The sequence below is a fragment of the Pyrus communis genome, chromosome 1 (assembly GCF_963583255.1).
Source record: "Pyrus communis chromosome 1, drPyrComm1.1, whole genome shotgun sequence".
In the NCBI taxonomy this organism is placed as follows: domain Eukaryota; kingdom Viridiplantae; phylum Streptophyta; class Magnoliopsida; order Rosales; family Rosaceae; genus Pyrus; species Pyrus communis.
In genome coordinates, this window is record NC_084803.1 from 40,017,816 (window position 1) to 40,304,693 (window position 286,878).

Here is a 286,878-nt window from a genome sequence, read left to right on the forward strand (position 1 = left end):
ATCGATGTGGTAGAATTGGACACTTCAACAACAAGTGCTCATTTGAACCCATGAAAGGGGTATGGCAGGGTACGGGGAGTGGACAAGAGCAGCACCAATTCGAGATTTTGTAGAATCCCCAGGACCTCTGGCTATTACCTTGGGGGAACGAAGGTGTGCTGGAGCAGCAAGAACAAGCTCTAGGCTTCCCAGTCAGCGACGTATGGAGGACATTCACGGGAATGAAAGTATGGAACATGTCAATGACACTAGGGGCCACAACCCAATGGTACTGACTCATGATAGAGGAAAATGAACAAAAAAGTGGCATAGATTCCAGAAAAGAAGTGAGGGATTAAATTTCAACCCAAACCGGTGGATTATGGAAAGAAGTAGGCCTCAGCTAAACTAGCGCTTTATTATGGGCTATGGGCTCGTGGAGCTGCAATGGGAGCAAGTAAAAAATCTTATGGTCACGATTGAGGAAATTCAGGATGAGACTTATAATTAAACTGAGGGTGTGGTTGCTGAGCCTCATACTCAAAATCAAATTCAGCAGATAAAGCGGAGCACAGAGATAAGTATGGAGGGGATTTACAAGGAGAGTTTTAGGGTTTCTCAGAAGGAGGCAAATGGAAACAATTCTAAAAGGGGGCTGGAAACCAAGCAGCAGGAGATGGTACACTCCCTACATAAAAAAGCAAAACATGAGGAAGATAGAAGGAGCACAAATGAGAGAAAGGAGAAAGCTACATAAAAAACTGAGGAATGAACATAAGGGAGATATGCCTGATGATGGAAATAGGGATCTATGCAGAGGAGGAATTGCAGGAAGTCCCAATGGAGCATCAAGACATATGGGACTATATGAGAAGATCTCTGCGGGGGAGAAACAAACCTTGTTGGCAAGGAAAACAAGAAACTCATCTCGAGGTAGTAGAAGCTGGCATTTCAACAAGCGCACGGTCACTATGATACACCTTTTTTGGAATTGTCGTGGTTTTGGGTCGGACATGGTAGTTCAAGCCCTACATGGGCTAATCAGGAAACATAGGCCCTTTATGATATTTATGTCGGAAACCAGAATGAGAAATCATAGAATTGAAGCTGTTAGGCGATGTATGGGTTATTCTAATGGGTTTAAGGCTGCTCCGGTAGGGAAAGAGGGTGGTTTGAGTTTCTGGTGGGATGACTCGCTGAAAGTGGAAGTTATGGAATCCTCGAAACATTTTATTGATGCTAGGTGCGGCTATGTTGATTCCCAATGCGTGTTTCGATTCACAGAAGTATACATAACTTCTTACTAGGCTGAAAAGGCTGATTTTTGGAGGGGATGATTCTGAATTTTAGCCCGGATAACATCCCATGGATATGTGAAGGTGACTTTCATGAATTTTTATGGGATTGCGAGAAATTGAGAGGTGTGGAAGTTAGATATAATCGACCCCTTTAGGATTTCATGAGTAAGCTAGAGGTTATGGATTTGGATTTTAACGGTCCAAAATTCACTTGGAGAGGGATGAGAAATGGCTAATTGGTGGAGGCTCGGCTTGATCATGTTTTAATTAATAGGCATTGGCAGATGCTCTGGCCCAATACAACAGTCATTCACGGTATTATTTTGGGGTCCGACCACTGCCTTGTTTTAGTTCAATGTGGGCCAAATGCTGGGAGAGGGAAAAAAACTATTTCGCTTTGAGGCTTTCTGGTATAAAGAAGTAGAATGTCGTGAGATTGTGAAATGTTGTTGGGTAAATCGGCGTGATGAAATTAGTTTCGAGCGCTAGAATATAAAGGTAAATGATTACCGCTCTAAGTTAATAAGGTGGAGTATAGGCAAATTTAAGCAACGGGGTCGGCAAATTGAGGAGATGATGAAACAACTAGGGACTCTTCAAGAAGATTGGGAGGCAATTCTTAGAAAATTGATGCACTATAAAAAATAAAAAAAAAGTGGACTGTCTATGGAGTTAAAAGGAAAGTTTTTGGCAACATATATCTACAGTAAAATGGCTCAAGGATGGGGACGCTAACACTACATTCTTCCATCAATCTACTCTACACAGGCAAAGGAGAAATAAAGTGGTCTCGTTAAAGGATGGTAGTGGGGAGTGGGTGGACAATCCAAGTTAGGTCCGAGGCATTATTGACAACTATTTCATCGATATCTTCACTTCGATGGGGCAGTGGGACTGTGGATCTATCCTTGATCGCATCATCCCAAAAGTTACTGATGAGATGAAAGAATCCCTTACCACCCTGGTTTCAGTTGAAGAGAGAAAATATGCGGCATTCCAGATGGGGGTTTAAAGGCCCCAGGACCCGATGGTTTCTAGGGAATTTTCTACCACTCTTATTGGGATATCATTGTGAAGGATGTGAATGATTTAATTGGAGACCTAATGAATGGTATTCAAAACCCTAACCAGGTCCATGCTACACAAGTAGTGTTGATTCCCAAAGTGCAAAATCCTAAAACTGTTTCGCAATTCCGCCCCATTAGCTTATGCAATTATTCATACAAGGTCATCTTGAAGGTTATGGTAAACCGTCTCAAACCACTATTGACGGCCTTGATCTCCTCTACTCAAAATGCATTTGTGGCCGGAAGACAAAATAAAGATAATATCGGTATCGTGCATGAGATTTTTCATTTCCTCAAAATGAGAAAGACAAAATGCAAGTTAGAGCTTGGAATTAAGTTGGATATGTATAAGGCATATGATAGAGTGGAGTGGGATTTTTTATTGGCGGTGATGGAAAAGTTGGGTTTTGACAATAGATGGAGAAATCTCATTATGGGATGTATTTCATCGGTGAACTTTGCCATTCTCCTCAATGGACAGCCTAGCTGCAAATTTCCTGCATCGCGGGGTCTTTGCCAGGGGGATCCACTATCCCCATACTTATTCCTATTGGTTAGTGAAGTCTTATCACTTCTTATCCAACATGCCAGTGACTGGAAGTGGGTTGACATGCTTATCTTCTTGAAAGCTGAGAAGGAAAATTGCAAACACTTAGTCCAGTTAATTGATGCATATTGCTCGGCTTCGGACAACAAGTTAACTTGTAGAAATCAAGTGTTTTCTTCGGGGGAAACGTTTCAGTGGTATTGTTGGAAGAGTTAACTGGCATTCTTGGCATGGACACGGTTGAGGACCCTAGTTTGTATATGGGAGTTCCTGTTATTTGGGGCCAATCAAAGAAAAGTGGACTGGGGAGATTCTTGGGAAAAATTCAAGGGTGGAAGCAATCTACCTTATCACAAGCCGGGTGAGAGGTGTTGATAAATGCAGTGGTGCAAGTAATTCCTACATACCTGATGAATCTATTTAAATTCCCCATGAGTCTATGCAATGAGTTAGATGCTATGATCTCAAACTTTTGGTGGGGGTAAAAAGGAGGGGAAAAACGCATTCACTGGGTTTCGAAGGAAAAATTAGGTCGATCAAAAGCTAATGGAGGACTTCGTTTCAGAAGCTTTGTGGATTTCAACGATGCCTTATTGGCTAAGCAATGTTGGAGGTTGATCAATGAATCGAATTCCATGTGGGCTTTGGTGCTAAAAGCTCGCTACTTCCCTAACTGCTCATTCCTTGATGCTAAGCAGGGTGGGAGAGCTTATTGGGCTTGGTCTACCCTACTTGCCAGAAGAGATATCCTTCTTGGGGGAACATATTGACAGATCATGAATGGTATCAAGGTTCGGGTGTGGGTTGATAGATGGATCCCCTCCTTTCCCTCGAGTCGGCTTTCTCCGATGGGCACGATGTAGGTCACCCGTAATACAAGGGTTGACTCTTTGATCTGCCCTGCAAACAAGGAGGGAGATGTTGATTTTTTGAAACCATTTATCTAGGTTGAGGAATTTGATGCGATTTTGGAGACTCATATTGGGGATCCATTGCTCCGGGTCAGGCTGGTGTGGCTTTTTGATAAAAAAAAGAATCTTTTTCAGTCAAATCTGGATACCACTAGGCCCACCCAAGGAACCCACCTCAAGGGAACATATGGTCTTCATCATCTGCTTTCATCACCAATTCTCATTGGAAAATGGTGTGGAAATTAGAGACTACCCCTAAAATTCGATGCTTTATGTGGAAAGCTCTTCATTCGGCTATTGCTACAATGGCGAATTTGTTTAAATGAAGATCCTCTCCATCACCTTCATGTCCTCCATGCAATTTGCATGAGGAATTGGTTGAACACCTTTTCCTTCTATGTCCTTGGGTGGAGTTGGTTTGGTTTGGTGGAGTTTTAAACTCCAAGATAAACTGTGAGGACATAACTACATGGGCTAATTGGTTTCTTGCCATCTCTGGTTCCGTTAATGGATCAAAACATGATTTGAGAAAAAAGATGTCCTATGTTGCCTTTACGTGTTGGCAAATTTGGAAAGCCATATGCGACGCTTTCTTCAACAATTAACCGATCAACCTAAGACAGGTAATAGCAGCAATATCCACCATGGTTAAAGCCTTCATCGAGGCTTCATGCCCATTGGTCATAAGTTTTCTACCTTGCAATCTTGCTACTGATGCTACGATCCATTGGACCCCACCTTGCCCGGAGGTCATAAAAATCAACGTGGATGCTAGTTGGGTGGCGATTATGAAATCAGATTTTGCAAGTGTGGTGGCGCAGGACTCGAAGGGTAAATTCTTGGCTGTATGCAGATATAACGTTAAGGCCACAAGTGCTGCTATGGCAGAGGAGTTGGCAATCCTCTATGGATGCGAGTTAGGTAACTCTCGGGGTTGGAGTTCAGTTATCATTGAGTCTAACTCGTCGGAATTAATTTCTTGCCCTAGGAATACTCTAACTATGGGCAGTTGGGAAGCTTTTCCCGTTATGGTGAAGAGTAATAGATGAGGGGAATCTTTCCAAGACTGTCATTGGTCTTGGATCCCAAGATCAGCCAATATGGTAGCTAACTACTTAGTGTTGCGGCGTTGTAGGGAAATGTGCGATTTCATCTGGGTTAATCGATCTCTATCTTCCCTAGTTCATGTCCTCTGTAATGATGGGCTTCCTTGCCCTCCCTAGGTCCTTATTTGGTAGTGTAAAGGGTGACGTTTTTAGCATTAGATGCGGCGTTGAGGAATCATGTACCCCCTTACACTACTCGGTGTTTTATGCTTTAAATTGGCTGTTTGCCTCCTTGTAGGCTTTCTCTGTATCTTTTTGGCATCTTTGCCCTGGTAATGAAGTATCCAGTTCACCAAAAAAAAAAAAAAAAAAAAGACTTTTTTATACAAATAATATCATGAGAAAGAACAAAACATAACTAACAAAGCTACAAATTTTTAGGTTTTTATTATAATTTTTTTAATAAAACGAAATCATCACTTACAAGAATTGAATTCAAAATTTCTCATTTCAAGTGCAGAAAGACTATGATACTAAGAGAAATGCTAAAGTAGACTTTTTCAAAGTGAGACTCTTATGGACTCTTCGACACTTTATATTTTTTGCACAACGTTTTATAATGTTATTCCGAAAATTATGCCAAAAACATGATGTGGCAAAGAATCATAGAAAATCTCACTTTTAAAAATTTCCATATCATTTCCTATGATACTAAATGACGAGTGAATATTTAAAGTCAATACACGAATGAAAAATAAATAGTGAATGTTCTTGGGAAGGGTGCCATCAACACATTAAAAATTGCCAAAAAAAAAAAAAAAAAAAAAAACCACCTTAAAAATTGATTTCATGTAACTCCAACAAAGTACTAACATCAAACTCCACCTATAGCTATAATTATGGTACGATGAAAACAGTCTGGTCAATCTTCTTAGCTTGTAAAGGTTTGTCCGTGCGCAATTGCCCCTTCCGTTACGTTTTATCTAAAAGACCGACGTTGGCCGTGGACTAATGACATCATGGCTTAGGTAATATGCATTGACATCCCAAGGTCTTTTCTAGTTTTCTGACCTGTCTTAATCTCTGCCTCTAAACTCCATTGTTTGTTCTTGTTCCCGACGTGTTTCCCATCTTAAATCCCAACCTGGGCTTTAATGCTTTCACCTTAATCAACCTCGTGTTTTTACTGTAGAAAATAACACCTATTTCTTCTATTTTTAACATGCACATGTTGCACGTCATTTAATTTGTATTGTTCAAGTGTTAAATTTGGAAATTTATGATACTGGTGTAAGTGTGTTGAAAATATAAATTCACCATTATGGAAATAAGGATTTTAATGCTGATCATATTATTAATTGTTTTATGTAGAAAAATTATTTTTTTTCATGATATCAGAGTATGTTATCTTCTGTGCTTCTTGTTATTTTTGGTTGATTTATTCAGGTTTTATAAGTAAATGAAAAAAGAAAAAGAATTGACTAACTTTCCGTACATGAAATCCTTGCCTTGTTTCCTAAGGGATCATAGGAATTAACGAACACGGACCGTTGATAAAAAATCATGCGACCATAATTTTTTATTTATTTATATTTTTCACCCATGATGCTTTACTTTCAAAATATAAAAAATATTTAATTGGAACCATACGATTTTTTATCAATGGTTCGGGTTCATTGACCGTAGGATTCAAATCCCGTCCATGTCGCTGGTAGTTTATATAATTGGATTTGGGTGGTGAAATCCCCTCTTGCTTTGACCTACGAAAATTTTGACCTTGGCTTCCTCCCACTAGGGTCTACCCAATAAATTATTGCACCTCTGAGTCTGACCTTCCCACTTGTTCGACCTATTTAAACGCTTCTTCCTATTTGCCTTTTTCATTCACAGAATCTGAGTGGCAACGTTTCCCATTTCTTCCTTTACTAGCTAATTACTATTACATACATAAGTGTGTGTGTATATCATCATCCTCATCATCATCATGAGTTACAGTTCGGAAGAAAGCGGGAGTCCATGCAGCACAGCAAACAGAAAACTCAAGGGGGTGCGCCAACGGAAATGGGGCAAGTGGGTGTCCGAAATCCGTGTTCCGGGGACCCAAGACCGGCTTTGGTTAGGCTCCTTCTCCACGGCAGAGGCGGCAGCGGTGGCTCGAGACGTTGCGTATTATTGCTTGCGTCGACCTTCCACGTTAGAAGGCCTTAACTTCCCGTTGGAGTTACCGCCTTGTGCGAGGGATGATATGTCGCCCAGGTCGGTGCAGAAGGCAGCCTCGGATGCTGGCATGGCAGTTGATGCTCAGCTGATTGCCAACAGGTCGCAGCCGCCGCAGCCAGCTGGAACGGGAAGCAATGAGGTTGAGACGACTGAGTTTTGGGAAGATGGTTATGTGGGAGAGAGTCCTACTTCTACTTCTACTTCTAGGGGCAGTTGGGGAGGAGGACATGGATTTGTCAACGGCGGTGATCATCAAGGGGGTTTGAGCATTTCCATTGACGATTATGATCTCCAAATCTAATTAGTGTCAATCTCTGTCAAATTTATATGGTTTTTATTACAGCATTAATTTACATTAAGAAAATTAAGGGAGATAATTTGAATTTGAGACGCAATGCAATTGAGGAGGAAGGACCTAACTAGCAGGCCCATTCACCTTTTGTAGTCAACTTATATGGTTTTGGTCTAGGTATGTTTTAGCAATGTCAGCATATATTTGTAACTAAAATTATGCACGTGTCTGTATATAGGGGTAGATTTTGTTGAATATATATGCAGCAGTCTATCACACTCATCTAAGAATCTTATTTGGAGTCAACCCAACAGGATCATCTTCGGATTCTTTTGGTGAGAATCCTACATATCCGTGAATTATGTCCGTTCATCGTATATCGTGTGATCAGTTTTTGTTGGTACTATTTGTGTTTAGTTTTCAATAAAAGTATTTAAAATAATTTCTAACTGCACGATGTACGATAAACGATCATGATTCATGGATCCCTGAGATCCTTACAAAGAGAATCCCGACTCAGAGTCAACTGGTTATGATAAAGGTGAACTAATGTGTTGTAAATACAATTCATTTGGAGTTTGCATACGTGTAAAATCTACATCCTATAAATACTCAAAACTGCTCCAACACGATCAGGATTTGGTGCAACAGGTGAACAACCAACCCTCCAAGATAGATGGAAGTTGGCTACTATTAGGGGTGGGCACGGTTCAGTTCAGTACAGTTTTGAGTGAAACCGCAATTGAAACCATAACTTTTTGCGGTGCGGTTTAGTGCGGGTTTGAAGCCAAAATCAAAATGAAACCAAACCATTTGGTTCAGTTTGGTGCGATTTCAAACATTTTCGGTTCGATTTTTGAGAAAAAATATACAACGCATAAGACGGTCTCATTTTCCACAATACATTAATTAATAAACTTGTAGATTGTGTTCGAGCAATTGTCATTATCAAACAATTCCAAAAACAGCAAGGGTGAAGGGTCTAATCTTACCGAAAACTAGGGGCTTATTTCATCCAATCACAATGCAATTTTCAATGTCTACATACTTTAATTCTTTAAATGTTTAGTATAACTTGCAAATATTTCTTGTTCCATGTCATATAAAAGGCTGAGTACATCTTTCAATAACATAGTATTTCTTTTTCCATCTTTCAAAATCTGGAGATCAAAATAATAGTGACTATGACATGGATTTTTTATTTTTTTTTAGCCTAGTGTTGAACAACGATGGTTTATTCAAAACGAAAGAAGCACCAAAGGTAAAAAATTAGGAAATGGATGACATTCTAATGTGGTTGAGTCCATACTAAATGTATGGAGTCTAACAAACAACCAATTAAAACATGACATCAAATTGAGGTGCGGTTTCGGTTTTGGTATAGTTTTCAAAAGCCAAAACCGAAACCAAAGTGCTTCCTACATTGCAGTTCGGTTTTAAAACCGCAAAACCAAACCATTCAGTGCGGTCCAATTTGGTTTGTGTTTTGGTTTCAATTTTTGATTTCAAGTGCCCATCCCTAGCTACCGTTGCATCCAAATAAATGAATTTCCTGCTCACAAAGAAAGTGCTCTACGTTCTGGGTCTATCACCATTGGAATATAAAGGTCTCTGTGTGAGTAGAAGAGTTCTTTTGACAACCACGATGGCTTCGAGAGGTAAGTCGACATCGCATTATGATTTTTTTTTTTTTTTTTGGTCAAACAATAGATTTTGTCAAATTGGATGTTAGATTAGTCACTAGCGGGATTTGAACCCAAGCCGTCATGCAAGGGCTCAACACATTTCCACCACTGTGGTAAATGACCACTTGCATCACATTGTGATGTAGGGTAAAATGTTAATTCTTAGGTTAGTTCCAACAACTCACTGTAAGACTCTAAGAATGCGTCTGTTGCACCGAATTATCTCGGATTAGACTAGTTTCAAGGATTAAGCTGAACTGGCTTAGATTATACTAAGTTGGACTAACTTAGTGAAACGTTTGGTACAGTGTTAGACTAAGAAACTCGATGATAACAAATTCTTCGCCTCCCATATTCCTTCAAGCACACTGGGTGGCTCACCCACCACTAGGTTCACAAGATCTCGTCAATCATGCGAAGCCGACAAGTCCGAGGTCGAGTTTGAAGAGCAATGAAGCAAATGGCTAGAGCTGGACGGACGACGGTAAGAGCGGGATCTCCCTCAGTTCGAAATTCTAGGTCGGGGTGAGGAGAGAGGGAGATAGTGGTGGTGGGCTGGTGGTGTGATTTCCCTGGAGTTGGCAAGTTATGGTGTGATGGTGGTTGTTGATGTTCAAGATAACAAAGAGCAGAGAAAGGATGAGATGGAGCAGACGAGGTCTTGCCAATCCCATGGGTGTCTCGCTAAGAACTCCTAGCGAAGTAGTTTGTCCATGCGAGTTCCCTTTAGTCTCATTAAACATAGTCCCACTACGGAACAAGCACGCCAGTGTAGTCTAGTGACACTTAGTGGGGGCAAACAACGCCCCCTAAGGGTGCGTTTGTTATGTGTCACTTCAGAAATCGTATCCCAACATATTTGAAGAGAAGTATTGAAGAGATTAGAGGCAGTGGATATAAAGCATCTTGAAGACATTGGGGGCGTTTACAATTGAATTGATCACTTCCGAAAGGTGTTTAGTTGTGGCTCTATCAACAACTTTTTCCAGCCTTCTCCATACCCTTATTTGAACCATGTCTCGATGTTGACCGTAGCTATCTTGCACAACAGCTACAAACAAATTAATCACACATCTTGAAGAGATTGGAGTGTTTGCAATTGAATCGCGACAGATGGTTGGATTCCATTCAAGAGATTGGAGCGGTGGTTGGTGTTTTTTAGAAGCAGACAAAGTAACAATTTTCGAAATATGGAGCAGAGAATAACTTTTGTGTTAATGGAATGAAATAAAATGATATATCAAAAGGAGTAATTCCATTAACACAAAAGCTATTCTCTATGCATTTTATGTCAACTATTTTTGTGTTAAGTCCTTGCACAACGACGTCGGTGGCTAGTCTAACAAAATCTATCGTTTGACAAAAAAAAAAAAAAAATTGTAAAAGTGAATAAAAAAATAGAAAAGTATTTTAATTTGCAGCTTTAATCAAGCATTGCACCAAACACTTTACTATTCTTATCATGCTTAGTCCAAGTCAAGTCAGTCCAATGTCATCACTAGAGTTAGTTCAGCTCGAAATAATCTAGTACAACAAACGTACACTAATTCTATGCCCAAGAAATGGAAACAGACTGGTAACAATACCACTTTGACCTCCCAAAAAAGGAGTCACGTTGCATTATTATACTTTATGATATTGAAAAAAACATAAATTGGATTTGAGACCTCACGTACAAGGTGTGAATACAAAATCTAATTGAGCTACAATCTAAGAAAGGAAAATATGGTAAACCGCGATTTTTTATTTTTTGATACAAAAGATAAAAAGGAAACGAAAAACAAATTCAAAATCTCGTGTGCAGTGCGTGAATTCACCTAACCAATTGAATTTACAAATAATGAACAAATGACGGTTCACATACTTTGAATTCAACGATCCTCCATGGGAAAAAGGCAAGTCTCCTATGATGATTTCGAGCCCAATTAACACTTCATCAACATATTTTATTATGAATTTCTAAACCATGTTTTGGTGCTGCAAATTGAACGTAGATATTAGATCCAACAGCAACCCCAGAACAATGGAGCAATTTTCTATGTAACCGGTGACACTATATGACAACTATTTAACGAACGGACGATGTACTATTTAAATTCATTACAATCACAGGCTAGAGTGGAGAAGCACATGTTTGGAACGATGTTTGGCCGGAACATAGCTTCAAGATTGTTTCTCGATCTGCTGATTTACTTCAACATCCAGCTCCCGAGTTCGGAGGATCAGTTGCTGGAAATCTCTTCAGCTTTTATGGAAATCTCGTCAAGTCTAGGCAGAGGGTGCATGACCACAGCGTGCTTCTGCATCACCTCTAACACACGACTATCCACAATGTACTTGCCTCGAGCTTCTTCATAGAGGTCAATTCTCTCTCCAAATCGTTCACGCTGAATGCGAGTTTGATACACAACATCACACTTAGAAGCAACTTCCATTAAGTCCGCACTTTCTTCCCACTGAATGTTCCTTGACGTCAAATAATCTTTTATATCATTCTGGAACAGGAAATATAAAAAAGATGAGACTCCAATATCTTAGATTCCTCGCAGTCCCCACACTTCCTGAATTACTAAGGTTTATATAAATCAAAAAAAGGAAAATGCGCAAAATAATGCAACTACGATTTTGGACCTTACCTTCATCTTTACTGTTGTGCAAATGAAGCAGCAGCTTCTTCTTCCTTTTGGGCTCTCTGCAACTCTCCTTGATCTCTGCAGAAAAATGAGCTCTTTTTCTCTCTTTCTACCACACAACCGAATGGAGGGAAGAAAGCAACCAAACCCTCCATTATGAAGGAGCCAAAACTCATGGGTGGTGAAGAGGACAAAAAATCTTTTCCCATTTTTCCTCCCCAAAACAAGGAAAGGTGTTTCCCACCTTTGGTTTGTTTAATCTAAAGTATGGCCACTTGGCCACTTATTCAACAATCTCCACCTTGGCCAAGTTCCGAAAAACGCCATGATAAGCCAAACAACACAATTAACACACAACATCACTCCCAATCACTAGCAAGAGAACAACTCATGCCGAGCCAAATGCTCCAAAACTCCTACTGCTCAACGCCTTCTTTATATAGGCAAAATGTGAGCCAAGTTCAAGCAATGAACAAACTTGGCTACACCAACAACCTTAGTCAACATATCAGCGGGGTTGTCTTTAGTTGGAATCTTCTGGAAAATGATTTCTCCTTCACCAACAACTTCACGAACAAAGTGATAACGCACATCTATGTGCTTGGTCCTCGCATGATGAACCTGATACTTAGCCAAATAAATGGCACTCTGACTATCACAATGTACCTCCACCTGCTTCTGATCAACCCCCAAATCTCTAATTAGTCCATGTATCCAAATGACCTCCTTTATAGCTTCAGCAACTGCCATATATTCAGCCTCTGTAGTAGACAAAGCAACAGACGACTGCAAAATGGACCTCCAACAAACTGGCCCTTTAGCCATAGTAAACACATAGCCTGTAGTAGACTTCCTTCCATCCAGATCACCTGCATAATCTGAATCAACATAACCAACAACAAAATGACCAATACCAGAGTCATCCCTCTCAAAGCATAAACCAACATCTCGAGTACCATGGAGATACCTCAATATCCACTTAGCTGCATTCCAATGCTCTTTACCAGGATTATGCATATATCGACTCACCATGCCAACTGCATGAGCAATATCCGGTCTAGAGCATACCATTGCATACATCAAACTACCAACCAAATTTGCATATGGTATATTTTTCATTTGTAGCTTCTCCTTATCAGCTTTAGGACATTGTAGAGAACTCAATTAAAATAAAATGAGGAGCCAAAGGGGTACTAACCGGTTTAGTTGAATCATGAACTCCAAACTTCCGAATCAACTTCTCAAGGTATTGTCTTTGATTCAAACAAACCAAACCCTTCTCTCTGTCTCTAGTGATCTCCATGCCAAGGATCTTCTTTGCTTCACCAAGATCCTTCATCTCGAACTCATTTTTCATTTGCTTCTTCAATTTCTCAATCTCTTCAACATTCTTTGAGGCAATCAACATATCATCAACATATATCAACAAATAAATGAAAGTCCCATCTTGCCACTTCTTGAAGTACACACAATGATCATATTGACTTCTAGAATAATTTTGGCCTCTCATAAATTTATCAAATCACAAATACCATTGCCTTGGAGATTGCTTCAAACCATAAAGTGATTTCTTCAACTTGTAAAACAAATTTTCTTTCCCTTTCACTTTATACCCATCCGGTTGACACATATAGATCTCTTCATTCAAATCACCATGTAGGAAAGCCGTCTTCACATCGAGTTGCACAAGCTCAAGATCATATTGTGCAACAAGAGCTAACATAATGCGAATTGAGGAGTGCTTCACAACTGGAGAAAATATTTCGTTGTAGTCAATGCCCTCCTTTTGTGCATACCCTTTAGCAACTAATCTTGCTTTGAATCTCACATTGCTTTTCTCATCAGCATCTTCCTTCTTGGCATACACCCATTTGCAACCAATAGCTTTCTTACCCTTAGGCAATTTAGCTAACTCCCAAGTCTTGTTCTTCAAGAGAGAATTCATCTCGTCACCTATGGCATTGCACCACTTCTCCTTTTCCTCACTCTCAATGGCTTCCTCAAAATTGGATGGAATCTCATCAGTGATAATAGGAAGAGCAAAAGCAACATAGTCACTATACCGAGCTGGCTTGGTAATTTGTCTTTTTCCTCTGTTCTTGGCAATAGACTCTTGAGGTGAAACTTGCTCTTCAACTTGAATAGAATCTTCAAGTTCAACTTCTTCAACATCCTCATGGTCTCCCACTTCTTCACTTGTAGTGGCTTCGACATCAACGGAAATAGGATTTGAAGTACTAGAGGCAACTTTCTCAAGCTCCACCTGTTGGACATCTTTCACATTCTTCTCACAGTCTCTAAACATATTTTCTTCATCAAATGTCACATCTCTGCTGATTACAAGTTTTTTCATCTCTGGGCACCACAACCTGTAACCTTTGACACCACTACTAAAACCAAGAAAGATAGCCTTTTTGGCTCTAGGATCAAGTTTATTTTCAGTTACATGAAAATAAGCAGGTGAACCAAAAATACGAATATAGTCATAATCAGAAGAGGGTTTTCCAAACCATACCTCCATTGGCGTCTTACCCTGAACAGCAGCTGAGGGTAATCGGTTGATGATGTGACATGCATAAGTAACTGCCTCTGCCCAAAACGACTTGCTCAAACCCGACTGAGACAACATGCATCTAACCTTCTCAAGCAAGGTTCGATTCAATCTTTCTGCAACTCCATTTTGTTGTGGAGTTCCCCGGACACTAAAATGTCTCACAATCCCTTCCTCTTTGCAAACTTTAAAGAAAGGGTCGGATGTGTATTCACCACCATTATCCGATCTCAAAATCTTAATCTTTCTCCCAATCTGGTTCTCAACCATTTTCTTCCAACCCAAGAAAATGCTCAACACCTTACTCTTGTGCTTCATAGTGTAGACCCAAGACCTTCTTGAATAATCATCAACAAAGGTCACGAACCAATGTCTACCACTCAAAGAGGGAGTCTTTGTAGGACCCCAAACATCCGAATGCACATAATCAAGAATGCCCTTCGTCTGATGTACAGCAGTACCAAACTTCACTCTAGTTTGCTTCCCCAAGACACAATGCTCACAGAAATCAAGCTTACAAGTCGTGGCACCTTTTAGAAGACCTTGTTTCACAAGCCCTTGTAGAGCTTTCTCACCGGCATGGCCTAATCTCATATGCCACAATCTAGTAGTATCAGAATCGGATGTGCCCATATTTTCTGAGACTACAGATGCTTCACCTGTCACAGTGCTTCCTTGCAATAAATACAAATGGCCACATCGAGGAGCTTTCATCACAACAAGTGCACCATAAGTCACCTTCAATGTCTGCCCATCTGAATGAAACCTGAAGCCCTTGGCTTCCAAAGTTCCCAAAGAAATAAGATTTTTCTTCAAATTCGGTACATACCGAACACCTGTCGACTCTTTAACCATGCCATCATGCAACTTCAAACGAACTGTACCAATCCCTTTTGTTGTGCAAGGATTGTCATCTCCCATGAACACAACACCGCCATCAAACTCTTTCAAGCTTGAAAACCAATTCTTGTGAGGAGTCATATGATGAGTACAACTCGTATCCAACACCCACTTAGTAGCAAAATCAAATGATGAGGAAGTGGTTAAAGCAAAATCAGGAAAATCTGTTTCAACTTCAGCAACATTAGCTTCAGAACTTTCTTTTCCTTTGGCTTTCAACTTAGGACAATCTTTCTTCCAATGGCCCTTATTACGACAAAAGGCACATTCATCCCTTTCCAAAGGTTTTCTACCTTTAGAGTTTCCTCTAGGTCGAGACTGTGATTTTTTTCTGCTAGAAGATGATCTTCTCTCCGATGATCTACCTCTAACAAATAAAGCTTCAGAGGTACTATCATGATTTTTATCTCTATGCCTCATTTCATAATTCATCAAGGCATTTGACACATCTTCAAATTTCACAGTTTCTTTACCATGCATAATAGTGGTAACAAAATGCTCATAAGAGTCCGGCAAGGAATTCAACAATATTAAGGCCTTATCTTCATCCTTAATATCCTCATCTAAATTTAACAAGTGGGCAATCAACTTATTAAAAGCGTCAAGGTGTCTAATCATTTTTGTACCTTCTTTGTATTGGAAGCGGTAGAGCTTTTTCTTCAAGTGTAGCCGGTTCTCTGCACTCTTCGTCATATACTTGTCTTCCAATTTTTGCCACAACACACTTGCCAATGTCTCCCGCATCACAAAATACTTCTGAGTTTTTGCAAGGCACAACCGAATTGAAGAGCAAGCCCACAAATTTAATTTCTCCCATTCCGGCTTCGACATAGCTTCCGGCTTCTTTCCCAAAGCAGTAAGTAGATCTTGTTGAGCCAACACATCTTTGACCTCACATTGCCACATCCCAAAGTTGTTTGTGCCATCAAAATTTTCAACTTCGAACTTTGCATTTTGCACCGTAGTTCTTGCAAATCCGGAGCTGCTTCCAAAAGGATTCTCATCTTGCCCGTCTGACATTTTTGGCAATTAGACAGTACCCAAGAGCAACCAGTGCTCTGATACCAATTGTTGTGCTAGGGTAGGACCAAAACCAAACGGAACCAAATCAAGCTAACCCACAGAAATTTATCAAATGAAATGCAAGAACAATATAGAAAATAACACCAAGATTTTAACGAGGTTCCTCCACAGTCAGTGTAACTGGAGTACGTCCTCGGAGCAGTAGGAGCTCACCCAATAATCCACTATCAACCAAATGGGAGTTTACAAAGTGTTGGTAATCTCACAGCCCAAATAACCCAATACACCCAATAGCTCTCACACACCAAAGAAACAAATAGAGGAAGAAATATAAAGAATAATTTATTCTCTATACATATAGCTCAAAGCTATTACAACAACAACTACTTTGGTGGATGATTACTAACCAAATGAAGCAGCAGCTTCTTCTTCCTTTTGGGCTCTCTGCAACTCTCCTTGATCTCTGCAGAAAAATGAGCTCTTTTTCTCTCTTTCTACCACACAATCGAATGGAGGGAAGAAAGCAACCAAACCCTCCATTATGAAGGAGCCAAAACTCACGGGTGGTGAAGAGGACAAAAAATCTTTTCCCATTTTTCCTCCCCAAAACAAGGAAAGGTGTTTCCCACCTTTGGTTTGTTTAATCTGAAGTATGGCCACTTGGCCACTTATTCAACATTTACCACATCAGGAGAGACAAAGTAGATCTTCACATCGTTATACCTGGCGAGCAAGTATGCAAGTGAAATCATTGTAGGGAAATGTGCGATTTCATCTGGGTTAATCGATCTCTATCTTCCCTAGTTCATGTCCTCTGTAATGATAGGCTTCCCTGCCCTCCTGAGTTTCTTATTTGGTAATGTAAGGGGTGACGTTTTAAGCATTAGATACGGCGTCGAGGAATCATGTACCCTCTTACATTACCTGATGTTTTATGCTTTAAATTGATTGTTTACCTCCTTGTAGGCTTTCTCTGTATCTTTTTGGCATCTTTGCCCTGTTAATGAAGTATCCAGTTCACCAAAAAAAGAAAGACTCTTTTTTTATACAAATAATATCATGAGAAAGAACAAAACAAACTAACAGAGCTACAAATTTTTAGGTTTTTATTATAATTTTTTTAATAAAACGAAAACATCACTTACAAGAATTGAACTCAAGATTTTTCATTTTCAACTGCAGAAAATTCCCACCAGACTATAATACTAAGAGAAATGATAAAGTAGACTCTTGCAAAGTGAGACTCTTATGGACTCTCTGACACATCATGATTTTTGCACAACGTTATATAATGTTATTTCGAAAATTATGCCAAAAACATGATGTGACGAAGAGTCATAGAAAATCTCACTTTTAAAAATCTCCATATCATTTCCTATGATACGAAATGAAGAGTGAATATTTAAAATCAATACACGAATGAAAAATAAGTAGTGAATGTTCTTAGGAAGGCTGCCATCAACACATTAAAAATTGCAGGAAAAAAAAAAAAAACCACCTTAAAAATTGATTAATGTAACTCCAACAAAGTACTAAAAGCAAACAACACTTATAGCTATAACTATAGGACGATGAAAACAGTCTGGTCAATCTTCTTAGCTTGTTTTGGACCGGCAAAGGTATTTCCGTGGACAATCGCTCCCTTCGTTGCGTTTTATCTAAAAGACAGATGTTGGCCGTATCTAAAAGACAGATGTTGGCCGTGGACTCATGACATCATGGCTTAGGTAATACGCATTGACATCCCAAGGTATTTTCTAGTCTTTTGACGTGGCTTAATCTCTGCCTCTAAAACTCCATTGTTTGTTCGTGTTCGTGACGTGTGTTTCCCATCTTAAATCCCAACATGGGCTTTCATGCTCTCACCTTCATCAACCTCGTGTTTTTTCTGTAGAAAAGGACTCCTATTTCTTCTATTTTTAAAAACCACATGTCGCACGTCATTTAATTTGTATTTTTTAAGTTTTAAATTTAGAAATTTATTACACAGGCGTAAGTGTGTTGAAAATATAAATTCACAATTATGAAAATAAGGATTTTAATGCTGGTCATATTATTAATTGTTTTATGTAGAAAAATTAATTTTTTTTCGTGATATTAAAGTATGTTATCTCATGTATTTCTTGTTATTTTTGGTTGATTTATTTAGTTTTTATAAGTAAATCAAAAAAGAAAAAGAATTGACTAACTTTCCGTGCATAAAATCCTTGCCTTGTTTTAGTACCTTACCATCCATGCGGATTTGGATCCTCACTAGATCCCTTGAGATTTTAAAGATCAACGAACACGGACCGTTGATCAAAAATCGTGCGGTCATAATTTTTATTCATTTATATTTTTTACGCAAAACGATGGTGCTTGACTTTTAAAAATATAAAAAATATTTAATTGAGATCGCACGATTTTTTATCAATAATCCAGATTCGTTAATCCCTAAAATCCCTAGGACGGGATCGGGCGAGAATCCAAATCCCGTCCATGCCGCTTGTACGTTATGTAATTGGATTTGGGTGGTGAAATCCCCTCTTCCTTTGACCTATGAAACTTTTGACCTTGGCCTTCCTCCCACTAGGGTCTACCCAATAAATTATTGCACCTCGGAGTCTGACCTTCCCACTTGTTCGACCTATTTAAACACTTCTTCCTATTTGCCTTTTTCATTCACAGAATCTGAGTCGCAACGTTTCCCATTTCTTCCTTTACTAGCTAATTACTATTACATACATAAGTGTGTGCGTATATCATCATCCTCATCATCATCATGAGTTACAGTTCGGAAGAAAGCGGGAGTCCATGCAGCACAGCAAACAGAAAACTCAAGGGGGTGCGCCAACGGAAATGGGGCAAGTGGGTGTCCGAAATCCGTGTTCCGAGGACCCTAGACCGGCTTTGGTTAGGCTCCTTCTCCACGGTAGAGGCGGCAGCGGTGGCTCGAGACGTTGCGTATTATTGCTTGCGTCGACCTTCCACGTTGGAAGGCCTTAACTTCCCGTTGGAGTTACCGTCTTGTGCGAGGGATGATATGTCGCCCAGGTCGGTGAAGAAGGCAGCCTCGGATGCTGGCATGGCAGTTGATGCTCAGCTGATTGCCAACAAGTCGCAGCCGCCGCAGCCAGCTGGAACGGGAAGCAATGAGGTTGAGACGACTGAGTTTTGGGAAGATGGTTATGTGGGAGAGAGTTCTACTTCTACTTCTACTTCTAGGGGCAGTTGGGGAGGAGGACATGGATTTGGCAACGGCGGTGATCATCAAGGGGGTTTGAGCATTTCCATTGACGATTATGATTTGAGCATTTCCATTGACGATTATGATCTCCAAATCTAATTAGTGTCAATCTCTGTCAAATTTATATGGTTTTTATCACAGCACTAATTTACATGAAGAAAATTAAGGAAGATAATTTGAATTTGAGACGCAATGCAATTGAGGAGGAAGGACCTAACTAGCAGGCCCATTCACCTTTTGTAGTCAACTTATATGGTTTAGGTCTAGGTATGTTTTAGCAATGTCAGCATATACTTGTAACTAAAATTATGCACGTGTCTGTATATAGGGGTAGATTTTGTTGAATATATATATGCAGCAGTCTATGACACTCATCTAAGAATCTTATTTGGAGTCAACCCAACAGGATCATCTGCGGATCCTTTTGGTGAGGATCCTACTGATCCGTAAATCGTGTCTGTTTATCGTACATCATGCGGTCAATTTTTGTGAGATACTATTTATGTTTAATTGTAAACAAAAATATTTAAAATGATTTCTGACCACACGATGTACGATAAACGGACACAATTCACCAATCTCGGAGATCCTCACAAAGAGGATCCGGATTCGGAGTCAACTGGTTATGATAAAGGTGAACTAATGTGTTGTAAATACAATTCATTTGGAGTTTGCATAAGTGTAAAACCTACATCCTATAAATACTCAAAACTGGTGTGGTCCTATAAATAATTTTTTTTATTTATATTTTTTACGCAAAACGATGGTTCTTTACTTTTAAAAATATAAAAAATATTTAATTGAGATCGCATGTTTTTTTATCAACAGTCTAGATTCGTTAATCCCTAAAATCCCGAGGGGCGAGAATCCAAATCCCGTCCATGCCGCTTGTACGTTATGTAATTGGATTTGGGTATTTAAATCCCCTCTTGCTTTGACCTATGAAACTTTTGACTTGGCCTTCCTCCCACTAGGGTCTACCCAATAAATTATTGCACCTCCGAGTCTGACCTTCCCACTTGTTCGACCTATTTAAACACTCTTCCTATTTGCCTTTTTCATTCACAGAATCTGAGTCGCAACGTTTCCCATTTCTTCCTTTACTAGCTAATTACTATTACATACATAAGTGTGTGTGTGGATATCATCATCCTCATCATCATCATGAGTTACAGTTCGGAAGAAAGCGGGAGTCCATGCAGCACAGCAAACAGAAAACTCAAGGGGGTGCGCCAACGGAAATGGGGCAAGTGGGTGTCCGAAATACGTGTTCCGAGGACCCAAGACCGGCTTTGGTTAGGCTCCTTCTCCACGGCAGAGGCGGCAGCGGTGGCTCGAGACGTTGCGTATTATTGCTTGCGTCGACCTTCCACGTTGGAAGGCCTTAACTTCCCGTTGGAGTTACCGTCTTGTGCGAGGGATGATATGTCGCCCAGGTCGGTGCAGAAGGCAGCCTCGGATGCTGGCATGGCAGTTGATGCTCAGCTGATTGCCAACAAGTCGCAGCCGCCGCAGCCAGCTGGAACGGGAAGCAAGGAGGTTGAGACGACTGAGTTTTGGGAAGATGGTTATGTGGGAGAGAGTTCTACTTCTACTTCTACTTCTAGGGGCAGTTGGGGAGGAGGACATGGATTTGGCAACGGCGGTGATCATCAAGGGGGTTTGAGCATTTCCATTGACGATTATGATCTCCAAATCTAATTAGTGTCAATCTCTGTCAAATTTATATGGTTTTTATCACAGCACTAATTTACATTAAGAAAATTAAGGGAGATAATTTGAATTTGAGACGCAATGCAATTGAGGAGGAAGGACCTAACTAGCAGGCCCATTCACCTTTTGTAGTCAACTTATATGGTTTTGGTCTAGGTATGTTTTAGCAATGTCAGCATATACTTGTAACTAAAATTATGCACGTGTCTGTATATAGGGGTAGATTTTGTTGAATATATATGCAGCAGTCTATGACACTCATCTAAGAATCTTATTTGGAGTCAACCCAACAGGATCATCTGCGGATCCTTTTGGTGTGGATCCTACGGATCCGTAAATCGTGTCCGTTTATCGTACATTATGCGATCAATTTTTGTGAGATACTGTTTATGTTTAATTTTAAACAAAAATATTTAAAATAATTTCTGACCACACGATGTACGATAAACGGACACAATTCACCAATCTCGGAGATCCTCACAAAGAGGAGCCGGATTCGGAGTCAACTGGTTATGATAAAGGTGAACTAATGTGTTGTAAATACAATTCATTTGGAGTTTGCATAAGTGTAAAACCTACATCCTATAAATACTCAAAACTGCTCCAACACGATCAGGATTTGGTGCAACAGGTGAACAACCAACCCTTCAAGATAGATGGAAGTTGGCTACTATTAGGGGTGGGCACGGCTCGGTTTTGAGTGAAACCGCAATCGAAACCAAAACCTTTTGCGGTTCGGTTTTGTGCGGTTTTGAAGCCAAAATCCAAATGAAACAAAATTATTTGGTTCGGTTCGGTGCAGTTTCAAACGTTTTCGGTTTGATTTTTGAGAAAAAATATACAATTGAAAATTTACACATACGTACGCATAAGATGGTATCATTTTTCACACAATACATTAATTAATAAACTTGTAGATTGTGTTCGAGCAATTGTCATTATCAAACAATTCCAAAAACAGCAAGGGTGAAGGATCTAATCTTACCGAAAACTAGGTGCTTATTTCATCCGAACACAATGTAATTTTCAATGTCTACATACTTTAATTCTTTAAATGTTTAGTATAACTTGCAAATATTTCTTGTTCCATGTCATATAAAAGGCTGAGTACATCTTTCATTTACATAGTATTTCTTTTTCCATCTTTCAAAATCTGGAGATCAAAATAATAGTGACTGTGACATGGATTTTTTATTTTTTTTAGCCTAGTGTTGAAGAACGACGGTTCATTCAAAACAAAAGAAGCACCAAAGGTAAAAAATTAGGAAACGGATGACATTCTAATGTGGTTGAGTCCATACTAAATGTATGGACTCTAACAAACAACCAATTAAAACATGACATCAAATTGAGGTGCGATTTCGGTTTTGGTACAGTTTTCAAAAGCCAAAACCGAAACCAAACCGCTTCCTAAATTGCAGTTCGGTTTTAAAACCGCAAAACCAAACCATTTGGTGCGGTCCAATTTGGTTTGTGTTTTGGTTTCAATTTTCGATTTCAAGTGCCCACCCCTAGCTACCATTGCATCCATATAAATGAATTTCCTGCTCACAAAGAAAGTGCTCTACATTCTGGGTCTATCACCATTGGAATATAAAGGTCTCTATGTGAGTAGAAGAGTTCTTTTGACAACCACGATGGCTTCGAGAGGTAAGTCTATATCGCATTATGAATTTTTTTTTTTTTGGTCAAACGATAGATTTTGTCAGATTGGATGTTAGATTAGTCACTAGCGGGATTTGAACCCAAACCGTCATGCAATTGAATCGCGGCAGATGGTTGGATTCCATTCAAGAGATTGGAGCGGTGGTTGGTGTTTTTTAGAAGCAGACAAAGTAACAATTTTCGAAATATGGAGCAGAGAATAACTTTTGTGTTAATGGAATGAAATAAAATGATATATCAAAAGGAGTAATTCCATTAACACAAAAGCTATTCTCTATGCATTTTATGTCAACTATTTTTGTGTTAAGTCCTTGCATAACGACGTCGGTGGCTAGTTTAACAAAATCTATCGTTTGACAAAAAAAAAAAAAATTGTAAAAGTGAATAAAAAAATAGAAAAGTATTTTAATTTGCAGCTTTAATCAAGCATTGCACCAAACACTTTACTATTCTTATCATGCTTAGTCCAAGTCAAGCCAGTCCAGTGTCATCACTAAAGTTAGTTCAGTTCGAAATAATCTAGTACAACAAACGTACACTAATTCTATGCCCAAGAAATGGAAACAGACCGGTAACAATACCACTTTGACCTCCCAAAAAAAGGAGTTACGTTGCAATATTATACTTTATGATATTGAAAAAAACATAAATTGGATTTGAGACCTCACGTACAAGGTGTGAATACAAAATCTAATTGAGCTACAATCTAAGAAAGGAAAATATGGTAAACCGCGATTTTTTATTTTTTGATACAAAAGATAAAAAGGAAACGAAAAACAAATTCAAAATCTCGTGTGCAGTGCGTGAATTCACCTAACCAATTGAATTTACAAATAATGAACAAATGACGGTCCACATACTTCGAATTCAACGATCCTCCATGGGAAAAAGGCAAGTCTCCTATGATGATTTCGAGCCCAATTAACACTTCATCAACATATTTTATTATGAATTTCTAAACCATGTTTTGGTGCTGCAAATTGAACATAGATATTAGATCCAACAGCAACCCCAGAACAATGGAGCAATTTTCTATGCAACCGGTGACACTATGTGACAACTATTTAATGAACAAACGATGTACTATTTAAATTCATTACAATCACGGGCTAGAGTGGAGAAGCACATGTTTGGAACGATGTTTGGCCGGAACATAGCTTCAGGATTGTTTCTCGATCTGCTGATTTCCTTCAACATCCATCTCCCGAGTTCGGAGGATCAGTTGCTGGAAATCTCTTCAGCTTTTAAGGAAAAGGCAGAGCATAGATGTACTTGTTTGCACTGACTTCCGTTTTATGTTGATCGTATATGGTTTGATTACAATCATCTATGCATTTTATGTGTTAGTGTTGCATTTTCACGTATGTACACAAAAGGGGTAATTCAGCCGAAGACGTTTTACACTCATGGAATCTGTTCTTCCATGCTTACTATGATGACCCAAGGGAAAACAAAAATGAAATTTCAAAGAACTAGTCAAGAGAAACCAGCTTACCCGCTTGTTTATCGAGTTTGAACTCCGCCAGTTTTCGTAACAAAATCTTGTTCGAAATAATCAAGGAAGAAAAGCAAGTGCCAAAACTTGAATTTTTCTTCTGAGCTGAATCAAAACTTAAAAATTGAAAACAAAACGGCATCCCTCACCACCCTACAAGTAGGAGTTTCAAGAGAGCCATCCTTATATATAGGCCGTTCTTTGCTTGTCTGAAATAGGCAGCTCGTGTATCCCCATCAACATCCACGGTAATCTGCACGACATTCAGAGAAAATGGAAATTAAGAATACTGAAATTGATAAAAGGAGGTCTGCTAAAGGGTTTGAAACCATTTCATTATCACGTGAGTACCTCGTCAAGTCTAGGCAGAGGGTGCATGACCACAGCGTGCTTCTGCATCACCTCTAACACACGACTATCCACAATGTACTTGCCTCGAGCTTCTTCATAGAGGTCAATTCTCTCTCCAAATCGTTCACGCTGAATGCGAGTTTGATACACAACATCACACTTAGAAGCAACTTCCATTAAGTCCGCACTTTTTTCCCACTGAATGTTCCTTGATGTCAAATAATCTTTTATATCATTCTGGAACAGGAAATATAAAAAAGATGAGACTCCAATATCTTAGATTCCTCGTAGTCCCCACACTTCCTGAATTACTAAGGTTTATATAAATCAAAAAAAGGAAAATGCGCAAAATAATGCAAGTACGATTTTGGACTTTACCTTCATCTTTACCACATCAGGAGAGACAAAGTAGATCTTCACATCGTTATACCTGGCGAGCAAGTATGCAAGTGAAATCATTGTAGGGAAATGTGCGATTTCATCTGGGTTAATCAATCTCTATCTTCCCTAGTTCATGTCCTCTGTAATGATAGGCTTCCCTGCCCTCCCGAGTTTCTTATTTGGTAATGTAAGGGGTGACGTTTTAAGCATTAGATACGGCGTCGAGGAATCATGTACCCTCTTACACTACCTGATGTTTTATGCTTTAAATTGGTTGTTTACCTCCTTGTGGGCTTTCTCTGTATCTTTTTGGCATCTTTGCCCTATTAATGAAGTATCCAGTTCACAAAAAAAAGAAAGACTCTTTTTTATACAAATAATATCACGAGAAAGAACAAAACAAACTAACAGAGCTACAAATTTTTAGGTTTTTATTATAATTTTTTTAATAAAACGAAAACATCACTAACAAGAATTGAACTCAAGATTTTTCATTTTCAACTGCAGAAAATTCCCACCAGACTATAATACTAAGAGAAATGATAAAGTAGACTCTTGCAAAGTGAGACTCTTATGGACTCTCTGACACATCATGTTTTTTGCACAACGTTATATAATGTTATTTCGAAAATTATGCAAAAAACATGATGTGACGAAGAGTCATAGAAAATCTCACTTTTAAAAATCTCCATATCATTTCCTATAATACTAAATGACAAGTGAATATTTAAAGTCAATACACGAATGAAAAATAAGTAGTGAATGTTCTTAGATCATCTCCAATGGTTGGGCTAAAACCTAAATTTTTTAACCCAGAAAATTTAGCTTTTAGCCCAGAAACAGCTTTTATGCTCCAACAGTTTTAGCCTAAAATTTTAGTTCAGGATTATTAAAGAATAAACTTAGACTATTTTTTTGTTAAATAAATTTTTTTTTAAATAAATATGTAGACTATCGTAAATTAATTTCATGAACATTTTAATCTAAAAAATTTAAATTCCGATAAATATTGGGTGGAGTCCAACCCGATTTCTGGGCTAAATTTTGAGAGGAATTTGGCATTGGTTTAGCATTTAGCTCAAAATTTCCCCTTGGGTTGGAATGGGTTTGGGGGGAAATTTTGAGAGGTAATTTGGCTTTTAACCCACCATTGGAGTTGATCTTAGGAAGGGTGCCATCAACACATTAAAAATTGCAAAAAAAAAAAAAAAAAAAAAAAAAAAAAAAAAAAAAAAAACTACCTTAAAAATTGAATTCATGTAACTCCAACAAAGTACTAAAAGCAAACAACACCTATAGCTATAACTATAGGACGATGAAAACAGTCTGGTCAATCTTCTTAGCTTGTTTTGGACCGGCAAAGATTTTTCCGTGGACAATCGCTCCCTTCGTTGCGTTTTATCTAAAAGACAGATGTTGGCCGTGGACTCATGACATCAGAGCAACTCCACCCCTATCCACTTTGTACCAGCACCCAGCCCATTTATCCACTTAATTGAACAGTAACAGACTCAATGAACAGTAATAGGCCAAAGCATCTCCACCCCAAAAAAAAATGTGCTGGCACCTAGTCTAAAAATGCGCTGGCACAAACGATCTCCACCCCTACAAAATGCGCTGGCACCCAGTCCATTTAAAATATTAAATAATTTTTTTATAAAATAATAAAAAAAAAATAGTTTTAATTTCGAATAGGATTTTTAACCAATCTCGTCACGCCACGTGTCATTATCCGAACGTACTATTTTTTGAATAGATTTCCGCTAAGATTTTCAACCAATCCCGACAAAATATTCAAATGTAGAAAGTGTAGAAAGTGTAGAAATTATTGAAATGTGGTGTAAGGTGGAAGATGAGGGTTAGGTATTTATAGAAAAAAAAATTTAATTTTTTAAAATTTTTCTGTATTTTTTAAAAAAATTTTGACATTTTTTAATTAATTTTTAATAAATTTTAATGTTGTAATTAATCTGGACCGTTGGATTTGAAAAATAATCAAATCCAACAGCCAACACGCTGCCACGTGGCCAACGGTCAAATTTCTGACCGTTGGGCCTTTTTTTTTTTTTTTTTTTTTAATTTTTGGTGAAATAAACGTGGACCGTTGATCTGTGATCGGACGGTCCAATTTAAAATTTAAATTTAAATTTTTTTTACCGTTGGAAATCCAACGGCCTACAAAAACTAGCCGTTGGAAATCCAACGGCTCTAAGGTGGCCACGTAGCACATTCCCGGACTCATGCAAGTTGGCCTGCACGCGGGCCCCGCCGCCTGCAAGGCCTGTCGGCTACTCGCCCCGCAACCCGCGTGTGTTGCACGCGCCAAGACACAGGCCGGGGAATGGGTCTGTCCATTTTGGGCTGGGCTGTTGACTGGCACGGGCTGGGTGCCAGTCAATTGCACGGGCTGGAGCAGAAAAATGTGGTGCCAGTCCATTTTCTTCACTTGGTGCCAGTCCATTGAGCATGGGCTGGAGTTGCTCTCATGGCTTAGGTAATATGCATTGACATCCCAAGGTCTTTTCTAGTCTTCTGACGTGGCTTAATCTCTGCCTCTAAAACTCCATTGTTTGTTCGTGTTCCTGACGTGTGTTTCCCATCTTAAATCCCAACATGGGCTTTCATGCTCTCACCTTCATCAACCTCGTGTTTTTTCTGTAGAAAAGGACTCCTATTTCTTCTATTTTTAAAAACCACATGTTGCACGTCATTTAATTTGTATTTTTTAAGTTTTAAATTTAGAAATTTATTACACAGGCGTAAGTGTGTTGAAAATATAAATTCACAATTATGAAAATAAGGATTTTAATGCTGGTCATATTATTAATTGTTTTATGTAGAAAAATTAATTTTTTTCGTGATATTAAAGTATGTTATCTCATGTATTTCTTGTTATTTTTGGTTGATTTATTTAGTTTTTATAAGTAAATCAAAAAAGAAAAAGAATTGACTAACTTTCCGTGCATAAAATCCTTGCCTTGTTTTAGTACCTTACCATCCATGCGGATTTGGATCCTCACTAGATCCCTTGAGATTTTAGAGATCAACGAACACGGACCGTTGATCAAAAATCGTGCGGTCATAATTTTTATTCATTTATATTTTTTACGCAAAACGATGGTGCTTGACTTTTAAAAATATAAAAAATATTTAATTGAGATCGCACGATTTTTTATCAATAATCCAGATTCGTTAATCCCTAAAATCCCTAGGACGGGATCGGGCGAGAATCCAAATCCCGTCCATGCCGCTTGTACGTTATGTAATTGGATTTGGGTGGTGAAATCCCCTCTTCCTTTGACCTATGAAACTTTTGACCTTGGCCTTCCTCCCACTAGGGTCTACCCAATAAATTATTGCACCTCGGAGTCTGACCTTCCCACTTGTTCGACCTATTTAAACACTTCTTCCTATTTGCCTTTTTCATTCACAGAATCTGAGTCGCAACGTTTCCCATTTCTTCCTTTACTAGCTAATTACTATTACATACATAAGTGTGTGCGTATATCATCATCCTCATCATCATCATGAGTTACAGTTCGGAAGAAAGCGGGAGTCCATGCAGCACAGCAAACAGAAAACTCAAGGGGGTGCGCCAACGGAAATGGGGCAAGTGGGTGTCCGAAATCCGTGTTCCGAGGACCCTAGACCGGCTTTGGTTAGGCTCCTTCTCCACGGCAGAGGCGGCAGCGGTGGCTCGAGACGTTGCGTATTATTGCTTGCGTCGACCTTCCACGTTGGAAGGCCTTAACTTCCCGTTGGAGTTACCGTCTTGTGCGAGGGATGATATGTCGCCCAGGTCGGTGCAGAAGGCAGCCTCGGATGCTGGCATGGCAGTTGATGCTCAGCTGATTGCCAACAAGTCGCAGCCGCCGCAGCCAGCTGGAACGGGAAGCAATGAGGTTGAGACGACTGAGTTTTGGGAAGATGGTTATGTGGGAGAGAGTTCTACTTCTACTTCTACTTCTAGGGGCAGTTGGGGAGGAGGACATGGATTTGGCAACGGCGGTGATCATCAAGGGGGTTTGAGCATTTCTATTGACGATTATGATCTCCAAATCTAATTAGTGTCAATCTCTGTCAAATTTATATGGTTTTTATCACAGCACTAATTTACATTAAGAAAATTAAGGGAGATAATTTGAATTTGAGACGCAATGCAATTGAGGAGGAAGGACCTAACTAGCAGGCCCATTCACCTTTTGTAGTCAACTTATATGGTTTTGGTCTAGGTATGTTTTAGCAATGTCAGCATATACTTGTAACTAAAATTATGCACGTGTCTGTATATAGGGGTAGATTTTGTTGAATATATATGCAGCAGTCTATGACACTCATCTAAGAATCTTATTTGGAGTCAACCCAACAGGATCATCTGCGGATCCTTTTGGTGAGGATCCTACGGATCCGTAAATCGTGTCCGTTTATCGTACATCATGCGGTCAATTTTTGTGAGATACTGTTTATGTTTAATTTTAAACAAAAATATTTAAAATAATTTCTGACCACACGATGTACGATAAACGGACACAATTCATCAATCTCCGAGATCCTCACAAAGAGGATCCGGATTCGGAGTCAACTGGTTATGATAAAGGTGAACTAATGTGTTGTAAATACAATTCATTTGGAGTTTGCATAAGTGTAAAACCTACATCCTATAAATACTCAAAACTGCTCCAACACGATCAGGATTTGGTGCAACAGGTGAACAACCAACCCTTCAAGATAGATGGAAGTTGGCTACTATTAAGGGTGGGCACGGCTCGGTTTTGAGTGAAACCGCAATCGAAACCAAAACTTTTTGCGGTTCGGTTTTGTGCGGTTTTGAAGCCAAAATCCAAATGAAACAAAATTATTTGGTTAGGTTCGGTGCAGTTTCAAACGTTTTCGGTTTGATTTTTGAGAAAAAATATACAATTGAAAATTTACACATACGTACGCATAAGACGGTCTCATTTTTCACACAATACATTAATTAATAAACTTGTAGATTGTGTTCGGGCAATTGTCATTATCAAACAATTCCAAAAACAGCAAGGGTGAAGGATCTAATCTTACCGAAAACTAGGTGCTTATTTCATCCGAACACAATGTAATTTTCAATGTACATACTTTAATTCTTTAAATGTTTAGTATAACTTGCAAATATTTCTTGTTCCATGTCATATAAAAGGCTGAGTACATCTTTCATTTACATAGTATTTCTTTTTCCATCTTTCAAAATCTGGAGATCAAAATAATAGTGACTGTGACATGGATTTTTTATTTTTTTTAGCCTAGTGTTGAAGAACGACGGTTTATTCAAAACGAAAGAAGAACCAAAGGTAAAAAATTAGGAAACGGATGACATTCTAATGTGGTTGAGTCCATACTAAATGTATGGACTCTAACAAACAGCCAATTAAAACATGACATCAAATTGAGGTGCGATTTTGGTTTTGGTACAGTTTTCAAAAGCCAAAACCGAAACCAAACCGCTTCCTAAATTGCAGTTCGGTTTTAAAACCGCAAAACCAAACCATTCGGTGCGGTCCAATTTGGTTTGTGTTTTGGTTTCAATTTTCGATTTCAAGTGCCCACCCCTAGCTACCATTGCATCCATATAAATGAATTTCCTGCTCACAAAGAAAGTGCTCTACATTCTGGGTCTATCACCATTGGAATATAAAGGTCTCTATGTGAGTAGAAGAGTTCTTTTGACAACCACGATGGCTTCGAGAGGTAAGTCTATATCGCATTATGAATTTTTTTTTTTTTTGGTCAAACGATAGATTTTGTCAGATTGGATGTTAGATTAGTCACTAGCGGGATTTGAACCCAAACCGTCATGCAAGGGCTCAACACATTTCCACCATTGTGGTAAATGACCACTTGCATCACATTGTGATGTAGGGTAAAATGTTAATTCTTAGGTTAGTTCCAACAACTCGCTGTAAGACTCTAAGAATGCGTCTGTTGCATCGAACTATCTCGGATTAGACTAGTTTCAAAGATTAAGCTGAACTGGTTTAGATTATACTAAGTTGGACTAACTTAGTGAAACGTTTGGTGCTGTGTCGGACTAAAAAACTCGATGATAACAAATTCTAATATTATATTATTTAATCTAATATATATTAATATTTTGTTATCTAGTCTCTTTTTTTTTTTCCTTAAATTCTCTTCGTCTTTCCCGAAAATTCATTCTACACATGCAGATCATAAAAACAATTGTAGGGCAAATCAAATGCCAATTCCAGGTCACATCAAACCCAATTGGAAATGAAAACCAATTTAAATCAAAACCAAATGAAAACAAGAATCCAAAGTCGCTGCCCTTTACGGAGAACACGCCCATGTTGCCTAATCCAGCCAATGTCTTCTTCGCCATCATAGGCTTCGGCATTTTTGGCCTCCTATATTCCTTTAAGCGCACTGGGTGGCTCACCCACCACTGGGTTCACAAGATCTCGTCAATCATGCGAAGCCGACAAGTTCGAGGTCGAGTTCGAAGATCAATGAAGCAGACGACTAGAGCTGGACGGACGACGGTAAAAGTGGGATCTCCCTCAGTTCGAAATTCTAGATCTGGGTGAGGAGAGAAGGAGATAGTGGTGGTGGGCTGATGGTGTGATCCCCCTGGAGTTGGCAAGTTATGGTGTGATGGTGGTTGTTGGTGCTCAAGAGAACAAAGAGTAGAGAAAGGATGAGACGGAGCAGACGAGGTCTTGCCAATCCCATGGGTGTCTCGCTAAGAACTCCTAGCGAAGGAGTTTGTCCATGCGAGTCCCCTTTAGTCTCATTAACATAGTCCCACTAGAGAACAAGCATGTCAGTGTAGTCTAGTGACACTTAGTGGGGGCAAACAATGCCCCCTAAGGGTGCGTTTGTTACGTGTCACTTCAGAAATCGTATCCTAACATATTTGAAGAGAAGTATTGAAGAGATTAGAGACAGTGGATATAAAGCATCTTGAAGACATTGGGGCGTTTACAATTGAATTGATCACTTCCGAAAGGTGTTTAGTTGTGGCTCTATCAACAACTTTTTCCAGCCTTCTCCATACCCTTATTTGAACCATGTCTCGACATTGACCGTAGCTATCTTGCACAACAGCTACAAACAAATTAATCACACATCTTGAAGAGATTGGAGTGTTTGCAATTGAATCGCGGCAGATGGTTGGATTCCATTCAAGAGATTGGAGCGGTGGTTGGTGTTTTTTAGAAGCAGACAAAGTAACAATTTTCGAAATATGGAGCAGAGAATAACTTTTGTGTTAATGGAATGAAATAAAATGATATATCAAAAGGAGTAATTCCATTAACACAAAAGCTATTCTCTATGCATTTTATGTCAACTATTTTTGTGTTAAGTCCTTGCATAACGACGTCGGTGGCTAGTCTAACAAAATCTATCGTTTGACAAAAAAAAAAAAAATTGTAAAAGTGAATAAAAAAATAGAAAAGTATTTTAATTTGCAGCTTTAATCAAGCATTGCACCAAACACTTTACTATTCTTATCATGCTTAGTCCAAGTCAAGCCAGTCCAGTGTCATCACTAAAGTTAGTTCAGCTCGAAATAATCTAGTACAACAAACGTACACTAATTCTATGCCCAAGAAATGGAAACAGACCGGTAACAATACCACTTTGACCTCCCAAAAAAGGAGTTACGTTGCATTATTATACTTTATGATATTGAAAAAAACATAATTTGGATTTGAGACCTCACGTACAAGGTGTGAATACAAAATCTAATTGAGCTACAATCTAAGAAAGGAAAATATGGTAAACCGCGATTTTTTATTTTTTGATACAAAAGATAAAAAGGAAACGAAAACCAAATTCAAAATCTCGTGTGCAGTGCATGAATTCACCTAACCAATTGAATTTACAAATCATGAACAAATGACGGTTCACATACTTTGAATTCAACGATCCTCCATGGGAAAAAGGCAAGCGTCCTATGATGATTTCGAGCCCAATTAACACTTCATAAACATATTTTATTATGAATTTCAAAACCACGTTTTGGTGCTGCAAATTGAACGTATATATTAGATCCAGCAGCAACCCCAGAAAAATGGAGCAATTTTCTATGCAACCGGTGACACTCTGTGACAACTATTTAACGGACGGACGATGTACTATTTAAATTCATTACAATCACGGGCTAGAGTGGAGAAGCACATGTTTGGAACGATGTTTGGCCGGAACATAGCTTCAAGATTGTTTCTCGATCTGCTGATTTCCTTCAACATCCAGCTCCCGAGTTCGGAGGATCAGTTGCTGGAAATGTCTTCAGCTTTTAAGGAAAAGGCAGAGCATAGATGTACTTGTTTGCACTGACTTCCATTTTATGTTGGTCGTATACGGTTTGATTACAATCATCTATGCATTTTATGTGTTAGTGTTGCATTTTCACGTATGTACACAAAAGGGGTAATTCAGCCGAAGACGTTTTACACTCATGGAATCTGTTCTTCCATGCTTACTATGATGAACCAAGGGAAAACAAAAATGAAACTTCAAAGAACTAGTCAAGAGAAACCAGCTTACCCGCTTGTTTATCGAGTTTGAACTCCGCCAGTTTTCGTAACAAAATCTTGTTCGAAATAATCAAGGAAGAAAAGCAAGTGCCAAAACTTGAATTTTTCTTCTGAGCTGAATCAAAACTTAAAAATTGAAAACAAAACGGCATCCCTCACCACCCTACAAGTAGGAGTTTCAAGAGAGCCATCCTTATATATAGGCCGTTCTTTGCTTGTCTGAAATAGGCAGCTCGTGTATCCCCATCAACATCCACGGTAATCTGCACGACATTCAGAGAAAATGGAAATTAAGAATACTGAAATTGATAAAAGGAGGTCTGCTAAAGGGTTTGAAACCATTTCATTATCACGTGAGTACCTCGTCAAGTCTAGGCAGAGGGTGCATGACCACAGCGTGCTTCTGCATCACCTCTAACACACGACTATCCACAATGTACTTGCCTCGAGCTTCTTCATAGAGGTCAATTCTCTCTCCAAATCGTTCACGCTGAATGCGAGTTTGATACACAACATCACACTTAGAAGCAACTTCCATTAAGTCCGCACTTTCTTCCCACTGAATGTTCCTTGATGTCAAATAATCTTTTATATCATTCTGGAACAGGAAATATAAAAAAGATGAGACTCCAATATCTTAGATTCCTCGTAGTCCCCACACTTCCTGAATTACTAAGGTTTATATAAATCAAAAAAAGGAAAATGCGCAAAATAATGCAAGTACGATTTTGGACTTTACCTTCATCTTTACCACATCAGGAGAGACAAAGTAGATCTTCACATCGTTATACCTGGCGAGCAAGTATGCAAGTGAGCGCACTGTCCTTCCGTTAGCAAGATCTCCAACAAGTGCAACTTTAATACCATCCAGTTTTCCTATCTCTCTTTCAATAGTATAGACATCTAAAAGAGCCTGTGGAAGAAAAAACAGAACTTTTAACACAACAGATTGTAGAACTTCTAGCAGCCAAACATAAATCGGAAAATAATAAGACCAATGCAAGCGCCATAAACATGAGATATGATCATTATGCTACCAGCCACATCTGTAATTGACATTACAAAACCTCAGCATTTACGTTATAAAACTGTAGTTCTGTACTTTTATTTTTTAAATTCACAGTTTTCAGTTGGGAAGACTAAAACAACGGCACAAAGTTCTCTAGTACGGGATAATGTACAAATGGAACAGACATCTGAGCAAGTCAATTATAAACGAATATCCCTCCTGAGGCTGGCCCACAAGAATCCATCTGAGGATTAGAACTTTGGTGTTTTAAGTTTTAACAATCCCTTATCTATCTTTTCGATGGTACAATTCCCTCTTCTGTATTAAAAACTTGTGCGATACCTGAGTTGGGTGTTGTCCAGGACCATCTCCTGCATTGATGACAGGAATGCCAGCAGTTGCAGCAGCTCTTTTGGCTGCACCGCTCTCAAAGTGCCGCATCACAATTATATCCGAGTAACCCTCAACAGTTCTTATAGTATCTGTAAGTCAATCAATCAATCAATCCCCCATTACATCACGATTCACGACCAAATCGTAGCAAGTAAAAACCATCTCCAGTACGTGAATGGAAATGGAAGGAGATAGGCAAACCTTCGAGGGTTTCTCCTTTAGCTGCCGAAGAGAACTCTCTTGCATTTTCAGTTGTCAAGACCTCGCCCCCTAACCGCCTCATTGCAGACTCAAAGGAAAGCCTAGTCCTCGTGGACGGCTCGTAGAAGAGAGTAGCCATAAGATAACCTTTCAGAATTTGACTTCCTGGTGACTTCTTCTCAATCTTCTCCATCTCTCGTGCAACATCAAATATCGCTCCGAGAAGATCTCTGTCGAATTGCTGAGCCTCAATCACATCAGTAACTTGAAATTCCTTCCCCACCGAATAGGAGGAAGATGATTTGTCAACTTCCAATGCCCGGCAGGAAACCGTCCCGTTATTTTGTGACGATCTCTTCAGGTGCATTGGTTGTTTGTAGACAAAGTTTGAAGAACTAGCGCATAACTTTGTGCTCTGAAACGACATGACCCCTTGGAACGAAGACGATGAAAATAGCGACGATGAAGCAGCCATCTCAATATCTACAAAATTTCAAGCCTCTGTACAAATATATAAACAAGAAGAAACTGGAAAATTAACTTCCAATCATAAAGTATTCATTTTTTTCAGTGTTACGTAGTACTCAATGATACGAAAAATAAATATAATTTTGAAGATCAAATCTAACCCCTAACTCTGAATACTGCGTACCATTAAAGCTGGACCCTAAATTAATAGAAAAAACAAAAACCCAAGAAACCCAAAATTTAATGCGCGAAGAAATTTAAATAGGAAAAAGCACAATCTAAATACTCAAGAAAATGTTCATCATATGGTTATTACAATGAACAACGGATGAGAGTTTGGTACCTTATCCGAGGAGGCCGGTTAAACGGAAGATGAAATGAGAGGGGGCAGTGGGTGGATTCTGGGGAGGAGGTTGGTGGAGCTGGCGTCGACCTCTGGTCTGAGCTGGTGGTGGCGGCGGCGCTGCTGCAGAGGCTAAATAAGGAGAGAGGGGGAGAGGGAGTTGGAGGTAGAGTGGTGCGTTTTGGGCTTTCTTACTTTAATTGAATCGCTGGGCTTCGATTTCGGTCTCCTCGTCTTGCGCTTGTGGTATGTTTTTGTGCGCCCTTTTCTTGTGAAGAAATAAAAAAACTACTAAAATAAAGACGCAAAATCTTGTCATCTATGAAACCACCCCTCAAATTTATCATCTTTTCACAAAATGCTCTCATATTTTAAAATTTTGGTTAACATTTCTCATGTTTTACTTGCATGACTTATAAGTAAGTTAGGTCACTCATTATATTATTAATTAGTTTTATGGTAGAACATCAACTTATCCTAAAAATTCGCTGCCGTCTTATTTTCCCAAACCCTCTATATTGTAAACATTATACACAAGTAATTCAAATAATTATAATTTTATATGATATCAGAGTAGGTTGTCCCTATATGAAGCCTAACAACCATACGTGATTTAAACTGTTTATGCATGTTGCAAATTGTACCATCGAATTGGATTCCAACCTCCTCATTAATTGTCTTACTTCATGTAATCCTTCTTGAAGAATTCAAATAAATGAAAGTCGCTAGGAGAGAATTTTTTAGTGTGCCAAGTACAATAATATATTAGTTAAAAACTTGAAAAAAAACTTACAACTAATTGTAATATGACACCTTGAATACAAAATTATGTTTCTAGCAGACTAAGAATATCTCGGTCGTTAACACTTCAGCTTTTAAGTTTGATTGCATTTCCTATATTTATATTTTAGAGAAGCTAATTTTGTTGCAAATCAACTGACAGACAGACTTTCTTCGAATTGCGTTTGGCTTATTTCTCTTCCTCTGGTGTAAGGAATGCCTTGCACTTTGATAACCTTTTTAATGGTTGCCCTAGGGCAGTCTATTTTATTTATTTTAATCTTTAAGAAGGAAAGATAACCAAGTGAAGAGAACAGGTGTCCTGACCATGGTGCTGTTAGACCTAGTCATGTTAAGGAATCTGCTGCTCCACCAACTGCCGAATCTGCTCCATCAACTGCTGCTCCACCAACTGCACAATTAGGAGACAACCTGGACAGCAGACCTCATGTGCTCTGATGTGTTGCATCATGGGCACGTGGCTGCAATATTCCTGACAGCAGCATGGGCAGCAAGCATGTGTCTTTAGTTATATTCCCGACAGCAGCATGGGCAGCAAGCATGTATCTTTAGTTTATTGCATGTGTGTGTGTGTAAGATGTATATAAAACATCTGAGTGTTATTACAAGATTGATAGTGAAAATATATCATTTCTACATGGTACACAGAGCTCTCTAAGTCCAACGACATCGATCCAATTTTTTTTTTTTTTTTTTTTTCCGCCCACTACCTTTCATTATGTCGTCTGACACTAGCAGCAACAACACCACCACCACTACCATCAATCCAACCATCCCGTTTTCCTCCGCCATGACCACCATCGTCAACATCAAACTCGATCGAACTAACTACCCATTGTGGTTAGCCCAGATTCTTCCTATCTTGAGGAGTCGTGATCTAATGGGGTACGTAGATGGCTCCTGTGTTTGTCCTCCTATGAATCTTCCTGGAAATACTGCAGTCAATCCGTCGTACACTACCTGGACGCAACATGATCAAATGATCCTCAGTTGGATCAATGGCTCGCTCACAGCTTCTGTGTTGTCAACTGTGGCAAGCAAGCGCACGTCTCGAGCAACTTGGGAAGCTTTGGAGCAGCGCTATGCATCATCCTCTCAGAATCGAATTCTGTTTCTGCGCAACGAACTGTTGCAAACCAAAAAAGGTGACCTTTCAATTGCTGATTTTCTTGACAAGATGAATTCTATTTCTGACAACCTAGCCCTAGCTGGCAAACCAGTTGAAGAGGATGAGCTTGTTCAGATTATTCTCAATAATCTTGGACCTGCTTTTGAAATGACCGTGAATGCCGCACAAGCACGTGATTCTCCTATCACGTATCCCACTCTGGAGTCTCTCCTTCTCACCACTGAGAGAAGGATGGCGGAGCAAACTGTTCAGGTGACAGACACTGCTCCCGTTAATGTGTATGTGGCTGCAAGAGGACGTGGTGGACGTCTTCGAGGTACTGGACGAGGCGCTGGACCGTCCAACCGTGGTTCCTCTGTAAATCAGAGAGGGTTTGTTTCTCGCAACAACAATGCCCACAGACAACAATCCGCTGCAAGGTCTGTTTCCTATGGTGGTCGTATAACCTGTCAAATCTGTGGAAGAGAAGGGCATCCCGCCCTTGATTGCTATCATCGCATGAATGCAGCCTACGAAGGTCGTATTCCAACCAACCGTCTAACAGCTATGGCTTCATCTCCAACCACACTGAATCGTCAGCAAAATGGCTCCTGGTTACTTGATACTGGGGCAAACGCCCATATTACTCCTGAGCTACAGAACCTTGTCAATCCCAAGGAGTATAATGGTAATGAAAACATTGGTGGAGTAGGTAATGATACTGGTCTTTCTATTGCACATTCTGGTTCAAATCAAATCATGACTGACTCTTGCTCATTTAAACTTAACAACATATTACATTGTCCTTCGGCCTCCACCAGTATAATTTCTGCCCATCGTTTTACACTTGACAATAGCTGTTATATACTAATCTTTCCACATTTCTTTCTTGTTAAAGACCTCAAGACCCGGAGGACGCTTTTCCGAGGGAAGTGTGAGAATGGGTTATACCCATTTCCTAATGGCGGTGGATCATCCAATCATCCCGTTCTAGCGTGTTTAGGAGTCCGAGTGTCTGCACAGAAATGGCATGATCGTTTGGGCCATTCTGCGTCTAAAATAATCAAAATTTTAATTTCCAATAATCAAGTGCCAATTAGTGGCACCTCTGCTGTACGTTTCTGTCATTCGTGTCCATTAGGTAAGAGTACCAAATTGCCGTTTCAAGTTTCAGAATCTGTTTCGCAATTCCCTTTAGATCTTTTACATTCGGATGTTTGGTGTTCACCCGTTATTTCAAATGAAGGATATCGTTATTACTTATTGTTTGTTGATGATTTTTCCAAATATTCTTGGATTTTTCCTATGAAAAATAAGTCTGAGGTGTTCCAAATATTTCTTAAATTCAAAACCAAGGTTGAAAACATGTTTCAGCGTTCTATCAAGCTTCTCCAATGTGATGAAGGAGGAGAGTATAAGAGTAATGTTTTTCGAGATTTTTTAGATAAACATGGCATCTCACAAAGGTTTTCTTGTCCCAAACACCCAGAACAAAATGGTCTTGCAGAAAGGAAACATCGTCATATTGTCGAAACTGCCATAGTCATGTTGTCTCATGCTGGTGTTCCCTCAAACTTTTGGCCTGATGCGTGTCAAACAGCCACCTATATCATCAATAGGTTGCCTACTCGTGTTCTGTCGAATAAGTCACCTTATGAAAAATTGTTTACAAGAACACCAAAATATGATTTTTTTAAAGTCTTTGGGTGTAGGTGTTTCCCGTGGCTGAGACCCTACACACAACACAAACTTGAGGCTAAGTCCAAATCCTGTGTTTTCTTAGGTTATTCGCTAGACCATCAGGGGTACAAATGTTTGGATGTATCTACAGGACGAGTTTACTTGTCTCGCCATGTCCTCTTTGATGAGGACTCTTTTCCATTCAAGGATATCACACTTCGAAAGGAAAGCGTCCATGCCACAGGTATTTCTCCTTCATCTGATCTCTTATTTGTTTTCCCTTCCTTATCTCCATCACACTCCCCAGTCATCGCCTCTCCTAGCACTGCCCAACTTCTTTCCCATGACCCTCCCCCAACAAATATAACTTCTTCTGTGGATTCCATAGCAAACCCTAGTGTGCCTGCAATCCCTAACACTCCTCCTGTTCTCAACCCTGATATTGTACCTTTAGAAATGCCAAATGAGCAAGAAATTATCAGTGAACCTGAACAGCAATCGGACCTTGGTTGTGCACCTAATCCCGTACATCACATGCAAACACGCTCCAAAGCTGGCATCCAGAAACCTAATCCCAAATATGCTTTGCATGTCGTCACCACTGATACACCTGTTGAACCTACGTCCTTTAGTCAAGCCGTGAAACAACAGGAATGGCGAAATGCTATGGTCACAGAATTTAATGCCTTACAGCGTTCTGGGACGTGGAATCTTGTTCCCTACAAACCTCATATGAATTTGCTCCCAAACAAGTGGGTTTATAAGATTAAACGACATGCAAACGGCTCCATCGACCGATATAAGGCACGGCTAGTTGCCAATGGGTTTCATCAGCAGCACGGCGTGGATTATGGCGAAACGTTCAGTCCAGTGGTCAAGCACAGTACCATTCGATTAGTACTTAGTCTTGCAGTCTCAAATCGATGGCCAGTTCGTCAACTTGACGTTCAGAATGCCTTTTTACACGGGTATCTAGCGGAGGAGGTGTATATGAGGCAGCCTGTTGGGTTTGTTGATTCCCAATACCCACATCATGTATGCAAGTTACAACGGAGCTTGTACGGTTTGAAACAAGCACCGAGAGCTTGGTTTCAACGTTTCTCGGACTTCCTGCTTCAGTTGGGTTTTCAGGAATCTAAGTGTGATTATTCGTTGTTTGTCTTCAAGCAACAAGGTGTTTATTTACTTCTGTTGATTTATGTCGATGATATATTACTTACAGGCAATCATCCACGGCAAATGCATCGTTTAATCCAGCAGCTACGCACATTATTTTCAATGAAAGACTTGGGGCCTCTCCACTATTTTCTGGGTGTGGAAGTCTCCTATTCGCATAATCTGATGCATTTTAGTCAAGCAAAGTATGCATTGGATCTTTTGAAGCGGACCAATTTTCTTGATGCCAAGCCTATCTCAACGCCCGTCTGTGCAGGTCAGAAACTCAGTCTACATGAGGGTGATCCATATCCTGATCCTTACACTTACAGAAGTGTCGTGGGGGCCTTACAGTACCTTACGATCACACGTCCTGATCTTTCATATGCCGTTAATCAAGTGTGTCAGTTCATGCATGCTCCTACTACAACCCACTGGACGGCTGTGAAACGCATTTTACGGTACGTTAAATCTACGTACGCACAAGGTTTGTTGTACAAACCTGGCAGTATGCAGCTCAGTGCGTTCTCAGATGCAGACTACGCAGGAGATCCTGATACGCGCCATTCTACGGGAGGTTATGGTATATATTTGGGTTCGAACCTCATCTCCTGGAGTTCCAAGAAACAAAAGACGGTCTCCCGATCCAGCACCGAGGCTGAGTATAGGCAACTGGCCTATACAACAGCAGAGATTTCTTGGCTACGCTCTTTGTTTCGTGATTTACAGTTGCCTTTTCTTCGTCCACAACTATGGTGTGATAACATTTCATCGATAGCTTTGGCATCCAATCCTGTTTTCCATTCCCGCACGAAACACCTCGAGGTTGACTATCATTTCGTACGTGAAAAAGTGGTGCGTGGTGAGCTTATTGTCAACTTTATTTGTTCACAAGATCAAGTGGCTGATTTATTCACCAAAGGTTTGTCGTCATCAAGGTTCAAGACTCTGGTTTCCAAGCTTCCAGTTGTGTCCCGTCCTCTCAGCTTGCGGGGGGATGTTAGACCTAGTCATGTTAAGGAATCTGCTGCTCCACCAACTGCCGAATCTGCTCCATCAACTGCTGCTCCACCAACTGCACAATTAGGAGACAACCTGGACAGCAGACCTCATGTGCTCTGATGTGTTGCATCATGGGCACGTGGCTGCAATATTCCTGACAGCAGCATGGGCAGCAAGCATGTGTCTTTAGTTATATTCCCGACAGCAGCATGGGCAGCAAGCATGTATCTTTAGTTTATTGCATGTGTGTGTGTGTAAGATGTATATAAAACATCTGAGTGTTATTACAAGATTGATAGTGAAAATATATCATTTCTACAGGTGCTACATCTGAGCAAATGGCAAGTTGGAGCAGCACGCTAACTCATGCAGGAAATTCCAAAAACCCTTCCATTCGTCACCACAAGAGCTTGCCATCAACACGTGACGTGCCCTCCTTGCATGTAATGATATTGTGAGTTGAAGTTGATCATCTCTGCCACTACCACTGCCCACTGTATTATTTCAAACTCATCAACTCCTCTCTCTCGATCTTATCTATTCCCATCTGAATTTGATCGATCACATTTCGGACCATCATCAGTTCCCCAAAAACAAAAAAAAGCAAAGCTGTTGTGTGTTTAATTAGGGTTAGTTAACGCTTTTTGCGAACCGAACCGATGGATTTGTTTAACTCGGTGTTGAATTGGGTGGTGCCACCGGCAAGTTTAGTGATGGTGGCGTTTGCTTGGCCAGCGTTGACCTTCGTCACCGGTTGTGAGTGGCTTTACAATTTGTTCAACAGTGAAATAGTCGAAGATAAGGTTGTTATAATTACAGGAGCTTCTTCTGGCATAGGAGAGGTAATTATAAGTCCCCTATTTCCAAATATAATTTTATCCATTAATTTTGAAGTTCATCTTGTTTCAAGCAAGGTTTTAAATATCGGTTTTTATGGAAATATCGACAGTGATATTTAATATTGATATCGCTAACCGTTAGATGAAAATGATGGAAAATTGCCCAAAACATAAATTTGTTTACTCTGAAACTTTAGCAAATGTTTAATTACTTAACAATGCATGTATATTACATATTAATTTTCTAAAACACAATTCAGATTGTGTAAGTATATGATAGGTAAGAGGATACAATACAGGAACATAATCACCGATACGTTGATAGTTTGATAAAAGTGGTTATATATGTATGTGTGTGTGTGTGTGTGATGTAGCATGAGGGTTGTGATTGCAGCAAATTGCATATGAATATGCGAAGAGAAGAGCAAATCTTGTACTAGTGGCACGAAGACAGAACAGACTGCGAGTGATCAGTGAGAATGCAAGGCGTATGGGTGCAAAGCATGTCATGATTGTAGCCGCTGACGTTGTCAAGGAAGAGGAATGTAGGCGTTTCATCAGTGAAACGATAAGCTTCTATGGCCGAGGTATGCGCCAGGGACAAATTTGATTATTTAGAAAGCCGTAGTTTTAAAAACAAAAGTTGTACACTTGAAAGGTCATAATTAAGCATGACAGAGATGGACTAGGGGACTGCAGATTTATTCAATTAAGTAGAGTATTTATGTACATTTGAACATTTTTCACAGTAACCTACAACTACGAAAGCTACAGACACATGCCGAGATAGGATATACCAGTACTCCAACCCAATTTGGTTGTGGACTTTTAATTTCTTAGATATATTTGTTTGTCTAGAGAGTGCAACTGTTTGACATCTGACGTCTATTGATAAACCTCATGGGTTAATTAAGCACATATATATATATATATATATATATATATATATGAAGGAGTTGTATTTATTAGTAGCAGTTGCTGGAATATGGCTAAAATAAATGATTTATTGTAAGCTGATGATAGATAGTGGTGCTTGTTTTAAGTTGATTTCCTACTAAACCGGAAAAAGAAAAATGCTCTATAGTTGCACTCCGCATGATTTTGCTAGCAGGAATGCAAGTGAATGAATCCCATCCCCTAGCGAGTGAAGTGCTTACGCCCCTTTTTCTAAAGGGGTGCGCTTGCGCATTAATAATATAACGGAAAGGTTAGGGAGAAGAGCTTGCTGTCACGAGCCTTCACTGTCCCGTTCTGTAACTTCCCTTCTTTTGTTTAATACTAAACTAGTAACTATTTCTTACATAATCTCTCCATGAGAAGAATTTTGTGCCTTCACTGCTGCCATGATGTTAATTCTGAAACTAAAGTAGTTATTTTGATTTGTCTCTAATTTTGCAGTGGATCACCTTGTAAATACAGTAAGTCTAGGACATACATTCTACTTCGAGGAAGTTACAGACACGTCTGTCTTTCCCCAATTGCTGGTAAGGATTGCAAAGTTGCATGAGCAGAAGTCCAAAAGTTTGCACTACATTTTTAATACAAACTTATATTTCTTATGAGGCAAATTCTCTATCAATGAGGTTTTGCGGTTCTGAATATCATTGGTCTCAGGATATAAATTTCTGGGGGAATGTTTATCCAACATATGTTGCTCTTCCTTACCTACGTCAAACTAATGGAAAGATCATTGTCAATGCATCAGTTGAGAGCTGGTTACCTCTGCCGAGAATGAGTTTATATGCTGTGAGTATATATTACTTAATCTTTTCATATTATTATGGGAATATTGATCAAGTATATTCAACATTTTAGAAGGAGAAATATACATGGAACTAGAATCGTATACGTCATCATCAAATTAGAATTACCCAGTGGTTAGGATGCATTCCATGACCTGTCAAACTTTCTTGTAAAACTTATTTAGGACCAGTTTTTGTAGTCGAAGTTAACTATATCAAAGAGCTAGCAAGCATCAATTTATTACTATCCTTTTGTTGTGTTTGAATTACCAGGCGGCAAAGGCAGCTCTGGTTAACTTTTATGAGACCTTGAGATTAGAAGTAAACCATGAGGTAGGGATAACAATTGCAACTCACGGGTGGATTGGAAGTGAAATGACAAGAGGCAAGTTCATGCTAGAGGAGGGGGCTGAAATGCAGTGGAAAGAAGAGAGGGAGGTAAGAGCTACTGATTGATCGATGGTATTGCTTTTCATTAAGTTGGCCCAACGAGGCATTGCACTAATGCTGGTTGGAATGATTTTTCGTACCCGGAGCAGACAAATTAATCGCTTAATTTTTTATTAAGAAAATGTACCTCAAATGTGCTATATATATATCTATTCATTCCAATCAGTGGGACATTTATATTGTCGTAGGTACATGTGACCGGTGGGCCTGTGGAGGATTTTGCAAGGTTGATTGTAGCTGGGGCTTGTCGAGGAGATTCATACGTTAAGTATCCAAGTTGGTATGACATATTCCTGCTGTACAGGGTGTTTGCGCCTAAGGTCCTGAATTGGACATTCCGCCTCATTCTTCCAACGCACGGTGGAAGGAGAACTTCCCTTGTGGGCACCGGAAGGCCTATTTCAGAAGGCTATGGGAGACCTTTGTTGGAAGGCACTCCTCCAAGGAGACTTATTGGTCCCAACACAGTTTCCCAACAGAGTCCCCCGCGTCAGATAAAAATGGAATGAAATTTATAGCATTTCTAGGGAAGTAGCTATTTTAGTAACATGTACTAAGAAGTTATGGTTGTTGAACTTGTGTTTTTTTGTAGCCGTCACAGAGAGTTTGAACTGTTAAACAAAGTTATTGCATTCGATAAGTGTTGTTCATGTAATAAGCTCCCATATTAATAAATTCCGTAGCTGGCCCCCTGTGAACATGTGGCCTAAAGATATTCTTGACAATTTTCGTTACTTATTCACGTTGTGAAATTGATAGGTCATGTAGTGTTTGAAAAGAGTCATTGGTTGATCACTCGACAGTAATCGAAATGTACAGTCCCATTACCATACTGAGTGACCCACGACATTTTGATTTTGTGTGGTAAAAGTAGTCGCATTAATTACCTTACTAAGGTAGGGCGGCGGAAATTGAGTTTGATTCTAATGTTAATTGGACTAAGAACATTTTAACGACAAGACGCAATAGATTCTTCTTTTTTCTCGTGTTTCTAAAGAGGAACACTTCATGATTCATTGAAAATTACGTCTTCAAATGTCACCAAAGAAAAAAAAATTCCTATCTTTGTATTCTCTCATTAGCAAAGATCAATGATTGCTAATTCTTAGGACTTCTACAAATATGAGTGACACGTAGGGCAGTATGTCATAGCTATCCAAACTAAGCAGAAGAAGTGGATAGCCTATTCAGTTTGAGAATAAAAGCAATACAGTATTCTCGATATCAATACTCTTGATTACATTATTTGGTTGATTGTTTATTCATGTTTACCACTTAATATGATTCTCTTGTCTATATGATTACTTTGAATGTGATATGGAACTTACTTCCTAAATCACATTCATGTGCTATGGCTAGAGACTCTAAACACATCATAAACTATTCTCCCTAAACAGTTTGAAGGTTAGAGATCCATTGTTGTACACTTACATGTCTTTACGAATAAATCAACGACCCTAACAATACTAGGAACATGCCCAAGATGAGGCATGCTCTGTGTTACATCGTCAAATGATCAAAGACATACTCATAAGGCAACTGTGGTGTCTTAGGTCAAATGACTACTTTGTATATCCCAACTAGTGAGTTTACATATAACATAAGTATGCGAACTCTTGGTTGATCGCGTTCAGTGAACTCACCCTCTATTGAGCACTTACATACTTGCGTTGGTCTCTTTCACACCAATAGCTCGAGACTAGTCACTTGCCAGGGAGAAGACATAGTATGTGCAGATCTATCCGGATTGTCAATGACCAATTGACAATTCTAAGGTCCCAGGAATTTAACATCTTTAGATCACATTCTCTTTATTACATAAGGAGCATGAGTCATATATTCTGTAGAATGTCGTTCTTGCCAAGGTTGTATTATTATTATTATTTTAGCCTATTTTACTCCTTAAGGCCTCATTTGGTACCTCGGACTGTACTGACTATTTCAATCAGATATGATAAATAGCCATCGGATAGTACTGACTAAATTAGTATGGCGTTTGGTGCAATATTGGATTAATGATTTTATTTATTTGTAATAAAAATGTCTTAGGTTCGAATCTGAATTAAGAGTTTGTAACCAATTTATTATATTCACTCCTTGGTGTATATATAACAAGGAATTCAAAAAGTATGAAAGAAAAAGGTGTAAATATAACAAATTTATTCTCTCCACCCTTTGTGTAAACTTGTAACACTAAGGCCTCATTTGATATAGATTTTTTCACAAAAAGCTGTTTCAATTTAAAGTTAAACAAGAAAAAAGTGTTTGGTTAAAAAAAAAATATTCTACCTTTTTCTAGCACAATGGCCTCTAGACGACAACTTTAATTAAAAAATCTAGTGGTATTCCTCTTTACTTTTAAGTAAAGATTTAACATTTTGAATTAGCTTCGTTCATGACTCAATGGATGAGGGGAGTTGTTCCTCAAGGTACTTAGTTTTTTATTCAGGAAATTTTGTATTAATGATTGAAACCGTTCAAATACTCTGTAAAGATCATATCCAAAAAGGTTAATTAAATATGAAATTATTTAGTCATTCAACTATATAAAAACAAATGAATAAAAGTATTATAAACTATCTATTTATTTGCTACAGCTAATTGATTAAACGATCTTACAGATTTTGTCCAACTTTACGCATGCACTACAAGTAAATCACACACATGTCAAAGGGCTAAGGCAAAAAACATTTAAAACGGATACTAAGTATTAGATTTTATCCAACTTTATGCATGCACTACAAGTGTGACATCCCACATCGCCCAGGGGAGTGATCCTTATATGTATATTCCTATCCCTACCTAGCACGAGGCCTTTTGGGAGCTCACTGGCTTCGGGTTCCGTAGGAACTCCGAAGTTAAGCGAGAAGGGGGCTAGAGCACTCCCAGGATGGGTGACCCATCGGGAAGTTCTCGTGTGAGTTCCCAAAAACAAAACTGTGAGGGTGTGGTCGGGGCCCAAAGCGGACAATATCGTGCTACGATGGTGGAGCGGGCCCGGGAAGTGGTCCCCCCCCGGGCCAGGATGTGACAATTTGGTATCAGAGCCTAACCCTGGTCGTGGTGTGCCGACGAGGACGTCGGGCCCCTAAGGGGGGTGGATTGTGACATCCCACATCGCCCAGATGAGTGATCCTTATATGTATATTCTCATCCCTACCTAGCACGAGGCCTTTTGGGAGCTCACTGGCTTTGGGTTCCGTAGGAACTTCGAAGTTAAGCGAGAAGGGGGCTAGAGCACTCCCAGGATGGGTGACCCATCGGGAAGTTCTCGTGTGAGTTCCCAGAAACAAAACCGTGAGGGCGTGGTCGGGGCCCAAAGCGGACAATATCGTGCTACGGTGGTGGAGCGGGCCTGGGAAGTGATCCGCCCCGGGCCGGGATGTGACAATTGGTCAACAAATATTGTATGTTCAGGACTAATAATTCCAAGTACCAGACTTTAAATTACTAAAGTCAATCCATTCCCACTTGAATTATGGAAACTTTAATTTCTATAGGGTTTTTATCGCCAATGGTCCCTAAGATTGACCAAACTCATCATTTTGCTCCCTCACTTTCAAAATCAATCAATGTCGTCCCTAACATTCACCACCGCACATCAATTTGGTCCTTACGTTTAGATTTCGTCAACTATTTCTTTTAGTTTGCATGTGGGACCCATAAATCCAATAAAATGGTGACACGTGGATTACACAAAAGAAGGGTCTTTATTACAAATGGTCCCTGACATTAATCAAACTTCTCATTTTGGTCTCTAAGTTTCAAAAATCAATAAATTTGGTCCCTGACTTTCACTACTGCACATCAATTTAGTCATTCCGTTAAAATTTTGTCAATATTTTTTGTTAGTGTGATAATAAGGTCATATTGGTCCAATCATATGGCACCACATGGATTAACTATAATTTTTTTTTTTTTTTTTAAGATTTAAAACTAAAAGTACTATAAGAAATTAAAAACAAAAGCTAAAAGAAAAAAAAATTAGTTTCTTATAGTTAATCCACTTGGCGTTATATGATTGGACTAGTGGGACTACATCAGCACACTAACAAACAATATTGACGAAATTTTAAAGGAATGACTCTATTGATGTGCGATAGTGAAAGTCAGGGACCAAATTTATTGATTTTTGAAACTCAGGGACCAAAATGAGGAGTTTGGGGGACCATTTGCGATAAAAACCATTCTTTTGTATAATCCACGTGTCACCGTTTTATTGGATTTGTGGATCCCACATACAAACTAACAGAATAATTGATGTGTGGTAGTGAATGTCAGGGACGACATTGATTGACTTTGAAAGTGAGGGTCCAAAATGATGAGTTTGGTCAATCTCAGGGACCATTTGTGATAAAAACCCATTCCTATATAATTAAAGATAGGGTTTTTATCACAAATGGTCCCTAAGATTAATCAAACTCATCATTTTGGTCTCTTACTTTCAAAATCAATAAATGTCGTTCCTGACATTCACTACCCCACATCAATTTAGTTCTTCCGTTAAGATTCCGTCAACTATTTTGTTAGTTTGCAAGTGGGACCCACAAATCCAATAAAATGGTGACATGTGGATTACACAAAATAAGAGTTTTATCGCAATGGTCCATGACATTGGTCCAACCCCTCATTTTGGTCCCTGAGTTTCAAAAATCGATGAATTTGGTCCATGACTTTCACAATCGCATATCAATTTAGTCATTTCGTTAAAATTTCATCAATATGGCTCCACGTGGATTAATTGTAAGAAACTATTTTTTTTAAGAGTGAACCAACGGACGAGTATTCCGCGCTAACATTTTTGCATCCCACAACCCCAATTGGAAGAAAAATTAAATCTAAATTCGATAAAATCAAATCCAAATTCAATTCAAAGTTGATAGGATTATAACCAACTAGAGAGAATGAGGAGTGAGTTCATGAGGCCAAGTACTTTAGTGGTGTCATGGTGCCTTCCTTTTATTTTTTAGCATACCCTGATGAAGACGATGATGATTTTTTTTTTTTTTTCCCTTTTAGTTTTGGTTTTCAGTCTCTTATTTTACTTTTAGTTTTAAATCTTTTAAAAAAAAAAAAAATGTCTTGTAGTTAATTCACTTGGCGCCATATGATTGAATTAGTGGGACAAAAAGTATTGACGAAACTTGAACGGAAGGATTAAACTGACGTGTGATACTGAAAGTCAGGGACCAAATTTATCGATTTTGAAGCTCAAGGACCAAAATGAGGAGTTGGATCAATGTTAGGGACCATTTGCGATAAAAATCTTTATTTTGTGTAATCCACGTGTCACCATTTTATTGGATTTGTGGGTCCCGCATATGAACTAATAGAATAGTTGATAGAATCTTAACGGAATGACCAAATTGATGTTCGGTAGTGAATGTCAGGGACAACATTGATTGATTTTGAAAGTGAGGGACCAAAATGATGAGTTTGATCAATCTCAAAAACCATTTGTGATAAAAAAAAAAAAAAAAACCCTTAAAGATATGGCTATGTTTTGGTCACCTGTTGAATTGCCTTAGATAGTTACTTGTAGGCCCAACTTTGATTGTAGCTTGTTTGAGATGAAATTGGAGAAGGAGAACTACTGGTTATTTTTTTGTACAAAGATTTCCACAAGTATTGAATAGTCTATTTTCAATCTTGTCCATTTATTTCGTATCATTCATTACTACGTACTATTGAAGAATTTTCTCATTTCGGGTATTCTCCTTTTAAAATTTGGTTTTCAGTCGCATGGCTTAAAAATCTCCCACCCAAATATACCGTGTCATAGTTTGTCGGTGACATTTATCAGTTTTACCAAAGAAAAAATAGCACAGTGGCCTTCAAATTGTAGCTTTTAAAAGTTTAGTGGTATTCTTTTTTACTTGTAAGTGAATATTTAATATTATGAATTAACTTCGTTCATGACTCAATGAATGAGGGGAGTTCTTCTTCAAGATATTTAGTTTTTAATTCAAGAAATTTCGTATTAATGATCGAAACCGTTCAAATACTTTGTAAAGATCATATCTAACAAATTTAATAAAATATGAAATCATTTAGTCATTCAACTATATAAAAACAAATGAGTAAAAACATTACAAACTATCTATTTATTTGTCATAGTTGATTGACTATATTGACATGTGGCGCTCATTCATTGTCCATGTGGGTGCCACGTCACTGGTCAACGACTGATTTAACATTAACCTTAACAGATGTATGAAAGTTTCCCTAAATTATGACTTTAGGTACCATTCTGTGATGAAAAAAATTTGATGTACCAAATGTTGAAAACCAAGAATCTTAAGGGTGGTAAACTGAGATTAGGTATTATGAACTGTCTATTTATTTGCTACAACTGATTGATTAAAAGACCATATACATTTTATCCAACTTTATGCATGCACTACAAGCGAACAAATATTGTATTTTATGAACTAATAATTCCAAGGACCAAGACTTTAAATTACTAAGTCATGAAGTCAATAGGAAACTTTGATTTGTATAATTAAAGATGTGGCTACGTTTTGGTCACCTGTTGAATTGCCTTTGATAGTTACTTGTAGGCCCACCTTTTATTTGTAGCGTGTTTGAGATGAAATGGCAAAATACATTGGAAAAGGAGGAGAACTATTGGTTATTTTATTGTACAAAGATTCCACAAGTATTCAACAGTCTATTTTCAATTTTGTCTATTCATTCTGTATCATTCATTGTTCAACTCTATGTATTCCTCTATTCGTAGAGTACATTGAATGTACATAAATGACTATAACAGAGTTTCTTCTAGAAGCTAAAAAGGGTATCTTGAGCAATTGGGGGCACCCATTTTCCTGAAGTTATGGGACTATTTTGCCGAGTACGAGAGGACCGGGAAGGACGCACCTCTAGTGTACCAGTTATCATGCCCACGATAAATGTTGGGTGGCCAAGTGCGAAGTGGATAACTGCTGAAAGCATCTAAGTAGCAACCCCACCCCAGGATGACTGCTCTCCTATTTCGACTTCCCCAAAGCCTTTACTACGTACTAAGGCTGGGATTTAAAAAAAAAAAAAAAAAAAAAAAAAAAAAAAAAACTAACAGAACTACCCGAACCGCATCGATGGGTTGGTTTGGTTTGTTTTTTTTTTTTTTTTTTTTTTTAAATTTTTGGTGGTTAAATCAAACTGCACCGATCTTAATTGGTTTGGCAAACAGTTTTCAAAATTCTTCAGGTGCGGTTAACTGAACCGACCCGCATATACTTATTTTATTTTTCTAACCATAATTAATACATGTAGTAATATAAATAATTAATTATTTACGAGTTACCGTGGGTACACCACATGAAAATAAAACCTAAATAGTTTAAGAGTCCTTTTTCCTTTCATTCAAAAAGAAAATAGCAAAAAGAAAAGGCAACCTTTATGTGCCCAAAAAGCAGAGATGAGTGAAATTATGGAAGGAAAATAGGGTCACCATTTGGAGAAGGTAGTAGCTGTTCTTTGGTGCTCTCCTTGAGCTGCATCATTTGTGTTTTTCTTTGAGCAATCACTCATATTGGTGCTACGTTCTATAGCTTTTGGGAAATGAATTTGTTATGTATTTTCATCTTCACACAAATCGAAAATTGACCCAAATCAACCCGTCATTGTCGGTTAACCGACCTTATCGGTTTTAGACCTAGTTTGGTCGGTTTCGATTTTGGCCCAAAACTAACCCAAACCAACCTATGTCCACCCCTACATACTATTGAATTTTTTTCTCATTTTGTGGTATTCTCTTTTTATAATTTGGTTTTCAATCCCATGGCTTGAAAATCCCCCTCCCAAATATACCGTGTCATAGTTTGTCAGTGACATTTATCGATTTTACCAAAGAAAGAATAGAGCAGTGGCCTTCAAATTGCAACTTTTAAAAGTCTAGTTGTATTCATTTTCACTTGTTAGTGAATATTTAATATTATGAATTAATTTTGTTCATGACTCAGTGGATGAGGGAATTCTTCATCATGATACTTAGTTTTTAATTCACGAAATTTCGTATTAATGATCAAACCATTTAAATACTTTGTAAAGATCATATCTAACAAAATTAATGAAATATGAAATCATTTAGTCATTCAACTATGAAACAAATGAGTAAAAGCATTATGAACTGTCTATTTATTTGCCACATTTGATTGATTATATTGACATGTGGTGCCCAGTCATTGTCCATGTGGGCGCCATGTCACTAGTTAACGGCTGATTTAACATTAATCTTAACAGATGTATGAAAGTGTCCCTGAATTATGACTTCAGGTACCATTCTGGGATGAAAAAAATTTGATGTACCAAATGTTGAAAATCAAGAAACTTGAGGGTAGTAAATTGAGATTAGGTATTATGAATTGTCTATTTATTTGTTATAGTTGATTGAAAGACCATATAGATTTTATCCAACTTTATGCATGCACTACAAGTCAACAAATATTGTATTTTATGAACTCATAATTTCAAAGGACCAAGACTTTAAATTACCAAGTCATGAAGTCAATGGGAAGCTTTAATTCCTCGGTTTGGTCACATGTTGAATTGCCTCTCATAGTTACTTGTAGGCCCACCTTTGTTTGTAGTGTGTTTGAGATGAAATAGAAAATGCATTGGAAAATAAGAACGATTGGTTATTTTATTGTACAAAGATTTCCACAAATATTGAATAGTCTATTTTCAGTCTTGTCTATTCATTTTTTTATCATTCATGACTACGTACTATTGAAGAATTTTCTTATTTTGTGGTATTTTCTTTTTATAATTTGGTTTTCAATCATGGCTTGAAAATCCCCCACCCAAATGTACCGTGTCATAGATTGTTGGTGACATTTATCGGTTTACCAAAGAAAAAATATAAAGGAACATGAGAAATGAGCAAAGGAAAGATATTTTGTTTTGTGTGGAAAATAAATGGAAAAAGTTCAAATTTATGTGGCTGCAAGATCTGTTTCTAATGGTTGATATTGTCCGCACAGGTGTTATGAAAGTTTGCATGAGCATACACATGTAAAGTTAAGATCGAAAATCGAAAAAAAAAAATACAAAACCAAATGAAACCAAACTCACTCCGACCCACTTGCACGGTTGGACAAAAAAAAAAACTTGGCATATTGACTTTTCAAAACTAGATGTAACAGGGGCAAAGGCAATGCACTCTTGATTAATTGTGTTTATGCCTCTTGATCTTGATTGTAGTTGTTTTTAAGATGAGGGAATTATTGTGCTTTTGGCATTTTACTATTAATCATCATCCTACATGTGAATTTTTTTTACACCGGGATGCTAACATGACGATGAGGTGCACAAAGGACGAAATTGCAAGCCAACTGGAGGAGTAGAACCCTGATTCGGCTGAAATAATTAAGTCAGTCTATTTCTCTTTTGTACCATGTTTGAAATGAAATGACACCCAAATTTGGTTAAGATGACTAAGAACTCAAAGAAATTTGCCATCATATAAAATCGATATGACTGTGACACTAATGGTGCAAATACAAGTCCACCATACCTTGTAGCAGATATTTTTCCTCCTCATTTTTTTTCTCTTTAAATTTGCAAAGGCATTTTTTAGTCTATAAATCTAATGCAAGTTTGTATTTTGAGATGTAAACTACTTCCACGTGCATGCTTTTGTTATGCTCCAGCTTAGGCATTGAGTAATCTATGAACCAAGTGTCACAAAACTTGAATGACCAAAGTTCGAAAATGTTCTTTTGGTTACTTGGTAATCAAGAAATATATGGTCATTCACTATTGAATTTGATACTAATTACGGAGAAAAATGGATCTCATTTTAGGTTAACACAAACCACAAATCACCTCACAATAACAAACGAATAATGTTAGGGAAACCAAAATTTTAAACCAAATTTACCAAACAAATGACATGATTGTTAATCATTAGTTAAGTGTTGATTAAAATGCTTATTTCTGATCGGTGACATGTCATTTGGTTTGCAAATTTGGTTAAAATTTAAATAATGTTACACTTACCACCTAGTTGTACCATCTCTCTAATAGAAGTAAGGCCTGCTAACGCATATGGGTTCTATCTCTATTAGAAAGATGGTACAAAAGATGATACAACTAAGTGGTAAAAGTAGCATTTTTGTTAAAATTTGGTCTTCCTAACATTATCCATAACAAAAACAAATGAGAAATTTTAAGACTTGCTTTCATAAAAAGCAGAGCTAAGTGTTTAATGAATATTTTTAATTCTTATAATAGACTCATTAAGGAAAACTGACATTATTTATCATTCTACGTATATTTTCACCCTCGGAGAACAAAGACCGCCACTACCTACCACTACAACGACTAACCTTATATCACCACCACCATTACCACCACCACAATCGTCACTAATACTGCTGCCACCGCTGCTACCTCTACATCCTAACCACCACACCCTATTATTGTCACAACCACCAAACCCCCACATTTGCCACTACCATCACCGCCACTACCACCACCACTATTGTCGTTGCCACGACCCCCACAACCATGCCTATGTTTGTCATTATATACAATAGCATCATTTTTTCATTAAATTAACTTCCTCAAGATACTTAGTTTTCAATTCAAGAAATTTCAAGTTTATGATCAAAACTGTTCATATTATAAAATACTTTGTAAAGATCTTATTTAAAAAAATTAATAAAATATAAAATCATTAAGTCATTCAACTATATAAAAAACAAATGAGTAAAAACATTATGAATTGTCTATTTATTTGCCACAACTGATTAACTAAACGATTTTATAGATTTTGTCCAACTTTATGCATGCACTACAAGTAAATCACACACATGCCAAAGGGCTAAGGCAAACAACATTTAAAACGAATAATAAATCTTGAGTATATAGATTTTATCTAACTTTATGCATGCACTACAGGTCAACAAATATTTGTATTTTCTTAACTAATAATTCCAAGGACCAAGACTTACTAAGTCATGAAGTCAATACATTCCCACTTGAATTGTGGGAACTTTAATTCCTGTATAAAGATGTGGTTTTATTTTGATCACCTGTTGAATTGCCTATGATGATTACTTATCGGCCTACCTTTCTTTGTAGCATGTCCGAAATGAAATGGCATATGCATTGAAGAAAATGGTGGCAGATCGAATCCGGAAGCCTTTGAAAGTGGCACCCCAGTAGGCCCAGATTGAACGTGGTCCTCGGGGAATGACTCGGATCCGACCGACCAATTCATTTTGGCCCTTGCATTTACATCCTATGGTAATTAATTTGCTTTTCAATGGGTTTCTCTTTCTCTCCCCAATGTCTTGGGATCCAGGGAAAATATAGTAGTTAAGAAAAATAAACCTTTCTGACCAAAAAAATCCATTTCAAAACAAAATTAATTATTGAGCGTAGGGCGCATATTGATTTTTTCAAGTTTTATTTTTTAATTTTTTTTAATTTTTAAATATTCATGTGGGCCAATATTGACACGTTATACCCAATTATTGTCTATGTGGGCGCTATGTCATTGGTCAACAGTTGATTTAACATTAACCTTAACAGATGTATGAAAGTGTCCCTGAATTATGACTTCCAGTACCATTCTGGAATGAAAAAAAAAAAATCGATGTACCAAATGTCGAAAACCAAAAAACTTGAGGGTTGTAAACTGAGATAAAGTATTATGAACTATTTATTTATTTGCTACAGCTGATTGATTAAATGACCACATAAATTTTATCCAACTTTATGCATGCACTACAAGTCAACAAGTATTGTAGAGAAATGCTAAGGAGACTTGCCTTGATCCACAATAGGCTCACTATATCACACTGATTGATTAAATGACCACATAAATTTTATCCAACTTTATGCATGCACTACAAGTAAACAATTGTTGTAAAGAAATGCTAAGGAGACTTGCCTTCATCCACAATAGGCTCACTATATCACATGGAAACATTGAAATTAAGAAGCAACAGATTTGTAGGAGAGTTGCCTTCATCCTTCAAGAATTGCATCTCTCACTATCCACTAATTTGTTATTCAAGAATTCCACCAATTAAGAAGCAATGGTAATTTTATTTTTTCCTTCTAAAAATTAACAATAGGCATGCATCTCTTTGTAAAGTCTTCCTTATTAATTTGGTTGTCTTCTTCAAAACTTAATTATGCGTGCTTGTTTACTTTTATCTTCAACGTCTTCTGAGACAGCGACGACTTCACTAGAAGAGCTTCCATAGGCCATTATCTGTACAAGTTTTCAAGTATTGGGTTGCCATATAAAGAACTTTACTACTAAATATCCTTGGCAGATGATTTGTTAGTTTTAATTGTTTGTAAGAACTATACTGCCACATTAACTTTATCAAGACCTTTATGTAGAATATGTTATGAACCATGATATTTATTGAAGAAATTCAGTTAATTCTGAACTGCATATGATTGTTTTGTTGGTCGCAAATTTTAGTTCAAAGGATTGGTTGCACTCCGGTGCAAAATCCTGTCAAATTTACTATGGGTTAACTTTTTTTTTATTTTTATCCAAGTAGTAATTTATATCTATGTCTAACACGATGCCACAACGTTTAACAAACTAATTATTATTTATTTCATCAGAAATAATACATTGACAATCCTACATGCTTTTTGTACACAAATTACAGAAAATTTCATAAAAAATAATTTAAGATATATAGAGGCTGTGAAGGGTGAAAAAAAAGGGGGGGGGGGTGAGGAGAGAATTTAATTCAAAAACTAGTATATGCCCACACACAAAGTGTATGGGAAGTTTTTAATTTTTGTTTTTAAAATTAAAGCAGAGATGAATGGGGAGAGTTAAAGAGGTTCAATTTTTTTTAATTAGAGGTGTTAAAATCACATGTAGGTGAGACTTAAGCAAAAAACAACAAAATTTTGTTTTGTGAAATTACGTCTGTGAATACACCTATAAATATTAATAAACTGATACCAAAGGAACCACTGGTACCAACAAACTCATTAGCAATTTAGCATTACTATGGCTTCCCTGTATACCAAGTCTTGCTCTAAAGTTGTCATTACCCTCCTACTGATTCTCCCATTTTTGGTTTCAAGATCGTGCGCCGGGCTCATTGTGGTTTACTGGGGCCAAAATGGAGGGGAGGGCACACTAACAGCAACATGTAACACAGGAAGGTACCGGATTGTAAACATAGCATTCCTCTCACAGTTTGGCAATGGCCAAACCCCTCAAATCAACTTAGCCGGCCACTGTGTTCCGGCGTCTAACGGCTGTCAAAAAATGAGCATCGACATCAGAAACTGCCAGAACCAAGGCATTAAGGTCCTGCTTTCGATTGGTGGCAGCAGGGGGAGTTACACGCTATCATCTGCAGATGATGCTAGAGGTGTAGCGGACTACATATGGAATAACTTCTTAGGGGGGCAATCAAACTCGAGGCCTCTAGGAGACGCCGTATTGGATGGCGTGGATTTCGATATCGAGAGAGGTGATATTCACTACGATGCACTTGCTAGGAGGCTGTCTGAGTATAGCCAGAGAGGCAGAAAAGTGTACTTAAGTGCAGCACCCCAATGTCCGTTTCCTGACCAGAAACTCAATGGTGCACTAACCACTGGCCTATTTGACTATGTTTGGGTTCAATTCTACAACAATCCGCAGTGTGAATTCACCTCTAGCAATCCAGATGCCTTCAAGAACTCGTGGAACAAATGGACCTCCTCAATACGAGCTGATCGGTTCTTTGTGGGACTCCCTGCTGCGCAGGCGGCTGCTGGCACTGGCTATGTGCCTTCAAATGATCTGATAAACCAAGTTTTGCCTTTTGTTAAGAAATCTGCGAAGTATGGAGGTGTCATGTTGTATGATAAGTTCAATGATGACCAGAGTGGCTATAGTTCAAAGATTCAAGGAAGCGTGTAATTTAAGCCCCAACTAAAAAATGGCTTAAAAAGTAAGTAAAATAAATGAGTCGTGCTTTTTCATCAGTTTATCGTTTCCCTTGATAATAAAGTGAATGCTTTATATATATTTATATATACGCTGTTCAAACCTTTAAGTTTATGATGTCTAATAAATTCTTATGTATGTTGAAATCCCAAGTTTGTAATTCAAATTTTATGAATAAGAAATTCAAGAGTTAGCAAGAAAAACTGTATATGGAAAAATTGCCGGGATCACCTTTGACACATGCATTCAAGATAACTCAAACTTATGGGAGGGGAATCAATCATCCAATGTATTGTATAAATGTAGAGGCTCGGAATCTGCTTTTTTTATTTTTTATTTTTTATTTTTATCAATAGTTAGGTGGGGTTCTGACAAAGTAGGGCGAAAGAGGGTGGAGGAGCTTCGAATCTGAGTGAGAAGGGTCACATGAGTGCTTAATTTTCACTATAACACTAGCCCTCATTGTCTTGCTGTTCTTTTTGAAATGCCATATTATGAACCCAAATAGGAATCTGTAACGTAAATCCAACAACTTTATATACAAAACTTGACAAAACAAGATTAGAAATCTATTATTGCCTAAATTCAAAGATTTTTTTGGCTTAAATGTTCTAAAAAAAACTAAGAAAATGTTGACAAAATAAGCACAAAATTTTCTAATGAAAATAAAGTTTTGTCACTTAGTACTATAATCTAGTCTTATTTCTCTTTACTTGTAAGAGAAACCTCTTACTCAAAATAGAGTTTTTCCATTTAATATTACGGTCTTGTTGTATATGACAATTGAAGACCAAGGTGCTAACTATCCCCAATCATGTACAACTGTGATCGAGATTAGCGTGAGACCATTAGCACCATACCGGTAGTAGTTGGCAGTTAGGTGCCACGCGTAAGTGGTATGTCCTGATGCTGGTGGTGAGAGTAACTAATCCCCTCTAATTTTTTTACGATTGAATAATTCCAAGGACCAAGACTTTAAGAGCAATTCCACCCCTAAAGACTTTGCATTAGCACCCAGTGCATTTATCCACTCAAGTGAACAGTAATAGACCTCAATGAACAGTAATAGGCCAAAGCATCTCCACCCCTAAAAAAATGCGCTGGCATAAATGATCTCCACCCTTACAAAATGCACTGGCACCCGGCCCATTTAAAATTTTTTTAAATTTTTTATAAAAGAATAAATAAATAAAATAGTTTTAATTTTAGATAAGATTTTTAACCAATCTCGTAACGCCACGTGTCATTATCCGAACGTACTATTTTGTGAATAGATTTCCTCTAAGATTTGCAACCAATCCCAATGCACCACATGTCACTATCTATTTATAATAATTTAGCCAAGATTACGATAAGATTTTCAACCAATCTTATTACGCCACGTGTCATTATCCGAACGTACTATTTTGTGGACAAATTTCCGATAAGATTTTTAACTAATGCGCCACATGTCACTTCCTATTTGCAATAATTTAGCCAAGATTTCAATAAGATTTTCAACCAATCACGTAGTGCCACGTGGCATTGTCTAGACCCTCATCCTTTCTTTTTTTGTCCATATAAACCCTACATCTCTACATCCATCCTCACACCAAATACAATCCTTCTTTTTAGCTCAGAATCCTTCTTCGTCGTTTTCAAATCTTGAGTTTTTTTTTTCAATGTCTCTTGAAGGAGAGGGCATAAACAATTTGTGGAGCAACAGAAAAGATTGTTGGCACAACAGGAATAATTGATCAACCTCGAGGAAGGTGGAGGTGGAGATGAGGCTTTTGCAATGGAGGAGGACTCAGATGATGACCATAGAAGGCAAATGGCCTTACATTCCCACCGTTTCATGGAAACTATGGGTCAAATAGCCAAACCCAGACATGCTGCAAACTTCAATAGAAAAAGGGAAAGATAAGGTAAAGATCTCTTGGAAGATAATTTTATTCACAATAGTGTATTCCCTGATCATGTTTTTAGACGTCGTTTTAGAATGCAACAAAGTTTGCTCAACAAAATCATGAGTGCTATTTGCAACCATGATCCATATTTTGTGCAAAAAGAGGATGCTTTTCGTGTTCTAGGTCTTCTTACAAAGTAAAAAATTATAGCTGCCTTGCGAATGCTTGCATATGGAGCATCTGTATATAAAGTGGATGAGATCGCGAGGATGGGAAAAACAACTGTTCTGAAGTCCCTGATGCGGTTTTACTCTACAATTGAAGCCCTATACACCAATGAGTACCTTCGAACACCTACGCCAAGGGACATGCGAAGGCTTCCCTAGCATGATTGGAAACATCGACTGCATACACTGGACTTGGAAAAACTGTCCAAGTGTGTGGCAAAGAGCTTATGGCGACAGAAAATGAGCCAAAAATATCATTTTGGAAGCGGTGGCTTCATTTGATACATGGATTTGGCATGCCTTTTTTGGTGTTCCAGGAGCTTAGAATGACCTAAATGTCCTTGCTCAATCTCCAGTGTTCAACGATCTGCTGCAAGGAAAATCGCCGAGATGCACATATTGGGTTAAAAGCACTAAATACGATGAACCATACTACCTTGCAGACGACATTTACCCAAGGTGGTCTACATTTGTCAAAATGTTGCCACATCCACAGACTGAAAAAGAAAAAAACTTCGCAAAATGTCAAGAGGGGTGTAAGAAGGATTTGGAGCGTTGTTTTGGTATCCTGCAAGCTCGTTGGGTGATTGTCAGGTCTGTTGCTAGACTGTTTGATGTCGAAACTCTTCGATCCATTATGATGACGTGTATTATTCTCCACAACATGATTGTGGAAGATGAGTGTGAATAAGATGCCGTCGATGAATATGAGCCGGATCCGATGAACAACTCAAGAACACGTATCTACTATGCTCATGACCAAATCGAAGATCCCGTGCAACACGAGCTGTTGGAACAGGATGGACATTACAATGAATTGATCGTTCAGCAGTACATTGATGTGAAAGAGCCATACTGGCACGTAACCTGCCATAATGACTTGATTAAGCACCAGTGGGGATTGCAATAAGGCGAAGATAATTAAAATGAGCTTGTGGTTAAAGAATAAAGTGTTTTTTTTTTTTTTTTTTTTTTTTTTTAAGTTTATGTGGTGAGGTTATGTAATCTTATTTGATGTGTTTAAATAAAGTACAAATTTTTTTTTTTTGAAATTGCATAAAGTTCTAAAAATAAATAAGAAATTACATAAAGTACTAATAATAAATAAGAAATTACACAAAGTACTAATAATAAATAAGAAATTACATCTATAAATAAAAATAAATAAGAAATTACATAAAGTACTAATAATAAATAAGAAATTACACAAGAAATTAAATTAAGTACTACAAATAAATACGAAATTATACAAAGTCTCTGGAGCTAGGATATGTGGTGCTAGGATCTTCATTGCTAGGATTTGTGTAGCTATAACCTCCTCAACTTGTTTCCGCATCTCACGCCTCCTTCGCACGACATCTCTTTTTTCAGATGTCCAAAAATATTTTGAATTTGAAGACAGTCTTACTAAAGACTTGGTCATAATATCACGATCTGCTTGAACTATCCTTTCTTCTCTAAGCATCTCATTTTCTCGATTAATGCTTCTTTAATCATCTTGTTCTCTCGATTAACTATTTCTCTTTGTCTCTCAGCCGCCGCATCACGTCTCTTAGTAGTTGCTAATATTGCTATCATAGCAGTAGCTTTTTCCTCATCTCTAGCCTCTTCTCGCGCCATGTTTAGTTCACCTTGGCGAGCAAGTTCCTCCATATATTTAGTGTAGTCATTTTTGGAAGAACTACCTTTTTTCTTTGATGCCTTTTTATCTTGAGGCCTGAGGGACTGACGAGTCGGTTGGGTCTCCAGCACTTCTTCAGGCGTCCCTTCCGTGTCTTCAAATGTGTCGCCTTCTTGTTCGGCCATGTCTGGTTTTGGTGAACTGTGTAGACCCATGTTGTGCATGACAACTTCTGGACTGGTTGACACAATTTTGTATCTAGGACAATCTTTGACAATTTGCCAACATTCTCATTTGTTGAATGATTTGTTGTGGTTCTCACATTGTAGAAAGCATGTGCTTGTAGTGTCTATAAATGTGGGATATGATAGTATTATAAAAAATGTGGGTGTAACACAAATAAATAAATTAAAATATTGATGCGGGTGGAATACATATAAATAAATAAAAATATTGTCACCTGATCCGCTAAACTTATCTCACTACGTAGATCACCAGAAGCATGAGAGATGGCGTCTTTCCAACAAGTAAAGTATGCGTTGAGTTTCTTCCAGCGACCTTGAAGACCTTGACTACTTCTGGCGTCTTTTCCATGTACATCACAAAACGCTTTCATAATTTTACTCCATATTTCTCGCTTATCCATCTCATTACCCGTAATCGGGTCATGAGTTGTGTGAGCCCAACATTCACACAATGTAACATCTTCAATTAGCTGACACGTAGACATTTTTTTCTCTCAAAGTGTATAAAATATTGAAATGTGGAAAGTGTAGAAAGTGTAGAAAATATTGAAATGTGGTGTAAGGTGAAAGATGAGGGTTATATATTTATAGAAAAAAAAATTAATTTAATGTAGTTAATTAATCTAGACTGTTGGATTTGAAAAATATTCAAATCCAAGAGCCAAGGAGCTGCCACATGGCCAACAGTCATAATTCTGACCGTTGGGCCTTTTTATTTTTATTTTTATTTTTGGGGAAAAAACGTGGACCATTGATCTGTGATCGGACGATCCATTTTAAAAGTAAAATTTAAATTTTTTTTACTGTTGGAAATCCAACAATCTAGAAAAACTAGCCGTTGGAAATCCAACGACACTGAGAGGGCCACGTCGCCTACTTCCGGGTGAAGAACAAGTGGGTTGACAGTGGGCTCCGCTACCTGCACCCATGTCCCCTACTTGCGCCCACTTGCGAGTGAACTGCACACGCCACCCAAATAGGCCAGTCTTTAGGTTTGTCAAAAATGGGCTAGTCTGTTGCTTGGCTTGGGCTAGGTGCCAAGCAAGTTTGTGGGCTGGAGTGAATGGACTGACCCCTAGCTTGGTTTTTTGACTGGGTGCTGGCACATTTGCACCTCGATGGAAGTGCTTTAAATTACTAATTCAAGTCAATACATTCCCACCTGAATATTGGCAACTTTATCCTAGATAAAGATATGGCTATGTTTTGGTCCAAGAAAGTTGATGCTCCACCATAAAACCAATTGGCAATATGGGGAGTAGCCAACCTCTTATAAGTTCTTGCAAGGTTTCTCCTTTCACCAATTGGTAGATGAATTCTTGAAAGATAACCCAAATTTAGGGACTCTCTCAGTTTTAATAATAAAAAAATTCTTATTTTCTTTAAACTTTACATAAAATGTTGAGTTGGAAATTTGAGAAATGTTATAGATAAAGGTGGAAGCACATTAATCAAAATTTGATGTGTTAAAAAAATATAAAATTTGAGCGCTTAAATTTATTTTTCTCGTGAATATATATCATTGTAAGAAAAATAAAAAAACATAAAAACAATTTCTTGCTGAAAAGATAAGTCAATCTCGTGGAAAAGAAAGTAATAATATTAACACTTATGCACTCCACTCTCAAGCATTGATTCTTCCAGTTCCAAATTTCCACAAGTAACCTCCCAAATTCAACAAAATTCCTATTTGCACTTAAAAAAGATTCCACAAGTAATCTCTACAATTCAACGAAATTCTTCTTTCCACTGAAAGAAACAAAAAAAGTAAAAATTTTGAAATAATAAAAACCCAAATGAAATCTTACCCAGTTTTGGGTTTAATCACCACACATCAACAAAATCAAGGAACAGTTAAGCTAAACACTTAGATAATGTCTCCCGGCGTGATTTGAGTTCTATCTACCACCTCTGGTTTTCCGTTTGAAATCTACTTGATACTGATCACAGGTGGGGATGGAGAAAGAGGGAGTGAAAGAATATTGTTTGAAATATGCTTGATACTGATCGGAGATGGGGATGGAGAAAGAGGGAGGGAAATAATACCTTGATAAGTTAGTGATGTGCAGAGCAGATGGCTTGGAGAAAAGTCATGTGTTTTTGTTTCCGTGAACCTGAAACAAAAGGGTGTAAGGGAGACAAAATATGTGGGGTCGCATTAATAATCCGGTGCTTATTTAGCATGAAAGCTCACCAAACACCTGTTTCGTATTATATAATATTATCCAGTGTCTTATACGGTGTGCCAAACAAGGCCTAAGGGTCTAACCAGGGAACGACGTATATAACACTTAATGAGACGACAGCGTGGGAAAAAACGGCATGGGCCAACAAATCTAAGTGAGATTAAAAGAATCTTTTGGTTCGTCCACTGGTTGGTGACCAACACCTCTGATGCAACAATATGATCGTCAAAGGTGATCGAGATTGTAGCCAGGTTTTCATAACACAGAGATGGCGGCTGCCGAGTTATGGAAAACGACCACGTCGAAAAACGACATGTCGTTTTTGGTCTAGGCTTGGGCTGAGAAGACATGCATATGGCGTTTAAGGGTTGGTTTGATATTGTTGTGCTTTGAAAAAAATCTGCTTCTGCTGTGCTGTAAGAATAAGCAGCTGTGAAATAAAGCAGCAGAGTATTTGGTAAACCTTTTTGTAAAAGTGCTTTTGAAAAAAAAAAAAATAGCAGTATTATAATGTTTGATAAACTTTTATGTAAAACAGATGTGAACAAAAGTTGGTTTTTCAAGGCTGGGTTTTGCAGCTTTGTGTTTTTGGCTTTTTTTCACCCAAAACTGTGAAAAAAAAAACTAAAGCTGAATGTTTACCAAACATAAAAAAGCTCCCAACTTTTTTTGATAGCCATTTTTTTTCAGAATCACCTCAGTGCCAAACTAGGGCTAAGTTTGCTGTTTGCGGCTCGGCGCGACGTGGCAAGATATATAATTCAAAATTGAAGATAGGATTCATGCTTCATGGGATAGTTATCATGCATAAAGGCTTATAGAACTTTGACAAAGATAATTTTAGATGTCGTTAGTTGGATAGTAATTGCTTGAACACCATTCTTGACTTGATCTTCTTATAGAGAGACAATTCGTGATGATAATGTGGTGAAGGAAATTTAGAGAGTGAGGGCAGAAAAGAACAACAAGAGTGTGAAGTCTAGAATTATTGTTTGGCTTTCCTTGTAAAATCTTGTTTGTACCCCACATGCTCTAGATAGGTTTAGGGTTAAAATGCTTCTTTTGGGATCATGCTGCTGGAAATATTCATCTCAAGAGCTTAACTTCTCACATCAAATGTTTGTTCTTACATGTGCATTTCATGCTAATATTTCCAGTTCCTTTGTCTAGTGGTTATGTCTCGTCAAATTTTTTTGTTGCTTTCCAATTTGCTGGGCACACACTTTCAGACAGCCCACATGGGTCAGCTGACACCTTTTTTTCCCAAGAGTGATTTTTAACCCTAGATCTTTCTTGATTGTTTGTGGACTTGACACGTGTCTCTTGCTTCCTTTATCTAAAATATCCATGTCTTTCTTTAAAAGGGCTACTAGGGTTCATTTGGTTTTTGGGGCTGAGATTGGAAAAGTTTTTTAGAGCTTTATTTTTCAACTCCATCTCAGATCTCCTAGGAGCATCAAACATATATTATGGGTAATGTTCTTCATCGAATATTTCTAAATCTATCTTTGAAATTGCTGGCTTAAATTTGTTTATATGCTGATTTGTTTTGGCTAGGAGTTTCACATTTTCAGAAAATAATTTTTTAGCTTTAAGCTATCTCTTTGAGTTCCTCATCAGAAACCTTAGCCACAAAATCACGCTCATACTCTAAACACCCAAATCATTACATATTAGGATTGCATTGTCATTGTGATTTTGTTTTAAATTTGTGGTCAAGTTTTTCAAGTTTAAAATCTTCATACTAACCTCTTTTTGGATTCTTGTCAGTTTGTTCCTTCAACAGTTTGACTGGAGAAACTGACTGGATATTTGAATCAAGATCTGCATATCATTGTGATATCATCATACGCATAGTTTATGTGTTGGTCTCAGTGCCACAAGGTGAAGAGTTTAGGAGGAGCTGTCATCTTATAAAGATTGGAGACAACACATTTTCGATGCCTTAAAGAGCTCAAGAGGAGCTGCCACTTCGTGAAGACCGAAGAAATCCATCTCGTGTGAGGCAAGGTTACACAAAGATAAATCTGCTTCGTAGACTAGGTCTAGGAATTGGGCTTTGCGTGGTACTTTGTAAGAATTTTGATTATACTAGTGGATTTGACACAGTGAAGAGTCCCCTGTTTTTTAACCTAGAGGTGTGTTTTTTTTGCGGCCAAAAACTTCTTGCGTTCTTTGTCTCTTAAGTTTGTCCACATATCTTATTTACTTGTATATGTTTCATGCATCCTTTGAATCGTTATTTGATATGTGTTAGAGGCTAAGCTTACACTGCATATTATGAACAATGAACTTAATTGTTGTTAACTAGGATAACTTATAGTGAACTAAGTTTGATTCGTAGATTTGAGTTTGATTAACTGACGAATCTGTACTTAGCTGATTGGTGAGCTTCATTAGTCAATCCAGCATACTTTAATTCATAATTGCTTTGTCATTGTTGTTTGCATAATGAACTGATATGTAAATGTCTTCAAGCTTAGGAATTATTGTTGTGAAACTAATCTGGGCAAACTCTACTTAGTTGAACTATTGGTCAGTTAGGTTTTGTTCTTGTAACTGCACTTTATATCACTAACTGACTAACTAACTAACTAACTAACTAACTAACTTGTAACTAGTTTACTAGCTCATTTGACTAGTCTACTGTGCAAAGTTAATTTTTATTTGCAGGATATTCCGCCTAGTATCCAATTTCAAAGAGAGACAGAAAGAGAGAGCTCAGTGGTAGTGCACACCATTCCAGCTTTATACCTTTATTTATACTAGTTAGGTAGTCTCTACTTGACTTAGAAGTAATACAAGTAATAAAGAGACTACATATCCCAAATCCTATTGGAATCCTATTTCTAGATTTAATAATGCTAGAGAAACTATATTTGTAGACAAAATTTTGTAAACTAAATGATATGGAAGCTGATGATTAGATTAGGATTTAAGCATTGATAAACATGCTCATTTTCATTGGTGATACATCATTTAGATTGCACATTTTGTCTAGGTCTCCCTAGCATTATCCTTCTAGATTTACAGAATTACACTCTTAAATGACATTAACTGCAACAAATGATAGATTTTTTATTCTATTATATTTGTTTAAAACAATATGTGGCATAGGTTTTTTTTTTTTTTTTTTCATACGGTAGATTTTGTTAGATTAGCCACCGATGAGGTTTGAGCGCACGTCGTTATGCAGAAGCTCAACATCTTTTCATCACTGTAATAAAGGGTCACCTTCATAATATGTGGCATAGAGAAAATAATAATCTCTACTAATTAATAAAACATTCATTGTCAATTAAAACCCTATGAAATTACCAGTTTAACCTTTGATTGAAACATAACATGACTAAGAAATAGGGGGCAAAAATGTAATTTCACAAAACCAAATTTTGCTTTTTTTTTTTTCCGAAACTTCACCTACATGTAATTCTAACATATCTTTAATAAAATAAAATTAAAAATTAAAAAAAATAATAATAAATCTTCCCACTCCCATACTAATAATAATAATAATGCTGAACAGGGCAAGAACCGCAGAACATTATGCGACGCACGTCCTCATTGTAGATTAGTGCATGCATGCAGTCAGTAATCGTAGACCAAAATCCATCCTTCATCACTCTCTCTCTCTCCTCTCTCTCTCTCTACGCATCTTCCTTCTGTACCTGTGAATCGATGCTTCTTACACATCTATCTCTCTCTCTCTCTCTCTCTCTCTCTCTCTCTCTCTCTCTATAAAAGCTCTCTCTCTACAACAGCTCAGCTGGAGAGGGAGAGGGAGAGAGAATCAGAGTCGGACCCTCCTTCCTTCCTGTCATAGCCCCAAAAACCTTCGGCCCCTCGCGTTTCTCGGGGCCATGTCCGCACGCAAATCTCTATCTCCCTCGACCCACCTCCAAATCACAACTCACGTCCTCCCCCTACCCTCATTTTTTTTTCCTCTCTTTTTTTTTTTCATTTTTTTTTTGGGGGGATTTTCCATCCATGTCCTTCTCTCCTCTCTCCCCTCCCTACTTTCTGGTTTCTCAAACAACACACCAAAAGCAATTTAATTATTATTATTATAGGGAATTAATTGATAATTGAAATTCAGAAAAATCTACCTGCCAGCCAGCCAGAACTCTGCATTCCACCAGCACTTCATTTCTTCATTTTCTGGTGCAGGGATTTCTGGTCTGGTTTTTTGGGTCTCCCATTCCTAAAGCTCCAATCTTTTGTGTACATTAATTCATTCTTCCTCCTCCACAACAACGTCCAAGTATTGTTGATCAAGTTTTGGCATTTGAGATTGGATAATTTCTCTCACCTTCCAGTTTTCTGCTTCTTTTTTTTTATTTTTTTATAGAGAAAAGAGAGAGCTTTCCTTCCCCATTTCCTGGATTTTGAGGTTTTGTGGAATTTGGGTATCTGGGTAGGGGTCAAATGCTTACGGATATGTGAATTCAGGTTACTTTTGGCTGGAAAGGGAGATACCCAGATTGAGAATTTAAGGAGAAATGATGGATTGAGGAGGGAAACTCTTGGGTTTCCCAGGAAATGCAGGTAACCTATTTGATAAAGGCTCTCACTCAAATAATTTTCGAAAGGGGTGTTTAATTTGGAAGAAACAGGAAACAGGGGATTTAGGAGGTGACAAAAATATGGGCTGCCTTTGCTCAAAAGCTACATCGCAAGAGGAAATGGTGAAGGAATCTGATACAGTAGAACGCCCATTGAAGGATTATTCGGTTCAATTGATTGCTCCTACTCCCTCATTGAGAGATGACATTGTAGCAGAAGTAGGTGGTGGCGGTGGTGGGGCTGAGGGGTCAGTGCGCAGGTTATCAAGAACAGCCTCAAAAGCAAATGTGGGGAACAATGCTGGTAAAGATGATCATAATAAAACCAAAGTCATCTCAAGGCCAGGGATTTCGAATCATCAAAGAGGGGCAACACTGGATTTAGGAGCAAGTGAAAGGGAAACTGTGATGTCTAGGATAGTAAGCATGCCACATGGGGCAAAAGGAGAACAAACTGCTGCTGGATGGCCGTCATGGCTAACTTCGGTTGCAGGAGATGCCATCAAAGGGTGGGTGCCTCGACGGGCAGACTCCTTTGAAAAGTTAGACAAAGTTAGTTCTAATTGTTGCTTCCCTACTTCCTCTTACTTAGTGCTTTAAATGCTTGCATTAGTTCTCTCATTATCTGGTTGCCCTTACTGAGTTTTGGTGTTATTTCCTGTTAATGAATTTTGAAATGTGCTTTTGCCTAAATCTAAACAGTAATTTTGTCGTTGACCCAAAAAAGAAACGGTAATTCTGTATGATGTTTACAGAAAGCTGCATCTGTATCGGGAGATAGTTAAGTTGAATTCTTTTGCTCTGTTTCGTGCATATTATTTACTTTCAAACGGATATCAGATTCATGTGAAATTAAGATAGAATAGCATGTTTTGAATTTGTGGATTGTACATTTGATATGAAAAACTATAGACTGAAATTGGCGCTATATGTACTTGGTAGCTATGTAATCATTTGCGTTAGGTGGGGTTTGTAGGTGCGCTCTAGACAAGAGTTTTTCCTTAGGGTGAAGTATTTTAAACATCAATGGATGCTTTCTTTGCAGATTGGACAAGGAACTTATAGCAGTGTATACAAAGCTCGCGACCTGGAAACTGGTAAAATCGTTGCATTGAAGAAAGTACGATTCGTAAATATGGACCCAGAAAGTGTTCGCTTTATGGCAAGAGAAATCTTAATTTTACGCAGACTTAATCACCCAAATGTTATGAAGCTCGAGGGTCTAGTCACTTCAAGAATGTCGTGCAACTTATACCTTGTCTTTGAGTATATGGAACATGACCTTGCTGGTCTAGCAGCAACACGTGGCATCAAGTTTACTGAACCACAGGTACACACTCTTCTTTTTCCTTTTTCTGTAACTTTTGAGCTGAAGTACTTGTTGCACTGCATCAAAATATGCTATGATTATAATTGTGTGATTGAATTGCAGATAAAATGTTATATGCAACAATTGCTTCGCGGACTAGAACACTGTCATAGTCAAGGTGTCCTGCACCGAGATATCAAGGGTTCAAATCTTTTGCTTGACAACAATGGAACTCTCAAGATAGGCGACTTTGGTCTGGCGACCTTTTATGAGCCTGATCAAAAGCAGCCATTAACAAGTCGTGTTGTGACACTGTGGTATAGGGCACCTGAACTTTTGCTTGGTTCTACTGAGTATGGAGTTTCTATAGATCTATGGAGCACTGGCTGTATCCTAGCGGAAATGTTTGCGGGAAAGCCTATCATGCCTGGCAGAACAGAGGTAAATTGGTCATTCCTATAAATCTATTGACAATTTGTACAATAACTAATTTTTTCATTCGTAGTTTCATGAATTTCTTCATGCTTGCTGTAACCAAGTGACCGCTGGGTCCGGTAAGTGCATGATACCGGACTTGAATAATTAGTCCTTTTTGTCTGCCTGCTTTATGATAAAAATTGTTGAAAATTATATGAGCTGTCAATTTGTTCTGCCAGGTTTTTCTTCCAAAATAAGTTAGGAATGAGTCTAATCTTCTAGTTTTAAATATTTATTCATACAAATTATCCGTAAATACAGTAATTGTTCTACAATTGTCTTTGATGTTATCATTGGCAACTAATATTGCTGCTATTCAGGTGGAACAAATGCATAAAATTTTTAAGCTTTGTGGTTCACCATCCGAGGAATTCTGGAAGAAAACAAAGTTACCCCTTGCAACTAGTTTCAAACCTCAACAACCTTACAAGCGTCGTATTGCAGATACTTTCAAGGACTTCCCTCCTTCAGCTTTGGGGCTTATTGAAAAACTCCTTGCAATAGAACCAGAGACTCGGGGATCGGCTGCTTCAGTGCTTAATAGTGAGGTAAATTTGAGCTTCTCCTTTAATACTATAATCATGTGCCTTCATGATGGTGTTTAATACTATCTCCTGGTTTTGCGTTAGTTTCACGAGTTTGCAACTAATTATATCATGCAATTGTAGAGATAGCTTCCAGAAATATCATTACCGACTGTCTTTATAGAACACTGGTCTTTAGTTTCATTTGCTAATAAATATTGCTCATGTATCTTTTATCTGGCTCTGTTCATTGCAGTTCTTCGGTACACATCCTCTACCTTGTGATCCAGCAGATCTACCAAAATATCCTCCAAGCAAAGAGTTTGATGCAAAGCATCGGGATGAGGAAAAAGGGTACTTCTCTAAGAGGCTTTCATTTCTTTGACTTTCTGTCTTGTACATATTGAAGAGATATGTACAAGAAAGAGAATATTAACAATTCGATTCATTTTCTGTCAGTTTCTGTTATGATATTGCACTTGTCCTGATATAAATCCTTTCCCTAAAACAATAAATTGGTATAGTACGTTCAGAGGTATAAGCATCTTAAATATGTAATTGAGGTAGGCTGTGATAGGCACTTAGAAATATACGTTATGTTCTAGGAATGCTGACACAGGTTAGTTTTTGGACGGTTTGATCAACTTGTTTCGTTATATTAGTATCTGTTGATGACATGGTGGCCGATAACAGAAAATAATATCAGATAAGCTGTAACTAAAGATAAATAAGTCTGCAGAATGATCTGAGCCTCGATTAAAAAATCCATCTTCTTTCAGATTGGATGGAAAAAAACTACTGAAACAAGCGATGCTGTCAAATATTCTCTTGAGCTCATATTTGTCTTTTCTTAAATTTCAGGCGAAAAGCCGATGCATTTAAAGGGGGTTCAAGAGATACCAAGGGGCCATCACCGGAATTTAATGTTCAGGGAGATGTATCTTTGCAGGTATAAAAATGAATTTGACACATCTACCATTTATTTAATCGTCGATACTTTATATTTTGAGCTTCACTCTTTTGGCTAACATAAACTTAGCAGGGACAGAGAAACCTGAAAACGACAGGTCACAAGTACACGCCCCAACGAGATAGTGTCTCTGGCTTTGCAATGGAACCACCTGGAGGAGCGAGACCAAATGGGTACTCTCTTTGTAGTTCAATGGTACACCCTAGTGCAGTGGGATCATCATTCAATAAGACAGCAGGTCACACAAGTAGGCCAGAGTTAAAGTCACAGAGATCTCACATGCCTCAAGCTGCAGCAGACTTATCCAGTTATTCCAGTAAAAAAGATGAAACAGTGGCTAGCAAAGAATCCAGAAGGGTAAGGAATTGTTTTTCGGCACTCATTTCACCTTCTCATGCTTTTTCTTCTTTCAAAGTTGCTGGCTAATCAAGGCTTGTAGTGTTGGCTAATGATCTCTTAATCTTTGTTCCGCTTGTTAAAATAAGTTTAGACATGACTTTTAGGACAATGGAGCGTATTTTATGAAAGACTGCACATGCTTTTAGTGATACTGATCATACGCACTTTTTTTCGTTCCTCTTTTCAGATTCTTTTCTGATTGTTGTCTTATTTTCTTGTACGAAAGTAGTCATGAATAATGAACTAACTTATTTGTATGGTTTCAGTGCTATGTACCTAAGAACAGAATCCATTACTCTGGACCATTGGTGCCTCCGGGGGGAAATCTTGAGGACATGCTCAAAGAGCACGAAAGACAAATCCAGCATGCTGTACGTAAAGCACGAGCACGTTGATGAAGGCCAGGACCAATGAAGACCTTTGATGATGACCATAAAAGACATACCTCGGTGATCCTGAACGATTGACATTCTGCTGCCTCTTCTATAACCATGCTGATCTGCTCAGTGCTCACCAGAAACAGCTGCTTGCACCCGCCAAGTTTGCTAGTTAACTACAAAAACCAATGAGAAATGTCAGCATGGAAGTCTAGTGAAGATGAAGGTACCGCGCAAACAAGAACCGAGAAGGAACTTTTGGTTTTTTGTTGGTTCCTGGACAATTTATAGGTTTGGAGTTTCGCCTTGTACAGTACAGAGAAGGATGTTGTTTGTGTACATTGTAAGATAACAATTTTCTTCTCTTAATGATTCATTTTTCTTGTAAGATAAGAACACGCTCGATATAAGTTATGTGCAGTAACGTCTTAATTAATCTGTGGATGTCTCGCAATCGATCCCCGAGTACTGAACTTTAGACTCAACCGGAAAATTTCTAAATAATTTGCAGACAAAGAACTTCTGCAGTGCATATCTTCAGCTGAGGTAAGAGGACATTTTGCATACAAAACCAGAAATAGCACAACATTATTGAAAAAGTACAAGAAGAAAGAAAGAACGAAAGAAAATGGAAGAAATGAAACAAGACGAGATGTCCTAATTGAAAAGCCAGCCAACTTTCTGTACAATTGGCTTAAACATATACATCGACTGCACGATTCGCTTAAACTCTAGAACTAGGTTCTGTTTAGTGTGCACGAATAGGCTCATAAACTAAGCTACATATCCTGCTTCGGCTTTCGACTCACTTCAGAATACTGGCCACCCATTTCCTGCAAAATTTCTTCCCACAAACTTCCTTGTGAGGACTCCGATGAAGCCCCAAAAATCAAATTTGCACTGCAGGCAGCCACATACCAATAATCCGATTCAATCTCCTCTGCCAACTGATCCAGCTGCCACCCAGCATAGCCAACAAAGAATCTGAAATCTTGAGGCTTAAGAACACCCTTCTTTACTAACCCTGCAGCTTCATCCAGGCTGTTACGAGCACCAAAACAAAGGCCAGGGATCACCTCTTCAAACCCAGGAAGCTTTGACTTGCCCCCGCTTTTTAACAGAAACATGCTTGCCTCAAGAGGCCCACCAAAATGCAACGAACAATCAGAAAATGTGGTTGCAAGATCAGGATTTGTGGGCTTCATGTGTTTAATCTTTTTATGGAGTGGCCTGTTGATAACAACTCCAAATGGTCCCTCTTCTGGGTGTCTGGTTCCTGATCTGAGGAGGAGAACAACAGTTCTTTCAAAGGTGCGAACCCCGTCAAGCTTTTCTGTGGCAACAAGGACACAGCCTGTCTCTGGTACGGAAATAGGATGAGCCCATTTCAGGCCAAGAGGTTTCGACTGGTGGGGTGCCCCACCTTGGTTCTGAGCATCAGACTCAGCATTTTCTTCCTGTTGAAAGTTTCCAGTTAAACTTGGAAATTAATGGAGGATCATCATTAGAAATTTTCATGTTAGGGCCATATGAGGACCAACAAACTTACAAGGGCACTTATTTGCTCCGGCCATTAGATTTGATCAATGCTACACTTGGGATGCATAGGATCAAAATAAGGTGGAAGAAGACTCACTAACTATTTACGGACTGATTCACTCATAACCAAAAAGGCCACAGACCAGTACCCGATGTGAAGAAGTCTACGGTAGGGTATCAAAACTTCTACAAAGCTGTCTGTAACCATCAACTTAGAACACTAAAGAAAATAAAATGCATAAAAGGGAGACAAGACAAATATATATTTGTGATTTGCTTTGTGTATTCTTGTCATATGATATTTGTGATAAGGTTGGCTGTCGTATGATATTTGTGATATGGTTGGTTTGTGTGGGTGAGTTTTTCTTTGCCTAAACACGGTGTACGTGAGGGTCGCATGGTGCGTTTGGGTGTTAAGTTCCATTTAATTTTCGACCTAGAGAAACCAACTGTGTCAGCAAACCGACCAATCACCTACAAACTGAAAGGGTCAATAACATGTTAACTAATCCATAACAAGATGATTCGAAATTCAGTAAGTCTTATTATCACCTTGGAAAAAAAAAAACGATTAACTAAATAAGGGAAGAGTAGTGAAAATATATTGATGAGTATTGTATAGAACATGAATATTATGCATTTTAGTTTCAGAGGACATTAGCCCTTCAGGAAAGTAAAACTTCACCTGCTCTATAGTATACAGCCTTGCTCTGACCTCTCTCCAGTCCGACTTTATCTGATAATTTTTCTGGGAAGAAGCGTCACTGAAGTTTTCAGAAGAATAGTTTTCTTGTTCACTATCACCTTCTGGAATAGAGCGGTCACTTTAAGTATTATGTGAAAGCTGAAAACCTCCATTCATGTGTGCATACAGACATAAAGACATGATGCGCATACGATAAGTGTACACACACACACACACACACACACACACCCATAGATAGATAACTAAGAACTACCACATAACATTATTTTACTGCTTTTTCACTTTTTACCGAAAAGTGAAATAAATGGAGGCCCTAGTCATTTGAAAAACAGACCCAATAAATAATCATTTGAAAAGAGTCTCGATTACAGGCTTCGAAAGAATTATTTTTCTGAAATAATCACCATAGCATATGGACAATGTATAGACTCCAATAGAGTTTCTATTACCATCTTTGTCAAAATAAAATCTCTCAATAGAAGAAAACTAAATTGAGTACCTATTGTTCCTACAATTTCTTCTCGTTATTTAAATTATTAACAGCTCCCTTAGCATTGATCACATGAACGCTTTATTTAGCTATCATGAAGGGTTTAAGAATTGACATGTAATGCGGAGGGCATACTGACAGAGTTCATAAGTGTGGGAGAAGAAAACAACTGGATTCAAAAAGTAATATTCATTTGGTCATATTTGTAGTGTACTCATAAGTAAAATAGCAAGAAGCTTATCAAATGAAATAAATAATTATTCAGGACAGAAAATAGAAGAGCAAATACAATAGTTTGGGACTGATGGAAACTTTTAGGAATGAAAGAAAGAACCACGTAGATAACGACATAGAAAAAGCATAATACAACTATTAGCACTAAAGAAAAGCAATCTATTTATATTACAGCACAAGGCAAGAATATACTCTCAGATTCTCTTTTGAAAAGAACATACTCTCAAATTCTCAATAGAGCAAAACGAAATAGAATAGACCATTAGTGTCCTTTAAGAAGTGAGGATAGGACTTCGACAATTCTATGTGATGCAGTGGGTTACAATATTTTAACATGCACTAGTATGTGGGTGATCATGCCGTAATGACTCTAATTAATTTAAATTAATTACCTTTTACCCCTATGGTCATGTTACACCTGATTATTGGAAACTGGAGATAAAAAAAATTCTAGTCAACTATTAACAAACATGGGATGAAAAAAAATCAATGAACCTTATGCGTGAAATGTAAAGCTAGGGCAGATATACTTGGTGAGCTAAACCGAAAGATTCGAGTACCAAAAGGAAAAAGAAACTCAAATTCAGGTTTCTGGAGTTGACATCCATTTGCTATGGTTGGACATAACATAGCAAAGGGATGTACATCCTGGTATATAAGTTAATAGTTGCATCCATTGCCAAGAAATCTAGATATCAACTCTGCTTTGCAGGAATGCAGTATCTACAGAAACCCTGCTACTACAACACGCAATACTCTACGGTATGTACAAATTCCCTTTTTTATCTTATACAAGCTTTTATAGAGATAGGCCTCAATTTATTGACATCTGTAGATCCAATTTAAAGAGTAAAATTTAAATTCATTCCTTGTACCCGGGTGTCAGTTCAGGGATGAATTCTAAATTTTACTCCCAATTAAAAGATTCATGAGCAAGAATTGATTTTAAAGCCACATAATGCACCAGACAGTCACCGTCTATCACATGTGGGGATGCTTACATGGCATACTCTAATTGGAGTATTATGTTGTAAGAGTAGGAACTATAACATTCATAATTAAAAACACATATTATATCTCCACCTCGGATGCTAAAATATACATGTAGGATAGCATCATAAGTAGGGAGCCAAAAGAAATAAACTCTGCACTCATCAGGAGTAAACAATTGTCACTATCTTGTAATGAAAGAAATGAAGTCGGCAGTTTAGCTAGTCTTTAACATATTTAACTACCTCAAACATCCAACATAACTTGGAATATTATTAGTATAAAATTTTCTTCAAATTACTGAGAACTGTACAGTGGTCTGAGATGAAATACAATAAGGCTTCAGCCCCAATTTATATAGATAATCTTCACAATCTTGAATCATTTCATTATATATAACTAAGTATTTCATGTACATAAACTTTGCAGGCCTTTTGCCATTCTAATTTGGTACCAAGTATATTAGTTATACACAATCTCATGTTCCAAACCCCAAAGGCTTTATTTGGTCACAATGAGGAAATGAAGAAAAAGAAAATGCAAACAATTAAGTATTTTAAGAAGATCTTTCTTTTTGCTGTTCGACTTTTCGAAACCATAAAACCCAAGTTGGTATAAACATGTTACATTTCCTTTCTGAGAGAACATAGAGTTTCATCCTAAAGAAAACACGTCATTGACACTGATGACCTACAGAGTACTCGGTTCATGATCCGCTATCAAGTTCTTAGCCTCGACAACTGACAAATTCCTGAGTGGAAGTATGTGGGTAAAATGCAACTATCTAGCCGGGAGACGAAACTTCTCAATCACATAAGAGAAAGAACAAAGACCATTATAGCCTAAGCACACTTTTGTCTAAACCGAGCCAATTAAACAGGATCAAACTACGGACTCAAACACATAGGAGCTGGGTTCACAGATGACTATCCTAGTTTTACCGACTTTCCGGCTCAGACCACAACATCTGCCAAAGTCGTTCCTTGAGAAATCGGTAAACTACGGCTTTCAGACCACAAATTTATCTTGTCCGTCCAATCCATATAAAGGTTTGCAAGGAACCTACCTAGTCTGATTGCCCAAGTGAAACCATATGGCCTATGGACAACCTAGTCCCTCTGTCCTATATGGGAGTGGGACATTCTGCTTTCTATGACTGTAGATTTCCACATCTACACTCTCCACACTCTCCAGCTCACCGGAAACCAAACAGACCAGAAAGTCAAACTTCAAAACCATAAAATTTCAAACGTCTAACAGTAGTATATCACCGCGATCGCAACCCACACACACAAACCAAAGCAAAACCATATCAAACCCATCAAAATCAAAGAAGTCAAATTCACAGCGACCAATCACATGCAAATTGCGATTCAATTTAATTCCAGCTGAGAGAGCAAACCTGACGAAGACGAAGAGTTGGACGAATTTCCATTATTGTTCTTCTTCCCCATGGCTCTGACAACCGAAGAACGAAACCCTTTAGACGAAATCCTGCGCTTCAAATTCAAGACCCCAATGTCGAAATCCTTCCCATCTTCAACGCCAACCCAGGAAGGCCGCACATTTACAAAACTCAACGAAATGGGTTTCTCAGAAAACGAGTTTCTGAGCAGAAAAGGGCTTCTGCCGATGTTATTCGCCCGCACGGACCACAGATCCATGGCGGCCTTGCCGGAAGAGGAGTTTTCCGGGGAGAAGAAAATAGGAGTCGGGAGAGAGAGTTCACTGTTCTTCTCAACGATGGAAACGATGAGAGTGCGAGAGAGGAGAGAGAGTGGAGGGCGAGAAAATCGGTAACGGATACAAAAATAAAAAACAAACAAACAAACAAAACGGAGAGACCAATCAGAACGAGATGAGACGAGAGCGGACAACGACGGTGTGAAGCAGAGAATATGCTTATATTAACCGAATTGTTTGTGTGTGAGACGGTGAGGGAATTGGGCTGCACAACCTTGTGATTTTAGTGTGGTACTTTATAGGCGTATCTGTGAACAAGTGTATGCGCCGGCGGCCAAACTTACGGAAGTAAATGAAATAAAAACTGAGGAGTAATTTGAAAGAAACTAATGAAAATAGTTGAGAAGCTTTGAGTTTTAACGATAAGGACAAAATAAAGAGTAAAATGAATAGTATCAAGATTGACTTTTTAGTGTAAAAATGTGATTTTTCGTTAAAGTAAACAGTACTAAAAGTTTTTCATTAAAGTTCTCGAATTTGAATGGAGATGAGTCATAATTGAATTCTTGTTGAAGTAGTTTAAAAACCTTTTGGAATGGGAATATAATTGATGTTGTAAAACTGACGGTGTGTGCAGGGGAATAAATAAACAAGACAAAATTTACGAGATTCCTCTACAGTTAGTGTTATTGGAATACATCTTTGGGGCAGCAGTGGTACTTTCATTATAATCTAGAATAATAAAATTACAAAGATAACTCTTTCTATTATCTCCTCTCTTTTTCCTCTCTTCTTTCTTCCTCTACCAGCCGTATGACTATCTGTGTATATTTGCTCTTCTTCTTCTCGTCCATTTTATAGACAAGGCTTTAGACAAAGTTGTGGTGGGATGAACATTGGATTGGTAATGGAATAGGTGGCCATCCACAATGAATGGCCTGTGAATTACAATACTCCCCCTTGGATGACCACAAGTCTTCAATTGACTTGTTAAAATTTTGATCTATTTTGGATGTTCCCCCTGATGAATATCTCCCCCTGATTTCAGATTCTTTAGGTTGATCATTAATCCTTCTGCTTTAGTATCTTAGCGGGGAGAGTTGTCGAATAAGGTGTTTTACTTGTTGTTAACTTTCCACAAGCTTTTTCTTGAATTGGTCTATAGGACTTTCTGCTAGACTTGCACCAAAGGTCTCAATTTACTCCTTTTATCTAGAGCGGAATTTGATTCAAGGGTGGTGGACACTTGATATTGAATTGGACTTATGATTTCTTCAAGATCCTTGGGACTTGTCCTTGAATGAAATGGAACCACGAGCAGCTCTACATGACAAGTGATCTTCAGCTCCGTCGAGGATGAATCAGTTCGTGTTTTGTTATGCTTGTCTCCACATACTTCAATGTATCATTTTCACTTACCTTATATGTTCCCTTTGTAGAAGTGGTATTTTCCCAGGTTTGGCATCTTCTCTTGCAGTATTTGCCCTCTAATGCAGGAGTGGAATGCAAACCTTGCATTTGAAATGTCCTTCAGAACTTCACTTCTCAGTGACTCATCATGTTTGGCAGCTCCAATCATCATATCAACAGTTTGAAAATGAGTATTCGAGAGCAATGCTAGGTAAGCAATCAGGAAAGTTTCTAGGCAGTCGGTTCCTAACTGGAAATTTGATTTCAAGTTCCAACTGATTGCTTTCTTTCTCCTTAGTCCTCCAGGTGAGAATAAGGACAAAGAAAATGACAAGGAGATTGCATGATATGAGATACTTTTGCTCTCGTCCCTGATGATATGAGATACTTTTGTTGAAGATGCATTCTCGGAGAGGAAGAATAGTTAGATATTTTTGTAGGTCTGCCTTGTTATGGAAGATAAAGGTTGACATATACAGGGATTTCCCAATTACAGGTAGTGGTGTTGTGCCTTTACTCTTGTCAGCAATTGTGTTGTAATTAAAACAGTAAGATTCACGCATTTTCAACTTTATCAGAGATCTTTGACAAAGTTGCATGTGATATTCAAAAGCTGAGATTGCGTTTGAGAAATGTTGACGAACTTTATCCTGAAAATCTGGCTTTTGAAATTCGGAGAGCGGTGTCCCTTTAATTTTTGACCAAGTGGCCCTGTTGATTCTTCTTTTATAGAGGCATTAATTGTGCTCAAAATGTATGTTTGAAAAACTACTGCATGTAGAATTTTCCCTTTCTTGCACTTTTGAGATTTTATCCGACCTCATTTTTTCCTTCATCATTTCTGAAAAATGGTTTGCCCATCTAACATTTGCTTAGATTTAAATCTTAAGAGTGGTACAAACGAGCCACGTCAGGATAATATATGGCGCCCGTCCTTCTTATCTTCTAATGGTCCTCTTACGATTGGGGACTCTATGATGATGAATGACCTAACTGCTACAGTGGTAGCTAGGAATCTTCTCACTTCCAAGGTTAACAGAATCCTTTCAAACTGGTCTGATGAGTCGGCCGTTCAAGACTCCTTGACTCTTAGTATTCAGTGTGCAGGCTCTGTTTCTAATATGGGTCAACGCCTACTTACTCAAATTCACCAAGTTGAATCATTGATGGCTGAGGTGGCAAGTCTTAAACAAGAAATTAGAGGGTTCAAGCACGAGAATAGAGTGTTACACATGCTTGCAAATAATTACTCGACGAGCATGAAAAGAAAGCTCAAATAGCTACTAGAATCTGAAGGTCAAACTCAAAATGACAATCAGGGGTTCGAGTTTTTATTCCAAAGACACCCATTGTCTCAGCCATCTGGAGTGTCACCAAGTATTGAGGCTCCAAATAATCAACCTTTGGTGCCTTCCCCTTTTAGGGTACTTCCGAGTACTGAGGCTTCACGTGAGCAACCTTTGTGAAGGTTCCCTCCTGTTTGTTTGTTTTAACTCATGTGTATGTAATTTCTCGGAGATATTAATAGGTCAGTTTTATTTCATTCAATGTATTGTGTAAATACAATAAAGCATAAACTTCACTAAAATGTGGTACTTCTAGACCAAACATCCATTCATCTTTTCCTCATGAGGATGAATAATTTTTCTTAGTGTCTAAATATTAATTAACCACTTGAGTGTTCAACTCATGATCTTCAATCCATATGGTTCTTTAATACCATAAACATCGTGGATAAGATTCGTGTTGGCATATTGTTCGATCTGCAACTCGAAACAATATTTCTTTCAACACTTTATAATCTTTCTTGACTCTTCAGGAGTTCCAATTTAATAATATTAAGAGATTTTAGTATGGTGCAACAATATCATAATGATAGTACTCACCAAGGCAATTCATATCATCCATTGGTATTGAGTACATTATTTATGCTTTACCCTTCCAGGGCTTACTTCAAGCAATTTGAATCCTTCAAGGATTTTCTACACTTCATGACACATTCTCCTTTGAAATTTATACAGAGCAACTTGCTTCCACATATACTTGAGGGATTTACTTGTGGAGATACGCTTCAGGCATCTCATAAAGTTTCGCGTAATATATAATTTTCCATTTAAATGGACAAGCTTCATAATGAGAAATCCTGTTTCCAATAGTGTATTACAATTTCAGGTTTCAACTAAGAACCTTGTGTCATATCATTTGAGTGTAGCTCACTGTATTACAAATGCCTTATGTAACCTTCTGGGTTTAACATCATTTGACGATTTGTACAATAGGTCCATTTTCCACGTTCTTGGTAAAGTGATATGGATTGCCTTTCTTCATTTTTTTGTCAATAATTTTTTCTTTTGTCGACGAACAAAAGAACGCAGCTCAATATCAACACAGTTCATTGATGAATTTAGTAGCTACTTGTAAAAACCAAAATTACCATACGTTATCATCAATCCGAGATCCCATATTCTCAAGTGCATGTGCATGCATTAAAACTTTTCATTTCTTTGGATATTCATTGTCTCTTCAAGGGCATTACACTATCTCTTTCAAGATAGTCATAATTTAGAGAATGTGGATCTTAACCTCCTTTGGAGTGTTATAGAGCTTGGATTCTAATCTCCACTTTTGTGAGTTGAGGCATTAGAACCTATACATCTATCATGTTTCATGCATGAGATGTTAAAATTCCAATGTCCACAAATTGTCCTTTCTAAGACGTGTATCCATGCGGCGACTGTCATGCTTCTGGCATGCAATAGTTATGTTTCAAGAATGCAATAGTTTAGTAATGTCATATTCTTCTTCTTTCAAATGACTGAACCTTCTGAATCTAAAGGTCTACCACGCTTCAGGCGTGTAACAGATAAATCATTTGCTACCACATTATTTTGTCCAACAAGGACATCAATTCTTGTAGGCACATTTGTAGCAAGTATATTGATTTTATCACTTTCGTTGCATCATTCAATTATTCTTACTTCGTTTTCTCTTTGATTGCTTCGTGAATCAAAATAAGACAAATTCTCTTCGTTCTTCTGTAACGATTTTTTCTCATCATTCTTTTGGAATGATATTTTCTCATCGTTCTTCTGGAACAATGTTATTTTCTCCCCGAACGGCGGGAAAACTATCTTATCAAAATCATAGTCCGTAAATTATGCTATTAATATATCCCCAGTCAAGGGTTCCAAATATTGAATGATAAATGGTGAATCAAATCCAACATAAATTCCCAATTTGTATTGATGTCTTATTTTAGTACATTGTGACAATACAATAGGCACATGGATAACACAACCAAAAACTCGTAAATGTGTAATGTTTGGCTGGTGCCCAAACACGAGTTGTACTGAGAAATATTGATGGTTGGCAACTAGTCTCAACCGAACTTAATAATGAATTATGTAAAATGGTATGTACCCATCTTGCAATTTCTTTTTCATGAACAGAGCACGGGTAATCAATTTCATCCGCTTAATAAATGTTTCTGCTAAACCATTTTTGGGTATGGACATGAGAAACATGACACTTAACATGAATGCCTAGTGATATGCAATAATCATCAAGACTTTGAGATGTAAACTCTCCAGCAAATATGCATTATATCATCATTTACATACATCAAGGAACTTCTAGTCCTTATTTAATAGCCTATGAATTGGGACTCTAGTGGCCTTTATTACAATTAAGTTGTGGCACTTCGGCTCTTCAAACTTAAGGTACTTATCAAGAAACTTCATGTCCGATCTTGTGGATCTAGGGACTTCATTCCTAATCTTTTTGCATGATGGAATTTCGGGTCTAATCATTTTATGTGATGAGATAAAGAAACTTCAGGTTCTTATCTAATCAAGGAACTTCGGGTCACTTATGCACTCATTGTAACAAAAAAAAAAATATAATAAATAAATTAAAGCAATGGGCGGTAATTCCAGTCATAGTAAATAAATTGCTTTTAAGTAAATAAAGCTTGTGACAAGGGCTTTGATTCAGCACCATTCACATAAATATCAAAGTTTTAAAGCAAAGGGTAATAATTCTACCCGTTATAAATAAACAGAACTTGTGATAGGGCTTTAAACCAACACCATGCACATAAATATGTCAAAACAGAAAATGCAATGATTAAGTCCTCATCTTTTGCTTTTTCTTTTTCTTGGTTTGCCACTTCTTTTGTTTCATTCTTTTTATTTTATTATTATTCCATTTCACAACTCTAAGTCCTTTTAGTTACTCAGGAAGTAATAGTAACAATAAGTTCCAATTGTTGTTCCTTCTCCAGTGAATTTCTAAAAAATCGAAACAGTTCCCACAAGTTTTGGAGTCAAGAGTGTCTGCAACTTATGAGAGAATCAAACCGTTAGATTTAGCTCAAATTTTAGTATCATATGGATAAGATGATACCGAACAACTTTCGTGCAGAAACAATTTCGATCTAAGCTACTGAAATGGAGTTTTGGTACTCATAATGTGCATGTCCAATTTTCTGTGGAAATTGGAAACGGGTTTGGTATTTCAGGCATCTGCGATGATCGCATCGCTGGAATTTTCTGAAAATTTGTTGCGTTGTAGGTACTCGGCGTACGAACAACTTTGAAGAGAAAAGTATTTCAATCCGAGGTCTGTAAGTTGGAGTTCCGAGGCCGTTTACATGGCTGTCAGATTCTCTACGAATTTTAAGTCTGTACTCTTTTGCTTCTGCAAAGGATGATATACAGTCATACAACAATATATATATATATATATATATATATATATTTGCTTCAGGAAAATCAGTAGTACAAAGATTTTAAGATGAAATGAAAAGATTTTCTTATTTGTGAGATTCCAGGCAACATAGGTGAACAGGATTTATGGCTTTGTGTTTTCCACTGACACGAAAGCTTCTCGTGCTGATAATGTGTTGTAAAACTGACAGTGTGTGCAGTGGAACAAATAAATAAGACGCAAAATTTACAAGGTTCCTCTACAGTCAGTTTGACTGGAGTATGTCCTCGGGGCAGCAGTGGTGCTTTCATTATAATTTAGAATAATAAGATTATAAAGATAACACTTTCTATTATCTCCTCTCTTATTCCTCTCTTCTTTCTTCCTCTACCAACCGTATGTCTATCTATGTATATTTGTTCTCCTTCTTCTCATCCATTTTATAGACTAGGTTTTAGACAAAGTTGTGGTGAGATGAACAATGGATTGGTAGTGGAATAGGTGGCCATCCATAATGAATGGCCTGTGAATTACAACAATTGATATAAATTTCATATAAATTATTTACTAAATGACAATCAGTATAATTGCTAAAATAACCTTAATTGAAAATAATTATTTTATATATTGTTGCAATCCTATTAGATTAGGAATGTGATTGTATAAATCCTAATGTATATAGGGATATCTCTTATATTCCTATTAGGAGTTGATTACCTATTAGGAGTTGTAATCTCAAAATGGTAAGGATTTTACCTATCCTACTATAAATAAAGGCACAATGAGGTAAAATAGAACACACCTCATAATTACACATATATCTCTTCTCTCTATGTGCCTCACCTTCTCTCTCTGTGGCCTTTATACAGTCAGTAAATTATGCCTACAACACGTTATCAGCATGCTCTTGACGCTGCGCTAAAAAGAATTTATTCTTCAATCAGGGGAGTATTACGTTTTAATCGTTCTTTTTATGATCAATTTATTATTTTATTGAATTGATCTACATGCTATTTATTCAATTTAATTTTTCTATGTTGAACGTGATACAACGCATTGAAGATGAAATTCTGGCTTTCCAAGCAGGATCTTCAACCAATTCAAAGATTTTTGTTGTTTTCTATCAATCAGGTACACTTAAAATAAAGAAGATATTTGAAACAACCATGAAGCATGAGAACATTCCCCATGATGCATGAACCCCTTACATTTATATTTACCTTCTGATATATATATATATATATTGTATATGTTTCATATATATATATATATATATATATAGACACACGTTTCATGCATTATGCAATTATTGCTATGTGGAATTTGTGGGTCAAAGAATCGAAAGAAATTAGAAACAATTTAGGGTTTGTCAAACCCTAACTATGTTGGGAAAAAAAAAAAAAGTTTGGCCACCGTGCACCACCATAGCAGCACCCTTCTAGGCCTTGCTGCAACCACATGGACACCCCCCAGGCCTTCGGCCTGGTTGACCTTCATGGGCTCGAAGCCTAGCCTACTCGTTAAGGAAGCCTGTAACCTTCTTGGCTCGTCCTTGTGATCTCCGCCCAATTTGCCAACAAGCTTTATGCTTGTTGGGCTTTGCATCTGCCATGGCCCGTGATTTTATATGTTAGCCTACGTGGTTGGGCTTGCTTCCCAGCCATGGTTTCGACTCACATATGCCAGTAGCTTGTTGTTGGGCTTAAAAACCCTCAGCATGTGGCCTGCAGCCACATGTGAGCTGTTTTTGTAGTCAACCCGAGCCCAAAACGCCTTTAGGGCTTTGCCCTACTCACGATACCCAAGCCCAAACCCTTTTGGGCTATACTTTTTCATGCTAATTTTTTTGGCACTTTAAATAATTTTAACCTAAATGGTATAATTATTTTTGCTTCTACGATCGACCCTGTTTGGTCCCGATCTATTGAATTAATTAAAAGGGACTTGCAGTCCATTAATCTGACAAGAAACCCAAAATTATTGACTTGAAGATCACTTTTGGACATTAACAATTCAATAATTTATTTCTCTTCTTTGAACCGTGACATCATTTCGTAATCTCAAAGAGCTCACACTTGAGTTCCTGAAGCAACTCAAATCCACTACACTTAAATCAGCGTATTGTATTATGTGTTCTTGCAAGAACCTTTATTTTATGAACTAAACGTTCATAAACTAAATTAAATCTGTAGTTTCAAATTTAGTGTCTTTGAAACCCAAAGTTTTCTTAAAACAATACACCCATGAAAACCCAAATTTTTCATGAAAACCATGTCTTAGAACCTGAATGTTCTAACTTTGATGCTCTAACTTTGATGCTTATGGATGATTCATTCCTATAGCACCAATCACAATCTTGTTCCCTCCAATTCAGTGGATTGTCGAACCATCACAAGTTCGATTTTCCTAATTTGGATGTTTCTATTAGAAACCACTTTATGTGGAGTACAAGACGTGAATCTCCACTTGACTATGAAGAAGTTGAGAAATCATTGAAGCTAACAAGTTCGAAGACTTATGCCCGAAGCATTACAAACGGAAATACCTTCGCACGAGGATTCCATGGCTCTTTGGCTCGATCCTACGAACTGTCTAATCATGAAAGACATTGCCTGAAGCACACCATGATTATGTCCATGAATGAGTACAATTTTGAAGTTTATAAATGTGATAGAATTTTGATTGGAGAATACTATTCTCGTTCTTCCATGTTTCTAACTTGTTCCTAACGCACCAGTGTAGAAAGCGGAAAGTTACTAAATTCTCGGGATCTGATTACTACCAAAAACATGAGAGAAAGGCATAAACTTAGTTCGACTGGAGTCTACCAAATGGCTTAACCCAGTTCGATCAGAGCCTACCGAATGGTGATACCCTGCTTCGGTAAGGATGCACCGAAGGGCATGCTCTGCTTCGGCAGAGGTGCACCGAACAATACTACTCTGCTTCAGTATAAACCTACAAAACAGACCCCTCCAGCTTCGGTTAGAGCCTACCAAACCCAATTCGGGTCAATTCAACCTGATTAAGAGCATTGGCATGTTCCTCATTGTATGAATGGTACTGAATTACCATTTAAGGGACCTTAAATTATCCATGTCATTGAGTTTTTAAGGATATTTGTGAGAATAATGATCATCAATGAAACCACCAAAGAAAATAGAGTGAAATATATTTGCACCACCTTTAAAAATGAGCCTGAAGCTTTGATTTGGGGCCAATGGGTTGTCTCCCAACTAGAAACACGCCACATGTGGCAGGCCTGAAGCTGAGTGATTCGAGTAGTGTACTTGTTTTGGCATGACCTTTTTGGGACACTTAGGCCGAACAATGATTCTACGACGCATCTCCTTACTCGAAGTAAGGATCTTGTGCCTACAAGCACACTTAGCCAAACCCGCTCATTTTGGGAATTTTGATTTCTAAATCATCCCTAGCAAAGATACGAAATGACTCTTTTTTCACAGTGGATTCAAGGAAATATATGTGGACTAATCTAACCAAAATGCAGACCATATAAATACTTATGGTTTTGGTTGATGAATCAACAAATTGGTCACATGTTTGTCCACACATAATGTTGTTAAACCTTATGGCCGATTAAGAGCGCTCACCACCCTACTTATCCCTTAAAGTTCGAGAGACTGAATAATTCCGAAGAGTTTATATCGACGGTTTTCGATAAAGTATTGCATGTATTTTAGGTTTATAATTGAACATCGAATTCCCATGTTCACCCTAAATAGCCTCGCCTAGTGATCATAAAGCGCAATTTAAATGGTCGCTCGAATTTTGGTGAACGTACCAAGTTTTCTTTTTCTGCCTAGGGCTATGCAATCTTGTACACATTTATGTTGGTCCGCCTTGAGGCCCATTGCCACCTAACCTATTTGATGTTACAGTTGGTTACTAGGTACGAACTTGACGATTTTCATATTTACGCATTTGGGTGTGCATTCCATATGCCAAGTTGCGCCGACACAAAGTACCAATATAGGTCCTCAAAGAAGGATGTGAATCTTTGTCGATTATGATTCTCCTTCACACTAGCTCTCTTAGAACCCTTGCACGCGATCTTTTTATTGCTCATTTGAAGGTTATCACTTTAATGAGACAATCTTCATGCCGTTAAGGGGAGATAAGAACATCAATGTTCTTGTAGAACGGCGTGAATTTGTGTGGACGTTGCCCACTATGTCTCATCTCGATCACCATATCGCACAAGTGTGATAAGCAAATGCTATAAATTCTAGCTTTCAGAATGTTGCTCCAGATGCATTCTTCTGATCTAGTTATAGTGAAGAGATCATATACCAACTGCAAACATGCTTGCAAGGATAGACGTACTTAATGGACGTCGAGTCAACATCCCTGGAGGGTGTGTGCCACCCTTGTTGGACGATTTGGACGCCCCTGTTGGACGATTCAGTACACCTGCTGATAGCCATTCAATCTGTCTTATCTTGGAGCATAACAGATCACTCGATTCATAGGATTCACTTCCCTAGAAGAGAAAGACACTGCACAACAATGAATCTATACTTGATCGTTATCTCAAATCATTTCCATCTCATGAGATTAATCCGGATTACTCCCGAGACTTGAAGTTCTAGGTCCAGTATACTAGTTTAGATGAGCTAAATGAAATTGACATGAGATTACCATCGATGATGGCTTCACTTATATGGTAGCTACCGACATAAATGAAAAGCGATGATATCGAACCGTGTTCCATTGATTAAGTGACAACGTAGAACTAATTGGACAACCAAAATTACAATCCAAGTCTAATTCCTTACCAAAGTGTGTTGTGGACCTATCATTCCTACATTGCCCAAGGTAACCCTGTTGTGTTACAAGTAGGAAATGAAGCTTTATGAGATGAATAAAATACTGTGATATGATGCACGCTTTAAGGCACAAGGTTTCTCTCAAACATCTTATGATTGATAGCAACATTATGAAATGTGGTTAGTGTTTTCTCCATGGGGATATTGATATGGAGATTTATATGTAAGTTCCCAAAGAATTACATAAACTGGTTCAAATAGTTCCAAACCATGGAACACCCACTTAACGTGTTTAAGGCGTTCACTTGTAGATTGAAATAATCTAACGGATGTGGTATACTCGTCTAAGTGATTATTTGATCAATTAAGGATTAAATGAATGCCCTTGCGTGTTAAACTATGAAGTCTTATTCCGAATTGCTAGAGTTACATTTTATGTCGTTGACACGAATTTCACTAAGACTCTAGAAGAGCTTGAGAAAATGACATCAGACCTGAAGACGAAATTTGAGATGAAGGATCTTAGGAAAACTCATTTATGCCTTTGACCTGAAGTTCAAGCGTTATTTTGACGGTACCTTGGTCGACTAGTCGAACTATACCCCGAATGTGTTACCTTTGAGTATACCTATGATCATCCATACGTTATATGCAAATAAGACCCTTGAAGAAGTTATGGAATCTGAAATTCCATATCTAAGTTCAACTTTGTGCTTCGTGTACTTAGCTCATTATATTAGACATGACATCTTATTCAATGTTGAGATGCAGCACCGCGCCTACACGCAACCACCGAATAGGTATTAAAAACATACCTTGAAGGTACTACGAGAGTAAATCCCATCGCATCTCGAGTGGATCCAACCCCCCTGATCCTCGGAATGATGCTTGCCTTGTTTGTTATGCTGAAGGAGATTACTTATCAAACCCGCACGATGCAAAATGCTCGAATGGTTATGTCTTTACCGTTAGGGATATCACAATATCTTGGAGTCCACGATAGGACCTTAGTTACGAAATCTTCAAATCATTCCAAAACTCACCTTACTTCACTACACCACAAGTAAAACATGGTTAGGAGTTCTTGTTAAGCATATCTGAAGTACTTCCTATTTTCATCCATCGTTGAGTCCCAACAATGATCCATGAAGACTATGCCGCATGTATCCACCAGATCATGACATGATACATCAACAAAGGCAATGCCAAGACATATTACGTCTACATCTACATTAGCAAAGCATTAGGAGATTGAAGTCATGCAAGCCGATCCAGACAACCTTGCCGACCTTTACACAACATCACTACCAATGTCAACCTTCCAGAAACTTGTCCGAGGAATTGGTATGCCTAACTATTCATATGCAATGCTTGTATTTCTCATTTGGAAGTTCTGTCAAACTCAGGGGGAGTATCCAGAAATATACTCACTTGATCTTAATGTACTCTTTTTCCCTACGATTAGGAGCATTTTTCCCACTAGGTTTTTGCTACCTAACTAGGTTTTAACGAGGCACCCATCCTGGGCTGATCATACCCTTGTGAGCTCTTCTACTTGCGTCCAAAAGACGTATAGTTTTGACTTAATGCAACTTCTCACTTTTCTCCTTAGTCTTGGGTTTTTCTCCTACCTTAGGTTTTACTATAGCGAGGTTTTGTGAGTTTTACTTTTTATGCATTCTTCCGTTGATATGAGACTCGCATTCGCTCATTGTGACGACAACTTCAACTTTACTTGCTTCATCACTGAAGACCTGATGTGCCATTTACTTGAATATTTACACACTCAAGGGGGAATGTTGCAGTCCTATTAGATTAGGAATATGATTGTATAAATCCTAGAGTATCTAGGGATATCTCTTATATTCCTACTAGGAGTTAATTACCTATTAAGAGTTGTAATTCTAAAAGGGTAAGGATTTTACCTATTCTGCTACCATAAATAAATGCACAATAGAGTGAAATAGAACACACCTCACAATTATACATATCTCTCTTCTCTCTATGTGCCACACCTCCTCTCTATTTATGGCCTTTATATAGTTCAGTAAATTATGCCAACAACATATATTAATTTTTTGGTTAAATTTGATATATTAATTAATAGGGAAAAAATGTTAAGTTCCTCTATCCACCAAATATTAAACGCACTGAAATTTTATTTTATTTTTTATTTTAATTAGTGTTATTATAAATTCCATATTGAACTATGATTGGCGGTGTTGGTTAATACGAAGGGTGATCTTAACTTCTAGAAACAAGTGAGGTGTAATGGGGAGGAAAAATCTAAAACCCGAATTTCAGCTACCACTTAAATGTAGGGAATCCAATTCCTCAAAATTTTGGAATTGGGTTCCAAAATTTGCGTAGGTCCCACCAATTTTTTTTTATAGGAAATTTGGTAAAAGGTCAATAAAAAATTTACTAATGAACCATATATCAATGGTCAACTTTTATTTTGGACTTAATCAATGAAATATTTTTGTTAATAGGCAAAAGTCAATGAGGAATGTTACATGGGTTTCAAGCCCATATAAACAATTATAAAATTACTTTTTTGCCCCCAAATTAAATCATAAAAAGTTTCATGATGATCTTTTCCAAAAATCCTCTCTTTTCTGCACGTGAAGATAACCCAAATGCCTTTCTCTCCCTCTCTCTCTCGTTGATGAATCAATACAAGCCATGAATCCATAATTGAAACCCAACAATAAAAACCTCTCTCTCTCCCCCCTCTCTCTCATTGATATATGAATCAATACAAACCATGAATCTATACTTGAAAGCCCATCAATAAAAATCGCTTCGATTGTAGCAGTGGGCACGAAAATCTCATCGCCGCCACTAAATTTGTCGTTCAGATGTGATATCTTATCGATCTACCACTGAGTTTCATTAATCCATGGCTAATCTCATTGATTCTTGGCTAGAAAAGTGGTTGTCAATCGACTTTATAATAGCAATGAGAGATTAAGAGGGGAGGGTGTTGTTGATTGAATTCACATAGAGAGAAGTAATGGATGGAGGAAGGAGAAAGAATGGAAAAATTGAAATAAGTTTATTTTCAATTTTTGTCTTTTTTTTTTTTTTTTTGGAACAAGCAAGTTGACTTTTTGGGTTTTTTTTGTTGCGTTAGAGGTTTGGGATCAAGAACGAAAGACAAATTACATTTCGACATGTTTTAATTGAAACCCGAATCAGATACTGCATAAAAAACATAATCAGTGTTTGAATAAAATATGTCAACAACAAAAAAAAAAAAAAAATCAAGAAATGGCCATTGCATTGCATTGTCTTAATCGAAATGTAAAAATAATATAAGAATAGAACCAGGAAACGGACACTACATTACAATGTCTGAATTCAAATGTAAAAATAATATAAAAACAAAACCAGGAAATGGACACTGCAATGCAATGTCTGAATCAAAATGCAAAAAATAAAAAATAAAAAAAAAAAACCAAGAAATAGCCACTGCATTGCAGTGTGTTTGAATCTAAGTGTAAAAATAATGTTAAAATGAACCAGGAAACGAACACTGCATTGCAGTGTCTGAATTCAAATGTAAAAATCAAGAGTCTCACGATGAGTGATGGAAAAAATGGAACTAGGAAACAAACACTACAACACAGCGTCTGAATCCAAACGTGAAAAACAGAATCAAGAAACAGACACTACAATATAGTGTCTGAATTCGTATTGACCTATTCCAAAATAGAAAAATATGAGAAAGAGTGTGTGTCAGTTCAAGTGGGTGACAGCTGTAATGGCAGATTTTGTAATTATTATTTATTTTAAATGCATTTAAGTATCATAATTGTGGCATCCCACATCACCCAGGGGAGTGATCCTTAAATGTATATTCCCATCTCTACCTAGCACGAGGTCTTTTGGGAGCTCATTGGCTTCGGGTTCCACGGGAACTCCGAAGTTAAGCGAGAAAGGGGCTAGAGCAATCCCATGATGGATGACCCACTGGGAAGTTGCTCGTGAGTTCCCAAAAACAAAACCGTGAGGGAATGGTAAGCCCAAAGCGGACAATATCGTGCTACGGTGGTGGAGTGGGCCCGGGAAGTGATCCGCCCCGGGCCGGGATATGACAATTTGGTATCAGAGCCTAACCCTGGTCGCGTGTGTACCGACAAAGACGTCGGGCCCCTAAGGGGGGTGGATTGTGGCATCCCACATCGCCCAGGGGAGTGATCCTTAAATGTATATTCTCATCTCTACCTAACACGAGGCCTTTTGGGAGCTCACTGGCTTCGGGTTCCACGGGAACTCCGAAGTTAAGCGAGAAGGGGGCTAGAGCAATCCCATGATGGGTGACCCACTGGGAAGTTGCTCGTGAGTTCCCAAAAACAAAACCGTGAGGGAATGGTAAGCCCAAAGCGGACAATATCGTGCTACGGTGGTGGAGCGGGCCCGAGAAGTGATCCACCCCGGGCCGAGATGTGACAATAATACATGATTGGCCTATTTATAATTAACATAAATATTGATCTATTGTCAATATGATAACTTTTTATTGATTTTATACAAAATCACATGTTTTTTTTTAAGGAAAACTAATGAAAATGATTTGAAAACTTTGAATGTTAACCAAAAACCATGCAATAACTTTATTTAATGGTTATGACAAAGCCCTACACTAAACTAGTCCAATTAAAATGGCCCAAACAATGAGTTGTCTATTTTGTCCCTAACCGCAAGCCTTTGTTCATTATGGATATCTTAGCTATGCTGTGTCTCCCCCATTTCTTCATGACTGACGGGGGATGATCTTCTCCCAAAGAAGGAGAGGAGAGAACATGAGAGATCGTTGCCAACGCCCAACACCAATCATTCTCTTCTCCATTCACCCACCTCTAATCCCTTCACTTCTACAGCAATCACGACTTGTCGTCCTATGTCATAAATAACACCGATTAGTAAGGATGACCTCCAGTGATGGACATCATCATTTCGGAAAGTCTTGTTCTGCGATTGTTGAAGCCTTGGCTTGAATCTTGCAGACAGTTGCAAAGTCTCCCTTTCATTTTGTCTTTTCCCCCCTTTTTTTTTAATTAATAAAAAGTTGCTAGTTTGATTTTTCATTTTATTATTAATTAACTTTTGCCAAGTTGTTGGGCATGAGCGCTTGGTACCTTGGAGAATAGCAGGGCTCGAGGACACACGCCCTCATTATCTTGTGCAATGTATTAACCTTTTTGGAGAAATTTTATTTGATGTGACTGAAGCTTTTGCGAATTCTCCACCAAAAGGCAAAAAAGTTAAAAATTTTGTCACGTAGATAGCTATATGTTATGTCAGTGACATGGCAGAGTCAGAAATTATTTATTGGGTGGGCTAAACTAAAATTATTACTACAAAATCAAATGGTTAAATTTTTTTGTTACTTACATAAAGTTACACAAGAATAAGCCTAAAAGCAATAATTTGAAGTAAGAAATTTTACTCTGAATAAATCAAGTTTCAATTAGATTTAACAAAGAAAACATTTAAAGTTGCAACTTATAATAGAAAGAAACATACATCATCAATCTCGTCATAACAACCTAACAAATAAAAAGAAAAAAAAATACCTATTCAAGTTGTGCCTTTCGATCCTTAATAGAATTGAAATTCTTTGTTATTTCATCTAAATCAATCTTTTCGGCAAGCTCTTCTTCAACATAGACAACCATTGAATCTGCTAGAAATTCACTCTCCATCTTGTTGCGAAGTCTTGTTTTAATAAGATTCATTGCTAAAAAAACTCGTTCAGTAGTTGCTGTAGAAATGGAAAGAGTCAATACAAGTCGAATTAACCTATCAATCAAATAGTACCTTTCAGACCTCTTTGTTTCAACTAATCCCCAACATAATTCAGAAGTAGTAGACATTTTTTGAAACACAAGTTCCATTGCCTCCTCACTAAATCTACTATTCAACTTTGCCAAGAATAATGAAATCGACGATATTCTAATCCAAACCAAGACCTAGGATACTCAAGAAGTTTTCGGTCGGTAAGGTCCAACGTTGATATAAGCACGTCAAACTTCATCTTGTTGATTAATAGGATATTCATGCATTTGAATCCGTTTTCTCGGAGTCTCGTTCCAAAGAAGCATCATCAAAAACATTTTCTTGAGGTTTAATTATGTTAGATGCTTGGTGAGGATCATGAGGCTGCTCAGTTGATACTGGTGCGATATCATTAAATGCAAAAGGTATATCACTATCTAATTTATCACTATCATATATTTTTCTAAAGAATGAATCAATAGTTCTTAACCTCTTCATTGAAAGAGACGTTGACCTAACAAATTGAAAAACAATAAACAAGTTTATATAATAAATTATATTTCTAATCATAAAAAAATATATTAAATTTTATACTGAAATTTTCAAATACAAACTCTTAAAATCCAAACAACAAACAAATAAACTCATCAAGAATTAAGAATAAAGTAGTAAAAAACTTACCTATTGATGAGAAAAATCAATAAACTTTCACAAATGAATTGTACACGAATGTCACTGAAGCTTTTTGAAAAGTGAAAAAAAATTCAACTACTATTATAGCCTTCAAAAGCTGAAAAAACAGTCTTAAGAAACGTGTAAGTACTCATTAAAATGAATAAAATAATTAAAGTTAGTAATTACTCCTAAAAACCTAGAACCGTGTGTGCCTACTCCCTATGAAACCTAAAATAATAAAATACTAAAACCTAGTTTTTAAAACTGTGTGACTACTCCCTAAGAAATCTAAAAATAATAAAATACTAAAACATATAGACTACTTTCTAGCAAACCTAGGAAACGTGTTCAGAACTTTCACTAAAGTAAACAATTTATTTAATATTTTTTAACTCTTTCTTTTTCTAAAAGTAGTTTTACTGTTAGAATTTTTACTTTTTGGATGGTTATAATAATTAAAAATAATAAAATAGTCTAAACTATTAGTATTTTGAAGCCCAAACAATTAAAACTCTCCTTATGCTAGGAGAAATTTTTAGTTGTGACGGGAATACGAATGATACATCACGTGTTTTTATGTAAGTGGGGAAAAATTTTAATTTTTAAGTTATTAACCTTTTAACACACATAACCCATCATTTATATAAAGACATGTGATGTACCACCTCGTGTGATGATCACACTGAAAATCCCTCCTATGCTAGAGCCCACTCTAGCCTTGTTACTACCTCTGTCGTTGGTCAATGATCCAATTTTTTGTTTTTAGATTAGTTTGTTTTTCCGACCAAAAAAAAAAGAGATTAGTTGGTTTTTTACTGTTAGTTTAAATAGTCGGTTGTATACTCATATTCAAACATAAAATTATAGTATTTGGCTCAAGACATGTATGTTAATTTGTGGTGAGTTTAGTGTTTTCGTGCAATTAAAACACAAAATAGGTAATGAAACCCCTCTAGTTTAGTCTTTCGGTCAATTAATTTCGAATTGAATCATCACATTCTAATCGTCTTTTAAACTAATTACATAGAAAAAAATTTGTGAGAGGAAACATTTGCTTTACAACTTTACAGTATTATATAGGTTGATCCAAAAGTTGATTACTTCTGATTGGTTATTTTTCATGTTGGACTTTTTTTCTTGGATCTGATAAATTACAAAGATATGGATTTGTGAATAAAACCTATGTGTTGCATTTGTGGGTGCCTAAAATTGTGTTTTTGTTTCATGCATAGCACAATATTTATGAAACTACAGCAAAATGACACACTATTTTTGAAAATTGAACCAAAATAACTCACACTATTTCTGGAATAATGGAACACAATAAACACTATTTTAGAACTACAACAAAATAACCCACACTATTTATGAAACTGAACTAAAACAACCCCCTATTTCTGGAACTACAACACAATTACACACTATTTCTGAAAATTGAACCAAAATAACTCAAATTATTTCTAGAAGGGAACAAAATAGACATTATTTTTGGAAATACAGTAAAATAATTCACACTATTTCTGGAAATACAGTTAAATAACTTACACTATTTCTGAAAAATAACCAAAATAACTCACACTATTTATGGAACCACAACAAAATAACACACACTATTTTTGAAATATAACCAAAATAACTCACACTATTTATGGAACCACAACACAATAACTTACAATATTTATGAAACAAAACCAAATAACTCACAGTATTTATGGAACCACAGCAAAAAACTCATACTACTTCTAAAACTGAACCAAAATAACCTACACTATTTTGGAAACTATAGCAAAATAACCAACATTATTTCTGAAACATGGCAAAAATAACTCACACTATTTCTGAAACTGAACCAAAATAACCTACACTCTTTTTGAAACTACAGCAAAATAACCAATATTATTTCAGAAACATAGCCAAAATAACTCACACTATGTTTGGAACTAATGCAAATTTACATACTATTTCTAAAGACTGAACGAAAATATTTCACACTATTTATGAAAGAGAACAAAATAACCATTATTTCTGGAATTACAACAAAATAACATACAGTATTTCTGAAACTGATCCAATATAACCTAATATTTTGGAACTATACCAAAATTACTCACTATTTTTTAAAACTGAAATAACCTACATTATTTTTGAAACTACAGTAAAATAACCCACACTATTTCTGAAACTATAACAAAATAACCCACACTATTGCTTGATGTGGAATTTTCTTTTCTTGGAAATAGAACGTACAATGTTGGATTCAATTACAAAGAGAGCATATTAAGTTTCAGAGTGAAATTTGGAAATTCTAGAAGGGTAAAACTTTAACCTTTTTATGTTAGGTAAAGAAGGTGAATGCACTAACATGAATGAGGATCCTCTTTGTGAGGATTCTGGAGATCCTCAAATCATATCCGTTCATCGTATATCGTGCGGTCAGTTTTCGATCACAGTTAATTTTCAAATATGTGTAACAATTTAAAAAAAAAAAAAAAGAACGAATTGGTGACAAGTTTATGCAAATTCATGGAGAAGAAGAGAGGGTCGGAGAAGAAAACCCATAAAAAAGAGAGAAAGAGAGGGTGTAAAAAACAAGGTAGACATTAATGCTTTGTCATGGAAAAAGAAAATGGAATTTAATTTTCAATCACAGTTGGATTTGAATAGAATAACGGGCTTGGTTGGATTCCGTTAGAGGCAATTTTGGAAAAAATATTTATTGTTGGGTTTGGGCTTTTAATGTAGTCCGTGAGTTGTTCTGTTTGTAGGGCTTGATACATGAATAGTTGTGTCCTTAGGATTAAATTTTCAGACATTTTGATAAAATAATAGTTTAGAGTGATTTTTGGTTAAATTAAAGTTAGCCCAACTCATTTTCATTAAAGTTCCATTTTTTTTATTCCCCAATATTACGTAAACACAAGAGTATCCCGTAACCATAGTTCAATTCTCTATTTTGATTCCAATTACCTTTACATAAACGTGCTATTAATGGAGAAAATCTTCATTAGGGATGAGATTACGAGAAATTCTCGCTAATAATCAATTAATAGTTTTAGAGGTGTTTATCTTGTCAGTTAATCTTTTTCACATATTAAATGGTCAATTATTCATCCTACTAAAAGGCTTGTAACGTGATAAACTAGTGACAACAAACTATGTCTACCAAATCACATGTTCATGTTAGAATTCATTAGATATATTGTATTTATGAATGTAAAAAGAAAATATGTATATCAAAACGAGTTTGTATATTTTTGGATTGTTTTGGAAAAGAATGATATTTTCTAAAAACTGTGAAAAATAGAGAATGTTCATTCATTCAGAGAGAGTGATGAGCACTTGAGCTTGGCTCTAACGGTTACATCAAGTAATCCAAGCCATCCATCTTACAACCTATGAGTCTAAGACAAGTGGCACAACTAAGACCTTTGAGTCATAATAGATTCACAACAACATTTCTAATTAACTCCGCCAACAACAAATCAGTGTGGCAATTTATAATTCAACACTCTCCTTTAAATTGTATAATGATTTCACTCCAAGAAGCTGTTTGAGATAATTGAACTGATCCTTCGCTAATGCTTTTGTGAATATATACCTACAACCTGTTCTTTTGTTTGGACAGTAGATCAAATCAATAACACCCCCTTGAAGTGCATCATTGACAAAGTGATATATTTTGTCAATGTGCTTGGTTTTCTAATGAAAACATGATTCTTGGTGATGGAAATTGCTTAAGTGTTATCACACTTTAGTGGAGTTGCTTCTGTTTGAAGTTCGCCTAAATCCTCCATAACAAACCTTAGCCAAATAGTTTGAACAATTGCCCTTGATGCACTATGTACCCTGCCTCAAACAATAACCATCATTGACAAAGTGATATATTTTGTCAGTGTGCTTGGTTTTCTAATGAAAACATGCTTCTTAGTGATGGAAATTGCTTAAGTGTTATCACACTTTAGTGGAGTTGCTTCTGTTTGAAGTTCGCCTAAATCCTCCATAACAAACCTTAGCCAAATAGTTTGAACAATTGCCCTTGATGCACTATGTACCCTGCCTCAAACAATAACCAGGATTATCTTTTATTTTTTTTATTTTAAAAGGGACCATTTGGTGGCTTCGCCACAGCAGGTTAATTACCTTTTTGGGAGCCAGAAAAACTCACTGATGCATTTCAGTCGATGTGCCAGGAATCGAACCCAAGACGAGCCACATGAAATACGGGTTTGGAATTCGTCCCTAACCACTAAGTTACCCTATGGTGGTTAACAATAACTAGGCTTTCGTATGTGTATAATTTCTCTTGTATAACTTTCTCGAGTGATTTTCGTGATCTAACAAAATTTAAAGATGATCCACAAAAATTGTTGTGTCTAGGGTTTTCTCTATTTTTTATTTTAATTTGGTTATTACTGCTAGGGTTTTCTTTATCAAAATGCTTAGGAATTATGTGCGAGTGTAATTATTCAACGATTTTGCAAAACAAATTACAAGGAAAAAATCATGGACAATTTGCTAGAAAATAGGAAAGATATTTGATTACGATAATTATTTATTTCCTAATGGAGTGATGAATCACTTAGTTGTAATCATATAATTACATCAGATAAGGCTGATCTGGTTGTTCCTTTATTTTCTCCACTGCACTGCTCAGCTCACCACAACACTGTAGTTTAGGCTCCATGACTGATTCAAAACCCAACAAATTAGGATCTCAAAGATGCAGACTCCACTCTATCTAAATTTTAGTATTTAAGCTCCCCACATTACTATACTTCTGACACTAACCCTTTTTGGCAAGCTAGTTAATCAATCTACCACAATGACCGACCAACATCACTCAAGTGCTCAAGCGGTAAGTGCATATGTTTATGAGATTCATCAAAATATACACATTTCTTTAGTTTTGGCAATCTTTTGTACTTTGCTAATCACAATACACAATTCAACGTTGCTATGAAATCCAAATCCGGGGAAGCAGCCCAATATGTGAATGCCGATTCATCGATCTATCTATGATATACTCATAATTCCACTAGATCAATAGCTAGCTAGTTTACTTTGGGTTTCTATTTTGTATCTTGATGGCTGTTCGTAAACAAACCTAATATATATTTGTATATATGCAACTAAAATCCAGGGAAACACTACGAATGAAAATGAAGCAGCTAGAAGGACCCAAGAGCAACTCGATATAAATAACTGGCTGCCCATCACTGCTGACAGGAATGCAAAATGGTGGTACTCAGCTTTCCACAATATCACGGCTGTTGTTGGTGCAGGAATACTGGGCTTACCATATGCATTATCAGGATGTGGCTGGTAATGTATTCTTCTTTTTTCTATATATTAAAAATATATATATAGATACATATATATAGTTACACGAGTACGAAATTTAGTTCTTGCTAATATATACCACATATATAAACTAAATAAAATTTCGAGATACTTACGTTTGATCTTATGGTACGTTGATATTTATTTGTTCAGGGGCCCTGGAATTGCAGCCATTTTCTTGTCATGGGTGATCACTTTCTACTCATTCTGGCAACTGATTAGACTGCATGAAATAGTACCGGGGCAGCGTTTTGATCGATACCCGGAACTAGGGCAGCATTGTTTTGGGCCAAAACTAGGGTACTGGATTATTATGCCGCAGCAGATGACTGTGCAAGTGGCTTCATGCATTGTGTATACAGTCACTGGTGGCAAGTCATTGAAAAAATTCTTCGAACTCGTTGTTCCAAGCATAGGCCATATTAGACAAACATATTTCATCCTCTTCTTTATTGTTTTGCAATTAGGGCTCTCCCAATCTCCCAATTTCAATTCTCTGAAAGGAATTTCTCTCCTCGCGGCACTCATGTCTTGCGGGTATATATTCCGTCCTTCTTAATCATACATTTCTTAGTTATTTCTGATGATAATGCTATATATTTGTTGCATGCAGTTACGCGATGATAGCATTTGTGACATCGACAATCATGGGTGTAAATAACCACGCGCATGTTGATCATTCACTTCGATCTCATACGACACCAAGCCAAGTATTTGATATGTTGGGTGGATTAGGAACAATAGCATTTGCTTTTGCCGGACACAGCGTGGCTTTAGAGATTCAAGCCACAATCCCTTCAACTCCAGAGAAACCCTCAAGAATTGCAATGTGGAGAGGCGTCGTCGTGGCTTACGTCATCGTAATATTTTTCTATCTTGCAGTTGCAATCTCTGGCTTTTGGGCTTTTGGCAATACTGTAGAGGATGATGTTCTCATCTCACTAGAAAAACCTGCTTGGCTCATCGCAGCCGCTAACCTAATGGTGTTTTTCCATGTTATAGGAAGCTATCAGGTAATTGAACAAACACACACTTTATAACTAGTAAAAGCATGCATACATTATACGGCACTATCAATTAACTACTTAATTCATTGCTAATGCTTCCTTATTTTTTTATTATATATATTCAGGTCTTTGCAATGCCTGTGTTTGATCTGATCGAGTCGGTTTTAGTAAATAATTTACGTTTCAAACCAGGATTGCTATTACGTTTCATTGCTCGCAGTGCGTACGTACGTAAGTACCATTCTCTCTATGAATAATAAAACTACTGCTGGCCGGTATATTTATGACCGATCTCTTAATCTTTTTGCTCAAATCTGTGACATCTTTTGTGAATAGATTATGTTTGATTTTCTTTGAACTTTTTTTCCAGTCGTAGCAGGGTTCATTGCAATGTGCATTCCATTTTTTGGAGGATTGTTAGGACTATTTGGAGGTTTAGTGTTCTCCTCGACATCTTATTACGTAAGTTCATATACAATCTCAATTGATGAAACAACGACACAGATTATTTAACATTGTATTTATCTTGGTAATTAGTATAGGTGTGGCATTTAAGTTGCTGAATTGAATTTGGTGCAGATGCCTTGCGTTATGTGGATTGTCGTTCATAAACCAAAAAGATTTAGTATGCACTGGTGGGCCTCATGGGTATGTTCACAAACACACTTTCTCTCATGCGCATCACACATATGCGCATGTCAAATCTCAATGCGTAATTGAGTGATATTCATAAAATATTAGCTAGTTTTTCAGTTTATTATGGTTTTTAAAGCTTATTATATTATGCAAGAGCTAAACTCCACATGTTTTATTTTGTGTTTGATTTCAGTTTTCGATCGTGGTAGGCGTGCTGCTGGCTCTTTTTTCACCCATAGGAGGAGCGCGCGAAATTATTATGCAAGCCAAAAGTTACAAAATGTTTTCTTAGTGCTCGATCGTACATTTGTTTTTCTTCTTAATTAGAATATAGATCATCGAATACATAGTCTGCAAGATGTGGTTTATAGACGGAAAAGTTCCACATTGTCTTTTTTTTTTCCTTTGTGTTTTTGCCTTCTTGTTTTGGATTTTCTGCAAAAACAAGAATGCAGTGTTGGAACTCAGTTTAATTGTCAGCTAAAATTCATTAATTCATTTGATAGCAAATTTTGAATTCGTTTTGTAGGCATCGAAATTTCGGTGAAATAAATGTTCACAAACACATTAAAGTTTCAACATGCCAGGGCATACGTGACATGCGCCGCGTGTCTCACAAAATCATACACATGGATATGACTCATCAAAATCGAACGAGTCATCAAGAATGACAAGTGTCAACATCTGCAGAAATGAATTATTTGATTTTAATTTAGTTAGGTTTTTTATATTAGCACCCCACAAAATGTTGAATGCACCTCACATTAAAAGTTAATATTAAATGACTTATTTACCCCACTATGCAATGACAATTTTGACCTTATTAGGTCTTAAAAAAAAAATTTCTAAATACACCCCAAATCACTTTTAGGGTATTATTTATCTTCTCAACTATCAAAACCCTCCCACCCTCCATTGTTGAACAAAACCCTAACCAATGAAACTACAAACATGTTGATTGACCAAAATATGCACAAGAAAATGAAAACAGCATGGTAGCTTTGAAATTGCTATTATTATTATTATTGAAAAAGTTCAAATGAATCTAACCATTTGTACTTGTACCTCCATTTATATCTATCAATGTAAAGATGCAGCTTCAAATATCTCAAATTCGTTTGGAAGTGCAGCTTCAAATATTTCAAATATTTCCAAGAGTATACGTCTTAAAACCAGCCACGCAATAATCAAATTAATATTCCCATATCCAAATGAATTGTTCATCGAATCCAAGAGCGAGAATTTATCTATGCAAACGCAGCGAAGTTATTTCACCAGCATTAAAACTCAAATCATTTGTAAAACCTTAGCATCATAGCAAGTTGTAAAATGTTAAAACTACCATATTACTTGCAGGAAAGGAAAAGTACAGAAAATGAGCGGATTATAATCTGTAATCACCATTTATAGTCAAATTGTTTGAAGAAGGATACCAATGAGAGTTTACATGAAATCTCCTTGCCTTTGTCCGTCCAAGAATTTTTTTCTCCAATTTCTCAGTGTTTGAAAGTAATGGAGGATGCCAATGTTTTCCAAGTGCTCCACACTGCAGAAATGAAGTTCCTGAAAGTCAAAACAAAAATTGCGTACCACAAAGTTAAACCTAGCAATGAAGTCATTGCTGATGTTATCCTACTTAACGAAGGTAGACATTTGTCGATGCAAACTATAATACTAAGATAATTTCAAATCATCCGGCAAACTAAACGTTTAGATGATTTGAAATCTTTCGGCAAACTAAACGTTCAAATGGTTAGATTCAGTCCCTGAAAATAAAAAATGAATGTTATAAGATCTGAGAAATGTGGGATGTATAGAAAATGTGAGTGTATTGTGATGACTCGTCCCAAATTATTATATATATTTTCTCCCCTACTGTGTAAAGTGACGATATTGCCCTCTTTGGCTTAGTGACGTGGATGTACATGTGTAGTTTTAAATTATTTTCTCGCCATCGTAATTAAATAGTACTCGACGTCACGAGCGCATCGATGCGAGTTAGGGCTGAATCGGATTCATAACGAAAAAGTTACGATTAATTGAATACTTAAACAGGTAAATCACGAGCCAATTATATTAGCTCATATTACCTCTAAACCAATCAGATTTTGGGATTTTATCTTTCTTTGGGCCAATTAGAACTCTATCTCTCTCATCGCAGCCCAATAAAAAAAATATTATTTTCTGATTCTGGCCAATCACACACACACACACACACATACGCATACACTCTCTCTCTCCTTCTCAACTCTTCTCCTTTCTTCTTCCTGTCTGCACCCAAGACACCCCACATGCATAAACCACACCAAAACAGCACGAATCGAACCTACAAAGACTACCATCACACTTCTAACAAACTCACGAACCTAGCCATACCCTTAGGTTTCAATTTTGGTGAGTTTTAACCGTCGACTCACGAGCTTTTAAGGCTTGGAAAGGTATCCAGGCAACTTCCCTAACACTTTGGAGTAATCTTGGAGTGAAGCGGACATCGATATAGGTGAGTTTGGAAAGTTGCAGAATTGGCCGGATTTTTCAAGGAATTTTCCGACCACTTTTCATAGGATTATGAACTCTTAATAGGTACGAATGCGTTCTACTCTTCAAGACCTTCAAATCCATATAAATTTCATGGATTTTGGTTAAGAAATGAAGTAGATATTAAGTTTTGAAAAATTTCCAGAAACCGGCAAACCAGACGGCGGACGGTGGAGACCGGCGAGGTCCACCAGAGGAGAAAAAGAATATTCCGTCAAAGTTGATGGAATATTCTAATGGCGTCAGGTAACACCGTTAGAATTTAACGGAATATTCTGTAATTTTAACGGAATATTCCTAACGCCGTTAGAGTTTTCGTCCAATGTACCAGGCACGTGCCTACACATGGCCGGCTCGTGTGGCCATGCCTTGGTCGGCACATGAGGGCACGTCGGACATCCAAATTTTTTTCTAAAGATATGGCGATGTTCATGTTGTCGAGTAGATCACGTTGGTATATTCAAACACCCCATTTGAGCAATTAATCCTAGGCTTTGTTTACATGCTAATTAATTAACGTAAAAATAGTTGTATCGCATATAGGTGAGATGTACCCTGAGGACGAGCGTGGACAACCGAAGCTAGGGGGCTACGATCATGCTACTTATCAGTGAGTGGGCATTTGTTTTCTATATATATATATATATATATATTTATATTTATATACAGTTTCCAAAAATGCTTTCATATGGAACTATGCTTTGCTTGCCATGTCGTAAATAAGTTACATTTTAAATATTGCATTGTTACATTTGTGAATTGTATTGTGTGATGCTGTGGAGACTCAGGTAAGCTTCAGGTGAGTACTATGTGAATGAATGGGTTGTATTGCATTGGTATGCACAAATTTATGTAGAGCTCATCATGGTTGCACCCCGGTATTAGTGCTCCCGCCCGGGGCTAGGGTCAGCCTTCATATGATTGTTCACCTCCCGCACCGCACACTTACCTTGGATCCAAGTCTGGTGCCAGCCTGTCGTACAGACCACAATAAGTGGTTCCGACTCATAGGTGACCCGCGAATTATCGCACAGCCTTCACGTGATCGTAGCACTTGAGTGTACATATTTATACCTAGCCTGTCGTACAGGTCACACTAGATGACTCCGACTCGTGTGCTAGCCTAGATTGAAAAGTTATAGGTCCAATCATACAGGTCACGTTAGGTGACTCTGACTAGCATTATACTATTTTATATTGGTTTCACACCTGGCTTACATTTATTATTGTTGAGATATCATGACATGGCATGCTTCAGTTTTTTATGCTCTTGTGCATTGGTTTTCATACCTACATAGTAGTATTTTCTAGAAACTATACGGGTTTTACGAAAAGGGGTTATTATGTTCATAAAGATAAATACGTTTTCAGACGCTTTGTTTTTACCCACTCACCCTTCTGTTTTGCGCTCCCTAGGTTCTAGGTATCTGTTCATCTTTGGTGGCTCACGAGGACTACACGGCGGTTCTGACGTTTCCATAAATAAAAGTAGGGACCAATGGAGAAGGGGTGATGTGCCTTATATGTACATGCCCACCTCCATATAGCACGAGGCATTTTGGGAACTCACTGGTTTCGGGTTCCATCAGAACTCCGAAGTTAAGCAAGTTTGGGTGAGAGAAATCCTAGGATGGGTGACCCACTGGGAAGTTCTCGTAGGTGAGAGAAATCCTAGGATGGACGGACATGAATAAGCTACCATATCTAATTTGAACCGTTAGCTTTAGTTTACCCTAAGTTCTCTATCTCTCTCTCATCTCGACTCTCACTCTCACTCTCACTCTCAGACTCTTAGTCTCAGTCCCTCCTCGACAGTTCCCTCGACTCCAATCGTCATCCCCCTCACCAACCGTTGATTCTCCTCGGCGAACACAACGGCACCACCCATCATCCTCCTCGACAACATCCTAGAGAACCTAGAGGCCAAGCCATCACCCCTGCCATCGATTATCTCCTCTTTGACAGCAACCCCATCACCGTCGTCGAGGACACTGGTACCAGCCATCATCCCTCTAAAATTTAGGTAATTTTGAATTAGGGTTTTGTTATTAATTTGAAATTTTGAATTTTAGGTGTAGCGATTTTAGGGTTTTTAAATTGGAATTTGGGATTTTAGGGTTTTCAAACTAGGTTACTAGAGTTAATTTTGATGTAGATTGATGCTTGAATTGATAATTTTGCAGTAATTTGGCAAGCTTTGATGCCTTCTAACTTCTAAGTTCTAATGGAAATTAGATACTAGATTAGTAGATAGTGTGAGTCTATACATTTCTTCTTCCTTTTGAGTTGAATTGGATGCAAAAACTGGTCAAAATCTTTGTCTGCATCAGCATCACAATCATTTTTCATGGAGCTTTCGAGCCCTACTCTGAGTTTTACAATATGTAGTCTCAAACCATTTGGTTGGCCTGTTAAAGCACAAAGTCGTGTTCTGCATATGCATTAGTATTTGGCTTTACCCTCGGCCCTTTATCTGTGTATCAAATTCCGCTTGGATTGCTGTCGTACTAGGGAGAAAAGAAAAAAAAAAAAGGGAAAGAAAGAAGAGGGACAAAAGGAAGGTGCGCGAAAGAGATATTGGGCTGAAAATTTGGCTTTCAACGTATTTGAGTCTGGAATTTGGTTAATTTCTTATAGGCTTTACGTCGAGCCACTTTAATTCTTGTGTTCTTACTTTTGTATAAAAGTACAACAGACTCTTAATACCAATGTTAAAGTTTTGATGAAGTTTTTTAACATTACTTGATCTGGAACTTTTGAGGAGGAAGAATAAGAAATGAGGGGCAGCATAGAGACAATTTTTCTATAATTTTGCCAGATGTCCTCTGTTGGCTAATCATTGCAGCATCAGGGAATATTTCATTCACTTGATCCCATACACATAAGGAGAATGAGAATGTGGACAATGAAAGTTATTCCCATATCTGATAAATCATTCCACTTTCGGATATTTTGTATGTTGATTTGATTTTTAAATATTGGACGATGTAATATTGTTATTTTAGATGTATTGTTAATCTATGAACTTGGATGTTGGACTTTGTATTTAGATTGGATGTGAATAATGGTGAATTTGTGCAAAATCTGCATAAATGCAATCTGTGACTCTGTGCAGTTGCAATATGTGCAAATCTGTACAGTTTGCAATTTGTGCAGTAGTTTGCTATCTATGCAAAATTCAAATCTGTGCAGTTTGCAATCTGTACAAATTTTATTATTATTTTTTTCAAACAAAAATAAATAAATAAAAAAAAGGGGACCCGTGGATCCAGTCCAAACCGGCCTATTTCAACCGGGCCGGGTAATGTCCGGTTCCTATATTAGAAAATGTAATCCCCGGCCCGGCCCATGCCTAGGCCTAGTATTGATGCAATGCACAACATTAAATATAGTTTTTATATTAAATTTGATTGTTTGTGGCTTTTCATCTTTCAAAGCCGTGTTTTATTAGGTTTCTAGTAACTATAATCGTTAGTAATAAGTAATTATCCTACCAATGTATTGTAAGCTTTCTATTTAAAGGACTTCATATGTATGTTTAGGGAGATTTGAATGAATTAAAAAATTGTATTTGCCTTGTGCATTTGAAGAGAGTGATTTCTCCTTCTAAAATCAAGCATTTGGCTTCGTCGTGTGAGCAAATCCACGATTAGCGACGTGAGCATTCTCAGTTGCCCCTGGTTAAGTGATTCCAAGGTTATCATCCCTCATCTTTCCGAGACTCCCTTGGTTTGTCCTACGTCATGTATGTACAAAATATAATGTGTATATTGAGAATGTGGGGTGTGAGTGTATTATGGAAAAGTATGTGGGGTGTATTAAAATAATTTTTAAGTGAAAAAGCAAAGGTGGGGTGTATTAAGTATATGGGCTTATTCAATAATTTGTGGGGTGTTAATATAATAAGACTTTAGTTAAATCAAATGTTAATTGATGGAGTCAAATCACGAACCAGCCCACAAATAGAGTCCTAGTTCTTTCGTCAATTAATCAAGCCCACAATCAAGGTCAAATCCATCCTTAGTCAAGGCTTGGAGAGTCTATAAATAGGAGGTTCTAAGACAAAGAAAGGGATCCAAAAATCATTTCACGCGAACGCTGATGCTTTGAAATTCTGAAACTCTCAAGCACTCAAACCACCAAAACACTCAAACACTCAAGAAGACTTGGAAAACCCTTCATGTTCTTCATCAAATCACGTGAAGAACCACCAAGCACCCCTACACATATCGGTTCCTCCATTGCCAAGAGCCAAAACCTTGCGGCATTCGTTCATGCAAGATCAAGTCATCATGACCCTTGGATCAACAACACTGCACATCTACACATTTCGGAAATCGAATTAGAGGATCAAGTTGTAAAGGGATTGTAACCCTACAAATTCATTAATTTAAACAATTATTTTGTACACGTGTTCTCTTGTCATTTGTTGCAGGATATTTGTGTTTACACGTTTTTATGATCCGAGTCTTGTGTTTTACCTCATATATCTTTGAAGCTTGATAAGCAACTGCTCTCGGTTCAAGTTTTTGTTGTGCTTGATACAATAAAACTGAAATGTAGATGAGATTGGACTTATCATAAATAGGCAGAAATGATGCACGTTGTTTTTGCCATTTCAACTATATTTTTTGCTAATCTTCTTCATTGAATGTGAGGTTCATATTTTTTGGCTTATGTTCTGCATTGAGAATTAACTAGACTACGGGAGATCTTGTTGGAACCCTATTGGACTTTAAACTTATCACGTTAGGGTTTAAGTTTAGTGGAAGCCGAAATTAGTTAGAGTTAATATATAAGTAGATATTATTTCCTTTAAAGTAGGACAATAAGGATAAACATGGTAGAGAGTGGATATCCCACATTGGAAATCAAATGGAAATGGGGTTTAATCAAACTGTTTCCGTGATAGGAGGAAATGGTTGAGGTTACACGTCTATAAAGGTTCAGTCCCTGCTCAAGGGGAAATGTGCGTTCTTATTGAATTAACGAGCCATATTCTAGTTAGAACATAAGGTCCCCATTGAGTAGAAGACTTACCTTTGTGAACTCAGTTACAATGGTTTCTTCAAGTTTGATTTACACTTTGCTTCTAGTTAATATTGTAATCTATGTGAAGCTAAACTAATAAAATTCCAACATTTGGTATCAGAGCATGTCTTAGCTCTTCATAGATTCATTTTGTACTATTTGTTTATTGTGATGACTAATGTCGTGTTTTCATGAGCGTGTTTCTTCGAGAACAAAGTTGACACAAAGTTGATACAAATTGATATGAAATCAAACTTCATTATCATTTAAAGGAAATCATGTTGATAAACCATTAAAACAAATGTTTATTAAGGAGGTTGCATGGAGAGTGATTCGTAATACATGACATGATAACATTATACTCTAAAGGGTACTAAATTAACTGGTTGGTTTTATTAATTAGTGTATAGGTTTTTAGTTAGTCTTTGAGCCAACTATTTTCTCTACCAAAGATTAGAATTTTAGTTGTAACTTGAACCCTAATTAAGAAGGCTATACAATAAGGATGCATGATCAGACCATATGCATAAAATGCAGTTGTGTATCTTGCCCAAAGGTGTTACATGTATCTATGATTGATTATTTTTTCAATGAAGTTATTTGATTGTTTTTTGTGGCTTCTTCAGTGAATTCGAATGCTCTAAGTTTCTCCTCCATTGAACCCTTGAATGGATGGAATTTCAAGAAGTGAAAGTAAGATGTTGAGATAGTGCTAGGACTGATGGATTACGATCTTGCACTAAGGGAAGACTAACCACCGGCTGTGACTGAAAACAACACCAATGAGCAAAGGATGAAGGCTGAAAGGTGGGAGAAATCCAACAGGATGGTTCTTATGGTGATGAAGATGTCAATCACCAAGACAGTTAAAGGTGGGATCCCAGTGTGCAAGAAGGTGAAAGACTTCCTGGAGGTTGTGTGTGAAAAGTTTAAGGTTTCTGAGAATGCTGAAATGGGCAACTTGATGACCACTCTGACATCACTCAAGTTCGATGGGAAAACCAGTGTTCGTGAGCACATTTTGAAGTTAGTAGACACTGCAGCCAAGCTGAAAGATCTCAAGAAGCCACTTGATGATTCTTTTGTTGTCCATATGGCACTCTCATCACTACCTGAATCATTTAAACAACTTAAGATATCATACAACACACAAAAGGAGAAGTGGATCCATGACGAGATGATCTTCATTTGTGTGCAAGAGGACAATAGGCTGAGCAAGACCAAATTTGGACTGTGAATTTGGTAAACTTCAATACTGCGAAAAGGCCTATGGTGAACACTGGTACGCAAACTAAGCCCTATACTACCTCTAATGTTGCTACCAATATTCCTTCCTCCTCTAGAGAACCTCAAAACTATAAGGTGAACTTAGAAAACATGAGGTGTTATTTTTGCAAACAATTGGGACATTTGAAAATGGACTGTGAGAAAAGAAATAAATGGGCAGTGAAGAAAGGTAATAAAATTATTAATGATTTTCTTTGTTTTCAAACTTTACTTGTTGATGCTCCTCCAAATACTTGGTGGTTTGACACTGGCTGCTTGATACATATTACCAATTCTTTGCAGGGCTTTTCAAGAAGAGCGTCAACAAGTAATGAAGTTTTTGAAGTGCATGTTAGGAATGGAAATAAAGTAGTTGTGGAAGCAATAGGCAACCTCAAGCTTAGACTATCTTTTGGCTTTGTTTTAGAACTTTTTTGATGTTCTTTATGTTCCGTCATTAACTAGGTCTTTAGTTTTTTTCTTCAAAACTTGTAAGGAATGGTTTTGCTTTCATCGGAGACAATGAGAGCATAAGGTTATTTATGAAGGATAATATGAATTATTTGCTTGGTGTTTGTCTTTTAGATAATGATCTTTGGAAATTGGATTGCACCGTCGTGAATTATTTAAATTGTTATAATATTGATTCTTCATTGCAAGTTAAAAGACCATTATCAAATGACCTTTCTTCCATGCTTTGGCATAGAACATTAGGTCACATATCTAAAACAAGATTGCAATGTTTGGTGAAAGAAAATATTTTGCCTGATTTAAATTTCACCGAGCTACATGATTTTGTGGATTGTTGCAAAGGGAAGTTGACAAAAATTAAAAAGAAGAATTCAACAAGGAGTCAAAAACTGTTGGAAGTGATCCATTCCAACGTATGTGGTCCTTTTTCCCACAAAAACAATATGTGGAAATGTGTATTTTGTAACATTTATAGATGATTTTTCAAAATATGGATATGAATTTTTAATTTCAGGAAAATCACAAGTCCCAAATTGTTTTAAAATTTTTATAACAAAAGTTGAAAACCAATTGGACACTACAATAAAGGTTTTGAGATCGGATAGAGGAGGGGAATATTTTGGCAGGTTTACAGAGGTTAGGCAACATAAGGGACCATTGGCTTTATATCTTGAAGAATGTGGTATTCAAGCTCAATATACCACACTTAGGACACCAGAGCGAAATGGTGTCACGAAAAGAAGGAATAGAACGTTGAAAGAGATGGTGAGAAGTATGATGAGCCGCACAACTCTTCCTCATTTTCTTTGGGGAAAAGCTTTGAAGATGGCAAATTATGTGTTGAACCAAGTCCCAAGCAAAAATAAAACTCCATTTGAGATTTGGACCTTGAGGAAACCTAGTCTCAATCATCTTCGTGTTTGGACGTGCAAGGCAAAGGCTAGGATGTATAATCCACAAGAAAAGAAACTTGATTCGAGAACCGTAAGCTGTCGTTTTATTGGTTTTCCTGAAAAATCTAAGGTTACAAGTTTTATGTTCCAAACTTGCACACTAGAGTTTTTGAAACCAATAATGTGAAGTTTATTGAAGAAGAAGTCAGCCATGATGGAGGAGATTCAAATAACTTTATTTTTTAAGAACATGAAGGTCCCACTGACTTTCATGAAGGAGATAGATAATCAACATGGGTCAAATGCCATGCAAACCATTATGTTCGAACCTGAGGTATTTCTGAAATTGGTGGTATAATCAAATGATCATGCAAATGAGCCAATGCATGAACATGTTATCGAGGAAGCTGTTAGGGAAAGCCCAGTAATAAATGAAATACCGAGAAGAGCATCATAAAGAGTTCGAAGGTCAGCGATCTCTAACGATTATGTGACCTACTTGACTGATGTTGAGCATGATGAGGGAAGCTAAACAAGTCTCAGTGCCCTAAGAATCAATTGGAAATGCAAAGTATGCTGAACAAACCATATGCATCTTTGGTAGGAAGCTTGATGTATGCTCAAGTATGCACAATGCCAGACTTGGCATATTCAATAAGTGTGCTTGGTAGGTTTCAGTCAAACCCAGGATAGCAACATTGGGTGGTTGCCAAAAAGGTGTTGAGGTACTTTGCAAAAACGAAGTCGTGCATGCTTGTGTATAAGAAGTGTGAAAAGCTTAAAGCAGTAGGTTACTCAGACTCTGACTTCGCAGGGTGTGAGGATGATAGAATGTCCACGAGTGGTAATTTATTTTTTCTAGTAGGAGTCATTTTGTGGAGGAGTGCTAAATAGAAGACACTTGCAACCTCCACGATGCAAGCTGAGTATATCGCCGTCTTTGAGGCTACGCAAAAGGCATTGTGGATCAAAGATCTGGTTTGTGACATCCCACATCGTCCAAGGGAGTGATCCTTATATGTATATTCCCATCCTTACCTAGCACAAGGCCTTTTGGGAGCTCACTAACTTCGGGTTCCATGGGAACTCTGAAGTTAAGCGAGCAGCGCACAAGAGCATTCCTAGGATGGGTGACCCATCGGGAAGTTCTTGTGTGAGTTCCTAAAAACAAAACCGTGAGAGCGTGGTTGGGGCCCAAAGCGGACAATATCGTGCTACGGTGGTGGAGCGGGCCCGGGAAGTGGTCCGTCCCGGGCCGGGATGTGACAATTTGGTATCAGAGCCTAACCCTGGTCGCGTGTGTGCCGACGAGGACGTCGGGCCCCTAAAGGGGGTGGATTGTGACATCCCACATCGTCCAGGAGAGTGATCCTTATATGTATATTCCCATCCCTACCTAGCACGAGGCCTTTTGGGAGCTCACTGACTTCGGGTTCCATGGGAATTCTGAAGTTAAGTGAGTAGCGCACAAGAGCATTCCCAGGATGGGTGACCCATCGGGAAGTTCTTGTGTGAGTTCCCAAAAAACAAAACCGTGAGGGCGTGGTCGGGGCCCAAAGCGGACAATATCGTGCTACGGTGGTGGAGCGGGCCCAGGAAGTGGTCCGTCCCGGGCCGGGATGTGACATGGTTACTCTTATGGGAGTCGTGGATAGCATCTCAAGGCCAATTGTGATACACTGTGATAATAAGGCTGATGTGTTCATTTCCAAAAAACAACAAGCAGTCTACTACCAATCGGTTAATGGATATTAAGTATTGTTCAGTTAGAGAGGATGTGAAGAATGGATTGGTGATAATTTAGCATGTTGACACCCACTCCATGATAGCAGACCCATTTACTAAGGCACTGCCAGTTGCTTTGTTCAAGATGCATGCTGCAAAAATGGGAGTCTTGGATTTGTTCGATTCAGCAGCTATGTGGGTGTAAAAGTTTGGTTTAATTTCATTTGCCTAGATAGTTGTTTTGTTCGTGCAAATAGTTGTTAAAGTACTTGCTAAATGATACTTCATGTGTCATTTGATGTGAGTTATTGGCATATAGCTATTGATTTAGTTGATAAGGTTCTATATTTCCTATAGTTTCCCATTGCATTATTCATTTATTTTTGAAATATCAAGAGTATGAATAATTTAGTATGTGTACACACACACACACACATGTGATGACTAATGATCATTTACAGGAATGCATCAAGGATACTGCAATGCTAAGGAAATGGTTTATCCAGTGGGAGTATGAAAAATGGCTCCCTTTTATCTAACATGTTTAAGCATCATACGTGATTGGCTTCATAGTATTATTGATTATAGAGTGATTGTGCTATTATTGTGCAAGTTCTTTCTATAGTTATGTGCCTTGAATCACTCATGGTCGATGTGTGAGGAAATGCTTGTTCATCTATTAACTCATGTGATCACTAAGGAATTGATTTTGGTGAATACATTGCTTGAACGAAAGTGATCAGTTTAGGTTCAAGTAGGAGAATGTTGGCACCCTATTGGACTCTGAACTTATCATATCAGGGTTTAAGTTTAATGGAAGCCGAAATCAGTTAGGGTTAATATATGAATAAATATTATTTTCTTTAAAGTAGGACAATAAGGATAAACATGGTAGAGAGTGGATATCCCATGTTGGAAATCAAATGGACGTGGGGTTTAATCAAACTGTTTCCGTGATAGGAGGAAATGGTTGAGGTTACACATCTATAAAGGTTCAGTCCCTGCTCAAGGGGAAATGCGCGTTCTTATTCAGTAAACTAGCTCTACTCTAGTTAGAACATAAAGTCCCCATTGAGTAGAAGACTTACCTCTGCGAACTCAGTTACAATGGCTTCTTCAGGTTTGATTTACACTTTGCTTCTAGTTAATATTGTAATCTATGTGAAGCTTAACTAATAAATTCCAACAGATCTGCATATGCATTACAGGTAGTGATGTGTAGAAAAAGGGGGACGGGGCCCATTATTTTGGGGTGGAGGATTGGGGTAGGTTGTGTAGAAAGCAATATGAGAAAAGTGAGAGGGATTGTTCAGATGAGAATCTTGAGCTTCAAATGCCAGAAAGCGGGGGCGGAGATCATAATAGGTGGGCAGAGGAGGTGCATGTCTGAAGGATGGCAGTACAAAGCATAAGATATTTGGGGCCAAGACCACAAAGGATGGCATTGACAAAATATTCAAGATCAACATGTTTATTGATGTCAGCAAGGAATTGGCAAGAGATTTGGAGTGACGCAGGCACTCATCAGTTGATATGGAACCTTTGGTCATGTCCATGAGTTGAAATTGAAGAGATGCAAAGTTAGCAACTGTTTCTGAGCAAAGTGGAGCTAGAGACAATCCTAAATTTTTTTGGGACGTCTCGCAGCCAATAGTGAGCGAGATAATAGGCTTGGTGAGAGTGGTGATGATGTAACTCACCACAAGTTGATCTTGTTGGATACAAAAAGGCAGTGCCGGGTTAGGAGAGGAAACAATAACAGGTGAGTCAACAGACGAGGAAGCACCAGACAGGGAGGAGAAGGACTCGGGAGCAATAAGTTGCATGATGAGGACGGTGGCAGCAGGCTTCGGACGAGTTCCGTCAACAAATTTTTAAAAAACTTGGCCAATAAGAAATGAGTTCATTTATCAAAGCCATTCGAGGTAGTTGGTGTCATCGAGTTTGAGAAAACTGGTTGTGTTGGGGCCAGAAAAGTGAACTGGGGCAGATGGGAAAAAAGAAAGAGGAAAAAGATGAGGAAGAATTAGTAGCCATCAGATTGAACAGAGAGGATCAACGAGGGTGTCTGATGAGAGAGAGCCTAGACCTAAAGTGATATCATGTAGAAAAAGGTTTTCTAAATTTCATCCATTCACAAATAAACAATATATAGTACAAATACAAAAGGAACCTAATCCTTGAACAATGAACCTAACATAGAAGATTCAATGAACCTAATCTATAAGATTACGAAGAGATTTTGGAAGTGAGACAATCTTTCTAATATGATGCTTACATTACGTGGACTATGATGAAGTTACGAGTTTAGCTCAGAGTACAGGTAGTCTTTTCGCTTGGTTCATTAGTTTTCCCTGTACTATTTTTTATAAATGTTTTGCACGGAATGGTTTTCATTCAAATCGTATTTGGATAGTGTTTGGCATTGGAGTTAAGTTGATATTGGCCTGATTACGAAATTGTATTTGGATGGGGTTATTGATTTTTCTGAATGTTTCACACGTATTGCATGTCGTGATGATCGATTGTTGTTCGAATATTTTGCAAGAGTACAATATGTCTTGTGTGCACCTTGCCACTTTATAGCCTGGTAGTTACTATGTTTTACTTGGTCATCAGGTAATGTTGGATATAGTGACGTTGGAGTAATCGCGTGCCACTAGCTTGAACTGATCGATCGAGATTGATCATGATTTGAGATTTTAACTCAAATGTCATATGATATATATTAGGGTTCTTTAGATATAAGCTCATACAACACTTACTTTCTTGACAAAAACCCATCTCATTTTAAACATCCAAATAAAACCCAAATTTGAAGTAGACTGTCATGTAAACAAATAAATACCTATTATTTTCAAACTATTTACAATTATGCCACAACACTTTAGTTATGTTAATGAATTTAATTATCCACCATAATTGTGGGAAATAAGTGCCTTATTATTATAAAATTATCTACTTTATACTTCTCTTACCATCAAATGCTTCATTTCTTTTATTTGTTTGACAATCATTGTAGATAAATTATTTTGCATGTATGTATTAGGCATATTTTGTTAAAATCATATATATGCGTGCAAATAATTTATCTATATTTTTATGTAAAATAATATGTAATTAATTAATTTTGAATCAATTGGCTAAAAACATTTATTTATTTTGTAGGTAAATTATTTTTCATGTGATATTACATATCACATTTTGTTATTATTATATAGAGTGTGTAATCAATCAACATTCTTTTATTTTGTAGGTAAATTGTTATATATATATATATATTGCAAAATATTGGTATTTAATTAACTTTGAATAAAAATATTTATTTATTTTGTAGGTAAATTATTTTGCATGTGTCACATCCCGGCCCGGGGGGCACCACTTCCCGGGCCCGCTCCACCACCATAGCACAATATTGTCCGCTTTAGGCCCCGACCACGCCCTCACGGTTTTGTTTTTGGGAACTCACACGAGAACTTCCCGATGGGTCACCCATCCTGGGATTGCTCTCGCGCGCTACTCGCTTAACTTCGGAGTTCCCATGGAACCCGAAGCCAGTGAGCTCCCAAAAGGCCTCGTGCTAGGTAGGGATGGGAATATACATTTAAGGATCACTCCCCTGGGCGATGTGGGATGTTACAATCCACCCCCCTTAGGGGCCCGATGTCCTCGTCGGCACACTCGCGGCCAGGGTTAGGCTCTGATACCAAATTTGTCACATCCCGGCCCCGGGGGCACCACTTCCCGGGCCCGCTCCACCACCGTAGCACAATATTGTCCGCTTTGGGCCCCGACCACGCTCTCACGGTTTTGTTTTTGGGAACTCACACGAGAACTTCCCGATGGGTCACCCATCCTGGGATTTCTCTTGCGCGCTACTCGCTTAACTTCGGAGTTCCCATGGAACCTAAAGCCAGTGAGCTCCCAAAAGGCCTCGTGCTAGGTAGGGATGGGAATATACATTTAAGGATCACTCCCCTGGGCGATGTGGGATGTTACAGCATGTATCATTACATAATTTACTAGGAACTTATATTGTTATTATATATCTGTTGTGCAAAATAATTCACCTATGTTATATTTAAAAAATTAATAATTTTGAATAAAATAAATTTTTTATTTTTTTTTATATTTGTAGGATATACTAATTTACCTATTAGCATCATGTGAAAACAACTATATAAGGAACATTAGTATCATGTAATTTTTTTATTTTATTAAATGCATAGGAATCGTGATATTTAAAACTTTTTTCCAAATCTCCATAAGGTTTTTGAAGACATTTAATTGAATGAAATAATGTAAAATAAATGTAGATAATAAGTGAGAGACCCAAAGTACGTGTTATTAAGGGTAATTTAGACATCCAAAAATACAAATTTTGCCAAGTGAAACTTAATTATGGATATTGCTTAGTTGGAGCCTAGTCATTGGATTTTTGTTAGAGAAATTTATCATGATGGGTTTTAGTTAAAGAAAATTGAATTCCAAGGGATGTACTCATATCTATTTGTTTTTATAATAAAACAGGGTGACCCCTGAGGAGGAGTAATGTCATACATTTTGCTCACCCTTACCACTGCATATTTTTCTATGCAGATGATCACGAATAGATGGTTTGCGAGATGACACGGCACTGCCAGCAATATAAATCATACTTGTATTTCGAGTAACTCTCATGACACTGTCAACAGTAAATTATACTTGTATTTCGAGTAACTCTAATTCTGTATTTGACTCACATCTTAATAAAATCAATCTTCGATTTATTTCAGCCCACCAAAGTTCCTCATCGTTTTAAGTAAACTATTTCTCAATCCTGATTCAGTTTCTTTTTAATCATTTATTTAACTCCCGTTCAATATTCGGGATTTTCAATCAACCCCATGTCTGAGATTTTTAAAAGGAATTAACTTGGCTGCTGAACCATTCAGCAGCCAAGTCTTGTTATTTTTAAAATATAAGCAACGCAACATATTGAAAATATCGAGGACAAAACATTTATAAGTCGTGGAGAATTGAAATGCCGACCCCAAAATTAATTTACAAGATTTGGAGGATGTAAATTGCTCGAATTTTGAATTTCGAAGCTCAATTTTAAGCCTGTATAGGCTCAAATCAAAGAGACTTTCAATGTGCCTGGAATAGGGGGCGATACGCCATATGTTACTATACAAGTGGAGGAAAGTTTCTTTTCAGGCGTCCCCTCCACTGGAATAATGACATGATACTTGTGTGTCCGTATTCCAGCCACATTAAAAAATCTCTCATCAACCAACGCGTGATTTCATTTTCAAACAAAGAGGTTAAAAAATGGGAGCTTTATATATAGAGACAACAATTTTTACTATATTTCAATGAACTCTACTAGTTTTTAAACATATCAATGAGAGATAAAAGTATCAAAACAATTAAAGCACAGCCCAAAAACATGAAAACAATGTTTTAAAATACCAACCATACTCCTAAGATTTTAGGCTTTTAATAGAACCCAACCCTCCCAACTCCAACAAAATTAATATGTGCCATAAGCTCAACCAATCCTCGACTATTGACATAGAACAAGTTTTGAAACTATATGTAGTAGAAGTTTGTATCATTTATTACTATAATCAGTTCAATCAGTCCTAAACCATTTTTGCAAAATCAGTTCAACATATCTTTGACAATTTTTGCAGAATTAGTTCAACCTGTCCTCGACCATTTTTACATAATCAGTTCAATCCATCCTCGACATTTTTTTGCAAAATCAGTTCAACATATCTTTGACAATTTTTGCAAAATCAATTCAACCTATCATCGACCATTTTTGCAGAATCAATTCAATCCATCCTCGACATTTTTTTGCAAAATCAGTTGAACCCGTCCTCACTCATTTTTGTAGAATTAGTTCAACCCCTCTTTTTTGCAAAATCAGTTCAACCCATCATCGACCATTTGCAGAATCAGTTCAACTCATTTTCAACCATTTTTGCAAAATCAGTTCAATCTGTTCTTGACCATTTTTGCACAATCAATTCAACCTATCTTCGACCATATTTGCATAATCAATTTAACTCGTCATCAACAATTTTTGCAGAATCAATTCAAGCCGTCTTCGACCATTTTGCATAATCAATTTCAAATATATGTAAAATCAGTTTTGTATACTTTTCTATATATATGCAACTTAATTGACTTCAATACTTTTTTTAAAAAAAAATATGCAACATAATTGACTTCAATAAAAAAATGAATTTATATATATTTTTTATAGAATCAGTTTGTATAGTTTTAGAAGAATTAGTAAATGGGAAGGCTTAGTTTGTGTTGAGTTGGGTTAGATTGATTCTTATTCGGTACTTGTAAGTTCCAAAGAATTTACTTTTTTACCAATCAAATTAATTTCAATATTAAGTAACATCCTCCTTCAAATTAAATTACTCATTGGGTATAGTTTGATTTCTCTTGTGCAGGCTCCATCATGTATTCAATCATTTGAGAGTCGATTGAACGATGTCTAAATGTATAAGGATATAAGATTGACACTTGTTTTGTAATTTGGTCTTTTGTTCACTTGGATCAATTTTTTTATCCTTTTAAAAAGTTTGAGGGCATATTTGATGTACTTGAAACAAATAAATTTGAATTGGATTTTCAAAAATCTCATTCCTAAGTGTAAATATAATTGTTTTAGCTTTTATACTAGTCAACCTCAACCAATGATGGGAAGTTCATTCTTGCGGCAAAAAGGTGTAGATGCCCAACCTCCACATTCTACGGGCTCATTTGGATGTGCTTTTAAAATAACTGAAAGAGCTTTTAGAAGAAAAAAAATTTGAGTTCCAAAAGCACTTAAAGTTCTTTCTGCAAGAAACGCCAGTTATGTGCTTCTTTCAGGAAGCACTTTAAGTGTTTTTCCATTTACTTGCATATTTATTAAATATTGGTTCTAAAATATTTTTATCAAAAGCGTTTTCTGTGATTTTAAAAGCACGTCCAAACGAGTATATCATCTCTTTGAACCCCTAGAAACAAGGTGCCTAGGTGGCATGAACAACTTCAATGCTAGAGAGAGAAGTGTGAAAAGATACAAAAATAAAGGGTATTATCGTAAGTTAAAATCTAGAGAAAAAAAAACAAATGATGTCATCTTTCACTTTCTTTTTTTTTTTGTTTTTTTTTTGGTTTCTTCTTTAAATGTTTAAAAATATTGTCTCAATATAAAATAAGGTATTAAAAGTATACTTTATGTGTTTTTTTTTCTTAAAAAATGTTTATTCAAAAATAAAATAACGTTTTAAGTGAATGGGCATATTAGTAATTTTGAAATCCCTTCACGCTTCCAGTCCAGCAACTCGTATATGTTTGTTTTGGAAATTGTTGTTTCAGCTGTGTACTTGAATAATTGAATGGGTGATTTGACTGTCTGAGTGTATGTTTCTCGAAACATTTAGCTGCTGTTTGTCGAGGCCTGTTGTGTTGGAACTCTTGAAGAGACAGTGCCCAATATTCAAAACAAATAAGAGTGATCGTTTCACTTGGTTAATGGAAGTTGAAAAAACTAAAAAGCAACCTGTATTGAGACTTTTGACCAATGGCAATGTTGTAGGACCATGTAGACGGAAAGCATATACAATCAGAATAGATATACATCGTCTACAGGTTGCAATGCTGGGAACAGTGACCATCATCCAGTTTCAAGTGTAATTTGCCCACCATTACAGCAGTTGAGCTTTGGCGGGAACATTTGGTACGTCATTATTAACAGGAGTTTCTGTCATACTCTTAGGCTTGTATCTTTATTCTACAAGTAGGTCTGTGATTGCCCCTCGTAACTGAAATCACTTGATTGAAACTTGCATAGCATCTGAACATTTAGCTTACCTTTTTTTCCATTCAATCTTCATAGCAGACCACTTTCAGGAATTGATTGGAGTGATAATGTAATTGTAAAATTTACAATAAATCTAATAGATCAAACTATTTCGTGAACTTATGTGATACTGATTTAAGCTATAGAGTTCAGCTCTTTTGGCTTTCGTTCTTGTATTGGCAACGTGGAAAGGTACGCTTCCACTTTCTTGTTCTCTTTTTTTTTTGTTGTTTCTATGCAACTTCGCAAATTGTGAGCTTCGTTCAGTTCTAGTTGCTGTTGCAGGCGACAGATGACAGTGAGTCTTGTGACCACTCCGATAATAATAGTTTCTAACTTCGGTTTTATTGAAATTGGTTTTTGTTCCTTTGACTTGAGATCTCTTGTTAAGTATGAGTGTTGATTTGAACAAACTAATAATTTGTTTTCATCTCTTATCAAAAGTATACAAAGTTTAAGAATTTAATTGTGTGTGCAGTTTGTGATGCCACTGCGTCGCTAATGCTTCCTACCAGGTACTACAAAGTTTTAAACTTTAAATTTTGTATCTGCAGTTGTTTTTCAGTTGACATGATTTGTAAGCACAATATCCTAATACGATTCCAATTTTTGTAATTATATGTGAAGAATATTTTTTTGATTTCCTTCTAGAATTTCAAATTTGAACAACAGACTTTATAACTTCACTGGTATTGAAGAAAGGATTCTGAGAGATCACCAAATATCCAACACACTGGCATTGAATTATGATATACACTGCAATATTATAGACGTGTCTACCAGCGACAATTATTATATCTTGTTATGCACCGTGTTCATGTATTTCGGTGAAGGAGAGTGGAATTAGAAATTGGGAAGTAATGCTGTGAATCAAAAAACAACCAAACGTGAGTACTTTCGTCTTTCAGACTACCATGTAGAATAATTTAAACGAGTTTTTCTTCTTATCTAACAGATTATTATCTCTGGCAGGAGATATGGCTCCTTCGCTCCTTATTTCTTTGATCTATACTCTAAGTCGAAAGTTATATCGTTCTATGTGATATGAGATTATAATTGCTTAATGTAACCTCATCGTTCATTTCAGCTTTGTCAAGTTCTGGGATACCAAAGTTTGGAAAATGTTTCTGTACAGACATGCCGTCACCTGGAGTAAATTGACAAGGTTAGTTTGAAGTGTATGATCAGTGGTGCTAATTTTCCGCAGATCAAGTGTCCTATATACACTGATGCATGAATGACCTATTGAGCAATGAATATGAATTGAGCCTTTTTGTCCGGCTTGGTGGTGTCAGGATGATTGCCATTAGTTTATGTGGTCGAAAGCCGCACAAGTTAGTAGGAAGTATGCAACAGTAGGAGCTCATCTACTAACTAATTGTGTTTATGGTTTCAGTTTTTGGTAGTCGGTTTGTTATATATGTCGCGAACTATGCTTCGGACATGGTCTATGGTTTCAGTATTTGATCGCTGCCATTGCTTTGTTGCTGAAATAGCTGGGGATCTAGTCAGTGTTGGTGTGTGCGCGTCTGTGAGACTAACTCTGTATTTTCTTTTGTGGATTGTGATCAAAGAGTATGTATTGAATTATTTTTATTTTTAAGTTGATCGATAGCGTTAGCAGGTTGTCAAGGGGGAAGGAAATTGGTGGGGATGGAATTCGCACCAAGATGCATAAGCATGCTTGCTTTCCGCCATTGCGTTAAAGCACCACATGCACTAATGTTTTGAATTACTGATAGCTATTGATCCTCCTATTTTCCCTCTTGTACGTTTCAACTTATAACACTTCTTTTCAATTACCATATATCACAGTAGAAAAATTAACAAAAAAATATACGGAAGGTAAAAAGAGGTGTATGGATAGCACCGCCTTATATTTTTTTAAGTGCTTGAGTCTCTTTCTTTCAAAACTACAGAGACTTATTAAGCAACAATTCACATTTACTGTGAATTCTCATTGTTATAGAAAATCCTATTTGACAAAGTATTAATAGTAGAATGACATAAACATCGCTTTTCAATTGGGATGAGGATCCTCTCCAGATTGATCCTCGGGATCCTTACATCTTATCCATTTACATTGTCCGGCCAATTTTTGTTAAATAATGTTTGTGTTTAATTTTTAATAAAAAATTCAAAAAGATTTCTAACCGCACGATTTACAATGAACAGACAGGATATAAAGATCCCTACAAAGAAAATCCGGATGAAATCCAAATCCCTTCAACTGATGTTTAATCTTCGACTTAAATTGATAACAAATAGTTCGGAAAATTCTAGAACATGTTTGGTGTTCGCTTTAATTCAATTTCTTAAACTCAAAAATTATTTTTGTCTTAATCCTTGAATTCTTAATAAGACTATTTTTAAAAGCTAAACTTGAAACTAACTTAAATAAATAGATTATTTCTTTAAAACATTACAAGTGAGTATTTAGAATTTTTCTAACTCAAAATTTCCTCTCCTGAACTTATTCTCTCTCTCTTTCTCTCTCCTCGCCTACTTATTACTTTCTCTTTCTCACTCGTACAATTTTCTTCTCTTACTTCACCTTCATTTGCTTAGAAAACGTGAGTACATAGAGAGATCAAGTCTCACTTCCAAATTGCTTCTGGATGTCCTGAAAAGATACAGTTGCAGACCCCCTCCGTTTTGCCCTCTGCTGAGATGGATGGTCCCTCCACCCTGTCATATAAATCACCTGCAAATCCAACAAAACACCGAGTCATTTGTTCGATAAGACCAGAGTTTTTTGGATCAGCTTGTTACACATAAGAGCATGGTGCAGAACCGCGCTTAAACACAGATATGATAGTGATCAAATGAAGTCTTGGATTAAGATTTCCTAATAACTTTACTGGTATAGTTTAAGAGACAAGTACAAGGCACAGACAACATATAAAAGGAACACAAACTAACGTTAATCTAGGTTTTAAGTTAACAAATTTCACATCCGTATGGGAGTTTATCATATGCTCACCTGGAAGGTTGCTGGGATGGTGCCATCTTCTGTTGCAAACATTGAATCATAAATTGCTGCAGTGGCCAGGGCCGTGTCTCTCTTTAAAATCTGGTTTCAATAATAAGCATATCACACCAATCAATCGATTTGATGAAAGTAGACGTGATTACTTCATAACGTAAAGAAACAAAGTTTTTTTTTTTATCCCAAAAGTAAATACAGCTTACAGTGTTCCTTTGTAGAAGAGCATTCGTTTCACCCATTGCCCGCAGATGTTCTATGAGATCCAGAGCTACACCAAACGTAGAGAAAAAGTTCTAAATGATTACGACTTAGGATACATGTATAACAACAGGAAATTCATAAAAACTAGGGCCTTCCCTAGCCATATGCACAGTTGAAGGATCCCTGAACTGTTTTAGAAGTAGGCTCTCTTTTTGATGTATAAAGTAGGTTATAATATTTCATATAGACCCTTTTTACAGTATTTTTTTGTATGTGTGTAAATTAGGGCCATATTTTCAATCTCTCCACAAGGTACCATAACTATGGGAACCAATCTTGTGTAAGTATACTAACACCACTTCTACAGATAGCATCAAGTGGACTTTGAGTCTTCCATGTGCATGCATCATTTCATTGTTAAAGACTTTTTGCCCGTAATTATGTTCTCACCCATGCGATCACATGCTATTAAGCTTAAAGAAACACAAGATAAACCTAAAATTGAAGGCACGAACATATTAACTGTGACATGGAACATCCAAGGAGCATTGACCATAAAGTCCCAAGCAATAAATTACTACAATCACATGCCCAAACAAAAGACGGAATGCTCACCGCTTGGATATCTGACTACAAACTCGTCCACATCAACACCTGGAAGGGTAAAGCCTGCCCTGGTCAAGAGATTGCCTGCATCCCGCACCTAAGCTCAAAAGGAAAATGTGTGGGAGGGTTTACATGCCGATTTTTAACAGCAGAATGATATAATTTTACAGGAAACCTAAAATAACAGAACTTGGAAAGAAAGTCTCAAGGCATCCATCCCAAAGTCACTAGGCAATTGGTGGAGAGGCCTATGAACTTATAATTGTTATGCAAGGCTCTGAATTTCCAATGTGCAATTCTATACTCTAATTTTGTGCCCCCTTACGGTTGCCAGTTGGAGAAAACTAACACCTTATATGCTGTTATGCAAGGTTTTGAATTTCAAATGTGGGATTCTATACTCTCAATGTGCCCCATTATGTTTGGTATGTACGTGACAGGAGCCAAACATGCAGATCAATTATATAGGGCAACGAGAGGCATGTGTGGCCATTGGGTCAGACACATGGATTGTCCACGGATCAAAATTACTCCTTGGATTCATTAGACAACAAAACCAATGCAACAGTTACATACTTGCGCCAAAGGTGATACTCGTGGACTGATGCCTCCTTCACGCTCCATTTGTGCCACAGTGCATGCTATCCTCAGTTCTCTAGTAACAAAAAATGGATAAGTAATCATCAACATATTAACAAATCAAAGTTTAAACCACTTTCAAGTTTCAATATAACTGACAAGTCAACAAAGAATAAACAACTTTAAGGTTTCTCCACCAAGAATTGCCGCTAAAAATAGGCCATCTGGCTTCAATGCCAATCTGCACTGTCAAACATAAACATTTGTCTTAGATATTTTCATGCAGTTACATTCTGGACTCTGATGATGATAATGACAATGATAACCTTCTGGATTATATAACACAGATACAGGAATAGAGAAAAAAGAAAAAGAAAAAGTAAAGGTACACAAATGAAAGTCATGAATACATTCGTGGGAATTAACTCCATAAGAGCAACAGCAATCATGTTTTGTCAACAACCAAGAAAGCTACAAAGCTACAAGCAGTATATCTCCCTTTAAAAGTAGCTGCTATAACTTTTCAACAGAGTGCTAACAATTATAAAGACTTTATACGTGTTTTTTCATGAGTTAGGTATCTGATATACTGAGAAATACTGTTTCATGCAAATCATGCAGATTTTTGTTCTCTTGTATCTCTGTCAATGTACGAGTACATCTACATTTTCTCAGTGCAGTAATGTGTATTGTTCTCCACAAATGCAATTATGCAAAGCTTATGTAGTTCTACTTTGAAATTTGCAAGGTTCTGAATTTGATTATTCAATATGATTTAAGAATTTGACCAAAAGCTATTAAATCTTTTGTAAAATAAAAGAAATAAGTATAATTTTCTAAGAGCTTGATTTAAAAACATCTTTATAGTTTTGAAGGTGTACATATATGACACAGGACAACCTCAATTAAAGGAAGATGTCTGTCTATTTTGATTCCTGTTGAAATTATGAATCGTTGAAGGCACAGCAGAAATCTTAAAGGAAGATAAAGGAAAATTATGAGAAAATTATAGAAACTGCTAGCATCACACCAGTAGGGTTTCTAGGAATCACTCCTAGAAGCCTTAGGCATCACACCTAGGGTTAGGTTGCATCACACAAACCTAGAGAAAAGCAAAGCCCAGCACTTTAAATTCAATCGTCCAACCACTTAGTACTACAGTCTAGTGGTATTCCTCTTCACTTGGAAGTGAGAGCTCTTAGGTGCGATACTCGCCAAAGGCGAATTTGAACCACATTATTGCTAGCCCATTGTGAGGCTTAGACCACTCCCCCACCCCTTCAGTGTAGATAATATCGTTTGTTCAAAAAAATAAATAAATTCAATCGTCCAATCTGTCACCAGAGAGTCTCCAAGGATGTAATTTATAAAGACATAAACCAAACAAAATAGGAAATAAACTAATCCTTAAAATAAAAAAAAAAGGAAATTAACCCAATCCTTGTTAAAAAAAAAAAGGAAACTAAAAGACTAATGGGCCTGCTGAAACGAGCAGCCTTTATTTTAAAACCCTAAAATAATTAAACGACACATCCTTGTCATTAAACTTCCTATCCTGTTCTCCATCAATATATGAAAATGAAGAACCACAACATAAATATGCATTTTTCAGAGCACTGTCTATATTACGTAAACAAGCAAGATTTAACAAGTGTTTTGTTATATGCTCTTCCATGAATTCTTTGCATCACCCTCACATGAGTTATAACAGATCCAAGTAATAAATTTAACATTGATCTTGAATGTTGAGGCACACAACAATGAAAGGGCAAGATACCTGTATCATTGCTCCTGGAAGATCATTTGTCCAGTGAAGGCCCAAGCAGCTTAATACCAGATCCACAGAACTTCACACATACAATTAGAGGATATTATATCAAAATTAAAATCCCTCAAGCAGTTAAATTAACCAAAACCAAAAAAATTAAATGTAGAGGGATACCTTTCCTTGACTGGCAAAAACTCTTCGTCACCAACCATAAAGGATGTTTCAATGTTTTCAGTTTGTAACTCACGCTCAGCATTTCTACACAGTTTTACCATGTCATATGATGCAGACATCATAATGAGCTTTTCAATGGCACCTAGCATTGGGAAAAAGAAAAAAAAAGGCAGCTAAGTTAGATTGTAATTGAGAAATCACTTTATGCCATCATAACCGCGGGGGGGGGGGGGGGGGGGGGGGGGGGGGGGGCCGCGGGGCGGGACACAGAGACAGACAGAGAGAGAGTTAACAGAGAATCATCTTCAACCCTTTCGGTTAAGGCTCTGCTTATAGAGCTACTGGAGTACATCATAAATGGTAGGAAATTGGTGATTTGTGAGTCGTACCAATTCAAAAACAAAAATACCACTATTTCCACTTAAACATCACTTACTCAGTAACATCATTTGCATGATAATTTTCGTCAATAAGGTTAGAAATAGTCATTTAATCTCTTTAACTACGAAAAATAAATTACATGTCGGACAATATGTTAAAGCTAAATACAAAGCATAAAGGAGAAAGGTATTAAAAAACTAATTTCTTACCGCGACCATGTAACAAACGCCTGACAGCTTCCAATTGGCCTCCCAAACATAATGCTGTTGGAAATGTTTTCTTGCAGTCCTTCAATATGTTACACATGGAAATTCAAACACAAAAGAGAAGAAAGTACTAGCCATATAAATACAAAGTGAAATATTTTTCTTTGAATGAGCACCATAAACTGAAACATCGAATATAGACTTGCAGAAAGATGTACACATTCCTCACTCTACAGCGTAGAATTAAACACTAACTATTGCATTACCCTAAAAGTAGTGTCGTTAAACATCACAATTTATGAACTTAGATGAATCAAGTGTTGCAAGGTTTCCCCAAGAAGGTTACCAGACTTTACTGTTACCTAAATTCATCAGATGCTGGTGGAACAATAGAACTTGAAAAGGTTTGGAAGTAAGAACACAAGAAAATAGGGTTAAGTTTTCTACTTAGGAAAGAAAAAGGAGTGCATCATCCAACTATATCAGCCGAAACATTCGAAAGGATATAGCCACTCAAGGAAAGGGGATTCTATAAATCACCAGAGTCCTAGGAAAACTATAGAGAACAGCATGCTGACGTATAACGTTCACCGGGTATAACATAGCTCAAGATATGCAATTTTATATACCATACGGGGAAGTAATTTGGTTAATAATATACTTGAATCGTCCCGAGTGGTGTTCTTACCATCAGAAACAGTGATGAAGCCAACAAATTCTACTAACAAAATCATCTGTTCTGATAATAATTCATTCCTTGAGTAAAACTAAAGGTTCTAAACCAAAATTAAAATTAAAATAAAATAAAAAACTGGGTTTTTTTTTACCTCCAAGCGATCTAATAGATTCTCAGCAACAGCATCAACAAAAGAATCCTTGGAACGCATCAACCAAGCAGCTCGATCAAGCTGCACACAAACGACAATAACAAATGACAATTTTTTTATTATTTAATTTCTGAAAGAAAAAAAAAACATGAAATTTAATTTATCAGAATGCCCACCTCTCAACCCAATTGGCAATTGCTAAAGTGAGATGCTTTTACTGAAATTTGTGGGGGGAAAGAGGAAATTAGAACCTGTTTGCGTCTGAAGTGGCGATCAAAGACCTTGATCCTGGAGCCTTGAACCCCATCAATGTTGTTGGTGTCGGTACAGAGAGCATTTGAGAAGAAGAAGAGTGAGTGCGGAGCTTCTCTTCCTGTCCTCCATAGCGAGCACCTCCGGTACAAGCCTCTCATTTTTCGCACTCCACTCCACCTTTTTGTTTTTCTCAAATGCAATGTTCGTTTATCCCTCAATCACCCAAGTGCCAATTTCCCCCTCAACTTTTTGTTCAGCCAGTTTGCCCCTTAGTTGTATATCAATAAAATTCAAACCCCATTTGAGTCCATGAAAGAGGGGAGAGAGAGGAACTTGGGATAGAGATACGGGTACCTGATGCTGATCAGAAAATTATAAGCCCCTGACAAAGAGCCTAACCCCTATTCAAAGCTTTTAAAAGCATTTTTAAACGGTCATTCAGTTCTATGTTCGAATTTGGTACACGATGAATTCAATACCAATTTAGGTTAGCTATTGTGTGGTTTAACTGAATTCTATATTACCCTAATGTAAAAATATCAATGTACTCAAACAAAAAAATATATATTTTTCAACTGACAAAGAGTACAAACTGAAAGATCGAATATGCTACTGTTAGATTGTAAATTTTTGCGCCAGTAAACTGAGCTTCCAATTAAGAGATTGTGTTATTTGTCAAGTTAGTTTCTATGCCTTGCTATGCAATGGATTTCAATTTTTTTTTTAGGCTTTTTATATTAACATTCGATAAAATGTTGAAGACACCCAACATTAAAATGTAGTATTAAATGGTTTATTTACCTTACTACGCAATGACAATTTTGACCTTATTAGGTTTAAAAAAAAAAATTATATATGCACTCTAAATCACTTTTAACATATTATTTATCTTCTTCAACTATCAAAACTCCTCCAACCCCCTATTGTTGAATAAAATCCTACCCAATGAAACTATGAACATGTTGATTGAGAAAAAATATTTTTTGGCGAATGAAACACGAAATCGATGTTTCGAAAGCTTCACATAAGGTAAGACTTCATATTTTTTTATTGTTTTAGTGATTTTGACGATATCGATAATTATTTAATTTTGCTTCTGATGCGTTATTCAAGTTTCTATGTTCGTATTCATCTTTTAGGGATCACAGAGATTACATGAAAAATTAAACACCTAAAATTACCACCAAATATTAAAAACTGACGACATGAGTTTTAACGGTGGAATTGAAAACAATCCACATATGCTTTAAATTCCAGGCGGCATCTTTTGTCGAAATTCCAGTCGGCATTTTTTGTCAAAATTTCAGTCGACATTTTTTGTCCAAATTAAAAGCTTTATAAGATTTGAGAAATGTGGGGTATATAGAAAATATGGGGTGCATGTAGAAAATGTAAGGTGTATATTAAGAATGTGGAGGTGTGAGGGCATTATGGGGAAGGATGTGAGGTGTATTAAGACAATTTTTAATTGAAAAAACAAATGTGTGGTGTATTAAATACGTGGGGTTTATTCAATAATTTGTGGGGTGTTAATATAATAAGCCTTCTTTTTATGTCAAGTGATAATCACAAACTGATCGAATTTTGGCTCAACTCAGTTTGCAATTCTAAATATAAACATAAGAATATAATGCATCACAAACTATATGAAAATGGAAATAAAGTTAAACACTTGTCAAATATTCAACAACGAAGCAATAACTTGAAAGAAGATGAAAAACAAAAGCAATCGGGTAAAATTTAAACATATCCACTAGCATTTTAAATGGAAATAACATGGATCTCGAACAGACCAATATTTATTTTAGGTCCAAACATGGCCCCCTTTAAATGTAATTAAGCCATTAATCGAAGTCTCTCACGATTCTGAACATGACTCAGGTATTTGGTCTGAGACCATCAGGCAAGTGTATCGACGTCTCGAAGGATTAGTCTCTCCCTGGAACTTACAGTCGATGAAGAAAAAAGAGAAGTTAGGGCCACTCTGCCACCGGTGAAGATTAAGTTGTTCTCTTCAGAATTTCAAGCATGCAACTTCTTACTCCGGCTTCCTCAACTATCTCAAAAGAAAGTATGATCCTTCTTCCCTCTCCACCAATAAAGATCAAGAGAACATGTACTTCTTGCTCTATTGGCTGAATAAGTTCATGTTCCCCAACCCTTAAAAGCGTATGAAAGTTGAGTGGATCCCCCTCGTTGAAGCCTTGAATCAATATGATAATCTAGCCACATGCCCCTTCGTCCTTGCTCATATTTATGCCGCGTTAGATAAGATGACTAGGAATTAATCTTTCAATACCAATGTTCAAGGACCATTGTGGATGGTTCAATTATGGCTTCAATAGTACTTCTTCGAATTTAAGAACAAGGAGATCACATTCTCTGAGAGAACAATTCTTGCGAGGCAGTTGGCCGAAACTCCTACTACTACAGACATCTCGGATTTAGAAATGTACATTCGAGTTCCTTTCTACAACAGTGTGAAATGTGGAACTTTCTACATAATCCCTCTTCCTAATATTGAAGCTGTCCAAATGTATCAGGAGGTGCTCGATGCTAGCAAGGAAAAGCCTAGCACACCCTCTCAGAGCAACAAGCATAAGAAAATGCCTGTTGTTTCTCCCAACATATGCATCTTTGAGGTCTTGCTCGAATTTCAGCAACTCAGCCAAACGGTTAACTCCCCTAGCCAGATGTCGTCAGTCCAACAAGCTGAAGCTCTAAAGCAATCCTGCAGGCACTGGTTGGAAGGTGGTTTTGATGGAAACTTTCAATTAGACTTGATCAATTTGATGGCAACTTTCAATTAGACATGCTTGATCAATCTGAAAAGACACTTGAGAAGCTATATGAGCTGATGGAGAACTCGAAAGAGCAATTCAATCAGTCTTCGAGTTTCTGAAGTAGTTGCATGAACAATGCTACTAAGTTACCAAAAAGGCTAAGGATGTACAGCAAATGAGACGTCAACACTCTCAATCCTCTACTCTTCTGAAATCATTGTCGAAGAAGGAACCAAAATTGGGGACATGATTTCTGTGGTGGACCAATAGATTCAACAATCAGAGCAATAGTTGCCCAAACTGAGAGCTAAGAAAGGCTAGCTCGGCAAGTGAACTAGATGTAAAGGTGGTTGAGGCCCCAAGTGCAAGCGAACAAGTAGATATTTTTGAATGCTCAGTTGGTTGAGGCCCCAAATACTAACATAACAACTACATTGATTTTCAACGTTTAAAGTGAAGGACTATATTTATCTATTTTCATTGTTTTTTTTTTTTTTTTTCAGTACATTGATATTTTTACTTTAAGAGGAGAGAATTCGGCTAAGTCACACAACAGGGGTGGAAAAAATTCCCAATATTCCCAAACCAAACCAAAAAAATACCAATCCCAAACCAAAAATGTCCCAAACCGATTTTCCCAAAATTTCGGTATTCCCATACCTAAAAAATACTGAAATTTCGGTATGGGAATCGGGATTGCCTTTCCAATATTTCAGTATTCCCATACCGAACCGAAAATATATATTTTTAATTATTATATATATATTTTAATTATAATTAGAATTAATTTGAACCGTTGGATTGTTTCAAATTAATCTATGTCGTCCATCTATTCCTTGTTAGGCTTTCAAGTTTCAGCTTTGTTTGTCCCCATCGAGGATTGAACTAACTCCACTCCAGTTTCTAACTTTCATTTAATTTCTCAGTCTCTCTCTCTCTCAGCTCAGTCTCACTCAAATCCAACTTCGGCCAGCCATTCACTGGCCCACCACCACAAGCGGATCATCCACCGTTGTCTCTCCCTTCCTTCACGATACAGAGTCACAGCTACCACCGGTATGAGGTCTCTCTCTCACGATTCTCTCTATCGCGACTCTCTCTCGCAATTCTCTCTCTCAAGAGTCTCTGACTCTCTCACGCAATTCTATCTCTCATATTCAGACACATGTAAATAAATATGGGAATTAATTTAGGGTTTGTGAAATTAATTTACGAATTCTAGATTAGGGTTTGTAATTTTAGGGTTTTTGAAATTTAATTTTCGAATTCTAGATTAGGGTTTGTAAATTTAGGGTTTGTTTGGTTTCACATATCAGATTCTATTTAATTGATCTAATGGTTCAGGTTCTTGGGTTCTTGGGTTTTTGCAAATTGGTTTAATACTTTCTCAAATTCCGATTTAATACTCTCTCAAATTCTGGTTTAATAGCATATGTGGAGCCATGGAGGTTATTCTCTTCTAGTAGGAAGCCATTATTAATAAAATGGATGTCACATTAGCGACCAATATTTACCAATGTTGATCAAAGTTTAAGCAATATCAAATTTTTTGTCTTTTTATGAGAATTACTTGGGGTATTAGGCAACCAGAATGTTGTTTTGTTGGTGTGTTATTGTTAACAGAGAAGGTGTACAAACAAACCAATGCCACAAGGATACCAAGGACAAGGTAATTTTGTTTGCCTCAACCGAGTAGGCATGTGTTGTTGAAATTGAATAGGCAGATGTTGTTGTGCATAGATTGGCAGATTGCTTTTGAATAGGCAGATTGTGCACAGACGCTTTTGAATTGGCAAATTTGTGCACAGATTAGTAGAAACAAATTGGCAGATTGGGCATGCCTATATGTCAATTTTCAATATAAAATGTTGAATTTTAGCCCAAAAGTACAATATGTCAAATTTTTGTCCAAAAGCCCAAAACCATTTAGGGATTCCCGATTTGTCTCGAAATCCCGAAACTATTTTGGGATTCTCGAAAATTGGGATTCCCGAAAATTTGGTTTAGAATCGGTATTGAAATTGGGATTCCTGAAAATTTCAGTTTGGGAATTGGGACAAGGGTTTCGGTATGGGATCCCATACTGAACCACCCCTACACAACATTAGCCTAATTTGGTATCGAATTCGCCATTTACGAGATTCAAACCTAAAACCACTCATTTTCAAGGAAAAAGAAATACCACAAGACTGTAGTACTGAGTGACATCTATTTTCATTATTAAGGATCAAATTCAAGACTTAGGTCTATTGTTTGACCATTTTAGCACAAAAATAAGGGTAAATTACATTTTACCCCTTAAAGTTTGGGGTCAATTTCTACTAACATCTTTAAAACATTTCAATTTCATACATTTACTTATCATTTTATTTCAATTTCATACATCCGTTAGAAAATCTGTTAAGTAAACCGTTAAATGATGACGTGGCAAATATGAGATCCACATTTGTGCTAACATGATTGCCACATTTGTGTCATGTGGCAAAAAAAGTAATTTTTTATGCATTTAAAATATAATATTATTTACCTTGTAAAAAAAAAAAAAAAAAACAACCAAACAAAACAAACCCAGAACACACCCCCCCCCCCCCCCCGGGCAACCCACTTATCCTCCCTCTTCACCTCCCATCAATTCTCTCTCCCCAAACCCACTCCTTCCTCTTCACCCCCGATCCCACCCCCACCTCCCCGCAATTCCCCCACCCCACCCAAAACCCCAAATAGTCGTAGCTGCACACATGGCGATCGGAGGACTGGTGCCTGGAGCAAATGAGCTTGCTGCACTGGCACCGAAATCCGATCAACCCGACCTTTCACGATCTCTTACGCCTATTAGGCGATTTGCTTGATCTTGCGATTTTCGACGCCGTCGTCTTTTGGAAAGTCTCGGTTGGGGCCTCAAAGCTGAATGTGGGTCGGGGGTGAAGAGGAAGGAGTGGGTTTGGGGAGAGAGAAGGGATGAGAGGTGAAGAAAGTGGAGATGGAAAAGTGGGTCGTGGGGGGTTATGGGTTTCTGGGTTTGTTTTGTTTGGTTGTTTTTTTTTTTTTTTTTTTTTTTTTTAATAGGGTAAATAATATTATATTTTAAATGCATAAAAATTAAATTTTTTTGCATGTAGCACAACTGTGGATCCCATATTTGCCACATTATCATGTAACGGTTTATTTAATAGATTTTCTAACGGATTTATGAAATTGAAATGAAATGATAAATAAATGTATGAAATTGAAATGTTTTAAAGCTGTTGTAAAGAATTGAAATTGATCATAAACATAAGATCTAAAAAATAAATCACCTTAAATTAGAACACTCATATTTGGTTTGGACAAAGCGCGCGATAAAGGAAAGCCCACCCTCCGACGCCGCAAACCCACTTTCGCTCGTCTTCTCCGTCTTTTATTTCGAGCGCTTGGGAGGACACCAGAAAGGTTTTTCTGTGCTGTTCTCCGTTGAAGTTTGCAGGCCTCTGATTTTTAGAATTAGTGCTCTGAAATGGCAGCCGACAAAATTATGGAGGAACTGAACGTGGTCTCAAATGCTTGACTTGGCTGAAACCGAGCGGCACAGGAGCTGAATGCACTGTAAGTGTTCACTCAGAGTTCACCACTGATTTCCTTTGATTTCTTTTGATTTGTCCATGCTAGTTTTTTACTGGGTCACGGAAGCTGGGGCCTTTTTTCGGTAATTTAGTCTTGCAATTGTGTTGATAGGGTTTTAGGGTTTAGAGAAGGCCAATTAGGACTAAATTTTTTGGGTTTCTCACGTCAGTTTCTAGTTCTGGGCACCCTTACGGTGGATAATGGTGGCTGATATAACGATTTCTCCCATTATTTGGGGAAGAATTATAAGCAACATTTCATGGATGTGTGCCATTGAGAGTAGGAATTTTTAATATTTGTGGTTAATGTTCGATTTATGTTTCACATTTTCAGGAACTTGTAGTGAAATTTATAATATTTGAAGCAACGTATCAATTGTTACAACCCTGCAGAATGGGCATTGAATCTGGAACTCCTCCTAATTCACATATTACATGTCAACACAAGAAACGAAGGGTTTCTCGGGACACTTGCTTTTCTTCGTCTGGGACTTTTAGCCATCTTGAAGCATCCGTACCCTGTTTACCAACTTTAGAAGCAGCTGATTACTATACGCAGCCCTCTTTGAAGGATTTGGCTGCTCAAGAATACGCAGATCCTGGTTTCTGTAGCCGAGTGTTGGACTTCACAGTTGGGAGACTTGGTTATGGCTCTGTCAAGTATCCTGGGAAGACTGACATAAGGTTTTTGGAATTAGATAATATTGTCAAGTTCCATAGACACGAGGTAATCGTATATGAAGATGAAGCTGTCAAGCCTTTGGTTGGCCAAGGTCTTAACAAGCCTGCTGAAGTAACTTTGGTCCTGCAAACAAGACCATCAAATATTGACGAGAGACAAAAATATAATATTGTGAAAAAGTTGATGCAGAGTGCGGAGGGACAAGGAGCTCGCTTTATTTCGTATAATCCAGAAAGCGGGGAATGGAAATTCTTTGTTCACCATTTCAGCAGATTTGGGTTGAATGAAGATGATGAAGAAGACATCATGATGGAAGATAGTGCTTCAGCTCAAGATCTTGTGGAAATGAACCATGGTGAGATTTCTGATGGTGATGAAGAAAACCAAATGTATCCCACTGGAATTGGGCTTTCACATTCTCTACCTGTACATCTTGGGCTTGACCCCGTAAAGATGAAAGAAATGAGAATGTTGATGTTCCATGATGAGGAAGAGGAGGCTGAGGATTTGAATCATATCCCTGCACATTATAATTCATCATATGCTTCTCAGAGGATGAATCAGAGATCTACTCCACCAGCTGTGCGAAAAACCCCACTGGCATTGCTAGAGTACAAGCATGGTAGTTTTGACTCAAATTCTCCTGGAGCCATTCTAATGACCCAAGAAAATAAGGCCATGCACCCTAAGACATTGAAAGAGGGTTTTATGCTTGATCTCAAGCATGAAACACCAGTAACCAGAAAACATTCTCACAACATAGTTGATGCTGGTTTGTTTATGGGTAGGTCATTTCGAGTAGGATGGGGCCCAAATGGAACCCTTGTCCATGCTGGAACACCAGTCGGGAGTAACGGTTCTCCAATGATGCTATCATCCATAATCAATATAGAGAAGGTTGCTATTGACAGTGTTGTTCGAGATGAAAACAACAAAGTTAGGGAGGAACTTGTTGACATGGCTATTGATTCTCCTTTAGATCTTCACAAGGGAATATATCATCAGACAGAGGAGATTGAAGTTGGATCATTCAACCTGAGGCTTCAAAAGCTTGTCTCCAACCGCCTGATGCTTCCACAGATTTGTAGGAGCTATGTAGATATTATTGAGAAGCAGCTGGAAGTTCCCAGCCTATCTTCCTCTGCCCGTTTGGTTTTGACACACCAAATAATGATTTGGGAGTTGATAAAAGTTCTCTTTTCTGATAGGGAAAATGGTGGAAAATTGAAATCTTTGGGTGCTGATAGTGAGGAAGAAATGGTTCAGGATGTGACGGAAGCTTCTCAACAAGTAGACCTGGAAGCTTTACCTCTTATTCGGAGGGCAGAGTTTAGCTATTGGTTGCAGGAGAATGTTTCTCATCGAGTAGAAGAAAAGATAAGCTCCTTGAATGAGTCCAGTTATCTAGAATATATATTGTTACTTTTGAGTGGGCGTCAGTTGGATGCTGCTGTGGAACTTGCTGCTTCTCGAGGAGACGTGAGATTGGCTTGTTTGTTGAGTCAGGCCGGTGGGTCCATAGTCAATCGTACTGATGTTGCCCAACAACTTGATCGTTGGAGGATCAATGGGCTTGATTTCGACTTCATTGAGAAAGACAGGATAAGGCTCTATGAGTTGCTTGCTGGTAATATCCATGGTGCTTTTCACGATGTTAACGTTGATTGGAAGAGATTTCTAGGGTTGTTGATGTGGTATCAATTAGAACCTAGCACTTCACTGCCTACGATTTTTCACACCTATCAATATCTTCTTGACGATGGTAAAGCTCCATACCCAGTTCCAGTCTACATTGATGAAGGACTGGTAGAAGAGGCTGGGAATTCAAATGCGGTGAAACGTTATGATCTATCTTATTATCTGATGCTGCTTCATGCCAGTGAAGAAAGTGAAGTTGGCTTTCTGAAGCCCATGTTTAGTGCCTTCTCGTCAACACACGATCCACTGGATTACCATATGATCTGGCATCAGCGTACAGTGTTGGAAGCAGTTGGTGCTATCAGCTCTAAGGATCTTCATGTTCTTGACATGGGATTTGTTTCCCAGCTGTTGTGTCTTGGGCAATGTCATTGGGCCATCTATGTGGCCCTTCACATGCCCCAGTCTGAAGATTTTCCATATCTCCATTCTAATCTTATTCGGGAAATCTTGTTCCAATATTGTGAATCCTGGAGTTCACAAGAATCACAACGCCAAGCCATTTTAGACTTGGGTATTCCTAAGGCATGGCTTCATGAGGCTATGGTATGTCATATATTCTCATTTTACTGATTCAATGTATAGTTGTAATTGGATACAAAAATTTATTTTGACGTCCTATCTTAACATACTTGGAACATAAATCATGTTTATGAAAAAACAATGAGCTTAGTAGCTTATTGACAATGACTGACCATATATTCACTTTGAAACCCTATTCGAGTTCGAAATGATTTGTTATTACTTTCATTTTAAAACTTCTATTTTTGTTATTTTAAGTCTTTTTCATCTTATTTGAAATCTTATGAGGATCCATTTGGATGCAAGGATTTAAGATGAGAAATTTGGATTTGAGTTGTCAATGTAAATTGCTTATTTGGAGTTTTAAAAAGTATTAATCTCTTATGCCCGTGGTATTTACGAATAAATTTGATCATGTCAAAAAATGTGGGATTGCAAACAAATCCTTTTCTCTTGAATATTCCAAAAATCCTCTTTTTTAAATAAGTAAATGCATATATGGATTTTACTAACAATAAGGAAATTAATATTTCTTTTTCCTACTTTTGAAATGCCATGCTTGACTCTCGCTTTTCTGTTTTGGGAACTTGGGAGCCTTTCTTTGAGAAGAAAATTTGTTGGTTACCAGTCTGCTGTTTTGACTTTTAATTTCTTTAGGATTACCAGGCATGTAACAAAGTAAGACAAACATTTTGGTATTTTGTTTTGGAATGCTGTTAATTAATGCCTCCCCTTTTCTACTTCTAGGCACTGGGGTGAAGCTTAATAAATCATACAATTAAAAATATATTACTCTGAATTGCTGATAGATGCTATAGGATGTCTGTCCTTTCTCGTAGCACAAAATCTAAATTAAAATTGTAGGATGCTCTAAATTGCTGACAGAGGCAATAAGATGATCATTGTCATATTTACAACGCATACAAGGGACTCTCAATTTCCAGTTTCTGAATCCCAGGGTTTGGAGTTCCCTATGTTGATTCTCATCAGAAGATCACTATTTAAGATTCTAATTAAAAATTCGATGTGTGCTGAGTTCAAATCTCATGAACAGCAGTCGATATAAAAAATAAAAAATAAAAAATAAATAAATAAAAAACCAAAAACTCGATGTCAGCTGTTTTCCTTTAATTTATCTGTGGTTGGTTGCTTATCTGAAAGTCTTGGAAATGGAAATGGAATTTAGTCTTCCGACTTAATTATTCTACTGTGTGAATGATTTTTTTTTTTTTTTTTTTGTGATTGCAGGCTGTGTATTTCAATTACTATGGGGATCTTGCGAAGGCTCTTGAACACTTTCTTGAATGTGCAAATTGGCAGAGAGCACACACTATTTTCGTAACTTCTGTTGCTCCCAAATTATTCTTGTCTGGTATGGTTTAATAACTTCTCTTTCCATTTAGTTTCATTATGTCTTTCTTAAGTTTCTGGATGTACTCTAGTAGAATCACTGATTAGGAATCTGTTATAGCAAAGTATACTTTTCATTCTGTTGTTAAGAATATGCATATAACTTGAACAGTTTATTTCTTCGACCTATTGAATTTAGAAGCAGATAGTTGATTGGTTTAGGGATGATGTACCTTTAACTGATTTTGTTCCCAAAATTTTGAATATATGAACTATTCACTCACTAGATTTGCGCCTCAATTGCTTTAGTTAACATGGTTTGTAATTTTGTTTTTCCTTTTCTGAATGCAGTCGAACACTCAGATATATGGAGAATTGCAACTTCCATGGAGGACCACAAATCAGAAATTGAAAATTGGGACCTCGGAGCTGGGATTTATATTTCATTCTATTCGATTAGAAGTTCATTGCAGGGAGTGAACGATACCATGAATCAATTGGTATGACAGCTTATCCTACTTGATAAGATTATAAATGTTTTGTAGGTCTGCATGATAGTCAACCCTGCATTATTGTAAATACTCAATTGGCTGTTGATAAGATTCAATGCAACGGGATCTTTATGATGTTGAAAGGCTTAGAAAATGATGATATTTCTTTTCTTTTTATGTTTTAATATATTTGTGAAAGCGATACTCATACTCTAGGCCCAAATCGATGCCATGTACTCGAGAATAAATTGGGGTAATCATTTGGTATTTGGTCTTTCTTTTTCCAATGAGGGCTCAGCACTGTGTTATGTATGCTGCAGGATACACTTGAAAGCAGAAATTCTGCTTGTAAAGAATTTCTTGGTCAGTTAAACCAGTCTTTGGCTGTTTGGGGTGTCAGGTTACCAATTGACGTGAGGTACGTTCAACAACCCTTGACTGAGCTTTTGCACGGATCGAAGCATAATTGTTGGGTTTTATTAAGACAACTCACGCTTGTTATTACTGTGATATTTTAATTTTCATCGTAGCTTGCTCTACAGTTATCATGAAATTTACATATTTACCAAACAGGGTAGTATATTCGAAGATGGCGGACGAGATATGCAATTTGCTTTTATCTGATATTGGCGAGGGACCAACACGAGATGTTCAATTAAGTTGCTTTGACACTGTTTTTTGTGCTCCCATTCCTGAAGACAATCGCTCAAGTCATTTGCAAGAGGCAGTGTCTCTCTTTACATGCTTTCTTTCAGAGGTTGCTCCGTAGGTTTCCCCCTTTTTGCGTACCGTGCGAAAATTGAGCTCTCGAGTGCTTTTTCATGGTAGATTGATCAATGGAGAGATTCACGGCACTCTGTTCACTGAAACCATAAAAGAGGAAGTTTTCAAGTTCGGGTTCGGGTTTGTTTTTGTTTTCTCGCAAGGCCTTATTGTTTGCTTCAACAACAATCTTCTCTGTAGTCGGTCTATTCCGGACATGCATTGCTCATGAGTTTTGTGGTACAAAAGCTATTTTCCCAGTTTGTTAATTGTACCCTAAACCCTAAAACCCTTAACTATTTGTACCCTTTTTCTTCGTGAGATACGAACATGATAAGGGTAAATAGGTCCATAAATTTTATATGAAAAATAAATAAATAAATCGCTATTGACTCAAACAAACGAAAAATAGACCTTTTTTTTCTTCACATTATTTCGTTCATGAAAATGAAATAAACTAAGAAATGTGAGATGAAAAGATGGTGGTATAAAGGGGAAGAAATAAAGAAAATGAATGAGATCAAAATCTTGAAAGCGAAAACAATGTGAAATGAGTTTTCAATTTGCAAACATTGTAAATTCCTTTTTAAGAAATTTAAAAATAAAAACCAAATAATTATGTAACGGCCAGATTTTGATTTGACCGAGTTGGCAAGCGCACTCAAGTTCGAATTGTTTTCATCGTAGTTTAGATGGATTAAGACATGGTAAAAGGAGTAGTTTTGTAAAGAACAAGTGTTATTCTCCTTCGTGTGTTTACTAAAAGAATAGATTTTAAGGGAATGCTCATAATTTGTGTTTATTAACAAAAGAATAAAAATAACTAATTTTAGAAACTTCGTTTGATATAAAGGATTGAATTAATCAAGAAGAAAATTTATCTGTTCTAATCCTTTACGGGAAAAAATTTATTTATGTCTTATTGCTTTAATGTATCTCGTAGGTTCTTGTTTCATTAATTGGCACACGTGACGGTGTACCGTGGCATGTAAGTTGTTGTTTTGCGATTAGGAAGTACAAAGATGGAGAGAGATTTTTAAAGATTGCAAAGCGAAAGCAAGCACAGATAACCACCCAACAGGCAACAACTCAACTGAAACAGGAGAGAAGCAAGGTCCAAACATGTCACTAGCATCTCTGACGTCGTGCTCTCAAACACTAGTCTACTACTCTTCCTCTAAGCCGCCGCCTTCTCCGCCTCAGCATCCGCCTCCGCCATACAGTTTCCTCACACATGCCCACAATTCTCCATTAATTCCAACCACTTTAATTCCAGTTTCTACCCTCAAACTATCTCCATGTTCTCCAACATTGCTGACAAATGTGAACTGGGTTCCTCGCAGAAACAGATTTCTTCCTGCAAATTCAGCCGACTCCGACGCACAAAACGAATCGGCAACCGGAGAAAATGGCGGGAACCCATCAACCAGCCTTCTGTCTTTTCTTTGTCCCCTGCTCAAGCTCTTCTCCGTCGGTCTTTCCTATCCTTTTCTTTTCCTTTCCTTTTCACTATACTTTTTGCTAATTACTAATGTCAACTGCATGTGAAGATACTCCTGTTTATGATACTAGCTCTACCAAATTGTTGTTGCTTCTTCAAAGTTCATACAACTGAATTTGATATTCTTGTTTATGATAAATTATTGAAATGCTGTGTTGATCTTTTGGCATTTGTTCACCATTGTTTTCGTCTTGTTTCGTGCAGGGAGGAGATCCCTCTCAAGAACGGAACTTTACTTTGGAGGTAATCACTTTAAAAATTCATTCTCGATAACGGAACTTTGCATTGATCGTTTATTCCTAGTGTGAAATTGCAGTGGCTAAAGAACCATTGGACTGTAACCTTACTATTTAATAGCATTGGATTGGACTGTAACTTCATCACAGCTTTGATTCCTTTCAGTGTGTGTTTGATTTTCTGCCCTATAGGTGTTGTAAACATCCATGGATTTGGGTCTAACCATAAATTTTCATTAGGAATATGCTTATCTGTGAACAACTTACCTCTTAGCTGACCCTAATTGACTTCCATTGTTTGGATCTCAAAATAGGTAGCTACGTCTTCGTTGTCTACCTTGGCTAGATTCCCTTGGGGATCAAGATCTCTGTCAAATAATATGGACAGCCAGGAGATCACTACCTTGGATCCTCCTTTGCGTTTGCAGCTTTTTGAATTTGGTAAGCTTTTCTTCCTGATTATAAGACTACAAATAAAGTAATTGTAGCTTTGTTTTGTTTGGAGTTTTAGTGTTGTGGACAACGATTTTCACCATTGAGGTTACCAGTGTACCAAACATGGGTATAAATTTGTTTACTGGACCAATCAAGGGCTATAAACTTGTGTATTAGCATGATTAGCATATGACTAAAAACTAAGAAGCTAATTGTTTTGTTGGCAATGTGAATATTTCTACACTAGTTCGTACTGTGTGGTACAGCCTATTTCATTGTGACTTAACTTCATTGCGGAATATAATATTTCCCTTGTTGAATTCCCGAACTGGTTTTGTCAACAGAGGCTTGCCCTTTTTGCAGGAGGGTTAGAGAGGCTTTGACTGAGCTCGATCTTTCTGTAGAGGTGAGTAACATGTATCAATTCAACCGGTAATCATAGTGGTTATTCCTTGTTGATGCTTAATTGGTATTTGGATTTTCAAATGTCAAGTGTAAACGCACATTTGCAGGTATATCCTTGTCCAAAAGGTTCGGTAAGACATAGAGAAATGGTTAAAAGATTCGGTGGCAAAGAGCTGTATGTAATTCTCAATTCTTTAATCTTTATACCATCTAGAAAGAATTTGTTGTCTTTCTGATAATATTTTCTGAAAGTTGAATCAAGTCTAATTGGAGCTAAGTTTGTATTGAGGTCAGGTTATTATATATGTATCTCAAATTGGAACTAACAGATGATAACTGAGAGCATATTTAACACAACTAAATCCACCAAATATGACAATATTATTATTTTGTTTAACTTTAATATGCTTGTATCATGCATTTTCTTGCCTAAAAGGTCGTTATTATGGCTACTACTAACTTTTGTTGAGTGCCTCTTCATCTCCTTTGTAACCAGAATTGTGAATATTCTTGTGCAGGTTTCCTTTTCTCATTGATCCAAATACTGGTATTTCAATGTATGAAAGTGGTAAGTTATTAACTTTGTTTGTTTCACATGGATTCCACTCCATCTCTTTGTATCCTGGTCTCTTTCTGTCTATCTCTCTCTCTGTCTCTCTCTCTCTCTCTCTCACACACACACACAGAGACAGATTGCACTCCATGTATGAAAGTGGTAGCCAATTGTAAAGCTGTTTCATCTGAATGTTCTGTACTATAGGTAAATAAAACATCTCCCAACTTCCTTGCCTCAACCAATAGGTTTTATGAGCAACGTCATCATACTTCGTAATGCTTGGTTTCTATCTTCTTAGACAAGCTATTTGCTTCTACATTTTCTTTTCACCTACATTCTTTTCTTCTCTGTTTTGACATGGTATAGAATCAATAATTAGTCCTATCGTTGGGGAAGTATCAGCAAGTGCTTACATCAATACATCTACATTGAGCGTAGCTAAATGTTGTCATTGAGAGCGTTTTTCTGCACTGTGTTTGAAATTTAACTAAGTCTGCATAGAGTTTAACGCTCAATAATGTACATTGAACTTGTAACATTATGCTGATTGATGTTTATCTTACGTTGTTTGAAATTATTTTATCAAGGTTGTATAATTTACAACCTTATTGCTTTTGATTACAGGTGAAATTGTGAAATACCTATTCCAGCAATATGGTAAAGACAGAAAGCCTTCAGTGGGGCTTTTGGAAAGGTATTGAACCTTGGCTCTCTCTGGCTCTCTCTGGCTCTCTCTCTCTCTCTCTCTCTCTCTCTCTCATATTAAATATTGCTCCCTGTAGCACATTATTCACGGGATGGATGCCAACAATTCTGCGAGCAGGCAGAGGATTGACATTGTGGGAAAAGGCGAGCCCAGACCCACCACCCAAAAAGCTGGAACTTTACTCATACGAAAACAATCCGGTGAGACAATGGTCTTTCATTGAATCGTTTCCAATATACCATGATGTAGGCATCCGCATGTGTTTTCATATTTCTTTTTGCCTGTCGCCACAATTTGGGCTTCAATCCTCTCTTCTTTTCTCCCTATCATTTACCGGTTTGTTTAAATTTATTTCTAGTTTGCACATAAAATGGTCATTTTAATCTGTTTTACTGAGCTCTAACGGCCTAAATTCGAGGGAGAGGAGAGAAAATGACAGTCTTATAAGAAAGAAGGGAGAAAATGACAAACACAAATCACAATCTGCTTTAATTTGAGACTTGGCCTTCATTTGGCTAAATTAGGAGGTGATTGTCCTAAGATTTATGTAGTCGTAGTTGTCCATAAATGCTGATGGAATTTCCAAGTGCTATCAGTAAAAACAATTTTCAGCGTGACATTGTAGATTCACAGTTGAGGCCAAATTCCAGGGTCATTTGACAATTATTTTCTGTATTTTATGCTGGAAGTAGTTTGCAGATAAATCCTTCAATGACTTGTGGCATTTCATGTGATTTGTAATATCTTTCTCTTCCCCCTCACACACACGCCTTCCGTTTCCTTTGTTTCCAGTATGCACGAATTGTGCGTGAGGCACTTTGTGAATTGGAACTTCCTTACATCCTTCAAAACGTGGGAGAAGGGTCCCTGCGGTCGAAGTTACTTGAGGCATCTGGATCCAAAGAGGTTAGCATTTGAGAACATCTATCCCTCAGATGATTTTTCTTAGCGTACGTGCTAATCTCCTGTTGAGAACCCTAAGGATGACTGCGAAAACTGTCTTTGTTATAGGTTCCTTACCTGATTGATCCTAACACCAGTACTCATGTCGGTGACTACAAGAAGATTCTGTCGTACTTGTTCCAGACATATTCAGCAGCCACTCTTGTATAGTTAGAAAATTTAGTTGCACTCAGAAGCTGAGATGAATCTGATCGCCCTCTAATCAGCTCGGGCCTTGTTTAAGTACATATCTGTATACCTCAAATGATTGATTCTCGTTCATTCATATGGTACACGGTTTTTTATTCTCATCATGCATTGATCTGCTACTCATTGTTAAAACCTAGATCTGTCCGAAATTGAGGGCAAGCTTTTCCTTCTTCTTTAGAATGGCTGTTCACTCTGTCTCAAGACTCAAAAATTCGGTCCGATACATCATTAAACCGTGCCCGATTGAGCTGCCAGATGGTCGGACTAATGTGGCACCCTTGTCCGTCCCTTCGTGCCATAAGGGAGTTTGTCTTTGACATCGAATCACATCATCATGGTTCATGGATGTCGCACTTTGGCATTTCTGTTGTTCTCTTTGTTCCTCCTGGATGTGTGTTTTGCTTTGTCCAATGTAATGTTGTATAGTCTCGCATTTCCCCCATTTTACTTTTCATTTTGGCCATAAAAGTAATCTAGCGAATTAAAATATGACACGTCATTAGTATATACTCTAGTTTTATTTTTTATTTCATTCATCGATGATTTTTCTGACAAATGACAAGATAAGTTATACCAAATTCATCTAAACTACATGAAGGACGGTTGAAACTTGGGTAACCCACGTCCGCTTCTAAAATGACGTTAAGTACATTGATCTTGCTTCGAATATATGGTTTCAAATGATCCTTTATTTCCTGCACAAGAGAAGGAGCTACAACCTAAGAACTAGAACTTATTGAACATCTTGGGAGTGAGAGATTGGGATAACAGAAAAAGTGACGCTTTCGAATACTGATTCGAAAGTGACGCTTGTATAAATTTCACATTGCCACTGGTTCATCAATATGGTATAATTGTAAAAAAAAAACAGGCGCGCACGCGTGTGCAGACGCCCTATGTCTATAAGATTACAAAACTGAAATGCGCGTAACGAATTCACATGAAGGCAGCAGCAGCAGCAGCTTCAGCAGCAACATGATAACATCTACTCTCAACGAATTTCTGTCTGAACTGCTCAAAATTACCGGACTTAATCGCTTCCCTTATAGAACGGAAAAATCCTAGATAATGGTGGGTATTATGTCTGCACAATCAAAGGACAATCTGATGATGATGATGATGATGATGATGATGACGACAGTAATGATCACAGCTACGACGATAACAGTAGTGATGCAAGTAATAATGATATTGAATGGATGCAAAACAGCACATACATTTCTAGTAGAGTCTGAGCCAGCATTTCGCGAACATTGAGCAGGTGATTGATGTAAGCTTTTGTATGATTCTTGCACGTGTAGCAGTTACAATTTGCAACAATGGGTGACAGATCTTTCCTGAAAGAGTTTAAAAAAAAATAAATCAAGGATCTCGTAGGGAAATATCATGTTAAGAGTTACAGCACTAATTATTTTTGGATCCGTTTGGCAATAAATGATAAACTAAATATGGTAACATTTCAAGAAATTTAAAACGTAAACGCAAAGACGCCCTTCATGACAATGTCATGCAAAAACTTCTAAAGCCCCAAGCGAGTCCACAGGTTACAGTGTTCTAGTTCTTTACTTTTATATTATCAAATTTCGTTTTGCATTTTCTTTTATGTTGCTTTAATATACTTTGCACTGAAAGTTTATCCTAAATCACTCGTCAATCGACATGCCACCTTTATGTCAAACTTGATATCTACTACTTCAAATTACAAAGGGGATACATTGAACAAACTCATGAACACTGTTAGTGGTACAAGTAGAAATAGACGTCATTAGTTACCTGTAAGCTGTTCCTCTCAGATTAATCTTTGTCTGGTCACTTCCAATATTAGTCAACTCAATATCAGATGCTTTCATCTCAACTCCATCAAGAGGAAACGTAAGTGCAAAGCCGCCAAGGGTAAGATGGCATATATACCTGCAAAAATTGATACATATCATCCCCTTTTGGATCATGGTAACAGCAAGGAGAAAGACATTCAAATTAGTTAGAAGACTGAGCAACTCACGTTGAATCAAAGACATCAATGCCGGCAGCAACGCCCTGCAAGACCTCCTCTGTGAGATAGAAAGAAAAAGCTCATTTGCCGATAATTGTGAATGAATAATCACACATTTGACCAAAGGTACAGTTAACTGTTGAAAACATTTTCCTTTAACGGATCTCCCCAAGTTCATAATAACTGGAAAACTGCAATTTATTAGTTATTTTTATAAAAAAAAATAAGAAACACAATGAATTTTCCAACTTTTCAATAGTCCTCAAAAGGTACCACCAACAAGAAACAGAATATCAATAACACAAGAAGGAGCTAAACAGCACCCATCCTACAAGAAAACATAAAGCTAATCAAACAATTTACATGAAAAATTCTAAATCCAGCTACTTTTTTTCCAATTTAACAAAATAAAGGGCAGTTACAAAATGTGGAAGAAACTGATGGTAAACCAATACCCAAAACATACAGAGTCCTGAAATTTTTCTTGATAAATTAGGCTGTTTATTTCTGAAAAAAATTTCACACAAAACATTCAAACCATAACAATGTCCTCAGAAGTCTAGATGTATCAACAACAAATTGGTAAGACCACCAGTTTATTATAACAATAACAATGGTAGACCTGTTACCTGGAAGTCCAAGCCCACTGATCAAGCGTGGTTTCTCTTCTTGTAAGATATCCTGAACATTTATATGAGAATTAGATATCAAAAATCAAAATATAAATGAAGACATTTTTTGTTTTGATGTACGAAGTATGAGAATAGGGTTTGATCAAGTTCAGGGGAAAACTGAAGACTCCAGTTCGTGACTTACAGTAACAGCATTGAGGAGAGCAGGACGCTCATCCATGTTCTCTCCAAGCCCAAATCCTCCAATCCAATAACCTGGAGAAAAAAAATATTTTCATAGCAAATTATATAGCAACGCAATTAAATAAGGGTGTTAATAATGACACTCCAAAAATCTCATTGTGCACTCCTCTATTTTTCTTTCTAAATGTATAAAGTTTGGAGTGCACAAGGAGATTTTAAGAGTTCCAATAACAACGCCCTTTTAATACACCAAACTATTAGAAATATGGGTAAGAAAGAAATCCAAATGAAATTGTTTGGCACTAATTTCCTATTGTTTTGTCATGTTCACAAAAGCTTCAAATGTTTAGAAAATTACAAGAAAACCCAAAGTGGAAGTTCAGTTCCATAAGGGAGTGTTCATTCTCAATTATTATGCTGAAGTTATTAACTGTTATAAATTGTGTTTATTTTTGGTAGTCAGAAGTTTTTGTTAGGTTTCAAATCGTTTTCAATTGATCTTTAAATAAACTTAGTCCATGTAATTTTGTTTCCTTATCCAAATTTTTTACAGGGTTCTCTTGATTGAACAAATTCGTTTTTCTTGAAAAAAAAAATCAAATAAGTTCTAAGAAACGATGCAACATACAAGTCTGTGATAAGGAAGAAACGAAGAATTATAGAAACCTGATACATTTCGGCTAGCCACCTCTTGGGCACATCTCTCACGTTCATTTACTGAAGACCCACCAACAACAGATCCAATGACAGGTCCACCTGCCTACACTTTGAGCAATATATGTCCATCATTCAGTCTAAACAGAAAAGAGTAAACTCATATTTATATTATCAACAAAAAGAAGAAGAAAGAATGCTCTATATATTGTAGCACAATTTCTTTTTCATTTTAAAACGTCTAGGTCTGCTAGCAGCACACCAAGTATACAACGCATATGCCAGTGATTGTATAAGCATATATGATGCCACTACCTCTCTAAAATGGGTCCTTCATAATGGCACGACAGGACGGTCTTTTACCTGATTTAGCTCAATGCATTCATCAAGCCATCTTATAGTTCGATCAACCGAGGTCTTGTTCCTCTTATCAGAGACCCATACAGGAACTTCATCTGCCAAAGTGGTCCACATATTGGGCTTCAAGGAAGTAATCAACTCGACATACTCTACGGGTTTCATCTACAAGCACATAAAAAGACTATACAGTCACCACCAACTAACCCGAAATCAACTTATTCCAGAAAGCAAGATGAGGCAATTACCAAATGGCGACCAGAAGGAGTCTCGAAAGATGCTCCAAATTTGTTACTGCTATTACATTCAGGAAGGCATTGAATGGAGTCCCTTGGTATGCACACGAACCCATGTTCGGGCAAGCCGAGCAACTGATGCAGTCCTCCTATTTTTGAAATTGTTTGAGGTGAGGGGACTTCCAAGCTGCAAAGTCAAACAATGCTTGAACTTTTTTCTCACAGACCAATTCCCAAACAGGTGGAATGCAATATCAATGTGGCAAAAGTAGAAACATGGAAAGGCTGGAGGGTATAAATATAATTACTTACAAGTGGAGGGAGCTAACATGGAAGAGACGGGAATCAGGCAAAGGAAGAGAAGGAAGAAGGTCAGGAGGGGTGAACAGGGGCAGGCCCTTTCGGGTGGAGAGGAGAAGAGAAGGGGTCTCTATTGGGGTCGGGCAGCTGCCAAAGTGGAGAACCCCGGTCCGCGCTCTTCCGCCGCTCCATGCCTTCACTGCGAATTTCATATCGACAGAGACAAACAGCTTCGGATTTAGAGTCGGAGAGCAGGAGGAGGAGGAGGAGGAGTTGTTGTAGGGTTTTGCAGAAGTTTGCTCTCTCTTTTGGCGGCAAAAACAAGGGTTTTGTGAGTCCGACCCAATTTTCTTCCATTGGAAAAGTAACATATTTTGGGCAAATTTTTTTTTCGGAATTGTATTTACATTTTAAAATTTTCATTCTATTATTTTTCATTCTAATTATAGAAAGTTTATAATGCAAAATGAGATTTTTAGAGTACCAATTACAATTCCCTCTATCTAAATTATACGAAGAGTATTGCTAGAAAAATCAAAATTTTAAACCAAATTTACAAATCGAATAATGTGGATTTTAATTAGAAAGCATTATCCTTATGAGAAAGCCAATGAGGTCACAATTGCAAAAATTGTATTTGTTATAATATGTAAATAAATAGCAAATATGCTCCAATTAGTAAATGCTCAAGTCTCCTTTGAATCCCAATTCCAATATGATCCCCATGCTTCACTAGCACATACTACTCCTAAAAGAATACCTACGGTTAAAAGAATAAACCCAAGACTAATTATATGAAACTCCAACGATCCAATTGTTGAATCAATTGATACCTTTAATAATTTTGAGACGAAATAAAAGAAGTGTTTCATAAGACATTGTTTCTTTCGTTCATGTATTGAATCTCACCAAAGTAAACTGGACCAATCTATCTCATTAACGAATTTTGCGGATAGAGGGCACATACCTCAGATCGATCGATTAAACCCATTATTATAAAGTTTACCGGGGAAGTATTGAATTAAAGTCATTTATGTGTGCCAATTTCCTTATGGTTGACTTAGCAATTGAGATATTGGTTTCACCATACTTATAAATTTATAATCCTTTTTTTTTCTTTTTCTAACATTCTAATTCTTATATTCATGGCTTGTAAATAATTGATATTAGAACCAGATTTTTCAATTCGGATTATGGCTATGGGCCCTTTTAATTCAAATTTTATGCAAAATTCGTCTCCAATTAAGGACCAAAATGAATCTACTAAAAAGTATAAGATTAAATTTAGTATCTTTCAAATTGATCTCAACATTTTTAATATTCCAAACAAGTACCAACTTATTGAAAACATCTCATCCCCTTACAATACAAATGTATTTTAATCATATCAAAAAATAATAATGTGCAAGAAGCAAAGCTGAAAGCTCAAGCTTTTGTGATAGCTAATTTCCTAGACAAATGTAATGTGTCTTTATTAGGAAAATATAAATTGAGTGTTTATATTTTATTAAGAGAGTGAGACCAATAAAATCAATTTATATGATATAATCAGTTTACTATAGAGTCAAACTATAATATGAATTTACTTAATTGTAGGCATCAAATTTGATTCTCATGTCCATTGTATACTGCTGGTTTTCCAGCAGGTTTTCTGTCTTTGCCAATCATAAGTCTGGTGCGAGAAAAAGCATCGAGGCAAGGAATCTATATGCTAGGTTAGTGAAGTGAAATTTGAGTGAAACACATCTAGCATTCATATCATCATTCATATTGTGTTCTAGCCATGGGCGAACCTTCGTGCTCTGAGGTGACTGCGTTCCATCAAGATGAGACGAACCTCCAGACATTTTACTTGATGGATTGTAACCCTTAAAGCGGCTGGTTCTTTTTCTAATCAGCTTCCCTGTTGTTTTTCTTGACTTATGAATATATCGTTGCTTTCAAAATAAAAATTAAAAAAGATGAGACGAAGAAAGCAAGTACGAAGACAAGAAGGCAAGGCGGTTTTTGAGTCTTGTATTTATTGTTTGATCTTGGTGAATTATTCTTGTCAGTTTGCCCGTGAAATTTCTCCGTTGTATATGGGGTGTTACCACTTAAAAAAAGTCCTTGTGCTCTAGTTTGCTTTTTGCTATTTATTTACTGTTGCGTTGCTAGATTGAAACTCTTTTTCTCTATTGAGTTGAGTTCCACGATCCTCTGCGTTTTCAAAATAAATAAAAAAGAGAAAATTATACCAAGCAAAGCATAAATGTCATTCTCAATTCAATGATTAAACTCAAATCCCTCTTTTAAAAAGGTAGATTCTAAGGTTATCAAAATGCCCTTTTGAATGCTCATTCCACCTGTTCTATTTTCTTCGTCGGTGTTCTTTCCTATACGCGATACATTTCATTATTCACTTAGGTTTGAATCTCAATCTAGAACATCAATAACCAAACTAAATGGAAGATTTTTTCAAGTAATTGAAACACAAATCGATAAACTATGTATCATAATATAAGTAGAGAGGCTTTTTATATTATAACAGGTAATGTATCGACTCGTCTTACAAGTATACTAACAAAAATCTCTCTTAGACATCTGAATCTCAATCCAGAACATCAATAACTAAATTAAACGGAAGATTTTTCCCTTTCAACCACAACAGAAATAGGCAAATCACATGTCATAATATAAACGAAAATGATATATTTTTTTAGTGCCTCTCTACTTGTATTATAACACGTAATATATCGATTCATATTTCGAATATATTAAAAAATCTCTCCCCTCATAATGTTTTTTTTTTTTTTAGGAGTCAAACCCTCTTAACGTATTCTTTATATGTCGCAATTAGACAAAGGTTTTATAACTACTACATGTCCCTTTTCAAGTTTAAAAAGCTTTGCAGCACAGCAAAAGACATGAATAATCAAAAGCATCACACCTTCCCTATTATAAAAGAGAAAAAAAATCAGAAATATATCAACAAATATCAGCGGCCGATACACCAACCATGTTATTTCTACCAACTGAAACAGCGGTGGTGGCCCTTGTGTCTACATCAACCCTCCAACAACCCATCTTGCTTCACTTGTAAAGAAGAGGATTTTTTCCGAATTAATTTTGTGGGGATTATAAGAATTCTCACTTTCTAGTTGTTTATTGTATATCGTGCAGTTAATTTTCATCAGATATTATTTGTGTTTAATTTTAAATAAAAAAAATCAAATAATTTTTTATCGCACGATATACGATAAACGGTTAAAATGTGAAGATTTCTAAGATCCCCACAAAGTGAATCAGGATAGGATCCAATTTCCACTTCTAAGATGAAGATGTCAGATTTCGATTAGAGAGCAAGATATAATTAATCATTACTTCTCTCTATCTCTCTTCCTAATCACGTCTAATTCCTTTAATTAAGAGAATAATACATATATAATCCGGGTCCCATTCATGGAATTATATCCATGATTAGGGCTATTATTGACTCTAGAAATTGTTTTGTGCTTCGTGAAAAATATTTGGAGGTGCTTTTTGAAGAAGTATCTATCAACTTTTCTAGAAAGCACTTCTATAATTTAAAAGAATTTGTAAATTTTTACACCAAACGTAGTTGGAAACTATTTAGATTAAGAAAACGGTTGTAGTCCTTCTACGAGGGGTCCAGCCAAACATGGTGGTCAAACTCCACTACGATGATAATAGTGTGGGAGAGCTCAGGTGCAAAATAGTTGGAGGGGTGACAAAGAAAGCTAGAAACTAAAAACGTGATTGATAATTGTTTTCAGTTTTTATTAAAAAACGACAAATGAAAATTAAAATTAAGTCAAAACTATAAAAACTCATCGAAATAGTTTTCAATTTTTGTTAGGGTTCAAACTCCACTACGATGATAATGGTGTGATGGTAATGTTTAACATTCTACTTATTATCATTGGATGAGTTTAATTTTTAAGATTTTGATCTATTCATTCAACAAATATCGAAATTTAAACTCATCAAAATAAAGTAGTGAGAATCATTATCACTTGAGAATGATGAGCATCACCATTATTTAAGTGTGATTAGCAAAAATATTACTTTATAGTGGGCGTGAAGGTAGAAAATACTGGGGCACATTTTTAAGGGTACACACTACTTTACCATGGATCTGGTAATATGCCATCATCGCTTGAGTAACTCTCAAGGGTGCCACTGTTTCCCTCTACCCTCCTTAATTTAATGTACCAACTTTGCTAACCTCTCCTTGAAAAGCAGAAACAAACAATAAACCCCTGTCTCCTCCCTCTCTTCCATTCCCCACCACTTCTCCCACCATCTGTTCATAAAACCTCAGATCAACATTATCTCCTCGGTCCCCCCCCCCCCCCCCCTCTCTCTCTCTCTCATCTCATCAAGCACCATGAGGTCCAAACCTCAATGTGGCATCAGTCTCAAGGTCATCCTCCTCTGCTGCTGCTTCATCTTCCTCTTCACTGTCTTCATTGTCAGATCAACCTTCTCATCGTCACTATTTCCGTCACCGTCCACGGCCAATTCCTCACTATCCCATCTCATCCCAAACCCTAAACCCCAACAACAACAACAACAACAACAACAACAACCACCATGCGATCAACCATTCACCCCAACATGCACCAAAATCCCACCATCCCTAGCCCACGCCATCATCCACTACGCCACAACAAACGTCACCCCACAACAAACCATCAAAGAAGTCTCCGTCTCCGCCGCGATCCTTTCCAAAAAATCACCCTGCAACTTTCTAGTCTTCGGCCTCGGCCGCGACAGCCTCATGTGGACGGCTCTCAACCACGGCGGAAGAACCGTCTTCCTCGAAGAAGACAATTCATGGATCGACCAAATCAAACAGAAGCTGCCGGGCTTAGAGGCCTACCACGTGGCATACGACACCAAGGTCCACCAAGCGGACAAGCTCATGGAGATCGGAAGGAAGGAAGAGTGCAAAGCTGTTGGGGATCCGAGGTTTTCAAAGTGCGAGCTGGCGCTCAAGAACTTGCCGAGCGATGTGTACGATATCGAGTGGGATCTGATCATGGTGGATGCGCCGACGGGGTACTTCGACGGAGCTCCGGGAAGAATGGGCGCCATATACACGGCGGGGCTGATGGGGAGGAACAGGGAGGAGGGGGAAACTCATGTGTTTGTACATGATGTGAATAGAGTGGTTGAGGACAGCTTCTCCAAGGCTTTTCTCTGCGAGGGGTACTTGACGGAGCAGGAGGGCCTGCTCAGGCACTTCACTATTCCCAGTCACAGGGCTCGATTAGGTAGACCATTTTGCCCTTAGAAGATGATGATCTTGATTTTTTTATCATCTTCTCGATCAATCTGATCTGATCGGTCGATTTCCAGCAGAAACCTGGGTGGAATTAACGGTTGATATTATTTCTTGGGTGGAATATTGATATTATCTCTCTTTTCTTGTGTATTGAAAAGTAGGTAGTGTTGTTCTTCTTTTTAAAATATTGTGTTTAATTTATGCAAAAGAAAAGGTGGGCCGACGTGCTGGACAAGTGTTTCGGGTCCTGTGTACGTGTAAGTTGTTCACCGTCCGTGTCCAGTTATTGTAAGCAAAATAACCATATAGAGACAAAACATCATTCACGGAGCCGAAAGTAAAAGGATTCTTTTTCTTCATCGAATTGAACATATAACAAAATGAAAACAACGGTACATATGGGTGTGTAAGAAGTGAATGAGAAGCAGGCAGATTGTCTGCCCTGTTTTGGATGCAATTTTTATTTTTATTTTTTTTGTGTAGTTATGATTAAGTTATATTAATATTTTATATTCTTATTATTTTAAAAAAAAAATTAATATAAAATGTTAACGTGATTTAACCGTAATCGCACAAAATAGGAGGGGATGGGAAGGGCACCCAAACAGGAGAGTAGACAATCTGCCTTTGAATGAGAATCCTCTAATGATTTTCTTTGTGAGTATTCTGATGATTCTTCGATCATGTTTGTTCATTGTATATTGTACAACTAGTTTTAGTTAGTACTATTTATATTTAATTTTAAATAAAAAATTTATAATAATTTCTGATCACATAACGTGATTGGAGGATCCCTATAATCCTCACAAAAAGGATCCGAAGAGGATCCTCATTCGTAAGAAGTGTTTGGTTTCAAAAATTAAGTCTGCGTTTACGAGAAGTGATAAATTTTTTTAGTGTAATCGGACTACGGAATAATACATTACGTGTTACTATGTAAATAGTAAGATATGTATGTTAAAAAATTAATAACTTAAACCATAAAATATCTCATTGTTTATATAAAAACACGTGGTATATCATCCGTATTCCAGTTACAATGAAAATTTTCTTGTCTACATGATCGTGGTAGTGTGGATTGCAACTTGAGTTTGAATTCTGCCATTTCCCCCCTTTTTCTTCTCTTTAGCTTTCTCGGATATCGTTACATGATCGTGGTAGTGTGGATTGCAACTTGAGTTTGAATTCTGCCATTTCCCCCCTTTTTCTTCTCTTTAGCTTTCTCGGATATCGTTTCGTTGGTGTGGGAGAGCAAACTCAGCCGTACAATTGGCTAGCAATAACATGATTCAAATTTATCTTTGGCGAGAATCAAACTTAACACTTCTCTAACCATGGAAATCGATAGAAGTAGTTTCTAAGTTTGTCGTAAATCATTGGTTCTTTAGTGGAAAATCTGTCAATATTCGAGTTAAGTAGATGAGTTGGTTTGACAAAAATACCTTACAAATGTGGACAAATATTTCATAAAATAATCAAAATGATTTACCGTGGACAAATTCAAGGTCCGGTTCCATTGATATTCATTGTCAGAGACCAAAGTTGAGAGTACCAAAGTTGAGAGTTATGTCTACCTCAGAAACCATTTTTAGATAAAAAGCCTTAAAAGAAAGAGCAAGAAAGAACTGGGATCAAAGTACTACTGTGAATATGATCACCAATACATTAAAGCAATACTCTTCCCATTGTGCCTTGTGATAAAACTGAAAGTAAAATGATTAGTGACGATAGTAATCATGATTAGGAGTGCATAACTAACATTAATGGCAATGAAAAGCCAACTCATTTTTCTGATCGGGATTATCTGCCGTTAACAAGTGATGTTCCTTCTTATCCCACATGTTTGGACGACGACGCTAGTCGTGCCACTTCTCTGGTCTGGTTCTCAAGTGTGTTAACGAACTTACAAAGGTATTCTTTGATACTCGGCTTTCTCTTCAGCTCTTTGTTCATTGGATGTGCATGCACATCCATACATCATGTCTTTTTTCTCTTTGTTGCCGTAGTTAACATTTGGCGTTACATTTCTCGACGGCAGGCTCTTCAAATCACAACATATGATGTCGATCTGGACCGCATCCTTGAAAGCATCCATTTGTACCTACATGGCTTGGGGATGGAAACTTAGATGCAATTAGATAGAGGATGAAGATCATCTGTAACATGAAGGGACAGTGGAGCTGACTCCATCGAGATTTCGAGGGATAGGTTGAATCCCAGATAACACATTTATCAGAATCTCATCACACCTTGCAGCTTCAATATGACCGATGAATTCCATGCTGCACAGTTAAAACTGCAATTGCATAAAAAAGGGCAGTCATTAGACGTCTTCACATGATTTGATTTAATAACACACTGAAGCTTGAGTTCCAAGTGCAATTATAAAGAGTACCAGCGGGTGTTAGATAGAAAACAATGGTGAAATGTTGGTGACGATATGCGACTTTTATTCTCAATCTAATGAGCATTGAGTTTCATAAGCATCAAAAGCAAAAGTATAAGAGACTTCTGCAAATTGCAAGCAAGAAGTACATACAAGCTCCATTTCAGAACAATAACTACCCATTTTCCATTTGAACTGTCCTTTAAACTGATCCACAAGCAGCACCAATTCGAACTTCACATCGTTTTTTTCTTTTGTCGAGAAATTGGAACTAAAGTTTAACTACATACGATAAGTGCACAAGTAGAAAACAGAGGAACGGTGATGACACAAAATGTTCTTCAACTATGTTTATACATAAACAAATTAAAGAAAACGCCTGATCCAAGAGTATCTGTGCTCAACATCATGCGAAGTCACCGAACAGAGGGGACAAAGATCACAGATCCTAGCAACAGGACAGTGTAGTAATAGATACACCACGTCACCCCTTTCCTCTACACATAGAACACTAAACCAAAGCAATCCTCTACACATAGAACACTAAACCAAAGCAATGATATTTCTCTCGGGAGAGTTCTCAATTTAAGGCAACCACTGATACTAATGTAAGGTTTGACTTAAACAAGAATTTTTCAGAACAGGATAGAGTGCGGACATTCTCTTTTCCAAACGCCAGCAAAGGAAAAAGTGCAACCAAGCGGCACCAACAACCAAAATAAGTACAATATGTACAAATTGAAGTAATCAGTGTTGTTTGTCCAAAGACCTCAATCTAAATGCTTCCAATGCAGGTGTACTTATACTCTCTAATGCAGTAAAAGTATTATGAGTCTGGTTAAACTTACCAAGTACTAAGTAATAACTATGTATGGGAAACCTAATGGGTTTGTCTAGCGGATTACTGATATTAATGGGTAGTTGTTGGCATTAATGATGTCTGGGAAGTTTAACGGGTCATTTTGGAAGGGTCTGGGAATTACTAATGTAGTATAAAAGGGAAAGTCCCGTGGGCGAAGGAGTTAGGTGGATGTATTTTACTTGAAGTATTATCAGTTTCTTAACTTTCCGAAAGGCTTTTTCGTTTGATTTGCCTTTAGAAACCTAGGCCCGGACAGTGATTGGAGGAACGCCCACCTAGCCAACATTTTCCTCCCTCTAACCCTACCCCTAAATCTACTAGAAAAACATTATAACCATAACTAACTAAACTTTCAAATTGTTTTCTCTTTATCCATGTTTTGTATTACTCTGTCAATCATCCTCTCATATTATTTTCTTTTTACGTTATTGTGCATTCTTCACATGTTTTCACATACATAGTTTCAAACTTTATGGGTATGCATAGCATCAGAATAACCAATGTTCGATTAAGGATGCTTCAATTACTACAGATAGTATATTACAAGATAGAAGGAGGAAAATCTGGAAAGTAATACAAACACGATATCCGGAGACACTGAATCCTAAGTGGAAAAAACATTCCATTCTGCAGAACAAGACAACAAAAAATTCCATACTTGATAATTTTATCTTGAAAGAAATGATTGTCGTACACCTGGAAACTGGTTATTCCATTGTTGTACATCTGGAAACTGGTTATTTTATGAGAAAAAGAATTAATAGGGTATTCTGCAGAACTGTAAAAAGCAAAAGACAATACAAGACTTACATATGATATGATAGAACAAGCAGCAGGTTTATCGTGGCACTGGAAGGTCCCTCTTGGAATGAAGAACATCAAGCAGCATATAATCTAAGTTCTGGGTGAGAGTTATTGAGTTTCACCAATAGCTCATTGCAGGTAATGCTGGCTCCTTTTGATGTTTCTTGGGAAAAAGTTGGAAGAATCTTCATCACATCAACATCGTCAGGGATTTCACTAAGGCATTCCAAGATAGTAGAAGTTATTTCTGAGTCAAGAACAACACCCTTGTCTGCCATCTGATGAAGCAAATTAACGATTTCTTCTGTGTCACCCTTTAAACAATAGCCCTTTAGTAAAGAATCAAAAACAAGGGCGTCAGGTTCAACACCACAAGCAATCAAATTCTTGAGAACCATTTTAGCCTCATCCAAAAGCCCAAGTTTCGAGAACCAGCTTACTAATAAGGAAAAGGTAATGGCATCAGGAGTTAAATCCATTTTAAACATGTCCTGTAGCAAGTCTTGAGCAGATACAACATCTCCCGCTTTTAGAGTTTCATCAATTATTGTATTAAATGAGACCAGATTTGGCACACAATTTGTACGCCTCATCTCTTCAAATAGCATCCTAGCTTGCTCCAAACTACCCTCCTTGCATAAGGATACCATCAAAACGTTGTAGTCAATCACAGTAGGACTAACCCCAGCAGCTCTCATTTGACTAAAGAGTCCTTTTGCAAACCTAAGCATGTGAGTTTTGCAAAACCCTTTGAGACACCATAAGTAATTCCTTTCAGAACCAATCCCAAGTCAAGTGCATATCTCAAGAATTTTAGGGCCTTGCCCACAAATCCTTCCTGTAGACATGCATCTATCAAAGAATTATAAGTAGATAAGTTGCCTGCAATGCCCCTTTCAACCATTGTTTTGCAAATATCCATAACTTTATCAAGATTGCCTTCCTTGCACAGTCCATTAATCAGGATGTTATATGTGATTACATCTGGCTCAAGAAGGATCTCATCCTTTGATATCACACTGAAAAGTTTCATTGCCTCATCTACCTTCACATGACAAGAAAGTCCCATCAGTAACGTGTTGTATGTAATTACATCAGGCTGTTTCCCCTTACCCTTCATCATTTCGAAAATCTTAAAAGCCTCATCCACCAAACCTTTCTTGCACAGTCCATCAATCCTAACATTGTATGTTACAGTGTTAGGCTCTTCACCCCTCGATTGCATTAGACTGAATAGCACCATGGCTTTTGTATCCCTTCCATTTTTGAAAAGCCCGTCAAGTAAGCCTGTATAAGTAACAACATCAAGGCGAACTCCATACTCTATCACATCATTTAACATCGCGGTGGCTTCTTTCCATTTCCCCATCTTGGATAGATTATTTATGAAACAATTATATGTAACCACATTAGGAGGAATACCCTTCTTTAACATCTCATCAAAAATTTCTTTGCCTCTATCAAAACTCCCTTTATCACAAAAAGCACTTATAATGGTATTGTACACTACAACATCCGCTTCCAAACCCTTTTGCTTCAATTCCTCGAACAAACCCATCGCCTCATCTACTCGACCATCCTTGCAGAATCCATTGATCAAAGTGCTGTATGTCTTCACATTTGGGTCAGATTCAGACAATTCCATATCAACCAGCAACTCCGTTGCTTCTTTCAATTTTTTCGCCCTGCAAGGTCCATTTATAAGAGTGTTGTAACTAACAATATCCGGGGTTACATAATTTCTTCCCGTTACACGAAACAACTCCATTGCCTTGTCAACCTCATCATTAGCGCACAAACCCTTCAATGTAAGATTCAGAACATACGGACTCAACTGAAATCCACGCTTTAACAACAACCCCAATACCCCTGGGTGCGAATTAGGGGTGATGGGTGTTAACAAAACAAGCAACTAAACAACTCAATCATATAAAACTCGGACGAACACCAACACGAAACATCTTACTATAAACCGAAAACGCCAATTCATAATTTTTGGACTTTGTGAGAGCGTGCAAGAGCAAATTGCAGGCTGCCCCAGAAGGCAAGCTGTTCGAGTCGACGGCGCGGAGGAAACCAAAAACCGCCTCTGAAACCTGAGGGTTGGACTTGCCACAAAGAAACCTCAATTGGGTTTCGACACCGGAGGAAGAAGTCACAGATGGGAGTGAAGAGAAGAGCTTTGAGCAAACGCAGAAGCCATGAGAAGGAAAATTACAGCTTGGGTACAGTTTAGGAAGTTGCTTTATCATCATTTTTAGTATGTAATTCGGAGGATTGGTGACGGTGGACCTTAACCGACGCCGTCCCCGCCGCTGCTGCTTGACACTAAAAATGTTGTTGCTGGAGTTAAAGCAAGCATGCCGAGCTCCGAAAGTGCACGCACAGAGAGAGGCCTGAAAAGTTGTCTCAGACTTGAATTACGGGGCAGGCGGGCACGTAAGCTTTTCGGTCAAAGGCTTTAATAGGATAACGGGGCAGGCGGGCATGTAAGCTTTTCGGTCAAGGACTTTAATAGGACAATTGGGCCTTTTGATTTGGGACGAACCCCAAACACGAACCCCAAGTAGCTACGACAAGTTCTAACAACTCAAGTGGTTCTAAAGTCTCCAAACTCCTATATTTGGAGACTTGTAGAGCCACTTGAGTTGCTAGAACTTGATAGCTACTTGGGGTTCATTTGTGGAGTTTGTGCTTAGGGTTTACTCACTCACTTCTTGTTGGAGTGAAAAATTTTGGGTATTTCAATTTTCCACTAACAAGTAATCTTGAACATACTAAGGAACTTAAGACATCATCTTCAATTGCCATCAATGAGGGAGGAGGGGTGACACACCCTGATCCCAGTGTCCGAAGGACAACGGAATGGTCACGTGCTGGCTGACGCCGAGGGTGACACAAGCCATTTCATTTAGGGAAAACTAATGAAAATGGTTTGAAAACTTTGAGTTTTAATGATAAGGACAAAATAAAGGGTAAAGTGAATAGTATCAGGATTGACTTTTTAGTGTAAAAATGTGGTTTTTCATTAAAGGGAACAGTACCGTAAGTTTTTCGTTAAAATTCCCTTTTATTTAATGCATATGCTAGGAACATGTAAAACATGCACATAATTTTTGCGTGTAACCATGCAAAGTAATATCAAAATACCAACCTCAACAAAATAATAGTAATAAGGTACACGTCACTAAACCAAAGGAGAATATTCAACTGCCAACATTTAAAAAGTGATAATGCATGAACATGTTCAAAGCATACTACTAAGTCGAAATACAAGCGGAAGGGATATTAGAAAGTGTGATTACAAGAGATGTCCTACGTAGAGAGGAGGACACAAATTCATTGATATGGGAATGCCTCGTAACTCAGATCGTATGCCTCATTCCTAGGTCCTGAAGGGGGTGCAAAACAAAACATGAGTGGACTAAGTTTATATAGAAGTAATACTACATCACTTTCTCTTCAAACGTACTAACATCTAGTTTTAGAAAACTCATATAAGATAATAAGTAATAGGTTTTCCGAAAACCCCAGCATGCCATAAAACCTTCTTAAAACATATATCATAAAAAGTGTGCTTAGTAGTGATACCATAATCGCCCGAAGTCACATCCATCGCATGTCCTAAGGCACCTACATCGCCCGCCCAAAGGCACATTGTATGAATATCTGCTAATTAAGCACAGAAAATCATGAACATAATCTTTCCAAAATATATATCATTGGAGCCTAATAGCTCAAACATCCTATCCTAAATCCATGTTCATAAATATTTCAGTAAACGTAAATTCGATAAAGCATGATATTGCATAAAGCGTAAATCCGATAGCTCAATAAATGTTTCATAAAACATAGTCATAAAATCATGCTTTTCATGTATGCATTTCTAGTAATAAAAAACATGCATTTTGGAAGGGGTTCACTCACCAATACTCCATCATCGAAGAGCCGTTCAAACTAAAGAGGACGGGGTTGCCACTAACAAATGCACCTAAGCATATAAAAGGACTAATTAGTAAAACTCTACTAAAACGATTGAATTTTGGAAAATGGAGCACGGATTTGGAATCAGGACGTTGAAATTAATCTAGGAGGGGTCCCGACTGAAACCCAAAAAAAAAGTCAACCAAAAGTCAAAGGTCAATGCTGACTAAGAAGTCAACGGCTGACTCAAGCCGCCTGAGCTCATCGAAACTAAAATTTTTGGCCGGAAGTTTAGGCAAAATTCAAAGCTTCATAACTTCGTCGTTTCTTAACCAAATTCGACCTCTAATATATAAAAACGAAGCTAGGGAAGTGAAGAATAAGATTATACATGTTTGGAGTTTAAAAAATGGCCAGAGATGGCCTGAAAAAAGCTTGCAAAGCGTTGGAGGTTGTCAGAAACTGGGGAAAGTTCAAATGGATATAACTTCTTCAATACTCAACGAAATCGAGTGATTCAAAAACAAAAATCATACCTCTCGACGAGACGAAGAGAATGTTACCTTTCTCGATGGTTAACTCACCGTGGTTTGGCCAAAAAATGGCTCGAAAGTTGACTGTCTTGCCGACAAATTGGGGAATGTTTCCCCAAGGGTTTCCTATGTCCAAACATTACCAAAACTTCTCTGAATTACTCCCCAAACATACACCAAGACACGATCTACAAGTTTTGGACAAGTTTGAAGGCTTACCTTCGCCGAAGAATGCGAGAATTCAATGGACAAACTTGGTGAACAGTGATGGTGCCGAGAGGATGATAGGGGTTTAGGGGTTTCCTCATTGTTCTAGGTTCATGAGTTCACCTAGAGGGGAGGTGGTGGTGTCCTTGTTGTTGTGTGTGTTGTTTTTCTGTGTGTGCGCGCCCTCGGGGAGGGCAGTTTCAAAGAGAGATAAAGAGATAAGAGAAGATAGTTTAGAGAAGGGAGAGAGTGAGTTGACAGAAAAAAGAAAAAAAAAGAAAAAGGGGGGTTCACACGGGAAGGGATAGGGCCAGGGGAAATACTCTCAACGTTTCAAAAATCGTAAAAATTTCGTTCTAGTTCCAAATTCGAATCTGCTAGCGCCCAAACGTTCATGGCATCGAGTACAAAAAGAATAAATTAAGAAAATTAGTCATACGCGTCACAGCGAGATAGTCAACGTTCATGTTACGAGGGCAATTTGGTAATTTCACACATTTAATAATACAAATACGTAAATATTAAGCGCATGGTATCATAAGAGGGATCTGCAAGAAAACAATATGGCCCTCAAGTCAGTCTTTGTTCAAGATGCTTATAAAATTTAGAACAATCTTGTACTTGCTTTTGTCCTCCTGTTGTTCTGGTGGGATCCTAAGCTTTTTATAGGTAGAAAAACCTTGGGCTCCAGGTCCCATTATCTCACTCCATGTTGCTTAGTAGTGGTTGATTCATGTTGCTTTATTTAAGCTCCACTCCCCTAATTCAGGATGCATGGGATGAGAAATGGCTAGTTACTTGACCCTTAATTTTTACACCCGCACTTCTCTCACACAATATGCCTAGTTAACGGTCTAGAAAAACTCTAATGCCACGTTAAAGTACACTTCATGCCATTTTATATTATATAATTATTTCTCTCTTATTGAACTACTATATAGCATAAAATTAATCAAGTATAATGAGTCACTACTCATTTTGTTAAGTTCGAACTATAGAGGATGGGGTTACCACTAACAAATGCACCTAAGCATATAAAAGGACTAATTAGTAAAAATCTACTAAAATGATTGAATTTGGGAAAACGGAGCCCGGATTTGGAATCAGGACGTCCAAATTACTCTAGGAGAGGTCCCGGTCGAAACTAAAAAAAAGTCAACCAAAAATCAACGTTGACACGTCAATGGTCAACACTGACTGAGAAGTCAACGGCTGACTCAACCGAGCCAAGCCGCTGGAGTCGAGCTGACCCAAGCAGTCGGAGCTCACCGAAAACTAAATTTTTTGGCCAAAAGTTTAGGCAAAATTCAAAGCTTCGTAACTTCATCGTTTCTTAACCAAATTCGACCCATAATATATCAAAACGAAGCTAGGGAAGTGTAGAACAAGATTATACCTGTTTGGAGTTCAAAATCTGACCAGAGATAGCCGGAAAAATCCTACAAAGTGTCGGAGGTTGCTCGAAACTGGGGAAAGTTCAAATGGATATAACTTCTTAAATGGATATAACTTCTCCAATACTAAATGAAATCGAGTGATTCAAAAACGAAAATCATACTTGTTGACAAGACTAAGAGAATGGTACCATTCTCAATGGTTAACTTGACGTGGTTTTGCCAAAAAAAAAAGGCTGGAAAGTGGGCGGTCTCGCCAGAAAACTTGGGAAGGTTTCCCCGAGGGTTTCCTACATCCAAACGTTACCAAAACTTCTCTAAAATACTCCCGAACATACACCAAGACATGATCTACAAGTTTTGGACAAGTTTCGAGGCTTACGTTCGCTGAAGAAGGCGAGAATTCACCAGAGAAACTCAGTGAATAGTGATGGTGTCGAGAGGAAGAAAGGGGTTTGGGGGGTTTCCTCCTTGTTCTAGGTTCGTGGGTTCACCTACAGGTGAGGTGGTGGTGTCCTTGTTGTTGTTGTTGTGTTGTTTGTTTGTGTGCGTGCTCCCTCGGGGAAGGCAATTTCAGAGAGAGATAGAGAGTTTAAAGATGAGAGGGAGTAAGCTGACAGAAAAAGGAAAAAAGGGGGGTTCACACGGGAAAGGATAGGGTTGGGGGATAAGGGACAAGGAGTGGGTTCCAATAGCTCAAGAAATAAGACCACTAAAGATGAAACGTGAAATATCTTCCAAAAGTGAAATTACCGAAATATCCTCGACATTTCAAAAATCGTAAAAACTTTGTTATAGTTCCAAATTCGAATCCGCTCACACCCAAACATTAGTGGCATCAAGTAAAAAAAGAATAAATTAAGAAAATTAGTCATGCGCGTCACGACGAGATGGTCAACAAAATTCAATGTTCATGCTACGAGGGCAATTTGGTAAATTCACACATTTAATAATATAAATACGTAAATATTAAGGGCAGGGTATCATAAGGGGGATCTGCAAGAAAACAATCCGACGCTCAAATTAGTCCTTGTTCAGGATGCTTATAAAATTTAGAACGATCTTATACTTCTTTTTCTCCTCATGTTGTTCTAGTGGGATCCTAGGCTTTTTTATAGGCAAAAAAAAGCTTGGGCTCCAAGTCCCATTATCTCACTCCATGTTCCTTAGTAATGGTTGATTTATGTTGCTTTATTTAAGCCTCACTCTCCTAATTTAGGATGCATGGGATGAGAATGGCTGGTTACTTGACCCTTAATTTTTATACCCACACTTCTCTCACACAATATGCCTAGTTAACAATCTAGAAAAACTTTGTTGCCACGTTAAAGTACACGTCATTGCCATTATATATCAGGGATATTTATTTCTCTCATACTGAACTACTATATAGCATAAAATTAATCAAGTATAATGAGTCACTTCTCATTTTGTTAAGATCGAAAATCCTTTAAGTTAAAGAGTTTGTTGGAGATGATTTTTATGGGTTTAGCTCTTTAAACTAGTATTCCAAGAGATTTAAAGAGTCTTTTGGAGTTGCTCTAATGTAGACACTTTTACGCTTTTTAAGACTTTTAAGACTTTTAAGACTTCTTATTGTCTTTACGAAGAAAAAAACTTTCATAGAGTCCATCTATAATACTAGTCATTCGGTTATATTCTATTTGTAACGAAAACTACATCAGTATGGACGTAACCTAACCTAACTTAGAGTTGCCCAACTTTTGACATAACATTAGAAAAGGGGCCAATTCCCAAATGATTTAGGCTAAAGCCGCTAAAGCCCTCTCTCTATTCTTGTCGATAAGCCGTCTCGATAGAGCTGTGAGGTATTCCTGATGGGCGAACAGAGCACAACTGCACCCACATCCAAACACGACCCCTATCTATAACACACGCTCCTTCTCCTCATCCTCAGGCTCTTCGCCAGGAAAGTACAGCGATCGTCGAACATGTCGAAGTCGAAGAAGCAGTTGATGTCTTCAGCTCCGTGGAGGGTGGAACAAGAGGCGGAGGATGAATTCCCAGAAGGGAAGCTTAAGGTGACGAGCCAGCCAGGGTCGACTCCAACCATGCACGTCCCTCGCAAGAAAACTAAGCGCTCTCAGGACCAAGACGATCAAGATTCTCTCACGGAGATCGATCCTGAGCTCCGCTACAGCTTCCAGCGTAACTTTCAGGTCCTTTTAAGTTTACCCAGTTCGCAATTTCATCAGTTCTTGCTGTTGTTGCGCTCTCAGACTCAGAGTATCATTTAATTTGGTTGTTTTTGTTTATTTTTTGGAATTATCAAATTTGGCACATTAAAATGTGTTTATTTAATTATCCAATTGGCAATTTGTTTGGTTATTCTGCAGTTAATTGCTAATATCAGTTTAGTTTATTGCCTTAGCCTAATATGATTCTGAAGATTTTGGGGTTTCTACTTTTCTGGGTTGTGCGTGATTATTGTGTTTTAATTAATTTTCTATCTAAATTTGGTTGTTAGTAGTTGCTTTACGCATGATGTTTTGTGAGAATTACAGCCATTTGCTTGCAAAGTTCTCGACAAATTTTGTAGCTGTACGCTTCAAATGCTTGAGCAAAAGGGGTTACAAGAAATGAGTTACGAGTGGCGCATCTTGGGTAGATTAACGATGTAGCTTATAGCTCATAAGTCATACTGTCATACATATATCTCATATTGGGTGTTTGAGGTACTTTATTTACATGTATTCACATGGCCCCTCATGTTCCCGTGCATACTTAATAACTCTGTTGGTGGTATGCACGGAGAACTGGGGCATGGCCTGCCAAAACCTGATTTCAGTAAACCCCTTCTGCTACTGTTTCAGAAGTATTTGAGTTCTTTCTTGACCAATTCGTGTTCTTTAGTTTCAATTAGCGAAGGACATGCCCTTACTAAATCCGTACTAGAGTCCCCGATTAAAACCCCCTTTCCTGAAGCTAAGGGACAAAGAAAATAAGAAGATGACTTTACTAGTGTTTCTGGCTCGTTTCAGTAATTTAGAAGACAGTCCAAGCTAAGTACGGTCTTCATGTTGAATTGACTATCTAGCTGCTTTCGTTCAGTTATGTTTTGTAGATTATTTGCTTTTACATCATTATTTGCTTGGTTCTCTATGATTATCTATTTGGCATATAATTTCCATGTTCCATTTCATTTTTATGTATAGCATCTACATCTAAAATTTATTCTTTGATAATTTTATGCCTGACAAATTTGTTTTGCAGTTCCTTCAACGGGTGTTCAGCATTGATACTGTCGTGAAACCTCTTCCTCCTGCCATGGCATACAATGTCTCCCGCAACTTGAACTTCTTCACTCGTATTTTCACACAGTTCTTTGGTACGTATATCTGCTTACACTTTGCGGGTACCGACACCAAGTTGATGAAATATTAAGCATAAATAACAAAATCTGGGATCCCGCCCTCAACCTGTTGTTTCTGTGAATGAAGTGGCAATGCTATAGCTATGCTTATATACTACGAGTACTAGAAGCATGATAACTGTTTCTATCTTATTATACTACAGTGAGAGAGATTTTATTTCGCCATGGTTCATTTACATTCCAATATCTGAGGGGAAGCTTTCCTGCTCACAATCGGCCTGGATACTTCAGAACCAAAGTCAAGAGTCAAAATTTTTGTGGATATGCGTACACATTACGCATGATCCCTTTACTTAGAAGCCAGTTAATTGAAAACTTGGACATATGATATACCTTTGACATTATAATCTGGTTAATTTGGTTTCTTGTATTGCAGATCCTGAAGGTATTGCAAATGCGCAAAAATCACTTGGGCTAGGACAGGAAGAAAAAGTTCGTAAAGTTCGTTGATGCATGTTGAGGAACATAGAGTTGAGTAATAAACATTTTGTAATTCTAGTTTTTAACTGTGTTTAGCTTGAATGTTCTGTTTTGTCCATGATAGTATATTGTCTCTAAATATTGAGAAATCTCACAATTTAGATGGCAACACATCTTTGTCGCGAAGTCGATTTGCTTGCTATCATGGAGGAGTATGCAGAAAGGGCATTTCATTTGTTGATGCATATATGGATTATGGAGGCACAATACTCGTACAATATCTTTCTTTCGGGTTCCATTTTACGTACAACTGTAGCCTCAAACCACTTGATATGTCATTGCTTGTGATCAAATAATGAATATGTATTGTATAGGGTTATCAACCCTTAGAAATAACATATCACATATGAGATCGCGTCGTTTGTCAAAAGATGATTAAGGTCTTTACCAACAACACAATCTTATCTAATAAGTGGGGTCTACTGTATAAATGTGGCAAATTTGAAACATGGTTCAATCATCCAAACCGTTCTCATTCAAAAATCATTATAGTAAAGTATATCATAAAAGTTCCGGTGTGGTAAGTAATGAAACCATCATTTATAAGTAGTAATGTATTTTGTCAAATTTCTGATGTGGATCTAGGCCGCTTCAATTTTTAAGCAATGGTGCAGGGTTTGAAGTGATAGACAAGGGGTGTTATGGAGTAGGAAGGAACAATGGGCAGATAACTTGTCTACCTCTTCAGCAAGCTTGTAGAGATCGCACATAGTACTTGTTTTGGGATGCCTTCTATCCAACAGTGGCAGCAAACATTATGCTGGGCAAGGCATCATATAATGGTTCCAATACACGATCATATGCTTACCCAATCAACATTCAACAACGGACTATGCTATGAAAGCCAAGACAATACAAAGCTTTTGGAACTTCTTGCGTGCAACAACCTCATCACTGATTTATTTCTTATGAATTGTCAATTTCTTTGAGAGTAAATTGTAGTAATCGTCCCTCAACAAAAAATTTATTATCATTGATCCCTCAACTCATCAAAATGTGTAGCTATGATCCTTTTTTGTCAACTTCGTTAGAATTTTGTCAAAATAAGTTATGTTGGAAGGACCATTGTTCCAATTGGGTTAAAGTTGAGAGACCATTTCTCCAGTTGGATTAAACTTGAGACACCAATGATAATGAATTTTTGGTTGAGGGACCATAGTTGCATGTTTTAATGAGTTGAGGGACCAATGGTAATTGATTTTTAGTTGATGGACCATTGCTCTAATTGAATTAAAGTTAAAGAACAATTGCTACAATTGAATTAAAGTTAAGGAACAATTGCTACAATTTAGTCTTTCTTTGATGCTTTTTTTTATCGGGATGGATATAATATGAAGAAAGTTGAAATTTCACTATAAAACTAATGGACCTTTGATGTTTTTCAGCTGATTGCTAATTTAATAATGTTAATAAATATTTTTCTGTTTTAGTAATTTCTGCTTGTACGTGTTGTCAATTCATGTGGGTATATCACCACTAGTGGAAGTATATAATTGAATCATGCATCTTTCAAGCTAGGAAGGATTCCCTTGAATTAAGTATTACTACAGGGCCATGGTGATTTTTGAATCCATCCAAAGGTTTATAGCATGAAAAGTGAAGGATAAATTCAGAAAATCTAGTCCACAAGGTTAACTTTATTTATGCTCAATCAAATCAAATCACAGCTCAACTTAAGGTAGCTATGATAATTAAATACTTAATTAGTGTAGCCATCTTTGTTAAGATTAGTGAGAAACTAACGAATCAAACGAAAGTAAAAAAAACCAACACACGTCGATTGTTATTTTCGGGTGCAATAAATTGGATAGAGTTTTCATTTTTTTCCCACTAAAAACGGTGTTAAAAACAGTGTTCTAAGTGATTTTGACTATGAAGATAATTTTGAGAAAGTTATTTTTGCGAAAACCCAAAATAATATTGATCTCATAATTAAGATCATGGTGGGATAATGAATCTACCAACTCTCCAAGAAAGAGGAAACAAAAACGAAAGAATGAAAAACAAAAAAGAAGAATAAGTGTATAATAAATTATAGAGATTAGACGTGAAAATGGAGTGTCATCTGTCAACTATCTGACGTCCTCTCTCTCCACTTTCATTCAGACTTGGATTGGGAGCGTAAGAATAAAATGTATAATAAATGAGAGAAGAAAAGGATAATCCACTACTACTACTACTAGCCAATTCCAAACAACAATCTAAAGTTCAAAACCAATAAAGTACAAGAAGTCCGAGATTTGTAACATTTCTCTGCGGCACTCGAACAAATTAGTAGAAACAAAATAGAAAGATAAAGCCAAACGGTAAATTTGAACCACCGCACTTTCTACTGGTTCCTTTCAATGTCAAGAGTGGCAAGCTGCTGTATGTTCATGGGATAAACCTCGGTACGGTCCCCGCTGAAAGCTTTCCTCCCAATTATGATGTTCACCGCTGATGTCGGGTGGAATGCATCCCAGAAGATATATTGTTCTCGATTTGGGCATGGTGTTTGGAAAGGAAGACATGTAACTTGGCCTCTGTTACGCCCAATACCGCAGCATCCACGATTTGCAACGCTGAATCCTACAAACAGAATTGCACAAATATTGAAATTGCTAGTGTCGACGGACACATAATTAAAGTTCAATCAGGAATGACTTAAGATTAAATATACAGTAGCAAGCATACCATAGGATCTAGAATTGAGGAGCATGTCTTCGAACATACGAGCGATGTCTATGTAAATGAACTTTGAGCTCGGTAAGTTGGCATTAAGATTGTTGATCATTGTCTTCACATTTGTATTAAAAGGTAGAACAAGACGATTAACTTCGTCCGAGCAGGTTCCACTTGGATTTTGGGCCAAAATACTTGGAATGCAACCCATTCTTCCTAATCCAGCAATAACAAATTTTCGGGCACCAAGATTGTAAAGTCTCTGGAACATGTCACATATATTAATACGATGCTTATGTAATTGTACGAGAAGTCATGCATGCGTTGTTCAAGCTAGAGCATCCAACGCAAAACCAATTTACAGTACGCATAGTGCCCCTGACTTTTATCGATTATATGATGCAATAACGCTTCAAATACGCAATGTAAGACAGTTATACGATCTAAACATCTGGAGCGTCTAGTTGAGGAGGTGAAGTTCTTACAGTGAGCTGCTGTGTATATTCTTGAGCCAAGAGATCAGCATATTTTTGGGCATTGTACTGATTCCTAGTTGGATAGTTGGGCATTAGGTAATTATTCAGGTAGTCATTGCTTCCCATTCCAACGAAGAAGATGCACTTGGCAATAGATCGAGCAGCATCATCAGCACCAAGATTGCCTGTTATCTGATCAAGTGTATTCTGAAAGTTTCTTATTTGTTCACTAAAAGGTATTCTTCCCACCTGCAGAAAACAATTGTGACAAATAATTCAACTGAAACAATTCCAGATCAAACATGAAAAGCGATGGTTCTGCCAAATCCATGCAAAGTTTAAGATAAATACATAGAGTTAGTTAATTAAATTATGAAGCATGAAGTAGTTTATTAATTACGAAGTTTCTGCCAGTGTCATCAAGGATTCCAGCAGCTGCAGATGCATAATTGACTCCATGACGCATTTGATCACCAGAAGCTTCAGAGTGAGCAGGAATCAAGGGAAGTCCTAGCAGTTCAGCTGCAGGAGGATCAAATTAATTTTTAAAAAAAAAAAGAAAAAGAAAAAAAAGAGAGATAAATGGCAATAATGTTTAAGTTTTTTTTCATCATTTTATAAAAGTGTATAATGCCTGGTTTTTATGCTCTAATGAGGAATGTAAATGTGCCCTTTAATTAGTCAAATGAGCAAATAAGATGCATCTCCAAGACTTCATTTATGTGTAATTAACAAGTAGGTTAACATAAAAAATTCAGAGATTAAGATCAAATCATATACCAACCCAATTGGTCTATTCTATATTAAGCAAATAGGGTACCCATAAAACCAAAAAATAAAATAAAAGCAACGACTAATTTCCTTAAGGTAAAAAAATAAACATAAAAGCAGCAGGCAAGAGAGAGAGACCTATTTCATCAACCATGGTGTAGCCATTGGAAAAACGGCCAGTAGGACCGCCGTTGAAATCAATGCCATAAGGGAAATAGTTAGCCTTGGCAAATGACGGAATGTCGTTGTTATTCCCATTGTCAATTAGAGAGTCTCCAAATATAAACATGGCAGGCACCGTTTCTGACAACAATCTCCTCCCACCGCCACCGCCACCGGCTGACGGTGATGATGAGTTCACATGTTGGCACCAAACTACTCCAGCTTCCAGAACCACCATCACCAAAACAACCACACAGAACAACCTAATACTGCTACTTGGAAGGTGCCTAGCCATCAATGGCTGAATATTGATGTTTTGAGATGGTAACGTAGGGGGGTAGAAGAGTGAGAGAGAGAGAGAGAGAGAGAAAGAGAGAGAAGAAATGTAGTTGCTGTATTTGCAGGAGGAGCATGCAGCGATGATTTAATAGGAATGGCAAGGCGGTGGTTGTGAAGGTAATAAATGTTCACGTCTATCAGCTGCAGTAATTTAATACAAAATTTCCCTTCCCAAGCATCCTTCTCTTTTTCCTACCGCTGTTCTAATTTCTTGAAGTTTTCCCAACTCTCTCTCTCTCTCTCTCTCTCTCTCTCTCTCTCTCTCTCTCTCTCTCATATAAATTGATAGCCATTTCCATGCAACGAATTAATATTCAACCCTAATTAGGTGATGCACAAAATTAACAAGTAAATAATTGGCTGAGTTTATTAAGGCTAGTTTGAGCTTCCATATATGTTGTATAATTTGGGAGAACGGTTAGCACTTCAAAATTTTCATTTTATACTCTTAATTTTCTATAATTATTAAGAAAATTTAGAGTGTAAAATGGGATTTTTAGAGTGCCAATAACAATTCTCTAATTTGGTAGGTTAGATATTAATTTCATAATGATAATGCTAGGGAGACCAAAATTTTAAACCAAATGATGTGTCACCAATATGAAATAAACACATTAATCAACACTTAAGTAATAATTCAATTATCAATATTCACATCATTTAGTTTATAAAATTTGATTTAAAAATTTAGTCTATCCAGAAGTAAGTGTGGCGTAAGTTTTTGCTTAGTTGAAGACAACATGAATGCTCTTTGTATAGCAAATTACGTTCCATTAGAAATATTTACTTTAAAGATGTAAAACTGAGGATGCAAATGACACTTCTACTGTTTGTCTTCTATTTTTTTCCTTTTTTCTATTTGTTTTCTTTTTCTTTTTATAAAAATGGTGATAACTAGTGGTAAGCCACGGTTATCCACCCATTCCAAAGGCCAAGAAGACTCACAGAGTTTCCATTAGAAAATTCTAAAATGTAAAAATATTCTGTTTTAGTGGAAATTTTTGTTCATCTTAAAGTTTAAAATGTCCCACTAAACACGTTAAACTTTCGATATGAAAAATGCTAGGGAGAAAATATTTTTATGTCATATTAGTGCACAATTTGATGTGATAAGTGATGTGTACATATCACGTTAATTAATAAATTTATCTGATTAAAAGTTAATGGTATAAATCACTTAGCTTTTCCACTTCAAAAGGTACACTAATAGGATGTCATATTGTCTCTCTTGCGTTACTCTTCCACGTAGAACTATTTTTCGGGATCGAGCTGGTGCACTAGCAGCACTCCTGCGCGTAAAAGAAAGGAGAGGACCAACCAAGACATACGTGCAGCCACGTAAACTGAACATGTCAGTCGACAAATATTTACCTGCGTTTTTTGTGGTTTTGTGGAATTCGTTGAGAAGTAGCTGATAAATTCCATTTTTGTTGCTGAAATGAAACCTTGATGATCTTCACTTCATGTCTAGAACTCTTCAAGACTTTCTTTTAATAAATGTTTTGAGTCCTTGGAACTCCAAGTTTGGGCACTTACTCTAATTAACCCCATATCCATATGATGTTTCACATGTATGCATCCAGGTGCAGGTGCCAGAATTCTTAATAAGAACCTTGAGTTATGAATGCAAGAAGTCAACACGTGATGTGCCTAAGGATCAAGATCAATGATCCTAGTGAATGAAAACAATTTATATGGCACGCATTCGTGCTAATGAAACAAGAATACATAGATAAAAATCCACACAAATTCTTGTTGGCATTAGATATGTAGACACTACTGTTACAGAATCTGTGCCGTGTACGTCCCTTTTGAAGGGTATGCCTAAAACACAGATTAGAAATTAAGAACTCGTTTGGAAGTGTTTTTAAAATGATTAAAATCGTTTTTAAATAAATAATTTTGATTTCCAAAAGCATTTAAAGTGCTTTTTGTGAGAAGCTTTAGTTATGTGTTTATCATAATAAGCACTTCAAGTATTTTTTCAAAATTTACTTATATTTACTAAAAATTAATTTTAAAAGTATTTTCATCTAAAACATTTTCAATTATTTTAAAAATATTTTCAAATGGACCTTAATTTTAGGCAAATAAGCTGTGTGTCAGTCTAAAAGAAAGGGGGGAGAGAGAGAGAGAGAGAGAGAGAGAGAGAGAGAGAGAGAGAGCTGATCGATTGGTGGTGTTGAAGGCGGATTCAGAGGTTGCCACGCCACTCCTAATTCCTAAGTCCTGTGTTGTTGTGGGACAGTTGGTGGTTATGCCTGCTAGGCGGGGCGGAGCAGGGGGCAGCATTCTTATGTACTTTGACTTTTGTCCCAAATAAATAAATAAAAGAATTGATTCCCTCGGGGAGAACAAAGTTGACTCTTCTTTCTTCATGTATATCATTTGTCTCAACAGTTAACATGAACTTTGTTGTTCCCCTACTCCAACTTGGGTTTCGTTATTTCAATTGAATGAGTTTAAAGTTTGAAATTTATGTTTATTTACTATATAAATTTCAATTAAATTTGCTTATGGTGATAATAAGGTGGTAAGTAAAAATGTTTATGTACAACTTACATTACTATTTGATCTATAGTTTAACCTAAACCAAGCATCTAGTTAGGGAATAAAGCTGGTAAAATGAACCCAACTCATTAACACGACTCAATTTGCTCGCAAAAAAAAAATTCAAATAACGGGTGAAGACTTAATGGGGGCTAGTATTGGTGAACCTGTTAGCAACCCATTAGTTAACCGGTGGTTTCTTACAGTGGTGAAGTCACGATTTCTCGAGGGGAGGGGCAAACTTAAAAGAGTGTAAGGTTAAAGAAAAATGGCAACAACTAAATCTTTTTATATAGTAATGTATTTCATAATTAATCAATACAAACAAATTACAATTGTTGCCGGCGAGGTTTCATGTCATGAAAACGTCGTATAATAGGTTCATTATTAATAAAAGTAAATACATCTCTCTCAACGTAAACAATCATGCTATCACTCAACCATTGATCTCTCATTTTATTACGCAATGGTGGTTTCACAATCTTCATAGTATCGTTCCATTTTGAAGGAGGATTTAAGCATTATTTCTTATAGTATCGTTTCATTACGTAACTGTAAAATGGAAAGAAAAAAAAATCTTAGACTCTTAATCCTAGAGTCGACTATACTATAGTATGCATAATAACTAATCCAACCAACAATTCAATTAATCAGTACCAATAAGTATACAAATTATTTGATAAATAAAAATTCAATTCAACTAATCATATGAATAGAACTAATCAATTCAACTAATAATCAAGAATTCAATTTTTTTTCACCCTAAAAAATAATTTCATAATTTCAAATCAATAATCTTAGAATCATATCAATAATCAATAACTATATATTAGTGCATTACTATATGATTCTATATCAATTAAACGAAATTCGTATTCAATAATTAATTAGGGTTAGGGATTATAAATTTAGGAAATAAAAAATTTACCTTTGATTGAAGGCTGGAAGCCAGCCGCTCAGACTTTAGTGGCTGAAGAATGGCTGGTGATGGCTGCAAAAAGCCAACGGGAATCAACCTTCCTAAATTTTCCGTTCCGTTGGGCGTTGGCTACTGGGATTTTGGGGGCAAACCTGCTCTCTCTTTATCTCTGAATGGTGAATGGGAGAGGTTGAAACAATAAAGGGGGACACGAGGCTGAAGGAACTGAGTGAAGGGGGAACACGGCGTCGTTTTATTTTTAAATTTTTAAATTTTTTTACAGGACCAAAACGACGTCGTTTTGGCTTGGATGTTTTGAAAAGAAAAAAAAAACCAAATATGTTGCTGTTGTTGTTGTGCGCAGCAGAAACAAAACATCGGAAACAAAGGGGCTACACCAGTCGGTTTTTCGGCGACGGGAGGGGTTCGACGAAGGGAGTGGCGGCCGCCACTCCTCGCCCTCACGTGGCTTCACCACTGGTTTCTTACCCAACAATCAATGGCAGTATGCCTTGATTCCATGTTTGATTATTAGCTAAATCAATGACAGTATGCCACTTGGTACTACAGTATGGTAGTATTCTTTCTTACTAGTAAACAAGGGGTCTTAAATTCTAATCTCGTGGATGGCGAATTCGATACCAAATTAGGTTGATTATGTGGCTTAGTTGAACTCCCTGCTCTCTTTAATGTAAAATATATCGTTGTACTAATAAAAATAAAAAAAAAGGTGTGGCTCCTGTTTGGCTTAATTACGATTTTGAACTCTAATTCAATATATTGGGTTTTAGGATTTCTTCTCAGAGCTCCTCTTCATATTCTATTGGTGATTTTTCTTCAAATTCGAGCACTTTCCATCTGTTTATCCGGGGGACTATGTTCCAATAGTTCTAGTCGCGACTAATAAAGGCATATAAATTGATGCCAAAAAGCTCTCATTCACTTTCTTCCATCAACACAGCACAAGTCAGATTGGAGGTCATTTGATGTCATGCAGAATTCAGATCGGACGATTGAAGCATAAAATGGAGGCAACTTCTTATATCCTTCTCGTAATGTGAGCCGAACCTAAAATCTCCTCTTCCGTCAAGACCCGATACAGCTAGACTAATTAGTCATGTGCTAAGCTGGAACCTCCCAAAATAAGAGGACCACTGCACTAAAATGTTTCAACCAAGTTTTACGCACTAAATAACAGACAGTTTCAATTATTCGAATCAAAGCCTATCCTTCCCACAAGTACTTAGCAAACCATGTCTATAAAATTAAGCACTTGATTCGATTTAACCGAAAACAGATTATGCCAAATCTTGGTTCTAGAGTGCATAACACGAATACGAGTTATGAATCAAAATTACAGATGTTGCTTAGTAAAAAGCTATACAATATGTCCAAACCATGATTGATCGATGAGTAAATGTTACGAATCCAACATCCTAATCGGCTCTGGGTCTGAGTGAGTTTTTGCAGACAACGCTTACACTTTGTTTCTCAAATGCCAACCAAATATGCATGTCAGCAATCTAACTTCACGCAGCCGGAAACGAAATTACATACAGGTCACCAGAGATTCAAGGCTTCCATAACTTCAGTGTGCAGTCTTCGCTATATGTGGCGACAAGATTCCTGTGAGGATGGTGACTGATGCCAATTACCTCCTTTTCATGGACCTGCAAATCACAATAGAAAGCACTTCATAACTCTTTGGCATTCATTTATGCATTTTCGGTTATCAAAGGAGGATTGTGTAAACACAGAGATTGTTTAACATGCGCAGTTAGATCTCAGCAAACACAACCAACAGTGTAATCCCAGACGTCCACACATGCACACACCCACGGATGTGAATAGTGCAGGTTTCGGGACCAGAAATAGCTGGAATTAGAATGCGGCAAGAATTGCAATTACTGTACCACTCCTTTAAAACGAGCCATTCAGGGACCAAAACAGGCTTTGTCTTAAATTTGCCACATCTAGGATGAATACACATCCAGAAAGATGTCATCTGCATGCAGTATGCTTACAGGTATATATGGATGACAAGGGCCAAATAGTTATATCGGCCAGCACAAACAAAGATGTCATCAGATACCTCTATTAGTATTTTAAACAAGACAGGGCAGATATTTATCTAAGCGAACATACACAGGATTTCTCCTTCACACCTTATTTGTATAGGGTATGAAACTTAATCAATGTACATCTTCGAATATGGGGTTTCATGCCAAGCAGAAAGAATATAATAAGACACTTGCAATGCTGAGTGATCGGATCTCAATCAGTGAAGCAACCAAAACTGGTTAGAAATACTAGAAGATCCATGTCTCAATGAAGTTTGAAAAACACCAATTTAACTCAACCAAGGAAAAATCATCACTTGAACATTCAGTTGTCTTTTCAAAGCACTTTGTGAATTTAGAGCAATAGCCATGTTGAAACAAATACTTAAATTCTCGTTTAATGTGATTCAGATGTGCAACAACTATTTGCATTCTAAGCCCTCGTTCTGCACCATCTCAATCTCCATTACCAAAATACAAACGTCAATTAACAAAATTGTCAATAATTGTTGTGATTCCAGATATGCGTCAGGTATATCATTCTAAAGCTAATTCAGTACTTTGTTCGGAAAAAAAAAAAAAAAATTCATTACCAACTCAATCTTTAGCAACAAAATACATACCTTCATTAGATGCTCTAGTTTACCAGATTGGTGACTGAAACAGTACATATTCCTGCAAACAGATGAAACATTGGTAAGCACCCTGCATGCTGATGATCACAAGAACAAAGCAGGTAGCACAGTCTTTGTAGTTTCCAACTGGCAAGTACCTGTTGGAGGAAAAAAAATAACACAAACGGCTCTGACTCTAGAGAAGGAGAAGCCCAAATTATCTCTTAGATTCTAATTTTGGAATTCTAATGTTGGAAAAGCAAAACTTCGTCTATCCAATGATGCTAAGAAAACAAATAGTTCTCTAGAAGACGAGGATAAACACCGCAAAATGTATAAGAGATCTTTTGAATTTGGCAAGATTTCATACATAACAGACACAAAAACAAGCATATTAAGAATGTATATTAACATAAACAAATGAAATATGAGCACGATGAAAATTTGACAAAAGTTTATCTGGAATACCTGTCTTCACCAACACAGTAAATCCATTCCCCTTTAGGTGACACACAAGCTGACAAAAAATCTCCACCTTCCTTTTTACCAGATGAAAAGCTCTTCACAACCTAAGCCATAATAATCAGACAGTCTCAGTAATAATAAATTCATTTGCACTTAACAACAAAGCAAAATATTTTGGCTTTAAAACATGAAATTTTCAAAAACGAACTTTGAAAAATGTTAAACCAATCATCACTGCCTGCCAAATACATTGTGACATGTTGAACAAAAGTGAAAATATATATACCTGCCCTTGAAGTGTCATGACATAAATGGATGACGTCTTATTACATACAATGATGTGATCTGTATTTTTTGGGTAAAGATGAACAGAATTCACAGAAGCATCACCTCCCTAACAGTTCAAACAAAAAAACCACATATTAGATGCAAAAACAATAAAAGAAAAGGCAGAAGTTTAAAGGAAATGTAGCTAGGTTCCTCTAGCTCATGATATATAAAATATTAAAACAATGAGCAGGAATACCCTTAAAGGAGGAGGTGGCTTGAATGTCTGCAGACAGTCTGTAGTCTTCAAATCCCAGACCTCAAAAAAAAAAAAAAAAAAACTTATTTATGCCCCAGAAAATGGAAAGGTGTTGCGCAACAACAGCGTCTACGAGATACAAATACATATCGCAAGAAACTTACCTTGACTGTACAATCGCTAGATGCAGTAATTACACGACCTCCATCACTTGTAAAGATTGCATCATTTACATAAGATGAATGTCCACGAAATTCTTTCAACGCCTTCCCAGATTTTAGGCCATGGATTCTACATCAGTCATAAACAGTCACCTTTAAAAATATAGCAATGAATATAAATATAATTATATATGAACGAAAAGAGGAGATGTGCGTGGCGGCCAATAATGCACTTTTTGACATTAAATCATAGTAACCAAAACATAAAAGTGAAAAACAAGGAGATGCATGTGACAATGAGTGATGCATAACTGTTACATAACTAATACAATTCAACGGATGTATTAAAAATGAAAACATAGGAACAGTCAAAACTCAATGTATGTTGACATGTAAAGTAATAACTAATGTACCAATCTAGGAAACATATGCAACAAGAGATGTGAAAAAATACTTTGCAGTGCTGTCAAATGATGTACTAAGTAACTGGCTTCCATCACGAGAGAAGGAAACACTGGTGACACCCTTTGAATGTGCACGTTCAAGACGGCGCAAGCACTGCCCAGTCCTAATACGCCAAACCTGTAAGAAGAATTTAGACAAATTAAGTTCAGTAACAAATTCAATAAAACTGTATAACATATCAAAACTGAATTAAGTCAACAAATGCAAAGTAGCAAAATGGACAGGAACCAAAAAAGTTAAATAACATTCTGTAAACTATCTTCTAGCTTCAAGAAGACGCCAAATCATAATTACTATACTAGGGCCTTATCTTGGACAAGAAAATGCAAGCATACTCAGAACAAACACAGCTTGAGTTATGTTCATATCATAGACAATAAAATTTGACCAGAGGCAACCACACACAAATATAATCACAAAACAAACAGAACATTTGCGTGAAATGGGATATACACTCCAAAAACACCCATACAAAAATGTAATAACATGAAATAAAACAGAAATTTAAATACAATGAGCAATACCATGTATAGAACACCCATGTGAAACAATTAGCAACATGCAATCATAACATGAGATGAATCAAGTAAACAAAAGTTTGGCGGTCAATCTATCTTTCCTAGCAACAAAATCATAATGCACTTTAACCTACAGCTTGGGAGATATAATAATAGAACTATAATCAGAACCAGAATCCGACATTAAAAACTCCACTCGTCACTCATTACAATTTCTGGAACACCTAAGTGTCATATTCATACCAACTTTATCCACTGACATGTAAGAAAATTAGGGTACACAGTAATGAATGCTTACAAAGCAGTGGGAGAATCATATGGACTCTCTGAAAGAGAAGTAACTACATAAAACTAACATCAATTTTATAATAATAGGGCAGCCATCCCCATAGTCAGATGGCAACATTTGCTCAGATTAGTACTAGAGGGAGACTGGTTTGGACTGAATAGTATTTGAAGACAGGTGTGGGAGTAAATTTGAAGGACTCTATAATTATTTGAGGATACATGTGGTCATATGATGGTTTCTAATGGGAAATTAAAACAAAAATTTAAGAAAAATGTATGGAGAATTTAACTTCTAGAAGAAAAAACAAGAACCAAACTGTTCCATCCAAGAAAAATGAGCATAATTTACTTTGATCTTTCCATCTTGTGACCCAGATGCAAGCATCTCTGAATCTCGGCTAAATTCAACACAGAGGACAGCATCCTCGTGCATCATGAAACTTTCCTGCAATATTGACAGCACATCAGAAAATGCAGAAAGCAGGTTGCGAAAAAAAAAAAACTACTGAACGACCATCCGTGTGTGTAGGGGCATATGTGTGTGTATATTATAAGGACATGACAAGCAGGCCAGAGCCCAAGTTGCATTCATCAAGAACCCTTGAGAGGGTGAAAAACACAACATTATCCCCACTTCCAATAGCATGTTTCTTGCTCAGAACCAATGATATCAAGGTCATAATGCTACAACTTTACAATTAATTAACCTTACAATTGCAATGAAAATATATACTTATATTATATATCTATGTATGTATTATTGTTGTAGAATGCACAAGACTTCGGAAAGAAAATAAATGCTCACATCAGCCTGGTACTGAAGATCCTTCTTGAGTTTCCCGCTTAAGTAATCCCACACCTGGAAGTGACACAAACATTGGAAGAAGAACGCACTCAAATCACACCAAATAATTTCATATTAACAAAAGCATCATAATCATATATACCTCAATAAATCCATCAACCGAGCAAGAGACAAGAAACTGCCCATCTGGTGAGAACCGGGCACATTCTGCATGACTTTTTGTCCCAAACTGCAGCAAAACACCGCCAAAAACAGATTAGAAGTTCAGAAAGAAATTGTTACAAATAATCAGGCCACTACTTAATATAAATCGATAAGATCTTTCTAATCTATTTAAATTTCTTCATAGGCCGATGCATGGATAAAAGAACTACCACCGAATATTGATATTACTGTAGTCTAAGTTCCTAAAACCTGATTTAAAACGAAGTTCAGTATCCAGCATTAATAGCCCTTAACACTAAACCAATAAAGGATACTGAACAATGTATCAAAATGACATATAGCTACAATGCTACATGTAAATTCCCTGCCTTTATTGTGTGTGAAAGAGTTGTTGGATACAAGTCATCCACATCTTGTTTCATAGCAGCTGTTCCCCGAAATAAGTCAAACTGTGTTCCTGGGGGAAGCAATCCTGAAAGAGAAAAAAAAAAGTAACCACATAAGTGACCGTTCCTGTTAATAAAAATAAATCTGATTACAATATATATTGATAGAGAAAAAAACCTATACGAAGTGAACAAGAAGTCCACTTCTTTTAATAAGAGACTGTTAACTTAGGCCTCATTTGCTCGGCAGTAAGCAAGGCCTGGAATAGGAATTTGTTTCCTTTCCATCAAAATTGGATGTTTATTTAGCTTGGAATGAAAATAGAATTAAGGAACTGACTGAACTCAACTACATTGACTAGGTGGAATTGAAACAGGTGGAAGGCTGGAATTTCTATTACGTACTTCTAATGGGATGTAAATTTGAGAAAAGTACCCTCCCACAACTGTCTTCTATACCATTTTGTGCCTTTGTATATTAAACCTATTTTTTCTTTAATCTACATACTTCGTGAAACTCTTCTGTGAACATGTGCAATTCTCACTTGTAGCAAATATGTTGCCAAAAAGATCATTTATCAATTTATCACCAGCAAGCCATGCTAACATATATTGGGCTCAAACCCAGGATAGATTCTTTGATAGTCTTCTTTACTGGTGGTGAAGGTGAACTCCACCATGTCAATAGAAGCAATCATGTTCATCTTCTTTATTTTCTTCTCGATTCTGGTCCTCGTTTTATATCAAACATAATATTACATACATATAAATTTGGTCTTTTATATAAAGACATTAATTTCTTACATGCAGAAGTAGTTGGACATCTCAATTATCATGACAGCAGTTTTGATACTGATGTTGAAAGATTCTTTTTAAGTTTTGAAAATTAGTAAGTCGTAAAACAAAAAAGTGTAAAATTGGAAATATGTTAGTCCTTTAGCCTATTCCTATTTACAATTCGTAACATATATGCCAAATGGTGGAATGAAACGATCATAGCCATTCCGTCCTTGAAATTGTATGCAAATCCTATTCCTATTCTAACATTCCAATCAAACGAACACGGCCTTACAGTTATAAAGATAAAGAGCTATTACATGTACAGTGAAAAGCAGTCCATCAATCACTTCAACAAGAGGAAGTGTCATTCAAAAGTACAGAAAGGGTAACATTCATTTTTTGCTTACTCTGCATTTAATAAAATTTGTTTCCCCTCAAGGAAAAGAAAAACAGATGGAATCCACATATATAGCACATGAATCTTTCATCTCAATGCATATGTGAACCATCAAGATGAAGAATTATTAAGGAGGGACAAGGTATGGCAAGATGCCGAAGCTAAATTAACAACAAAAATCTCTGTATCCTCACCTAACATGTACGAAGAAAACTTCTTGCAGATAAATAAAACTTGATTTCATTGGCACTAAAATTCACAATGCATAAAAGTGAATATAGATTTTATAGCCATGAAGGGTATCTATAAGAAATATAAAGTACTCTCATCTATGACAGGATGGAAATAGAAGGGAGGGAGGGAGAAAAGAATAAAGCAGAAATGAATTTTAAGCAACATATCCACTAGAGGATTTTCTTTAAAGCTCTTCCACGGGAGGATAATTTTCAAAGAGAACCTCATACCAAATAATCAACAAAACAAAATAACAGATGCAAAAGTTCACCTTGGTGCTGCTGCCACTTCAGAGCCTGACCAATTAGAGCTGTTAATCTTGATGGTGGCACCACACTAACTTCCGCAGCAAGTGCTGAGAAATTTAAAAGAAAACAAAACTCGTCAAAGACCACAAACTTCAAAGAATAAACCTCAATAACTACAAAGATTTTTTCATTTGCTATCTACATTTTTTGTCAGATTTCAATGTCAGACACCTCTGACTGTATTTCACATTTAAACTCCATATCCAAGGCCTGGTCTAAATCCATAAACAGGAACAACTAAAAACAAATTAAAGGAAATGCTAAACAGAAAATTTAGTAACAACAGATCTTTGCTTTTCTTAACGCATTATGACATTGTATGACCATATGAGTATATTTCAGTCCCTAGAAGTCTTCAGGCGGCAAGCATATCAGATTTTTCTCCCCAAACTATGAATTGAACCGTTATCTGAAGATTGAAGTGAATCCAAATTGTGCAGGGTTTTTTTTTTACGTTATTTATGTTCCTTCAGTGATTTTTCAGTGACAAATTTTTATCTCTAATCATAGAGGAGAGATACCTGATGTATTCATTGAGATTAAAAACCTAATGGAAATATTTAAAGTTCACTTATAGAAGGGAGATGGAGTGAAATTTAAAGTTCACTTATAGAAGGGAGATGGAGTGAAACCTTGAGCAATTTGAGCACGCCGTTTTTCTTTTGTTGACTCTTGATAAGCCTGTTATAGACAACATAACCTTTAAGTTTCTAATAGAGCACCATGCTGATTGAAATGAAAGCACAACATACTCCAAGACAGTGGAATGAGCTAACAGCAAAAGATTCAGGTGCACTATTTAGTTAACCTTCAATCTAATTTGATGGCATTACAGAGAAAAGACAAAAATTATGACCAGACCAATATCATTTTCTTTCTTTCTTTTTTCCTCGAGCTGAATAAATATAATGCATCATTAGTTCTGGAGTGCTGGCTGTTGATTGGGACCTTCAGGTGTTTGTGATATTAAGGTTTTTGGGACATTCAAGTGTCTGGGAACCTTCAACTGACTAACATGTTTTTGGTAGGACTTCATTGCACATATTCTCATTGTAGATAGCAATAAAGAAATAAAGGTTGAAATTCTTTCTTATTATGACCAATAATTCAATAACTAGTGAGTCAAATAATTATTTGAAAGCTATTTCATACCTCATTTGGATCAAAATAGGTTCTGACAAGGAGGTGCTCAAGTCGCAAGAATCTTTCAGGTTGTTCTTGCTTCACTACACCCATTACCTGAGTCTGTCTTAAGATAGCACGAGCAGTATCCAATTCTCGAAGTTCAATCATTTCGAGTACAATCTACACAACACATAAGAAATGAAAATCATAACATGGACAGAAGAAACATAGAAAAAATTACTCCACTGTCAATCCATTCAAGTAGGCTTTCAGGGAAGTAGAGCCAACTAAACCTGGCAGAGGTACACAGCGATCATACTAACATTTAGGGCCAAACAAAGACATAACTCCGCAATCCAAATTAACACAAACTGAAAAATCCATATCCAAGACATACAACGACAGCAGAAAAAAATGGGAAAAAAGTATCCAACCCCACCACACAAACTTTGGTTTATAGACAATGATCTGATTTGCCTTAATGTCATTCATTCTCATGAGAGTGAATCTGATCAAAACCAACAGACTTAGGCGCTACCATTCCTAAGAGGATTAGAAGTTTTAATATGATTGAGCCTTCTTACATCAGTACTAGTTTGATCCATTCTGTCAAAGGTTCTAGGGATTAGAAGTTGACAATGTTAGTTGTGCATTTAGACAATGGCTAGGTGTGGTGTGTTCCTATGCGTGCACTTGTTTTTGTTGGGACATTATTCATATTCAATATTTCAAAATAAACAGAATATGTTTCCACCTTACAATATCAGTACAACTCTATTGCTGACTTCAGAATACCTTAAACTACTTTCACCTCTGAAATGAGTCTTAACGAGTTCCTCAGCTCAAATATGCCTTTATACATGAGATGGGCCACTCGAAAAACCTTCATATATCAGATATATGCTTTTGTGTTCTACAACTAAATCAAATGTGCATTATTGCTTCTGTCCTACACTTTACACCTTTGATCACTAAATCCCGGTAGCCATATCATGCATCCTAGCAGGAGAAATTCTCTCATATAATATTGGCATAATGTAAATTGGAAGTTATATACGCGCACACAAAAAAGACTAGCCCTGTAAGAATCATATTCAATACAGCTAACACCAATCTTGAGCATTATAAATCACGACAGTGAGCTTATAAGTTGAAGAATATGCAAAACAAGTAACATTGTTCATACATCACAGCAGCTAGAGTCGAATGGTAGTGTAAACATGTCGGAAAGTGAAAGGACTAATACCAGGCTTGCAACATACATATTCAAAGGTAAGTATTGTTACAAACCTGCTCGTACAAATCCTCCAATTTATTCCTGGGAAGCTTAAGTTGAGCCACTTGAGGCAAAATTGCATCCCACCTTCCACTATTTATGTCAGAAACAAATGTCTCAACGCTGTCAACAGTGTTCAAAGATACCTGGCACTCACTCTGCAACGTTTGAAACGTTTGGTGCAAAGAATTCTCTTTGCAAAATTGAAGCACAATCTTGATGACACTGAAAAGAGAGAAAAATAAAACAGATTAACAACATCGAATTTTCTAGTACACTCAAACAGTACAACGTTGTACTCTCACTGTATCTTTAGCAAACAAGTCAATACCCCTGTTACCGAAAGCCAACATATTCGACAACATCCGAGAACTTCCCAGGCATTGTTTGTCTTTGAACGAACAGAATCCAATGATTACCAAAAAAAAAAAAAAAGCAAACATAACCCAGTTAAACCTAACTTAACCCTACTCTGCTCCCCCAGTTGTCTGCCAGAAAACAACACAAGAACTTAAATATTGAACCCTAGAAAAACATAAACATAGGATTTATGTGTGTGCAATACAACGTTAAAGAGGAAAAACAAAAAGACATACTCTCGAGCTTCGATTTCTAAGGTAGACATTGTGCCGACGAAGTTTCAGTGGGAAGGAAACAGAGAGAGAGAGAGAGAGAGAGGAAGACTAGGGTTTGCAGCGACGTCTAGGAAGAAGAAGAAGAAAGCGAAAGTTTGGGTGGTGTAAGGAAACTTGTGTTGTTTGGGCGGGTGAGGGCTGCGGCTTCAAGGAGGCGGAGGGAAGGGAGGGAGCGGAGTGGCCGTGTTTTTCTATTTTTTTTTTCCCGAAGGGGTTTGGGTTTGTGTTTAGAGCAGTTCCAGCGTTGACTGGTGCTCGGGGGAAGGGCTGGTGAACAGGGCCGTAGATCCCAAGCGAGAGAGTCCATCGTGTGGCAGGCCGAGGGACAGGTCCGGTTCAAGGAAGGGGCCTGGTATGAGTTGCCAGCCCGAGGGTTTATGATGCACGGCTGACGTCACTCAGACGTCAGCCACTTTTTTTATTTTTTTCTGTCAGGTGCGTGGCCCTCAAGCGCACGAATGGGAGCGTGGGCCGACAGGATTTCAAGAATTGGGGTCCGCGACCCATTGAAAAATGTTACCGTTGGGAAGCCACGTGGCTTCCCATGATCCGTTCGATCTCAACGGCAAAACATTTTGGACCATCTGATTTGCAATGGTAATAAAAATAAAAAATACCTTATTTAATATCAACCATTGGATCTGAGATCAACGGTTGATATTATTAGCCTTTATAAATAAATAATAAATAAAAAATAGTTTTAAAAATCAGAAATGTTACAGTTGTGACACGTGGCACAATCTGCAGTGTTGGAATTCAATTTTTTTAAAATCCAACGGTAGAGATTAATTAGTTGAATAAAAAATTTAAAAAAATTGTAAAAAATCCGAAAAAAAAATTGTTTTTACTTTTCTATAAATACATTCTCATTATCATCTACCTTACACATAAAAAAATTGAAAATTTTTTAAAAAAAAAATCTTATCAGAAATCCATCACCAATAATTATCTTTTTCGGATTACGACACGTGGCGCAACGAGAACAATTAAAAAATATGTCGGTCCAAAATTACAAATAAAATTATTTTGTATTATTTTATAAATTTTCGGATAATGACACGTGGCGCAACGAGAACAATTAAAATTCCAATCTGAAATTACAAATAAAATTATTTTGTATTATTTTATAAATACAAAAAATATTAATATTTTATTGTCTATTGCCTATTGTCAGGGCTATTGCAGTACAACGGTGGAGATGCAAAAGGCAGTTACTGTTCATCGGGTGAATATCATAGTGTATTGCCTGGGGGGAGGGTTCCTACGCTAGAACTGCTTTTAGGCCCCAAATTACTTTGGTCACTGATAGAGGTGGGCAAACGGGTCTTGGACTCACGGATCAGGGCGGATCTATGCGGTTCACAGTGGGTACGGGACGGGTCCAGGGCAAGGCGAGTCTAGGTAAATATCGAGGTGGGGCGGTTCTAGAAATTGGAGAAAACGAGCCCTTGACTCGAACCGTTGATTTCCTACCTTGATTAAATCTCTACCATCTATCATCCTTTCTCTATTATTCTTGTCTGAGCTGTCTCGTCCCTAGACTCCCAATTTCGTGTTCTCAGACCCAATTCACTCAACTCTTCCCTCTCTAGAATTCGAGCCTTGACCTTGAGGTCTCTATCCCGACTCCAACACCACATATGTTCTCCTCAACGCAACCACCACCATCTGCTCTCCTTAACCCTGACATACTTTTTCTCCCTCGAATTCCCAACTGGAGCACTCGCAGTGGGCGGCGACTCTTTCCTCCCTCGATCGCTCTTCCCTAAATCTCATTTCCTTTCTCGTCTCAAACCTCAATCTCGAGCCCATGCTCCCATCTTCGTCCATCGACTCTACACACTTTCTCGCTCTCCCTCCCACCCGTAGTGACTGAGTCGACCTTGACTGTGTCAACATCACAGCAGCCATCCACCATCACCATCGTGGCATTTTCTCCTGACTCTCCAGCGGTCCTCTCAATCACGAGTTCCGACTACCACCTTATCATCCTGCAAATCCCTAGGTAATTTATGAATTAGGGTTTCTAACTTAGGAATTTAGGGTTTTTGCATAAGCTTTTCAATTGATTTAGGAATTATGTGGGTTTCTAACTTAGGAATTATGTGGGTTTCTGATTTAGGAATATAGGATTTTTGAGGCTGTGATTGCATAATAAGTGCTTTTGGGAAAATTTGCTTCTGGGTATGTAAGATTTTGTTTTGATTCATCAATTGATGTAATTTGTAATGGCAAGGGTGGAGGTCTTGGATCCATGAGGAAGACGACGTCTCTTTTGTTCGATTTGTACGTCAGGGTCAGCGGCTCCAACTGAAGTTACTGGTGTGGTTGGGCTCAAGCACGAATTGCAAACTCAACGATGTTGTCCTTTATGTGGCTAACAAAAAAAAAAGATATTGGACCTGTGGACTCAGCCCATTTCAAACGAGCCGGGTTAGGTCCGGTTCCAAATTCTCAAAACCCATTACCCGGCTCTGTCCGCCCAGTTACTATTTACAAGGGGTAAGGTCTGATTCCTCTAAATTTGGGTCCGGCCCGGCCCGTGCCCACCCTTGGTCATCAACTCATTAAGGTTCTAAAGTGAATTAAGGGACGCAACTAAAAGAAATATGCAAAAAGAGAGAAGGAAGGTTAATTTCCACGAAAATTTCTTACAAAATTGATCATTGTATTTCTAGTTGTTGCAATTTAAGTCCCAATAATTAATTTCGGTTAATTAAGTTGATGGAACGTAAGTGGCCCTTTATTACAGTGGTGGAAAGCTGTTGAGCCCTTATCCTCTACTCCCCCAGTTGACGAAACATGGACATAAATGTCTTTTTATATACATGGACATAAATGTAAGGCCTAATTGGATTAATGGTGGTCATGGTAATTAGGGGTGGGTTTGGTTTTGTTCAGTTCGGTTTTTTGCCAAAACCAAAACTGAACCAAAACTTCGGTTCGGTTCAATTTTATTTCAGTTTTTTTCGTTCGGGTTTTTTTTTTTTTTTTTTTTTCAATTTGGTTTTGTTCGATTTGATTTCGGTTTTTTTATTTTATAAAACTTGAACTTTTTTTAATATAGATTTTAGAAAAGAGGCTTGTATTAGTAGACTAATAATAAGAAAATGGGGAAAGTGGGAAAGTGGGAAGGTAGTTGTACATATACAAGATCATATATACTAATCATATTCTATCAACAATCTCAATTGCAAATAAAAATGATCACCGTATCCGTTCAAAAAGCAAACAAATAGAGAAGCTCTTCTAAGTTCCAAAACCTTCCAAAACTTTCTTCCATAACCAATGAAATATCATCCCTAATTGAACAAAGCATGCTTCTTGAAAAAGTCCTAGGTTTAGTTTCAAACTTAGCAATTCACAAAAGAAACAACGTAGGCATACATTCATTAAGTGTAAAGGAATTCGGCTCGGTTCATTTTGGTTCAGTTTCCGAACCTCCATACTTAGATTGAATACCCTCAGAGTTTAAAAGACACTTTCCAAGTCTAGATTGAATACCATCATACTTAGATTGAATATCACTTGAGTTTAAAGGACTCATTTAAAATCATAATTGAATACACATGAATTTATAAACTCCCTTAAAATCTAACATAATTTTATTCCAATACACACCCCTTAATCAGCCTCTTCTATATCTTTTTAAATTGAACTTAGAACTTCAATTTGCAATTAAATAAGAGAAGAAATTGGGAGTTAAGAAGTTAGAAAACTATATACAATATAGGAAAAGTATTTTTACCCGCAAATTTTGTCATAAAAGGGCGCAATGGCACATGATTTCAAGGGAGAGAACTCAAAAATTGACACATCTTGATTCGGAATGTTCACATGTTCATCTGAATCGTGATGTGCTGGTTTAAACCTGGAGGGTGACGAAGCCATAAAGTATGGTTGACGTGTAAAAGTGAGAATAAATTTAAACTTTAATTAAAGAAACCATAGTGCACAAAGTGATTGGGTAGAAACCCTTATTACAAATTATGAAGTTCAGAGCATAGCTCAGGAAATAAAAAGTAGTCTCATCCATAAAGGATGATTATTATTACAAAGATAACCTCATTTGACCATGCTACAGTCAGCTACTTCCACTTAATCCTTGTACTCCAACGAGCTCAATCTCTATGTCCTGGGATCTGTGGGCCATTTCCTAGCATCAGAGATTAAAATATGATTAAATTTGGGTAGAGATGTGACAAAAATTGAATTTAAGGACCAAATTGAAAATTGGCGACTATAGCTATAATTTACTCATAAACTTTAATAAGAACGTTGATTACCTTATCTCGAAGATACTTATTGGCAGTTGTCAAAATTCCTTCCTCCAAAAATATCAATTTAATTAGGGTTTTTATCACAAATGGTCCCTAAAATTGACCTTCACCATCAATATGGTCCCTGAAATTAAAAATCAATCAATGTAATTCCTGAAAATAGGTGTCGCAAATCAATGTAATTCCTGAAAATAAGTTCCAATACGCCACAAAGAGGCGGCAAGTCCACAAGTAGTTCCCGCTTTCAGATTCAAAGGAACCCTAGCAATTTTATTGCTCCGCTCTGTCGCATATGCAATAATCGTCATTTCAATGAGTGTAAAATGGGAAGTAATGGGTGCTATACTAGAGGTCAGATCTTCATTTCCATATAAAGTTGGTCAAAAATAGTTGAGAAATGAGCAAGATATAAAACTTTGAAATTTTTCCAAAAACTGACAAGATTTTCCTAGTTTCCGACGAACCAGACGGCAGCGCCAACACCGACGGATGATGGAGGATCACCGGAAAGAAGGAGAATATTCCGTGAAAATTGACGAAATATTCTGACACCGTTAGATTCTGTTACAATTTAACAGAATAATCTGTCACTATTTAACAGAATCTAACGGTGTCAGAATATTCTGTTAAATTGTAACAGAATCTAACGGTGTCTACCAGAATATTCCCATCTTCTGTCACTATTTGTCTACCAGAATATTCCCATCTTCTGTTATAGAATCTAACGGTGTCTACCAGAATATTCCCATCTTCAGTCAGTCGCTACCAGGCGCATGTGGTCGTGGGCTAGGCGGTGCGTGAGGGTCCGTGACTTCATGGAGAACGTTTTCGTATATTCAAACCTTCCATTTGAGCAACTATGAAGGTTTTTCCTAGCTTTTAGTGTATGTGTTAATTAATTAAATAGTTTAGTTATTTCCCACATAGGTGAGACTTACCCCAAAGATGTATGAGGACAAGCAAGGCTAGGAGGCTACGATCAATCGACAAATGCTTTTCAAATTGATTTATGCACAAATGCTTTTGAATTGATTTATGCATATCATGCCATGATTAAATAATGTTATAAGAAATGTTATACTGTTGTGAAATGCTAAAATAATCATACAGGATGCACAAGTAAGTTTATTATGTTGACTAGAATTATTGAATCGTTGTGGCATGCTTATATTTATGTAGTCTGCTCATCATTGTTGCACCCCAGTGTTAGTGCTTGCCCAGGGCTACGGTCAGTCTTTCACGTGTATGTTCACCTCCGCACTGCATGCTCGCCTTGAATCTAAGTAGGTGCCAGTCCTATTGTACAGTTTGCATTAGGCAACTCCGACTCATAGGTGACCGCGAATAGTGTCAGTCTTCATGTGATTGTAGCACTAGAGCGTATACCATGATTACACACAGTCATGTTATACTGGTTGATTTAGGCAACTCTGAGTCGTGTGCTAACATAGATTGATGAGTATCAGTTCAATCGTATAGGTCGCATTGGGCGACTCCGACTTGTGTGCTAGTATAGATTGATTGAACACCTGATTTTACTTATATTACTGTTGAGATATTGTGATGTGGCATACTTCTAGATTTACTGTTGATTTACATTTGATTTCATACCTATACGTAGTATGATTTTCTAGAAACTATACATGTTTTATGGCAAGGGTTTAGTATGTCCAGAAAATAAATGGATTTTATAAACTTTTGTTTTTGCCCATCCACCCTTCTGTTTTTCGCCCCTCCAGGTCATAGTTAGCTGATTTACTCTGTGGCATACAAGGAATATCCGGCAGTTCTGACATATCCATAAATAATGTAGGGACATTTCCCAGTTGTGTATTAAGTACTTAAATAGTTTTGACTGCACTACTTTGTCATCTATGCTCTGAACACTCACTTTATTAGTTTAAATAAGAACTAGTTTCAGTTTTAATTTATTCACATTTTTACATCACTTACATTTTTGGTTACGTCACCATCGAGTGACGGCCAACATGCCTAGACTCCGATCGGGGTGTGTCACACTATTTCTGAAACTGGAAACCGTCACTATTTATGAAATTAAACAGTGTCACTGTTTCTGGAATTGCACACCGATACTGTTTCTAGAATTGAACATTATCATTACCACTATTTCTGAAACTAAACATTAACATTATTTCTGAAACTAAATAATGCAACTATTTCTAAAATTGAATATCGATATTATTTCTAAAATTGAACACTCACACTATTTCCAAAATGAACACTATCAATGACACTACTTATAGATTTAAATCCGAAAGTATCGATTCCCAGGAAGCACTTACATGAAAATGAAACTCACGAGGAGAGTTTTAAACTTCTCTCTTGAGTTGAGGATGTCTATAACATATATTCAAACAGTGCAATAACAAAACTAAACCCCAATGCTTCAACTCGTTAAATGTTTTTAGGTTCATATTTTTACAATTCCAATATACTCGAATTGATATTTTAAGATAGGAATTGTCATTGGTACTCCAAAAATCTCATTTTGCGTTCTAAACTTTCTATAATTAGAAAGAAAAATATATTTGTAAGGAGTGTAGAATGAAAATTTTAGAATGCTAATAACAGTTCTCTTTATAATACACCAAATCGACATTATATTGAATGTTAACATTTTAAGTGTATGCCAAATTTGGGTACTGTCAAAACTAAGAAAATTATTAACAAATAATTTGTTAGGGTAATCAATATCTATTACATGATCAACCCAACTTATAAGATTAACACCTATATCACATATGATACAACCAGATTAAGGCTGGTTTGGTATTGTTGTGTTTTGAAAAAAAACTGTTTCTGCTGTGCTGTGAGAATAAGCAGCTGTGAAATAAAGCATCAGAGTGTTTGGTAAAATTTTTTGTAAAAATATTTTTTTTAAAAAAAAAAAACAGTATTAGAGTGTTTGGTAAATTTTTATGTAAAACAGATGTGAAAAAAAATCGATTTTTCAAAGCTGAGTTTTGCAGCTTCTTATTTTTTGTTTTTTTTTCATCCAAAACTGTGAAAAAAAACTGAAGTTGAGTGTTTACCAAACACAAAAACAGCTCCCAGCTTTTTTTTTTTTATAGTAGGTTTTTTCAGAATACCAAACCAGTCTAACTAGGGTCATAACACTTTTTAAAGCAAAACCTAACCAACATATAAAGATAGAATCAACAAAACATATATGATTCCTACACACAGATTCAAAGTACTAATGCTCCTCTTTTACACCAAAAAATTAACAAATTATTTGTTAATTTGTATCAGAGTTCCCTACACACGGATTAAAAATAAATTGTATCAGAACCAAAATACTATAAACGGTAATGATGAAAAGATAACTGAAAATTTTACTAGAAACCTTCAATTCAGAAAAAAAAATTCCATGTCCAAAGCCTAAATTTCTATTTCCAGATGACCAAAACCATTTTCTATAAAAAAAAAACAGGAAAAAAATAGCTCGAAATTCTCACAAGAAAAATATAAAAAAACAGGAAAAAATACAAGTGAAAGATCAGTGGTTGGAGAGAAAGAAAGAGACTGGTACATACCTGGACGACGGAATTAGAGCAAGATGACGAAAGCAAGCGAGGTTTTCTGTTGAGCTGTAGAGAGAGAGAAAGCACAGCGCGCACAGGTTTAAGGGGAATTCAATTCGCTGCTACCTTTGATGATCCAACTCCCCTCGATTTATTCGACGGAAGTAGATTCGGCAACGGCGTGTCGTCTGGGTCATGCGACATCTTCGCTTCTTTTCGAAGCGAGACCTGCACCTGTTTATACATCCATCAAGATTTCCATTGCCATTTTTCAGAGTTTGACGGAGAAGAAGATCGGATGATGGGCTGATGAAATGAGAAAATTGCAGACATTAGAGAGAGAAATGAATATGAGGTTGTAGACCTTTTCTCCCTCTATTTGAAGGAAACGGACCAAAATAAACAGGCCCAGACTTGACGTTGGAGATAAAATCGGAAGCTCGATAAATTAATTTGGTTGGGCTAATTTTATTGGGCTGTTTGATATTAAGTTTTGTTATAATCATTAAATAAAATTATTACATGACTTTTGGTTAAAATTCAAAATTTTGAAACTCTTTTAATTTGTTTTCTTTAATTTGTAGTACCTGAGGCCTTTGTGGAGTATTTCAATCTTTTGTTTCAGTAAGTTAATCTCCTTTTTCGCATCCTATATACCAATACAAAGCATAAGGGGATTCAGCTACATGAACATGAGTGGTTAGCTAGTCAACACTTGAGTTTACTAAACTCTTTTGTAAGGCCAAACAACAATAGACACCTAATTACAAGAATCTCGAATATACAATTAAATATTAACTAAAGATTTGTTTGAAAGTACTTTTAAGATGATTGAAAGTTTTTAGAGAAAATGTTTTTGAATTTCAAAAGCATTTGAAGTGTTTCCTATAAGAAGCACTAATTCAAGTGCTTTTCTAGGTTTACTTGCATTTTTACTAAGAATTGGTTCCAAAAATATTTTCGTCAAAAGCGTTTTCAGTCATATACAAGTAAATACTATGTGTGTACATTTAGTTAGTATTTATTGTATATTCGAGACTCCTATAAGATAAATGCTAAAGAGACTCTTTCAAAAGTGGGAATGTTCATAGATTCTCTACCACCTCATGTTTTTTACATAATATTTTATAATGTTGGCATAAGAAATGAAGTTAAATTGTGAGGTGATAAAGAGTCCATGAAAAGTCCCTGTTTAAGAGTCTCCCTAGCAATTCTCTTCCTATAATTAGGTGTCTCATGTCTTCCGTAAAAATAAACATGAGAAGTTATTCAGTGTAATGGAACAAATAAATGACTAAATATGAAAAGAAGTAACAAATTAAACAGTACCTAAATTGTACCTGAGTTTGTGTTTCCATTGTTTGTTCAGCCGACAGCCTTCATCTTCATGTACCTCTCAATCAGCTCTTGCATGCTTCTACCATAATATATAACAGAGCAAGTTCAATCAGAATTAATCTAAAAGCTATATTTCTTTAAATTAATACAATATTCAAAGAGTTAATAATTATATAACACGTAGGTCTACTGATTGTAAATTTTATTTCTATTGTACAGCACACGACTTAATTATATGGTAACTGAAATTATAGCAAGAAAACTATAGATTATTATTATTATTATTATTATTATTAAGTAGAGAGAGCTAGAGACCTTTTGGTGGCTAGTTCATAGAGCTTTCCATGGGAGGAGAAAATGAAGACTCCAATCTCAGCATCACACAGCATAGACATCTAAGGAGCTTTTCATTGTGTTTCCATGGCTAGTTTAAAGAGCTTTCCATGAGAGGAAAAATGAAAACTCATGAAGAAGGCTAAGAAGCTGTCTGTGCTGTGTGATGTTGAAGAAGGTCTCTAGCTCCTTTACATTATTATTATTAATTTTCTGCAAGCGATATCATCCGATTGATCGATCGATATAAGTTTTAACTGGTTTAGAAATTTCGTGGCTGTTTTAATTTCCTCTGCAGACAACCTTCCACTAGTTTAAACTAGCTTCGAGGTTGTTGCAATCCTCCTCTTTCGTAACTTAGAACTCATCAGCTTAGTGCCTTATATACCCTCCCATGGATTCTAATCTAGAGAGGGATTCCAGTCATATCTCAACCCATGATTAAGAATAAGGGAACTTTAACGAAAAACTTTTGGTATTGTTTACTTAAACGAAAAATCACATTTTTACACTAAAAAGTCAATCCTGGTACTATTCACTTTACCCTTTATTTTATTCTTATATTTAAAACTCAAAGTTTTGAAAATATTTTTATTAGTTTTGCTTAAGAATAATGTCGCCTACTTTTACAAATCACTGAGCTTTGTTTAACATTTAATTAATTTAACCTCCAATAAAATCAGCTCTCTTTATTCTCTCATATTCTCCATCTCCAACAGAATTCCAGTCCCACCATTTCATAAAGTTAGTTACATTACCCCACATTGTCTATCAATGGTGAATTTAGTCATTTTCAAACTGTCAGAAAGACGGGCTAAATGCTCACTTTCAACAACACTGATATTGTCTCCACTTTGTTATTATCATTTGCATAGTCCGACAAATGTGATGTTTTATCACAAAAGATCTCAGCACTAGTTGGAGCGAGGTTAAAATATTTAAACTTTTTTCCTCCTCATTTTGCTGATGTGGTATATTTCAATAGTCATTACATTATAATATATATAGTACATGAATCTAACACAAACTAATTAAGATGTGAAGCGTAAATTAATCAAGTCTCTTGTTGCTTACATCTATTAGATCACGTTAATTGACAATTGCATCTTTGATTACAAAAGTAAAACTGATTATTCCTACAGTAATTAGTGTGTTCACTAGCTAGATGAATCCATTAAGAATTCCGTTACCTCTTAGAGTTAGGTTAGAATTACTTATTCTCGTTGTTTTTTTATTTTTTTTATTTTTTTGTAAATCAAGTAATTTTATATGTACTATAAATTACTCACTTTTATAAAATATGTCAGTACAAAATCATCCAATTCTCTAAATTCTTGAATCACTCTCTATTAAAATGGTTGCACCTTAGAATTACAGACCGAAAAACTCTATAGTCGAAATATTGTGGACCATTCCACACCGATATATTGTGAATAATCCCTTGAACATTTTGCTTTCTCCATTAACCTTTTTCGTGAAGAAAAAAACTCCGTCAGCGTTCCCCACTGTCTCCTTAAAACTTTATTTTTTAATTTCAAAGAACTAAGTTATTTATTATTTTTCTTCATCTTTAGCTTTAGAAGCCAAGAATCTTGTCAAATCCCAGAAGTTCAATACAATTCAGTAAAAAGATTTTTCTTTGACTTATGCGATCAGGTAAGCTCCATAAAGTGGCGTATATGGCCGCCGCGTGGATGCATAGTTCTTTTGCAGTGTAAAGCTTGATTCCAAAAACCCTTTTGCTAACACGCTCACCCGACCACTTACTAGGTTTCAAAAGTCCAAAAGTTAAAGTATAATTAGACTAAATAAAAAATCCCTTCTGCAGAAACAGTTTCTTTTTAATTTTCCAAATAAATAAATCTTTGTGCCGTTATGAACCAGTAACCCAAGATTCCATCACCATTTCGGCCATAGGTTTAAAAGCTTGAAAAAGAAAACAGATGAAACCTTAAACTGTTGAATGGACGGTCAGTTTTCGTGTTCTGTGATCTGTTATGTTTAAGTTAAAATATTATTATAATAGATAGAGCCGTGAGAAAAAAGATGGAAGATGAGGGAAAGCATATGTGGGAGGAAAAACACATAGCAATTATACAAAAATTAAAATTAACAACTCGGTTAGTTAACACTAGTTGATCAATGAATAGAATTTTGAATTGTAAGCAAAGGAAGTTGAGGTTTTATTATTTACAAGTTCATGGATCAAAGGTTCCTTCTCTCATCAATATACAACAATGGAATTGATTCTTAAATGTCCTTTCGCGTAGACATACAAATGGAGTGACGTAGAGTTATGTAGCTGTTGGACTTCACAAATGAGACAACTTGGCTCTAATACCATTGGCTCTAATACCATGAAAAAAATTGAGGTTCCATCATAAACCAATTGTCAAAGAGAACCAACCACTTATAAACTATATAAAATATCTTATCCCATCAATATAAAATTCATTCGCAACAATCATTTTATCACAACATTGGATAAACTTAAAACTTTGCATATCTGTTCAGATTAAAATCATAGTCGTGAATATCAACGCTTTAGCTTATTGGCTAGGTTTTTATGTTAGAGAAGCCCACGGGTTTAAGGATGGTTCTAGAAGCCTATAAGTTGTAGATTCCTACTTAATATAGTTTTTAACGTAATTATCTATATTGTACACAGCTAAGCACTTTCAATCAATGAGAATTAAAATTTCTTGGTCGTATATATAGTTTTGATTTTCCTATTATTTTCAAAATCCTAATTGTGTGTTGCCCCTCCTTGTTAAAGTTGATCATTCCTCAAACAATAGCTTTTGGATGGCTATGTCTTCCTCTTCGCCTCTCCATCCCAAATATTGCTCACTTTCTCAAATTAACATAATCCAACTATCTTTTCTGACTTCGTCGGCGTGAGCTCCTTCTTGTTGCTCACTCTCTATATGGGAGGCCTCACTAGGCTTAGTGAGCCTTTTGGGCATTTTAGTTTTAAGTTGTTATGCCATTTAACTTGTTAGGCTTGATAGTTCAAAACCCATTAAACTATGAAGCCCAAAACTAATTAAAGGTCCAATTTGAACTTTATTCATTTCATTAATTAACATTTAATTTATTATAACCAGTAGCGGAGCCAAGAATTTAAGACAATAGGGTCAAAAAATAGTTTTCAAAAATTAATTATACTTTCATTTATTATTGTCCACGACCTGTTCTCATATTTTGGAAATGTTGTATTACAACATCATTATCAATAGAATCAAATACCTCTTTTTCAATGTACACAACCAAACTATCATTCAAGTATATCACCCATCCTAACATGATGTGGATTCTTTACAATTTTCATCACCGAAAAAGCTCTTTCAATTGAAGCAGTAGCAACAGGTAAAATCAATGCTAATTTCACTAGCAAGTACACCAAGAGATACTGTTTATCCCTCTTTGTCTCCAACAACTTTTGTGCAAGGCTACTAATTCCTTTCAACATAGAAAATTCATTATGCAAATGCATATAAAAGAAATATAATTCTTCAGTTCATCTTTAAGAAGTGTGAGCTCCATATTAGAAAAATCTTTGGGATAAAATTGAGCAAGATGAACTAATTTTTCAATGTCAAAAGCTAAGAATAAGTCATATGGGTTTAAGCATGCAACATAAAGAAGCAACTTTGTACTTGCCTCATTAAAATGATTGTTCAACTCTTGAAGTTTCTTATCAATAACATCAATAAAGAGATCAACAAGGTAGTGATGAAGGTTTGTCAAATTTTCAACTCTATGCCGTGACCTCCCTCAAGCTACAAATATATCATTCATATCAGGAATATTAATATCATGCTTGCCACAAAAAGAAGAAACTTAATCTAGCCAAGCATCTCATCCATTATCCTTCATTGCTTGTAGTTGTTGCTTACATGTTTTGACTAAAGCCATAACACTCACTACATCGAGATCTTTCTTTTGCAATGCTTGTGACAACACATTTGAGATTTCCAATATTTCTTTCATCAGGAAGAGAGTAGATACAAAATCAAAAGATTGCAAAAGATTCAATAAAATATCCGCTTCACCTCTTTGATCAAGACTTACACCATCATCTACAATCATCTCAAGCATTTCAATTACAGAAGATAACATATTAATCAAGCTTACCAAGGTACCATAGTGTGAGCCCCAACGTGCATCTCTTGCACGTTTAAGACTAGTTTCTTGGTTCAAGCTTTGCCCACTTGGAAGCTCATAATTTTGAATAGCTTCCATAACTTTGGCTTGTTGTCTTTCTCTAACCATGTCTCCATGTTTACATGATGCTCTGACAATAGTAACAACATTATTAACCAAGCAGAAAAAAGAGCCAATTTGAATATGATTTTTTTCCACGGCTACAAAAGCAAGTTGAAGTTGATGTGCAAAACAATGAATATAAAATGTTCATTTTCTTTCAAAGTAAGTGTCTTAAGACCATTAAACTCACCTTGCATATTGCTAGCCTCATCATAACCTTGTCCACGCAATCTAGATATGCTTAATCCTATAGAGAATAACTGATCAATTGCCTCTTTAAGTGAAAAAGCAGTAGTATTAGGAACATGTTTTATGCTCACAAATCTTTCAACTACTTGTCTGTTGGTATTAACACAGCGAAGTACAACCGTCATTTGTTCCTTGACTGATATATCACCCGATTCATCAACCCAAACAGAAAAGAAAGCATCATCACCAATATCAAACATGATAGCAATGGTAGTTTCACATGCTGGTGCATACACAATATCTTTTTGAATATCAGGTGACGTTAACTTGAGATTTTCAGGAGCATTTTCAAACACCACATATTTAATCCCTCATTATGATCTACAAGAAACTTCAAAAGCTCAAGAAAATTACCCTTATTGCTTGAATCTTCATTTTCATCATGACTGCGAAAAGCAAGACCTTGTTGCAATAAAAAGTGAATGCAATTAAGTGATGCATTCAAACGATTGTGATAGTCAATACGTGCTCGATCTGACTGTTTGTGGACAATTGTTTGAATATGTTGATTGTGATTCATTAAAACTTCAAACGGAAGTAAAGCTTGGTTCTGAGCACAATAAGGGCCTCCAACATGAACTCGAAGTCGACATTTTTTTCTTCCAATTATAAAAACCTTTGCTAGTAAAATTATCATTACCTGCTTGGTCTGCAATCTCTAGCTTGAAGGGATAACAACTTTGACAGAAAACAACATTTTTGGATATGCTATACTCCAACCAAGTAGGAAAGTCATCGAACCATTTAGGATTGAAACAACATTGTACTTCTGCAAATGACATATATAGAAATTGATGGGTTCAAGGTTGAACCAATTCCCTCTGTAAAAAAACTATTCGGACTTGATCTCTAATATTTGAATCATATTCTGATATCCGGAGTCGAAGCCCAGGATCTCTTGGAAGATTTGCCAGTATACTTTCTATATCATTTTCATTTGAGCTTTTAGGAATATCCATTGTAGAGGGTGAGAGGTTATATTCGATTGATTTTCTCTTAAAATACCTATCCATAACTGTTTTCAATAATACCCAAAAGAGTCAACAACATAATCTAAATTTGATCAAATTAACAACAATTGACTCAATCAAATTATAAGTAATAAAACACAATATTAAGCAATTTTTTTCTTCAGTGATTGAGGCTTGACTAATGGAATTAACTAATGAAAAATTAGGAATTATATAATAAACTAATGAAATTTGGAATAAACAAATCATGAACATATTTGCATATGCACTAAAAGAATATATAATTTGACTAAATTATACTACATTCAAGAACTTTTTTCATACCCGATGTTATAAATGGATACAAGGATGACACTCTGCCCCTCTCAGACCTAATTCTAAATTGGAATTGAATGAAAAACTGGAATAACTCTCAAACCTAATCCTTTTTTTTATTCATAATTGAAATTGAATGAAACTTTAAAAACCACAATAAATTTAAAATAACAAAGTTGTCAATGATAGGAAATTTGGAGTAGAGGGTACCTAATTAAACTTGACGAATAGAGAAACTTGAAATTTGAATAGATATGGCGCCAGTGGTATGGTGGAGTCGTGCAGGTAGAGAAAGCCTCAAATGTGTCGTGGTGGAGCAGCTGGTCAATGTTACAATAGAAAAATTATTAATTAAAAATTATTTTTTATTTTCTTATATTTTGTTGCTACTTGGCTGAAAGGGTTACATGTGGGCTCACTTGTTCCATGTTGGGTGACCCAACTTAGGTCAATATTTATTGGCATTATGGCCCATGCAACCGTTGCTGGCTGCTGCTGTAATGCTATTAAAGGGGTCAAATTGTTTTTTAAAGGGATAAGTTACAAATTAAGCTATTGGGGTCAAGGGAGCCCAATGCCCTCGCATTGGCTCCGCTAGTGATCATAACATTAAATAATTAAGCCATTTAATTGTACCTTACATAATATACGATCTCTTAGGTTCTAATTAGTGAGGCAATAGACGATTAAAACTCTTACTAATCAATTATAAATTGAAACTACCTTCTTTTAGTGAAAATTAGTAATTGCTAACCAGAAGAGGCGGAAAACATATTTAGTTGGAAATACAATGCAATACAGCCATTCTCTAAATCAATATTCTTCATCATGTTGTTTGGTTAATAGTTAATTCATGTCTATCATCCAATATGATTCTATTTTCTATATGATTCATGTAATCGTTATTTGGAACATAAGTCTTAAATCACATTTATGTGCACTGGCCAGAGACTCTTGAATCATATAATAGAATATTCTTCTTCAATGGTTAAAGATTATAGATACATTATTGTACACTCACATACGTTTATGAATAAGTCTAAGACCCTAATAATGCATGGAACAAACCCTACGGTTATGACACATCGTCAAATGATCAAAGATGTATCCACAAGACAACTATGGTATCTTATGTCAAATGACTACTTTGCACTATCCCAACCAAAGAGTTCTTACATGACATGATTATGAGAATTTATGTTTGATCGTGCTTAGTGAACTCATTCTCCATTGAGCATTTACATACTTACCTTAGTGTCTTTCACGCCGATGATTGGAGACTAGTCACTCTCTAAAAAGAAAACATAGCATCTACAGATACATTCAGTGGCAAAGCTACAGTAGCGCAAGGAGGTGCGAACCGCCTCTCCGATCGTCTAAAATTTACATGAAGCGCAAGGAATCCGCTCCTCCAATGGGCGAAAGCCCACATGAAGAGCCATGGCATCAGTAGGCTGCCCGTTGCAAAAGAGGGCAACTCTCGCGCAAGGAAAAAGAAGAGAATAGAAAAAGTTGTGTTTAAAAAAAAAAAAAAAAAAAAACTTAGACAAGACACCATTGTTTCTTTCCAGTCCTTTAAATGAAACAATGGTTGTCATGGTTGGTTTCGAATTGGTGGTCGAATTTTCCAAAATATTAAGAGTGATTCGCTTCAAATTGTTTCTGCATGGAATGATTCTTCTAAGGATTTTTCGACTGTTGGACCAATCATAGAGGATGCCTAAATCATGATAGAGATGATCGTTGAAGTTTCTATTGCCCATGTTCGCTGATATGCCAACTCTGTCGCCTATAGAATTGCTAGGTTTGCTCTCCATTCGGGGGTAATTCTACTTGGTTTGGCAATCCTTCTTATTTTATATGTGATCTTCTTGAGGAAGACCTTTCCACTCTTTGTACTGTTTAGCCTAGGTTATCATTTTGAATGAAATATATCGTCTTTCATCCAAAAAAATAAAAAATGAAACGTTGTGATTTATTACGTTTTCTTCTGTCTTTCTATTCTTTATTTTCTCCATTTTTTTCTTTCCTTTCTTTTTTCCTTCTATCTTTTTACCGTTTGACTTTGTCCCTTTGTTTTTGGTTAAATGGTTTGGCTTGGTCCCTCTTTCTTTTGGCTGGACCTTTTAATTGGTCCCTAATTATATTGTTTTGGACGTGATATACTTTAAAGACGTAACTAAGTGCTTCAACGAAATACTTTAGATAAACTGTACCCACAAAATACCACATAAAATAAGACTTTCAATACTAAAAATTACCTTAATGTTATTAAAACAATATAGGGGGAGGTTATTTAATACTCAAATTTATATACTTTTTCTTGTCATCACTACTTTTAACGAATTTCTGATGTGCCTTTGAGGACTTATTTTGATGATATACAAAAGTTCTGGGAGGAAATGATATCAAAATGTCAAAGCGTAAAGCTCCATGATTCACAAACTTATGTTACTATCATGTGAACTTCTATTTTCAAGTCCTTGGTACGCAACTAAAAGAATTGAATGATTGCTTCAATGAGGTAAACGCTGAGTTACTGGTTGCAACCGTTTCGGTGGAGAGAGCATTTTTTGTTATGAATATTGTGAAAACACCAGTGTTTAATAAATGGGAGATCAATGGTTGAGTGATGGTATGATTATTTACATTGAGAGAGATGTTTAGCTTTTATTGATAATGAGCTTATTATGCGACGTTTTCATGACATGAAACATCGCTAGCAACAACCATAACTTGTTGTATTGATAAATTATAAACGGCATTAATTGTCTGCTATTTCAAGGGATTTAGTTGTTTATTTTTTGAGGACCTTTTACCTTTAAAATTTTGCCTACTAATTTAGTTTTTCAGGTAACAATAGTTTTGAGTGTTTGTTATACTTGTTTGATATTGATAACCTGCAAATATTATTACTTGAAAACCTTGGTCATTGTTGTTAATCTTGATTGGATTGCATTCACGTAGTTGTTGCTAAAACCACCAAGTCCTAAAATTGATGGATAGGCTTGGGTTCTTAGGCTGTCATACGCATGGAAAAAATCACAAAGTGGGTACAGTTGAGGGATTTTTAAATAGAGGTATTTGTTCCCCTCTTCCATCTTTGAATTTGTAAGGAGTTGTCAATTTCTCTTCTAAAATTTAATTTTAGCTAATCACTTCCTAAACTTTTATAATTGGCCAATTTTCCTCCTGATCTTTATTTTTAAAAGATTACTCTCCTGAACCTTTATAAATGACCAATTTTCCCCTAGCCATGTGCATTAAGTTCCACGACAAATTGACATTAGACTATAGATGAGAGAGTTCAGGGAAGCGAAATGTGAGGTTGCTTGTTCTCTACCTACAAGGTTATCAGCATTAAGGCTTCCAGCCCTACTTGCGAGCTATGCAGACAATATGATCCTAAATTTTAAATTCAGGGGACAAATGACTCACAGCAATGAAAATAAGGTTTTTGGTTCTCAGTGAAGAATCTATGTGCTTTCAACAAACTTTCACACAGCAGATGATTAACATAATAGTAAACTGTGTCAAAACGAAACAAAAGGCCTAACGGCCAATTAGATAGAAGCATTGAATTAATCCAGTTTTAAAACCTGATTGTCTAAACTGCTAATACTGAAACCTCGTGACAGTTAATATCAAAATTACCCTAAACCTTGAGGGTAAAAATGTAGTTAACCTAAAAATAAAAAAACATTCAATAAATGGCGATGATTCAACAATAAACCACACCATTATATTATGCATATCATTAAATTCCCTTACAATGCACTTCAGTTGCAATACCATATTGTACAATACAACAATATACATGCAGTATTGTAAGCCATAGCTAGCTAGATGATTCTTAATAACATTTATTTATGAAATTGTTTAAACTACACCACACTTGGCAATAAGAATACTAAACCATTACTCAAAGCATAGTTGCTTCTCTAACACTCAAATATGTCATCTGGTATGGTTAGCGGATATGTATTGTCAGTCGCCATTGGTATAAAGTTAGTAACTTCAGTGTTCTCTTCAATCTGCATAAAATAAATAAATATATTTAAGATCAATGACTTAAAAAGTAAAATTTAGTATTTTTCACAAAAATAATTGTAACAATAGTGGTTCAGTTATACCTAGCTTTGGCCCCTAAATTGGTATTTTGAATTTATACCCACACATTTAACAGTTTTTACTTTGGTCTGGATGTCAAGGTCTGAATATTTTCATTATTTGGTCTTGAAGGACCAAATTGAAAATTGGCTGATAATTAGCTGACTACAGCTACAATTTACTCATAAACTTTAATAAGAATGTTGATTACCTTATCTTGAAGATACTTATTTGCAGCTGTCAGAACTTCTTCCTTCAAAATACCAATTTAATTATTTTAGAAGATTTAAAAAAAAAATTAAATCATTAATAGTATCAATAAACAAAAAAATTCAATAAAAAAAATCCAAAATTAGAAGTTTAATTATCATAAGGTCATGTATGTGCCCACTTAAGTGGCATGTGATGGATAAGATAATGATTCCTGGCTTTATTCTCCTTGAAGTAACCCAAAAAAAAAAAAAAAAAAAAAAAAAATGAAGTCAAGCTCCACTGCCAAAAGCTTTGGAGGCCGTGAAGTGCTCTCTTCCAAAAAGTTCAAGTACCAAGGGAGTTGGGCAACATTAGTAAAAAGAAACAATACACTTAAAACTCTAGATATAGGGATTTAGGAGTTCAACACTATTGTAGTTTGGTGGAGCCTTACAATTTAAAGTATTATTAACAGAAGGACGTGGTTGTTATTTTTTAGGAGACAAAAGTCAATAAACCATGAGTATCGTAATGGAGTATAAATTTATCTTAAGAGATGAATGTTGAATATTTGTCTTTAAATACGTTTATCTAACACATATTCATGGGCATTTGACATTTTTTTTGCTTGTGTGTATGTATTAAAATTGAAATTTGATTGGATGTATTATTCTTGGCTTTCTATTTTATTAAATATAGCAATCAAACCTTATTTTTTCAACATATGGTGTGCGGGTGGGATCAGGGTGGAAGAGATCCGAAGGTGGCAGATGAGGCTGATGGTGGTGGAGACTGGAGATGGTTGCGGGAGATTATGGGAGGTGGCCGGGTTAGGTTTTATTTTTATTTTTTATTTTTTTGTAGTTTGCTTTTATTCTTGGTTAGTTGGCTATAATTGTTAGAAGGAGAAATTAGTTTCTTATCATTCATTTTGCTACTTCATTGATTAAAATCCTATTCCTTTTTAATTTTTGAACAAGGTCATTGGGTATTAATAACATCATTAATTATTTCAATAATAAAAGATTTTTTTATTTCTAAATATATTCATTTAATGTTAAAAATGCTACAATTAGTATATTTATATTTATGACTAAATTTTTTATCACACATTTTTAGTTTTAGTTTGTACCCATTTTTAATTTGTAATTTTTTTTTTTAATTTGTACCAATTTTCTTTTCAATTTTAATTTGTACCCATATATTAATTTCTTTTTTGCGCCCATATTTTTTAAAGTTTATTTGTATTTGTACCCATGTATTTTTTTTATTTGTACTTTTTATTTTGCTAAATGTACCCATGCTAATTATATGTACCCATTCATGTAAAACTTTTTAATCTTAAAATGTACTCATTCTTAAATATACCAATTTGTTATATGTAAAATGTACCCTTTTTTTTATATATATATATATATATATATATATAATCTATTCAATTTTTTTCCTTATCCATTTTTAAACTTATATGGGTACATTCTTTTTTCCTTGATTTTAAAATGTATCCATATCAAGCTTAATCGAAAAAATTTACTAATGTTATTAAGCCTAATATCTTTATTTTTTGTGATTTTTAAGAATGTACCCATATTTTGATACTATAAGTCTTTTGGTTAATTTTGATGAATGTACCCATGTGTGTGTGTGTGTATATATATATATATATGCACACACACACTAGTATATTTATATTTTAATATTTTTAATCCCACAAATTATGGTTTTTTTTATTTAAAATCTCATTTATATAAACAACTAAAATTTCTAATTTTTAATTTAAAAAATATAGTAACGTACAAAGAAATAAATTATCACATTAATTTCAGGACCTCGATAAAAAAATTACAAACTAACAAGATTTCAATTAAAAAATATTGATAGCTAAGGACCCCATCCAAAGTCTCCCTTGTTTGAATTTGGACATTTTTTTGGTCAAAGAGTTTTAATGCATTTCAAAGACTTGAATTTTTAAACGAAATCTAAAAAGAAGACAGCATTGACGTGAATTTTGAACGACATTGATCAATTTTTAACTTTTTTTCTTCTCTTGCGCACCTCTTTAATCATATCTTATCGAATTAAATAACCAAATAAAATTAAAGAATAAGATTAAACAAAAGTGTGTAATTATATTTTTCCTATTTAAATCGAGAGCTAATCGAATAATACAGTATCCTATATTATCGATCCAATGTATGATCACATCAAAAAGTAAGTCGGGACTTTGGATAGCAAACTTACCGAGTTCCTCAACAGCTGGATCTCTTGGAACAAAATGTCCATCTGTAAATTTTGACGACTCAGTCTTCGAATTAATTTCTATAACATGAATTAACTGTTGCTTAAATATAATTTACGGACTGTGATAAAAAATAATAAAAATAATAAAAGTAATAACAACATAAGTAATTAAATTAAAATAAAAACGTTACCTTTGCCGAGCGGACGTGATAAATCCATATTTCAAGATTTTTTTCAAGCACTTGTAGTTCATCCAAAGTCATTGTCCCAGCACCTCCATCAAACATATACCTGTAATGTTTTTATAAGTTATCCAATTCCTTTAAACCAAAATTACAAACATTACCAAACTAATGATATATGTGTTGAAAGTTTATGGTTTTGTTTGGAAGTGTTTTTAAATAACTGAAAACGCTTTTGATCAGAATGCCTTTGAAACCAATCATTAATAAAAATGAAAGTGAATTTTGGAAATATCACTTAAAGTGCTTCCTACAAGAAGCACATAACTGGTGCATCTTGCGCACTTCAAGTGCTTTTGGGCAAAAACACTTTCACTTAAAATACTTTCAATCATTTTCAAAACACTTTCAAATGGGTACTTCTCCAATTCATAAACTTTGAGGTCAATTAATTTAAACTAATTACAGACATGTGACGTTGCTAGAATTAACCATACCAGAAAAACTATTAGATATACCAGATATTTGCATTATCCTTGTATTATGGTAATTAGTAAACTCCATGGATTTAACTCCATATATATTTTTGTCATATATAATTGTTAGAAATATGTAGATACAATCACTTGCAAATATAAGTTATACATATATTGATGTCATGAGAATAAATAAGGTATTAATTATAATGTTACTAATTTGTAATACCTGAGGCCTTTCTGCAATATTTCAATCTCCTGTTTCAGCAAGTTAATCTCCTTTTTCGCATCCTATATATCAATACAAAGAATAAGGGAATTCAACTTAGTTTTAGAGTCGTAGTTGGCATCCATGTCAATATACCCTAATTAAGTCAATAAAAAAGGATTGTAATTATCGTAGATGCACGATGTATATATGGTTTCACCTCTCTTTCCCTAATGTATTAAATAAAATAAAAAATAGGGTAAAACACAAAAAACTACCTCAACTATTGGTGTCACGACACTTTCATACCTCATCTTTTAAAATTGACAATGTCATACCTCATCTTACGAATTTATGCCAATGTCAGACATCCGTCAATTTTTCTGTTACTTTTTCTATTAAATGCTGACATGGCCAGAGATGGGATCCATTTTTATTAAAAATTAATTAAATATTAAAAAAATAACAAAAAAAACAAAAAACCAAAAAAAACCCATCAACCTGTGTCCCCCCTCCCCAAAAACCCAGATCCCCTTATCTGAGTTCTCTCCCACCCAACCCTCTATCTCTCCTCATCTGAGTTCTCTCCCACCCAACCCTTTATCTCTCCTCTCTCTCTCTTGCCTCTCTCTCTTCTCTCTCCCTGCAACATGCATTCCTAAAATCCCAAAACCCATAAATCCTTCCCACCCATCCCCCCCCCCAACCTTCCTCTCTGATCCAACCGACAACAACCCTACCTCTGTTGTTGACTCCAGCGATGACAGCCACGACCCCCAATCGCCCCCAAACCCTAACTCTAGCACAACCTCCACAACAACATTCCCTTCTCCTCCTCACCCTCGGAGTCTGCCCAATAGAAAAACTCTCTGTTTTTCTCAGAAAATTCTGATATTTTCCGAGAAAATCAGAGGAGGCGTGAGAAATAGAGAGAGAGAGAGAGAGAGAGAGAGAGAGAGAGAGAGTTGTGATTTAAGAGTGGTTCTCTTTGGTCTGAGTTTCCGATAAATGGTGTAGATAGGCGGGTCGGATGAGGAGGAGAGAGTGGAGGTAAAGTCCATGGCAATGGGTTCTGAGAGGGTGAAGCCTCTGCACAATTTCAACTTCTTGTGGTATTTGAAGTGGGGGAACCAGAAGCACCTGTGGTGCTGGAAGGAGAGCGCTGACGCCAACGGGAGTGGCAGGGAAGGGTCTGGGGTTAATCGGCGATCGTCGGCTCAGAGGATTGAGAGCTCGTCGGCGATGATGACTCGGGTGGGAATGGTTTCTGGGTTTTGGGATTTTAGGGATGCAGGCTGCAGGGAGAGAGAAGAGAGATAGGCGAGAGAGGAGAGAGGAGAAAGAAGGTTGGGTGGGGGAGAGGTCAGAGAAGGGGATCTGGGTTTTTGGGAAGGGGGGACACAGGTTGGTGGGTTTTTTTTGTTTTATTGTTTATTGTTTATTTTTTAATTTTTTAATTTTTTAATATTTAATTATTTAATTATTTTTTAAATATTTAATTATTTTTTTAATAAATATGGGTCCCGTTTCTGGCCACGTTAGCATTTAACAGAAAAACTGACGAAGGTCTGACATTGGCACAAATTCGTAAGATGAGGTATGACATTGTCAATTTTAAAAGATGAGTTATGAAAGTGTCATGACACTAATAGTTGAGGTAATTTTTTGTACTTTACCCTAAAAAATATAACATAAAGTAAGAAATAAAATCAATTAAATACAGGTATGTGTACGTTCGTAATGTCGTACATACATGTATATCACTAAACACCCTCCAATCGGAGTGAATTACTTTTTAAGGATAACTATAAATTGATGACATAAAAATGATCGGTCCAAATCATGAAAAGTATGATGTCAAACCATATGAACATGAGTGGTTAGCTATGTATTAAAACACTGGTTAACAATTGAGTTTAGTGAGTTTTTCTTAAAGTACTGGTTAACACTTGAGTAAACTCTTTTGAAACCCAAACAATCCATGTTCTATATATTTTGTTTATTTTTTTTATTTTATTATTCTAGCTAAGCGTGTATATCTGTGTATTTAATTAACTTTAGTCATCTTGTAAGCATCATTCATAACCAGCATCTGATGCTGCACTGGCTTTATGAATAAGAATGCCAATAATATTCGTTTTATACGTGGTACAGTATTCAACATCTGTAAAATATGTGTGTGTGTTCTCCTTTAAACTGTGTATAACATGAGATGTTATTTAGTGTGATGAAGCAAATAAATGACATAAATTTGACAAAAGAAGTGACAACTTAAACAACAAGATATACCATACCAAAGTTTCTGTTTCCACGGTTTGTTCAGCATGAGACACTCGGGTGGGCTTCATCTTCATGTACCTCTCAATAAGCCCTTGCATGCTTCTACCATAATAAATAACAAAGTAAGTTCAATTAGAATTAATCTCAAACAGTTAATTAACACTTAGGTCTCTACCGATTGTAAATTTTACTTTCTACTAAGGGTACATGCAATACTTGACTATATGGTGTATGAAACTATCTACTAAAAAATATACAGGATACATTATTATTATACAGAAATAGATAGAGAGAGCTAGCGACCCTTTGGTGGCTAGTTCAAAGAGCTTTCCATGGGAGGAGAAAATGAAAACTCCAATCTCAGCATCACACAGCACAGACAGCTCTTTAGCCTTCTTTAAGAGTCCCGCCCGGCGCTTGCAGAAAGTAACCTGCCTGTGCACCGGGTTCTCGATCCTCTTCATCTGAACCTTTCCACGAGCCATATCGACCAATCGATCAATCGATATATCTAGGGTTTGACTGTATATATATATGAGTATTTATGGTTGATTCAGAAATTTGGTGGCTGTTTAATTTCCTTTGCAGACAACCTCCCACTAGTTTGGACTAGCTTCGAGGTTGTTGCAATAATCTCCTCTTTCTGAATTTACCAACGCACAGTTTGCCTCTAAATATCGAGAGCTTAGTGCCTTATATACCCTTACGTCGATTCCAATCTATCTCTTCAACCCATGAATAAGAGTAATGCGCACCTACTTTTACAAATCACTGAGCTTTGTTTAACATTAATTGATTTAACCTCTCACATAATTAGCTCCCTTTATTCTATCATGCTCTCTATCTCCAACAGAATTTCAGTCCCACCATTTCACAAAGTTAATCACATTGCCCCACGTTATGTATCAATGGTTAATTTAGTCATTACATTATAATATTATAGTACGTGAATCATGCATAAACCAAGCCTTTTTCAGTATCTCTACAGCCTATATGTGAAGCGCAAACTAATTAAGTCTCTTGTTGTTAACATTTATTGAATCACGTTAATTGACAGCTGCAACTTTAATAAGACTGATTATTCCTACATTAATTAATGTGCTCACTAGCTGGGTGAATCCATTAAGATTTCCGTTACCTCTTAGGGTTAGCTTAGAATTACTTATTCTCGTTATTTTTTTTTAATTTTTGTAAATCAAGTAATTTATTTGCACTTTAAATCACGGACTTGTATAAACATGTCAATACTAAATCATCTAATTCTCTGAATTCTAGAATCACTCTGTGTTGAAAAGGTGATATATAGTATGTCATCCTCTCATCCCATGCGTATGTCAACACATTGGTATGGCCCTTGCAGAACTAGATTTGGTATCCTCATTGACCATTCAAGACTCTCAGGTGAAGGAAAAGTGTATTTGTGTGGGATAGTTGAAGTCTAGTCAGCATGCAATTTGAAAGCTTTTTTTCATGTGACGCACATCAACACCAATGAGCTGCCCATGTTTGGTTGCTAGCTTTTGCCTCTCCTTTTTCCACATCCTTTTGGCCTTGCCTTCACGGATTGCGCCCTTTGTATATGTGACAAAACCCTTGCCTGGTTTAAGCCTTCCAAGCTTATTATACCGGTTAAAATATTTAGAGCGCCTCTAAATATTTCATATTCAAGTGTTTTAACCGTTATAACAAATGTCTAACAATTAAAACATTTGAAATATTCCATACTTCAAGATATTGTAAAAAATCCATTGCATATTTTCGTTATAACAAATATTTAACGATTAAAACATTTAGAATATTTCATAGTCCAAGATATTGTAGAAAATCCCTTAAAAATTTTGCTTTCTCCGTTAACTTTTTTCTGAAGAAGATATACTCACAAATGTCAGGTCAGCTTTCTCACTGTCTCCCTACAACTTATATTTTAATTTCGAAGAATTTAGTTATTATTATTTTTCTTCATCTTTGCTGAGAAGCCAAGAATCTTTGTCAAATCCCACACGTTCAATACAATTCAGTGCAGAGATCTGTCTTCGACATCTTCGATCGGATAGGCTCCATGAAGTGGCTTAGAAAGCCGCCGCGTGGATGCATTTAGTTCTTTTGCAGTGTAAAGCTTGATTCCAAAAACCTTTTGCGATCACACGCACCCGCCCACTTATTAGGTTTCAAAAGTTCAAAAGCTGAAATTAGACTCTACATAAATAATGCCGCTATGCAGAAACAGTTCCTTTTTAATTTCCCAAATAATTAAATCTTTGCGCCATTCGTATGTACCAGTAAGCCAAGATTCCATCATCGTTTTCGGCCATGGCTTGAAAAGCTTTGAAAAATAAAACCCTAGACAGTCGAATGTACGGACTATTATTTTTTTTTGGGGGGGGGGGGGGAAGATGTACGGTCTGTTTTCGTCTTCTATGATCTGGTATTTTCAAGTAAAGTATTATTATAATAGCTAGAGCCTAAAGTGAGAAAAGAGATGGAAGATGAGGAAAAAGCTTATATGAGAGGGAAAACATGTGTATTAGTTGGTTACGTATTTGTCTATATGGTAGTTTATTTGAAATTTAAGTTTTATTTGAATGTTTAATATTAGGTGGGTTTTTGTTTAGAAAATAGGAGATTCAAGGCCCAATTTCTAAAGAACCCTATTAATTATACAAAAATTAAAATTAAGAACTCGATTATTTAACAACTCACTAGTTGATCAATGAATAGAATCTTGAATTATAAGCGAAGAAAGTTGAGGTTTCATTATTTATACGTACACGAAGGGTCATTTCTTGTATAGATGGGATTAATTCTCAGTACACCTCCTCACGTCTGACAAATTTTTAAGTCTAACACGTGAACAATACAAATGGAGTGCCTTGGAGTTCATGTTGCCGTTGGGCTTCCCACGTGAGGTAGCCTAGCTCTAATACCATGAAGAAAGTTAAGGTTCTACCATAAAATCAATTGGCTATATGAGGAATAACCCAACTACTTATGAACTCATGCAAAGTTCATTCTCTCATCAATGTGAAATTCATCCTCAACATTAATTCTATCACAACATTAGATAAACTTAAAATTTTGGGGTGTGTGGGGGTGTGCTATCCACACACTCCATTTTACTTCTCACACACCCCTTGATAATTTTTATTCGTTGATCTTCTTCAATTTATCTGATCCGACGGCTGAAAATTAAAAAAGTATGTGAGAAGTAAAATAGGGTATGCGGATATCATATCCCAAAATTTTATATATTTGTTCATATTAAAATCATAGTCGTGAATATCAACGGTTTAACTCATTGTCTACATTTTATATATATGTTAAAGCCCACGGGTTGAACCTTTGCTCCTTAATGTGTATAAGTTCTAACTTCATACTTAATGTAGTTTTCTGACTTGGTCGGCTTAAGCTCGATCTATATATGGGCGGCCTCACTAGGCTTAGTGAGCCTTTTCGGCTTTTTAATTGTAAGTTGATAAACCATTTAACTAGTTGGGCTTGATGGTTCAATGCAGATTAAGTTATGAAGTTTGAAATTAACTTAAGGTCAGATTCCAACTTGTTCGTTTGATTAACTAACATTTAGTCATCCTAACCAAAAACAGTTAGATTATTTAATTATATTTCACACAGTATATGATTCGTTAAGGTTTAATTAGTGAGGTAGCGGGGGATTATGAATTGAAACTACCTTTCAGTTCTCCTTTACTAAAGATTAGTAATTGTTAATCCTCAGGGGTTCCACAAGATATAATTGACACCTAGCAGTGTGTAGCTACTCATGCTAACTAGAAGAAGTAAAAAACCTATTCAATTGGAATTACAATTCAATATGTTCTCTAAATCAATACCCTTGATCACATTGTTTGGTTGATAGTTTATTCATGTCTCCCATCTAATGTGATTTTCTTATCTATATGATTCCCGTAAACATGATTTGGAACATACATCCTATATCACATTCACGTGCTCTAGCCATAGACTCTTGAATCATATCATAGAGTATTCTCCTTCAATGGTTGAAGGTTAGAGATTCCTTATTGTACACTCACATGCCTCTAAGAATAAGTCTATGACCCCGGTAATGCATGGAACAAACCTTGAGGCTATCACACATCGTCAAATGATAAAAGAGACAACTATGGTGTCTTAGGTCATAGGATTACTTTGCATTATCCAACTAGTGAGTTATCATATGACATGTCTAGAAGAACTTATGTTTGATTGTGCTCAATGAACTCATTGTCTATTGTGGACCTACATACTTGTCTTAATGTCTTCACACTAATAACTTGAGACTAACCACTCTCTGAAGAGAGCTCTGAAGAGAGAAGACATAGAATGTACTAATCTTACCGGATTGTTAATACTAAGTTAGCAATCCTATGATTTGAAACGTTTGTGTTCGAGAAAAAAATGTCTCACGAATCTAATTTCTTTACATTATATTCCCTCAATTATCTATTCCTTAAACTGATTGTTTAAGCATTTTATTAATCCGGTATTAAACAATGATAATATTTAAACAGTAGTCCAATTGCTATAAAATATGTAAGAACAACTGTTCATGCCAAATTAGACAATGGTTCAAGAAAACCGTTGTAAATTTCCAAGAATTGATAAAAGCATAAGTTTTCACTACAAAGCAACCGTGTGTGACCAAAAACTACAATGGTTTTGTAGAAAAAGAACAAAAAAAAAAAAAAAAAAAAAAAAAAAGAAAAACCACTATAGCGGCTTTAGAGCTTCGGAAAAAAAAATGTCAAAATGTGATATGTTAAAAAATTTATTTGATTACCGATGTTGTCAATTGAATATAAATATTAAGGGTAAATTGCAATTTACCACCTCATGTTTAGGTTCTATTATAACTTCATAAAACATCTTCAAAACATTTCACTTTCATACCTCACCTACTATTTTATTTCAATATAGTACTTCCGTTACATTTTCGATCCATTAATCCGTTAAGAGCTGACGTGGCTGCTAAATTTGTGCCACGTGGCAACAAAATATTTTTTTATTCATTTAAAATATTATAATAATTTACCCTATTTATTTAAAAAAAAAAAGAAAAAAAAAAAACCCATCTTCTTCCCTGCAACCCAAAAACCCCATCCCACCCCACCCTCACCTCCCCTGCAACAAACACCACTCCCCCTCCCCAACCCCACCCCACCCCACCCCATCTCCCCTGCAACCCCCACCCCAGCCCACACCACCCAAAACCCCAAAACCCACCCGTCTCCTACCTCATCACCCCCACCCCTTTTCTCTTTCCCCAACCTTCATCTCCCTGCAAAGCCGACTCGGTCATTCTCTACCTGCCCTGCTATGCTAGGTTCCATGCCACCAATCCCCTCGCCCAGCGCCGCAAGTGAAAACCCCCTCGTCCATCCACTCTGTCATCCACTAGTGTCTCAATTTGAGTGAAAACCCTAGAATCCAAAGCAGCGTAATCGTCGTAGTTGTTCCTGATGTGGTTGTCGTTGCTGGCGAAATCGAGGGCGATTGAGATTTTGGGGTGGTGTATGGTGTCATTCTGGGGAGGGAGGAGGAACTCGATGGAGTTAGAGGAGGAGATCTTTCCAGTGAAGTAGTCGAGGAGGGGCTTGTGATCGAGGAAAGTGACGGAGAGGGAGAAGTTGAGGTTTTGGTGGTGAAGGGAGGGGACAAAGGTTGGGGAGGTGAAGAGGGAGGAAAGCGAGAAGGTGGGGGGGGGGGGGTTGCAGGGATGGTGAACATAGTGAAGGAGGGGGAGGTGGGTTCGGAAGGGGGGTGGAAGATGGGTTATCGGTTGGCTTTTTTTTTAATTAATTATTTTTAAATGAATAAAAAAATATTTTTTTGCCACATGACACAAATTTGGTAGCCACGTGGCACAAATATGGTAGTCACGTCAACTCTTAACGGATCAACGAATATAAAATGTAACAGAGGTACTATATTGAAATAAAATAGTAGGTGAGGTATGAAAGTGAAATGTTTTGAAGATATTGTATGAGGTTGCAATAGACCCCAAATTTAAGGTGGTAAAGTGTAATTTACCCAAATATTAAATATTCTTTCTTTTCTGTGTCAAATAATTGCAACATTTAGTAACTGTTGTGCATGCATGTACGCCAATTAGACAACATTGCTAACCACAACAGTTTTGAAACTAAATGTACAACAATAATAGTTATTGGTTACTTTCATTTTTCTAGTAGTGCCCTGTGCATCATGAGCGGACCAAACACATTAATAGTTATTGGTTACGAATAGTTCATGAAAGGATGCAAAGGGGAGAAGTCAAGACTACTCATGTGAAAACTGGGAATGAAATAGTTGACATATTTAGGAAGCCACTAAGAGCACATGCCTTTCATTCACATCTTAGCAAGTTGGGTGTCATTGACGTCCAACTCCAACTTAAGGAGAAGTGTTAAAGGAAGCAAAATAGTCAACAATTTGATGATGATATGATTCGAAGTAATTTGTAGGATCAAATAGTCAATAATCCGTCTTAGAATGTTTGTAGAATTGAATTGTAACGAGCATAGCATTAGCTTCAATTTACCTAGAATAGATTCACAATTTTGTATAAATTCCTAGTCGTACAGATTCAATTATGCAATCACTCCAAAACGGATCATTGACTATTTGATCCTACAATTACCCCAAATCATATCATAATCAGATCATTGACTATTTTGCTTCCTTTAACTGTTAGTATAACTAAAGTCGCTTGACCTCGTGATTTTTATTTTTCTTTTAGGTTTATACTCCATTGTAAACCAAAAAACAAAACAAAAACAAAAAAAAAAAAAAAAAAAAAAGAAAAGAAAAAGAAAAGAAAAGACACTTGACCTTTTATATTTGAACATGTATTATGGTACAAGGTTGAAACGAAAAAACTTAGTAAATAACTCACCGGGGCCTATCAAACAGCCATTAGGCCATCTCTAACTGAAATGGGGGCAAAGGAACATGTTTAGCCCTATAGTTCTGCAAGAAAATTTTTTTTAATAAACAGTGCTAGACCATATTTTATACCATCTCCAACCGAGGGGGTTAAAGGGTCATAGGCCAACTCATAGCCCTTTGACAAAAAGCCCATTTCCAACAGAAGAAGGCTATTTTTTAGCCCCTCAATAATTTATTATTTTAATTGAATTAATATGGTTAATAGATTTAAACTACCATATTAAAATAATATTTGTAGACATATTTTGAGTGTCACTTGTCGTTAAATGAATAAACCTCCGGATTTCTTATCTTTATATAATCTCAATAATTTTTCGAATAGGATTTCGAGCGACAAGTATCGCTAAAGTGAGTAACTCTCCAGATTTCTTATCTTTATGAAATTAAATGTAATATAATTAAATATTTTAAAAAACTAATGAAAACAATTACTTCGTCGTAAAGATTGGCTCCGCTTTCATGTCTCATTTCGGCCCTTATCATGGCTTGATGCTATTTATTCAAACTTGGTTGAAGATGTTTTTTTTTCCTATCTTGAAGAATAACTCTTGTGGTTTTGGGTATTTAGTGGAGTGTTGCCTTCGTAGAACTCATAGTACTTTTTGGATGTACGAGTCCAAATACCTTCACTTGTTTGAGAACTACCATTGACACTATCTTTCGAGACCCATCTATAAGCCATGCAAAGAGCTTCATCTTCTTTTTGGGTCCAAGCCCTTCCTTTGATTGAAGATGTGGCCATTTGAAAATTATTGAAAAAATTAAAGGAAAGATTATTGGAAGATGTAAGAGAATATAATGTGAAGAATTGAAATAAAATGAGGTAAGATAGTATGTAATGATTAAAAGGATGTGGGAAATGGTGTAGGAATGACTTAGCTATTTATAGGAAAAAAAATTTTCGTCTAAAAACAAAATAAATTTCAACGACAATTTGACGTTAGCATGATGTCAGCTACCCGTTGCTAGTTGGCATCATGCTAACGCCAAGTAGCCATTGCAAGTGGGTTGGGCTGCTGCATCGGGCTGACTGACTCATTTTGGCTAGCCCACTAGCATGGTGTCTAATTTTTAGCTAAGTGAGGCCCACAAGCCATTTGGCTTAGTCCTCAGTTGGAGACGATTTTTGTGTCAAAACATACTATATTTTGGCCTATGGCCCTTTGACCGGGTTGGTTGCGGATGGCTATAGGGCTATAGTCCAAAATCCAGCATGAAATGCTCCAAAACCCAACTCCAATGAAGAGCTGGGCCAAAAAAAAAGGGACCCACCAAGCCAAGCTTTAGCCCTTGGCCATTGGGCTGGGCACTCTTAGCCAGCCGAGTAGCCTATTTGAGGGGCCCATTTTTTCTTTCAAGCCAAAATTTAAAAATAAATAAATCTATTTTTTTCCCAAATTAATACCTAAGACATTTCTACACTATTTCTCATATCATGTTCATAAACACCCTTCCCTTACCTCTTCCAATCTAAATTTAATCTTTTCAATATTTTATCAAATGGCCACATCTTCAACCAAATGATAAGAAATCCAGGGGTTTATTCATTTAGCGACAAGTGACACTCAAAATATGTTCAAACCTTATTTTAATATGATAGTTTAATTCAATTAACCAATAAAATTAAAGAACTAACTTAAAATAATAAATTGTTGAGGGGGCGGCTAAAAAATAGCCCCCTTTGGTTGGAGATGGTATATAAATATGGTCTGACACTGTTCATTAAAAAATAATTTCTTACAGGGCTATAATCTGGAGGGGGGCTAAACATAGCCCATTCGGTTGGAGATGGCCTTAGGTAACTTAACCGTGTAAGTGTAAGGTTTGTCTCATTTGATTGAAATGTGTATTTGTAATTAAATCATAAACTGATCAGTAAAAAAAGAACTTTAAAGAAAATGGCTTCTCCAAACTTTTTCTTGACCAAAATCAGCCTAATAATTTTATTTAATAAAAAGAACACAATGTTTAATGAAAAATGGTCTCTCCAAATTTTTTCTTAACCAAAAGCACCCTAATAACTTTATTTAATTACATAACACAAATTATGTACATCGAACCCTAGATATTAAAACCCGTGGGTTGGAAGCGCAACCCTTCTATTTTTAATTTCAGCCCTTGCGCCTAATAAGCGTTATCCCAAATCCATCAAACTACTATAACTATTTATAGAAATGAATATTGCCACTATTTTTAGAACTGAACATTGCCACTATTTCTAGAACTTAATACTGCCATTGCAATTATTTCTAGAACTTGACACTGCCACTATTTTTAGAACTGAACACTGCCAACAATTTTTAGAACTAAACATTGCCACTATTTCTAGAACTGAATACTAGCACTATTTCTAGAACTAAATACCATCACTACAACTATTTCTAGAACTGAACTTGCCACTATTTTTAGAATTGAACACTGGCACTACTACTATTTCTAAAACTAAACATTGCCCTATTTCTAGAACCAAATATGAAAGATCAATTTTGAGGAAACATTTCCATGGAAAGGAAGCCCATGAGGAGAGGATTAATATTCTCACTTGAGTTGAGGACAAGTTCCGTTCGGTTTGAAAAAAAATGGGAAAAATTGTGAAGAACGTCACATTTAGAGAACTTGATCCCCCTGGACATTGAGTTTCAACGTGTGGGTCTTGTATAAAAGACAGAGGGCATGGATATGAACTCGTACCCTCTAATCTTGTGTGATTTTGTTACCTTATAAGAGCCTTATGAAAAATTAAGATTGGACTGGTTTGATGTGGATTTTTACTAGTATTAAGGTGCTTTTGGTTAAGATTTAAAACTTTTAAACCATTTTCATTAATTTTTCTTAAAAAAACTCATACACTACAAGGACTTGTAACTTATTTTGTTAAAAAAAAATTAACTCATACACCTAAGCAAAACCAAACAAAATTAATAATAAATTGTAAATGTGAGTTTTGCCGATTGATCAATGGGAACAGATCCCCTTATACGCCTAGGAGGCTGAGCTTCCTGAGCAAATCACACGAACTGTTCGATTTTGATTGGTTACAATTATTATACTTTTAGAGGGATCTATCCCTTATTTGTAACCGTTGAATCAAAATCCAACGATCCGTATGATTTGCTCATGAGGGGATCCGTGTGCTTGTTCTTGGCCACCCAAGTTTAAAAATGTTCCATAATTTATCTCATCTGTCCTTGGACACCCAAGTTAGTGGGCCTAATTTCGTATTGGGCTTCCCATTTCCTTCATGTCCCTGAAAAACACACGCAACGCGTCCAGAGCAACTTCGCTTCAAAGCAAGACTAACTCTGTTTTCTTCACCAACCAAAATCCACAAGAACCGAGTGAAGCTCGCTTCCCGCGACCAGATGCTCCATTTCTTCCTCGCAGTCCTTCACGGTTAGAGATGATGGGTCGCCGTGTCGGGTCAGCTTATGTTGTTCTTTATGTTCTTGTTTGTCAACTGTTCGTGTCGAATTTGGGTGACTATGTGTCGGACTCGGAGTCGGGCGAGTACACGTCGGCAATAGGAGACCCGGGAATGAGGAACCCAAATGTGAGAGTTGCGTTGGAAGCTTGGAACTTCTGCAATGAAGTTGGAAGTGAAGCGCCCGGCATGGGCAGCCCCAGGCTCGCTGATTGTGCTGATATCCATTGTCCGACTGTTACTACTACCGGTACATGAATTATCTTCGTTGACTAGTTGATTAAAGATGAATGATTGCCTTTGCTTTTGAAACACTGTTCGGTTTTTTCGGCACTTAATGTCCGTAGTTCAGATTAATTTAGTGAGAGACTTTAAGAAAAGATATAGATAACTTGTAGCTAACGACTTGGTGCATAACCGAGCACATTGACTTTCTACCCGACCCCACTTGGTGGGATAAGGCTTGATGTTATAGTTTATTAGATTAATTTAGTGTAGGCCTTCACTCCGTTGAAAATGATAATGGGAATTTAAATGTACGTTTTATGGTTCATTTTTCCTGTGTTGTTTTGTTTCTTGATGATGCAAATATTTCCCAAATCACTTCCACATGGTGAAATTAGAACAAATAAATATTAGGTCTTTATATTTCAACTGTATATGTTTATGCTCCTGCTCGTTTTTCTCGCATTTGGAAATGTTTTGATGCTAACTTAATTCCTTATTTGGGAATTTGGCTTGCTTGTTTGAGGATCAACTTCACTCACTCAGCTACCTGAACTTGGATGTAGAACGATAGCGCAATACATTGTTGCTTCTTTCCATAGTTTCGTGTCACTATCTATGTACCACCGTGTTTAGGAATAACGGTAATTTAGATTGACTCTGCAGTACACTGTTTGGGATTTGTGTACCACATAGAATTTGCTTTCTAATTGATCCTTTTTGGTTTTATATATATTTTCCATTATCAGAACCTATGGATCGGATCTCTCTTGACGTGGAGAGTAAGTGTGTACTTCATCACAGAGTTAATGAATCAGACAACAACTTAAGGGCTGGCGATATGTTTCCCTTAAGGGATTTCAAGTCATACACAGACCCTGACTTGTATGCAACGGAAAAGGAACTGTATCTTGCTTGTTTATGCGAGGTTCATAATTCATCGGATCCATGGCAGTTTTGGATGGTCATGCTTAAGAATGGAAATTTTGACAAGAACACTACTCTTTGTCCTGAAAATGGCAAGCACTTAAGCAAAATTGTAACAGATAGGAACTTTCCATGTTTCGGTGAAGGTTGCATGAACCAGCCACTCGTGTACCATAACTACTCAAGATTGGTTTCTGACGGTTACCAAAAATTGTCTGTGACTGGAGGATTTTATGGAACTTATGATCTTGATGCTGATTTGACCAAAGGTATAGGAAGGAACTCCTACTTTTCGGTCTCCTGGCAGAAAAACCTGAGCACAGGAAGTTGGATTTTCTCGCAGAGGTTGACAACATCTTCAAAGTATCCCTGGCTTATGTTGTATCTGCGTGCAGATGCAACAAAAGGATTTAATGGTGGTTACCACTACGATGGTCGTGGCGTCATGAGAAAGGTTTGATTACTCAGCTTTAGTTCTTTCTTACTGGCATTAAAGTTTGACATTCCCATTCATGCTAAGAACGCACGCCTTCACTGAGCGTAGGATGAGTTTAGTTGAACACTTCAGGTCCAATATGGTGTATGCATTTGGATATTTATGATACCAACTCTTTGTATTTCTATTTCTCATGCAGCAACATTTCAAAGTTTGAAGTGACTCCATGGAAGCACTTCATCGTGATTTTCTTTGTTTGTGCAGCTGCCAGTGTCTCCACATTTTAAAGTACGATTAACACTTGATGTTAAACGTGGAGGAGGGCCAAACAGTCAGTTTTATATGCTTGATATAGGAAGCTGTTGGAAGAATAATGGAAAACCATGTGATGGTAATGTTCTGACAGATGTAACTAGATATAGTGAAATGATAATAAATCCAGAAACAACAAGCTGGTGTCGGCCAGATAACCTTGTCTCCTGCCCGCCTTACCATGTTACTGTTAACGGTGACATAACATACAGAAATGAAACATCTCGGTTTCCATATTCTGCTTACCATCTCTACTGCGCTCCTGGGAATGCTGAATATCTGGAGAAACCATATGATATATGTGACCCATATAGCAATCCACAAGCACAGGAATTGGTGCAAATTCTTCCGCATCCGGAATGGGCTGTGCATGGCTATCCTGGAAAGCAAGGAAATGGATGGGTTGGCGACCCCAGGACGTGGGAGCTTGATGTGGGTGCCCTCTCTAGCCGGTTGTACTTCTACCAGGTATAATTTTGTATTTGCTCAAAATCGTTCCTTGAGAGTTCATTTCTTCAATCGTCTAAAGTATTTTGGTTGGTATCTTTCTTTTTGAAGCATGTTACCTTGTGTTGCATTTTAACTTTTTCCTACATACAAAGTTGTGTCTGATACTTAAAACAAGTCGACTTGTCATGAATCCCGGAAGCAGTCCCTCTATATAAACTGGATGATCCACACCAGAGAGGGTTTAAGATCTTGCAGGATCATAAATCTTTCAAATGGGATGGCAAGGATGCCATTAGCAGGGCCGGCCCTCAGAATTGCAGGACCTTAGGCTAGGCCCTTAAACTTTTGGCCCCTCCACACATATTCACATAAACTGAAAATTTTACAAAAAAATTTACGAGTACAACTCTGTCCGAAACATAATGTTATCATTTCAAATTTTGTATATTGGTTTGGGTTTTTCTTAGTAAACGTAATTTCGTTGCCTTGAGTAAAAGCCTATGTTCTCCTAAGTTGATGCTGAAACCATTTTAATTAGTCTGAGGTTCTCATGAACTTGTTGTACAGGACCCAGGAACAAAACCAGCAGAGAGGGTATGGTCTTCGATTAATGTTGGCACAGAAATATACGTCAGTAACTCGGGAGAGACTGCGGAATGGACTGTAAGTGATTTTGATGTACTAGTTCCTGAAGGTGTTGAAGGTGGTTATAGCTCTTATTGAAATCTCCCCATTATGATCACCGTTCTTTTCTTTTTCGTTTCTCTTTCGTTGAAATAAGCAACCCTCTAGTTATTAATGTAAATAGAGTTCAAAATGTCTGTGCATGTATACATATACAAATTCCATGTACGTATACCAAATGCCATTGATACATTTGAGGACAAAATTTGGTTGGCTTCAGATTTGTGTATATATATATATATGGGGGCAGATCCATGGCACCGCGATTTACTTCCCTCCTATATTTCTTCCTTGCCTCGTCGGCTACAACACCAGAAAATAGAAACGCAAGCGACGGCTCCAAGGACATCAGCAATGAATTATATCCTTCAACAATTTTCTGGTAAGAATTACATGGAATTGAGACATTGGGAGAAATCAATGGGCAGGTAATGAATTGGTTATAAACCTGCAATCTGCATGCATCCTTCAATGTTGCCTTGTTGGATTTCTGACATTTCTTCTCTTCGGTGGCTCTATTTACACTAGTTTGAAACATCTTTCCATTTTTAGCTCAAATAAATTGAAATTAACGAAAAGAAATTGTAGAGAATTAACAGAGAAAAACAGTTTGTAGACATCGAGCTGGACGGAGGTCAATTTATAAGGTTCAACTTCTGGAGCCTTAGCTAACTGTAAGGGCCCTTAACTCCCAGTGTCTTCATTCTTGAGGCAACAAAGAATCTTCATGAATGAAGATATGACTTGGGTTTTCCCGCCTATGATGGGTTGTCCTACGGCTATTGGGAATTAGTCATGGATGATTAAATTGTTTTCCTAATTGGAGTTAGTTTTTCTATTGGAGAAAGATTTATAACTAGATTCCAATTAGGATTAGTAATGTTTATTGAAGACGACATTTATTATGTCTATATAAAGGGGCTATTGTTTTAGTTTTGAATAGGAGCAAAACAGTATTTTGTATACCACTCAAGGGATTAGAGTGAGAGAATATTGTAAGGGCAAAGTGTATCTCTTGTTCTTGTTCTTTTAGGTTTTTAGTCAAGTCTTGATCATAGAGATTTGACAAGATTATTCACTGAAAATTATTGTTGTTGCTCTGTGGATGTAGGCACATATAGCCAAACCAAGTTAATTCTCAGTGTTATTACTCTTGATTATTTTGTTTTCGATTTCTCGAGTTCTTTTTGTTTTTCCCATTAGCAAAACGTGATATTCTCAACAAGTGGTATCAAAGCAATTAATTCTTGATGTTATTACTCTTGATTATTTTGTTTTCGATTTCTCGAGTTCGTTTTGTTTTTCCCATTAGCAAAATGCGATATTCTCAACAAGTGGTATCAAAGCAATTAATTCTCAATGTTATTTTTCTTGATTATTTTGTTTTCGATTTCTTGAGTTCGTTCTGTTTTTCCTATTCGTAAACGCAATATTCTCACCAAGTGGTATCAAAGCTTGGTTTGGTTGATATCCTTTTCTAATGGATGGTGCGACCCACTTTAAATGAAGGACATGCTTTATTGAAGGGCATGCTTTACTGAAGGTGTTACGAGCAAGCCAACAAGTATGTCTAATGATGACTAGACCAAGATGAAGATGAGTGGTGTTATTTGCCTTGGTTGTTTTGCTTTCAATTTCTCAAGTTCATTCTGTTTTTCCCATTCTTAAACGCAATACTCTTAACACTGACAACCATGAACGATATCAACATTAATTTGAGGAAACCATGGACCGAGGCATCAAATAACTGAGGCAACAAAAATTAGGGCAACAAAATCTGAGGCAACCATGATAAGCGTCAAGCAAGGCAGCAGTAAAGGGAATAAAAATACAATAAAAAATTGAGAGTCTGTTTGGTACTCTACTTGAATCCAACTTTTTAAACTAAAAAACAATTTTCAAGTTTTAAACCTTAAAAACTTGTTTGATAAAACTATATTCAAAATCATGAGAGTCCATCCCATTTGGTTTTGTGTCTTCATTTAAAGAATTCAGCCCATTAGCTTCTTGGGGTATAGGAAGTGGGATATCTTGACTTCATTATCAAGGTTCCAAAAGATGCTAAGCGTTAGTCGGGCGATGAGTTGGGACCTAATGCCTAGACGGCTAGACAGAGCTTAGGTGGGCACCTAAGCGGACTAGGCGGATTTAAGTATATCTATTGTATTTCATGTAAATAAATGTCCGTTTATAATAAAAAAAATATATAATTTCATCATAAACTAGAAAATAGAATGATATATATATATATATATATATATATATATATTATGGAGTATTGGAACATAATGCAAAAATAGGGAGCAAACATATTAGGCGGGCACATCAACAAATCTAGACACCATTTCTTAATTTTTAAACACCTAGGCATTATCAGGAGAATCTGTGCTTTTAAGTTCTTTGCAGTTATTAGCATTCTTACTTTCAGTCTCCCTCTCTTGGCTCCTTCCTGTGTAACGAGGAATGACCATGTGGTGCTGCGGCATAAGTAGCATTCTTGCTTAAAATGGAACCTTATTATAAACCAAGCAAGATATCAACCTTCATCAACAACTACTAATTCATCAGCTAAAATATTTCCGAAAAGTCAAAAACTAAGTGATAAGGGTTTCATGAAATCTTCTAAGATGTTAATGGGTAAAAGGATTGGAGTTGGTTGAATGTATTTACCGAATGTTCTTGTAAATTAAGGCCAATACCAAGTATATATAATGGGTCGTGATCCCGCAAGGGTGAGCTAACTCCAAAAATAATCTGAGGCATCAAATAATATAGAGCTAGGTAAAAACCATTCACCAAGGCAACAATATCAGGCAAACAATAACAGAAGCAACGAAATTTGAGGCATCAAATAATCTGAGGGACCATGAATTCAAGGAACAAATTACTGAGGAAATCATTAACCGAGACAGAAAATTTAAACCCATTAGTTAACCAAGGTTTCCAAATAACCAGGCACAAAGATCTTAGATAGAAACGTACTCTTCTTTTTTGGGTAAATATAAAACATCAACTGATGCAACAAAATTTGAGGCATTATATAATCTAAGGGGAATCATGAATTCAAGGATCAATTGACCGAGGAAAACATTAACCGAGACAACAAATTTAAACCCAATTATGAATCAAGGTTTCAATATAATCAGGCGCCATGATCTTAAGATAGAAACAAAAATTATTCTTTTGGTCACAATTAACCGTAAATCCAACAAGATAATAACAAGATGAGAAAACCAACAAGTTGACCAACAAAATACCTAAGAATTATGCATCAAAATAACCGAGGCCATTGAACACACATTAATTCTGACAACATAATAGTCAAAAGTAACCATGAACTTAAGCCATCAAGATATTTGGGACAACCATTAATTAGCCCACAATAATCGAGGCAAAGGTGAAAGGTATCAAAACGAGGCAGCCATAAGGCATTAAAAAGTGAGGACCTGGGATCGAAAAGCCCAAAAATCCATTAACCAATGCAAAACTATCGAGACAACCATTAAAATACGCAACAAATATCATGACATTAAACAGCTGAGGCAACTTCTAATCGATGCCATACAAAATAATCCGAGGCAACTACGAAATGAGGCATCAAATAACTAGGGTAATTATTAATCAAACCAATAAATCGAGGCAACAAATTTGAAGCAATCAAAATCGAGACAACATATCCAAGGTAACCATAAATCAAGGGCCGAGGCTACAGATCCAAGGTAACCATAAATCGATGCAGCCATAAAATTAAGACAACAAACCTGAGGCAACCATGCCAAGCATTAAAACATGAACTTAAGGCATCAAAATATTTGATACAGTTATTAATTAGCCCACATGATTGAGGCAACAATGAAAGGTATCAAAAAAGGCAACCATAATGTATAAAAATCGACTCAATTGTAAGGCATTAAAAACAAAGGGCTTGGGGATCAAAAAGCCCAAAAACCATTAACCAATGCAAAAACTATCGAGGCAGCCATAAGGCATTAAAAAGTGAGGACCTAGGATCGAAAAGCCCAAAAATCCATCAACCAATGCAAAATACGCAACAAATATCATGACATTAAACAGCTAAGGCAACCTCTAATCGATGCCTTACAAAATAATCCGAGGCAACTACGAAATGAGGCATCAAATAGCCGGGGTAATTATTAATCAAACCAATAAATCGAGGCAACAAATTTGAAGCAATCGACATCGAGACAACATATCCAAGGTAACCATAAATCAAGGGCTGAGGCTACAGATCTGAGGCAACCATAAATCGATGCAGCCATAAAATTAAGACAACAAACCTGAGGCAACCATGCCAAGCATTAAAACATGAACTTAAGGCATCAAGATATTTAAGACAACGATTAATTAGCCCACATGATTGAGGCAACAATGAAAGGTATCAAAAAAGGCAATCATAATGCGTAAAAATCGACTCAGCTGTAAGGCATTAAAAACAAAGGGCTTGGGGATCAAAAAGCCCAAAACCCATTAACCAATGCAAAAACTATCGAGACAACCATTAAAATACGCAACAATTATCGTGACATTAAACAATTGAGGTAACCACTAATCAATGCCTTAGAAAATAATCTGAGGCAACTACAAAACAAAGCATCAAATAACCGAGGTAATTATTAATCAAACCAATAAATCGAGGCAACAAATTATAGGCAACATATCCGAGGTAATCATAAATCGAGGGCCGGGGCTACAGATCCGAGGCAACCATAAAATTAAGCCAACAAATCTGAGGCAACTATGACAAGCATTAAAACATGAACTTAAGGCATCAAGATATTTGAGACATCCATTAATTAGCCCACACTGATCGAGGCAACGATGAAAGGTATTAAAAAAGGCAGCCATAATGCATAAAAAACAAGTCAGCCATAAGGCATTAAACTCAGGACTTGGGGAGCCCAAAAAACCATTAACCAATGCAAAAAACTATCGAGACAACCATTAAAATACGCACCAAATATTGTGACATTAAACAAATGAGGTAACCACTAATCATTGCCTTAGAAAATAATCTGAGGCAACTACGAAACGAGGCATCAAATAACTGAGGTAATTATTAATCTAATCAATAAATCGAGGCAACAAATCCGAGGCAACAAATTCGAGGCAACCAAAATCGAGGCAAAATGTTCGAGGTAACCATAAGTCGATGGCTGAAGATTCGAGGCCATAAATTCGATGCAACCATAAAATTAAGCCAACAAATCTGAGGCAACCAGGACAAGCATTAAAACATGAACTTAAGGCATCAAGATATTTGAGGCAACCATTTATTAGCCCGCAATGATGAAGGCAACGACGGAAGGTATCAAAAGGGCAGCCACAATGCATAAAAAACAAGTCAGCCATAAGGCATTAAAAACTCAAGACTTGGGTATCAAACAGCCCAAAAAACCATTAACCAAAACTATTGAGACAACCATTAAAATACGCAACACATATGGTGACAACTGAGGTAACCACTAATCAATGCCTTACAAAATAATCTGAGGCAACTACGAAATGAGGCATGAAACAATGAGAGGTAATTACTAATCAAACCAATAAATCAAGGCAACAAATCCAAGGCAGTAAATTCGAGGCAACCAAAATCGAGGCAACATATGTGAGGTAACCATAAATCGATGGCCGAGGCTACAGATTCGAGGCAACCATAAACCAATGCAACCATAAAATTAAGCCAACAAATCTGAGGCAACCATGACAAGCATTAAAAGCATGAACTTAAGGCATCAAGATATTTGAAACAGCCATTTATTAGCCCACAATGATTGAGGCAACGACGAAAGGTATCAACATGGCAGCCATAATGCATAAAAAACGAGTCAGCCATAAGGCATTAAAAACTCAGGACTTAGGGATCAAAAAGTCGAAAAAACCATTAAACAATGCAAAAACTATCGAGACAACCATTTAAAGTATGCAACAAATATCGTGACATTAAACAACTAAGGTGGTAACCACTAATCAATGCCTTAAAAAAATAATTTGAAGCAACTAAGGAAAGAGGCATCAACTAACCGAGGTAATTATTAATCAAACCAATAAATCGAGGCAACATATCTGAGGCAACATATATGGGGTGACCATATCGAGGGTCGAGGCAACAGATTCGCAGCAACCATAAATCGATGCAACTATAAAATTAAGCCAAAAAATCTGAGGCAACAATGACAAGCATTAAAACATGAACTTAAGGCATCCAGATATTTGAGACAGCGATTAATTAGCCCATAATGATCGAGGCAACGATGAAATTGTATCAAAAAAGGCAGCCATAATGCATAAAAATAAGGCATTAAAAACCGAAGACCTGGGGATCAAAAAGCCCAAAATCCCATTAACCAATGCAAAAACTATCGAAACAACCATTAAAATTCACAACAAAAATCGTGATGTTAAACAATTGAGGTAAGCCCTAATCAATGACTTACAAAATAATCCGAGGCAACTATGAAATGAGGCATCAAATAACCGATGTAATTATTAATCAAGCCAACAAATCGAAGCAACCAATCTGAGGTAACCATAAAATGAAGCAACAGATCATACGTAACCATAAATCAAGGCAACAGATCCAAGGAAACTATAAATCGATGCAACCATAAAATCAAGCCGACAAATCTAAGGCAGCCATGACAAGTATTAAAACAAATATTGAGGCAACCAAATAACCTAGAAACCAATAGCCAACACAACAAATATCGAGGCAACCAAAAATATGAGCACCAAATAACTGAGGCAACCATGAAAATTGTGAAGATATATGAAAAGATGACTTTATATTATTTTCCAAATGAAAACCGTAACTGGGAACTTAGATCTTTTCGTGAACTATAAAATTAAGCCATAAATAGAGGGTCGAGGCAACAGATTCGCGGCAACCATAAATCGATGCAACTATAAAATTAAGCCAAAAAAATCTGAGGCAACTATGACAAGCATTAAAACATGAATTTAAGGCATCCAGATATTTGAGACAGCGATTAATTAGCCCATAATGGTCGAGGCAACGATGAAATGTATCAAAAAAGGCAGCCATAATGCATAAAAATAAGGCAGCCATAAGGCATTAAAAACCGAAGACCTGGGGATCAAAAAGCCCAAAAAACCATTAACCAATGCAAAAACTATCGAGACAACCATTAAAATTCACAACAAATATCATGATGTTAGAGGTAAGCCCTAATCAATGACTTACAAAATAATACAAGGCAACTATGAAATGAGGCATCAAATAACCGATGTAATTATTAATCAAGCCAATAAATCGAAGCAACAAATCCGAGGTAACCATAAACCGAGGCAACAGATCCAAGGCAACTATAAATCGATGCAACCATAAAATCAAGCCGACAAATCTAAGGCAACCATTACAAGTATTAAAACAAATATTGAGGCAACCAAATAACCTAGAAACCAATAGCCAACACAACAAATATCGAGGCAACCAAAAATATGAGCACCAAATAACTGAGGCAACCATGAAAATTGTGAAGATATATGAAAAGATGACTTCATATTATTTTCCAAATGAAAACCGTAACTGGGAACTTAGATCTTTTCGCGAACTATAAAATTAAGCCAAAAAAATTAAGCCATAAATAGAGGATCAAGGCAACAGATTCGCGGCAACCATAAATCGATGCAATTATAAAATTAAGCCAAAAAAATCTGAGGCAACCATGACAAGCATTAAAACATGAACTTAAGGCATCCAGATATTTGAGACAGCGATTAATTAGCCCATAATGATCGAGGGAATGATGAAATGTATCAAAAAAGGCAACCATAATGCATAAAAATAAGGCAGCCATAAGGCATTAAAAACCGAAGACCTGGGGATCAAAAAGCCCAAAAAACCATTAACCAATGCAAAAACTATCGAGACAACCATTAAAATTCACAACAAATATCATGATGTTAGAGGTCAGCCCTAATCAATGACTTACAAAATAATACAAGGCAACTATGAAATGAGGCATCAAATAACCGATGTAATTATTAATCAAGCCAATAAATCGAAGCAACAAATCCGAGGCAACATATCCGAGGTAACCATAAACCGAGGCAACAGATCCAAGGCAACTATAAATCGATGCAACCATAAAATCAAGCCGACAAATCTAAGGCAACCATGACAAGTATTAAAACAAATATTGAGGCAACCAAATAACCTAGAAACCAATAGCCAACACAACAAATATCGAGGCAACCAAAAATATGAGCACCAAATAACTGAGGCAACCATGAAAATTGTGAAGATATATGAAAAGATGACTTCATATTATTTTCCAAATGAAAACCGTAACTGGGAACTTAGATCTTTTCGCGAACTATAAAATTAAGCCAAAAAAATTAAGCCATAAATAGAGGGTCGAGGCAACAGATTCGCGGCAACCATAAATCGATGCAATTATAAAATTAAGCCAAAAAAATCTGAGGCAACCATGACAAGCATTAAAACATGAACTTAAGGCATCCAGATATTTGAGACAGCGATTAATTAGCCCATAATGATCGAGGCAACGATGAAATGTATCAAAAAAGGCAGCCATAATGCATAAAAATAAGGCAGCCATAAGGCATTAAAAACCGAAGACCTGGGGATCAAAAAGCCCAACAAACCATTAACCAATGCAAAAATTATCGAGACAACCATTAAAATTCACAACAAATATCATGATGTTAGAGGTAAGCCCTAATCAATGACTTACAAAATAATACCAGGCAACTATGAAATGAGGCATCAAATTACTGATGTAATTATTAATCAAGCCAATAAATCGAAGCAACAAATCCGAGGTAACCATAAACCGAGGCAACAGATCCAAGGCAACTATAAATCGATGCAACCATAAAATCAAGCCGACAAATCTGAGGCAGCCATGACAAGTATTAAAACAAATATTGAGGCAACCAAATAACCTAGAAACCAATAGCCAGCACAACAAATATCGAGGCAACCAAAAATAGCAGCACCAAATAACTGTGGCAACCATGAAAATTGTGAAGATATATGAAAAGATGACTTCATATTATTTTCCAAATGAAAACCGTAACTGGGAACTTAGATCTTTTCGCGAACTAGAATCATAGAGATAGCATGCATTTGCTTCCCAAAACATATGAAACCCTAATTCTAATTCTATTCGCCCTTATCGGCATACAATAGCAGTTAAAATAATCAATTATAACCAAAAAAGCTTATCTTATGGCTGACGAGAACCTCTATCGCACCTCACGCCCAGTAGCACAGAAGCCGTCAGACCATTTTCCGGTATCCGCCGTCAGATCATTCTCCGATCGCACGTTGTCAGATTATTCTATGTCGCACGCCGTCAGATCATACTGCGATTGTACGCCGTGAGACCATTCTCCGATCGCAGAGATCTGATTTCAACACCCTAAAATCGCCTTTCTCAGACAGAGAAACAGAGAAACAGAGAATAACGTGTTGCGTGAATGTGCCGTTGGAAGTTTTAGGGTTTTCGTTTAAATAAGTTTTTATTCGGTGCAATTTAAAAGAAAACGACGTCATTTACAGAAAACGACACGATTATAGAACTTGAGCTCACTTGAGACACCAACTTATAAGATACTATTTATGCGGTAATATTTTATTTTTCTTATTTATACTCTTTTTATTTTATTTTATTTTATTTATTTTATTTATCAGTTGATAGCTAAAAGCTAGTGTCTTTAGTATCATATATAGAACTTGAGTCAGTTTCAAGATCTCGTGGGATGACGGGAGAATGTGAAATTTCAATTACTTTTATGCAAAATTAGTTAAAAGGAAGGTTTTTCAAACCAAATCAAATTTAATAATTGTTGATATATTGATTACGTATTGACAATAATGCTGCATACACATTTGTACAATTGACACCCGGAAAAAAAAAAAAAAAAAAAAAAGAGACAAACAAACAAGTGACCTTCAAAAGCAGGGTGGGATCTTACTTCTTAGGGTACTCTAAACTGTGTACTCTTATTATGTAGGAGTAGCACTAATTAGGGAATGTGAGATAGGTTCTAATCATAGCGCCTCCAGAAGGATCAGAAAGTGGATGTCTCACGAGGCCCTTTCTCAGGTTATTTGGAGCTAAAACAAACGTACAAGGCGAAACCAATGAGAACAGCTGACGACAATGTAGAGCCAAGGAAACCCTGCCACATCCTGCAATGGAAGAACAAACATCGATCAATCATTCAAGTTCGTCTAATTTTCCCGAAGAAATCTGTTCCAAGTTTACTTCATGAAGCAAGAATGTTTAGAAAAGCTACGCAATTGATCGTACCAGGTGGATAAGCAGAAGAAAGTACAAAAGAATGTCATGATGCCCTCAGTATCCTGTTGCAGAATAAGCGCTAGTCCAAAAAGAGCGTTTCCTTTCTTGCGGCCAGTGTATTCCTTGCTGAAAGGAAAAGAGTGAATCACAAATTGCAAGTATGACTCCTCATAGCTAAATGCTCTTGATAGTAGAAGACACTCGAAACACAGTATGCTAGCTAAGCAGGGATGCCGATGACAAAGCAAGCATAATTCAAACGCGAGACAGGTAGATGTTTAAAGAAAAAGAACATATCGATGCAGCTCACTCTGTGCCTTGCAAATTAACGATTTAGAGGGGAATGAGGATTGAAGGTTTCAAACTCAAGGCTCATGCAACAAGAACTCTAATACCATGTTAGGGAATGCGCCGATAAAGTAATATGAAGGTCACAACATACAGTTCTTGCAAGTCTGTCAATTATTTGATTTGCATGACTAACACCACCAACTATGGCTGCAAGTTTACAAGTTATGTGAATTACTCTATGGACAATGTAAGCGCAGCAACATGCAGACAGAGAGAGATGAGTTTCCTCTTCAAGCTAGTCATATTTCTAAAGGTAAGCTAAAAACTTCGAGAATGAGGTCCGAAGGATACCAAGCCTTTAAACAGTTCGACACACTCATTCTATATAAGATGCAGATAACTATTCCAAACAATCCAAACCAACACTTACCTGTGGCTGGATGTACCATGCAAGCAGCAGCACCAAACGCTAGGTTCTTTTGCTCTGTATTTGGTAAGGAGCCACCAACTGGAATCCAAGACCAATCCTGCATAAATTACAGCAAGATTATGCCTTGAATTATGAAAGTAAGCCAGACCAAATTACTGCATAAATTGTTCCGCTACACGGCAAGGCATTATGCCTAGTTCAGATAGTTCAGAGATGTTTTCACAATAAAGGTGATTGTTCATCTCAAAAATAGTAAGCATTGTCCTCCGTCATGCAAAATTTACCTCTTCATAAGTTTTCGTAATACAGATTCCCATTGTCATTAACCATGACAAGAGCTTTTTCAAGTTTCCTGCAATCAATTTCTCTAAGTACTTTGAAAGCAAGTTAAGTAAAAGGACAGACAAACTGATGTACATCGAGCAAACCTCAAAGAACAATGTTGTCGGAGACATGGGCATGACATAAAGAAATGTTGGATATTCTGCTTCTAAAGATGGAGCCTTTTGCTTTGTGTAGTTTCTATAATCCATGAAAACCATCAGGCTGGGATCATACGGATTATTTTCCACCTGAAATTGTAAGAAAGAATGGACATAGTAGCAAGTCATCAAAAAGTTTCTGCCCCAATAGGAAGTTAAGGAACTAATCATCCCAGAGTACAATTGTTCCTACCTCAACTTCGATACCATAAGCTGTTTGGACAGCCACTTTTGGACCACCCACCTTGTACTGCAAAAGCTTCCCAGAAGCAGCTGCTGATGCAACAGTAGCAAGCCTGTAATACCAGTTAGATGTTTGAAACAGGCCTGGAAGTAGTAGGATAAAAGATAAATATACTTTCTTTCAACTGAAGAAACGTTATTCCCTTGTATCTACACGAAACAACGATATTGTGCCCACGGGCTACATGACTAATGCCATTACTAGCTTCAACAATACTTTCCACAGTTGAATCGAGGTACAAAACACCTGACTCCACACACCTAACAAAATTTAATATGAATTATGCATCTAGAGAGACTACAATGCCTGCAAACATGAAACGAGTAGAAATATAGTAGGATAGGGTTCTAGTTGCTTTCTCAAAAGCTCCTCATGTAGCATATCTTGACAAACACGACCATAAGTGCGAAGGATCCAAACACGTTCCATACACCCTTCAAGTCCAAGATCTGGAAATATAAAAATCAAAGTGAATATCAGATGTGAGCAGAGTTTGTGAATTGGGGTAGTTCACAAACCATACAATTAACAAGACATAATAGTAAAGTTAATACCTTCAAACTCATCCTCCCAAACACCATAGTTATATGTGAAAGGGAGATCAGGGCCAATAAGCCCAACTTGGCTGACTCTGCAGCCAGATCAAGGCACAACTAGGATCAATTGGTTGTACTTTATATAGGGATAAGAATTGAGTTTCCTCTTTGACAAATGTTATTCATTCCGGCCATTATACGGTACAACACTGAACAGAGAGTACAACACTGACAAATGTTATTCATTCCCAAACATTGGACACTACAACAATAGATAGTGCAATAAATACAACACAGTACTATAAGATATTGCAGAATCGGGTGAATCAAAGGAGCCCTAGTGTTCAAGCTTCCATATGTTGTGGTAAACTTAAGTAGTGGCCTCAAGAAATGGATAATCAGTGTAACCAACGACGGGATCAGATGTGTAGAATGTCTCTCTGTTGTACTTGTTCAGAGGAACAGTAAGCTCAAATCTCTTTGGCAAATCCGGATTCGCCAGGAAAATACGGCCATAAGCAATAAGATCTGCACGGCCCTCAGCCAGAGCATTGTTCCCATCTTCCTTGTCGTAACCACCAGCAGCAATGAAGGTACCATTAAAAGCCTTTCTCATTGGTACAAGACTATGGGAGTAGTCACGCTTTTCTGCAGCTATCGTTATCCTCGGCTCAACCATGTGACAGTACAGGATCCCATATTTGTTCAATGAATTGGCCATACAGAGGCCTAATTCTTTTGGATTTGAATCCCCCGAGTCCATAAAGTCAGCAAATGGAGATAATCTAATTCCAACTTTATCTGCTCCTATTTCGTTAGCGACAGCTTCAACAATTTCCAGAGCAAATCGACAACGATTCTCCACAGATCCGCCATATTGGTCTGTTCGGTCATTCACGTGATCTTTCAGAAACTGATCAACAAGGTAGCCATGGGCCCCATGAATTTCCACTCCATCAAAGCCTGTATGTCAGACAAACAATTACAGTGCACCAAATATTATTTGTAATCTAGTATGAACTATTATCACACATCTAGTCAAACTACAAATTAAATTATGCCTTTAATTACATTTGGAAGATTAGGAGATGGTTCGTTTGCTCATGTTGAAAGCAATTTTGAGTTCTCGCAACTTTTGTTTTGTACTAAAGTAAAAACAATTTACCAGCTTCCATAGCATTCCTTGCAGCAAGTCTGAAATCATTGACTATTTGTGGGACTTCATCTGTCCTTAATCGCCTTGGAGGAGAAAATTCAATAGCATAAACGCCATTAGATGGTGTTTCGGAGGTTAGTGACTTGTCAGTACAAGAGATTGGAGCTTGCCCATTTGGCTGCGATCCTGTAAGAAAATATACATAGAATCACAATCTGAAAGATTACTATTACAGGAATATCAAGGCAACATTCTGATGCTTCAGTGGCCTAACTTTTCACTTATGATCCGAACGCTTTCAATGACCCAACGTGAAGTCATAAAAGTGTAGTGTTAGAACCGCACCAGTATTTGAAACCCTCCCAACATGCCAAATCTGACAGAAGAAGATGCCTCCTTTAGCATGAACAGCGTCAACAATGGGTTTCCATGCTTCAACTTGCTCCTTTGTCCATATACCGGGAGTATCTGGGTACCTTCGCATATTAAAGAAACAAAAATGTTACCAGACTTTGAAATGAAGAAAGTGCACATTTATAGTATGTTTTCCATTTAAAATTTAACATAAAAGAAACTTGAGAAAAGCAAATATTTGTGAAGTTACCCTTGAGCTGTGTCAGAAACTCCAGTAGCTTCAGATACGAGAAGACCCCCGTTAGATGTTCTCTGAGAGTAATATAAGACGGCATGTGGCTGAGGAACATTTCCGTATGATCTTTGTCTGGTCAATGGTGCTAAGACAACTCTGCAGAAAGGCAAGGAAGAAGTATATTATCAGAATGCACCTACTACATTGTCTATGACAAGTTTGATAGGAAGTATTATCAGATCTTGCTAAACAGAACAAGATTTAAGTATTATGACAAAAAAGCGACAAAGGAGACATACTTTTCCTAGCCAAGTGGACCTAATATCAAAGACGAATTAAGTAATTTCAGGTCAAGGTCAAGTACTAACTCAGTTGTGACGGGTGCGATCAGAGTTCACACCTCATGATGTACCATTTATGTTTTGGGAAACAATATCAAACCGAATGTCAGTCGGTTATAGGTATCATGTACGCATATATTGGTTTCAAGATCTGGGGCTTACGGCGAATTTCAGTAACGCCTGTCCTAGTTTATTTTCTTTAACAGTTGACTTTAGTTGCTGTGATATAGTTACAACTTTAAGATACGATGTGTTCAAACAATCTTGAACACAAAGCAAGTAATTCATAGTGGTAGACATCAATACAAAGTTTACAAACTGACCCAAAAGTTGCAGCACACTATCTATTGCAACTCAAACTCGCAAACTAAACCAATTCCTTGCTTTGCAAGTAATGTGAACATACAAATGTTACATAACAAACCATGTAATGAAAGTTGCTGCTTTTATTTCTGAAAATTCAGGATTCTTGCATAGGCAAATAAACATTTGACAAGCACAAAAACTGCCCAGTAACCTGCAATTTACCCAAAAAATAAGCAGTAATTTCATTTTTCTTGATAGAAAACTGGGATTTTCTGCAACCCTGTTTCCAAATGAACAAAACCCAACAGCCCAAATCTCAACTACTCAAACAGAATAAATCAACAAAACCAATGCAGAATGTAGAAGAATACAATTGTAGAAAAGGTTGAGTGAGTGAGTTAGTTAGTTAAGTTAACCTATGAGAAAGATTGAAGTTTCCAAGTTTGTACGGAGCAAGGAGAGGGCTTGTGGGACCACCTACTTGAGTTTGATTAGTGGTAGCCATTTTCAGAGCTCGATCCTGATTTTTGATTTGATTTGATTTGATCTGCTCTCACATTGGGGGATTTATACTGGGGAGAGGAGGAAGATGAACAGTGAACTATAGGGGGCGTTTGTTTGCCCTCACTAACTTGGACTACACTGGACTGGACAAGCTATTAGTCCAATACTGTGTTTGTTCCATGCTGGGACTAACATTAATAAGACTAAAGGGGACTAGCATGGACAAAACCCTTCACTAATGGGTCTTAGTGAGACCCCCCAATAACCATGGGACTAGTTAAGACTATCCTCTATTTCTCATCCTTGTCATGCTCAATGACCACTCCCGACAGACTCCTCGTCATCGCCGGTCACCTAGATCAATCATTAACTTCCCGACTCTCTTTCAGATCCACTTCACAACCAACTTTCATATAAAATATACCAAATTGAAGTTGTGAGTGACAAGATTACGATTTTACTTGAATCGAGGTCAAAATGTGGTCGAATGTGGCCGGAAAATGGCCTGGAAGTCTCGGGCTGTTTGTGCTTCTTCAAATCCATGACAAATTCGAGCATGTAAAGCTAAGATCTCGGTCCAGGGATGGTGATGAATTTTTTGGCGGTGATGAATTTTTTGGCGGTGCTAACTTCATCCAATTTAATTAGGGTTGGCCAAAAAACACATCGGGAAACCTGCAAACTCGTCTGGAAAATTGGAGCCGTGAGGTTCTGTTCGAACAACGCATAGCTAGAGAGGGAGGGAGGACAGAGAAATAGAGACTGGAATCAATAAGGAGTTTGACCAGGAATGAGAAAGAGACATGAATTGAGAGGTCTGAGAGGAAAAAAAGAGGGAGAGGGTGGGACGATGAGAGAAGAGGAAAAGAGTGGGACGGAAATGGTAGGAAAAGATAGAGAAAAAGATAAGATCATAATAAAATATTAATAATTTATATATTAAATAAAATAATATTAGAATTTGTTATTATCCAGTTTCTTAGTCCAATACTGCACCAAACGCTTCACTAAGTTAGTCCAGTTTAGTCTAGTCTAAGCCAGTCCAGCTTAGTCTTTAAAGCTAATCCAGTCCGAGATAGTCCGGCGCAACAAACGCCCCTTAAAGCAACACTAGCACTAGCTGGGGAGGGAGGGGCAGTGGTGGGCCGGGCGGCTCCTTTTTCTATTCATTTTTTATTTTTTTTATTACGAAATTGAAATATTTGATGACGCTTGTTATTACGTAATCGGGTTTTTTTTTTTTTTGCCCTTTTTTAACAATACATATTGTTGGAAGGAAGGAAACTACGTGACAAAGACAAAGAAGGGCCTCTGGTAATTTACTGATCTTGTCTTTTACTCCTGCTTGATGCTTCGATACCGTAACCATTTGTAACCTGATCATTTTTTACACAAAACATTCATTTGATTACCAGTGAAATTACTATTTTAATTCGAACAAAGGGGTCTTGAACTCAGTGGGTTAAAGAGAAAGCCCTACCAAGCATGCATTAGCAGGTAGGCAGAGGCAGAACCCAAGTGGGCGATAATCTATTTGAAAAAAAAAAAAAACTGGATTGGGGTGGGGTGGGCAATGTTAATGGAGAATTAACGGTAACGTTAATGTTGGGCTTGAATCTTAACGGATTTCATCATGAAGGTATAAATTTGAATTTTTTTATTACAGAGGCTATCTTCTTATTACACTATTATTACGGGAATAATTAATCTAATTTAACCATTTATTTTAAGTCAAGCTTTGTGATTATTTATTGGGTTTGGATTGTGAGATACGAAAAATCTTATTTGAGCAAATTTGGACTGTTGCCCCGATATTCTGGATTCCTGTCGAAGATCCATGACTTGAACTAGAGGTCTGATCGATGTGGCGACTTTTACGAAGACAAAGTTGCACCTGTTTATAAATTAGAAGCGAGACAAGTATTGTTTGCCCTTTCACTTTCGATATCCTCTTGTGCTCTTCTGTTTTATGTGGTCACGGTTAAGCCACGCCAACATTTTATATTATTTTTTTTATAGAGATAATAAGACAAAAATGAATAGTAATATAAAATGTTGACGTGGCTTAACCGTGACCACACAAACAGGAGGGCACGGGAGGGCACCATAAGTGAGAGGGCAGACAATCCTTGTCCTTAGAAGCGGGGGCTATCGGAGGAGTTTTTAGTTATTAAAGGTATTTTAGTATTTTTATATCAAATTTTTGTTATAATTATCACAAATTTAAAAAAATGGTTACAATTTTATATCGGATCCAAATTTTAGTTATTTTTTCAAATTTCCAATTGTCACGGTCGATCTCCTTTATCTCTCTCTTTCTCTTTCCTCATCGTTTCAATTTGTAATTATTGTTTTTTTTAAGCACGTGTCACAATTTTGAATTTTAGATCAGCATAATATGGGTTTCACACATACCTAATCATCATTTAAAGTCAAATTTAACGAATTTATTAATAGTCATACCCAACTAAAATAAATGACAATAAATTTATGATATTGTAATATTTTAAAGATGTTGCGTTTGTAATTGTACTCAAACCTAATGAACAAAATGTAATTTACTCATAAAAATTTGACAATAATTATATAATAACATGTCTATCAGATGGCTGCCGATGTGGACGACACCAACGGCACCAACGGCCGGCTCCTTTTTCAAATCATTTTTCTTTTCTTTTTATTGATATGGCCGACACCACAATTGTGTTTCTTTTTTCCTTTCTTTCTCTATTATAGGAGATACAGTATCTTATTTTACATCAGACGATAACATATTTTAAGCGTCTAGTATAAGTGATGGCTGCCACCGTCGACACCACAACCACCGTTAGACTATAATTTGGACATTCTTTTATTAATCTTTTACTTTAATCCAAATAATTGCATCCATGCTTTAGTTCAATTATTTACTCTTTTTTTTTTTTTCTCTCATCATGTGCAATGGGATCGTTGTTTATTACCAAGGGCCAACATCACTTTTGGTGGTGTACATGAATTAGTGGGGGTGGATGGTGAAGTAAATGGTGCAACAATGGTGGCGTGTTGTGGTGCGGTGGTGGTGTTAATGACAGTGTTGATGGTTATGAGGTTGACATAAATGATTTTCTTTTTTTTTTTTAGAGCATTTTCATGTAAAATGTCCTCATAAAATCAATTATGAAGAGTGTGCCAAAAATTTTGAGATGGGGAAAATTATTACTACATATTGAGGATTGAAAATGCTGACACAAGAAACCAAACGAACGAAAATGCCCTTCGAGCACTTGCCGCATTAAAACCTAGAGGTGCGGCCGCGAGGGTCTTGTAACGAAATTAACACCTTTGTCGGGCTCGCGTCTTGGGTCATTTACTTAGTAGAGCTATCGGACCAAGGCGGCTTAGCGAAGCTCAAACCCCTCCTAAGGCTTAGTAAGGCGGGGCTGGATAAGGAATGATCCTTCAAGATTAGCAAATGGGATCACAATCCCTACAATCGTGGGCTAGTCATAAGCCACAACGTGGTTAAGGGTCTTCCTAAACGGGACACTTAATTGACACTCCTTGTTTTATCTCTCAAAGTCAAACGGCTAATGACTTAATGAGCGGGATAACGAGTCTCAAACAAGTCAATCATGAGACACCACACGTGCTCTAATAAATCACCTTCAAGCTTAGACCTACCACTAAATAAAGACATGGTCTTTGACCATGAATTGGCAAATGTTTCTCCACCAAGAAACCAGACCTTTCTTATTCATTTCATCTACTAAAGAAGGTGTATTCAATTTGGATTTTGATGAATTTTAACGGAATTATAAATCTCATGGAGTTTATGAATTTTAATTGATTGACATAGACTCATGTGAATTGTAAAGGAATTTTACATGAATTTTATTACAGAGTTTAATGGATTTTAATGAATCTAATTTTGTTATGGAGTCTAATGGATTTTAATGCAGTTTTTGTACAATCACTTTTTGTGTAGGATTTTCATTTGAAACTCGCTTCACCTTGTTACTCTATTCCAATTACTTCAATTAACGAGGCAGATAATGCTTTACTATAGTGAAGGAAATTAGTTATGCCTATGTATCTGTTTGGACCTAAAATTATTAGGCTGGACCGAGTATGGAATTGTTCTCGGCCCAGAAGCTCTGCTCGAGGATTGCTATAAACCATCCAGTTCATGGGCCGCCTAACTAAGGTCGGCCAAGTCCTGTTTGGAAAAAGAATATTCCAGATGAATAGAAAATGGTGAGCCTTATGGTGAAGCGGATGAATGAAGAGGTTGAGTCGTGATGCAGTAAGGATTCTCGGCCAGGTAAGGATGTTGAAACTTGGAAGTGAATGTGGCCTAATAAGAGGTTGAATTTAAAATCCTAACAGAAGGAGGATTGGCCGAGATAAGATGGATTGGGGTTTGGAGTCCTAGTTCGAGTATGGTTAGGATTTGTTCTTGCTGCTATAAATAGAGAATGGAGTGCGCAATTCAAAAGACCTCCAATTCAACACACAATTGTCCTGCCCAAACCTATCAAACATCTTGAGATTTTTTTATTTTCTTTTTCCGCCAACACATCTTTAGTTTGAATAAACAATACTGTGAAAGCAACTGGCGAACATCTTCAGTTTGGATAAACAACACTGTTACCGTAGAATCAGCCAACCGAGGGGCACCTTCAGTTTGGATAAACAGCATTGCGTCATGGCCAACTAGTGACCTATCTAAGTCTCAGTTGAGAAGGGTTTCCGAATCTTTATTGGCAGAGGTCATCTTATTAGCCTTCTCGGCGAAGTAAGGTGTTACGAGTTACGACATTCAGCCCATTGAACGCCGAGTGATTTTATGATTGGATACTCATAAGTGAGTTTCAGAGTTCGGCATTCTGACGGCCGAACCACATTTATCATCAAGACATACATCACCTTTGAGTACTTATGTTCGTATAGTCTGGTGTCGATTCGGCGTGCTTATACTCTCATGAATATAATCACTGTGACCGAATTCGACGCTGACAATTCGTCAACTTCACAGAATTAGCAACCTTGTCTTTAGGCTCGAGAATCCAAAGGACGAGATTTGTTCATTCCTCGGTCACAATTGCAAGATCAAAAAGTCAGCAACGCGCTTAACGTAACATCAACAAATTGTACTCCTCGGTTAGGTTTGGCCGACGAGTTGGCACGCCCCGCATCAACCGAAGGACGTAGTTAGCTCATTAGTTACTCGGCCTGTGTGTCACGTAGGCTTTGTAATTTTTAGGGTCAACATTTTGGCACGCACAGTAGGACCTCGTGCTAGACCTTCGGAGTTCATGACCATTGAGACACGGTCCGTAAAGAAGAAAACAATCATGGGAAAGTCAACAACTGACTTGCCAGTACAAGGCCCTGGACAAGATTTGTCTCAGGTACAAAATCCCTTCATTGTTGTGCCAAACGAGGTTGCAAGTGCGACACACGGAGAGAATGAAGTTTGTCTCGGCGGACAGCCTCATAACCTAAACATTCCCAACCAAACGGCAAGCATTTTCATTGAAAGAATAATGGAAGATTGCGACGAAGATGATGGGGAAAGTTCTGATCCCCCAACTAGGTTGGTTCTTCGAAGACGACTTAATGAACAATCTCGGCAAGTCACGCAGTCGATTGGCCAAAAAATGAATAATTTGCTTGAAGCAATACAAAGCAATAGTGATACACAGACCAGGTTGCTTGAACTATTGGTTAGTAAAGCCTTCGAAGATGGCCACATCGGTCAACCTCGACAGCTTCCCTTGAAGAATGTTCCATTACAAGTCGAGAAAAGATTCGCTCAGCTCCAACCAATTGACTTGGAACAAAGAGGAGGATTAATCAGTAGATCTGATGGACCTGACCAGAGAGTGGAAGCAACATCCGTCAATATGACCGAGGTCCAAAGAATGATCGATTCGGCCTTAAAAAAAAAGCCGAAGTTCCCAAAGTTCATCTATCCGTACCCGGCTTATTTGGAAAAGTTGAATATCCTAAAGGCTTCAAGATCCCAGACTTCAGTCTTTTCGCCGGAGAATCGTCCTTATCTTCGTTAGAACATGTAACTCGATTCATTGCGCAATGTGGAGACGTTAATAGCGACTTCCATAAACTACGGCTATTCAACTTTTCACTAATGGGTTCAGCCTTTGCTTGGTACATCAACCTCCCACCGAACTCCGTCCAGAGTTGGGAGGAATTGGTCGAGAAATTCCATGAACAATTCTATCGACCAGGGATGGTATTGTCCATTTCATCATTAGCTAGGATGGCTCAAGCTTCAGACGAATCGCCAATGGAATACTTAACAAGGTTCAAATCGGCTAGGAATTGGTGCCGAGTACCTCTTCCTGAAGTTGAATTCATTAGAATCGCTCTAAACGGCCTGGACATGGAATACAAAATGAAATTCCTGAGGGCAAATATCCGAGATATGTGCGAACTGGCTCAACACGTTGAGCAGTATGATTATTTGCTCCAAGAGGAAAAAATCTCAAAGTTCCCATCCCGGGGAACAATATATAAGAATCCCACAATCAGTTACGCATTGGCCGAAAGTGAGGATCCCCAATACGTCAGTGCGGACGCGGTTGAAATAGTAATAGACAAACCATACGTTTGCAAGGCATTAGCTCAAATCAGTCCCAAGGATGCCAAAACTCGCTCGACCTCTGAAGAGATGATTAAACCATCAAAAGTTTACACTTTCAATATCACTAAGGCCGATGCAATTTTCGACCAGTTGTTGGTAGCAAAAATCATAAAACTTCGCCCAGGACACAACATTCCTAAGGCCGAAGAGTTGAAAGGAAAAACGTATTGCAAGTACCATAATTCGAACAAGCATGCTACCAATAATTGCGTCGTGTTCCGTGATGCGATTCAAAGTTGGATTGAAAAAGGTAAGTTAAAATTTCCTGAGAAACAGATGGCAGTTGACGTCAATCCCTTCCCCTTGACGACAATTGGCATGGTGGATGCTCATCTCCCTAAAAACAAAGGAAAAAGGAAAGCCGAATTCGTCCCAGTACAACATGTCCGTAAGCAGAGTGGTCAGCCGAGATTCAAGATTGATTTATTTTCAAACGAACCACCCACAGAGTGTGGCAGCCACGTGGCACAAATGTGTCAATCATGTAAGAGATGTATTATATTAAAATAAAATAGTACGTGAGGTATGAAAGTGAATTTTTTTGAAGATATTGTATGAGGTTGTAATAGACTTCAAATCTAAGTTGGCGAAGGGCAATTTACCCTAAAAAATAGTAACTGATTTATAGTTTTAATACTCACACCCTTATTAAACTCCTAATTAATTCTCAATTCAAATATTTCCAAAATATTAAAAATAAAATTAGAATAAGTTTGTACGTATTAAATTTTTATAAAAAAATTTCAATTTTTTAATCTTATATGTACCTATTCTTAAATATACCAATTTTTTATATGAAAGGTGTACCTTTTTTTAATACAAAATGCACCCATTTTTTTATATAAAATTCTTTCAATCTTTTCTCTAATCTATTTTTTAAACTTAAATGGATACATTCTATTTAGTTGATTTGAGAATTTATCCGTGTTAAGTTTAATATAAATTTTTTTTAATAATGTTATTAAGCCTAATAATTTTTATTTTTTTGTGTTTTTGAAAAATGTACCCATGTTTTGGTACAATAATTTCTTGGTTAGTTTTGATGAACATGCCCGGGTGTTTACACACACACACAATACATTGGAGAGTATAATTCATCTTTAATATTTTTAATCCTATAAATTATGGGTTTTATTTAAAATCTCATTAAAATAAATAACTACAAATTTTATTTTTAATTTAAAAATATAATAACCTACATAAAAATATATTATTACATTAATGTCATGGACTTCTATCAAAAACTAAAAACTACAAAAATTTCAATCAAAGAATATTGACATACTGGTAGTTAAGGACCGCATCCAAAATGTCATTTTTTTAGGTTTCAGTTAAATTCCACTAATCATAATAAGATCATCACAAACTATCTTTTATTAAACTCATTGACTAGGCAAGCAATCAGTTAGCATGTTCAGGTAATAACCACACAAGCTACAATACTACACTTGATACAGATCAAACAATGCAGAATCATGTACGCAAACCGTGTAAGAAAAGCAACACGAAAACATGTACGCGGACTAATGCGGGAATTTCAGAAATATAAAAGCGTACAAGCTTCCATAACCTAAGGAGTGGTTTCAAGGAACGGATAATCAGTGTAGCCAATAAGCGGTTCAGACGCGTAGAATGTCTCTCTGTTGTACTTGTTTAGAGGAGCATTAAGCTCAAATCTCTTTGGCAAATCCGGATTCGCCAAGAAAAAACGGCCATAAGCAATAAGATCTGCACGGCCCTCGGCCACACCATTGTTCCCTTCTTCCTTGTCATAACCACCAGCAGCAATGAAGGTACCATTAAAAGCCTTTCTCATGGGTACAAGACTGTGGGGGCAATCACTCTTTTCTCCAATTGTCTTCATCCTCGGCTCAACCATATGGCAGTACACGATCCCATACTTGTTCAATGAATTGGCCAGATAAAGGCCCAACGCTTCAGGATCTGAATCCCCTGATTCCATATAGTTGGCAAATGGAGATAATCTAATTCCAACTTTATCGGCTCCTATCTCGTTAGCAATAGCTTCAACAACTTCCAGAGCAAATCGACAACGATTCTCCATAGATCCGCCATATTGGTCTGTTCGATCATTCACTTGATCTTTCATAAACTGATCAATAAGGTATCCATGGGCCCCATGAATTTCCACTCCATCAAAGCCTGTATATCAGACAAACAATTTCAGTGCACCAAATATTATTTGTAATCTAGCATTTTAAATGAGGCATGCAGTTATAATGTAAGGTTAGTTAACATGTAATCTAACGTGAACTGTTGTCACACACCTAATCAAACTGCAAATTATATTCATGGCTTTAACTACATTTGTAAGATTAGAGATGCTGCTTATGTTGAAAGCAATTTTTTTTTTGTCAAACGATAGATTTGTTAGATTAGGGAGACGACGGCGGTTGAACCCACGCAGTGGTGCAAGGGCAACACTCATCTCTACTACTATGGTATAGGGTCACTTGCTGTTGAAAACAATTTTGAGTTCTCGCAAATTTTATTTCATACTTAAGTAAAGACAAATTACCAGCTTCCATAGCATTCCTTGCAGCAAGTCTAAAATCATTGACAATTTGTGGAATTTCATCCGTCCTTAATCGTCTTGGAGGCGTGAATTCAGAAACATCAATGCCATTTAATGGTATCGGCTTCTCAGTAGAAGAGATTGGAACTTGCCCATTTGGCTGAAATCCTGTAAGATTAGAAAATGTATATAGAATCACAATCTGAGAGATTTCTATTACAGGAATATCAAGGCAGCTCTCTGATGCTTCAATGGGCTAACTCTTCGCTCATGATCCGGATGCTTTCAAAGACACAAACTGAAGTCATAAAAGTGTGTTAGAAACGCACCGGTATTTGAAACCCTCCCTACATGCAAAATCTGACAGAAGAAGGTGCCACCTTTAGCATGAACAGCATCAACAATGGGTTTCCATGCTTCAACTTGCTCCTTTGTCCATATACCGGGAGTATCTGTGTACCTTCGCATATTAAAGAAACAAAAATGTTGTCAAACTCTGAAATGAAGAAAGTACACATTTAAATGTATGTTTTCCATTTAAAATTTGACATAAAAGAAACTTGAAAAAAAGCTAATCTTTGTGAAATTACCCTTGAGCTGTGTCAGAAACTCCAGTGGCTTCAGTTATGAGAAGACCCCCGTTAGATGTTCTCTGGGAGTAATATAAGATCGCATGCGGCTGAGGAACATATCCGTACGATCTTTGTCTACCCATTGGTGCTAAGACAACTCTGCAGACGGCAAGGAAGTATTATGACAAGTTTGATAGGTGTTATTATAACTAGCCCCTTGAAGTATATATTATCAGATCTTGCTAAACAGAACAAAATTTAAGTAATACGACGAAAACGCCCGAAAGGAGATGTACTTTTCCTAGCCAAGTGCCTCTAATATCAAAAGATGAATTAGGTAATTTCAGGTCAAGGTCAGGTACTAACTCATGTGTGATGAGTGCTTCAGAGTTCTAGGCATCATTTATGCATATATTTGCTTTCAAGATCTGGGGCTTGCAGCGAATTTCAGTAACACCTATCCAAGTTTATTTTCTTTAAGAATTGACTAATTTAGTTGCTAAATATGTTTCCCAATGAACAAAACCCAACTGCCCAAATCTCAACTTCTCCAGCAGAATACAAATTAAAAATAAAAAAATAACAAAAAAAACATAAAAATCAATGCGGAATGTTGAAGAATATACTGTAGAAAAGGTTGAGCGACTGAGTTAAGGTACCTATGAGAAAGATTGAAGTTTCCAAGTTTGCAAGGGGTAAGGAGAGGGCTTGTGAGACCACCTATTTGAGTTTGATTAGTGGTAGCCATTTCAATTCAACTGGGTTCAGAGCTAGATCCTACTTTTGTGTTTGGTTTCTTATTTGATTTTATTTAATCTGCATGGATATTTATACCGAATGAGGATCCTGTTTGGATATTTTTGTGATGATCTTGAGATTCTTCAATTACGTTTGATCATCGTATATTATGTAGTTAGAAATTATTGTAATTTTTTTTATTTAAAATTAAATATAAATAGTACTTGTCGAAATTTAATCGCACAACATACGATGAACATATGTGATTAAAGAATCTTTGAAATTCGCATAAATAGGATCCTCAAAGAATCCTCATTCATTTATACGTTCGGGGAGAGGAGGAAGAGAAACTCAAAAGCAACACTAGCACCTGCACGGTCCCCTTCCCCTCCTCCTTCCTCCTGGGAGGCAGAGGCAGTGGTGGGCTGGGGGGCTCCTTTTTCAAGGGACACCACCAACGACCATTTGGCCAAGAAGAAGTACTAGAGTAAAATTGGCAGTTCCTTAACATTACATTTAAGTTTGTAATATTTTAAACTAGTACATCTTTTAATTGTAATTATTTTTGTCTAAGTTCGTCTATTATGCTCTAAATCATAAAAATAACAAGCATTTCAGGAACATCCACATGCATATGCATTCATATAGATATAGTCTAGGTTTGAGTTCAGTGGGTTATTTAATTTTGACTTAAATTGTGAGTTCTACTGTTCATTAAAAGAAGATTATTGGGTTTATCTGTATAATTAATGTTAGGAGTACTAAATTTTTAAACAAAATTTGCAAACCAAATGATATGTTATCAATAGGAAAAAAAACATGTTAGTCAACATTTAATTAATAATTCAATCATCAACAACCACACCATTTGGTTTACAAAATTTAGTTTAAAAATTTGTCTCCCTAGCATTACTCTTTATATTTTGGGAGTTTTAACGAAATACTCTTGGTACTATTCACTTTTAATGAAGATGACATTTTTACTCTAAAAAATCACTCATCGTGCCATTCACTTACAACATCTTTTTATCAATTTGATTAAAACTTAAAGTTTTCAAATCATTTTCATTAGTTTTCTTTTATATTTTAGCTAGTATCGTAGTCGTCGTGCCGCATAACCTAGCGTTTGTTTTCTACAAATTCAACATGGTGATAATGTCCTTGTGGATTTTCATCTTTATCCCTCATTTAGTTATCTCATTATATCTTAAATGATAAGTGATTAGGCCTTATCATTTTGTGGCCCGCATGTTTTGAAGGGGAGAAGAGAGTCTAGAATTTTATAATGAGGGGGTCATAATTTTGGCCAAAATTTTTTATTGGATTATTTTGTCTGAGTTCCTAATTGGTACCTACCGGGTTATGTTCATTTTTGTTGAGGTCTTGTCGAGTGAGACATTTTATCAAACGCAACATGCGGACTGTAGGGTCGCACACAAGAAATAAGGGATGAAAGATAAAAGAAAGAAAGTAGTAAATTTACAAATAACTACACATAGAGTTGCACAAAAGAAATGGTACGTTGTAATTTAGTGTTTTTACTCATTCTTTTAGTTTATGTATATATGAGTCGTATACAAATATAAATTGAGACTATCAAGCTATTAAGATCATGACAGCCAATAACTCATGTTAAATCCGCCACTAAATAGTGGGAACCTAATCCCTTATAATTCGAGCAAATTTACAACCTACTGTATAAAATATATTTATTCGTTGGCAAATTCAACCATGAACTAATTAATTCCAAAAGTCCTAGCTGGTGGGCGTCAAAAACTACCTGCTATTTGTTTTCTTCCCCCACCCACCAACCAAAAATAATACCTACTATTTGTTTGTCGAAGTAGCAACGCGGAAGACGATATGTACCTGCACGTAATCGGACATCTGTATCCAATTATACAATAGCCCAGTGCACTTAATTGATAGTTTTTTCCTTTCCTCCGACCCTCACCGTCACGAGAAGGACACGAGTGTGGCCACTGTTGGTGGTGGGTTCGGGTGTTGTGAGAGAGGAGGTGAGACGCAATTAGGACTGAGTAAACATATAAAAATCAGAAGGAATAGGATAGCAACGATTCTGTGTGTGTGGGGCCGTATGACCATCCTGGTCCGGTTTCTGGATGAAAGAATTTCTCAACCGTCACACAGGTTGATGATTTCTTGGTTTCTTCTATATAGCGTATATAAGTAAATTCAAAGGTTTGGTAGATCTTTCTTGGACAATGACATATTTGCAGGTTCCTAGGCTAACAGCCAGGAAAACGTGTAAACCGATTTTCTTTCGAACTAGGATTCTCTGATAAAACTAATTTCAATTTTTGAAAACTCCTGGATGTGTTTCTGAACAATTTCTTAGTGCTCGTGGAAAACAACTTTTCGCACAAATCCTACAAAATTCAAAAAACTAAATCGCATTTTGCTTTGTAGTTGTTCGAATCATAACGACTAAATATTATTTTTTATCTATTAATTTAAATTCGTGATATGATTTTTTTTTACGGTATTGTTTGGGCCTAAAATATTATTGCTGGGCCGAGCAATAATATGCGCTCGGCCCAAGGTGATGACAAATAATATGGGCCGAATAATAAGGCTCGGGCCAGCTGGCAGGGTCAGCCAAATCCTAAAAAGTCCAGATAAATAGAAAGGTCGAGGAAGTCCTGGTACAACTAGGATTCTCGACCAGCAAGGAATGAAGTCCCGAAAAGAAGGAAAATTCAGAATCACAGTGGGAGTAGGTTTGTTCGAGGAAGAGGCGAAGTGGGACAAGGACTCCCAATCCAAATCGGAGTCGGATTCAAGGAATGGGGCACTATAAATACAAGAAATCATGCAAACGGAAAGGACTTTTCAACTCAGCATACAATTGCCCTGCGCAAAACCTCTCAATCATCTTGAGATTTTTTCCTTTTCTTTTTCCTGCCGACACACCTTCAGTTTGGATAAACAGCACTGTGGAAGCAACCGGCGAGCACCTTCAGTTTGGATAAACAGCACTGCTGCCGCAGAATCAGCCGACCAAGAAGCATCTTCAGTTTGGATAAACAGCACTGCGTCGAGGTCGACCGATTATCTATCCAAGTCTCGGTCGAGGAAGGTTTTCGAACCTTTGTTGGCAGAGGTCACCTTACTAAGCTTTCTCGGCATAGTTAGGTGTTACGAATTACATTGCTCGGCGTACTGGTCGCCGAGTGGTTTTATGATTGGATACTCACAGGTGAGTTTCAGGGTTCGGCATTCCGACGGCCGAACTACGTTTACCATCAAGACATATATCACGTTCGAGTACCTGTGCCCATACACCTTGGTCTCGATTCGACGTGCTTATACTCTCACGAATATAATCACAGTGACCGAATCGGGCTCGGACGATTTGTGAACTCCGCAGAATTAGCAGCCTTGTCTTCAGGCTGTAGAACCCAGAGACCGAGAGTGTTCCTTCCTCGGTCGCAATCGCAAGTTAAAGAAGTCAGCAACGCGCTCAAAGCTACATCAACGAATTTTACTCCTCGGCCAGGCTCGGCCGACGAGTTGGCACGCCCCGCATTCGACCGAAGGACGTAGTTAGCTTATTAGTTACTCGGCCTGCGCGCCACGTAGGTTTTGTAATTTTTAGGGTCAACATTTTGGCACGCCCGGTGGGACCATTGTGCTAAACCTTTGGAGTTCATGACCATTGAGACACGGTCTACGAAGCAGAAAACAACCATGGGAAAGTCAACAACTGACTTGCCAGTGTAAGGCCTTGGGCAGGATTTGCATGCTACAAAAAATCCGATCATAATTGCGCCGCCCGAGGCCACTAGTATAACACGCCGGGAGAATGAAGTCTGTCTCGGCGGACAACCTTACAACCCCACAGTCCCGAATCAAACAGCTGGAATGTTCATGGAAGGGATTGTAGAAGATTGTGATGACGATGGTGGAGAAGGTTCCGATCCACCAACTAGGACATTCCTTCGGAGACGACTGGATGAACAATATCGTCAGGTCGAGCAGTCGATTGGTCAGAAGATGAATGATTTGCTAGACGCAATACGTAGTAATAGCGATACACAGACCAGAATGCTTGAACTACTAGTCAGTAAAGCTTTCGAAGATGGCCAGGTCGGCCAACCGCGGCAGCTCCCGACGAATGTGCCCATACCAGCCGAGAGAGGGTCCGCTCGGCCACAATCAGTCCCCTTAGAAAGAAGAGGACCAGGGAATAGAGCCGAGGGACCAAGCCAAGGAGAAGAAGTCGCCTCCATAAACGTGACCGAAGTCCAGAGAATGATTGATTCGGCCCTAAAAAAAGGGCCGAAGTTTCCAAAATTCATTCACCCGTACCCAGCTTATGTGGAAAGGTTTGAATACCCACGAGGATTTAAGATCCCCGATTTCAGCCTCTTCGCCGGGGAATCATCATTATCCTCACTAGAACATGTGGCTCGGTTCACAGCGCAGTGTGGGGACGTCAATAGTGATTTTTACAAACTACGACTGTTTAACTTTTCACTGACAGGCTCAGCTTTCGCCTGGTACATTAATCTTCCACCCAACTCCGTGCAGAGTTGGGAAGAGTTGGTCGAAAAGTTCCATGAACAATTTTATCGGCCAGGGATGGAGATGTCCGTATCCTCCTTGGCCAGGATGGCTCAAGCATCTGATGAATCTCCAATGGAATACCTAACAAGGTTTAAATCGGCTAGGAATTGGTGCCGAGTGCCACTCCCCGAAGTAGAATTCGTCAGGATCGCCCTCAACGGATTAGACGTGGAATACAAAAAGAAGTTTCTGGGGGCAAATATTTGAGATATGTACGAACTTGCTCAACACGTCGAACAATATGAGTATCTGCTCCAAGAAGAGAAGTGTTGATCCTAAAAATTACAAAACCTACGTGGCGCGTAGGCCGAGTAACTAATAAGCTAACTACGTCATTCGGTCGAATGCGGGGCGTGCTAACTCGTCGGCCGAGCCTGGCCGAGGAGTAAAATTTGTTGATGTAGCTTTGAGCGCGTTGCTGACTTCTTTAACTTGCGATTGCGACCGAGGAAGGAACACTCTCGGTCTCTGGGTTCTACAGCCTGAAGACAAGGCTGCTAATTCTGCGGAGTTCACAAATCGTCCGAGCCCGATTCGGTCACTGTGATTATATTCGTGAGAGTATAAGCACGTCGAATCGAGACCAAGGTGTATGGGCACAGGTACTCGAACGTGATATATGTCTTGATGGTAAACGTAGTTCGGCCGTCGGAATGCCGAACCCTGAAACTCACATGTGAGTATCCAATCATAAAACCACTCGGCGACCAGTACGCCGAGCAATGTAATTCGTAACACCTAACTATGCCGAGAAAGCTTAGTAAGGTGACCTCTGCCAACAAAGGTTCGAAAACCTTCCTCGACCGAGACTTGGATAGATAATCGGTCGACCTCGACGCAGTGCTGTTTATCCAAACTGAAGATGCTTCTTGGTCGGCTGATTCTGCGGCAGCAGTGCTGTTTATCCAAACTGAAGGTGCTCGCCGGTTGCTTCCACAGTGCTGTTTATCCAAACTGAAGGTGTGTCGGCAGGAAAAAGAAAAGGAAAAAATCTCAAGATGATTGAGAGGTTTTGCGCAGGGCAATTGTATGCTGAGTTGAAGGTCCTTTGAATGGTGTTCGTAGCCTTGTATTTATAGAAGCAGATGTGTGATGCGGCTTTACTAGTAGAATTTGATTTCAATTCAAATTGACAGAAAGCTATCATCACCTAACTTTGCTTCGGTATTATCACCATTTTTCCAAAAAGCCCATGTTTTTTCCTTTCTTATCTTCTGGATGCATTCCACGTGGCCATTTCCTTATCTCATGATAGGCCAAAGCCTATCACCACCTATTTTCCCGTGTGCAATCATGCATGCCACATGCTTTTCTTCCAACCACATGCACAAATGCAAAACACCTTCTCTGAAAATGCATAACCGCACGACATTTAAGTCACCTTTGATCTTTTAATCCGGTAGCATTCAATCTTTTGGACTCCTTAATTATCTCCACATTTTTAGAAATAATCTTCTTAATAATTCCTCAGATAACATTGTGATTATTAAAATCATAATATTATCTAGACAAATTATTAATCAATTATCTCAAACTTCTTCCAATCCAATGGCTCAGAATTTTACTCATTCTACGGTCTCGATTGCTCAGGCCGATAGTGTAAAATCGGGTTCAAACATTGCCCCCCAATTTCCTTGAGCTTCGGCTCATAAGCCGAATGGTTAAGGAAATTAGTGCAGTCGAAGAACCCCTGTATCGTCGAAAATAAAGTGATTCGACGCAAACCAATAATCGTACGTTCCTCGACGGCTGAGTACCTCCGCGTGACAACGAGAAATATATGATCAAGAAAAAAAAAATATAACTAGCATCCACCGCCGAAGAAAAATAATACTCAACGGCCCTGATCACTCGGCAAAAGTTGAACTGAATTTATTTCCCGTGGTATATCCACTTCACAGCCTGCTATGTCTTGAAAGAAGCCTCGGCGAGTTGGCCGAGCTCGGCCTAACATAAATCTAGCCCGGATCAAGTAATGACACGGGTAAACAGAACACCTTTACAGATCCATTGTCATGAGCTGCAGTAAGCATGTGCAAGTCAACTGCAAGAAATAAGACAGGCCATGATTCCAGATGTGTCTTCGCCTAGTACTATCAAAGGACCGAGGAAAACCAAATACGGTCGAGGGCAGAGAAAAACCAAATACGGTCGAGGGCCGAGAAAAAAAACAAATACGGTCGAGGGCCGAGAAAAAAAAACAAATACGGTCGAGGGCCGAGAAAAACCAAATGGGGTCGATGGCCGAGAAAAATCAAAGAGGGTCGAAGGTCGAAAAAAAAAAAAAAAAACAAATGGGACCGAAGGCTCGGGGACTCTCGCCCACCGCTTACTCCTTCAAAGAAAGTTGTACCCGCATGCATGAATTGATCTGTAACCATTCATTCAACGAGGCATGTACGCTCTGTCGTCCCTGATTCTCAAGGCCACATCCCATTTCGGTCTTGTTTGAAGCCTGCGGTCGTGCAGTCAACGGAACCATTAGGTTGCTCAAAATGGCAACGGGTACGTCTGCTATCGTCAAACTGGAAATGATCTGCATCTTCTCTACGAAGGCGACGCCGAGATCAGTCAAAGATACTGAAGAGAAAAGTCTGAAGGGCGTGGGAACTTCTCGACAGAAGCCAGAAATAAATATATGCTGCAAATATTTTCCTTCTCGGCAAAAGAATAACATATGATGTTAAAAGCCCACAGATGGACTTATATCTAAACCTCCACCGAATAACTTTCCCACCGAATGAGAGGGTGTGCCCACATGGAAGCCTACAATTTAAAGTGAGTGGCTTTTCATTAAACTTTTGAACTTGCCGTTTGCTTTTGCATGCCATCTCTCCTTTGGCCTATTTTGATGTGACGTTACAGGCTATATATATATATATATATATATATATATATATATATATGCTTATATCGTTGCAGCATGGCCGACATATATACGCTAACACTGGGAAACATGGTGCTGACAAACTTTACACTTAATGTGGCTCGGCCAACTTCATTCGGTGGTCTCAAATGGAAACACAGCAAACACCACCATTTTACTGACAGCAAGCAGTCTTCGCAGTAAGAATGATCAAATTTTCTAAGAAAAATTTGATGCAAGGTATTGAAGTGATTTCTCTAGACACATGTCTCAATCAGCTGTTAACACCCAATCCTCTTTAATACTTGAGAAAATCAAATACTTCCACCGAATGTGAACTTGGCCTTGTACTCGACTCGTCGAATGGCCTTCTACAAACATCCCTCCTCGGCTCGGCTAATGGTCACGGCCGAGTGAAATTTTTTTTTTTTTTTTTTTTTTTACGGCCGAGGCCGAGAAAATCTGAGCCAGGGTCAAGCATAATTTTTCTTAGCAGCTCGGCTTGCATATATATATATATAGTGAGCCGAGGTCGAGAAGCTCGGAACGAAGGCAAGCAGAAACTAAGTGAACACTGTTGAGCTCGACAAACACATCACTGCGATTTTTCTCGACCGAGACTATTCTACCGAATAGGTCACTAATATCATCATATTTGAGTCTCATCAAAATTCTCTGCTTACCTGCCCCAAGAAAGGATGCGGCAAAAGTGGACATCATGGTGACAAATGACCACCAAACAGTGTCCTCCCACGTCCATAGGCTGAAGCCTACTACCATTCTTCTCGGTAGTGGCATCCTAAAGAAACTATATATATATATATATATATATATATATAGGCTCAGTGCTCGTTGCCCCCCTATTTTCTTATGCATCGGCTCAAATAGCCAGATGAATAAGAAAATACATAAAAAATTGAAATCTAATGTATAGGAATAAAAGTGGCCGATCCACGAAAAGGAGGAGGCCAACGATGCTTTATTCCAAGTCGAGATCGTGTAATAACAAAATTTTCAAATTGATTTTGCTCTTGGCCGAATAAAGAATTTTCTCCAAATATTTGTAACTTGAAATTTTTTTTTTCATTTTCGGCCGCCGAATGTGTTGAACAATTATTATGCCCCACAAGCATAATTTCGGCTTTTAATTCAAACAACTTAGCCGAATGAGATTTCTCTAAATCGGTGTTATCACCAATAATCATATTGATTGGCGTAGTTTCGGCATCTAAAACCATGTCTCCAATTACCATATCAATTGATGTGGTTTTACGGTCCGAAGTCGTGTATCAGTATTGTTCGTCATTGGAACACTCCTCTAAAGAATCATTTTCTGAGTCAATTTTTGGCTCAAAAACTTGAACATTTTCTTCTAGGCCTACCACACTTTCAGTCTCGACCGAAAAAATAGGTGGCCTTTGTTCCTCGACCAAATTAACAATTTTCTTAGGCCGATGTCTGATTACGGCCGAAGCGGAAAATTGCCCCCCAGTCTTTTCAACCAACCATTCCTCAAATGGAATTGATTTGTAGTCGAAAACGTAAGGAAAATATTTTCCATCTAGCCAGGCATTAAATCGAGCCCTGTCTTCATTTACCCACTGCTCTTGCAGGGCAACATGAGCTTTTATTCTCAACATGTAAGCGAATGACTTTTGCAACTCTTTATGGCCACGAAGAACTTTTTCCACTTCCAAAGATCTTTTTCGTTCTTCATTGTGTTTTTTCAATTCCTCTAGGCGCTCGTACAATCGGCTACGTTGAGCCAGATTGGAATCTTGATATATCATATGAACTTCGTAGTTTTAGCACTGGGTCCCACTGGGCGTGCCAAAATGTTGATCCTAAAAATTACAAAACCTACGTGGCGCGCAGGCCGAGTAACTAATAAGCTAACTACGTCATTCGGTCGAATGCGGGGCGTGCCAACTCGTCGGCCGAGCCTGGCCGAGGAGTAAAATTTGTTGATGTAGCTTTGAGCGCGTTGCTGACTTCTTTAACTTGCGATTGCGACCGAGGAAGGAACACTCTCGGTCTCTGGGTTCTACAGCCTGAAGACAAGGCTGCTAATTCTGCGGAGTTCACAAATCGTCCGAGCCCGATTCGGTCACTGTGATTATATTCGTGAGAGTATAAGCACGTCGAATCGAGACCAAGGTGTATGGGCACAGGTACTCGAACGTGATATATGTCTTGATGGTAAACGTAGTTCGGCCGTCGGAATGCCGAACCCTGAAACTCACATGTGAGTATCCAATCATAAAACCACTCGGCGACCAGTACGCCGAGCAATGTAATTCGTAACACCTAACTATGCCGAGAAAGCTTAGTAAGGTGACCTCTGCCAACAAAGGTTCGAAAACCTTCCTCGACCGAGACTTGGATAGATAATCGGTCGACCTCGACGCAGTGCTGTTTATCCAAACTGAAGATGCTTCTTGGTCGGCTGATTCTGCGGCAGCAGTGCTGTTTATCCAAACTGAAGGTGCTCGCCGGTTGCTTCCACAGTGCTGTTTATCCAAACTGAAGGTGTGTCGGCAGGAAAAAGAAAAGGAAAAAATCTCAAGATGATTGAGAGGTTTTGCGCAGGGCAATTGTATGCTGAGTTGAAGGTCCTTTGAATGGTGTTCGTAGCCTTGTATTTATAGAAGCAGATGTGTGATGCGGCTTTACTAGTAGAATTTGATTTCAATTCAAATTGACAGAAAGCTATCATCACCTAACTTTGCTTCGGTATTATCACCATTTTTCCAAAAAGCCCATGTTTTTTCCTTTCTTATCTTCTGGATGCATTCCACGTGGCCATTTCCTTATCTCATGATAGGCCAAAGCCTATCACCACCTATTTTCCCGTGTGCAATCATGCATGCCACATGCTTTTCTTCCAACCACATGCACAAATGCAAAACACCTTCTCTGAAAATGCATAACCGCACGACATTTAAGTCACCTTTGATCTTTTAATCCGGTATCATTCAATCTTTTGGACTCCTTAATTATCTCCACATTTTTAGAAATAATCTTCTTAATAATTCCTCAGATAACATTGTGATTATTAAAATCATAATATTATCTAGACAAATTATTAATCAATTATCTCAAACTTCTTCCAATCCAATGGCTCAGAATTTTACTCATTCTACGGTCTCGATTGCTCAGGCCGATAGTGTAAAATCGGGTTCAAACAAGAAGATATCAAAGTCACCATCCCGGGGGACGTTGTATAAGAACCCCACGGTGAGCTATGCATCGGCCGAAAGTGAAGACCCTCAGTATGCTAGTGTGGATGCAGCCGAGATAATAATAGACAAACCCTATGTTTGCAAGGCTTTGGCACAAGTAAATACCAAAGACGCCAAAACACGTTTGACCGCCGAGGAAACGGCTAAGTCATCAAAAGTATACACTTTTGATATCACCAAAGCTGACGCAATTTTCGATCAATTATTGGCAGCAAAAATCATCAAGCTTCGGCCGGGGCATACTATCCCTAAGGCCGATGAATTAAAAGGAAATATATACTGCAAATATCATAATTCTAATAAGCATGCAACCAATAATTGTGTTGTGTTCCGGGACACAATTCAAAGCTGGATTGAAAAAGGAAAGTTGAAATTTCCGGAAAAGATGGCGGTCGACGTTAATCCTTTCCCTTCAACAACGATTGGTGTGGTGGATGCTCACCTTCCCAAAAACAAAGGGAAGGCCGAATATGTCCCGGTGCAGCATATCCGTCGACCAAATGGTCAAACAAGACTAAAGCTTGATATCTTTTCAAATGCACCACCAACGGAACAATCGGCGCAACCCGCCGATGAGCCGATGACAAGATCCGACGGAACTTGTGGATCGAAGGTGTTATGTGACCATTGTAAAACACCAGTGGAGCCTGGAAGGAGACATCTTCAACACCACCTGCGGCCCCTACAACATCGTTGACAGGGTTAAGTCCACGACATCAAGTGTTTGATCGACTCGACCCACAAGTACGGCCGAAAGACCAGACCTCGGTCAGGCGGCGTCTGGATTTCGACGCACCTTTCTACAATGAGGATTATTACTCGCGCAATGCTAATAGTTCGGCCTCACCGGCCGATCGCAAAACTTTCAAACCACCAAGGACATCGGATCAACGCTGGTACAGTTACAATTCTCCGACTGGTTTGTATACGGCACTGTCCAAATCCCAAAAACGTCGTCGTCAACAGATAGATTGCATGGCTCGGCGACGAGGAGCGCAGGCCAGCCCGGCCAATCAATGGCAACCAAAACAGGCCGTGGAAGATAGTAGCGAACGGCCAACCCCGACTATCATGACCGAGTTAGCCGAAGGGAAGAAAGTAGCGGAGGCTGATTTCGAAACCACCATTGAGGAGGCTGAGAAACGTATTAAGATCCTTCTCCGGCCTGGGGAAACGAGAGCTCGTCTAGAGTACTTTACAAAAGAGGCCGAAAGGAAACTTTCTCCGTTACCACCGCGCGAGCCGCTTATCAAAATACGGCGCAACTTACACCCTCCGTTCCTCGGTGCATCCATGGAATACATGCGAGAATTTCATAAGAAGTACTCCGCAAATGACTTGTACGGACTCCCCAAGGCATGTCAGGAAGCCCTCGACTTGGCGCTAACTTGCCCTGATGCCGAGCAAATTATCCAGAAAACTTCTGATCCAGCCATTAAAGCTAGGTTTCAACATATCCGGGAGGCTCGGGTCCTTGGTTTTGAGGTCGATCCTTATACAGATATCGACGCCGCCGAATTACCCTTTTCGCTCGAAGACCTTCAGCATTTACGCTATCATTTTGAAGTCTTCTCGGCTGTATCGCTCTTCGGCCTCACGGCCGACGAGGAAAAACGGATAGCACGATTGGTTACCTATTTAGACACAAGGAATGCCCGTATTGCATATGAAGAACGAGCCCGTGTAACAAAGGACCAACGAAAATCTTCGGCAGTCCACATCGCCGAAGGAAATGGCTCACCCGCACTCGATTTGGTTCCCACGTCTCGGATACCGGCTCTTACCGAGGAACTCAAAAGTTTGATCGAGGATTTTCCGACGACTGCTACAGAGGATAGTTCTCTGGAAGACGACGACCATGACCCCATGGGCCCCTCGGTCCTCGAACATATGGAGATCAGTATGGTCCACGTCCTACCAGCTGAATTCCAACCGAGTACCCACCAGTCAAGTTTCTTGGACGGGGACGTAGTTGCCGAGGAAGCAACACAAGTAGACTTCGTCGCAAACGACGACGATAGAGAAAACCAGAGCGGGGACAACCTTAAAGCCGCTTTGGCCGAGCTATTTCCCCGCTCCCCCTCGGTTAATCTCCAACACCTGAAGCCATTGTACGTCACGGCTCACATCGAAGGATTTCCCATTTCTAAAGTGTTTGTCGACTGTGGAGCCACAGTCAACATTATGCCGATATCCGTCATGAAGGCCTTACGTCGTTCTGATAATGAACTCATTCCATCAGGAATCACTATGAGCAGCTTTGTTGGTGACAAATCTCAGACCAAAGGGGTGCTCCCGTTGGAAGTTAGCATTGCCGGCCGTCAACACATGACGGCATTCTTTATCATTGATTCCAAGACCGATTATAACGCATTACTTGGCCGCAACTGGATCCACCAAACCAGTTGCATTCCTTCCTCACTATACCAAGTCCTCATCTTTTGGGATGGCAAATCGGTCGTAGTCCACCCAGCCGATAACCAACCATTTGAAACCAACATGATTCAGGCTCGCTATTATGATGATCACGTCGGCTACATCACCCTCCAAGGCCTTAACGAGGATGGGCGGCCGACGAGAATTTCGGTACAAAAAGTGATTGAGGTCGGCGCCGAGACTGTCCAACAGGATTCGGCGAGACTTGGCTTGGCGAACTTGGTCATCAATGCCGATGATTGAGCACACCACGCAAGAACGGCGTCAGGCCGCGGTTTCATCTACAATGGAACGTCTGCTGGCCCATTGGTACGCCATTACCAAGCAACCACATTCTGGCATCAATTTGATCGAATTTCTGGCCGAAGCAGATAACGGCCCCGTTCTATCGTTCGATAAAGTTCAGGCTGCGCCGGCCGAACTCGAAGACCATCGACCTCAAGTCAAGGACCCGTTAGAGGAAGTTAACGTAGGCACGGCCGAGGATCCTCGAACATTATTTATTAGTGCGTGACTCCCACCGTCCATGAAGGTCGAACTCCGTAAGCTACTCCATGAGTTTAAAGATTGCTTTGCGTGGAGTTATCATGAAATGCTTGGCCTCGACCGAAACCTTGTAGAACATGAGCTACGCATCAAGGAGGGGTGTAAGCCTTTTCGACAACCTCCTCGCCGATTTTCAAACGAAGTACAACTCGGCATTAAGGAAGAATTAGTTCGGCTTCTGAAAGCCGGGTTTATTAGGACCGCTCGGTATGTCGAATGGTTGGCCAATATCGTCCCCGTGTTAAAGAAAAACGGTGCCCTTCGCATTTGCATCGATTTCCGTAATCTAAATCTGGCTACTCCCAAGGATGAATATACGATGCCGATTTCAGATTTATTAATTGATGCCGCAGCTAATCATGAACTGCTATCTTTTATGGACGGTCATGCGGGTTACAACCAGATTTTCATCGCCGAAGCTGACGTCCACAAGACGGCTTTCCGTTGCCTGGGGGCACTTGGTACTTACGAATGGGTAGTCATGCCTTTCGGCCTCAAGAATGCCGGCGCCACATACCAACGAGCCATGAATATGATCTTCCACGACTTAATCGGTACAATCGTCGAAGTTTATATCGATGATGTGGTCGTAAAATCCAAACGTCGTCAAGCACACCTGGACGACCTAAGGCAAGCGTTCCTTCGCATGCGCAAAAACAACCTCAAGATGAACCCGGCCAAGTGTGCTTTCGGTGTTTCGGCCGGTAATTTCCTAGGATTTTTGGTACACCATCGTGGCATCGAGGTCGATGAAAATAAAGCCCGCGCCATCATCAGCGCCCCACCTCCGACGACAAAGAAACAGCTCCAGTCGTTACTCGGGCAGATAAATTTCCTCCGGCGTTTCATCGCCAATTCGACCGGTAAAATGAAGGCATTCTCTACGCTCCTTAAACTAAAGGAGACCGACCGATTTGAATGGTGCGAAGAGCATCAAACTGCGTTTACGCAGATCAAGGTGGCCCTTTCCACTCCACCAGTGCTCGTTCCACCTTGTCCCAACAAACCCCTTAAGTTATACATTTCGGCAGCCGACGAATCCATTGGTTGCCTCCTCGCGCAAGATAATAATGTCGGGCGTGAACAAGCTATCTTTTACCTTAGCCGAAACCTGAATTCCCCAGAGATTAATTATGCACCTGTCGAAAAACTTTGCTTAGCGCTGTTTTTTGCCGCATCCAAACTTCGGCATTACATGCTCCCCACAGTTACGCAGGTCATCGCCCAAACCGACGTAATTCGTTACATGCTGACTCGGCCTATGGTCAAAGGCCGAATCGGGAAATGGACACTCGCCTTATCCGAGTTCAGCCTTCAGTATGTACCACAAAAGGCCGTCAAGGGACAAGCCCTCGCCGACTTCCTGGCACAACACCCATCCCCTTATGGTTTTGAGGGGGGCGACGTCGCCATCGGTTTCGTCACCACACGCGATAACCATTGGACTATGCATTTTGATGGTTCCAGTACTTCGACCTCGGCCGGGGTCGGTATCGCAATTCAGTCGCCGGACCACTGCCGATGGTATTTTTCTCTCAAGTTAGATTTCAGCTGCACCAATAATCAGGCCGAGTATGAAGCCCTCATTATCGGCCTCCATGTTTTACACGATCTGCGGGCCCCCCGCATTCTCGTCCTTGGTGATTCTGAACTTGTGATTAACCAGCTAAACGGCGTGTTTCGCTGCATGAGTTGTACTTTAGCTCCCTATCACATGGTCGCCACCTATCTGGCCGAGTCGTTCGAACGAATCACATTTGAACACATTTCACGTATTCACAATACTGACGCCGACGAACTCGCCCAGATCGCCTCCGGAGCACAACTCATGAGGGGCAAACTAGGTCGAATTGTGGGAATTGCGACCACGGGTCAACGATCGTACCCCTCCTTGATCAATCAGCAAACTTTCCAACGCGCGCACGTAATACTACAAGGGTAATGTCGCTCCCATCCCTACTAGAACGAGGAGATCCCATAGAAGTATGTGTCGTCGAAGTAGAACCAGATGATTGGAGAAAGACGATGTTACGGTACCTCGATAACCCCAATGGGAAACACGACCGAAGAACGAAGGTGCTCGCCACGAATTATGTGTCGTATCAAAATGAATTATATCGCAAGGGCGAGGATGGTTTACTACTATTGTGCCTCGGCCCACACGAGGCTGCCCAAGTAATGGCCGAGGTACATGAAGGAATTTGCGGAGCACACCAATCTGGACGAAAGATGCGCTGGTTGCTCCGACGACACGGATATTTTTGGCCCAATATATTAAAGGATTGCATCGAATATGCACGGAGATGCGTATCATGCCAAATTCATGGACCCGTGCAAAGAGCCCCGGCCGAATTGCTACACTCGGTTACTAAACCATGGCCGTTCAGGGGTTGGGCAATGGATGTAATTGGCAAAATCACGCCGTCATCAGGGGCAGCGAAGCACGCATGGATAATTGTAGTAACCGACTATTTCACTAAGTGGGTCGAGGCAAGGTCATACGCCGAATTAACTGCTAAAGAGGTATGCAACTTCGTAGAGGAGAATATTGTGACCAGATTCGGCGTGCCAGAAACAATCATAACTGATAATGGCACTATATTCACGGCCGATAGGTTTAGGGAATACGCGGCAAGTTTGAATATCCGACTCGAGCAATCTACGCCGTACTACCCACAGGCAAACGGACAGGCCGAGGCAAGCAACAAAGTGTTGATCGGCATCCTTGAAAAAATGGTAAAAGAGAAACCTGGTTTGTGGCATTTAAAGTTATATGAAGCATTATGGGCATACCGAACTTCACCCCGGTCGGCCACTGGAACCACTCCTTATGCGTTAACTTATGGACACGATGCTATGTTACCGGTCGAGTTGAGTATAAGCTCGTTGCGAGTAATCGAGCAGAATGATTTGTGCAGTATTGAATACAGTCAAGCGATGCGACAAGAGTTGGAAGACTTAGAAGAAAGTCGAATCGACGCAGGTAACTTGTTGATTGCGCAAAAGAAAATTGCCGAACGAGCATATAACCAGCGTGTAAGACAAAAAACGTTCGGCGAAGGAGAATTGGTTTGGCAAACTGTGTTGCCTGTTGGAATCAAAGACCCCAGGTTTGGTAAGTGGTCGCCAAATTGGGAAGGGCCATTCATCGTTCACAAAGTCCTCGGCAAGGGGGCATATCATTTACGAGATCGGACGGGTTCAGTTCACAAATTGCCGATTAATGGAAAGTTTTTAAAGAAGTACTACCCAATTACATGGGAAATGCAAGAGTAAGACCATTATACTGACAGCAAAACGACCATTGTATTGATGGCAAAATAACCATTGTATTGATAACAAAAAGAATCATTACAAGAAAACAAATACAATGATTTAAACTCCTAGGGGGTCGAGGGGAGGAAAGTCTCAAGGGCAGCTTTCAGCTCCAGCCACTTCGCCTCGCTCAAAATTATCTCAGCCTGCCGCGTCTTCTTGTTGCACTGCAGTTGCTGGATACGCCGTGCGCCGGCAACGAAGGCCGTCAGCCGAGCCTTGTTAGCCTCAAAATCCTTCTCAAGCTCGGAAGCAGCAGCCGACCTTTGGCGTCGAAGGTCAGAAATCTGACGCTGGAGGTCAGAGATCTGGCGATCAAACTCGGTCAGCTTTGCTTTCTTTGCCTTGAAAGCCTCCATCTCTACTTGGCCAGCCTCATGCGCGACCTTGGCCACCTTCAAATCGTCCTCGGCCTGTAGGGCACGCTCGAAGATAAGAAAGTGTTGCCGAGTCCGCTCCAGGAGGTCGGTTAGGAAAGAGATGCCCTCCGGGCTCAGGTGACCACCGCTGGCGAGGTCATTAAGACATTCTCCAACAGAGTCAAGGCCCTTGCACCGGAGAGCTTGGGAGGCAGTCAGAGATAAGACTTCGTGCAGCTTCACGAAGACTTCGGCGGGCGTGGCTCCCGCCGATTCGGCCGGAGCTGCAGAGGAGCCGGCCTCATCGGTCGTGCTCTGAAGAAGAGCGTCAAACTCCATTTCCCACGACGGCTGCACATAAAAAGAGAACTTAGTGAAGGAAAGAAAGACGTGATATAATGCATAAAAAAGGGAAGTGTTTTAGACCTGCCGAGAAGAGACTTCGGCCATGCCCTCTGGGTCATTGCTCGAACCCAGGGAACTTAATGGCCGAGCCCAGTGCCTTAGAAATGTAAACAACGCCCCTCGGCGCATAAAATTGCCGGTGAAATGAATGTTCGGGCACCTGACATTTAATAGTTTAAAAAAAAAAAAAAAAAAAATTAATTCACACAAAGAAAAGCAAGACTTACAAAGGCCGAAGAGACTTCCTGCGGAGGAATGGGAGGGTCTTCGTCCTGCGGGTGGATCGGCGTTTCAGCCGTGGCCTCAGGATCGGCAACAGGTCTCTTGCCACGATCCGCCGCAGTAGGACGTGGTCGAACGGTCGCCTCGACGACCGAAGGAGGATGGACGGGAGGAGAGTTGACTGGTCGACGACGGCGTTCCAACGGAACTTCATCACTCTCACTCTCGACATCCTGAACAAAAGAGATCATTTAGCATTACGACCGGAAACCTAACCAACCAAGAGTAGGAGCAGAATTATACCTCCAAAACGACCGTTGGAGTCGAGGGAGCTTCGGCAGGCGCAGCCGACTTCCCCATTTCAGGCGCCACGACCGGCTCCGAAGCTGCAGCAGGTGCAACGATTGGATCGGCTGGGGCAGCCGGCACAGAAGGAGAGCCGGCGGGAGTAGCCGTCCCAGTAGTGTCACTGGGGACGACATGAATTTCCCGGTCGCCCTTCTTCGCAAATTTTTTGACGCGTTTAGAAGGGCGATGGGCCTCCTCCGCCGGCTCGGCCTCTCGGTGGGGGCGTTTGGAAGGGACCGTCCGCTCGGTGACAAGGGTCCTCTTCTTGGGCACAAGCTTCTTTGCCCTTGCCACCGCGGCGACCACCTCGACCGTCTTCGACCCACGACCCCCTGAAATAGCATAGTAATTAGTAACAAGTACAAGTTTCTCTGTTTCTGAGGTAGCAAAGTAATTAGTCAACAATATACCTTGGACCGACTCCTTAGGTTGAGTCGAGGGCGCTGGTCTGGGCCGGTCACCAAACACTTTGCTCACCACGTCTTTGGCCGAGGCACCGAAGAAGTCGCCAGTGTATTCGTCCCACCAGTCCCCAAATGTGTCGGTGCCCAAGGATTCCGGAACGGTTGGCCGAAGACGGAACTTCTTGCACCGATCTTGAAACTCTTGCTCCATCGACCGACACTCCCTCTCGGAAGAACCAGAAAGACGTCCCCGGCTCAGGAGGGAACGAGAGACGATCAGGGGTACGGGGCAACCTTGGAGGTAGCCGAGCTGTCGGGTGACAAAGTGAGGCTGGTAGACCTCCCAACCGGCTCGGCGGGCATCGCAACCAAGGGGAAGGTCGCGAGCCAGTACGATTGACCCCCAGGACTGACGAAGGCCGGTGTCCTCGGCCGCGGCCCAAGTTGCCGTCGGGAGCCCGATTGAAGCAGGATACTCCTGGCGCCGGCACACCAGGAACTCGTCGTCCGAAAGGACGTCGAGGCCAAAAAAGTGCTTGAGGACCTCGTCAGCCCGGTGAGGAGGAGCCGGTCGAGAGGCAAGTTGGGGGCCGAGGGCGGCCGAGCGCTGGAAGGCGGGGACCTCAGGCCGAAGGGTGGAGAAATAGACCTGCAGCCAGAGTTGGAAAACCCAGAGGGGCCCATTCTGGTGCGGGTCAATCTTGTTGATGGTCGTCTCGGCCAAGCAACGAAAGAGGTTGGCAAGAATAGCCGAGCTGAGCGCCAGAGAATGACCACTAGCCAGGGCCTGGGCCACCGACATATTCTCGACCAAGCACTTGTTCGACTTGGTACAACAAATAAATTTGTTGTACCAATAGAAAAGGAAGGCTTCGTGTTCTCCCTTCTTGAGACTCTCCTCGCCTCGGCCGGCAAAGTGGAGAATCAGAGTGTTGTAGTTGAAAAAGTTCTTATGAAGCTTCTGAACTTCTTCTCTGGAAGGCTCTCGATCTCCTCGGCTGAGTGTTTCGACGGCCCGTTCGTCGAAAAGCGCCTTCAGGTTAAGAAGGGAGGGACATCCAGAAAGAGCAGCGTCAATTGGGAGGCCGGATGGTGGAGTCCCAAGAATGGCCGAGATGTCGAGGATAGTAGGGCCGAGGGGTCCGAATGGAAGGACCATGGTGTTGGTGGCCGAGCACCATAGAGTCAAGGCCGCCATAAGCAGCTCCTTATCCATGGTAATCTCCATGGTCGATAACAGGATGGCATCATAGATGCCGAGGGCTTTCCATTCCTCACCGAAGATTGATCTCATTCGATCCACCCAGGCAGCCCAGGCTGTAGTGGTCGAGGGCCAAGCTCCTTGAGGCCGAGCCAAGCACCATTTGGACCAGTCGAACCCCTGGAGCAGGGGTGTTAGGCATTGCTCTTTGAGAAGATTGGTGATACACGACGACACTGCATCCCTGAAGAGGGGGCCCAGAATCTGATGAGAGGTAGCCATGTCATTCTCAAAGCGTAGTGTTTTGATCGCATTCCGATCAATGAAATCTTTGCATTTGTTGATCTCGTCAGAGAGCTTCGAGATAAAGGAGGCCATTTGGAAAGGTGATAGGAGATAGTTTGGAAAACTGGTGAAGAAATCGCAGAAGGAAGAACTGGAAGGGTTTTGGCTTGAACAAGTCTGAGAGAATTGGGATTTTGGAGTTTCTGAAAGCGTAAGATGCGAATGGTGGAAAAGTGGGTATTTATAGGCTTTTCAGAATGAATATCAAACGTCTGAAATTCGGAAGGCGCTGGAATTAAAAAAGCACTGGTTTAATTTTGGGGGAAACTTAACCCAGAAAGATTCCAATCATTTCGGATATTTTGGGAACTTGCGAAGAGGGGATCGAGGAGTCGAAAATCCAGGACGCACGATCGCGTGCGGCGCCAGTTTTAAAGCATTAATGAGGATAAGACGTTCCAGTTAGGGCACGGTTTCGAGGCTCACGATTGAAAGTTTTAAGAGCAGCGGAGAATCGACACGTGGCCACGCGTTGGGGGCAACGAGGAAAGTGCAATCATGTCTCATAAATGCGCAGGAATAACGGTCATTAAGGAAGTAAAATCCAAAAAGCAATAAACGTTTTCGCTTCTTCAAGGTCGAGGCCCGACCAAGAGTTAACGGTCGGCGACCTCAGAAGCGAGGGGGCAATGTTTGGGCCTAAAATATTATTGCTGGGCCGAGCAGCAGGATGCGCTCGGCCCAAGGTGATGACAAATAATATGGGCCGAATAATAAGGCCCGGGCCAGCTGGCAGGGTTAGCCAAATCCTAAAAAGTCCAGATAAATAGAAAGGTCGAGGAAGTCCTGGTACAACTAGGATTCTCGACCAGCAAGGAATGAAGTCCCGAAAAGAAGGAAAATTCAGAATCACAGTGGGAGTAGGTTTGTTCGAGGAAGAGGCGAAGTGGGACAAGGACTCCCAATCCAAATCGGAGTCGGATTCAAGGAATGGGGCACTATAAATACAAGAAATCATGCAAACGGAAAGGACTTTTCAACTCAGCATACAATTGCCCTGCGCAAAACCTCTCAATCATCTTGAGATTTTTTCCTTTTCTTTTTCCTGCCGACACACCTTCAGTTTGGATAAACAGCACTGTGGAAGCAACCGGCGAGCACCTTCAGTTTGGATAAACAGCACTGCTGCCGCAGAATCAGCCGACCAAGAAGCATCTTCAGTTTGGATAAACAGCACTGCGTCGAGGTCGACCGATTATCTATCCAAGTCTCGGTCGAGGAAGGTTTTCGAACCTTTGTTGGCAGAGGTCACCTTACTAAGCTTTCTCGGCATAGTTAGGTGTTACGAATTACATTGCTTGGCGTACTGGTCGCCGAGTGGTTTTATGATTGGATACTCACAGGTGAGTTTCAGGGTTCGGCATTCCGACGGCCGAACTACGTTTACCATCAAGACATATATCACGTTCGAGTACCTGTGCCCATACACCTTGGTCTCGATTCGACGTGCTTATACTCTCACGAATATAATCACAGTGACCGAATCGGGCTCGGACGATTTGTGAACTCAGCAGAATTAGCAGCCTTGTCTTCAGGCTGTAGAACCCAGAGACCGAGAGTGTTCCTTCCTCGGTCGCAATCGCAAGTTAAAGAAGTCAGCAACGCGCTCAAAGCTACATCAACGAATTTTACTCCTCGGCCAGGCTCGGCCGACGAGTTGGCACGCCCCGCATTCGACCGAAGGACGTAGTTAGCTTATTAGTTACTCGGCCTGCGCGCCACGTAGGTTTTGTAATTTTTAGGGTTAACAGGTATAAAGAAAATTTTATTGATAACAAAAAAACTAAGTTACATTTAGTTAGGGAGAACATAAACCTTACCCTTAAAAAGCGAAGACAACAAAAAGGAATACATGAAAAAGAAGGGGGAATATAAACCTTACCTTTCTAGAAACAAAAACAAGAATGATACAAAGAAAAGAGGGAGGGGGGACATGAAACCTAACCCCTCTAAAACCAAACCTAAAAGTCTAAACTTGCAAAACAAGTTGAACAACACCTTAAAGTTAGGAGAAAAAAAAAAGAAAGTGAGACAAACCTGGAAGCTGACATGCACATTAATTTGAGAAGCGATACCTAAACAAGCCAACATGGTATGAAAATACAGCAGCATGAGCCACCATTGAAGGAGGATCATGCCATGTTAAAGATGGAGAAAACAAGCCTATGTTAGCAAAAATGTCCGCAACAAGATTTCTTTTGTGATATATATGAGATGCATAGAAAGCCAAACAAATAAGCCATTAAGTCATTTTTCGAATGGATCCAAACAAATAAGCCATTATGTACGAACAAACAAGGAAGGATCAAAATCTGATGATTGAGAGTGAATTGACAAAAATGCCCCTTGATGAGAGATTATTGACTTTCCTTGATCGTCATTTCATGACGCGTATGTGCTATTATTTTATTGTATTCTCGAAGTACTTGACGGTACAAATGCATAGGTGCAAATGTAATCAAATTCAGAGTTACGACGAAAATTTTATGAATTACGAAGTATGAAGGATGATTTGGTAATTTTACATTCATTGGGATAATTTTTTTTGTTTTTTATGACTTTGGGTTGTGTGCCAAGTAGCTAGGGCCCACACCCCACTCTTTCCTCTCTCCCGTGCCTTCCAAATCTCTCGGACCTCTCATTTTAAAATATAAAAAAAAAATTCTTCTCTACTGTCTCGCATTTCACTTTCTCCTACCTTTCAGCTCCTTCTCATCTCTCCCTCCCTCTCCCTCCCTCTCTTTCTGCAAGTGCAGAGAGACCATGCCACATCACACCACCCTCGCCGGAACATTGGAGCACCGATCCACCACCACCAGCCACGTACGATGGTGGCCACTCCGACGAGCGTCAAAAATCCAGATCACCACCTCACTACACTCTCAAACTTTCACATCTCAAAGTCTCCATCTCTCTGCAAGCACCGAGATGGTGCAACGACAAGCTACCTCCACGGTAAGGCACCCAACTCACCACACCACCCTATCTCTCTTTCTCACGTCACCACCGATGCAATTTTCCCAGCGAGTTCTTGTGTTCCGATCAAGGTAAGCCTTGGGTCACCTCTCTTAGATAGCCATTGTTCATGCTGCTAAACTTCTCCAGAAAGGCATGAGAATTAGAGTGGGGGATGGTCCTCCTTCGTGGTTTAGAAGCAATGTTAAGATGCATGATGTCTGATTTGGTGAAGTTTGATATAGAACCACAATTGGGAGGAAAAGTTCCCCAGATTCCGACGATCCGTGAGCATTTGGTCACTTTTAAACGACATTTCTGGCCATCTCCAGCCATGAGTTGGTCCCATGTAGGAATATATCGATTCGCCTCATTCCAAACTTCACATCCATATATAAATTGCTGGTTATGGATGAGATTTGAGCTCGTTTAAAGCTCTGGAAATCGGCCTAAAAAACTGGCCAGATTTCTGGTTTCGCGAGGGAGGCGAGTACGATAGTACTCGCAGGTGCGTGGGGGTTATCCTGTGCTCGGCGCATGCGACAACTCATGGAGAGACCCGAGGCCCAATCTTAGGTTTCTCGAAGTGCCAAATGCAAATCCGTCCTCCATTTTTCGAAATTCTATTGTTTTAAAATAGTTCATTTATTATTATTAGTCGTACTTTGTACGAAAACGCGTATTTATGTTAGTACATTATATATTTATGTGAATGATTTCATTTCTACGTGAAACGCATCGTAAGGACCTTCGATGCCCGTGAGGTTGGTTCAACCCGACTACATGACCTGTGAGTGGGTCTTTGTTTTTAGATATTATATATTTATTTAGTTTCTATTTTATATTTATTAAAAAAATTTCTACATTACGCCTAGATTAGACTAACATTTTTAGAAATTAGCGTATTGATGGAATGTACGAAAGTATGCTAAATCTTACTAGATGCACAAGTAGGCGAGCTATTATGGGATTTTATTTACAACCATGATTAATATTTTATTGAATAGAATTATGCCGATGTGAATTATTGATTTACCGTTGCCTGATCGTGTTCACGTTATATGTTCATCGTGTGCTATACTGGTAACAGTAATCGCCCGGGCCAGGGCCAGGCTTCACGTGTATGTTCATATTGCACCGTATGCTCAATTTGGATCTATTGTAGGTGCCAGTCCTATTCTACATTGCTATAGGCAATTAGGCCTCGTATGTTACACACATAGCGCCGATCTTCACGTGATTGTAGTACTAGAGCGTAAATCATTATTACACCCACTCTTGTTCATGTCAGAATATCTCTACATGAACTCGTGTGTCAACATATGTCGATGAGCACCCGATATTACATGTTCGTTTCTGCAAGATATTGTGATTACCGATTGTCATATGTTTTATAGGTGAAATATTTATGTTTTGCAGTAAGTTTTCATACTATACCTAGTATGTATATTTTGGAAACTATACTTGTTTTATGACAAGAGGTTATTATGTTTTTGAAAAGGTTTTTACAGAACTTTATTTTTAGGCCCACTCACCCTTATTTTTCATCCATCCAGGTTTTAGTGGCAAAGCTTTCATGTCAACGAGGATTCTTGGAAAATCTTGGTATAGGTGACTACCTTCGATGGTATAATTATCATCCTACCTCTACTGTACTTTACTTATGCTCTTCATCATGTGTGAATTGGGTTCAAACCCGCTCACATGCACTCTTATATTTAGGCACTTTTAGGTTTAAATTTATTCACACTTCCCACATCATTACACTTTATGGTTTCGTCACCTTCCTGGTGTCAGCTAGCACATCTCGATTCGGAATCTAAGTGGACTTAGGGTGTGTCACAAAACCCTGAGAGTAACCAAGAATAAATTTCCCACCATGAACAATCGTAGAATTGATAGATATGCAAAGACAATGAAAATAGATTGGACAACCCTAAAAAATAAACTCATTTCAAGCCTTCCAAATAGCTGAAATAAAAGAAAGACTTGCAAAAATTTATAGATTGTGCAACTGTTTGGAAGAGGGCGTACAGACATAGTCATCCAAAAAAAAAAACAACCAAAGAATCTGAAAGAGACAAAAAGGTACCAAATTGACATGCTAACCACCTCCAAAGTTGCCTAGATATCCGACAACCAAAGAAAAGATGAGCAGTAGATTCTTTAGGATTACAAAATAAATAACAAATGGATGCCAAAGAAACACCATTTCGTTGTAGCGCACCCTCTGTAGAAAGTTTATAATGAAAAAGCCTCCAAGCCATAATAGATAGTAGTGGAGGAATAAAATGTTGCCAAATAACCTTAGCCCACAATCACTATGTCTCATTCGAATAAGGTGATAACCAGAAGAAAAAAAAACTTCCCAGTAGGTGAGGGCTCCCAAATCAATTTGTCATCCTCAACATTTAAGGGCAAAAGGCAGACGTAAAATCTGTTGCACCATAAAAGGGAATAAATTTATAAAATAATCTGGCAAAGACCAACTTTGTGCTTCAATAACATCTGAAACCCGAGGAAGAACCTTAGGTGAAATGACCAAAGATAAAGGAGGGCTAATAATAGGTTCATCCAACCATTTGTCAAACCAAAAGGAAGCTGGCCTTCCATCACCAATAATCTAACGACTATTATTATTCAAAATAGGCAAAACACACTTCAAATCACGCCACACAGAAGACCATAAATAAATATTTTAATTTTGGTAAGGCGAAAGAGGAAAATGCTAACAAGCAAAAGAATCCCACAAAGAAGAGGATTGTGAAGCATCTCATCCAAAACTAAGCGAAGTCGTCAAGTTCAAAGAAGCTAAATCACAAAGACCAAGCCTTCTTCTTTTTTAGATCCACACACGATACTCTAATCAACAGTTACCAACTTCTGGGAAGTTAAATCCCCTGACCAAATAAAATTCCTTGCGCAAGTAGAAAGATGCTTTAAAACACAAGATGGCAATTGATAAACTAAGAAGCTATGGAGAAATAAGCTTTAATAAACGGACTGCACCAATTGAAATCATCCATCCATTGATAGAAGTTTACCTTTCCAACCCGACAGGCGTGCTTTAGCCTTGTCTACCAAAGCTTGAAAGTGAATTCTCCTTAGCTTACCACGAAAAATAGGTACCCCAAGATAAATGAAAGGAACAACACCCAAACGAAAGCCAAGGTGCCTGGAGACATGCGCTTTACTATGGACTAAGGAGAAGCCGAGATAAAAAGTACTCTTAGACACATTAACAAATTGCCTCGATGCACAACCATACTTATCCAAGAAATTTCGAAGAGAATGAAGGGATTGAACATTCCCAAGACAAAATGTGAAAAGATCATCAGCATATAACACATAAATAGGAGGGCAACAACCTCATGGAGCTGAAATAGAAGTAATCCGTCTAGTAGAGAAAAGTAAAGATAAACCTTTGCTCAAAGCTTCATCTGCTAGACAAAAAAGAAGTTGAGAAAGAGGGTCACCTTGACGTACCTCCTGGGAGAAAGAGAAAAACCCATGCGGTATGTCATTTACTGAAATTAAAAGGCAAGCTGACTGTAATAAAACATGCACCCAATCCACAAAGATACTAGAAAAACCAAAACTAGAAAGCACAAAGAGAAGAAAATTCCAGTTCATAATATCAAAAGCTTTAGCGATGTCGACTTTTATGCCTACATTACCACCCAAAGCCTTTTTGTCCATAAAATTGAACCCTTCTAAAAGTAGCCCAATGCAATGAGAAAGACGTCTACTTGCCAAAAATGCCGTTTGTTGAGGAGAAATCATGCGAGTGGCAATTGGGATATTTGATTTTCATAATTTCCTAAAAAATCAGTGACTAATAAGTAGACCAAATAATGATGGACTGTGCGATGATTAAGAGAAAAAGTGACCATAGTCGGGGCCAATAGTCGTATAAAATGAAAGAGCTAAAACGATCGATGACTAATGGAATGTCGGAAAGTTTCTAGTCACTTTCAGTTCAGGTTTTCATCTGATTATCAAAGTTTCGTCAACTGTTGCGAATTAATGTGTCTTGTCTTAGTGGTGGAGTTAGGAATTTACAACTATAGGGTAAAAAAAAAACTTTAAAAAATTGATCATACTTTTATTTACAATTATCCACGATGTGTTCTCATATTTTAGAAACATCATATCATAGCATCATTATCAATATAACTAAATACATCTTTCTCTATGTGTACTACTAAACTACCATTCAACTATTGATCTTCCACTCTATTACGATGTGGATTCTTCACAATATTCATCACTGAAAAGGTTTTTTTAACAGAAATAGTCGCAACTGGTAAAATCAATACTAATTTGACTAGCAAGTATTCCTCTTTTCCCCCACCAACTTCTGTGCAAAACTATTAATTTCTTTCAAAACAGGAAATTTACTATGCAAAGACGTGTTAGAAATATAATTCTTAAGTTCAAAAGAGAATGGCTACGCATATAACACACACGGTACAGAGGAGTAGTTTGGGGGCATTAGCTTTTTATCATTATTTTGACGATATCTTTTAGTTATGTGCATTCTTATTAGTTGATATTTTGATCTACACTTGGGAGGAACTTGCACAGAATATGAGAGAGAAATGCAATGTAGCCGTTGTTTTTCGTTTGTTGTTGCATGAAATATGATTTGAAAACAAACATCTTGTAGCAGCCCCAAGTGCAGAGTGCTATTTTTATTTCAGAAAAATTAGTCTGTTACAATGGCATAGTCAAAACAACTTTCAAGGAGGGTAAACTTCAAATAACTATAAGATTAAAAGATAATACGAAAAACTCATACAAAAATAACAATTCTTAGCCTTAATAGAAAAATAATAATAATTCTCACCAATAAACAACAAAATCACAAAGAAAATTGTAAACTAAGAATTAAGAACTACCTAATTGATTTGTTGATTTAGAAAAGAACTCCAAAGATGAACAAGTGAAGGCTTAGTGTCTTGGAGTTGGAGGAGAAATTTATCATTGTGCCCAGAATATGGGTAGTACAGCACATGTTATTATATAAGTCACGGAAAGTTATATTTTTTAAGTTGTTAAATTTCTTAACACAAGTATCTCACCGCTTTTATAGTGACATGTGGTGTACCATTCTGTATCCTAGGCACACTAAAATTTTTCTCGAGTTGGAGATGCCCGATTCTATAAATAGGAGAAGTTTAAAAGTTTTTTTTTTTTTTTTGGTTTTATTTTTTATATTTTATATTTTTATTTTTATATTATATTTTCTTTTATTGATGGAGGAGAAGTTTAAAGTTTTATGCTAATTGATTGATTACCTTTTCATTTTATCTAATTCTCGTAATTTCTAAATATTATAAATGTATTAATAATAAAAGAAGATAAAAAGGTAAGAAATGTTGTAAACACTGGGTATGTTCGCCTACACGTATACAATAAAGATTCATATGCTAAATAGTGAAGTTTTTGTAAGTTTTCAAAGTAGTTGCTCTATAAATAAAGCACTACGAGTGTTCAAAATATATGATACAAAAGCAATAAGAAAAGAAAGATAAGTTAGAATATTTTCAGTATCCTCTTATTTCTCTCTAATATGCAATCATTTTGTGTAATATTTTACAATAACCTCGCTCCTATCCCTATCAAAGATTATTTCTTTAACTTTTGCCTATTTATAACAAGAAATAACTCTATCATATTGGAACTCTTCAGTCAACTAACAAATAAAGCCATCAGGGCTAAGTTGGTTAGGGGGCCACAATGGTCAATATATAAGAATATAACAGATTATATATACTAATTTAATGAGAATCATTAAAAGTTCAGTAGGGTTAAATGATCACTCTAATCACAAGGTGGCTCCACTCCTCATATGTTAACTGTGAGCTTCTTCAAGAAAAAAAAAATTAGTTTGAAACGTGCCTTGTGATTTTTGTAATTGATTGTTTTTCAAAAAACATTTCATCATCCATTCGTTCTGCATGAGCGTGTTAGTATCCTGTAAAGTTTGAGGAAAAGGTGATTGATGACCGAGTTAGTGTTGTACCACTTCCACTCAAATGTTGAAGAGGGAACGAATAGCAAAGCGCGGAGGCAAAACTGCCGACTAGGATGTATGTCTAGTTGATGAGTTTTGTATGTCTTTTTGTACTCAATTCTCTTAGTGTTTGTATTGGCTTGGGAGCCCGATGATTTTTCCAGTGATGGTTTTGCCTTGTTAAATCCTACATCATGTGTGCATATTTAATTTATCTTTTTAACTGTATATGTGTTGTGAATGTGAAAATTAACTTGAACACTGTATTTGAGTTGGAATTTTAAGTTGGATCCTATTCACCCCCCCCCCCCCACCCCATTTTTTCGACGTTAAACTAGTACCCATTCTGGAACTTTCAATAGGCAAATGTTTCTCTGCCAAGAAACTAGAACTTTCTTATTCATTTCATCCACTAAGTGGGGGGTGTATTCAATTTGGATTCTAATGAATTGTAACATAAATAAATTATCATGGAGTTTATGGATCTTATTTGATTGACATAGACTCATTTGGATTGAAAAGGAATTCTACATAAATTTTGTTTAATGAATTTTGATGCAGTTTTTGTACATTCACCTTTTGTGTAGGATTTTCATTTGAAACTCACTTCGCCTTGTTACTCTATTCCAATTACTCCAATTAACATGGCAAATGACATTTTACAACAGTGATGGAAAACAATCATGCTTATATAGCTTGGTTCATGTTCGATAATCACCAATTCTCCTCTTCCCTAAAATCAAAACCACTTGGACTTTCTTAACTGTTAGATTCTACCACCTACGTTAGCTTCCATCTTTTTGTTGTAAAAACATGTTGCCACTCATGTGGAGGAATATTTTCGTCAATCCACTTCCTAGGGCTTGTTGCCATCAATTTGCATGAACACAAAGGCATTTTTTGGTGGCAGCGTTGGAGTAAGGTGATGAAGAGAAAGGGAGAAGTTGATTTTGGGTGTGATTTTGGCAAGGATTGCTGAAGAATTGAAGTGAAAAATGATTGTTGGCATCAAAATTTGTAGCTTTATATATGGATTGTGGGTGCATGTGTTTCTTCTGTGTTTTTGGTTCTCCGTTACTTAAATTTACTAAAATTTCAAATTAGTTATTGTTTAACATTGCAGTATGTGTTTTGTATCAGGTTTGTTGTGATGACTACTGGATAATTGCCAAAGACAATAGTCTTGGTCTAATAGGTCCTTATGCACAGAATTTCATGACCCCCATTATTTAGAAAGTGTCAACCAGAAAGATGTATAGAATGAAATTGGAGTAGAGAACCAGAAAGCCTGATGGGTACAACTTGAGAGAACTTAGAAGCGTATATATGAACTCAAATGGTGATGAAGAACCGGATTCAATGAGAAGGAAAAGGAGGAAGAAGAAACGGCCCATGTTTAAACATTATAGAAAAGAAACTGATCTCGGTACCATAGAGTTTGATTTGGGGATGGTTTTTCCTGTTAGACTAAACATATAAACCAAGATCGTGAAACATGAATAAGAGCCATCAAAACACAAACCATAGTTCATAACTATTGTACAGCTCTTACCTGCAGATGCACCATAAGAAGAAGCCATAGTCGATCTTGGCAGCAAAACAAGTAGTAAACCTTCTCCTCTTTCCAGATTTAAAATGCTCAAACAAATAATAGGTCTTGGTCCTAGACAGAGCGTAATATCTGTTAGAGCATATATAGAAGATAATCCTAGCCAAAACCAAAAAAGATTTTCTATTAAAATCCATATAGAAAACTGAAATTGTTTCCTTATACAATAAGGAATCAGCTCCTCGTTCTATTTGAATCCTAGAACAACATGGATTGATAATCCATACTCATTAAGACTTTCTATCAAACTTGAGACGAATAACCTATTCTCCAGACTCATACTCATGCTCATATTCTTACATTTCCAAGTTCCAAGGAATTCAAAGAAGCTATGAAATGACACTTTTATAACAATTGCAGGTCTTACAAGTTAACCACAAATGATTGGTGCAAGGTTAAGGCTCATATTCATGCCCTTGGCAAGTGTATGCTTCTAATGACCAATCTGATAGGCAATCTTATTTATATGTTAAAACATTTGTTCCAAATCATACTTGTGGAAAAGATGAAAACAATACAAGTAGTGTGACCAGTAGTTAGTTGGCTGAGAGATGAGCTTATGATTGGAGATTAATCCTAAAATGGATGATAAGACAATGAAAGTTACAGTGAGGGATTGTTGTGCCTTGGCTGATTATCTTCACCAACATACAAACCCACAGTTGAATAGTTTAAAATACAAGAAATAAAGACACAGAGAAATTTACGAGGTTCGGCAAAAACCTGCCTACGTCCTCGGAGAGATATTGCTCTTCACTATGAGAAAAAACAATACAAGTTACACATGAGTTAAATCGACATAACCCAATCCCATATCCCTTGTACACCCACTCACAGAATTTTCCCAAGAGCCTCACTCTACCCCAAGAGTTCTTTCACAAGAGATCTTTCACTCTAGCTCTCTTGATTTCTCTCACCCGTACCCATGGTAGAGCCAAATGCTCTCACCATCTCTTTGGATGCTTTTCTCTTCATCCGTTCCTTCTCCTTTGGCAAGGCATTTAAATAAAAAACAACCCCTTTTCTTCTCCTCCTTTCTTCCACCCGAAAGCCAAATAATTATGGCTTTGAAAAAGCCACAAAACAAGGAGTAAATTAAGCCACAAAATAAGGAACAAAAAAGCCACAAAACAAGGAGCAAATTAAGCCACA

The 286,878-nt window shown here is 37.6% G+C and overlaps 25 protein-coding genes, 1 long non-coding RNA gene and 2 pseudogenes across 28 annotated transcripts; 14 read left to right on the forward strand and 14 right to left on the reverse strand.

Annotated features, from left to right (window-relative positions):
- Positions 1–6,743: 6,743 nt before the first annotated feature.
- On the forward strand, positions 6,744–7,671 carry LOC137738256 (ethylene-responsive transcription factor ERF019-like). Its single transcript, XM_068477919.1, has one exon. The coding sequence runs from the start codon at positions 6,833–6,835 to the stop codon at positions 7,367–7,369; it is 537 nt and encodes a 178-aa protein (XP_068334020.1). The 5' UTR covers positions 6,744–6,832; the 3' UTR covers positions 7,370–7,671.
- An 11,072-nt stretch (positions 7,672–18,743) lies between these two features.
- LOC137714654 (ethylene-responsive transcription factor ERF019-like) lies at positions 18,744–19,598 on the forward strand. The gene has a single exon (XM_068453813.1). It carries the CDS (start codon positions 18,914–18,916, stop codon positions 19,475–19,477), a length of 564 nt encoding a protein of 187 aa, XP_068309914.1. The 5' UTR covers positions 18,744–18,913; the 3' UTR covers positions 19,478–19,598.
- Positions 19,599–20,502: 904 nt separating this feature from the next.
- LOC137714659 (ethylene-responsive transcription factor ERF020-like) lies at positions 20,503–21,331 on the forward strand. Its single transcript, XM_068453818.1, has one exon. The coding sequence runs from the start codon at positions 20,543–20,545 to the stop codon at positions 21,077–21,079; it is 537 nt and encodes a 178-aa protein (XP_068309919.1). The 5' UTR covers positions 20,503–20,542; the 3' UTR covers positions 21,080–21,331.
- Positions 21,332–23,870: 2,539 nt separating this feature from the next.
- On the reverse strand, positions 23,871–25,299 carry LOC137727667 (aspartate carbamoyltransferase, chloroplastic-like). Its single transcript, XM_068466491.1, has 4 exons — positions 25,266–25,299; positions 24,981–25,084; positions 24,603–24,839; positions 23,871–24,504 (listed from the first exon to the last, which is right to left on the reverse strand). The coding sequence occupies exons 1-4, from the start codon at positions 25,297–25,299 to the stop codon at positions 24,397–24,399; spliced, it is 483 nt and encodes a 160-aa protein (XP_068322592.1). The 3' UTR covers positions 23,871–24,396.
- A 3,211-nt stretch (positions 25,300–28,510) lies between these two features.
- Positions 28,511–29,047, forward strand: LOC137729424 (ethylene-responsive transcription factor ERF020-like). The gene has a single exon (XM_068468374.1). It carries the CDS (start codon positions 28,511–28,513, stop codon positions 29,045–29,047), a length of 537 nt encoding a protein of 178 aa, XP_068324475.1.
- A 4,443-nt stretch (positions 29,048–33,490) lies between these two features.
- Positions 33,491–36,150, reverse strand: LOC137711642 (aspartate carbamoyltransferase 2, chloroplastic-like). The gene is made up of 6 exons (XM_068450899.1): positions 35,932–36,150; positions 35,121–35,621; positions 34,869–35,008; positions 34,257–34,430; positions 33,879–34,115; positions 33,491–33,780 (listed from the first exon to the last, which is right to left on the reverse strand). Exons 2-6 carry the CDS (start codon positions 35,593–35,595, stop codon positions 33,673–33,675), a joined length of 1,134 nt encoding a protein of 377 aa, XP_068307000.1. The 5' UTR covers positions 35,596–35,621; positions 35,932–36,150; the 3' UTR covers positions 33,491–33,672.
- Positions 36,151–42,328: 6,178 nt separating this feature from the next.
- On the forward strand, positions 42,329–45,389 carry LOC137729266 (11-beta-hydroxysteroid dehydrogenase B). Its single transcript, XM_068468142.1, has 6 exons — positions 42,329–42,519; positions 42,911–43,103; positions 43,915–44,000; positions 44,131–44,262; positions 44,532–44,696; positions 44,897–45,389. The coding sequence occupies exons 1-6, from the start codon at positions 42,337–42,339 to the stop codon at positions 45,215–45,217; spliced, it is 1,080 nt and encodes a 359-aa protein (XP_068324243.1). The 5' UTR covers positions 42,329–42,336; the 3' UTR covers positions 45,218–45,389.
- Positions 45,390–57,682: 12,293 nt separating this feature from the next.
- Positions 57,683–58,820, forward strand: LOC137719971 (basic endochitinase-like). The gene has a single exon (XM_068458956.1). The coding sequence runs from the start codon at positions 57,706–57,708 to the stop codon at positions 58,609–58,611; it is 906 nt and encodes a 301-aa protein (XP_068315057.1). The 5' UTR covers positions 57,683–57,705; the 3' UTR covers positions 58,612–58,820.
- A 9,970-nt stretch (positions 58,821–68,790) lies between these two features.
- On the forward strand, positions 68,791–73,958 carry LOC137709815 (probable serine/threonine-protein kinase At1g09600). The gene is made up of 8 exons (XM_068448806.1): positions 68,791–69,920; positions 70,414–70,698; positions 70,801–71,118; positions 71,475–71,702; positions 71,935–72,032; positions 72,540–72,627; positions 72,721–73,005; positions 73,314–73,958. The coding sequence occupies exons 1-8, from the start codon at positions 69,450–69,452 to the stop codon at positions 73,440–73,442; spliced, it is 1,902 nt and encodes a 633-aa protein (XP_068304907.1). The 5' UTR covers positions 68,791–69,449; the 3' UTR covers positions 73,443–73,958.
- Positions 73,959–74,053: 95 nt separating this feature from the next.
- LOC137709824 (uncharacterized) lies at positions 74,054–79,322 on the reverse strand. Its single transcript, XM_068448813.1, has 3 exons — positions 78,786–79,322; positions 75,649–75,770; positions 74,054–74,881 (listed from the first exon to the last, which is right to left on the reverse strand). Exons 1-3 carry the CDS (start codon positions 79,045–79,047, stop codon positions 74,204–74,206), a joined length of 1,062 nt encoding a protein of 353 aa, XP_068304914.1. The 5' UTR covers positions 79,048–79,322; the 3' UTR covers positions 74,054–74,203.
- Positions 79,323–101,254: 21,932 nt separating this feature from the next.
- On the forward strand, positions 101,255–103,707 carry LOC137729612 (lysine histidine transporter-like 5). Its single transcript, XM_068468594.1, has 8 exons — positions 101,255–101,287; positions 101,573–101,754; positions 101,926–102,309; positions 102,386–102,785; positions 102,905–103,010; positions 103,150–103,241; positions 103,359–103,427; positions 103,609–103,707. Exons 1-8 carry the CDS (start codon positions 101,255–101,257, stop codon positions 103,705–103,707), a joined length of 1,365 nt encoding a protein of 454 aa, XP_068324695.1.
- Positions 103,708–111,777: 8,070 nt separating this feature from the next.
- LOC137727683 (uncharacterized) lies at positions 111,778–112,221 on the forward strand. The gene has a single exon (XM_068466512.1). The coding sequence runs from the start codon at positions 111,778–111,780 to the stop codon at positions 112,219–112,221; it is 444 nt and encodes a 147-aa protein (XP_068322613.1).
- A 13,294-nt stretch (positions 112,222–125,515) lies between these two features.
- LOC137711760 (putative methyltransferase At1g22800, mitochondrial) lies at positions 125,516–131,565 on the reverse strand. The gene is made up of 11 exons (XM_068451005.1): positions 131,177–131,565; positions 130,926–131,006; positions 130,102–130,180; positions 129,512–129,653; positions 129,347–129,416; positions 127,751–127,815; positions 127,567–127,645; positions 127,000–127,087; positions 126,387–126,451; positions 126,178–126,267; positions 125,516–125,898 (listed from the first exon to the last, which is right to left on the reverse strand). Exons 1-11 carry the CDS (start codon positions 131,336–131,338, stop codon positions 125,785–125,787), a joined length of 1,035 nt encoding a protein of 344 aa, XP_068307106.1. The 5' UTR covers positions 131,339–131,565; the 3' UTR covers positions 125,516–125,784.
- Positions 131,566–137,262: 5,697 nt separating this feature from the next.
- LOC137736843 (nuclear pore complex protein NUP96-like) lies at positions 137,263–143,458 on the forward strand. 2 transcript variants are annotated; one of them, XM_068476146.1, is made up of 6 exons: positions 137,263–137,545; positions 137,956–140,488; positions 141,713–141,836; positions 142,166–142,314; positions 142,626–142,723; positions 142,879–143,458. In XM_068476146.1, the coding sequence occupies exons 2-6, from the start codon at positions 137,957–137,959 to the stop codon at positions 143,072–143,074; spliced, it is 3,099 nt and encodes a 1,032-aa protein (XP_068332247.1). In that variant the 5' UTR covers positions 137,263–137,545; position 137,956; the 3' UTR covers positions 143,075–143,458. The 2 variants fall into 2 exon arrangements, with proteins under 2 accessions (XP_068332247.1, XP_068332238.1); XM_068476137.1 differs by having other exon boundaries at positions 137,264–137,545; positions 137,897–140,488.
- A 647-nt stretch (positions 143,459–144,105) lies between these two features.
- On the forward strand, positions 144,106–148,190 carry LOC137713179 (uncharacterized). The gene is made up of 10 exons (XM_068452448.1): positions 144,106–144,537; positions 144,773–144,811; positions 145,119–145,245; positions 145,584–145,645; positions 145,752–145,819; positions 146,163–146,212; positions 146,825–146,894; positions 146,983–147,106; positions 147,699–147,812; positions 147,918–148,190. Exons 1-10 carry the CDS (start codon positions 144,190–144,192, stop codon positions 148,017–148,019), a joined length of 1,104 nt encoding a protein of 367 aa, XP_068308549.1. The 5' UTR covers positions 144,106–144,189; the 3' UTR covers positions 148,020–148,190.
- Positions 148,191–148,663: 473 nt separating this feature from the next.
- LOC137716772 (uncharacterized) lies at positions 148,664–152,770 on the reverse strand (annotated as a pseudogene).
- Positions 152,771–156,506: 3,736 nt separating this feature from the next.
- On the forward strand, positions 156,507–157,844 carry LOC137712790 (glucuronoxylan 4-O-methyltransferase 3-like). Its single transcript, XM_068451955.1, has one exon. The coding sequence runs from the start codon at positions 156,804–156,806 to the stop codon at positions 157,710–157,712; it is 909 nt and encodes a 302-aa protein (XP_068308056.1). The 5' UTR covers positions 156,507–156,803; the 3' UTR covers positions 157,713–157,844.
- A 1,504-nt stretch (positions 157,845–159,348) lies between these two features.
- LOC137710610 (pentatricopeptide repeat-containing protein At4g28010-like) lies at positions 159,349–164,176 on the reverse strand (annotated as a pseudogene).
- A 5,402-nt stretch (positions 164,177–169,578) lies between these two features.
- On the forward strand, positions 169,579–171,909 carry LOC137742503 (uncharacterized). Of its 2 annotated transcripts, XM_068482398.1 has the most exons (4): positions 169,579–169,993; positions 171,048–171,162; positions 171,584–171,677; positions 171,790–171,909. In XM_068482398.1, exons 1-3 carry the CDS (start codon positions 169,766–169,768, stop codon positions 171,655–171,657), a joined length of 417 nt encoding a protein of 138 aa, XP_068338499.1. In that variant the 5' UTR covers positions 169,579–169,765; the 3' UTR covers positions 171,658–171,677; positions 171,790–171,909. The 2 variants fall into 2 exon arrangements, with proteins under 2 accessions (XP_068338499.1, XP_068338490.1); XM_068482389.1 differs by having other exon boundaries at positions 169,580–169,993; positions 171,584–171,909.
- A 1,922-nt stretch (positions 171,910–173,831) lies between these two features.
- On the reverse strand, positions 173,832–176,312 carry LOC137719235 (GDSL esterase/lipase At1g71691-like). Its single transcript, XM_068458408.1, has 5 exons — positions 175,734–176,312; positions 175,225–175,346; positions 174,834–175,073; positions 174,361–174,610; positions 173,832–174,255 (listed from the first exon to the last, which is right to left on the reverse strand). Exons 1-5 carry the CDS (start codon positions 176,050–176,052, stop codon positions 174,017–174,019), a joined length of 1,170 nt encoding a protein of 389 aa, XP_068314509.1. The 5' UTR covers positions 176,053–176,312; the 3' UTR covers positions 173,832–174,016.
- Positions 176,313–180,821: 4,509 nt separating this feature from the next.
- Positions 180,822–190,981, reverse strand: LOC137709931 (suppressor of mec-8 and unc-52 protein homolog 1-like). The gene is made up of 16 exons (XM_068448915.1): positions 190,735–190,981; positions 190,153–190,363; positions 188,890–189,042; positions 188,370–188,418; positions 187,701–187,784; positions 186,001–186,104; positions 185,610–185,696; positions 185,468–185,521; positions 185,012–185,107; positions 183,846–183,973; positions 183,395–183,521; positions 183,231–183,290; positions 182,991–183,098; positions 182,708–182,808; positions 182,249–182,300; positions 180,822–181,235 (listed from the first exon to the last, which is right to left on the reverse strand). Exons 1-16 carry the CDS (start codon positions 190,761–190,763, stop codon positions 181,137–181,139), a joined length of 1,542 nt encoding a protein of 513 aa, XP_068305016.1. The 5' UTR covers positions 190,764–190,981; the 3' UTR covers positions 180,822–181,136.
- A 3,749-nt stretch (positions 190,982–194,730) lies between these two features.
- Positions 194,731–198,945, reverse strand: LOC137730210 (uncharacterized). The gene is made up of 3 exons (XR_011068100.1): positions 198,611–198,945; positions 195,060–195,177; positions 194,731–194,929 (listed from the first exon to the last, which is right to left on the reverse strand). It is a non-coding gene; the product is annotated as an uncharacterized lncRNA (long non-coding RNA).
- Positions 198,946–203,546: 4,601 nt separating this feature from the next.
- Positions 203,547–205,307, reverse strand: LOC137727694 (uncharacterized). Its single transcript, XM_068466520.1, has 4 exons — positions 205,113–205,307; positions 204,729–205,053; positions 204,325–204,564; positions 203,547–203,731 (listed from the first exon to the last, which is right to left on the reverse strand). The coding sequence occupies exons 1-4, from the start codon at positions 205,305–205,307 to the stop codon at positions 203,547–203,549; spliced, it is 945 nt and encodes a 314-aa protein (XP_068322621.1).
- A 4,533-nt stretch (positions 205,308–209,840) lies between these two features.
- LOC137728921 (agamous-like MADS-box protein AGL12) lies at positions 209,841–216,392 on the reverse strand. The gene is made up of 7 exons (XM_068467730.1): positions 216,066–216,392; positions 215,777–215,864; positions 213,504–213,565; positions 212,808–212,907; positions 212,617–212,658; positions 210,395–210,436; positions 209,841–210,107 (listed from the first exon to the last, which is right to left on the reverse strand). Exons 1-7 carry the CDS (start codon positions 216,245–216,247, stop codon positions 210,015–210,017), a joined length of 609 nt encoding a protein of 202 aa, XP_068323831.1. The 5' UTR covers positions 216,248–216,392; the 3' UTR covers positions 209,841–210,014.
- Positions 216,393–225,966: 9,574 nt separating this feature from the next.
- On the forward strand, positions 225,967–229,411 carry LOC137727703 (uncharacterized). The gene is made up of 4 exons (XM_068466526.1): positions 225,967–226,396; positions 227,121–227,752; positions 227,999–228,514; positions 229,064–229,411. Exons 1-4 carry the CDS (start codon positions 225,967–225,969, stop codon positions 229,217–229,219), a joined length of 1,734 nt encoding a protein of 577 aa, XP_068322627.1. The 3' UTR covers positions 229,220–229,411.
- Positions 229,412–237,024: 7,613 nt separating this feature from the next.
- LOC137727713 (lycopene epsilon cyclase, chloroplastic-like) lies at positions 237,025–241,722 on the reverse strand. Its single transcript, XM_068466534.1, has 12 exons — positions 241,682–241,722; positions 241,495–241,571; positions 241,296–241,389; positions 241,075–241,200; positions 240,890–240,992; positions 240,499–240,786; positions 240,215–240,311; positions 239,936–239,948; positions 239,503–239,619; positions 239,322–239,381; positions 237,154–237,289; positions 237,025–237,039 (listed from the first exon to the last, which is right to left on the reverse strand). The coding sequence occupies exons 1-12, from the start codon at positions 241,720–241,722 to the stop codon at positions 237,025–237,027; spliced, it is 1,167 nt and encodes a 388-aa protein (XP_068322635.1).
- An 18-nt stretch (positions 241,723–241,740) lies between these two features.
- LOC137714334 (putative 12-oxophytodienoate reductase 11) lies at positions 241,741–244,426 on the reverse strand. The gene is made up of 5 exons (XM_068453577.1): positions 244,285–244,426; positions 243,237–243,377; positions 242,978–243,108; positions 242,642–242,818; positions 241,741–242,439 (listed from the first exon to the last, which is right to left on the reverse strand). The coding sequence occupies exons 1-5, from the start codon at positions 244,371–244,373 to the stop codon at positions 241,847–241,849; spliced, it is 1,131 nt and encodes a 376-aa protein (XP_068309678.1). The 5' UTR covers positions 244,374–244,426; the 3' UTR covers positions 241,741–241,846.
- Positions 244,427–252,442: 8,016 nt separating this feature from the next.
- LOC137711562 (putative 12-oxophytodienoate reductase 11) lies at positions 252,443–254,914 on the reverse strand. Its single transcript, XM_068450818.1, has 5 exons — positions 254,786–254,914; positions 254,145–254,285; positions 253,884–254,014; positions 253,558–253,722; positions 252,443–253,181 (listed from the first exon to the last, which is right to left on the reverse strand). The coding sequence occupies exons 1-5, from the start codon at positions 254,872–254,874 to the stop codon at positions 252,589–252,591; spliced, it is 1,119 nt and encodes a 372-aa protein (XP_068306919.1). The 5' UTR covers positions 254,875–254,914; the 3' UTR covers positions 252,443–252,588.
- Positions 254,915–286,878: the final 31,964 nt, after the last annotated feature.

Excerpts from the sequence above, each read along its gene's own strand:
- LOC137738256 (XM_068477919.1), top strand. The coding sequence starts at position 6,833 with ATGAGTTACAGTTCGGAAGAAAGCGGGAGTCCATGCAGCACAGCAAAC.
- LOC137714654 (XM_068453813.1), top strand. The coding sequence starts at position 18,914 with ATGAGTTACAGTTCGGAAGAAAGCGGGAGTCCATGCAGCACAGCAAAC.
- LOC137714659 (XM_068453818.1), top strand. The coding sequence starts at position 20,543 with ATGAGTTACAGTTCGGAAGAAAGCGGGAGTCCATGCAGCACAGCAAAC.
- LOC137727667 (XM_068466491.1), bottom strand. The coding sequence starts at position 25,299 with ATGCCAAAAAGATACAGAGAAAGCCCACAAGGAG. Across the intron at positions 24,840-24,980 it reads CTGATGTGGTAAAGATGAAG|AATGATATAAAAGATTATTT; the intron begins GTAAAGTCCAAA and ends TTCCTGTTCCAG. Across the intron at positions 24,505-24,602 it reads CTCTGCCTAGACTTGACGAG|ATTACCGTGGATGTTGATGG; the intron begins GTACTCACGTGA and ends AATGTCGTGCAG.
- LOC137729424 (XM_068468374.1), top strand. The coding sequence starts at position 28,511 with ATGAGTTACAGTTCGGAAGAAAGCGGGAGTCCATGCAGCACAGCAAAC.
- LOC137711642 (XM_068450899.1), bottom strand. The coding sequence starts at position 35,595 with ATGGCTGCTTCATCGTCGCTATTTTCATCGTCTTCGTTCCAAGGGGTC. Across the intron at positions 35,009-35,120 it reads TAAAGGAGAAACCCTCGAAG|ATACTATAAGAACTGTTGAG; the intron begins GTTTGCCTATCT and ends ATTGACTTACAG. Across the intron at positions 34,116-34,256 it reads CTGATGTGGTAAAGATGAAG|AATGATATAAAAGATTATTT; the intron begins GTAAAGTCCAAA and ends TTCCTGTTCCAG.
- LOC137729266 (XM_068468142.1), top strand. The coding sequence starts at position 42,337 with ATGGATTTGTTTAACTCGGTGTTGAATTGGGTGGTGCCACCGGCAAGT. Across the intron at positions 44,263-44,531 it reads CGAGAATGAGTTTATATGCT|GCGGCAAAGGCAGCTCTGGT; the intron begins GTGAGTATATAT and ends TTGAATTACCAG. Across the intron at positions 44,697-44,896 it reads AGTGGAAAGAAGAGAGGGAG|GTACATGTGACCGGTGGGCC; the intron begins GTAAGAGCTACT and ends ATATTGTCGTAG.
- LOC137719971 (XM_068458956.1), top strand. The coding sequence starts at position 57,706 with ATGGCTTCCCTGTATACCAAGTCTTGCTCTAAAGTTGTCATTACCCTC.
- LOC137709815 (XM_068448806.1), top strand. The coding sequence starts at position 69,450 with ATGGGCTGCCTTTGCTCAAAAGCTACATCGCAAGAGGAAATGGTGAAG. Across the intron at positions 69,921-70,413 it reads CCTTTGAAAAGTTAGACAAA|ATTGGACAAGGAACTTATAG; the intron begins GTTAGTTCTAAT and ends CTTTCTTTGCAG. Across the intron at positions 72,628-72,720 it reads AGGGAGATGTATCTTTGCAG|GGACAGAGAAACCTGAAAAC; the intron begins GTATAAAAATGA and ends TAAACTTAGCAG.
- LOC137709824 (XM_068448813.1), bottom strand. The coding sequence starts at position 79,047 with ATGGATCTGTGGTCCGTGCGGGCGAATAACATCGGCAGAAGCCCTTTT. Across the intron at positions 75,771-78,785 it reads CAACTCTTCGTCTTCGTCAG|AAGGTGATAGTGAACAAGAA; the intron begins GTTTGCTCTCTC and ends GCTCTATTCCAG. Across the intron at positions 74,882-75,648 it reads GGCTGTATACTATAGAGCAG|GAAGAAAATGCTGAGTCTGA; the intron begins GTGAAGTTTTAC and ends AACTTTCAACAG.
- LOC137729612 (XM_068468594.1), top strand. The coding sequence starts at position 101,255 with ATGACCGACCAACATCACTCAAGTGCTCAAGCG. Across the intron at positions 102,310-102,385 it reads GCGGCACTCATGTCTTGCGG|TTACGCGATGATAGCATTTG; the intron begins GTATATATTCCG and ends TGTTGCATGCAG. Across the intron at positions 102,786-102,904 it reads ATGTTATAGGAAGCTATCAG|GTCTTTGCAATGCCTGTGTT; the intron begins GTAATTGAACAA and ends ATATATATTCAG.
- LOC137727683 (XM_068466512.1), top strand. The coding sequence starts at position 111,778 with ATGAAGGCTGAAAGGTGGGAGAAATCCAACAGGATGGTTCTTATGGTG.
- LOC137711760 (XM_068451005.1), bottom strand. The coding sequence starts at position 131,338 with ATGAGAGGCTTGTACCGGAGGTGCTCGCTATGGAGGACAGGAAGAGAA. Across the intron at positions 130,181-130,925 it reads ATCTATTAGATCGCTTGGAG|GACTGCAAGAAAACATTTCC; the intron begins GTAAAAAAAAAC and ends AACATATTGAAG. Across the intron at positions 129,417-129,511 it reads TTTTTGCCAGTCAAGGAAAG|TTCTGTGGATCTGGTATTAA; the intron begins GTATCCCTCTAC and ends GTATGTGTGAAG.
- LOC137736843 (XM_068476146.1), top strand. The coding sequence starts at position 137,957 with ATGGGCATTGAATCTGGAACTCCTCCTAATTCACATATTACATGTCAA. Across the intron at positions 140,489-141,712 it reads CATGGCTTCATGAGGCTATG|GCTGTGTATTTCAATTACTA; the intron begins GTATGTCATATA and ends TTGTGATTGCAG. Across the intron at positions 142,315-142,625 it reads ACGATACCATGAATCAATTG|GATACACTTGAAAGCAGAAA; the intron begins GTATGACAGCTT and ends TGTATGCTGCAG.
- LOC137713179 (XM_068452448.1), top strand. The coding sequence starts at position 144,190 with ATGTCACTAGCATCTCTGACGTCGTGCTCTCAAACACTAGTCTACTAC. Across the intron at positions 145,246-145,583 it reads TTTGCAGCTTTTTGAATTTG|AGGCTTGCCCTTTTTGCAGG; the intron begins GTAAGCTTTTCT and ends TTTTGTCAACAG. Across the intron at positions 147,813-147,917 it reads AGGCATCTGGATCCAAAGAG|GTTCCTTACCTGATTGATCC; the intron begins GTTAGCATTTGA and ends TCTTTGTTATAG.
- LOC137712790 (XM_068451955.1), top strand. The coding sequence starts at position 156,804 with ATGAGGTCCAAACCTCAATGTGGCATCAGTCTCAAGGTCATCCTCCTC.
- LOC137742503 (XM_068482398.1), top strand. The coding sequence starts at position 169,766 with ATGTCGAAGTCGAAGAAGCAGTTGATGTCTTCAGCTCCGTGGAGGGTG. Across the intron at positions 169,994-171,047 it reads GCTTCCAGCGTAACTTTCAG|TTCCTTCAACGGGTGTTCAG; the intron begins GTCCTTTTAAGT and ends TTTGTTTTGCAG. Across the intron at positions 171,163-171,583 it reads TATTTTCACACAGTTCTTTG|ATCCTGAAGGTATTGCAAAT; the intron begins GTACGTATATCT and ends CTTGTATTGCAG.
- LOC137719235 (XM_068458408.1), bottom strand. The coding sequence starts at position 176,052 with ATGGCTAGGCACCTTCCAAGTAGCAGTATTAGGTTGTTCTGTGTGGTT. Across the intron at positions 175,347-175,733 it reads CACCATGGTTGATGAAATAG|CTGAACTGCTAGGACTTCCC; the intron begins GTCTCTCTCTCT and ends ATCCTCCTGCAG. Across the intron at positions 174,256-174,360 it reads CCTCAATTCTAGATCCTATG|GATTCAGCGTTGCAAATCGT; the intron begins GTATGCTTGCTA and ends TTCTGTTTGTAG.
- LOC137709931 (XM_068448915.1), bottom strand. The coding sequence starts at position 190,763 with ATGTCTACCTTAGAAATCGAAGCTCGAGA. Across the intron at positions 190,364-190,734 it reads TTAGAAATCGAAGCTCGAGA|TGTCATCAAGATTGTGCTTC; the intron begins GTATGTCTTTTT and ends CTCTCTTTTCAG. Across the intron at positions 181,236-182,248 it reads AACTAGAGCATCTAATGAAG|GTCCATGAAAAGGAGGTAAT; the intron begins GTATGTATTTTG and ends TGTGATTTGCAG.
- LOC137727694 (XM_068466520.1), bottom strand. The coding sequence starts at position 205,307 with ATGAATCACAATCAACATATTCAAACAATTGTCCACAAACAGTCAGAT. Across the intron at positions 205,054-205,112 it reads TTGAGCTTTTGAAGTTTCTT|TTAACGTCACCTGATATTCA; the intron begins GTAGATCATAAT and ends GAAAATCTCAAG. Across the intron at positions 204,565-204,728 it reads TGAGGCTAGCAATATGCAAG|CATCATGTAAACATGGAGAC; the intron begins GTGAGTTTAATG and ends CTATTGTCAGAG.
- LOC137728921 (XM_068467730.1), bottom strand. The coding sequence starts at position 216,247 with ATGGCTCGTGGAAAGGTTCAGATGAAGAGGATCGAGAACCCGGTGCAC. Across the intron at positions 212,908-213,503 it reads ATATTGCAGAAAGGCCTCAG|GTATATGTTTGATGGAGGTG; the intron begins GTATTACAAATT and ends AAAACATTACAG. Across the intron at positions 212,659-212,807 it reads ATCACGTCCGCTCGGCAAAG|ATGGACATTTTGTTCCAAGA; the intron begins GTAACGTTTTTA and ends CAAAATTTACAG.
- LOC137727703 (XM_068466526.1), top strand. The coding sequence starts at position 225,967 with ATGTCCCTGAAAAACACACGCAACGCGTCCAGAGCAACTTCGCTTCAA. Across the intron at positions 227,753-227,998 it reads GTCGTGGCGTCATGAGAAAG|CTGCCAGTGTCTCCACATTT; the intron begins GTTTGATTACTC and ends TTGTTTGTGCAG. Across the intron at positions 228,515-229,063 it reads GCCGGTTGTACTTCTACCAG|GACCCAGGAACAAAACCAGC; the intron begins GTATAATTTTGT and ends CTTGTTGTACAG.
- LOC137727713 (XM_068466534.1), bottom strand. The coding sequence starts at position 241,722 with ATGAATAACATTTGTCAGTGTTGTACTCTCTGTTCAGTGTT. Across the intron at positions 241,390-241,494 it reads TTGGGAGGATGAGTTTGAAG|ATCTTGGACTTGAAGGGTGT; the intron begins GTATTAACTTTA and ends TTATATTTCCAG. Across the intron at positions 240,312-240,498 it reads TTACGAAAACTTATGAAGAG|GATTGGTCTTGGATTCCAGT; the intron begins GTAAATTTTGCA and ends TAATTTATGCAG.
- LOC137714334 (XM_068453577.1), bottom strand. The coding sequence starts at position 244,373 with ATGGCTACCACTAATCAAACTCAAGTAGGTGGTCCCACAAGCCCTCTC. Across the intron at positions 242,819-242,977 it reads TGGGAGGGTTTCAAATACTG|GATCGCAGCCAAATGGGCAA; the intron begins GTGCGGTTCTAA and ends ATTTTCTTACAG. Across the intron at positions 242,440-242,641 it reads AAGGAATGCTATGGAAGCTG|GCTTTGATGGAGTGGAAATT; the intron begins GTAAATTGTTTT and ends TCTGACATACAG.
- LOC137711562 (XM_068450818.1), bottom strand. The coding sequence starts at position 254,874 with ATGGCTACCACTAATCAAACTCAAATAGGTGGTCTCACAAGCCCTCTC. Across the intron at positions 254,015-254,144 it reads GTTTCTGACACAGCTCAAGG|GTACACAGATACTCCCGGTA; the intron begins GTAATTTCACAA and ends TAATATGCGAAG. Across the intron at positions 253,182-253,557 it reads AAGGAATGCTATGGAAGCTG|GCTTTGATGGAGTGGAAATT; the intron begins GTAATTTGTCTT and ends TCTGATATACAG.